At 33.4% G+C, this 243,793-nt stretch overlaps 18 protein-coding genes across 34 annotated transcripts; 13 read left to right on the top strand and 5 right to left on the bottom strand.

The window, feature by feature from the left end:
- Positions 1–508: 508 nt before the first annotated feature.
- Positions 509–46,955, top strand: LOC110999052 (lethal(2) giant larvae protein). Of its 5 annotated transcripts, none has more exons than XM_045632010.1 (26): positions 509–655; positions 1,093–1,185; positions 28,080–28,257; positions 28,689–28,935; positions 29,430–29,617; positions 30,026–30,205; positions 30,409–30,497; positions 30,850–30,969; positions 31,599–31,761; positions 32,328–32,517; positions 33,984–34,101; positions 35,118–35,219; positions 35,532–35,636; positions 36,004–36,163; positions 37,099–37,238; positions 37,752–37,896; positions 38,718–38,818; positions 38,990–39,094; positions 39,228–39,368; positions 39,948–40,108; positions 42,009–42,102; positions 42,741–42,836; positions 43,290–43,412; positions 44,053–44,164; positions 45,285–45,328; positions 46,722–46,955. In XM_045632010.1, the coding sequence occupies exons 2-26, from the start codon at positions 1,102–1,104 to the stop codon at positions 46,839–46,841; spliced, it is 3,306 nt and encodes a 1,101-aa protein (XP_045487966.1). In that variant the 5' UTR covers positions 509–655; positions 1,093–1,101; the 3' UTR covers positions 46,842–46,955. The 5 variants fall into 5 exon arrangements, with proteins under 5 accessions (XP_045487966.1, XP_045487965.1, XP_045487967.1 ...); XM_045632009.1 differs by lacking the exon at positions 509–655 and adding an exon at positions 865–1,023; XM_045632011.1 differs by lacking the exon at positions 509–655 and adding an exon at positions 865–1,023 and having other exon boundaries at positions 46,646–46,955.
- Positions 46,956–49,231: 2,276 nt separating this feature from the next.
- Positions 49,232–60,481, top strand: LOC110999054 (WD repeat-containing protein 3). The gene is made up of 16 exons (XM_045631926.1): positions 49,232–49,482; positions 49,962–50,171; positions 50,618–50,815; positions 51,196–51,366; positions 51,677–51,873; positions 52,370–52,590; positions 52,950–53,070; positions 53,824–54,025; positions 54,328–54,417; positions 55,737–55,874; positions 56,319–56,588; positions 57,182–57,346; positions 57,625–57,690; positions 57,926–58,086; positions 59,236–59,458; positions 60,283–60,481. Exons 1-16 carry the CDS (start codon positions 49,312–49,314, stop codon positions 60,445–60,447), a joined length of 2,769 nt encoding a protein of 922 aa, XP_045487882.1. The 5' UTR covers positions 49,232–49,311; the 3' UTR covers positions 60,448–60,481.
- Positions 60,482–61,636: 1,155 nt separating this feature from the next.
- On the bottom strand, positions 61,637–84,151 carry LOC110999059 (GATA-type transcription factor sreA). 2 transcript variants are annotated; one of them, XM_022267946.2, is made up of 9 exons: positions 83,800–84,151; positions 83,053–83,205; positions 73,200–73,925; positions 71,607–71,715; positions 70,391–70,518; positions 66,179–66,310; positions 65,412–65,652; positions 64,890–65,065; positions 61,637–64,588 (listed from the first exon to the last, which is right to left on the bottom strand). In XM_022267946.2, exons 1-9 carry the CDS (start codon positions 83,950–83,952, stop codon positions 64,511–64,513), a joined length of 1,896 nt encoding a protein of 631 aa, XP_022123638.2. In that variant the 5' UTR covers positions 83,953–84,151; the 3' UTR covers positions 61,637–64,510. The 2 variants fall into 2 exon arrangements, with proteins under 2 accessions (XP_022123638.2, XP_045487918.1); XM_045631962.1 differs by lacking the exon at positions 83,800–84,151 and adding an exon at positions 83,295–83,783.
- LOC110999060 (carboxypeptidase N subunit 2-like) lies at positions 69,187–82,927 on the top strand. 2 transcript variants are annotated; one of them, XM_022267949.2, is made up of 8 exons: positions 69,187–69,259; positions 74,194–74,374; positions 75,714–75,896; positions 76,553–76,776; positions 77,993–78,191; positions 79,884–80,062; positions 81,570–81,739; positions 82,556–82,927. In XM_022267949.2, the coding sequence occupies exons 1-8, from the start codon at positions 69,248–69,250 to the stop codon at positions 82,833–82,835; spliced, it is 1,428 nt and encodes a 475-aa protein (XP_022123641.2). In that variant the 5' UTR covers positions 69,187–69,247; the 3' UTR covers positions 82,836–82,927. The 2 variants fall into 2 exon arrangements, with proteins under 2 accessions (XP_022123641.2, XP_022123640.2); XM_022267948.2 differs by lacking the exon at positions 69,187–69,259 and adding an exon at positions 73,985–74,126.
- Positions 84,152–84,980: 829 nt separating the features above from the next.
- LOC110999053 (H(+)/Cl(-) exchange transporter 7) lies at positions 84,981–95,260 on the top strand. Its single transcript, XM_022267941.2, has 15 exons — positions 84,981–85,199; positions 85,297–85,401; positions 85,541–85,739; positions 86,012–86,121; positions 86,370–86,513; positions 87,057–87,234; positions 88,244–88,393; positions 88,724–88,865; positions 90,210–90,348; positions 90,428–90,691; positions 90,973–91,149; positions 92,662–92,871; positions 93,238–93,408; positions 93,638–93,799; positions 94,313–95,260. The coding sequence occupies exons 1-15, from the start codon at positions 85,080–85,082 to the stop codon at positions 94,412–94,414; spliced, it is 2,373 nt and encodes a 790-aa protein (XP_022123633.2). The 5' UTR covers positions 84,981–85,079; the 3' UTR covers positions 94,415–95,260.
- A 5,494-nt stretch (positions 95,261–100,754) lies between these two features.
- Positions 100,755–111,019, bottom strand: LOC110999055 (abnormal spindle-like microcephaly-associated protein homolog). Its single transcript, XM_022267943.2, has 8 exons — positions 110,853–111,019; positions 110,558–110,755; positions 110,047–110,241; positions 104,342–109,792; positions 103,669–103,858; positions 103,146–103,327; positions 102,531–102,650; positions 100,755–102,065 (listed from the first exon to the last, which is right to left on the bottom strand). The coding sequence occupies exons 1-8, from the start codon at positions 110,862–110,864 to the stop codon at positions 101,733–101,735; spliced, it is 6,681 nt and encodes a 2,226-aa protein (XP_022123635.2). The 5' UTR covers positions 110,865–111,019; the 3' UTR covers positions 100,755–101,732.
- Positions 111,020–111,520: 501 nt separating this feature from the next.
- On the top strand, positions 111,521–122,798 carry LOC110999058 (E3 ubiquitin-protein ligase ZNF598). The gene is made up of 11 exons (XM_022267945.2): positions 111,521–111,672; positions 111,749–111,936; positions 112,169–112,420; positions 112,491–112,576; positions 112,901–113,139; positions 114,060–114,180; positions 114,811–114,959; positions 115,720–115,836; positions 116,884–117,074; positions 117,355–118,125; positions 121,934–122,798. Exons 2-11 carry the CDS (start codon positions 111,766–111,768, stop codon positions 122,192–122,194), a joined length of 2,358 nt encoding a protein of 785 aa, XP_022123637.2. The 5' UTR covers positions 111,521–111,672; positions 111,749–111,765; the 3' UTR covers positions 122,195–122,798.
- A 1,711-nt stretch (positions 122,799–124,509) lies between these two features.
- LOC110999057 (signal recognition particle subunit SRP68) lies at positions 124,510–127,753 on the bottom strand. Its single transcript, XM_045631932.1, has 6 exons — positions 127,515–127,753; positions 127,083–127,204; positions 126,564–126,791; positions 125,989–126,177; positions 125,771–125,901; positions 124,510–125,555 (listed from the first exon to the last, which is right to left on the bottom strand). Exons 1-6 carry the CDS (start codon positions 127,609–127,611, stop codon positions 124,541–124,543), a joined length of 1,782 nt encoding a protein of 593 aa, XP_045487888.1. The 5' UTR covers positions 127,612–127,753; the 3' UTR covers positions 124,510–124,540.
- A 451-nt stretch (positions 127,754–128,204) lies between these two features.
- On the top strand, positions 128,205–130,857 carry LOC123689912 (putative nuclease HARBI1). Of its 2 annotated transcripts, XM_045631934.1 has the most exons (3): positions 128,205–128,826; positions 129,817–130,016; positions 130,217–130,357. In XM_045631934.1, exons 1-3 carry the CDS (start codon positions 128,419–128,421, stop codon positions 130,227–130,229), a joined length of 621 nt encoding a protein of 206 aa, XP_045487890.1. In that variant the 5' UTR covers positions 128,205–128,418; the 3' UTR covers positions 130,230–130,357. The 2 variants fall into 2 exon arrangements, with proteins under 2 accessions (XP_045487890.1, XP_045487889.1); XM_045631933.1 differs by having other exon boundaries at positions 129,817–130,857.
- Positions 128,932–131,084, bottom strand: LOC123689913. The gene is made up of 2 exons (XM_045631935.1): positions 130,649–131,084; positions 128,932–129,568 (listed from the first exon to the last, which is right to left on the bottom strand). Exons 1-2 carry the CDS (start codon positions 130,973–130,975, stop codon positions 128,960–128,962), a joined length of 936 nt encoding a protein of 311 aa, XP_045487891.1. The 5' UTR covers positions 130,976–131,084; the 3' UTR covers positions 128,932–128,959.
- A 6,338-nt stretch (positions 131,085–137,422) lies between these two features.
- LOC110999537 (60S ribosomal protein L29) lies at positions 137,423–138,491 on the top strand. The gene is made up of 4 exons (XM_022268633.2): positions 137,423–137,548; positions 137,673–137,727; positions 137,806–137,870; positions 138,339–138,491. The coding sequence occupies exons 2-4, from the start codon at positions 137,691–137,693 to the stop codon at positions 138,456–138,458; spliced, it is 222 nt and encodes a 73-aa protein (XP_022124325.1). The 5' UTR covers positions 137,423–137,548; positions 137,673–137,690; the 3' UTR covers positions 138,459–138,491.
- Positions 138,492–139,852: 1,361 nt separating this feature from the next.
- LOC110999529 (E3 ubiquitin-protein ligase SIAH1) lies at positions 139,853–142,303 on the top strand. Its single transcript, XM_022268624.2, has 5 exons — positions 139,853–139,992; positions 140,173–140,243; positions 140,526–140,712; positions 140,996–141,137; positions 141,440–142,303. Exons 3-5 carry the CDS (start codon positions 140,533–140,535, stop codon positions 142,072–142,074), a joined length of 957 nt encoding a protein of 318 aa, XP_022124316.2. The 5' UTR covers positions 139,853–139,992; positions 140,173–140,243; positions 140,526–140,532; the 3' UTR covers positions 142,075–142,303.
- Positions 142,304–144,361: 2,058 nt separating this feature from the next.
- Positions 144,362–145,577, top strand: LOC110999530 (gem-associated protein 6-like). Its single transcript, XM_022268625.2, has 2 exons — positions 144,362–144,739; positions 145,222–145,577. The coding sequence occupies exons 1-2, from the start codon at positions 144,585–144,587 to the stop codon at positions 145,544–145,546; spliced, it is 480 nt and encodes a 159-aa protein (XP_022124317.1). The 5' UTR covers positions 144,362–144,584; the 3' UTR covers positions 145,547–145,577.
- Positions 145,578–145,675: 98 nt separating this feature from the next.
- Positions 145,676–156,527, top strand: LOC110999528 (facilitated trehalose transporter Tret1). Of its 5 annotated transcripts, XM_022268620.2 has the most exons (8): positions 145,676–146,151; positions 146,218–146,315; positions 146,594–146,728; positions 147,000–147,083; positions 147,931–148,209; positions 148,883–149,003; positions 150,022–150,153; positions 155,988–156,527. In XM_022268620.2, exons 1-8 carry the CDS (start codon positions 146,094–146,096, stop codon positions 156,503–156,505), a joined length of 1,425 nt encoding a protein of 474 aa, XP_022124312.2. In that variant the 5' UTR covers positions 145,676–146,093; the 3' UTR covers positions 156,506–156,527. The 5 variants fall into 5 exon arrangements, with proteins under 5 accessions (XP_022124312.2, XP_045487776.1, XP_045487774.1 ...); XM_045631820.1 differs by lacking the exon at positions 146,218–146,315 and having other exon boundaries at positions 146,594–146,723; XM_045631818.1 differs by lacking the exon at positions 146,218–146,315.
- Positions 156,528–157,600: 1,073 nt separating this feature from the next.
- Positions 157,601–162,206, bottom strand: LOC110999526 (eukaryotic translation initiation factor 3 subunit D). The gene is made up of 10 exons (XM_022268615.2): positions 161,901–162,206; positions 161,593–161,783; positions 161,086–161,242; positions 160,642–160,751; positions 160,280–160,418; positions 159,439–159,599; positions 158,978–159,109; positions 158,635–158,841; positions 158,157–158,352; positions 157,601–157,885 (listed from the first exon to the last, which is right to left on the bottom strand). Exons 1-10 carry the CDS (start codon positions 162,091–162,093, stop codon positions 157,725–157,727), a joined length of 1,647 nt encoding a protein of 548 aa, XP_022124307.1. The 5' UTR covers positions 162,094–162,206; the 3' UTR covers positions 157,601–157,724.
- Positions 162,207–162,625: 419 nt separating this feature from the next.
- LOC110999527 (facilitated trehalose transporter Tret1) lies at positions 162,626–174,364 on the top strand. 3 transcript variants are annotated; one of them, XM_022268618.2, is made up of 9 exons: positions 162,626–163,041; positions 163,224–163,269; positions 163,679–163,776; positions 167,153–167,287; positions 169,091–169,174; positions 170,370–170,642; positions 171,233–171,353; positions 172,219–172,353; positions 172,426–174,364. In XM_022268618.2, the coding sequence occupies exons 2-9, from the start codon at positions 163,227–163,229 to the stop codon at positions 172,992–172,994; spliced, it is 1,458 nt and encodes a 485-aa protein (XP_022124310.2). In that variant the 5' UTR covers positions 162,626–163,041; positions 163,224–163,226; the 3' UTR covers positions 172,995–174,364. The 3 variants fall into 3 exon arrangements, with proteins under 3 accessions (XP_022124310.2, XP_022124309.2, XP_022124308.2); XM_022268617.2 differs by lacking the exon at positions 162,626–163,041 and adding an exon at positions 163,046–163,126; XM_022268616.2 differs by lacking the exon at positions 162,626–163,041 and adding an exon at positions 163,053–163,149.
- A 792-nt stretch (positions 174,365–175,156) lies between these two features.
- LOC110999533 (facilitated trehalose transporter Tret1-like) lies at positions 175,157–190,740 on the top strand. 4 transcript variants are annotated; one of them, XM_045631922.1, is made up of 8 exons: positions 175,157–175,477; positions 176,267–176,364; positions 177,520–177,654; positions 178,151–178,234; positions 178,615–178,893; positions 179,429–179,549; positions 180,033–180,167; positions 190,027–190,740. In XM_045631922.1, the coding sequence occupies exons 1-8, from the start codon at positions 175,435–175,437 to the stop codon at positions 190,557–190,559; spliced, it is 1,428 nt and encodes a 475-aa protein (XP_045487878.1). In that variant the 5' UTR covers positions 175,157–175,434; the 3' UTR covers positions 190,560–190,740. The 4 variants fall into 4 exon arrangements, with proteins under 4 accessions (XP_045487878.1, XP_022124320.2, XP_045487879.1 ...); XM_022268628.2 differs by lacking the exon at positions 190,027–190,740 and adding an exon at positions 180,830–181,489; XM_045631923.1 differs by lacking the exons at positions 175,157–175,477; positions 176,267–176,364; positions 177,520–177,654; ... (2 more) ...; positions 179,429–179,549; positions 180,033–180,167 and adding exons at positions 182,351–182,710; positions 184,283–184,380; positions 185,320–185,454; ... (2 more) ...; positions 188,252–188,343; positions 189,276–189,410 and having other exon boundaries at positions 190,027–190,161.
- Positions 190,741–202,898: 12,158 nt separating this feature from the next.
- Positions 202,899–207,784, top strand: LOC110999535 (C-type lectin domain family 4 member E). Its single transcript, XM_022268631.2, has 6 exons — positions 202,899–202,976; positions 203,739–203,852; positions 204,579–204,719; positions 205,826–206,020; positions 206,867–207,109; positions 207,360–207,784. The coding sequence occupies exons 1-6, from the start codon at positions 202,928–202,930 to the stop codon at positions 207,545–207,547; spliced, it is 930 nt and encodes a 309-aa protein (XP_022124323.2). The 5' UTR covers positions 202,899–202,927; the 3' UTR covers positions 207,548–207,784.
- Positions 207,785–243,793: the final 36,009 nt, after the last annotated feature.

Raw genomic sequence — 243,793 nt, 5'->3', positions numbered from 1 at the left:
AGACAAACCTAGTGAAAAGGGGATTTCTATAGAACTTTTAATATCCGGTCCATGAGATTAATATATTCGACATAACTGATTATGACATTTTTTAATAATCTAATTGATACCTCTATCAAACATTGTCGCATCCGATCTAAATTACAATGATTTATCATAAGCAAAATCGGGGCGACGCGAATTTTTGTTCATTAAACAATATAAATTATGTATACATAGATATGGCTATGCAAATGCGATAAAATCGGTACCAAAATGTACATGTTCGCCTAAACTTTTTAATTCTTCAATAAATTTTATTACTGTTATCTTTAACAGAGTTGAGTTTGTTGTAAAATATTGCCTGTCTTCCCTGTTTGTCAAGTATCATAATTTAATTTGATAATGACAGAGATGACGGCTGTCACTGACAAAATGGCAACTGAAGGGTATTCATTTTACGTTTCAACTTCAAATGTCAAATGAGCGTGCTTTTGTAAATTGTAACGCTTCGCGTCAGTCTCGGTGTTTGACGCGTATAGGTATTGTACCGAAACTTTGACTTTTGTGTTTTCAGCTTTGTGTTTGTAAATGTACTTATTTGTAACGTTGTAAGTTGTCTAAAGTTTTAAAAAATTGATTTTATCAATAAAAATCTTCAAGCTGTCCTAATTAGGTACGTGCAGTGCATTACTTACGTGTTTGTAAATATGATTCAGCTTTCAATAAGGTAGTCATCCCGGCAAACATGTAACCTGTTTGACAGGCGTTGGCTAGAATTTAATTCAGATACAAAGTTATTTTTACAAAAAAAATGTCTTTTTCATAATTATCAAATAATATGTATTCATAAATGTTATCTTACTGTAATCGTATGATTCAGCCCAAATGTATTATCTGGGTGCGGGCTAGGCGGTGCTCGGCGTGAGCACGGTTATGACAGGCTGATTGTCGAGACTAGCGTACCAATCTAAATCTAAACTCAGTCGGCTTTTCGCTGCCGGTTGGTTTGCTTGTGTCGCGGTTAACCTAGCATGAAAAATGGTAGGGTTGTGATTGTATGTTTGTTTTGGTAGTGTTTGTGCATAGTGCTAAGTGATTATCTTGTTACAGGCGGGCAGGATGTTAAAATTCATACGAGGCAAGGGGCAACAACCCTCTGCTGAACGGCAGAAGCTTCAGAATGAGTTGTTCGCTTTCCGTAAGGTGAGTACCGAGTAACTAATGTTGCTGCATTATTCAAGTGTTCTATTCATGTGTCATTTGCTTGGCCTGTATAACTTATTACTTCTGAAATTTGATTGTTACAATATCAAAGTCTTGAATAAAATACTAATCTTATTCAAGACTTCAAAGTGGTGTTCTCCTTGCGTTCTCTAAGTAAGTAATATTAAATGTTTATAATATTAACAATCCTGTTTTCATATATTTGACAATGTAGACAGGAGAAGTATTTAATAGTTTATGATTTTTAATCCTTATTTTTACAAAAACTTTTTCCTGCACTCCTTTATAGGGGACATAAGCTTTTCCAGTTTCTACCAAGAGATGCATTATTTTATTTTATATTAATAATTAAGGCTTTACTTTAGCCGCATTACTTAAAAATTGGTTAAATATAATATTTTTTTTAATACCAGGCCATAGTTTCTGTCATTAACTTCAGAACAAATATATTATAATTGCTATTTAACTTTAATCACCAAGCAATCATTATAGTTATCACCCATGGTGTTTGCACAGAGATAAGATGTTTTTATGCTGCTAATAAAATAGGCCAGGGCCATATTTAGGACTTGTGAAATATTTTACTATCTTGTTTAAAATTTGATAGTTTTTATGGCTGATAATATAGTTTACCAAAGAATAACAAATGTAATTATTTTTGCATTCTAATATATAGCTGCAGCGTCTTATCCTATTTTAAGTTAGATTGTGGATTAAACATATATATGGATAAGAAGTCATTATCACATAATACTACCATAACAGTTATATCTAAAGTGATATGCCTTATATTTTAAGTCCCATTAGTGTCTTTAAAATAGCATACTTTTGCCTTATCTTCATTGACTTTAGTTTTTAATAAAAGTCAAAGTATTTGTTACTATTAATGTTATTGATTTTTAAATACATAGTAATAATGATATGAAAAGGTTACTAAATTATTCAGGATCATTTAGGTTTTGGTGTTTTAAATTATAAAAACAAATTTATTACCATTCACTATTTCATGTTATGAAATCTAAACTCAGGCCAAAATTAAATACAAAAAGGCAAAAAACTGGCAGAATCTCTGCTTCACTATATTTAAGCAAGTCAAACACAATATGCTTTGATAGGATGCTAGAATACCTTGCTTCTAATACTACAATTAAAAGTCATGGCCATCTACTGAAACCCATTGATTCATATAAGTAGAATTCATTAAATTAGATTCAAGGTTGTAATTGAATCTTGACAATACAGTTCAGTATAACGGGAATTAATTATTGAGTCATTCTTTAAATATAACACACTTATTCTTGGCATTTTATGTTTAATATTAAATCAAAGTATTGCAGCTTAATAGTTAGTTAAGCAACTATGATTATTTATTTTCCACTACCCATGATAAGCAATCTACTAGCAAGTAACCAATATATACACATAAACCTGTAGGTTCTAGGTTCATACCCTGTACAATAACAAATTCTCATGCATATACACTTGCCAACAGGAAAATACAAATATTATTCATAATGTCCCACATGAATAATTGACTGGCATAAAAAAAATCAAGAACACTTAAGTAGTTCCAAAATTTACTGAAATGGAACTAATAAATTGGAATTATGAATATTATTAGTATTCTACATATTCTTTTTAAGTAAAATAAAAATTAAAGCCTTTCAAATGGGCCAATTTCGTTTTTGCATTTATATGAGTTCAGTTCTCAAATATCACCCCAGAAATATAAATGTCACAGTTTTTAATTACTTTGAATTGAATTGATGTCACTATTGCTTAATTAAGGCATATTTTGAAATTTACTAAAATAATGCTTTTTAATTACATATTAATTGATTGTCATGCCAATGTATTCATTATTTAAAAAACGAATTTTAAAAGTTAGGTGTATATGTTTACTTAAATAAAAACATTGTTATTGAATCAAATTATATTTACTGGTGTTAAAAAGTGCAAATATTTAGTAGAGCCGAGTGCAAACATTGAGGACGGGCCTTATCGTTCGTAACCGATAAACCGAGATAACGATACATAATCGATACCTTTTTGTACTATCAGTGAACTCTACATCTTCTATGAATGCCTGGTACAACAAAGAATATATATATTTGTTCTGGTTGATAATATATATTATTAAAGATATAAGATTGTTTTGCTCCAGTTCAAACAATTTGTATTAAAAACTTGGCGATTGAAAAGAGTGGCGAAAAGTTTCTTGCCAGTTCTTCTTACCCGCTCTACGCCCTTGACTTGCGAACTGGTTGTAAATGTAAATTTACAATTAATTTAATTTGTTTTCTTTGACGTTCATAAGTGTACATGTTTACCTATACGAATAAACTTATTTTTGAGTTTGAGTTTGAAAGTATATACATATATACAATATGTTAATACTGTATAACGTCTAATAATTAACATCTATTATTATTATTAGATTTTTAATAAAGTATGATATAAACTCTGCAACCCTATCTGAAATTTAACTACTGACGACTCAAGCGTGCATAGACTACATTTTTCTGTTTTCAATGAAATCTAAGATAAACATATTTTAATCTTTGTTTTCTCTTAATGAAGTACTTTAAAATTCCTACGTCTTCTTAGAGCAGAAGAAGTCTTCATATGTCACATCGGTATTGGTGCATCCGTGTTTGTTAAGATATAAAAAAGGCTTTTTGAACACATACTCATATCATATTTCTTTTCCCTCTTTAAGAAACACAAATCATTGTACTAAATAGCTCGCGGCAATAAAATTTCAACACCGAGCCGTATCAATGCAAAATTTCATCAACATCACCTTGATAACTGGAACTCTTCCACATTCCGTTTCACAAACACGTTCTTTGGCGAACTAGCTAACTGGAATCGACCCCTAGGTCTTCCCGAGACATTCGACCTCAAAGTGTATTCCTCCCTCAAAGGCCGGCAACGCACGCTCTAAAAATGGGTGTCCATGGGCTGCGATGCCTGGGTGTCCCAGAGGCTCCATGGCCCCGTTGGCGCGTCAAATTGTCCTGTATTTAATTTTCAAATACTACCAGATTATTAATCACACTTCCAGGCAATCTCTAGTCTTATCGTTTATCTATATAACTTGTAGAGCAATAAACCGCACCTAACCTCGCCCATCCGTAATTAATATCGATAAACTGATACTATAATATATCAAAATGTACTTGGCGGCATTAGATATCCGTGTTACAGTACCGGTACCGTGGAGTAGCTTTGTATTAATTCTTAAAACCGACAACGCACTCGCGAGCCTTCTGGCATTGAGAATGTCCATGGGCGGCGGTATCGCTTAACATCAGGTGAACCTCCTGCCCGTATTTACCCTGTTCTTTGAAAAAAATACAGTTTTGAATGCATAGAAAATTTTCTAAATTAATAATAATAAAAATTAGACATCTGTAATATTAATTACACAGCCACTCTCGATTTCGCAAGCCGCAATACTTTTGTTTCTAGATCGCGTTTACATATGTTATCACAGTGTATCACCGATCACGTGTGTGTAACAAATTATTTTTAATGCAGTTAGTGTTTACAATATACTCCTACAGATTTTTCCAAAGCTCTATGATTACCTTTTTTTATTCTGCTTCTATATCCAACTTTTTCTAGGGCACCCCCTCCTCTTTCTTCCCCTTGATCCTTATGTTAACTTAACATTAACAAACCTCATTTTCTTAGACAGCAGTGTTGATTACCTATTTCCTATTAATATAAAGAAGGAGGATTTAGAATGAGACAGAAACCGCTTAAAAATCTTTTTTATATTTTAATTCCATTTAGAAGTATCGTCCTATATTTTATAATAATACAAAACAATAAACACGTGTGTATATTGTTTTAATTATGTAGAACCTTTCTTATGCAAGTACATATTTACGTAGTATGTAGTTGCATACGAAAGGTTCTACTGCAAATTACAATTTTATAATACAGAGTGGGGCAAATCTGACAACTTTCTCTTGTCTCTTTGACAAGTAGGTTTATATTATTATTCAAGCTTAAATGACTGATAACACTAGGTTCTCCTGGTACTGAAATAGAACCTGTAAGCGATAAGTTTTATGAACAAAAAGAAAGTCTGTTAAAATTTATTTTACTACTAGCAGACTCGGCCAAGCGTAGCTGTGGCTAAGGTTTTTGTTATATTACATAGTAGTAAACTATTCAAGGGAATCGGTAGGAGAACTTATGTGAAAGGTTGGTTTTAACACAGCGTCATCTGTAAGGATTGTATTAAATAATAAACAAATATTTGCATTAAAAAAATATAATATTGCGGGCATAAATTGAGATGTAAGCTATCCTATATTTTAAGTTAGATCAAACTGCACACGGTGCGCAAATTTGATTGATATCGGTTTTTGACAATGTAATTTATATATATTAATTTAATATATTATAGCCTAGGGAATGTCACCAATAAAGCCAATCGGTTTTCATATTTTTATCTCGTATGTAATGATTAAATATATCTAAATCATGAAATCAATTAGTCGCTTGGTCATGTACTGGTTTATGTACCTATGGAAATTCACACGCCTAGAAAAGCACTGAACTCTCTCCAATAGCTTAATCTTTATTGGAATGTCTCTAGGTTGGTATTTGCCCTTATGGATTATCTGTATAGAATATAGCCTATTACGTAAAATTACTAAGAAACAAATAAGAAATTCTTCTAATCCGGCTTCGTTTGAAAGGTTTCTCGGAAAGAGTATCTTATCATTGTCAATACAATAATGTTTACGTGGAATAAGGTGTGAATCATCATTTGAACTATTTAGGATATCCGACTTATTTTATAATATATTAAATCTAATATAATATATTAAATATTATTAATATAATATATTAAAAATATTTAACGAACGATTTAATATATTTAACGAACCGTAATTAAGACTGATAGTACAATAATGTTAATCGTGAACATGAACTTATCATTGATTATAAACCAGTTTTAATAATACTTGTCACTTGATTGAATATGTATATCGATCTCCTAGGACGAGGTTCTATTAAAATTATTGTATGTCAGTACTATCGATCATTATACATTATTTATATGTTCGCAGAGTGAATTCACAGTAGCGATATTGTGTGTAATATTTTTATGCCTGGAAGAGATCGCTCGAAATCGATAAGGCCGCCAGTTGCCCTCCTTTTCATTTATGTTCAATTTTTATATTGTAATGTAACGAAGTGTTAGTAAATAAATAAGTTAAATCTAACCTAATTAAACCTAAATATGATTTCAATCTAAATCTATTACTGAATGCAAAGCCTTTAAAAATTGGTTTAGATCTAGAATAACACTACGTTTCCACAGCTTTCACTGTATAATTTGTAATGTATATTTATAATATTCAGAAGTAGACGGCCTATATAAAAATACACAAAACAAAATTAATTCCAAACGCTTTAGAGATATTATTTGGTGACGTCACCAGTTACCTCAATCTGATGACGAATTTTCCTTTGATAATTATTGTTGTAATTATAAATTTCAAGCTAATATAATAATAATTGGGTCCTCGTAAGTAAATATTTATGATCTTGTAAGACTTTCTACTTTCCCTTTGTGGTTTATTTGTGGCGTAGGTATCTTAGTTATACGATAGTGGAGTATAAGCCTGTGGTTTCAAATACCATTATGTTAGTTCTAAATATCTGGAAGAAAAACTGTTTAAATCTCCACCGTTGCTCACATATAGTGGAAAATAACATTGTTTCTTTCATAACTAAAAACTTTACTTATAATATTTAGAATAATTTGCCCCTCAATATGATATTTCTACTTATCTTACGTAGTAGTTATATACTAAGATATGAACGCTTTGCCAGGCTACCTAATAGAGATATTTACAATTTCCGAATAAAAAACTAAGTAGGTACTAAATTTTTCCAAAATTTTCTCTCCATAAAAACTTCTCAGAGTCTGTCCTCAGTTTTGAGCTTAGTAACATATTTGCAAATCATTTTTATTTATATTAATATCTAATGTTAAGATCGCTAAATATATTATGATGAATATAGAAGTGACTAGGATTTAGCATATAAGAAAAAGTCCCTAAAAAGGGACTTATTCTGTCTTGTCTTTTGTAGTATACCCTTTTAATATGGATGCAGTGTTTTACTGTGGGGATGACGTAATTTAGTACATTTCTGGCCTGTTACTATGTGTAACAGGTAAACTTTGTATTACTGCTTTGCTTCCGCACCCAAATATTAATGATTTTAAACAGAAATGTAATTCCGTGGTTACGTCAAATTAATATTAAAAAATCATAACCAGCCATTTGAGCAATTTCAGATCGCCTTGATTTTGTTTAAATTGAGTAAGTAAAAGTATTTTCTCGAAATTGTTAAGTAATAATAAAGGCCGGCAACGCACTCGCGAGTCTCTCATGGGCGGCGGTATCACTTAACATCAGGTGAGCCTCCCGCCCGTTTGCCTCCTGTTCTATAAAAAAAAAGACTTAAGCCACATTTGTTGGGTTTCTTTAAATGCATAAGTCGTTTTAGGTTTTTGCTTAAAAAAATACAAGCGCGTAATTTAATACCACATGGGCTAAATTCCGGGCCAGAGTTTCTGTCACTTAAACCTAAAGTAAAAAGAAAGAAAGAAATTATTTAAAAGTAGTTATTTTATTAAGTGATAATTTACGCCGCCAGAGAGCATAATTAAAATGCTGTGATAACTGATTTAGTTTCATAAGAAAGAGAAATCAGATACGCCAACGAAATAATTTAAATCTAACCTATTGTGAGCGCCTATTACTGCCGCAACCACATTCCTCAATACAACACAGGTTTTTACTCTTTTTATGTCTGACCAATCTATTAAGCCCTTATTACACAGTCATCCATCTTGTTAAGCTGTATTAGTCTGAATATAACAAGATGATTGTGTATTAGTATAATTTTCAGTTCTTAGTAAGACTTTCGAGAATTTGAAAAACACAAAAATATAGGACTTAAAAATCAATACTTATCATATGCATATAAAGATTATAACGATATACTTTAAATGACATATAATCAATAAGGGCCAAGTTACCCGAGGCTAGTTTTTCAAGCTAGGATAGCAAGCTTGTACTGTCCTGGCTTGGAACATGCTAGTTTTCTTTACAGGAGGCTAGGATAGGATTATTTTAAATCAGTACTAATGCAGTGACTGAGGTGACTTACACGTCCAAAATGAGCAGCATGCGAAAAAACACTTTTCGACTGAATGAAAAATATCTCGAAAACTGTGCCAATTCGCACTAGATCAACTAGAAAAGGAGTTACAAGAAATCAGTGGTGGGGGCGCTATTATCCTAAAAAATAAAACTCCATCCTATTAAAAACTATCATGGCTTGTAAAATAGCATACTAGCTCAGAAATGAAGCTAGTTTTGTCTACACGAATCCATAAGTACTAGCTTGCTAGCTTACTGACGCTAGCTTGCTATCCTAGCTTGAAAGACTAGCCTCGTTTAACTCGGGCATACAGTATATCTTGACACGTAATTGTGTGGAAATCACCACGTGAAATTCAAATATCAGTTGTTACCCCGTGTTCTCGACAATTTATATATCCGCGATGCTCTAAGTAGGCTAAAATGAAGACAACAACGCGTGGGCGAGCTTTTAGGCGACAAATGGGACAGGAAATGATCTTCCAGTAGAAATGTACATAATAAATTGTGCGAATTAGGAAACCGTGGGAGATGGCCGAGGCAATAGTGTCTAATGGAGGTTAAGATTTTTGCCCTCTAGTAATGTGCGCGCTATGTTTGACGCAACTCAAACAGATTGAATGAGTTGTAATATTTGTGTTGATCGAGATATTGCCTCGTGATTGGTCACGCTTACATAATGATGCCCAAATTGCTTCGTGATTAGGTGCTAACGGTATCGAATGCGTACAATTCACTACGATTAAATGCGTTTTGTATTACTTTCTCGTAAGTTAATGGGATGATTTGTTAAAACTGTTCTGGTATAGTAAGTTTAAGGCAAAGATTTCTTTAGTTGAATTTTCGCAGAAAGAATCTATATTTCGAATAGAGATGGTCAAGAGGCATCTTTATGGGATTTGCCGTAAAGTAATACAAATAGTAGTTAAATGAAATAGGTAGTAGTGTTTTATCATCCGAGTTACCAATATCATTTACGTAAGCTATTTATTACCTCCGACGACTACATAGTCGTGGAATTATCTAGAAAACATTAAAAAAAATTGAGATGGCCATACCTTGATGTGTACATGGTTAGAAAACAGACGATAAAAAAACATTGAATATTCATTTTTTAATTATCTATCCTGGTGTTTTATTTGCGCCAATCCGTATTTCCCCTTCTTGCGCTACTTCCTGCTGCTGATACTGGCCTTCGTTATTTGCAGCAGTTCCTCCATCACTCTATTATTTAAGAAAAATCTTTTTAATATTTAATGTATTGCGTGATCGCAATAGTGTAGTTCTATTAAAAGCTCGTTAATCGAGTTGAGGCCGGCTTACCACGTGTTCAAATTTTATTGCCACCAATTCGGATGCCTCTGTAATCAAACACGCCTGGCCAGTAGGTATCAGCGTCTGCTTGAGCTATTGCGTGGTTTTGTTTCATCATTTAAGCGCCCACGTTGAATACGAAAAGCTTATCAGAGTGGTTCAACTATATTTAATTTTAGTGACGTAGGTTTTATTTTAAGTGACCGGTTATATAACTAGGATGAGGTATGAATTTCCGTAGGTTTTTTATTCCACCTACAATGTATTTGTTGCTGTTAATTACGTATATAACATAAAGTTAACTTATATGTTCTCTATATATTTATATTCCTCTAGCAGCCGTCAATTTTAACCTATCACTAATGGCTACAGCTCGTAGGCAGACATCGCTGCTGCGACAATCTAATATATAAAATTTCCCTATCACGGTGTTTGTAAACTCCTCTGGAATGGCTTGACTGTTTTCGTGGAATTTTGTGTGCGTATCTGTTAGGTCTGCGAATCGGACATCTATTTTTCATCCCCCTAAATGTTACAGGCGGGTCCGGTCCACACATAAATTTTATTTTTTTACAAAATATTTATTTTTGTGTCAAAACATTATGGAACACTAAGACTGTTAATGAACATTAGTTTAAGCTATTCAGTAGGAGTTTAAAAATAAGTCAAAGTATAAGCCATAATTATTTTATAGGTAGGTCGTGTAAAGTCGCACTCTCTTTTGTAGGAAAGTAATTTTATTGTATGAAAAAAAAATAAGTTTGAAGATAGGTAAAATATCTATTTATTTATACACACTATATCTATCTATTTGTTGTTGTTTGAACCCCTTGTTCACACAACTATATAACTGGCGCTGTTTGGTTTTTGCTTTTCAGTAAGATGTTGCAAAAGTTTCACTTTAATCTGTATTTATATAATTTCCGCGATGTTCTAGACAGAGCGATAAGCACCGGTTTAAGGTTCATTCACTCGGTCTGAACTGCCAGGCAGCGTACCTTGCGCTATCTTAGCTAATATTTGCTTAGGGCACGATGTGTAGTCGTCAATTTTAACGGTCATCATTCGAATCGAAAACGGGCATTCGTAGAAATGTCCTGTGGTATAGCCATAGGACATTTCAAACACCATAAATATTTTATTATCATAGTTTTATCAATTAAAAGTTAACAATAGAAATTATAAACACGAATTAAAGTTTAAGAATAATTTAAATCGAATATCTCTACTAGTTACTCTACGACCAGACACAATGTCGGGAGGTGACAGATGGAAAATCGACTATGATTGATTATTAATCGATTATTTTTAATATTAAAATCGCGTACAAAAATCGTTTTTCACTATTTTTAAAATCGATTTTAATCAATTTTTTTTTCACATCCCTAATATTACCTATGGCGTTGCTTCGTGAAAACGAAATACCGTATTATTAGCATGAAAAATGCTTTGGTATTATCATGTTTAAAATACAGTTTACCTGCATGTTAAGGTACATTTATCACCTAAATGCGTACGATGAATGCATTGGCACGTATTTATTGTTTGGATCAGTCGTCGGACGTATTTTATTCAAATGAAAGCCTCCCCAGTTAATAATGCCTGATTAATGATTTGGATTTGTTGAATACCATTTTACTGATTACAGTAGTTAGGATATTAAGGTTTTATTCAATTAGTACTGATATATCAAGTATTTTATGACAAAATTTATAATCACTTTTTTGTTTGATGATATTATATTTTTTGTCGTTACCAATTTATTAGTAATTGCCTTTTTTTATTGCCTAGTGTGATTAATAGTATGTTATCAATAGATTGCTGGTCCTTTGTGCCCGGGCGCTAACCTCTGAAGGTCGCCAGACTAGATCTTTTGTACGTTCAAAAATTGTGAAAGAAGTGTTATGATTCAAAAGGCCACTTTACATAAGGCTTTATAAAATCATGCAATTTATGAGTAACTAAGAAATCAAAATGTCTATTAAACACTCATAATTTTTATTCATAAAATCATTCTTAATTTATTCTTAATTTTGTCTCTGACATAGCGTTTAAAAAACTAAACTACGTTTTGACTAATCTCTCATTTACTTGGCTCTATGCTTATAGTCTTCAGCACTTTTTAATACTTTAATGACTCAAATATTGATTAAAATTATATATTTCAAATACAGTATTAAATATAGCAAAATATGTATCTATAACAATGTCTTAAATAAGAAATCATCAAATTACATACAGATCATACATTGTAGAGTTCTTAACTAATCATAAAGAATTGTTTCCTTAGTTTTTCGTAATTAAATATTTATATCGCTACACAATGTTACTTGGAATTCAGACGCTCCTAACAAATAGAAACTGTACTTAACAATAACTTAGTGCGCACCATTCCCTGTAAGGTCGGCAACATACCCGCATGCACTGGCAGTTGTCCATAGGGGCGAATATTATTTGCCTCCTGCCCTATTAAAAAAATCTTATTATTTTTTAAAGTCCTTACTACTACCGTCTCCTTCATAATGGAATGTTGGAACATAGATTTCTATTAAATCTTGACACGTCCAATACCCAAGGGTATATCAATCACTGGGTCAATATTGATTTACACTACGCCAGTAGAATTAATGTGGATGGCATGGTCCCACGAGGTCGCTCGTTTACGCTTCCATAAATCTGATAAATTGCACGCTACGAATTTTTATTCTTGATAGCTGACTAGTCAGAGCGTAAACCGGGGATTTGATATCAGTTAATAAATATTACAACACATATGTTTCTATTTCATCTCATATCTCAGTGTAATACCTGGATGACCGAGCTTTGCTCGGAATTTTTTTTTATTTTTATAAATTGTGTTTTTTGGAGATTATATTTAAGTGCGAATTACATACTAATAAAATGATGAATTATATCGAATAAAGATAATTATATTCATATTTAAGTTTTTATTTGATTTAATTCTATGTTTAAGTTGATAAAAAAATTATTAAAAAAATGCTAGAAACGATTCCTAGCTAGATCGATTTATCGCCCCCGAAACCCCCCGTATACTAAATTTCAAAAATCGATCGAGCCGATTCCGAGATTCCAATTATATATATACATATACAAGAATGTTAGAATAGTTTTTTTTTCTTTCGTAAGTATCTTTTTTGCCATATTCAAACGTGTATAACGATTGTCTGTAAGTGTATGTTGCGTAAGTGTTGCTTGTGCAGCAAACGTATATACTTTATAATTATGGAGTTACCTGTCTCTGGTATATAAAAAATACGGGCAATGATGGGTCGTAAGCTTAACGGTGTTTTAACTAAAACTAGTCAAAGTCAATATTATTACTCATATTCTGTTATAGTATAATAATTATGTTGAGTTTGTAATGTACCTGTTGATAACAAGCTTTGATAATGTTATCGTTATCTCTTATCAGCCCTCTGTTGCCCTTGGGAAGTCACATTAATTTTGACACACTATCGATCATAAGGGCATGGTGTTTAAAATGGAACAGCCATCAACCATCATGGCCAGATGATACATAGCATTATTAGGCTTAGTAAAATCCTGTTTTGTAAAAAAATCATGATAAAAGATAAAGTTATATTTAAATTACATATGTGATATTATCTATATATTATGTTCTTTATTAAATATCAAATTTCCTCTGTAACAAAGTACTACCTAGTTTGGAATCCAGTCTCCCAATTCCTTCTCAACTATATATTTATTGTTGCAAATGTTGTATGGGAGAAAAAATAAATTATTATTATTATTACTTATTAATAGAGCCTCTAATAATAATATAATTCCTTAGCACCTACTGTAACGGTTTATTTAATAATCGGATTTCACTTATAAACCATTGGAAAGAAGCGTTTTTGGCGTCGTCTCGTTAGTCCTAATTCCTAAGGTAGCGGTCATAACGGACACGCAGGTATCCCGATCCTTCGAGCCTAAAGCTGTTACTAAGTGCCCAATGGAAATGGAATGTATTTGACCTTTTATATAAAGAGACGTCGAAAGCTATCTTGGATTAATAATGGAAGTATAAAACTCTCCAAAAACAAATTCTACGCCGGGCCAACAATGTTAATGTACTACAAAAGAGTAGTATAACTAAATAAGGGAATACAATGTTCTGCTTAAGTTCCAAATATAATATTTTTTAAATGTTACGCTTGTTTTTCCGAAACGGACCACGCATCTCTACCATCGGTCCTCACACCTATCACGCTTCATCCACTTCAATGCATGCGCGCCGTTTAAGGTTAACTTGTCAATTCTCTGTGGCATAAAGGCATGCCCAACCTGATCTCCATCCATATACCTTGTATATACTACTTGTTAACCGCTTCTCATTCATACGTTCTACACAGCCAAACCACTCTTTTATTACGCAATCTTACACACCTGTCTTAACGCTCTCATTTCCTCGGCATTTTTGCTACTATCTTTTTCATTTTCAGATGTTATATTTAGAGTCCAAAAATCCTTGCCACTACTACAACTTTGGTCTCAGGTTTCTTTATCTGAATGCTGTCTTCTTTCAACAAGTCGAAATAGAAATATTGTATCTAAAGATGTGCGCAGATACGGAGTATTTGTTTTGCACATAGTAAAATTCATGGCCCGGGTATCCGAACCACGGCCTTTATATCGCTCAACGCCTTTTTGGCCTATAGGCTTAATTTTGGAGCATATATGTATTGAAATACGTTCATATCAGGCATCGTTATTAAATTGTAGTAACCGAAGCTTTTGACTAGAGATTCTCAATGACGCGTTCCGCTTGATATTATCTAGAACGCCATGCTCTATTTCCTTCTTATGTAATGCGATTGCATATTTTTACAGATTGGATAGTATCATTCTAAATTTAATTTTTTAATAAAAGAAGACCAATTGAATGTGTTCTTTTTTCAAATTAATATTGCATTATCATAGGTTCCATGTCCTGGTGGACGAAAATCTGTGTGTGTTATAAATTAATTAATAAGACAGTGATGTCTCGACTGGGTCCATTTCTCTCTTGCTTCCCCCACAATATCCAAGCATACACGCTTGTCAGTAACGCTTTTGATCGGCCCTTTAATTTAATATTTATTTAGTTTTAGTTAGTAATTTTATATTTTTTAGTAAAGCAGATTGGATATATATTAGGATTAGAAGATCATTAGATTTTAGACTAATTTTTATTCAGACTACCACTGAGTAAACTTTACGAATATCTTCTCGTGCAAAATTTGTATGTAAGCAGTTTGTTGTGGTATTTTTGCGTTGAACGTGATTCGAAATGCGGTTAGTGCAAAGGTTGAGGGATATGAGGTTGCAACGGTACCTTATATCAGCATTCTTGAACGTCTAATCAACTTCTGACCTTAAAATTAAAACATTTTACTCTCGTCATTCGTTAAAATTCTATAATCACTGATCTCTTATATATACTGTGCCACAAAGATATAAAGGAATATAAGGAGGTGCTCAACCTTCTCTCCAGACCCATGAGACAGCCATTATTTTGCCGTGAAACATAGCTAAACCTCTAATAATAATAGTTTATTGACTCTTCATAATATTGCATTTGATAGATTTACATGCTGCAGATATTGACCATTTTTGTGAGCGTATAATAGGAGTTTAGAAGCCCTGTGGTCACCTTTACATCGCGGATAGATAATATACAAAGAGATAAACAAGCAAAATTAAACTTAATCATGAGTGGTATGGGTGTGAAATAATTTAAGAGTCTACATCAAATGGCTATGTATTAAACAATTTCTGTTGAATGGAATTCACGGATTTTTTTATATTTAGAACAGCTATTCTACATTTTGTTTAAACACATGAGTGATAAGTATTTGGAGATGGTTTGCGAGTTATTTCTTAGTTTAAACATAACGCCGTTTCTGCCAATTCAATGTCATGTTTACTACATAAATTATAGAATGGGTATTTAGCAAGCGATGTGACTCATGCGGCATGCCTTCACAGAGCCTGGTTCATGTCAGATACGTGTATCTATACGAAATGTGAATACCGACAATTCTTATTTTAAAATTTAAGTACAAATAAGTTGGAAGCTTGAAGATTTTTAAATATTTATTATTTTATATTCATGCTATTTTCCCCGAAGCGATAGGTAAACCACGTATCTCCATTTGTTACAGTCCTGATGTACCCAGTTTTATGACTATTGACCATGCATGCATGCTCGTCGGATATAGGAATATAGGAACTCTTAAATATCTTTAATATATCGAAACTAAAGTTATAAACATTAAACAATTTTTGTAATATATAATTACGTATTTTAAGAGTCATAATGCATATTATAAGCAGGAATAAACTTGTTTTTATGTCTGTATTTGAAAATAATTCAACGAGGAAAAGGATTCAAGGATTTGCAAAACGTCATCCATAGTTTTTACTGGTCGGTGATTCATGCTTTCATTTGCTCATAATATACTGTACTAGAACTAATTTGTACACAATTATTTAGTATTATAGCTAGTATTTCTCTCCTATATTATCTATTCAAACTATTTTTTTATATTAGGCCAAGTCATATTAATTTATTTATTTCAATAAGACCTAATTATAGTTATAGGTAAATAATATAGAAAATAAATAAAAATAAGATGGTATTAATTTTAATTAGATAAGTAAGCGCTTGGAGATGGGCCAATGTAAAAAGTTATATTTGTAGGAAATAAAAAGGCTTTTTTATTTATTTTATTTTATTTATTGAAAGTAAAAATTTAAAGGTTAAAAATAATACGCTAGGTGTCTCTTCCATAAGTTTCATGTGGAGAAGAATGGGCATTGAACACAAATTTCTGAAAGCTATTTTTGTTTACTTCTTATTTTTGTTTCTCATCGTTTAAACTTTACTGAACTTCCACGAATATTTACAGACCATAGTTACCCAAATCGGTTCAGAGAGACAAACGAACCGGTCCTTTTTTATTATTATCCTATTTTAATATTTGTAAAATATTTTACAGACTATATATTCCATGTGTAGTTTATAGTCTGTGGACTATGTTTACTATGAAGTAATACTTTTCCCACGGAGATGGTACCGGTTTGTGGGGTGTTGTAAAAAGAACATTAAGTCACTTTACTTAAATGGAGCTGGTTACCTAACATGACTAACAACACCACTCGCGGTATGAAGATGTTTTGTTATCATTAGTTCGTATGAGTTTTTGGTGTTCTCTCTTAAATCGGCTTGTTGTACTTGTTCTGTGACCAAATTTATGGGTCCTATAAGTTTGACAAATGATTTTATCTCTTTTTTTAAATGATTTGTTGTATATTTATTTGCGTTCATCTGTGGTGCTTGGAAGGGCGTTGATTAGAACACCAAACTATAATAACAATACTCTTGCTAAGCTAACTCGTGATAGCTAAAATTTGTCATACATAATGTTAACAAACTACGTATAGCGCATACTAATAAAATTTTATGCCTTTAAAATTTTACTCTAATATGTATAACTGTATCCACATCGGGCTGTGGTCGGACTGCTGAAACTTTATTAAAAAAAAAACATGTGTACGGGAAGGAATTATAAAAGTGACTGACAATATGAAGTTATCAATACACATTCTAATCACGGAATATTGCAAATATATTCTGTGTTTTCTGAAGTTTGTTGCAGTTTTTATACAATATGTGTCCATAATATAGTAATTAATTTAATGGCCGTCAAGTGGAACGTTTACTGAGCAGAGGAAATAAGTTAGGTTTCCTTATACAGTCTTAGGATTACGCAACTGGTTATGTTGACATATGCAGATGGCGCCTGTTTCATGTATTGTTTTAATCACGCTTTTGTTGTTTTTTTAGACTTCCTATTAGTACGCAATGAGTACGCAAATCTTGAAGGCTTTAAATATTTGTTTTGATTATTTATTTAGACGTATTGGTACCTAAAATAATGTACGTTGTTAATGAAAGACTACACTTTTACGGACACAACAGTGTTATACATAACATATAAAAAAATCTTAAATCATATTTATTACAATAAAGCAAAAAAGGCCATACTACTTGTCTAATAAGAATGCTTAAAAATACTTTATTTCCTCAAAGAAAATTAAGGGAATGTTAGCAGTGTACATCTTTTTATTAAATTGTTAGTGGCTCTGCATATTAAAATATAAACTATGTAAAATTGATTCGCTTAAGTAAAGAAGCAAAAATACACAAACAAGCGTTTGTGTATTTTTACCCATTCAACTCATTCTTAAAAGACCGGCAGCGCACTCGCGAGCCCTCTGGCATTGAGAGTGTCCCTGGGCGGCGGTATCACTTAACATCAGATGATACATATTTTATGTTTTCTATAAAAAAAAACAATATTTTACAATAGTGCAGATAGATGGCATCAATGTTTCAGCAGGTATTGTGTGACTAATGAATAGTAATAATTTCATAGACGCTACCAAAGTGTCCCTTATATGAGTTACTTTAATTTTAATCACCGGACAGCCTCATATATATCGCTAATCTCGCAATCTTCATTGAAATTACCATTGAAGGCTTATCACGTCCGAAGCTTTGGTCAGTGCTCACATCACAATGGCATAGTACCGGATGTTGCGCAGGAAACCACTGTTCTGTGACACCTCGCGCGTGCGTTATTGCCAGTAGTGGTCGATGACACATGCTCTTATACAATAGTAAAAATATTTACCAATAGTGCAAAGTTCCAAAATTAAAACTGTGACTATATTGTGAAAGCCACAATTTTGGATGATACAACAAACTATTTTAATATCGCGGTTTGAATTTAGAATACAAATAAATTCATGGAATTACAAAACTTATATGAACGAACTATTGGTACGAATAATAATTGCAATAACTAGTTTGGCAGCCATACTAACCGTTTTTCTGTCCCCTGGATGCGGCAGCGTCTTCAATAAGCCTCCAACGCGTTAGGTATTTAGCTTATCATTTTAAATACTTAATCGCGAAATTCGAAACGGAATTGCACGAACATATTCAGATTTGAATCTACATAACATATCAAAAATCTTCAAAATATCTACTAATGTTTTATAACATTTTATAATTTATAAATCATAAAATGTTATAAAAATCTTTTTGCCAATTTACTTTAGAGGAAGTATAAAAGTTGAGGGGAGTTTATGTGGCTTCGAAGACTTTGTTTTTCCTTATTTTGACGTCGAGAGCACTAAAATTTCTCTGAATATACATAAACAAACCAATTTATAATGGGTCAATGCTGTATGTAAAGAGTCCCAAACAGTATCTTTTGCGACAGATAGCAAACGGGAATATAAATTCCCTTAGAGAAACTACAAATGACGTGTATGAAAGTTTATCAATGTGTTTAAAGTCCTTACTACACCTGAATGTATAATAGGAAAATACCTTAAGCAAAATCGGTTTCACAAAGTAATAGTGCGCTATAAAGTTCCTTATAACCGCTAGTAGCAATTTAAAAATAAAAAATCAGTGGCGCCACTTTTTTAAATTTGTGCAGATTTCTGTATCTGTATTTATTGTTGTATTCTAATTAATAGGCCTGATACAGGCTATCGACTTTTTAGATCTAAGGCAAGACGGTTTCCTCACGTTGCTTTCCTTCACCTTTCGAGCGAATGTTAAATGCGCAGATGGAAAGAAAGTCCGGGAGTCGAACTTCAGGGATGAGAGACGCTAACACTAAGCAGGCAGGATAATGATAGTCGCAATTTATGAAAATAAAAATGATTACTGTTCAAGGATGTGCGCAGTCGAAATCTAGACTCGTTGGCGACTGTTAAAATAATTGAAATTAACACAGTGATGTCATTTGCCAAGGAAAGTCTAGTTGCCGTTAGTGTGGTGTAGTGACATCATATCATACGCTGTGGGCGAATGCAGTTTACAAGAATTTTATAGTGGCTTGTTGGTGACATAAGATGGATCTATAGGTGAACCGGTTTTTACTCGGTTATATTTGGGTCTTGAATTCGCTTTGCTTGTTCAAGTCACGAACTCAATTTTGCTTGGTGGAAAAGTTGATATAACCAAAGTGACCATTTATTCTTTGAGATATGGGACATTTCTATAATTGTACCGATTCTTAAAAGGCCGGCAAAAACGGGACAATTTTGTCCCACAGTTCATTTGTACAAAAGATACATACACTAATCATTTTATCCAGACATAATTATCCCACTATCTATAATTCTATATATTTTTTATAACGTCAAAGGGAGTTTAAATCTAAACTTACATTAAACCCCTCATGACAATAAAATTAAATGATTACCTAATTGACATGACGTGTCATAATTAACTGTAGGCAATTGATTAAATTCCGCGTGAGCTCATGAATATGAATGGACGTGATCATTTGCTGGTTGCGTTTATCTAATTATAACTTTAACACGTGTTATCGTTTCGGTATTAATAAATGTAACTCTATATTTTACGTTGTCTGGAGAAAATTGCTCTCAACCATTAGCTTTTTGATATTTTTTTAAAATGATAATACACAAAGAGCCGTGTTGGCCTAGTGGCTTTGGCGTGCGACTCTCATACCAGAGGTCGTAGGTTCGATCCCCGGCTGTGCACCAATGGACTTTCTTTCTATGTGCACATTTAACATTGCTCGAACGCTGAAGGAAAACATCGTGAGGAAACCGACATGTCTTAGAAAAAAAAGTTGACGACGTGTGTCAGGCACTGGAGGTTGATCACCTGCTTGCCTATTAGATTTTAAAATGATCATGAAACAGATTCAGAAATCTGAGGCCAAGACCTAAAGAGCGTGTAGCGCCTCTGATTTATTATTTTATACGCAAAGTCAGGAATGTTTTATAAGTTCTTAATTATATATAATATGATGCTGCATATATATTATATATCCTATGCTATGTAAAGTATTATCGGGTTTAATAAAATCCGTAACTTTCTATAATTACATAATCCATTGATGAGTTGATCTAAATTAAAATGTTACTCGGCCAGTTTCTAGATAGTCTCATTCAAAACAAGTAGATTCCACTCGGTTTCTAGTTCGGCCCGTCAATGGTAAGAAATTTGATTATATTTTTGGAGTTTGATTTATATCCTGTTATTTCGTGTGACATATAATATGGAGTAGTGTTTGTTGGTTGTGGCAATTTGATTGTTATGGGCTAATATTTCAAAGTTTATTTGAAATTTGTTTTTGAAAATTTTCGTTGAACGTTTCGTTAGCAATTTCCTAGTAATTTCTTGCTAAAACCTTAAGTGAACAATTGTTTTAACATTAAATTTAATTTAATTAAGTACATAAAAAAATGTAGGTGGCACATGATATATTGGGAATCAGTGATGTAGAGGAACAAAGATAGGTTGTATAAGGCTTATTAAAAAGCAAATTTTAGCAGGCTCAGCAAAAATGAATCTTGGAACTTTCGTTTCATCTTTTTTATGAATTTCGTAGATTGAACGCATTATTGAACACAAGAAAACAAAACATGGTGTTAAATCTTAATGCCGAGTGCAAATTCTTATCGATTATAAGCCTCTTTTATGCTTAAAAGTACATTTAATTTAATTAATTTACTCAGTCATAATTGCATAATATACAAACGATTTATAAAATACAAAATAATTATTAAAACATTAATTGCATTGAAATTAAGCGATCTCTTCCATTTAACCCTAATAATAAACATTAAAAGAAATTAATTTACTACGTAATTATGTTGTATTAATATTTCATATTTTCAGTGTACAATTACTACTGCTATGATTTTGTAACGGATCAAAAATATTTATTTTTAAATGCAAGAGTAGGGAAAACAAGATTACATTGTACCTCGTATATCGAATCTAAGCCCAAAGTTACCGAAACTTTCATTCAGCAACAAGGAATGTTGGGGAATGAAGGTTTGGTTGTTCTTTGTAATCCTAGAGTTACTCGAACTAAAAGTCTACTATACGTACCTACCTCTACCTCTCTTATCTGCTAGTTTTAATGGTCCAGTGAATAGGCTATCTCGCTCTTACAACTTTATTACAAACATTGATGAAAATATTGATGTGTTTTACAACAGACTACCAATTTACCGTAACTTTGTTTTGAAGGCTCTTAAATCTTAATGTGGTTTAAGTTTTCATTTTGTTTGTTTATTACTGTTATGTTTATCTTTTAGTTTTTTTCTTTGATATATTGCTTAAGTTCTAATATAATTAATGTGTATGTGTAAGTGTTTTATATTTGTGATGTGATATTTTCTTGTATTTTTTAGGGATACACATTGTTTTAGAATGTATATATAAATAAATAAAATGCTTAATCTAACGGTAAACAACTGTTTTAAAAGCGGATTTTTTAATTGTCGGTTCAAACCAAGATTTTCGTAATACCTTTCAAAGTACAAAAGTAGCTTTTAATGGCATTGTCCTCTTTATACGTTTAAATTCACGCGAATATGACTCTTACTTCGATCATATTAACGGTTAAATTCGAAATAGTTTTTGTCAAAATAATAGCTGATCTAACGGTTTGGACCGGTCCATTAGCTCAATCGATCTGCGCGTACTCAGTTTTGAATTTTGAACCATTGTATCAAATATTGTATGGAATAAAAAAGCTGTCAGTTATCAAGCCCGATATTGTATATCACAAATTACCTTTTTAAAGGAGTTTAAATGGCGTACAAATAATTAAAAATCTAACATGTTTGATAGTATCAGAGGATGAATTATGTTTACACTAAATCCGTTTAAATAAAAATGCATCATAATGTTACTAAGCTCAAAACTTGAACGGTTCAGCTAAGTCCAGTTATTTTTTTTTCAGAACGCTGAAGAAGTTTTTTTAAGAGAATTGAAAAATCTTAAAACGAATCATTTTATTTAATTTTTAGCTTTTATTTTTTTTAGAACAGGGGTCAAACGGGCAGGAGACTTTATAATAAAAATATTTTATTATAAAGCCTCCTGCCATTGACGCGCCGAACTAGAAACCGAGTGGAATCTACTTGTATAGAATGAGACTATCTAGAAACTGGCCGAGTAACATTTTAATTTAGATTAACTCATCAATGGATTATATAAATATAGAAAGTTAGGTATTTAATTCCATAAAAGCGATCTTTAGATCTTTAGCATAGTTTAATTGTTTGATGATTTGCTTTTTTTTAAAAAGAGTACCGAGAGTTTTTTTACGCCGGCTTTTTCTCTCGGCCAACACCTGTCTCCTTTGCCAATGAGTAGGGATGCCAACAGGTTCGAATTTAATGACGTGGAATAAGTGATACTATGATGATCTTATGTTCCAAAATAAACGTATGTTTTTTGAAAAAAACAAAATGTTCCATATGTTGGTATGTATATGCTATCGCAGCTAACTAGCTTAATTTGCCGTTCAATCAGCAGCCTAGACGATAACTAAACTAAAGATATTCAGCCGTAACGTTTAATAATGCTTAGGTCATTCGTACGACAGTGAAACTATAAGGAAGAAATAAGAGATGAAACATCGAACAAAAAATTTTTCTTTAAAAAATAAATGGTCACTACACTCTTCCATTGTACTTCTTGCTTTTCATTAAACTTTGGAGAACACCATGAATATTGTAGTTTGCCGACGCCATATTTATAGTATGAAGATGTTTGGCTTTGAAAGTGGCAGAATGTGGATTTGAATTTAAAAGTAAATTTAAATTAACAGTCAACAGGCTAGGCAAGTAATGAAACGTCATCCCTGCAAGTCATCCTAGCATGCCTAGCTGTTTGATCAACTGGCTGAATATCATTCAGGCCGCTAGTTGAACGCCGCGGTTTTGTTTGAGGCTGTTGTTTGAACGACTCATTAAGCGACATAGCTACTAAACAAATACTTTTAACAAAGCAATGTATTAAAAGAAAGTTTGTGGCCATTTCTCTATACTTGATAATCTCTTGAATAGTTCAGCGTTTAAAATCTAGCTCTGCCATGGCAATACCAACGGCATGACTAGTGGCAGTACGACCGACATTTACCTATCCACTTCCCTGCTTATTTCCCTGTCCAACAGGGCTGATCATGTATATATTACATGCATTAAACTGGTCACGTACGGAGCTGTGTTCCGTTATTAGGTAAATTATTCTTTTGTAATCCATTCAACGAATACCAGACCGGCTTTCACGATAGAACAAGTACTACACGTGTTTAGCTGCATTGTAATCGAAATTTATTCAAAGTAGTCTATATGTTTAGAAAAGCGCTGGGCGTGGCAATTAAAATATAAATAATATAAATTCTCAACCCTAACGTGCGTTCGAAGCTCGGCTGATCAAATTCTGTGTACTCGTGTATTTGTATTACTGATACTCTTGCTTTCTACTCAGACCTGATAATATGACTGATTAATTGATAGATATTATGGTTGAGCTTTATGTTATGATAAATTAGGACGTTTGCCCCATTCCCAATTGGGGCAAGACAACATAAATATATATATAATGTACTCAGATATTGTAATAGCTTCTCATTTTTCTTTTAAATTTGATCATACATACAAACAAATACTAGAATTTTATTTTATCTAGCGGTAATAAAAATTGTCAAATACTTACTTTAATGATAGTACCTGAAGTAATTGGTCACCGCATTAAATGTGGTCACACGATAAGGCGATAGTTATAATAGATAACCAAAACTCATTAACATTCATTTACGCTTACACACTTTATTGTTTGACAACGAAATTTCTACCTTTACCTAAATACATTTCTCCAGAAAATATGACAGCCACTTTCATTAAGTACTTAATTAAATGTTTGTTTAAAAAGAAAATTAATAATAAAAACGAAGTCACAACAATAAATAAATATTAATATTTTAATATGTTTTAAAATTATGGTTCGATTCCTCATAAATGAGAAATGCTTTGACCAAACCAAAGCGGCGAATTCTCATTGGGTTTTTATGTTTAAATAAGCCTTCGTGATTAATTAGTTATGTGTTTGACGACTGAAACCCTATCAAACTAGTGCGTGTTTTATATGAAAACAAATATGAGAGTTCTGATACAGCTAAAGAATAAATAAAAAGGCAAAAGGAAAATATTTAAATATATGCACATAAAACTATTATACTTTGTATATTTTTCATAACTATTTTTAATTACTCTGAGCGCAAAATTAATAACAATATTAACTTAATAACAATGTCGGAATTTTTTAACAGACACTGTAAAATTTAGCGTAGTTTTGTCAATACTGTTTCGTAAAATAATTACTTTATTTATTGTTGTAGGTAACTTATTTGATATGTTATTATTAATTCTACTATTTGAAGAATCCACCAAACAAGAGATAACTAACATCGGTCTAGCCGATATTGTGTTATAAGTGGTGTAACTAACACGACTTTGTTTTATATACTTAGATAGATAAAAAAACTAACTGCGCTAAATTAAGCTAATTACTTATCGTTCGTTACATCGCCTTTGAAGCCATCACAAGCCGCTCATTCCCGGAATACTCCATTCTGCGTCACGTAACATACAAAAGAGTGCAAAAGTACAATTCCCACGGTGTTATGTTTGTTCTACTTATAACTATACAATGACATAACACTTTCATTGTTATATTCAATGTTTTTTGCGAAGGACGGCTTAAATACCTTCAATTGCATATAGTAATTCATCTGAGGACTATAACAGTCTACCTGGTTTAGTAATAGCTTATAGCTTGGAAGTCATGGGTTCAATACCCAATATTAGTCATGGGTTCAATAATAACCAGGTCTAGGTGAAGTCTGTGTTGCAGATAGGGACTTAAATATTACAGTCAGATTCAAGAGTTATTACTGTCTGTAAGAGATGGTGCAACTCCGCCAATAAATTTTCCGATTTCATGATACGTGAAAGGAATTTGTAACTGATGAAATGAGCTTGGATTTTTCCTTAATTAATTAATTAAACAAATCCTCATAAACAACACTTCGTACGGTTGTTACGGTAAGATTTAAAAAAGGGGACATAGGGCGAAATCTTGTCTCCCGTCATATTGCATTTTGACAAGTCTCGTTTTTGTATTTCAGCTTCAGTTTAGAGGTTTAAGTGACCTTTCTATTTTATATATACATATATACGGTTTATGACATTTTCCTTTGAATTATTGTTTGTAGAGGGAGGCTAAAACTTGCTGAGTTTCTTGCCCGTTCTTCTCAGTACAAGGCCTCCTGTTAGTTTTGCGAACGGATGGCGTAGTTTTGCTCTTTCGCGAATTTTGTAAACGTTTTTAACATTCATGAGCATGCTCTAAGACGCATCTAAATTGAATAAATTAATTTTGATTTGATTTGATACTACTTCTTGAATTCACTAAACCTAAGCTTTAGTGAATTCAAGAAGTAGATGTAGAAGTACTCTGAATGCCCTCTAGTCGAAAACGTTTTTAAACAAAATACTCTGGCGACAATCCAATCTATAAATGTGCTTTTTCGTATAATAAATCGTTCGCACTTGAAAGCAGTTTAAAGTAATTTATTAACTTATTATTCTGCAATTTGTATGCACGTTTCTGTGATCACATTTTTAGCTTTGTACGGCCCCTGGATTAGTGAGTGAGAGGGTATGTCGAGTAGCCTAGTTCCGTATTATTAATAATAGCTTTATTTTATTCTAAACGTCAGAAGTAATAAAAATTAAAATGTTGTACTAATATATATATGTAATAGCCTGCTCCAAGGCATTCCACAATTCTCTATTGTTTGCTACCTCCACAATTAAATATCTTTTACTATGGCAGAAGCCACTCGATGTTTTGCTTCTGCTACCAGGTTTTGTGTCTAGCCCATTAAAATTTTCTTTGTCCTTTTGCTTGATGCCAGGGTAACTTCTCTCCATTTTTCTTTGTGTTTGGATTTTATGTTTTGTTTTTTTTAATTAAACCTCCAAGGTAACATTGCAAGTGTTCTGGATCCATAACAACTTTTCTTGAGACTCCAGAATCGTCTACGCATTCTGCTAAAGCCAGTTACGAGAATTCTGATTAAGTAAGGAATGAAACCGAACTACTTTATCAGTTTGCGTACCTTCGTACAGATGTCAAATCCCAATTCATTTTGACATGTACGAAAGTCATAGTTCGCTTTCAATATACACTTTACGACAACAGTGACTATACGAAGGAATAAGACGACATATAAAAATCATTATCGAGGACTTACAAAGTTGTAGCCAATAAAAATACCAGTACATTATAGAATAAATATTTACACAGAGGCTTCCGTCTTGCATTAATGAAATAATTTGATAACGATAACATTTAACTATACAAAGTAGTCTATTACAACTCAGGCTCACAAGTATAATTGTTTATTTCAATGAAATTAACTGAATAATATGAAGCAATATCGACCAGTTTTACAGGTGTATAGTAGATATAAAGATTAATATTCTCATCGGATTGCATAGCACTATGACTCATACGAAACCACGCTCCGCGAGTCAAATTAACATGTAGGCTTTATTTGTCATTCAATTATACTTATATTAGCGGCTAATTTTGCTAACAATAAGTTTTTGTTATCAAGATTTATATGCCATTGACTTTAGGTAATTCTTGAAGGGAAACTTATTTAGGCGTTTTTTTTACGGAAAAAACTTCATGAAGATGTGCAGCGTTTTTGTCGAAGAAAAGGGAGAGAGCGTTTGAGTCCGATTGAGAGAGAGTGAGAAATGGAGATACAGAAAAAATACACGCTATCGCTTGATGTACATTAGTTTCGGTTTTTTATTCGTTTAGTAGTTACATATTAAAACTTTAGATGGCGATTTTGTCGCATAGCACGTATACAGTGTGTAAACAGTGTGAATATAGATACACAAATACATGGAGTGTATTTAGTAGAGAGTACCATGCATATGATATGCATGGTACATGATCCTCTATTGGGGCTTTTACCTTAGTAATATTTAATTTACAAAGAAGTTTCACTTCTGACATGTGTACTTTGTTCTGTAAATTTAATTATTAACATATGTTAATTTTATTTAAATTTAATTATTTATTTTAATCCTGAATTTAAATCTCTATCTTCTACTATCATTTAATAACAAAACGTTTAATCTTTATTAAAGATTGTGTGTGAGTGTTTAAAATATAAAATGAAAAACTCTAAACTAAATTTGACATATATGTTATCCTAATTTAATTAAATAAGTGTTGGTATCGGTATCGGTGATATTTCTATATGATTATCCGCATCGGTATCGTATCGGCAAAATGGCGTATCGATGCTTCTAATATTGTTGACAATACATTTGTGATAGTAAAAAGCTTAGTACATACATAACATAATTAGGATTCTAATATCAAAAATTCTCATTTGTATTTTTCAGACAGTGCAACACGGCTTTCCACATAGGGCGTCAGCACTAGCATGGGACCCGCTACTCAGGCTGTCAGCTATCGGCACAGCCACCGGCGCCCTAAAGGTCTATGGCCGACCTGGGGTCGAGCTGTATGGACAACACACAAACCCAGACGCGGCGGTCACGCAAATACATTTTATACCCGGTAAGACAAATTCATTCAGATGAAAGATTTGTAGTGTTTGAATGAGTATATATAACTTGCGAATTAGACGAGAAATAACTATTGTTATTTGACAACTGTCATCAAATGTAAAAAAAGAATAGTTTTGGCTTAGTGGCTTCTACGTCCGACTCTCATCTCTGAGGTCATAGGTTCGATTCCGGCTGTGCACGAATGGCACATTTTTTTTATTTTTTAGACGTACATTTAACATTCCGTCGAATAGTGAAGGAAAACATCGTGGAAATCCAGCCTTTAGATCCACTTGTCAATTATATCGACAAATGAGTATGAATCAGATACAGAAATCTGAGTGCTAGACCTAATACAGTTTAGCGCCACTGATTTATTTTATTTATATTTAAAAATTATTTATACAGTTTGGCTTTACACATAACAATTCATAATTCCAGGCACCGGCCGTTTAATATCACTGTGCGACGACAACAGTCTACACCTATGGGAAATAAATGAGAAGTCACTAGTGGAATTAAAGAGTCATGCCTTCGAAGGCAAGAATAAGAAAATATCAGCGATGTGTATGGAGTCGTCGGGCAAGAATTTGTTACTTGGTACTGAGGGTGGAAACATTTACACTCTTGATGCAAGCAGTTTTAATATGAGCGAAGACGTCATTTATCAAGATGTTGTTATGCAGAAGTGAGTATATATTTTGCAATTTCAATCAAGTATGAAATGATATTTTGTACCGATGTGTTTGCACCCGATTAAAGCTACACAACCTACCACTCCAATTAAATACTACAACTTCAAATTTTGGTTTTTATTTACTTATTTTTTTAAACTAACCTAAACCTCAACTACTTAAACTAACCAAACGAATAGATCTCTTACATACTTTATCTTTAAATCACGATTTATAAACAGCCATACCGCTACTGAATTAAACGAGGTTAAAAAAACGAAAGTGTGTATATTATACACATACACACAATATATATACACACTTTCGTAATACATCTTGAATTAGATGCAAGAAATATTTTACTTCTAATGCATTATTTCCACGAGAAACGAAATCAGATTCTGTAGAACTATTTACGGTTCGTGATTATTGCAATTGGAACGTTAGATATTGATCTCAGACATTGAAATAATTTGGCCTAATCTTATTGTAATTTTTTATCTTCCAGCTGTCCAGAAGACTTCAAAGTAAATCCTGGTGCAGTGGAATCAGTTTGTGAACACCCAAAAATTCCTACCAAAATCTTGATTGGATACAACAGAGGCTTAGTCGTTCTATGGGACAGACAGACATCCACACCAACACACACCTTTGTATCCAATCAGCAGTTGGAGAGCTTGTGTTGGAATGACGAAGGTATATAATATATAATATTTTTCCGAATGTCATATATTAGGGCTTCAAAACACGTGTGTCTAAATTTATATGTCTGTTTTTCCAAAAGAAAAATGAAAACTTAATGGTAAAGTGCAAGGAAAGCACAACCAATTCAATTACTTTTCTTTAATAAAATCCTAGAGGCTCTTTTATCTCTGCCTTTTAATATATTTAAGAAATGTATTAAAGAAAAGTTGAGTAAAAAGGCTTACTATAAAGTTAGCGATTATCTAGTTGATAAAAGTGCCTGGCGACAGGCTACTTCTAATAAATTTGCGATATTTCTTTTAAAATAAGTGTTTTTTGATGCTATTAACCAATGTATATAAAATTGTTAATTATAAGGCATATTTTAAATTTATTGTTATTTTTTTTTCTAAATTTCAGGCGAACACTTCACATCGTCCCATAACGATGGCTCGTACGTTACGTGGGAGGTTGCGGGCGCGTCCAGCGATCGACCTCTCAAAGAGCCCGTGACTCCGTACGGGCCTTACCCTTGCAAGGCCATTACGAAGATTCTTAATAGGAATAGTGTTCATGGGGACGAGATCATTATATATGCAGGTAAAATTTATATATATATCTATTTAATGATAGTGGAAGGAATGGCAATCTTTGTCATTCTTAATTGTTTTTAGACTACAATCTAAACTAAAGTAAACACGAACAGATTTATTTAATTATAATTTATATTAGAAATCAGATTTTATTACATTTATACCTTATAATGTGGGATTTGTATTTCAATTAAATATTTATATTTTCAGGTGGTATGCCCCGAGCATCTTATTCAGATAAGTACACGGTGACAGTACAACAAGGCGAGAAACATGTCGCATTTGACTTTACAAGTCGGGTAAGTTATTATTATTCTCAAAAATAACTAATATATTTATACATGTTCATGCTTATGAATAACTAAAAGTTAGCGTTGCATATTAATCTCTCTTGATATATATAAAGGCAGGCAACGCACTCGCGAGCTGTTTGGCATTGACAGTGCCCATGGGCGGTGCGGTATCACTTAACATCAGGAGAGCCTCCTGGCAATATGCCCCTATATTCTATAATACATTTTTGCTAAAATGCATAGTTTTAATACACGATTTCGAGTTCTTCGGTAAAGACTGCACGCAGAGATAATGCCACCTGCCTTTTCATAAAAATATTTTTGAGGCGAATAGTAACTAGTCAAAAAATACTTGCAGGTCATTGACTTCTTCACAACTACATCGGTACCACCAGATGGAACGCCCTTGCAGGAAGATCGCCCACAGACTCCCACGCAGATTCAAGTGCAATCTGTGAATCAAGTTGCCGCTGCCTTGGTGAGTTTCAAGAAACAGAAAAGATTATTAAAATACTTAAATGCATCCTTCCCCTATATTCACTTGTTTCACAACACTCTTTGGCCCATCCACGATAATTTTTTTCACCGTTACTACTGTTTTTTATTAAATAAATTATGTTTATTATGGAATTTAGGATATAGGTATCATTTTTTCCACATCATTAAATTTGAATCGGTTGACATCCCTACTCATCGGCAAATAAGGCAGAGGAGGCCGAGAGAAAAAGCCAGCGTAAATAACTCTCGGTACTCTTTTAAAAAAGCAAATCATCAAACAAAAGTTATTTTAAAACAAATATTGCAAATTAAGTAGAAATAGTTAACATTATAGTAAGTCTTTTTATACAGCTTTTCTTTAATACATTTCTTAGATTTATTAAAAGGCAGAGATAAAAGAGCCTTTGGGATTTAATTAAAGAAAAGTAATTGAATTGGTTGTGCTTTCGTGTTAATTTTTCGTTTTTTTCTTACTAGGTTTTCCTGGGAGAGACCGCTTGTTTGCGATAAGGCCCTCGGTTGCATCCCTAATAATTAATGTTTTCATTTTAATGTAACGTCAATAAAATAGACAAATAAAATATTCAAAATATAATGTTTTATCGACAGGTGGTCCTAGTGGAAGAAGAATTAGTGGTAATAGATCTTTGTGATGCAAAATGGCGGCCATTACGTCTGCCCTACCTCGTGTCGATACACGCCAGTGCCATCACTACCGCGTACCTTGTGGACAATGTGGCTGATACAGTTTACGATAATATTGTGGCTGCGGGTGAGTTTGACGTCACAAATAGCTTTGTCCTTTCACTCGCACGTAATTTTGCTCGTAAATAAACTGGACAAAAAAACTATTTTTTCTGTATTGTTCATTTATAATTCTACTTTACAATAACTTGAACGAAATTAATTTACTTGTAATATTATTTTATGTCCAGATTCATAGCATTATTTGAAATGTCAATTAGTTCAAATTACTTAAAAAAAATCTAAATATAAATAACAAGAGTATCATAGAATAAAAAAACGTTTACTACTACTTATATGTTTAATAATTATTATATACAAATATATATTTGTAATAAATAATTTGTGTATACATTTATATATATCCTGGTATTTAAAAGTTTTATTTACAATGAAATAATTAATTAAAGAAATATAAATTGAGCATAACTGCCTATAATTAATAATTAATAATGTGTTCTACTACAAAAAATAAATATTAACTATTTTAAATAATATTTTTTTTTATAATGACATAACCGATTACTTATAACAGTGACTTAGTTATTGAGCCTTTGTTAACGTTAAATTTAAGATCTTATTTCAATGTACCAGGTGAGAAGCAAATCGAGGATGTATATTCGGACAGTGCTTGGCCCATATCCGGTGGTGATGTGGAGCCAAGCGAATCGGCCGATCGACAGATCCTCCTAACTGGCCACGAGGATGGCTCCATTCGCTTCTGGGATGTCAGCGGCGTGGTTATGACGCCCTTGTACAAATATACCACTGCGCATCTCTTTAGGTTAGTTCGAGTTCATATTTCAAGGGGTTTGGGACTATTCAAAGTAGATTTCGCGTTTTCGATAGTTATTTGTAATTATAATTGTTTTAATATAACATTAACAAAATTAATTAAATAAAAAGGGCATGTAATATCACACACTCACAGTATTAAATTAATATATGTTTTAAAGTATTATTAATATCTTTGAGGCCGTTCAGGTATTACGTAAGCACTATAGGGGTGAGGGGGGGGGTCATTGATTTTCTTATTAGGTGTTTGTTAACTGTACTTATTTAAATTTTTAGAAATATTATACACACATTGTCTATGCTTCGAAAGATGATGCATTTTCGAGGGTTCCTACAAAACATTAATAGGTTTATGTACTTATATTTGAGAGCTTAGCTGACAAGATGGGGTGGAGGGGATAAATTGCAGTAAATCTGCTTACGTATACTACGTATACATGAACGGCCCCTTTTGACTAATCTATGGTAATAAATTGTAGTTAATATAACAAAATTTAAATATATTTACGTATTTGATTGCTAGATATGATTATTTGCATTCATATCCATGAATTTGCTTAAAATGTAGCTATAATTACTATGCTTTTTGATGCTTGCTTCAAGTGGACTGAAAAGATCGAGCGCAAGGTAACTTAGCTTAATATATCAGGCTAAAGTAGATTTCACTTCGCTTTTTCCCTGTTTACATGCGTTTTTTGCATCTAAAATCATACATTTTGACTACTAAAGTGCTAAATCGTTTTTCTGTAAAATCTCTTTAGTAGTTATTTTTTAGGTATTTATGTTATTGTTTAGGTATTTTATGAACTGACCCGGCGAAATTCATACCGCCTTATATTTACAGAATATCGTATTATTATAATTCCTAACATTCATTTAAATATGTTTTTTAATTTGATGGGAGAGTTTACCATAAAACATTTGACAGTTACGAAACCCGTGAATATTTTGTATTGAATTTTTTTCTTCTGCAATTCGGGACGGAGACGAATACTTCAAAAAACCATCAATTTTGGTACAGCCGTGCTTAAGTTATAAGTGTTCTTGAAAACCCAATTAATATTCTGCTTTCTCATAATTTAGTAATTAACTTAAATTAGACAGTCCGATGACAAATATAATAGTTTAAAACCATTTTGATGGCATAATATGACTTCTTAGTTGACAATTGACATCAAAGGCGGAACGGGGATGGATATATGCGAACTTTATTAAGAGTTTACAGACTCTTAATAAAAATGATTCAGGTTATTTTCGAGAACAACAATATGATAGATGGTCTCACATACCTGTGTGACTATATTAATCAAATTTTAATAATGATATTATAACAATTGAATTGAAGATTTCATTTCACTCCTTTGTATCCATACAAAATAGTGATAATTTAATAAAATTACGACTTAACAGGCATCCATTTTGTAAGAGGTTATAATGAATATATAAATATTACAGTGGTGAAGAAATCGGCGAGAATAATGACAGTCAAAATGAAGAAGAAGAATGGCCTCCATTCAGACGCGTCGGCACTTTCGACCCATACAGTGATGACCCGCGACTCGCAGTCAAACGGGTGAGTTCTACGTCGAATTAACATGACGTAAACTGTGTATAGAATTTATATTCTTTTGAATTGGCGAAGGATTCTTCGATTTTTTTTTAAATGATTTTAAAGACTTAGCGGCCTGTACTTTCGCATCAACTATAAGGGATAAGTATAAGTTATAATTTGTATAGTATATAAATAAATATGAGTGGATAGTTAATCATATTATAAATTACTATAGTACGGACGCGGAGCACGAAGAATTTCGTAGAATGACCCCTCATCTTATGTCTTTGTCGCTCGCGCATAAACATATTGCCGTTGCGCTCACACAGATGCAGTGACCGCCGCATTCAGAGATTGTAAACCTTTTAGTCATAACCATAAAGACATGTGGTGGTGCACATGTACTTTGGTTTGTTTTGTTATAAGTAGTATATATGTTATAGTATAGTATATAAGTAGTAACGTATCTGGCGTAACATCTGATAGTTCATCAGAAATAGATGCCTCTGACTAAATTAAATGTTTTTTTTAAGAGTATTTCTGTTTTTTTTACCAAATCTTAGTCGCAATCATAACTGTTCCTTTTTATAAATCCATCAAACCGTTTAGTCTAAATAAAAATCAAAGCTACCGTTTTTAATATTCGTACTTATAAAAAAATGTTTTTAACCACTGGCAGTAGGCCCAAAGGTCATTGTACGAAATTCTTCGTGCTCCGCGTCCGTACTATAGCAAAGCTACCAGTGAATATATGTCGGTGTCGAATATTCGGCATGTCAGTGCATCGAACTGATCAGCTTGATACGAGTGCCGAGCGCCCGAGCGTGCTCAACTCGGGTGTCGGTTTGTTGGCGAATCCCTGTGAATGTTACATTACAAGTCAGTTTTCACTTCCTCTACGTCCGCCATTTTGACTGCTACGGGATGGAGCACAGAGGAATCGCGAATATTCACATCGAGCGAAAATTCGTTGTTAGTCGCCACCTTATGATATATAAGAATAATTTTTATTAACGAATTGTCTTAACAAATTACAGGTAATACTTTGTCCATTATCCGGTATGCTGACAATCGGTGGTGCAGCGGGACATATAGTTATGGCTAGTTTGAAAAATAGTCCTTCCACCGCTGAAGTTAAGGTATGAGAGTATATTTTAAATGTTTTTGAATTTATCTTTTGAACAGAGAGACGTATTCAAAGAGAATGTCGACGATTTAACGTGTCAAAATTCTACTAATCCTTCTCGATTCCTACTTTTTACGATTCTATTGGAATTATCTGATGATTCCATATCCATACTTGCCTATTAGAAAAAAATGATCACGAAACTGATGCAGATATTTTAAGGCCATACCTTAATTTTTCTAGAGCCAATGGTTTATTAAAAAGATTAATAATTTTATTACATACTTTGCATTTATAGACAATTTTAGTATTTTTCTATTTTCAGTCATTATCTGTGAACATAGTGTCAGATCGCGATGGCTTTGTATGGAAGGGACACGATCAACTCACATTACGTTCGGGTGCGCTTACTTTCCCTCAAGGATATCAGGTAAAAATCACCATATCGCCCAAAAACAATTTAATTAAATCAACTTTTATTTTTTTCTGTATTTGGTAACGTTTTCAGCTTTGAGTTTTAAATACTTGGGGTTTTTTTTATATAAGTTTGATTTTCAAAAAAGTATTTGATTTTATCTCATTTATTTATGATGATGTTGTGCGTGATGAATAATAACTGGAATATTTGAATTGGCTCTACGGTGTAACGATTATTACTTCAACTTTTAATTATTTTCGCACAAATTTTACTTATTTACGATTTACTTTTTGAGTACTTTTAATTCTAAAAACCCAAAAAAAAATATTCTGAAACTTGACTATTACTTGATTTACTGATGTTATTTAATATGTTTAAGGCAAGTGCTGTGGCCCAAATATCTCCCCCAGCGGCTATAACATCGTTGGCTGCGCATTGGGAGTGGGGCGTGGTTTGTGCGGGCACCGCCCACGGTCTCGCCCTTATCGATGCGTTTACGTCTACGCCTCTAATACACAAGTGCACGCTTAATCCACATGGTAAGATTTTCTTTTCTTTTTTTTATTTATTTATTTATATTGTACTCCTACAGCTAACACAAAATATATATTATAGCAAACAAATACACCGAGAACAAAGCCACAGATGGAATACATGATACATTATAATAAAAAGATTTACAAAAGGGAACAAACAAACAAAGTATTTAATACAATTAACTGATTAAATTTAATTAATTAAGCCTAAATACGACGCCTTTTCAAATACGACTATTACTTTGCCTGTAATTTTTTATTTGTTTAATTGTTATCACTTTCTCGTATGCTCATGCTCTTTATAAATAAACAAAAAAAACTTGGCGATTACCATGGGTTGCGAGAATTTCTTGCCAATGCTTCTCTATGCCTTTCATTTGACAATTTTAATTGAGAACAGAAAAAAAGTCCATTGGTGCACAGCCGGGGATCGAACCTACGACCTCAGGTATGAGAGTCGCACGCTGAAGCCACAGGCCAACACTGCTCTAACTATTTTGTTCACTAATATAAATGCAGCTGTCTTGCAGTCAAGTTCACTAATTAAGTTTTTATGAATGGTGGTAATATTTTTATAATAAACTAGCAGACTCGGCCAAGCGTTTGTGTGGCTGTGGCTAAGGTTTTTGTTATATTACATAGAAGTAAATTAATCAAGGGAAACCGTAGGAGAACTTATGTGAAACGTTGGTACCACGACACGGACCTAAACTAAACTACCTTTAATTCATTTCCATCTGTTGGAATTGTATTAAATAATTTGCAATAAAATAAAATTGCGACTATAATTAAAGATCTTACCTATCGCATCTCTCAAGTTGGATCGAACTGCACATGGTGTGCGAATTTTATTATAATCGGTTAAGTGGTTTAGGAATTCATTGAGGACAAACATTGTGACACGAGATTTATATATATTAAGATGTAATTATCTTCAGACCACTCTGGAGCGGGTGATACGCCTATATCAAGAAGAAAATCCTTCAAGAAATCGTTGAGGGAATCGTTTAGAAGACTTCGGAAAGGACGTTCACAAAGACGGCAGACGACTGCAGCCAGTCCCACATCACCAGCACAGGTACATGTATTATTATTTTCCCAGTAGAAACGCTTATGTTTAAATATGTTTGCATAATAGGTCGGCAACGCACTCGCCAGCCCTTTGGCATTGAGAGTAACGGGCGGCGGTATCACTTAACATCAGGTGAGCCTCCTGCCCGTTTGCCCCGGTTCTATAAAAAAAATTGTACATTTTAAATTAAAATAAATCGTGTGTTTCTATTGGGGTTTAAACTTTTTTTAGGTCTGGGCCTCAGGTTTCTGTATCTGTTTCATGATCATTTGTGGATCGAATAGGTTCAGTCTTTTGTGCCTGACACACGCCATTATAAGGCAAGCCCGTTTTCTCACGAAGTTTTCTTTCAAGCGAAGTAAATGCACACATTTAAAGATAGTCCATTGGTGCACAGCCGACGAACCTACGGCCTCAGAAAGAACCGACTAAGCCAACACTGGTCGACAGTACATTTAAACAATGAATAATATGAATTATGGTTAATTTAAATGGTTGAATAATTATAAATATTTATAGCCCGCCAAGAAGGTTGTTGAGAAAATAGCAGAGAACGACGAGGCGGTGAAGCCCGTTGAACGTGCTGTTGAAGCTAGGTCCAATGATGACGCTTTTGGGTCGATGGTCCGATGTCTCTACTTCGCACGCACTTTCCTTATTAACAGTGAGTTATACAAATTAAATGTTCGCTTTTACGTGAATAATAGGGTTATTAATTATTAATACTTAGGGTCTGTTTTACAATACGGTTAGAATAACTTTATTTCTCATAATTATGAATTAAAAAATTCGCTTACTGAGAAAAACATTACAAGACTAAATAATTATTAATAGAACGCACAGAAGGTACCTATACAAAAATTCACAAAACAAATACAGTAACAAAAATGCAGGTAGACACAACAAACTCGAAACGGTCAACCAAGCAAAAACATAGGTTTAGTTTTAAATATGTATGGATAAAGTACCAAATATCTATACAACACATACATACATACATACCTCTGATGTATTTCCGAAGATAAAGGCGTCATCGGGGTGGGACCACAGCATACTGCGAAAACAGATACGAGATAGCTTTAAGGGTTAATCACATTATTCTTTAGATACAAAACAGAGAAGGAAAAGTTCCGAATAAGAAACTTCGCGTCTCATGACGGTATTTGACTGTGTTGAAACGCAACAATAGTGTTTATCCTACCAAGTATTAGATTCCTGCTAGGTCACTATTGGGCATTACAAGATGATAATTGAAAATAGCATATCAATTCTTAAAATGCAATATGATTGCCTATATGTGACGGTATCTCTTAACATCAGATCTCTGCCATACCCCTGATCTATAAAAAAAAGTATTTCATTGTGTTTTCGCTCAGACCGTAAAAAAATATTTTTCTTACACTTACTACTTATTTTTTTACGCTTTTTTACGACTGATTTACAGCTACGACAATGCTCACCAAAAAAACCTTTACTTAATTCCAGCACAACATTCAGTACCAACACTTTGGGCGGGCACGAACAACGGAACCGTATACGCGTTCACTATTAACGTACCCGGAGCGAATAAACGGAAAGAAGATCCTGTAAGTCCTACATGATCCTTAAAACTGCAAAGTTTTTCTTAAAATAAGTTTAAATTATGGTTATTTAATAAAAAAATAAGATTGTTTTTTGTTAATTAACGTTCCAAATACTATCGTATTATTGTAATCAGGAAATTTACCTTTTTTCAATTTTACGTGTTATTTTTTCAGGTTACATGTCAATTAGCGAAAGAAATACAATTGAAACACAGAGCGCCCGTGATAAGTATCACAGTACTTGATGGTGCGAGTGTACCTTTACCTGACCCGTTAGAAGTGAGTATATTTTAAAAAGCAGAAATGGTGTCAAATTTAAATTTTCAGACAAAACAGGTCCAAAAAAATATCTAATAAAATTTTAGCAGCTAAGTTGATTTGTTCGTGTAGTACAAGTATATTTATAATGCAGGTCGAAAGAGGTGTGGCCCCACTGCCCGAGAGCGGAACCCACCGAGTGCTGATCGTCTCCGAAGAGCAGTTCAAAGTATTCACGTTGCCCTCACTGAAGCCACACAACAAATACAAGCTCACAGCGCATGAAGGGGCACGGGTGAGTTTAATTTTCAAACAACATATAACTTATATACTTTATACTTTACAATATACCTTTATATTTAATTTAATTATAACATGGATGGAACCGTGTCTGTTAAGTAACGATGCTTTTTTTTCATAAAAAAGTATGGTTTCCATGGTAACGAATACTTATCTTACTTTAGTCGAGATTTAATGATAAAACATCGTGGGGTAATGTTTTTGTGAATAAAATTCTTACGGGTAGATTATTAAATTATAAAAATGAAATAACTCCAATTAACCTCTTGCTTAAAGTGATCTTATTTCTCTTTCTGTCAACTTGTATTTTTTTAATGATGAAAAGAGACAAGTGATAAAATGCTGCCAAATTTGACTGATTTATAAGGGAGATGAGTTTGCATCACCTTGATGAAGTCTTCTTTTGCGAACTGTGAAATGACTGGACTAGGGGGGAGAAACGACCTTCAGTTGTTTAAAAAAAAGCATACTCATCCTCAAAGCCCAGCATACACACGGTGCTCATGGGCGACTTTGGTCGTCCCGTGCTCTAAATTACTTTTCTCCGTTAAAAGTTTCTACTCTACTTCACTAGGTCCGACGTACATCATTCGCTTGGTTTGAATGCGCAAGCGGTTCCGAAAGACATCGCGAGTGGTGCCTGATGTGCCTCACCAATTTGGGAGACTGTCTTCTCCTCGCCACCGATCTGAGGAGACAGGTTAACGCTGCCGCCGTCAGGAAGGAGGATATCAAGTGAGTTTATAAGAAATATATTTACATCGTCTTAAGCGTGTGCGCGCACAAATAATTGTCGTATAGCTTTTATGTGTACGCCTAAAAATACGAGAAAATATGGCATCACAAATTAAACACACACATACACATCAATTTCATTAGACATAAGCAATATATCAAAGAAAAAACTAAACAAACGATGAATGATTAATAACTAAAAATAACAGTAATAACAAACAAAATAAAAAATTAAACCACATTAAGAGTCTGCAAAACAGAGTTACGGTAACTTGGTCAATGTTTGTAATTTGTAAGAGCGAGCCTATTCACTGGATCATTAAAACTAGCAGATAACCGAGCCGTAGGTACGTATATAAATATATATAGACTTTTAGTTCGTACTAACGTTCGTCGTTACTAGTGGTTATTTTGATTCCTTTTAACAATACAAATAACACTAGCTTAAATTACAACGAGCAGCGGGTATCTGTCCCCGATCTCACTTTTAATCACAATCTCACCACTGCAAAACTCCATTGAATACTAAATCAGTACTTTCCTGCGTTCAGTACTATACTCCGGACGCGGAGCACGAAGAATTTCGTATGTACGTTTCGTAATGACCCGTCATCTTATGTCTTTGTCGCTCGCGCATAAACATATTGCCGTTGCGCTCACACAGATGCGGTGACCGCCGTATTCAGAGATTGTAAACCTTTTAGTCATAACCATTTGTTTGTCTTGTTATAAGTAGTAATTCCTTTTTTAACGCTGAAATAAAAGATCATTCCGTGCTCGGATTCGCTTGTGAGTAGTTTCGTTTTTGAGGTTAAGTTTGTTGTGCGTGGTGTTTGTGTGTTTGGTCGTTGAATTTATTTGCTGTTATTATTAATTATAACGGTAAGAACTTTAAATGGAACCAACCCCGTCTACGTCCCTTACTTTCAAGGAGTTTGTGTCACCGCGTAAGAAACGCAAAATGTCTCATTTTAGGGTCGGGCTATCGGGTAAAAAGCTATCCTTGGGTACTTACCTATATTAAGTCGATGATCTTATTTACAAAGCTAACTCAAATTCTAAACTACCGTTTTTAATATTCGTACTTTTAAAAAAAATGTTTTTAACCACTGGCAGTAGGCCCAAAGGTCATTGTACGAAATTCTTCGTGCTCCGCGTCCGTGCTATATCCAAAGTCAAGATGGCGTCTCGACCCCACTCGAGGCTCCGCTCTGATTGGTCGTAACTATATTCATACGTTAATGTTTCCAAACTATGAAGCAATTAAATTATAACAAGACAAATCAAACTAAATTATGATAACTAAAAGTATAAATAGGAATCTGAATTATTAACCAACGCAATAAAAATTTACGGTACATGAATCCGATCATAACATTTCATCACCATCCGAGAATCCATAAATTAAAAAAAAGAGCAACACGCCAGTGCGTCGTACATGAGTTTATTAATAATCTGTTTTAATTTATATTTTGTTATGTTAACTTGATTTGGGCTGAATTCATCTTTTTTTTCAGATACTTTAACATTTATCTATCTATCATCTCATATACACTAGATATCTGAGTGCCCTTGGCAAATGCCTCCTTAAATCCAATTTATTATTTTACTATAAAATAAAAACTTTAAAGGATATAAATTTCTTATATTATTTACATAAGTGTTTTTCTACAGTGTGAGCTGTTACAAGAGATTGACAGTTCTTTAATTTGTGTTCTCATATGTATGAGTGATTTCTTCCTAAAACCTATTAAGTTTTTTAAGTAAACAAATGTTTTTTTTTTTAAATTAAAAATTGTGTTACATAAGAAATTTAGAAAGAATAAGGAGGCACAAAAATATTGGGAAACTGAACTAGTGTCTATTTTTTTATTAATGCGTTATATATTAATTGTTTCAGTGGTATTTCAACCTTATGTTTCTCGAAACGTGGCGAAGCTCTCTACTTGCATTCATCGTCTGAACTTCAGAGGATAACGTTGTCAGCTACTAAGGTAATATTTATACTTTTTTACTGCTATACGTGTACCCTCTATTTCATACATCCGAATTAGTTATTGTTACTGTTAAATACATTTTTTTTTTATAAATGTTCTCACTTTATATATGTAAAGATATATATATATCTTTAGTATAATGCTTTTTATTTATATATTTAAATTAGCTGTAGAATTACGAAATAAATATAGCCTTAGAGAAATGTAGAATTTTATTTTAAAACAAGTGCGTGCCTACAAAATACGCATGTCAGAAGTGAAACTTATTTGTGAATTAAATATTACTAAGGTAAAAGCCCCAATAGATGATCATGCACCAGTCTATGATCACTCCGTACTGTATTTGAAAAACTATATTCACACTATGTGTGCGAATGATAATATAAATAAATATGCGTTTTCTGCACGACTGACGTTATGACAGAATTTCCATCTAAAGTTGTAATATGTAAACTAAACATCATCAACCAATAGCGTGTATTTATTCTCGATCTCCCTTTCTCAATCTATCTCTCTCTTTTCTTCGACTAAAACGTTGCACAGTTTCGTGACGTTCCGTTAAAATTTTACCCTGATGTGCCTAGAGAAGATTCACTTCAAAAAGTTTTATGAATTAGACATTTGTATTATTTTAGGTGACGATAGCACAATGCCACGTGGCCCTTTCACCTTGGGCTTTAGCGTTAAAAAGTGCAGTCGAAGAAACCCCACTCACTAATGGAGAACATAAGGTATGGTTTAAAATTCATTAATATCCTAAAAAAAGTAATTATTTGCTAGTTTAAAAGTGTACCGAGACTTTTTAAGCGTGCTTTTTCTCTCGACCTACACCCTCTGTCTTCTTTATCCATGAGTAGGGATGCCAACAGGTTCAAATTTAATGACGTGGAATAAGTGATACCTTGATGATCTTATGTTCCCAATTAAACGTATTTTATTTTTCCTCTTGGAAAAAACCAGAGCTGACTTCATCACGAATATTGATAACTTTTCAGATCGTCTCCAGTGTTTCAATGTATATGTAGGTATATACCTAGGTGTGTATGTATTTAAGAGAATTATATATTTAGTTCAAATTTTGCTTAAGCTACAAAGAAATATATTTTTTCTGAAGTATTGTAACCTGACTTAGGTAATTAGTGCATTTAAGTATAAACCTGTAGTTAACTAATGTATGTATGCAGGAAGAAACAACAGAAACGGCTCACGACGTGACGGCAGCGTCAGCCGACATCACTGTTGACTCAGTGAGGGACCACACCCAACCCACCTCCGACGTACCACCGGAATTGAATATTAATTTGCAGGTATTTCAAATTCAAAACCCGTTAAGATTATATGTATAACCAGAAATGCTTGGATATGGCTAATTTTGATGAAACTTATACTGTTCTCTTGGAAAAAATTTTTTATCCATACTTAAATGTTAGCTAAATACAACAATATATTATATGTATAGGTGAAGTTAGTAAGCTTATTTTTTTAATAGTGTATTTAAATCTGTAATTTTAGAAATCTAAAATTAAAATTAATTTTACTACCCAGATATTTTGCATCCATGTTTTAATAATAATCATAAATTATATGTATATTATTTTTATGGAGATTTTATGAGTAAGTTCGTGCTCCTATTTCACGATGCCTCCTTGATGATAGAGGACAAATCTATTTTTTATTTATTTTATTATTATTTATTACTTAAGATGTTATGTGGAACATGTAATGGTTGCAGCTCCTTATAATATAAAAGTTGTGTAAAATAAAAAACTTGGCGATTAAAAAGAGTGGCGGAGAGTTAATTGCCAGTTCTTCTCTTCCGTTCTACGCCCTTGATTTTGGGAACTGGCAAATGTAATATGTATTTATTTATAAGTGCACATTGTTTTACCTAAATGAATAAATGATTTTGATTGATCCATATGTTTGACGTTCAAATTACATTTGTAGAATTCGCAAGTGAACACAAGTTCCATGGTGGTGAAGACGACGACTCGGACGACAGTCAACGAAAACAATGTTGATGGCGCAACCACAACCACTAACACCACTTCAGAAAACAGTGAGTATACAAACAATTGCCTTAATAATATTCCAGTGTGTTAAATCTTTTTAGTTCCAAATATTCCCATGGAGCGCTGCTCAATTTTACCATAGTAATTTATTGTTAATTTAAATGTATTGTCGAGTAACTTTCACTTCTAATAAAAGTATTTTAAATAATTACAATAAAATAATAAAATATTTATTTATTTATACTTCGTTACCATATATATAATTATACATATAAAAAGCAAAATGTAAGTAGATTATATAAGTTATTAGGCAACGGGTCTAATATGAAACAATAAAATATGGCGTATTTCAGAAATTTCTTTTATAGTAACTTACCTAAGTAAGAGATTCGAGACAGCGACTAAGTATGACTTCCGAAGTTCACAAATGTATTAAATTTGACAAGTGATACTTAGCGCTGAGTTTTGATTGAATGAGACATTTTAGTATTAGACGTCATAAATATCCGAGCTATAGAGATATTTAAAATCAAAATGTATATATATTTTGATTTTAATATTTTATAGTATTTTCAATTATTAGCGATACTTAATATAATAATTCTGATTCTTGTGTTTTCCCCGATTTTGCTTGCTAGCCATAAATATATTAGAAATATATAAAGCCTCGAGGGATAATTATTTTTAGTTATTTAATAAAAATTGGTGCAGTAGTTTCTAACAGTATTCGTTGCAAACATCAATCCTCCCGCGTGTTAAATATACTCCTATTCAACTAGTATTAGACTAAACATTCAATATAAAAAAGAAACCTAATCAAGAACTCTGCATGATAGCTATGCTGCGTTTTTTGCTATATTGGAGGAAAAAAATGGATTATATATATTTCTTACTGTAGATTTTTAATTTTAGTATCATAGTATCGCTTAAACCCGTTTACGATTCCAGATCAAATAGAATTTGCTCACTTGAATGATTATAATTTACAAAATATACATGTCTCTTTTATTACACGGCCTACAAATAGAGAGGGCAATATTTACTTCACTGAGTGAAGAATATATTAATGATATTTTGTATTTTATAATTAGTTCAGATTAATTTATCGCTTCATATACCATTATACGTTTGTTTGTTGTTGACTGGCGCTTTATGTTTTGTTTGTAGTCCTAGAGCACAGTCGCGAGGAAGGAGTCATCACGCGCATTGAGGTATCCCACACTTTGCTTTAATATTCCCTTTGTTTGACAAAACCACTTTTAAACTACGTTTAAGCCACACCCTTTTCTGAGATTTAGGTTTAGAATACCATTTAAACTGGGTCCTTAAAAAGTTTAAATATATATTTTAAAATCTTTGTGTTTTTAGATGCACTTTAAATCGCCGATTGCTAAAGGTGGCTTTGACAAACAAATTTTTAACTAACCTGTACCATCTGACTAATTTCATTTAATTATTAATAGTTAATTATAAATAATTTAATGAATTATTTCAAAAATATAGTCTTTATGTTTCATGGATAATTTATGAGTCAATATTGTCTGTGACACATTTGTGTAAATTGTAATTTCTCACGAAGATTTTCATTCAAAATGCAAAAAGTTATGATATGATAAAATCCCTACGTAATTTAGTTGATAATTACGCTTAATCTTTATTTTTCGTATAAATGTTGTGATCTTAGTTTGATGTGTATAGGCCTTTATCAAATCCAAAGCTTATATTAAAACCCTTTAAAATATTGCAATTGGTGACATTTTCTTTTTATTTCTAACATACTATATTATTGCACGTTAAATTTCTTTTAACTACGTTAATATACTAGCTCTTGTACTGTCACATGTACTCCATAACAATAGAATTTAAATATAAATAAAAGCATTATTTTTTTACTTTATATATCTTTACACAAAACATATAAGTATAGTTGAGAGATCGGCTATAAACGAGTTTGACACAAAAATTACTGAACCGAAAACAAATCAATTCGTTATTCTTTGGACTATTAAGTATATTAGACGTACGTCAATAAATGATTTACATACTCAAATAGTTGTGTAAAATTAAATCTATTCTTAATATTTAAAAAAATGAACATAATTGTGACACACACACAAAAATTCTATTGGAATGAAGTATGTCTAGACTTCCACGACGTTATAATTAACAAATACTAACCATTTCTTAAACATCAACTAACCTTCATGTGGCGTCCGCTAGTGTCCAATGTCGAATCATTTTCATTTAGTTCATACATAGAGGATAAAAATCCGACAGTTCTTAATATATGGAATATGCGTGTGTTAATTTTAGATTGTTTATGATTAATGAATAAATGCAGTGTTGTTATTACAAATATTTTACGAAATATATAAAGCGTGTATATTATTTACGATTGTAGAGCTATTCTATTATTTTAAATTATGTATTGGTTGTTTAGTATATAGATATTAAGTAATAATACAATAAAATTGTAACGATGTGATAGAAACATGCATATTCCCTATAAAGATTCGAAATTTGTTCAGAGCTCAGACACTTGCGAGCGCCACGCGTTGTCGAGAAGAGCGTGACGTGGTATTCTGAATGATGGTTGTCTGACAGACGGGAACCGTGACGGTCCCAGCCGGAACAGACCCGAAGCTGATCCTCGAAATGTTTGACCGGCAAAGGTCCCCACTCGCCGTGCCTGTTCCGCCCGCCGCTACGCCCACCGAATCCTAAAACTAAACATTTACGAACCACCTTTCAATATAATATTGGATATTCACGCAAGAACAGATGTTCAAATCGAATTATATTTTGGTCTACCGATTAATACACACCTTAACGATTGGATCAATTGTTTTTTACTTATATCCGATATGTTTTGGGGCATGCGACTTTGAATGTCCAATGTCAGCTGTCAAGAACATTTGACCAATGTCAACTGTCAAGGGCATTCGATCATTTAATGCGCTGTCATTGTACAATTGTGTTGTATGTGACATTTTTTTTAAATTACTAGCCCCGATTTCAATTTGTACTAATATATCGTTTAGGAATAATTTATTATATTTTGTAAATTTTATTCTTTCTTGTAAGCGTATTTTATAAGTAATTATTGCATTTTATATTTACGTAAGATTTATATTTTGCCTTTACAATTTTAATACGAATGTTTGGCGATTATATTAAGTTTGACAATGTTGTAATTGCGGTACTTAAATTGTACGACTTTTTGTATTATTTATATTTTACCATAATGTTAGTACAAAAGTTTAATGGCCATAGCACTTGTACCGTTCAAGTGGAAATTTTTCATACAATTAGTTTAGTTGCAATATTTTTATAATGTACCAGCTTGTTTGAGTATTAAAGTTATTTTTTAAGTGACAAGTAAGTTCTATTTTCAAAATAGACATTAATTTAAGATCGCATTTTAATGATAATCAATTTATTTTTACCAATTTTTAATACATAATTTTAGTTAATCAATTTAAATTGGCAGCTTTATTAATAAAGTTTTGAATTTGATGTAAATAATTACATGATTATTGCAGTATTTAATTATGGCAACACTTGATTTTGCATTTTACATCACAATGTTTTAAGGGAATGATTATTGTTTTTAGTTTTATATTTTATTTTAATTATAAGTTGTATGTGCCTAAATGCCTCTTAAATTGGCATTGTTCGTCCAGAATGCTTCAGTTTTATTACTGTACAATTATCCTTGTGCTATTGTAGTATTTTTAAATTTGATACGAAACATGCTCTTTGTATCCAATTCTTACACGAAAATAAAACATAAGAAATAAAGACGTTTTTTTTTATTTTCCCCTGTGTAATGAAGGATAAACAATTCCACTAAAGTTTTGGAACCAATTCGACTTTGGGTCCTTCAATAAAAGAGCTTACCAATTCTTAAAAGGTTCGCAACCCACTCACGAGCCCTGAGGCATTGAGAGTGTCCATGGGCGGCGGTATCAATTAACATCTGGTGAGCCTTCTGCCCGTTTGCCCCGTGTTCTATAATTTATAGAACTAAATTATGGCTGTATAACATACGTAGTTGGGTCCAAAGTTTTGTCACCGGCACGTTATTTTCAAATTTCGACCATTAGTTTAAAAAAAAATTGCATTCTATTTTTGAATGGTTGACGATTGTTTTAAAACAAAAAACAATCACTTTCCGTAATTTGTAACTTAGTGTACATTGAAAGAAAACCGAATAGCTGTTATTCCGTTGTACCCAGAGACTGGTCAAGAGTTCTGACCGCTCTAGACTATTAACACTATTTGTCAAGATGAGCCCCAACAGGTGACAACTGTGTTACAGTCTGGTTTAAAAAGTAATTTATAAGAGTTAACTTTGTTTATTAATGTAAAAATTTTAACATGGTTCATACTATCTATAAAAGCTTTCAAATCAATCTGCAAGCGAAACTAACGCTTTAATGGACTCCATATAAGGTTTATTTTAATACATAAAAAAGGACCACAGAGTAAACACCCCGAAAACAACTGACTTGCAATATCTATTTTGATTTTGAGAAGCGCATTAACAAAGCCTGTTAGGATACAATTATTTCTAATATTTAAAGAAACTACATTATTTTAGTGGCTTAATTTGAGATAAAAATATGTCACTGTTCATGTTTAAATCTCGCGTAATCTGTCGAAAACGTCGCAAAAATTGGCTTCACCGGACAAGTGTTGTCTGCCATTATTTACAAATTCAAACTAAATAAAAACTAAAAAAAAACCAAAATAGATTTTGTTATATTCCGTAGATATACATAAACATTAATGTGTACCTTCCAATCCTGAAAATGTTATATAAACTAGTTTAATCATGGATGTTGTATTGGCGAAGTAGTTTAATTACGAGTAATATCAATGTAGTGAACTTTGTATTATGAATTATAACTGTTTCCTGAGTTGGACTTAGGTAAGTTCAATGATCCATATATAGATTTCTTTTTAAACATGATATCTCGCTGTCTATCTAGAGTCTAAGTATATTTCCACTTCTATAGATCATAGATGTAACACAATGAATTTAATGACAATTTACATGGAAATTGGAACATGCAATTGTCATTTGATATAGTGTGCTGAGTGCGGACTGCTGTGGTTTAATGTTTAAAAGTCATAACAAAACAATGTGGATTTTGTTTGAAATTTGGTTATAAAATAATAATTATTAGTTATGGGTCTAACTAAGCAATATCTTCGGTATGCACCAAGTGGAATTTTTAACGTCGTTGCTAGCTCAGATTGTAACATCAGCCATGTAACACTTAATGGAATATCTGGAAGATACATAGCAGTAGGAGCATGTGAGCATGTTATTATTTGGGACATGCGATTGGGAGAAAAGGTAACGATTTAATATTAATAATATTGCGCTACACATATATTCAATTTTACATAATATAACAAAATGTGTTAAATACGACATTTATACGATGTTTATACCTCAACGAAATTTTATTGTGTTTTTGTACTTGCAAAAGATATTAGTCAAGTTTAGTAGATTTATATACAAGTTCCTCCTTTGCTGTTTAAATGTTCTTTTTCTAGGATACAACAATTTTCTAGACTTCAATAAAGCAATTCCCAGCATCAAATTGATCTACTATGATAACATAATAACTTAAATTCTATATGTTCAAGAGTACCACTGAAACATAAAAATTTATATGAGTTGGATATTTAAAAATAATGTTTGCCATTTGCTTTGTCTCCATTTTGATCTTAAGATAGAAGGGGCAAAAGTTGAGGTGGACAAATACAAATTTAAGGAATTTGTTTCATATACTAGTCCAAATAAACAATACTATTATTTTTATTTTTAAGGCACAAGTCATTACTGGAGAGAAAGTTGCTGTCTCCCAAATAGCATGTAGCCCCACAGGGAATCATATGGCTGTAGGCTATGTTGATGGTAATATCAATGTATATGACCTAAATAGTAATGAAGTTATATGTGTTTTTGCGGGGCACAAGTCAGCTATTACCTGCTTACAGTATGATGAACAGGGGCACAGAATTGTATCAGGATCAAAGGTATGCTGTTTCTGGATATGCTGGCCATATTGTTTTGTTTGTAAAGCTTTGACAACTAATTAGGCCCATACACATTAGGTGCTATGTCTATTGGATCAATTGTTTACAAGATTGTAATTGTTTGTATAGCACCTAAAACATTAGACAAATTCATCCACTATTTAACTCCCTAGCTCTTCTTCATTCCTTTATGCTTAACTTAAGATGAGCTAGTTATCTTTAACTTGAGATAGTAGGAATCTACAAAAATCAAGTTGATTAATAAAGAAATGAATAAATTAATTATAAATATAAGCATTAAAAATATTGCTCATGTTTTATAAATAACATAATTTGTGATTTAAGATCATTTTTCTGGATGGTTTAGTGCCATACATTATAACCAATATTGTATATATATATATGAGAGAAATAACAACTTCATAATATTTTAAAACTACTTTCAGGACACCGAGGTAATATTATGGGATGTTGTCTCAGAAACTGGTATAGCCAGGTTTAGTGGACATAAAGGAATAATCACCAGTGTACTTTTCATAAATGGCAAAAATTGTGTGGTTAGCTCTTCTAAAGACACATTTGTGAAGTTTTGGGACATTGAAACTAAACACTGTTTTAAAACACTGGGTGGACATCAAACAGAGGTATAATATATCAGAGTAAATGAACAATGTTGTATCTTTTAGAACATTGGTTTTCAATGGTAGGAAAATAATTGAAAAAAAAACAGGCTGAGGCTGGTAAATGTTGAAAAATACTGTTCTAGAGTTACTAATATATATATTATTTTGTATATTTATTTCATGTAACACCCAAGCTTTATTTAACTCTATGATCTTTGAACTTATAATACTTGTAAGGTTTTTTAAATTACACAAAAAAAATTCAAAAAAAATGTTTACCAAAGTAGCTAAAATAGGTAAATTATATTGCTCTATTTTGTCGGAATCAACTTTGCATGAAATTGCTAGATTGAAATAAAATTCGAAATTGATATTTATTTACAACAATTATTTCTTATCAGGTGTGGTCAACCATTTTATTAAAAGAGGAAAGATATTTAGTAACTGGTAGTACGGATCAAGAACTAAGAGTATGGAAGTTGGTATGGACTGATAAGATAAAAGATGAAGACAAAATTACACAACAACTAGAAATTGTTAAACTAGAAGATGGAGATTCTGAAGAAAGTTCTGTAAGTTTTATTCAGATTATAATTTAAACACAAGTAATAAAAATATCCATTTTTTAATAAATTAAATAGAAATTTGTTATTATATTAATTCAAATTACTTTGAAGCTTGCTAAGAGCTCTAATGCGCATTAACCTATATTATGTCATCTTGTGTTGGGTTATTTTCGTTACGGAATTTTTTGATTCAGTGGTCGCCCTGAAAGCCCGCGATGAAAGCTATGCAATAACTTTAATAAAAATCTCGAAAAAGAGAAACTTTACCTTGAAACTTCGTCTTGTTATATAACTTAGATATTCATAAATTTTTCAGGTATTACAGTGTCACCAAGTTGGTACACTCGTTAGAGGTGGCAAAGGCCGTGTAGTGGGAATGGCCACCGACCCAGGGCAAAAAGTATTGGCTTGTTATGGCACCGACTCACTATTGGAACTATTCGCATTCTGTTCCGATGAAGATGCAAAACTTAGGATGAACAAAAGAATTAAGAAGCAAAGAAAGAGGCTTGCGTAAGTAAACTGTTTAAAATGAAATTAAATAATATTCTACAGATAAAAAATTATCACAATGGATATAACTTAACGAAAGCTCAGTTTAAAAAACTATTTCTTGAGTATTTATTGTGAGAGACTGAAAGTGATTCAAATTATATAACGATTTTTTTTTTATTCCTATTAATGTACTATATTTTTTCTTGCATAAAATGGGACTATATATGTATATGTATATGAATCACTAACAAACAACGCAACCTTTACTAGAATTAAATAGAGCTGCCCTATTTATTTATTAATTATATTACTAGCTTCGCAATTTTATCTACAAAGTATATTGTATACAGTTTAAAAAAGCTTGCCTTGGCACAAGAGAAGTAAAATACAATATTTAATGTCACTAAAAACTAAAGGAAAATCGGTATTCAATACAGAACGAATAATTGATTACATATATATATTGGCAAACCAAATAAACTATATATAAACATACAAGTATATATGTTTACAGGAAACAAGCAGAAGAGTCCGATAATGCAAATGAAATTCTGGATGTATCGGAAATTCTAACGCTATCCGACGAAGTGCGAAGATTGACGTCAATGAAACTAACCGGGAAAATTAAATCTACGTCACTCCTATTGGGAATGTCTGGAGAGTTGAGAGTCGGTGTGTCCCTGGCTAGTAATACAGTGGAGATGCATAGTTTGAATATTTCCGAGTCGAGTGAAGGTAAATATAAAATTATTAATTTAAAATTGACACTAATTAATGATGGCGTGACAATTAGAGCTTGTTTCCACTATCTCGTCTGTCGGGACGATTTTTTACCGTGTGTCATAGTAAAAACATTTTATATGAAGCTATTCACGTCTGACAACGATTTTGTGTCCGATACGACATAAATCGTATCGGACACAAAATCGTTGCAATTGGCGGTGTTCATATTTGTCGTACATCGGGCTGACCCCGCCCTTGCCGCACCCCTATGCCGCCTTAACAATTTTAAGTACTCGTCGTGTATTCAGTATTTAATTTAACATCATGAAATTTATAAAAATTTATTCTAATTTGTTTTCTATCTCTTGCAGTGAAATGTCTGAAGCAGATAACTATACCAGGGCATCAGAAAGAGCCAAGATGTGTTGCATTCAGTTCTGACAATCTCGCCATACTATCGGCGTCTGTCGATTCAATCAAGATATGGAACAGGTATTATAAGTATTTTTAATTGGAATATTTTTTTTATGTTAACGAGCCTTGAATATGTCTATAAAATTTCGATGTGAATATAAATCATCCATATAATTTACAATTAAACGCATCTACATATTTGTTTCTTTAGTCAGGTAGAAATGCGAGTGTGAATATCTTTTCGGGGGAGGAATTCTTAAAGAAATTAACGACTACAAATTGCAACTATTTTTTTTATAGAACAGGGGGCAGGGCAGGAGGCTCACAAATTAAATAAATTATTTAATTTATTTATTTATTTACACTTCGTTGCAAAGAAACACAAATAAAACAATAGATAAACATTAGGGGCCGTTCATAAACTACGTTCGCATACAAGGGGGGGGGGGGGGAGGTTTCTGGCCGAGTGTGACAAGATGTGACAAGGGGGGAGGGGGGGTATAGGGCAGCGTGACGTTCGCCGTTTATTACATGACATGAGCGCTCACAACGGGTTTCTTTGTTTTCCAATACTTGAGAGAGTAACGTTTCCACGTACCCTGCGCTCTCGATTCAGTAACAAATGAAAATACTATTTCTCTAGAATTTATCATACTCAATAGGGGGGGGGGGTTCGTAGTTTTTGTGACGAAATATTTCTAGGGGGGGTCACAAAAAGTGTGACACAGCGTGACAATGGGGGGGGAGGGGGTCAAAAAAAGCTGATTTCAGTGTGACGCATTTTATGAACGGCCCCTTACAAGGGATGCAACTTTATTTACTAATTTACAGAAATAGCCAATCATGCCTCCGTACGATTCCGGTTCCCTGCGGTAGACCTGTCAGTGCGTGCTTTGCCCCAGGGGACAGACACGCACTGGTGGGATGTGTGGACGGACAGTTGCTGCTAGTTGACGTAGCCGCTGGTACCATTTTGGAATCCGTACCAGCTCATACCACTAATTGTGCTGTCGTCGGACTAACACCAGATTTGGTAAGTCATGAGAGTTGGTTTTGACATAGCTATTAAAAGAAAGAGAAGAGAAGGTTTCAAAAACCTCACCGCGATGTCCGTCGTTCCACATCTGAGCGTTTTTCAAGACAATTTTTGCCGAGCACCACCACTTTGTGGAACCAGCTGCCCACTGAAATAGCGTTCAAGAAAAGAGTGTACCAATTCTTAAAAGGCCGGCTACGCACTTGCGAGCCCTCTGGTATTGAGTGTCAGGTGAGCCTCCTGCCATTTGCCCCCTGTTCTATATAAAATAAAATATATTCTGAGTATTTCTTTTTCAGCGGGGATGTTATTCAGGTGGAGGCGATAAAACTGTGAAGCTGTGGCAATTCGAACTCATAGACGACCCCACCGGCGAATCTAAGGCAAAGGTAATTTTGGATTATACTTGTCTTTATACAATAAAAAAAACCATAAAAATGTGTGCGGGTACTAGTGTTAATGTAAGTAGTAAAACTTTTTTATGACCTTATTTTTCGAAAAATGATCTTCGAAATAATTTATATATTTTTTGTAAATTAATTGATTAATTTTTACAGATTTAGAATTTCATTAATCGTATTAGAATTATTACAATCATTGTTATCATTATTACATATATATTTTGTTATTAATGGCATCGAATCTCCTCAAAGAAAATGATGGCGCGTAACATTTTTTACCAACGCCGTTAAAGAAGTTTTACTTTGTTTATTTAGGAGGGTACTTCAAGAAAATAGCGTAGCGAATTTTTAAAAGGCAAGCATCATGAATCCTACTGTCCATGGTAATCACCATGTCACTTACGGTGAAGCCTTCTGTCCCAGGTTATGATTATGTTTCTGGTATATTATCCTGGTCTGGTATATTATGGTTATATCCCTAGATAAATAAAAATTGTGTGTGTCAGCTCCGACGACAAGTTTACTTCTTAAGTACGATTGTCTAAACATACGCAAAAAGAGTTTATCCAACTGAAAATAAGATTAATACCATATGAAAGGGTAAATTAACAAAATAATGAAAATATTATACATATATAAAATAACATATAGGTATGGTCGCCTTGCACTATGTACGTCTTAATACACTGACAACCAAATTAGAGCGCACCAAAAAAGTAACGAGGTCATTCATCAGTAGATTTTACCTGTCATATTTTTCTCATACGCCCGGTATATTATGAAAATCGATTCTTAAGGAGTAAACTCCAAAAAGAGACTAAACAAACTTCAGTTTTTTTTTTCAACTTTCAATTTCATAGAATCTATTTTAATGGTGCGTTGTTTGTGTTGTATCGACTGGGTGTTCTGATGGGTGTTGCCACGACACAGTAGAGAGCTATGATAGGCCCGTAGCAAGCGTAAATATAAAAATAAATTGCAAGATATGTTATAATAACGAGATATTTAGGGCCTGTTTCACAATGTATGGATAAAGTGCCAAATAGCTATGCAACACATAAATTATTCGAAAGATAAAAGTTCCAAATAAGATACTTCGAATTTCATGACGTATAGCGCTATCTGACAGTCGTGAAACGCAAAAATACTATTTATCATACCAATAAGTAACAAATAGCTTATTTGGAACTTATACGGACATTGTGAAACAGGCCCTTATTATGTTAAACTTGTAATTTCGGAAATAAAAGGCATATTTGTTTATTAATAATGATTACGTCTGTATTTTTGTGTTTTCTTTTATTCAGGTGCTATCCCTCCTGCACACTAGAACATTGGAGCTAGAGGAGACGGTGACAGCTGTCAAAATCAGTCCGAACAGTAAATTCATTGCAGTCGCATTATTGGATTCAACTGTTAAGATATTCTTTTTGGATACCTTTAAAGTAAGTTACAATAAAACATATAATCACTTTATTTATTTAGCAAATCATATATTTCAAATTAATATATTTTTAGAATTCCCACATTAATTACAATATATTTTGTATAAACATTACTTCCAACAGATAGATACCTACGCCTAAAGAGGTCCTATGCCGAGTGTTAAAGTATTTGACTTTATTTCAAAACATGAAAATTATTGATATGCGGCACTTTTAATACTTACGGCACACGCTTGATTCTCGTATGTTATAGTCTAAAAGTAGAAATAATTATTTCATGAAATGACCATATTGCTATTTTGTCAGAATTACCAAAAGTTGGCCAAGCCCGCCCCGGCTTATAAAAATACAAATACAAATCACATTTCCAAAATCGTTAAGTTTGTTCTATCATTACTCATGCTGAAATTTTTATTTTAAACAAAAACACGTATTATTTTACAGTTCTACCTCTCTCTTTACGGTCACAAGCTGCCCGTTTTATCCTTGGACATAAGCTACGACTCAAACCTCATAGCGACCGGTTCAGCAGACCGAAACGTCAAAATATGGGGCATGGACTTTGGTGATTGTCACAAGTCAATTTTCGCTCATAACGACTCGGTGACCGCCCTCCAATTCGTTCCCAGTACGCATTATTTCTTCACGGGCTCTAAAGATGGGAAAGTGAAGCAATGGGATGGAGATACATATGATAATATTATCATCCTTAATGTAAGTTATTTGTTTAATTTTGTTTCTACTGATATTCATTACTGAGGTTAATAATAATAAAATGACATTGACATACAACTTTTGCATTGACACCGCTTGATGATTTAAGATCATTTTTCCACCGTAAAAAGAAACACGTCTAAACCAATGTTGAAGTATGATTTTTTACTGTTTATGTTTTTCATACAAAAAAGCGTCCATCAACAAATAACATCCAGGAATAAACTAGTATAAGTCTGCCCCATATATACATTTTCTACCTATTATTAGCATTATTTTATATGTTCATCTAATATCATTAATTGATGTCCTATTTTGGCCTTTCCATTTACTGCCAGTTCAAATCCAACGAAGAACGGACGAAGAGAAATAACAATAAACTTTCCGGCACTTTTAAATCGCCAGTTTATTTTTAATATTTTTTTTAACAACTATTATATCAGAGAGACAATTCACATTTACAAAGTTTTAAAGTAACTTCTATTTATTGCAGTTTGTTTCAAAATATAAAATGGTCCTTCGGTTCGGAATTTATCAATGAAAATTATTTACCAAAGATATGGCTACTTCAATAATGAATAAAATGTTCGTAGGGTCACGCAGGGGAGTGTTATGGGTTGTCAGTAGGCGCAGGAGGTTTACATGTAGCTTCATGTGGTTCTGATCGAGCATTAAGACTATATTCTCGCACTGATGAGCCCCTGGTACTTGGAGACCAGGACGAGGAAGAAGAAGGACTGGCAACGGGAGATCAACATGTATGCATTTATTAAGATATTTTAATATGTAAAATAGACTGTGTCATGTGAATCAAATATAATATTTTGTAGGAATTAATAACGGATTTTCTTAATCTGTGAAACTGTTTTATAATTTAATCTTTTTTTATTATTCTACTGTAGTGATTTTTTTACTAAATAAGTAGTTTTAATATTGTTTCTGACTAAGACTATTATAATTTAGTCATACATACTTCAGTTTTTTTTTAATCTCTTAGAGAATGCAATTAATTTCTAAAAATTCAATTATTTTACAGGCTCCTGTACCTGGGTTACCAGGTTTAACAATGCCCACAAAGAAAACAATTGGTGCTGAGAAAGCTGTAAGTATTAATCAAATTTTTTTTACTTGTCCTAAATTATTAAACTCTTTTTTGCTTTTTTTTTACCTTAATAATTCGAGGTTTTCTCCGTCAACCAACCATGCTTGACAGATGTCAATGTTGAACCGAAACTTCATTAGAATCATTGTTATTTAAAACCGTATGCTGATGATGATTATTATAGATAATTAAACTTGACCGAAGACCTTAAAAAGTCCATGTTAATAATTTTTAGGCGGACTCAATACTCGAATGTCTGTCTGTGGGAGCGGAGTACGCATCTCAAGTGGCAGAGGCGAAGGGCGTGCCCGTACAGCCTCCCGTATTGATGGCTGCTTACAATTGCTCAACTGCCGAGGACTTCTTACTTGCAACTGTTCGGAAGATACGCTCCAGGTGAGTCATTTATGTATGAAAAATTTACACTTAAAGTCGGTTAAACTACTTTTTCTAGATATAATTAGAAGTAGGAAGAACATACTAATCTAAATCTTTTTGTAGTAAAATGTTTGATGTCATCTATCGTTGGATATTTTTTCAGTGTATTTGTTTGTAATTATGTATAATTTATGTTAGCTGTAGGATTACGAAATGAAAAATAAAGAACAAATTTATCGCATTTTTTAGTTTTCCCAATCCGCTCAAATATTTTTAATACAAATAGTTCAATAATTGTCTAATTTGCCCAAGTTCTGAAGTGAAGTGAACTAATTTAAAAAAATAAGTACATATCTACATTATAGTGCTTATTTATCTCTTGTTTTTTCAGGGCGTGTACGTAGATATTTGTACGTTCTTATTAAAGTACTGAATTGAATTTGCTGTTAAATGTTTTGTAACTTGCACTCAGTTGTTTCTTACTTTAAGTTTTTCTCTTATGAACGGAGATAGAATAGCTTTATTAAATTAGCAAACAATTAACGTTCAAAAAGTTTTAAAAAAACACTCATGAAAATGCATTGAAATATGTACCAAAGAAACTTCATACATTTATAATTGTCCGTTGAGTGTTTTAATAAATAAGTACATCAGTACAATCGTCTGGCTTTGTGCGAAATACGGATTGACCCAAATCTGCGTGAAATATTAAAAAAAAGAGTTTGTGTACTTTATGTACATGCGTTAGAAGTTATACTTCTTTGGCGTATAGAAAAAAAATAACTAAAATGCAGTAGTGATTAACGATAAATATTAAAATTAATCAAAAAGATTTTATTTAAATAAATAAATTATTAGTAAATACTATCACTGTCGTATATGAAATTGATTTAAAAACACCAAAATAATATTTATTTATTCACACTGTTTAATTGTACTGTTACGAAACACGTGTTCTAAATATAAAAATACTACAATATACAACTTATCGATTTCCATGTCACCTAGACCTAACTTTACGATGTCGAAATTAGGTGTTAGTGTGCGCGCGCATCGTAAAAATTTACTCATCATTTTTCTCCATCGCGCCAAAAGATAACTTCAAAATATTCTAATTTAATTGTCTTTAGAGTAAATTAATGTGGGGAAAATAATGTTTCCTTCCAGTGACCTTGAAGAATCGCTCCTCCTTCTCCCGTTTAATTCTGCGTGTGAGATTGTGAAGCTCCTTCCAACTCTGTTAGAACGCGGAGACAATACGGAACTGTTATGTCGCTTAGCGTTCTTCCTCGTTCGAGTGCATCACGCTCCGCTCGTAGCCAACCGGCATTTGCTGAAGTACCTCATACAGATCCAGGCGAAGGCTAATATGAGGCTCACAGAGCTTAGGGTATGTATTACGTTAGAAAGTACTTGTGAACCTTAAAAAGTTTTGTTGTTTTGAAAATAAATAAAACTTTTTTATTTATGTATTAATTTTGTGAAATAATTTACAGTTGAGCGTTCTCGTACGAAAGTGTTATTTTGTTCTTTTTTATTTGAGATTAATATGAATAGCTAATTGCCCTCATTTTCATATATACCATAAAGATGAATTTGAGGATAGGGAATAAAAGTTCTCGATTATAAATTGTATTCTTGTGAATTTTTATCCAATTTTCGTTTTAATTGGATTTCGTTAATCTAACTATTTAACTCACTAAAATCACAAAAAATTGAAACAATGAAAAACGGTGAGTCCGTATTCGAATTGCCAATTGCAATTTTCTCACGTTGGGAAATACTGATCTATATTGATTCAAAGATACTTTATTCCTTGAATTCCACTCAGTTGAGAAAGTTAAGAGTAGGTTAGTAATACATACATCGTGTTATGAAATAATTAAAAAGTATACTATGTATATACATTGTATACTTAATACTATAATACCAATATGTATTACCACATTAATCCAAAAATCTCTTAACATTAACTTATTCATTAAAACTAATGTTAAGATCTAGTTTAGTTTTATTTTAGATTAGAATTGTTATTCTTTATATACTTAAATATCCTTCAATTCTTTTATTTTACATTATTAACTCATAATAACGTCGTCATAAGGGTTTAAATTATTTGTATATGTATTCTACATCTGAAGTTGTCCGTGTCTTTATCTACTATGATAATATATTATTATTACTATTACAATTTAAACAATTTTATTTTTTCAGGACATGGTTGGTTACAATCTGCATGCTTTGCAATGGTTACAACGTGACGTCGAAGCCAACGAGAGCGAACAACTGTTCCGCGAAGCAACGAACGAACGACGAGCCAATGAGAAACGAACGCGCAGGAAACGAGCGCTAAAACGGCCTATTGTTACTGTCACATGATTTACTAGAAAATGAATTAAAAATATAAAAACTTCATGTGGTTTTTTATTTGTAGTAGACATTGTTTTAACCAATCCGGGAAATTATTATATTTAATTATTTCCCAGTGTAAGAATATCGTTTTCTTAATCTTGATATACACTGTGTGTTTAGTCGTCTAGAAATGAATTTTGCCCTAGTCGTGTAGAAATGAATTTCGTTCCCACTTCTTTATATAATACTTGATTAAATTGTTGCCAAAAATCGCCGACGAGAGTCGGACACAATTATCGTATAATTGAATTTTCCGATAATGAATAATGAAATAAATAAATAACTTTGCTATAATTGTGTTCTAATAATTCATTATTAATTTAATAATGAATTATTGAAGCTTTTTTATCAATCATTAAATAATTTAAAGCCGAGAAAGGAGAACGCATGTAAAAGAGAATATTCAAAAACTATTATACTACTTTCATTCGTGCTATGAATGTATCAAACTCAGTAAACAATATTCTAATAGTCCATGAGCGCTCTTACCATAAGTATCGACCAGTTATTCAAAACATTTTTTTTGTAATTACCATTCTTAGTATGGCGAGTGATACAAAGCATTATACATTAATTTCATCGCAATAAAGTAGAAATTTCCATGATATATGATCGTAGTAACGAATATATCGCTTCGGTAAGCTTGAGACTACTGTATCGGCAGCTTTGTGGCTGCTTCGTGATCCTTCGGTCCGCCGTCGCCCGCCACGCCGAGGCAACACTCGGGGATACCTAGGACGGTGCGACATGCTCAGAACACTCGTCATCCCTAAGAACGTTGCAGCATGACACGACATTGTTTCCGACAGTGTGCGCCAGGCCTTATTTTACATTCACTGCCAGTCCTCAAATGAAGGGCGTAGAACGGTAGAGAAGAACTATTAATAAACTCCACCACTCATTTTCATCGCAAAGTTATTTGATTTACACAATATTGATAAGGAGCTGCAACCATGTACAACAATAAGGTATTTTTGCATACCTTTCAAAAGCAGAAATTAGTACGTTAGTGACAGCCATTATTAATAAAAATGCTAGCATATCCACATCCACGCTGTCACAAAAACAAAGCGTAGACAAAGTATATCTTTTAGACACTGATAGTTGTTTTTACTTGTAAGGATTCAAGGTTTTGAGAAATAAAAAACACTAGACATAGCTGCTATAATTTATTTGTAAAAAAATATTCTACTCACTACATAGCCAATATATCAGTTTTAATAATTTAAGTATCCATCCCTGCGTAAGTCACATTATTTATCATCTATACAACAATAATAATGTCTCATGAGTATTCCGACGAAAATGTTTCTGGTATAATATTATACCGATAATTTATGCTGAAACTTTAAATTCAAACAACAAATGGTCCATAAGCTTAATTAAAGAGTATTTATACAATAATAATACCTCTTAATACATAATTTGAGACGTTAATGTTAGTAACAGTAAAGGTGAGAAATCTACAACGAAAATTCTTATAATTTAAATTGACTTGGAATTGATTCTTACTGCGCACAACTGAGCTCTTGTATACTTTAAATGACCAATATTATAGAAATCTTAATAGTACTTTATGACATAAAAATTCATTAAAAACAATAAATTTTGTTGGGTTGTAATTAATATTGACTTAGGGTCGACTTAACAAGTTTTTATATACCTCAGTTGTAACCGACCGCGCAGTAAAAGATTAATTGACATCTAATATTATGCAGTGTACTCTCAAAGGAGGCGTACAAAAATGCCCATCTCTACATATTATCACAAATTTATTGCTTTTCGGGAAATACATTCTACAACACATATCACATTTCGGTTACAATACTTTTACGATTCACATTGAATGGAAAAAAATCAGAGACTTTTGCTTTCAGTCTTAATTGCTGCGAACGTTAAATGGAATTTAACATCAAGAATATATACAGTGACGCAACATTGACAAAACAGAAAAGGGTTACCATACAACCAAAAAAATAACTCCTCAACAAAATTCAATCTTCTTTTGAATTTTTGTACAGGGCAAGAATCATCCTTCAACACCCAAATTCATAGACAAACCAATTATATAGAAGAAATGGGTCCAGTATACGATTGCCACGGCACTGCATCACAATATTTCAGCATAAATTATAAGACGAAGCTCCATTCTCTCAAACACACTTTTGTTAGTTCGAAAGCGCACACTACACAACCGGTACGTTAGTAACTTAACACGTTATACCAATAAACCGTAATAAATTAACCTAAACAATAATAAATAACCAATTGGAAGATCGAAAATAGCTGCACGAACGGAATTTGATCTAGTGAGGTCTAGACAGGACTTATAATAACAATGTACAGAATAATGATATAAAATAATACTGTATCACTACTGCGAACAGCAATGTTAGTGAAAAATGTTGCTTGCGTTACCTAAACACTACTTAAAATAATTTTCAATATAACTCGGAATCAAGAGAGCTTCAAAGAGAGCATATTTATTGTCAAAAGTATAAAACAATTCTAAGTACTAGGAATATCCCAATCCGAGGGTAGATAATCTCAAAAATTTTAAAGCTTTTAAAAATACGATAGACGATCCTGCAAAGAAATTACGTATAGAGAAGCACAAAGCGATATCACAATGTCTCAGAGACTGTTCTACTGGCCCGTGGGGTGATCGTAAAATAAATTATAACTAAATTAAGTAGAGGCGTTAAGTAGGACGGTAAATACGAAAAACAGCCCACAACGGAAATCTCTTTAAATGCTCAAAACTGACCATGAGGTTATAATGCCACGATTTGGTTTTAACCAGATTATTTCTAACTTCGATTTTAACACGGAATATAAACCCTATTCTAGAGAAATTATGGTAATATTGCTCCAAAGAGATTCTATATCTAATTATTTATATTCGAAAAGTTTATTGCTTTAAAAACCACATTCTCAATTGAGATTCGAATACTGACCGAAATCGGGGCAAAAATAAATTATATATAAAAAAAACACTACTCTAGGTAAGAAACAATATACAATACAACTTAAATCTATATGAATACTTGCTTCCTGCAATAGGTAACCGTAATAATTTCAAAGGAAAGAGAGCAAAGGCAAGGCAGACTTCGGCCCTAACCGATTTCACCAAATAATCTCAAAATTCATTCGTCACTCATCACATGAGGAATTCGGAAAAATAATTTTCATTTGCAAATGCAATAAATTCTCAATATGCAAAAGGTCAACGACCTTTTGACGAATCCAACCTGAACAAGCGAGTACAATCAAGCCTTTTATTTGTCTTTATAGATAACTCCGAGCATGTATTTGTAAGGATCTTGACAATGTACCCCTCAGCCAGGTTCGAATAGTGTCGTATTTTCAAAATACTTTTACTGCCCATATAAAAGACAATTTAATTTGCCTTTAATAATGCCCTGTTTAATTAATACTTCATTGTCATAATTTTCAGATAATCATCATCAATTAGTACTTAAATTTGAATTTTGGTAAAAAATAACTATTGATAATACTCCTTATGTACAAAAATATTTAGTATATATTTAACCAGAATACTATTACTTTGATGTAGGAATAATTTCAAATTTAAGTACTTTTAGATCTTCATAGTCTTACACTGGCCTTAACTCACTACTGGTATAAAACGAATGGGAACATTCATAAAAATATATACCTCATTAAAAAGGTTATTAAACAAAAAAGATTTTATATCAGATCTACTAAAATAATCATGTTTATACTTGGACTATTTTTAAAGGGCGTTCGAATTTTGAATGTTCTCGACCACAGATTATCATTCCGATTGTATATATTCTATGCTTAAATATAATAACACTATTGGCTATTAAAAGGCGGGATGGACCACAGATAACAGCTTTAAAAAACGAAATATCATATAGATTTTTTTTTATCCCTGGCCGTAAAGAAAAAATGTACGGCCCTTTAAAAAGGTTCCAAATATAAACAGTCTATGGTATGAGTAACTGGCCGTTTGTACACGGGTGCGGAAAGATTACGTGAGCGGTCAATGCGTTTCTTCAGCCACGTGATTTGCCACTAGGTTCAGTGGCGCTTCGTCATACTCTGGCATACTGCGGCCCATCTGAAAAAAAAATATAAGGATTTAGTTTCGGTATGTTATCAAAAAATAGTTAAATTTTATAATATTATATTATAATAGATGAATGAATGTTTGAAATTTTTCATATGCCTAATCATTTTAATCATATAATATTTATTTAAACGTTATACTTTGTTAAAAACTTTTCTCTCTCTTTCATCTCTTTCAGTCAAATAATGTTTAAGCTGTAATAAAAAAGACTCATGTGTACTTTAGTAAATATGGTGCAACTGGAATTTGTTGTTAAAATTAAGACAATATTTATTTATAAAATAACAAAAACCTGTGCTGGTCGAGTGCGCGCATGTAAGGCGGCTAAGAGGTGCGGCTGCAATTGCCTACGAAGCGCTGCCAATACTGCCTCTTCTGCCCCTTCTGATGGTGGAGCCCCTGGTGCCCCACCAGCTGGTTCACTACTCTCAGGGACCTCGGTACTGGCGCCGGTCACTCCTCGTCGCCCTGAAATTAGTAATTTAAATTTTACTTTACTTCTCAAACTTAACTAGATAATATGATGATGATTGATGTCTATGATGCTTCGTGTGAATAAGTCGAAAGGAAATAAAATTATCCATATCGATGTAATATTTTCCGTTCCAGTTTTGTATTCTAAAATCTAAATATCTCTACCGCATTCTAATTTTAAAACAAAAAATCACTCAAAGTAGACTTACGATGAGTACTTCCTATTTAAACTAAACAATAATTGCTGCCGGACTAACATTCTATTTTTAAAAATTTAACAATTACCTGCAGTAAATTAGCGTTCTATTTTTAAATATTTTTTTGTAAACAATATACTCACTAGATCGAGAAGACTTTGCTTCATGTCTGGGACGACGGCGTCTAGTGTGTATGGTGTCCCGTCGCATTGCGGTAGGTCGTGGAACTCCATGGAGTTTGTAATACAATCCGCACGCGTTACACACCATTTCGCCTCTGGCATCGCGACGCCAAATGGTGGTCGTGTGTGTACCACAATTGGTGCAGGAGAGCTCAAAGCGCTGTGATGGATTACGATGTGAGTTTGACGTGTCTGTTGCTTCCTGTAGATAGATAAAATGTTTTTTCCAGTATTAGGTATCATATTCAATAGTTTTGTGTGCGGTTTCTGAAGGTTAATTTAGACTAGGTTCAAAACCACACAAAACGGAAAGAATTATATAAAAAAACTAACTTACTGTTTCGTTGACAGTTTCTTATTGATCTCTTCCTAAAACTGATTATTAAAGCGATTTTTAATTCAATTCAATTTTTAATTTTAAAAATAAGTGTTATGTATATAATTATCATAAGAATTTTAGAAAGGGACCAAAAAACGTTTAGACGCACTAGTTTATATATTAGTTCCAATAGCACTGAAACTTTGTAACTCCCAATGGAAAATGAGAACCTCGTATTAAATGAATGAGTGGCCTTTTTAGGCCTGGGCCCCAGTCACTTTTTGTGTCTAAGGCAAGCCGGTTGTACGATGTTTATCTTCACCATTCGAGCCATTGGTGCACAGCCATGGCTCGATCGTACAACCGAATGAGAGTCGCAGGCTAATTTAAAAGAATTCATAGTTCATACATTATCAGTGTTAGTTGGCCAAGTGGGATGTTGATCCTGCAAGGGCTGTGCTCGTGCTGGACAACTCTGTTTCCTTCTCGCTGTTCCACCTGCGCCCATGTTACCACGACCAGGACTCGGCCATTCACCGTTCTGAATTATTTACAAAAATATATTATTTTATATATATATTATTTAGCTGGACATGGATAGGTCATACACTCAGAAAAAAATACTAGCATAACCCCAACCGGGCGCGTGATATCCGCTGGCGTCGGTAAGTATAATTTTATGCCTACACTTTTTAGAACTTATATAAATAAATGAATGTAAGAACAGTTAAGTTATTTATAATTGTTGCCAAAACATATGGTCAAATACTCTCTTGTAATAAAAAATTGTAGTAAATCTAAAAGAAGTTTAGTTTAAGTTTAAGTCTAGTTTTTTCATCAAAACAAGATACAATACAATCATATTTACTATCTTGTTTCTTGAATAATCATACATTAATTCTATTTATTTTATCTTAGGCAAAACACACCACACCTACAGATTATTTTATTTTAACGTATTTATTTTTCGTATAAATAAAAATAATAATCATAAATTATTTTTTACATTAGTCATTTTGTATTGCTTTGTTTTGTATGCTCCTCGTATATATCCACCATGGTTAGATTGTTTTGTTATTTTTAAATAGATAAGAAATAAAAATATTTGTGTCGCAACATACTATCTTTATCGTTACTACATATTGTGTGTGCATTATGTTGTAACATGATATAATCTAGAGTTGTCCATAAAAATATTGTTTAACATGAAAACTAAGAAAACTTTATATAGGAGAAGAATACATATGAAAATACATTTTCTTAATGCTTCTAACCTTTGACTAGTAGGCGACTGCGCCCCTTTAATTGATCGAGTAACTCCAATTGACACCCAATCGAATAGTCAGGAATAATTCATTTATCTTTAAATAATGATTTTCAAATCGAATATAAGCTGCCCTGAACACTTCGTTTCGCTAATAATTATTTTACTTAACCTACCTTTATAGATCATTACAACATATGGAATAAAAAGCTAAGTACTAAATGAAACCAATATGTATTGTTTTATATACAAAAAAAAATACTCTAGCTACGTAATCTACGTAAATCGTCAACGCGCTACGAGTATGTAACGTAATCATAGGATAAGACTATACACATGATAGATAGATAGATTAGACACATGTTTGTTTATATACGAAAGTCGCACAAAGCCTACGAAAAATTTTGTAAATAGGCTTAACTTACACGTGAGCGCGAGTAGATTGTCGGTTTTTTAAAACAATATATTGCATTCGTTGTTTTAGGAAATATAACGGAAATTGTTTTCAAGTTAATTTTTAAGTTAAAATATATACAAAAATCCTTAACCCTGTCTGCCTGTAAAAGATTATAAGTGAAAGGTTTGACTAAGCCTTTAGTTTTATTACCAAAGAATATATTCAAACTGACTTGATAAAGCGATTTCCTTATCTTTTGCAATCTTAAGATTACTCGGAAGTTGACACTGCGTCCTGAATTTCAAGTGAATATAACATTTATTACACATGATTTATTAATACAAGTGCGATAGCATATTCAAGTATAGGCAACATTTTAAGTTACATAATTTAATCAACTATTTAATCATAATTGATACCACCATAGTTTCTTCCAAGGCTTATCGAAAAATCAATACAAAATGCAAAAACACCTATCAAATATCGACTCCTTACCTTTCAGAACACATAAGAATATTGATTCTCAATGTTACAATAAGGATAATACATAGATATAAAAAAGTTACCGCCATAACCTTTCAAGGTTAGAACAAATCTTATGATCTCAAATTTCTGTATCTGTTGCGTAATCATTTGTTTTTCTAATAGGCAAATAGGTTTAGTCTTCTGTGCCCGACATACGCAGTCGACTCTTTAGATATAAGTAGGGTGACCATCAATAGTCAATGAAAAAAAATACTTTTGGAAGATATTTGTTTAGATAAAGTTTGCTAAATAGTTACGAATCACAAAATATAGGTTATTATACCCAAAATGTTTAAGATATTATCAAAATAACAAATTTCCTTCACAATGTCCGGATAAGTTCCAAATAAGCTTTTTATTAGTTATTGGTAGGATAAACACTATTGTTGCGTTTCACGACTGTCAGATATTCGTCATAAAACGCGAAGTTTCTTATTCGGAACTTTTATCCTATTAATGTGTGTTGTATAGCTATTTGGAAGTTTATCCATACATTCTGAATTCATTTCCTTATGACGTCATTCCCTTATGACTATTGACGGTGCTGGTGGAGCTGGTGACGATTTCAAATGAGAATGAAACTGTTGACACGTTCTTTTTATACACTAAAGCTCAAGTTTTCGCGTGGTTTCTAAAAACGGGACAATTTTGCGTCCCACGGGACGGGAAAACGGGACGTCTGGTCACGTTAGGTATAAGGCCTGTTTTCTCAATGTTTCACCACGAGAGAGTATTAAATGCGCACATACAGGAAATACAATGGTGCACAGTCGGAAAACGAAATGACCTCAGGGCTGAGAGTCGCACGCGGACGCCTCTAGGCCAACACAACACTTTTATGATTAGTTAACTCACACAAAAACAAAGAAAATAGTTTGAAACATTTGCTACAACGACTACATACACAGCTAACCGCGTCTTTAGAATAAACAAAACTTAAACTTACTAAATAACGAATTTTTATTTCTTTTCTGGACTGTAGACTATAATTTATGCTCATCTTACTATTGTTAATGATTTATTTAATTACAGTTACATTAAACATATTATTAAATTTATTCAAAATGGAAAAATCAACGCAAATATAGTGAAACATGCAAGCGGCCTTGTCTAAACAATCAATGCTTGAACAATAAACCTTTAAACAAATAAGATATTTCATCTCAAGGAAAATCTGTTTTCCAACGATACGTTGTATGCATCCTTACTATGTCTCGAGATTTTGTTTATAACGGTTGTGTGAAAAGGCAATTTGTGATAATCTGCGTGTTATTTTAGTTTTGTAACCGAACATGAATTATAACGTAAGTTTTTCAAACATTATAAAACGAATTCTGTCTCAGTTCAGCAAAGTATAAGAGCAAAAGAACAGAAAGAGACGAAAGATATTTTATCAACACTGATTTAGTTTTTATGAACAATAATAATCCATAACTACATGGATCTAGGCCTCAGATCTTTATTTTGTAGTCATGTAGATTAGCCTTCCATCAGGCAGATCGATTTTAAGTTTTGAGAAATGCCGGTTTTTTCACGATCTTTGCCTCGCCGTAGGAGCAAAAAGACACATAACTAAATACAGTAGTAGTAGTATAGTCTAGTAGGTAGCTTAGTAATCCTACAGCCAACATTAATTATATATAACATAAAAGATAGCCAAAGATGGAATACATAAAACTTAAATAAAGGTTCAAACATTTACGAAAGGAACAAATCTATGAAAATTATTAAATACATTTAAAAGTAATTCCTAATTCGTCTCTGTTTTGTGGTGTGAAAGTGATGGTATGAAATTAACTTACCAGATTGAAATACATTAGACTAATAAGTATTTTATTATTTTAATATAATATATATTCGTTTCTATGAGGAAGATATTTTTTTAATATATAAGTGCTTGACAGTTAGTGCATCAGAGTTCTGTTCAATTAACAGGAAAACAAATAAAAATTTATTTTCATTTATAAATAATATATAAAATAATATATATATAATTTATTTCGGTTAGGTTAGGTTAGGTTAGGTTAGTCAATATATTTTTTCGATATTGTTTTAGTCGAAATCTAAAAACCAAGAAAACATAATATACCTAATACACTGAAGAGGGACCTCAGACATTGGATATTTTTTTTTGATGGCAAAGTAAACTGTTTCTACTATATTCGTTATTTTAGGACCCAATTCTAATGCCTGAAGTCGAGACTATGACTTCTGTTAATCAAAAACACATTGAATTCTGACATATGTCAGTACGCGTGAAATTTACTCTAAAAGAATTGTACTAGCTCGTTTTAAATGCGCACATAAAAGGAAAAATTGTACGTATGTCCTCCAGAGTTGAGGACCGCTTGGGAAGCTGTCTGCTATCAAAAGAAAGTTCTAGTATATTTCAAGTAAATCCAATAGTACTGTTTAATATAAAATTAAATACTCACCGGTGAAACGGTACCGTTGGGTGTTTGGGTTAGTGGTACAGCGAGTCCCCTCAAAGGTGACACCGTCATGCCAGTATGCTTACTGTTAATCAGTCGCCTTAGAAGCTGTGTTGTTTCACCACCACGACCTAAAGTAATATTTCCCCATGATAAAACAAAAATGCCATGATAACAAAGATCCACTGTTGTAAGGCCGATACGCTAATTGTTAGTAATGAACAGCTGATTGAGTTCGTGACCTTTGTAAGGTCAATGACCTCAACTCAGAGATTTACGAGAATAAATGGAATCTAGTCATCCACGGGGGCTTCCCTAGTGTGGACACGTAGTTATAGAGTTTTATGACAACCATATTTCTGTCATCAATAGAGTTTTTATTATTAAATATGTTTTATATTGAGTGTACTACCAGTAAGCTGATCAGAACACGCCATTTTATTTATTATTTTTAAGGTTGGTTTTACATGCAAGCATCCATTTATCGTATCGTACAGATGAACAAAAAAACTATAGGAAGAACCATAATAATTAAAACATATATATATTTACGTCATAACTAAAGCAATTTTTATGAAACAGTCCAAAAAGATCGGACCTCTAAGGTTATGAATCACACATTTCTGAAGCAATCAAAAATATAAACAATCAAAGGTCATTTTTTTATTTCTAAAAATATATTATAGGAACAGTTCAGTATTTTTATTTACTTATTTCCAGTTTAAACTTTCCCCGAACTGCCAAAAATATTTCAAGATCATAATTAGCCAAATGGATCCAGGCATTCTCGAGTTTTAACGAGACATACGAAGAGCAATTCATTAACATATGACATTTTCCTTTGAATTATTGTTATGAAGAGGGAGGGTAAAACTTGCTGAGTTTCTTGTCCGTTCTTCTCAGAACAAGGCCTCCTGGTAGTTTTGCGAACGGATGTCGTAGTTTTGCTATTTCGCGAATTTTGTAAACGTTTTTGACATTCATAAGCATGCCCTAAAACGCATCTAGACGAATAAATGAATTTTGATTGATTGATTGATATAGATATATCCAGTAATCGGGTTGGGAATGTAAAACGAACGCGTTTTGATTCGTTTGATTGTGATTGGTCAACAGCGAATGGCTCTAGTCTTACGTATTTGACCATCAAACGCTCGTTTTCGATTTAACATTCTCACTATTCTTATTCTATTATTATTTTATTCTATGATTTTGTTACCGTTTTGTTTATGTAGAGCATGCCATAATGACTCCTTTTCTTCCGTTTCGTGTGGTGGTTTTGGCGATGACTGCGCAGACGGCACAGATTGTGTTTCTTCTGGATCGTCCTGGGAAAAAAAAACAAGTCTTTGGTCCTTGCAAGTAAAAAAATAAATAAAACGGATACATAAAAGAATAAAAAAGTCGAACTCTTGGAAACACAAATAAAAATAGGGAACTTAACTAATCTTCATTATCTAGTTTACGGAATCTATACTAACAATTCATATTCAGCAATCTCAATGATTCATGGCTAACTAAAAAATTTAAGCACAGACATTCGTAATCCGACTGGAATGGTGACATGATTTTATATTCAAAACGCTTTATACAATATTATATAAAATGTTTTAGTAAGCACAATTGATTGAATTAAGATAATGAGTATCATTAGTAGTCAATTTCGTGACTAGTTTTTTGGACTATTACCATCAATTACACAAATCACGTCACAAAATGTACATACTTTTAGCCTTAAAAAGTTGGATAGAAGATATTCAAGTATTAGCAAGATACGGAAGGAGAAAGAATGAGAGAGATATTTGGAAAAGCTAGTGTAGTGTTTATCGGTGAACGGGTTCCCATCAATTATATTGAAGAATGTTAGGATAAGATAAAAAGTATATCACAAATCTAAACTATATTCAACATTTGAAATTGAAAACGGGCTTTATAATAGCTAGACGTTTAATTACATGATCATTCATGATCATTTGCATTGAAATAGGCAAGTTGGTGATCCACTTGTACCTGACACACTCACAATCATTTTTTAAGCCAGTTACCGCCCGATGTTTCTCACTTTAAGACAAACTAATAAAAGCACACATTCTTTTCTCGGCATCAAATAAACCATAATGGACCAGCTCCATTCTTCATGTATAATTGATTTAGGTTAGAAGAGAAGGCAAACTCGACTTTAAATATAATCCACACATACGTAAATAACTCAAAGCAAATAATAAAACAGTTACCTAACATATAACAAAAACAGATTACTTAAATAGGTATCACGTGGTAATTATTTACTAAGGTCATTACCATATACTTACAAAATGTTAAAAATTATTTCCTCGAGTATCCAGTTAACCGACTACAAATAGTAAATACGTGTATCTTTGTCTCCATATAAATGTGAAATCTTTAATTTTAATTTAATTGTTTATTTCGGAAAACAAGGTTCCATAGCAATGTTAGTAAATACAACTTAATAACTTAAATCTAAGTGTTAGTAGGTTTACATTATATTCATACATTCACATAATGACAAGTGCAGGTTATAAGTGAGCCTCAGGCTTCGACTTATATACATAGTGTATGTGTGTGTGTGTTATAAATACAAATGACAATTTTTTATCAGGTACGCATTTACTTGTTAGTCCAAATAGTTTAATTATTTTTATAATTAGTTTTTTTGCACTTGTGTCGTATGTTGTAGAGACGGCACGGTTTTGATATTTTTGTATTTGCTACAATTTGTTTATCCTAAACAAATATGAACAACATGAATTTTTCAAATTCAAGTTATATTATAAGTATTAAAATAACATACCTGCGACACTTCCGATATGTCCATCTGAAGTCTGTCCGGATCTGAGCCGCTACTGCTTTGACTACAATCCTCATACACCGAACTCTCCTTCGCCGGCTTTGTCCTCACGCACGCTCTGGCATAGAAATGTTGCATTTTGTCCTTATGCGAAATATCACTGGTTCTATGTGTGTAGGCATTGGGCTCCCTGCCCTGTTCACCATCGTACTCTGTCTTACAGGAGTACAGTGAGAGGTCCATCTCTCTGTGCTCCTCGTTATTGGGTAGATTCGTGACACTCTGGGGCGTATTCTGGGCATACTGTTCGTCAACATAGTCTTGAGTATATTCGGACGCCGCGTGCGTTTTGTCAGTAACGCCCGCATAATTTGTCGGATACTGTGATTCCTCGTTTTCCCGCTGTGCTACCGCGACAGCCTTGCTAATTATATCTATCACTGTTGTACAATGCATTACCTCACTCGCTCTATCGGAGGGCGGTAGACTCACTGTTTTGAACATTATATTCGAGTTCTCTTCCGTCTCGGGTTTGACAACATATTTCGTTGGATCGTAGTTTTTTATTTGCAGCAGTGTTACCGCCGCCTGTCGGCTCTCTAAGTTTTTCATCTCTTCGGTTGAATCAGGCGAGCCGATTTCTGCATATTTACTCTTTAGATCATACTCATTATCGTTCAACGGCTTAATTATCTCTTCCAGTTTGTCGGCCGTTATACTGAGGACCTCCTAAAAATAAAGAGCAATGTTTGTTTAATGCTTAATGTAAACACGATAACACAAATAAACGTTTCACCAATGGGGTGGCGGCTTTTTGATATCTCATGATATCAGTCGGCTCTAGGTGATAAGATAAAATCTTTGTATGGGGCGCGAACAGTGTCATTCCTAAATTCAATGAAAATGTACTTTCTACGTAATACATTTAGAGTGAGTAAATATCGTTTCCTTCCTAAGGATATAATTGTTCATGATTTTACGTGTTAATTTGTTGTAGGTGTCAGTGATATTAAGTGTTCTAGTTTACGCAGCTCACGCCCAGAGTGACTCTAATGACCGAAAGAGTCCTTGTGATGTTTCTCTTCAAGATGGCAACAATCTAACGTTAAACTGTTCAAGGAGGGATATCGACAGTGTACCCAAATGGCCTCAGAACCTAGAGAGCCTTGGTGACAAAGGTACTGTACTATATTTGTCTTTAAACCCCTAACAAACTTGTTCTTCGCAAATATTAGTTGAATACAAGGGCGTATTAAATTCTGTTCTAAACCTGATACAAATAATTAGAAATAACTCCACAATTCCTCTGTATATCTCTTGTTTGTTGTTAATCGTAAACATAGACGCAAAAACTAATAAGCGCACATACAATCTTCACATTTATACATACATTTGAAGTGAAATATTTATATTAAAGTATTCCTTTGTTCATTTTATAATATGAGGCACAATATTAAAGAATAACCCGCATTTACCTTTAACGACATAGTACTGACGCATTTCTATTGAAAATTGGGTTTGATTATACAAAACAAAAAAATAATCTATGCATTAATTGATAAAGAACAAAATACTTGGATTGTAATTGTCTAATTAGGGTGATTACTCATTTCTAACATTAGGTATTGATTATATAAATGCACGAGTAATTGCTAAACCAACTGTAATATATTTATTTGTCAAATAGAAGTTATCTGATCTTCTTTTTCTACGTGTGTTTCATGCGATAGAACTATCATAAATTATGTCTACTAAAACATTTCGGGCTTCCTTATAAACAGTGTAAGCTGTTAAATATTAGGAAAAATTGTACAAAATACTAAGACAAAACTAATTACGAAACTCTCTCCGAGCGGCTTGATCCTTTGGCGTTGCGTATGTGGGGTCACTCTGCATCTTTTACCGCATTTACTATGGAGAGTGTTCAGAGGAGTTGTTCGTCGGACATCGAGGCAGAATACGAAATTCCACGCGTATCACCTCGACGTCCGCCGTTCCACAACTTTATTAAGGCATTTTTCGCCTCGCACAACAAATATGTGGAACCAGCTGCCCACTGAAAAATTTCCAAACCAAATCGACTTAGAGACCTTCAAGAAAAGGCCGGCAAAGCACACTCGAGCCCTTTGGAATTGAGTGGGCGGCGGTATCACTGTTTGTTTTTATATCTGTTCTATAAAAAAACTTTAAATATGAATTTTAAGTTAACATCGTAAACAGACGTGCATTAAATTCTATATAGTAGATTTTTTAATTAATCAATGGCTTGCAATTTGGATGATTGTGCAACTAACGATGTTATCATTCACCGAGCGAATGTTTAATATGCGCACAGAAAGAAAGTCAATTGGTGCACAGCCTGGGATCGAACCTACAACCTCAGAGATGGGACTCGCACGCTGAACCAACTAGACCAACATTGCTCATGTTACTCACTGGGGCTTATATACAGCTCGTACCTACTCTGCGTTATCTATTACTATGTAACCAAAAATAACTAATACCTATCTATTTCAGAAAGCCATGTATTAATCACGTTCTTCAACAATAGTATAACAAACGTGACCCACCTCGCCCCGGTGCCGGGTAATAGAATAGCAATCAGCTTCAAGGGAAACAAAATTGTTGAAATAGAGGACGACGCATTCAGAAATATCGACCGTATGGTCTACTTAGATCTTAGCAACAATTACATTTCAGGTAAAGTATATTGATATCTTTATTTATTAATAAAAATATATACCAAAGTTACAGCGAAAGATAGAATGTATAGTCAGTTTTGTATCGCGGAGCCAACAATTATCAATATTTAAGCCTTGACTAGTTTAAGCGTAGCGAAAATCATCTGCATCATGATCATACCCCACATACACAACTCCACGTCCATACCCTCACTTACACCACCACACAACACAACCAAATTAGGCATTACTTAATTTAATATATTGAATAGTTTTTATAGACATTTGAACAAAAAAAATATGTATTTCATCTGTGGCTATATTTTAGTAGTAAATATTTACAAAGGGAAAAATTCAATAAAAATGATTCAATACATTTAATTAATAATTTTAGTAAATTAAAAAAGCTGTCCGCTCCGGTATTCTATCACTCTCTTTTATTTTTTCTGTACGATCGATAACATAGCGCTGATGAGATACTCTCCGAGGATAGATATGGGATAACTATATCGAAATTGCAAAAATGTGGGTTGCTATTTGAAGTTACAATGTACCGCCGTTGGACGTTCTTTAAATTAAACGATCTTCATAAATTACATTGATGCGCAAATACATTTCAATATCAGTTAGTTTTCGCTATACGTAACACAATTTCATACTCAAAAATAATTCCAGGCGAGGTGTTAAGAAGCGAGATCTTCCAGGGCCCTTATAATAACGGAATCTACAGCGACATAGCCCTCGAGACTCTAAACCTGGGCTTCAATGAGATCCACTCATTGGACAAATACCTGTTCCAGCACACGCCGAATTTAACACGACTTTATCTTAACAACAATCCAATTGAGATTCTCGATCATGTGACTGTGTCAGCGTTGTCAAGCGCCAATAAACTGGAGGTAAATTAATTAATTAAAATGAAATTCTAAAACAAAACAAAAATATCTTTATTCATACAGGTAAACAAGTATACCTACTTATGAACGTCAAAAATTAATCAATTGTGAATTTACATTTACTGCCAGGGGCAAACCAGGGGCGTAGAACGGAAGAGAAGAACTGGCAGTAAACTCAAAAACTCTGTAAATAATCTAAAAATATATATATAATGCGCACGCGAAGATGGACCTTGATGAATGATGAACTTTTCCATACTAAAACTAAATACGCAAAAGCTTGCAAAATTCACCCTTACGTTTATATCCGTTAAGCAGTTCGAGCCTTTCGTATGATGTTATCTGTAAGACCTGTTTGACGAAATGTTTTGTAACGACTGATTAGTATACCACTCTTTATTTGGAAATTGTATTCGTTTTTACAACAAACTCCGAAGCCAAATTAGAGAATTATCACTGAACAAATTCAAAACTCTCCTTAAAAGTGAATTAACTCTCCTTAATTAAAGTGGCAGTTCTTCTTACCCGCTCTACGCCTTTGACTCGCGAACTGGTACAAGTTAATTTAGAATCAATTTCACATATTTTCTGTTGAAGTTCATAAGTGTACCTCTATGTGTCTACCTATATGAATAAAGTTATTTTGAGTTTGATATAATAATGTATCTTTACAATTAAATCCTTTGAAATATCACATCGCAGGCGTTACAAAATTTTATCACAAAACTCGGCCACTATTTTATAAACATTGGCAATAAGCCAGTGCTTCTTTATCAGTGCATTTTATTTTGATTGAGTTAAAAGCCGCGCATTCTCCGACGATTACTTATCACATGCACCGCACCTTGATGTTTTGATTCTAAAAACATTTTCGACGTCATCATTTTCATCACTTTTATATAGCTATTTATGATTTATTAAAACTTCCATACATTTCAATTACACGTTGGGACATGTGCACCGAATGGCAAACGATAGAACCCGGAGGGCCTTACTGAACTCACAGCCAATAAAAAACATAGTCAACCGAGGCTGTAATGGTGGAAGTTGTCTGGGACATCAAAACAATAGGTGTTAGAAGTCGGACGCACGAAGCACGAGATACATTGTGAGGCCAACAAGGGGCTTAATAGCGATTGATTTTGATGATGACCAAGCTGTCAAGCATGTCATAAAAATATATAATTGTAATAAAAATAATTCCTATATCGCCTTCCAGGTCCTAGACTTATCAAAGACGGACATTGACAGTATACCATTGGACGCCTTTAAAGGTCTGGTGAGCCTTAGACAAATCGACCTGTCTGGAAACCTTTTCCTAAACGTTCCAGAGAGTCTAAGTCTACTTGGCAACACATTGCAATATCTCACATTCAACAACAACCCACTTGTCGAGTTGAACGACGACAGTTTTATTGGTAGGTACTCATATATTTTGTGTTGTTTGTTTTGTTGTGAAAGGAAATAGTGAAAAGCCACCGGAATTATAGTTCTAAAAAATTCGACAAAAGGATGTTTTGGTATCTATAAAACTGGATTTGTTATTCATAAGAATACGCCAATATAAAAATACATATTTTTTTTAATGCATTTGATTTACAAATGTTTGCTTATAACACCCACTTTTTATTATGCTTTTAGATAATTTATAGCCCGATTTTCTCCACCTTTTAAGATATATATATATAAAGGAACTTGCATTTAATAAGATACCAAAACTTTAATGAATCTATAATATGATGGAAACATCCAAATTTATGATAGGTATATTTGACGTAAATTCTTCATCAATAACTTTCGCTCCAAAACCCAGAAATAAGTTATATATTGATTTTGCATAATCTGTAATCGAATCATCTTTTACGTAAGCAGTCTAATTGAATGAAGATCGCCAAACTTTCTATTAGTTATCTACAAGTCAGCACTTACGAAACGAAAGTAAAATATCAGACATTAACACAGTAAGATTCCATAGTAATCTTAAAGCATTTAAAACATAAACACATGTATGAATGTCTATGTTAGAGGACCTTAGTTTGATTCTCATCAAAAAAATCCTATTTTATATATATATATTTATATATATAAAATAGGAATGAAGTGTGCTTTCATTTATCAATCGATAACGAATTGAGCATAAATTTATAGAAAATAGCTATTGAATAGTTTCCACTAATACCAATTCTCTTAAATAATAATCGAGAAACGATTCTACAACTATTTGGGAGTACAATTGTCACTACATATACCAAAAGAACTATTAATTTATAATAATTAGATACAAACACTTTTCTGATAGTCTTTTTGGCAATCAAAATAATCTTATTTTTATATTGCTACTAACACGAGGACCTTGCAAACAAACGTCCTCTTGAATCCGAACACCGGCTTATACGAACATAATACTTTATGATATAACTATTATTATCAATATATATACGTGAGTAACGATAGAATCACCAAGATTTCGTTAAGTTTACTATATATCCGGATTGCTTCTCCGACTAGTCATCGTTTGTCGGTTCGATAGATTAAATCTATGAACATCACTTTAAGTATTCATTTCTCGTTGTTAATAAATAATTTATTTACCTTTTGCTATGGAAATCGACCGGCTATTGTTTTTTTTTTTCATATAATACATTAAAACCCCGTTCATAAGCCACATTTGGTTTTTTCCAATTGATTTTTCTTTTATGACCAGCTATTTAAAGCCACATTTGTTGCTGTTAGCTACTGTAGCAAATGATAACGAGACTTGAATATGCGTTTTAGTGAGCTTAGCTCCAGACTTTGTAGTAGCAATCTAAAGTAGATCAAGTAGTGCGGGCCAGAGGGCAGAATAGTACTACTCCGACGTATAAATAATCTTATTTGAACAAAAATAAGTCTATAATATATCATACGATTGCGTAAACGTAGCCGACATGGAAACTTGTTAACACATCTTAATTTTACACGCTAGCGAGACATCACGATTTCTGGAGCCTCCGTCATCAATATACTTAACTCGAGATCCGTTCAAACATGTTTTTTTTTTAATGCCACGTGACCAAAGCCTAGCCTAGCCACTTTATTTAACAATAAACATTTGTGAATGCATATTTCAGGATTGACAAGTTTGCTAGAACTGGAAGTAAGCGAAAACCGATACTTGGAGGAAGTCAAACGCAGTACATTCTCGCCGTTAAAAAATCTAAGAGTTCTGCATCTTTGTCACAACAAGAATTTACGGTACATTAGTCACAATGCTTTCAGGGGACTTAAAGATAGATGGGCCTTGAAAGAGGTAAGCTATAGACAATAAACATTTTGATACTAAGGATATAGACTAAAGTGATTAAGCGTGCTCTTGAATTTCCTTTATAAAGAAACTCATGTCAATAATGAATATAGAGTTAAGAACACAATTACAAATTATTTTAGTCTATTGTAAATTTTGAAAAAAGAAACCGCTTTCTGTGTTAAGCCAGAAGCTGACGAACGGAATAATATGAGAATATTTACGGATTTTTTTACAATAATTTAAATTATTTCTTTTTCGTAGAAACATACAATATTGAATACTAAGAGTTACCTTAGATTTTATCATATTCGACCAAGCTTCGGTAAATCCCAAACACTTTCATCTCTTAGCGCCGGTGTAGCGTAATCAAGCTATCTAATCTATCTAACAAGACGGATGTATTATAATATCCAATCATGTTGTTCCGACCTTATACTTTCTAGATTATTCACACGAATACACGCTTATTTTAACATTTTAAATTCGATTAGTCACTATTTTTATATATACTTTTCACTTGTAAATACTCCTACATAAATAAAATTGAGCAAGGAATCTAGAATTACGGAAGTGAATTTTTTTTACCGGAATAAAGACATGTTCCGTGTGACATTTGTCTTTTATTTTGTGTCCATAGAAAGTCTTAATAAATAGCTAATCTACACAATATTTATACGACTATAGTTGTGAAACGTAATTAAGATAATGCAATTCCAAATTTCAACATTCGTGTCGCTTTTATAAACATAATCCTTATCTGTATTTTCAAATACCAGTTTTGTTTAAAAATATTTTTAGATAAAATATTTCGCGTATGCAATGCAATAACGCGGTTTGGCCCAGTTCGTGAATCTTTAACATCAAATAAACTAGGTTAGCTTATTAATCATTTATATTTGTTTTGATAACAGTTGATTGCTAAGTTTCAGAATTAGAATATTGCTAAAATATATTTCATAACGTCTAGTACATTGACAACATTGTCAACAATGAAACAATTGGTTAGAACTAATTTATTAAAAAAATGTATAAAATATGTATGATAAACTTTTTTTATGAAGGAACGATATAAGTATGGCACGGACAGAATCGGTTTTATTGATGTTTTAATTATAGACAGGGCCCGATAAATATCGCCGGTTCATGGTTTACACAATTGTTGGTAATTTACGATATTTTTCTTCACAGTTCGAACGCACAACCCAGAGTTAGAACCGCAAATGTAACCACTAAGCCAACAACTTCTAGAAAATCTATCAAAACTAAATTTCACTTTAGCATACATACGTAACTTATAATAATGACACATCGTAATCAAAATGATAACCAAGTGAAAAATCATTTTAAACATCTTTAAAAATACCTGCATATAACTTAACATTGCCTACATATAACTTCATAATACACATCTACCTGTATTGTATTATCTACATCTCCTTTGTTACAAACACAAATATGTAAGTCTTATCAGTCACAAACTGTCCATAGATAAACTTAAAAAAAATTCCAGGTATACCTCGATGACAACAACTTGAGTGAACTATCAACTGATCTTATGCCATGGAACAGGTTGGCGGTGTTAGGTATGACTGGTAATAACTGGCTTTGCAACTGTGACTTGGCCAATATTGTGACTAAACAGGAGGCAAGTACTAAGTTCAAGCCGGGAAAAGTACCATTGTAAGTACAACTCAATGATCACTATAAGAATAAACAGATGATAAATATAGTATAAGACATTATGGATAGAAAAACATGATTTAAAAAAAATTTAGTTTAATTACATGTCTTTGTCCTCTTTACTATTTTTTAATTATAATTAAAAACCAGACTGAGTTATATGCATTGAATTCACAGAATTCATTTAAATGTGATATGAACAGTTTAATTGAAGTTGGCTGTTGGAATATAACTTTTGTGTGAATTTATTGGCACTTTATGTGTTAAATCATAATTAAATAAATTATAATCTAAGAAGGCTCATAATAAATTTGTATTTTATAAATTACCTCATGGCATAAAAGACCATGTAAGAACTAAGTACTAACTGACGATTCAAGGTGTGATTTATAATGTATAATCCTATACTAGAATATATGTATACAGCCATTTACATAGTAACTTGTTATGATCTAGAATATGAACAAAAATGTCTTAAAGAATTTTTGCAAAGCACTTCATATTTTAAAAAATGCTCATCAGTAAACAGTTAAATTAAAAGCAAAGCAATTATGTTTCTCCCTATTTATAAAAGCAGTACCAAATTAAATAATAATTTGTAGTGACTAAAAATTTATTAAAAAACAATGTTTTATTAAAAAACCTAGCCACTGATTTTTTATTCTTTACTAAAATAATTTATTTTCTGTATGCTCTGTGTTAATGTTAAGTTAAGTTTTTTTATAATTTTAAGAGCACTACTAGTAATAGGATACACATAAGAAAGTTCTTTTATGTACTTCAGCACTTTTTACATATTTTTTTCACTTTTTGCAGTTGTGCAGCACCTATGAGACTGAATGGAGCCTATATAACAAACATCACTATATCATTTTGCCCTACATTTGACACAACCTTTGCACCAAAGAAACAATTCTCCATTACTGATTTAAGGCCAAAACATGTACTGTGGAGTATTTTAGGAGTGGCAGCAGTAGTTGGTATAGGAATGATTTGTGGGATCATTGTAAATGCTGCTAAAGCATTCTACAAGAAGAAGTTAAGTCAGCCAATACGCTATGTAAACATCAATAATTCTGAATCAAGCTTTGCTTGATTTTTAAGGCTGATGTTTGCTAGTATATTAACAACCATTTTAACTTTAATTACTATTTAATATACAAAGAAATAAAAAGCTAAAGATTTAGAGTGTGAAATTTAATTTAAAAATATTAGTTGTAAATTAAAAAATGTATAGACTACGTGCAATATTATACTAGTATTAAAATTATTTTAGAATTAAATTTTTTTTTATCAATATTGCGTTTACATACCTCTATAGGACCTGATAGTGAGTTAGCATAGTGTAGAAATTGTTCCAATAATCTTTCAGATTTATGTGATAGTTCCCTGAATGTATGAAACTCATCAAGTTTGTTTGCACAACTTCCACATACAACCTGCGGCAACATGTCTTCTGGAGAAACCTAAAATTGCAATATTGTTATTATTTCCCTCTTAAAGAATCCAAATAATCTGTTATGAGTTGAATTAAGCAATGAATTTAATATATTACATAATAGAAAACCTGATAATCTTGCTAAAATTGTGAAATAACTGAAAATGTCAATATATAAATAACAGTCCCCCATAGGACTTAACTTCTATATTTAGTAAATATAAGCTCTGAAAATAGAAGGCAGTTAGTGAGAGGGAAGGAATGAGAGTGTGCATCCTTGTAGCTGTGATTAGAAACGTAGGTGTGAAGGGTGCGAGGGGGAGCGCTCTAGCTATCTCATACAATGATCTCCGTGCGCTCCTTTGTTATCACCGCGCGGTCACTGATATAGCGAACAGCCACACGCCTTGCCTATCACTTCCAAGAACGACATTAGTCATACATCCGAGCACTCGACGCGTGGGCCGTAACATGATATCACAATGCGAAAATACCCAACACCCGCGAGAAAGTTAATGGCGCTTATCAGTATCCACAATCTTGTACGCTAATGCTAAACTTTCACATGAGAAAAACTTGGCTTTTCGCATTCCAAACACCTTATTAAGGTATAAATATTTACCATTATCGATAGATAAGCCATTATCATCTCGGAAAGTCGTGATTTATCCTTATCACGGTCGAATATTGGAAGTTTAACATCACTGCAATTATCGCCACAGAATGATAAACAAAGGCGACACACTGAATGGAACTTCGGCGGCAAGTTACACATATTTAGAAATCAAAACAGAGAAAAGTTTTCACAACATAAGAAAACATTTAGAAAGAAATCGCCTAATAAATTTATAAATTAAAAATACTTCTTGAAAATATATCTCAGCGTGCGATGATGTAGGATATACATCACATCGCGATTGTCAACCAAACGAGCAAGCTACACACATATACACACACACATGCTCAGTAATACACCATTGTTTACGGTACGCTGACTATTGCGCTGCGCGCCGTCGTGTCGCTAGTATCGTAGAATTGACATTTCTATGTTTTAATAAAGCACACTTTCCTAATGTTTAAAATATTATTAAAATCTGATAATTTATATTACTCGACAATTTTAATGCATTTCCTATTCTTATAATGAAGTCGAATGAAATCTTATAATGAAGATTAAGACAACGTTTTTAATCTGCGCCTCCGTATTAGGCGCTTTTCTCCAGCTCCTTCTTCTGTATACAAGATAACAATCTGTAAAGATTATTTTTGGAAATGTATGCCATAAATTTATTTGGGTGAGTAATTATTTGTTAATTAACGAGTATCGATTGTCATTCAGCAACAATAATTAATCAAGTTGAGGTGTACAAAAATTGACAATGGCTTCTATTTTAATTTATAACAGTCTTGAGTTTGGGATCTGTTAACGATCTTACTCTACAGTTATCCGTCAATCGTCATCACAGAATGGAATCATCAAGTGACAATCTAAGTAAATGTCCGCTGTCAAGTTTGGAGTCGAAATCAAAATTTCTGTTCTATTGGTTTGATAATTGATTCATAATTCATTGTTTATAAGATTTGCGAATAACTAATCTAAATACATAATACAATAAATTGTGTTTTATAATGGGTAGAATACATTTTTAAATGTTAATAAATATTTTAACTGTGGTGTGTTAATTAAATCAGTGCGTATACCACATATCTACTTTAAAGTTTAATCAGAAAATAATAATTGTTTTATTTAGGTCGTTTTCATATTTTTTTATTCCATATCTTTTACATAATGTTTTATAAGTAACTAGTGTATATTTTATTTTAAACACGTGTATTCATATGTTGAAAAATGTAATTTATTATTTATAAAAGGCATAATTGCATAAATTTATTGATACTATAATGGATAATTCGAGTACGGAGATTACGAGTGAGTGTACATCTGATACTGTCCAATTAATCAGTAATGATGAGGCTAGTACTTCAAATTATGCACAGTTGAACCAGACAACAGATATCCAGGCAAGTAATAATGAATGTTTTAATGATTTAAATACTTCTGGTTCTATGACCTTATATTAAACATATATATTATTATATTATTCCTGTTATGCAACAGGATACTGAGGAAGATGACTTACAAGGCAGTCATGGAGTTAGACGCAGACAGCCTATACAAAAAATTGAACCTGGGTCAATGAATATTTTATCAGCAAAATATGAGGTTTGTGCCTAGCTTTGTATTGTAACTTTAATACTAACAACACTATAACATATACAGTATACAGGATTAATTAAAAAATAAAATGTTACTAATTAATAATTTTTAAATATTTAAGAAAATTACTAACCTATTGTTTCAGAGTTTAGATTATGATACCTGTGAAAATCATTTACTTCTTGATGAAGAGAGAAAACGAGGATATCCATTTGTTGTATGGAAGGATATAGCAAGATGGTTTATAGTGTTACAAATAGGAGTAATAACAGCCCTTATTGCATTCATAATTGACATATGCATTGAAGAATTCTCAAATATTAAATATGAACAACTTAAGAAGTGTATCCTTTTGAATCTGAAATATTTTTTATATATAAAATAGTACTTATATGTATGAAGTTTCGTGTGTATTATGTTAATTCTGTATTTTTCTGTTTTAATTTTACTTAGACATTTTATAGATAAAAAGATTTTAAAGTTCTAATATGTATAATCATACATTATGAATCCTTAATTCATAAAATTAATTAATAATCATTACTGACTTATTGTATCTTACATTATCATTTTTTAAATGATAAATAACTATATAATTTTCCTTAGTAGCACACAGCTGTAGATAAATATGTACTCCTAGATGAACTATATATTCCATATTTGCTGTGGGTTTTGTCCAATATCTCTATTGTATTCTTTGGATCTATGCTTGTTGCTTATATTGAGGTAAGTACTTTTATTTAGTTCTTTTATAAATATGATCCCTTTTGATACAAATATAGCCAAGATAGGTGGTCTACAAAAAACTTAGTTTGTATAAGTAAGAAGCTCTTTGAATTACAAGATACCGTTTCAGACATCCTGGGTTTTCCTATGTCAGTGATAACTTTGCCACTATATCTGATTACTGTAAAAGTCTCCAGCTCACAAGCAATCCCTTGCATTTTTAGAATCTAAATCATTTCATATTTCAGCCTGTGGCAGGAGGCAGTGGTATACCTCAAGTGAAGTGTTATCTCAATGGAGTTAAAATACCAAGGGTTGTTAGAATCAAAACCCTATTTGTTAAAGCTGTTGGGGTTATATGTGCTGTTGTGGGCGGACTAGCTGGAGGGAAGGTGAACTTAATTGTATTACAATTTTAGAATTAAGTGAAAGTAAAAGTGAAATCCTGATGAATGCCTAGTCTTAATCCTCGCCACCTAAAAAGTGCCGAAATGGGGAAGCAGGAGTCCATGCGTTCAAAAGAAGGGATGGTAACCCATCCCTGCAAGTACTGGACCCGATCTTCCCTAGCTATTCATTATTTATTCATATTTAGGCCAATCTGTGAAAGATACTTGCTGTATCAAGTATGCAAGTATGTAAGCAATACACTTCACCAAGTAAAATAAAAAATTTAAGCTGAATTATTCAATAAAGATAGTACCAACATTTATCCTTTTCAATTAGATATCTTACTCACAAATTTTTGAATTTCCTAAAGTTTTATTGATATTCCAATCTACGTTTAGCGAGTTCATGTCAACCACATCGACACAACGAACGACTTACATAATAATGTATACACGTATGACATACTACGACAAACTGCTAGTTATAGCTACTGACTTAAAGATATGAGGGTAAGTATAATTGTTTTTTTTTTTTTAAAAAAACAGGAAGGTCCAATGATACACTGTGGTGCAGTCGTGGCAGCAGGTATCTCCCAAGGCAAGAGTACAACATTCAATAAGGACTTCAAGATATTTCAGTATTTTCGTGAAGATCACGAGAAACGAGATTTTGTGTCCGGAGGTGCTGCGGCTGGAGTCTCCGCTGCATTTGGTGCACCTATTGGTAATATATACCTGACCCGGCAAACTTTGTTCTGTCATACTATATATATGTCACCGTAAGATTGTAAACATCGTTATATTACAATCTATCCAGTAAGATTGTAAACTATCGATAGATTGTGAACCGTATCATTATGATTGCAATTTAACGCATCATTTTTCGCTATATTGTAATCTACCGAAGTAAAACCGTTAAATTACAATCTGTCCCGCGTCAAATTATCAACTGTCTGCAAGTTCTTCCTGATTGGTCGGTCTCATTTCATTTAGAAATGAAATAGACGTGTCACTTAAATAAAATAAATTTATTATTTAATAGGAAATTAGAAATCCTGACATATGTTAGAAACAAATTGTAACGAAATATTTATTCTACATACACAAATTCTGATTAATAATTTCAAAAAAATCAACAATTATTATGTCTTTAAGCACAAATTATAAAAATAGAAATAACAAACAAATATGACGTGTGGCCGGGGGTGACGGGGGCACATACCGTTCAACCAATCAGAGCGCGAGTTGCATTCCGTCCTACGCCGGTTCACAATTTGACCGCTTCCCATCGATAGATTACAATCAAGCGAAAAATAATACGTTAAATTGCAATCATAATGATACGGTTCACAATCTATCGATAGTTTACAATCTTACTGGATAGATTGTAATATAACGATGTTTACAATCTTACGGTGACATGAGATTTTATATATGTTTTATAAAATTTGTCGTATAATGGTAAAAATTAATTCTTTTAATATTATTATTAGCCAATAATTCTATATTTACAAAGGTAAAATGTCAAAGTGTCACCGACAGCTTACTAAAACATTTTTTTTTGGTTTTTTTTAGTTAGCCAATCTGAAGCCGTCCCTAGTTCTCAAAATGTGTTGAATAGACTAAAGAATCACAAGTATAATTTTTTTTAATGGGATATAATTTAGAAACAACATTTTTTTGTATACACAAATACAAAAAAAAATATGATTCGCTTATCAATGTTTTCGCAGGTGGCGTACTATTTTCTCTCGAAGAAGGCACCAGTTTTTGGAACCAGGCCTTGACATGGCGGACATTTTTTGGCACAGTAGTGTCTACATTTACTCTCAATTTTGCGCTATCTGCCTATCATGGTCATCCAGGAGACTTGAGTTATCCAGGTATTTATTTTTTTTATAAATTCAGTTCATATTAATTATTAATTATATACAGACCGTATAGGATGTATACAAGCATGTGTTTATTTTTCAAGGCGCTGAAGTTGTAACAGTAGTTTTTGCAGTGCATGCGATAAAATATATTTTTATTCATACATTTATTAATATGGTCATTTTTTTCACCTTAGGTAACATTATTGTCGTTTTAATTAGGTACCTTATTTTTTTCTTTCAATTATAGCTCTGTCATAATGTGTAATTAAAGTATTCAAATTGTGAATACTTTAATTACACAATTAATATAACATTAATTACGTAATAATATTTTTTTAGGTCTCCTGAATCTCGGCAAAATGGAGCCATTTCCATTTCAAATCTATGAATTGCCAGTTTTTATAATATTTGGTGTTATCGGAGGTTTGTTGGGTGCCCTCTGGAATTATATTAACTATAAATTGGCTGTTTTTAGAATGAGGTAATTATATTTCTTTCCCGTTTCCTTGGCAATAATTTTCCCGTTATAGTTGTGCAAATTTATGTGGTAGAGGACAAATTTATTTATATCTTTATATAATATAATTAGGTCCGCTGGTAGTATATTTTTTAGAATCTATTGTTACGAGCTAGGGGATCGGATAGAAACTGCCGTCGATTTATTCAAGGGTTTATTTTAATAAAATCTACGAGGAATTCGTTTACACTAATATCTGGAAGTTACGCACAGAAAAGCACTAATAACACTCACAATGAAACACTGTCACTAATCACTTAAATCACTCAGTACTTTATCACTGGTATCACTTAATCGCACTTTTTCTTTTCGCTGTTTATCGCTTGGAATCGCATTCAAAACTGAACTGAGTGGTCGCGTTTTGGCTCGCTTATATATCCCTGGGAAGAATCTCGAACGATGTTTCCGATGTTTACGAGAACTTTCTAGGCGGGAGCGCTACTGAGTAGCGATCGCCTAATTCTAGAACGCGCGTACTTGCTATCTCTTTCGCACACTGCTACGTGCTTGTCGTACGACGTTCTAGAGTTCTCGGTCTAGCTTCGAGAAGGTTCTTGTCTTTTCTCTCTTTCGCGTATCAAACAGTGCTTGTCACACCTAGAAAATTCGTTCTAGAATATTCCTTCATCGAAGGGCTATAACCAGGCCTGAAAACGCCTGAAAACGGGTCTACTGAAAAGTGTACCATTCGTCTATGCGTGCTCTGAAACCGACTGAAAAAATGTTTCAGCCTCCTGAAAACCAAGGCAACATTATGTAAATTTCGATTTTCTAATATGTGATTGACCCTCTCCTGAAACGGTCATAAATCATATTTCAGCCTGCTGAAAAGTTCTCTAAGTAGTGGAAAAATCTAAAAACATTGCAGTTGACCCGTCTTCGTAACACTATTTTTTTTTAGAACAGAACACACACGAATTCATAGATCCAGAGATAACTCGTCTAACACAAACTTTACCTGTAGTATAGAATTTGTATTTAGTTAATTTACTAACGTACGAACAAGCTAAGAAATTCTAAGTTGTTTTAAAAAATCTACTTAATCATTACTTAAAATACACGGCAGATTGTTCTAGAATAATTGTCGAAATTACTTTTTAAACGATAACCCAGTTTGAGTTTCTTGTTTCAATATAATCCCTGTAATCAAAGTCTAATTAAATATTCACAAAAAATCTAAAGACCTTAATGGTGGCCCAGATTCTTCAGACAAATGTCGGGCCGAATTTAAAGGTCTAGGCGGGGAAACAAAGGAGTAGAAGAACCCAAATTATTTTCTATATGTGGTAATAAGAAATAACTTTGAAGGTATGTAGGTGAGCCATGGTTACGCGTCGTCGAAGCTTGTCTGGTGGCAGCTGTCAGTGCCACCTGCGGCTTCCTCATGATGTTCCTCCTAAACGACTGTCGGCCTTTGGGAGAGGATCCCACTAAGGTGCCTCTGCAGGTCAGGAATTGTTGGAACTGTAGGTAATCCGACACAAAATCGGGACTTTGTGATTATTATGTATGTTTGTTTGTTTCAGCTATTCTGCGCAGACGGCGAATACAATGCAATGGCTGCGATATGGTTCCAAACCCCGGAGGCATCCGTTCGGTCGTTCCTTCACGATCCTATGGGTTCCTACAAACCAGGATCCCTAGCGATATTCGTGGTCTCGTACTTTCTACTTTCCACCTGGACCTTTGGATTAGCAGTTCCCAGTGGTCTTTTCATACCGAATTTACTGACTGGTGCCGCTTGGGGCAGGTTGATGGCTATTTGGATTCAATATGCGATACCGTCTATGGTGGGTATTTTTTAAACACAGACACGCAAATACACTTACATGATCACCATCTTGGACAATGTAATTATAACATTAGGTGTGTGAGTTTTTATGTGATCTTAAAAAACTCAATTAACTTTAGATTACCCCTTACTTTTATAAGCAGATTTAAACTTATCAAGGTCACGTCTCCACAACCATTTAAATAGTTTACATTTGCAAAATTAACTTCTATATTATATACTTTTTTTTCACTTGTCACAAAAACGTATATTGTTTTTCCTTTTTTATTCTATTATTAGAGTATAAACCCAGCAAAATACGCTTTAATCGGTGCAGCCGCTCAACTAGGCGGTGTTGTACGAATGACAATTTCTCTGACAGTCATTATTATTGAGACAACGGGACAGATATCGAACGCTCTGCCTATCATCGTCACCCTGGTGGTCGCCAAGTGGATCGGAGACTTCTTTAATGAGGTAATATAAGAGTTTTTTATATAACTTCTGGTTATGCACTTCTAGCACTCATCATTTTTTATTTATTGTTTTCTTTTCTTACTAGGGTTGCCTGGAAGAGATCGCTTGTTAGCGATAAGACCGCCCGTTGCATCCCTTGTAATTTATATGTATTGTGTTATTTGTGTTTCTTTCTAGCAACGAAGTGTGAATAAATAAATAAATAAAATAAATAAATAATAATAATTACTTACATCCGTCTATAGTACGGACGCGGAGCACGAAGAATTTCGTACAATGACCTTTGGGCCTACTGCCAGTGGTTAAAAACATTTTTTTTATAAGTACGAATATTAAAAACGGTAGGTTTGATTTTTATTTAGACTAAACGGCTTGATGGATTTTTAAAAAGGAAAAGTTATGATTGCGACTAAGATTTGGTAAAAAAAACAGAAATACTCTTAAAAAAAACATTTAATGTTAGTCAGAGGCATCTATTTCTGATGAACTATCAGATGTTTCGCCAAATACGTTACTACTTATATACTAGTAGTATATATTATAGTATATATACTACTTATAACAAAACAAACCAAAGTACATGTGCACCACCGCATGTCTTTATGGTTATGACTAAAAGGTTTACAATCTCTGAATACGGCGGTCACTGCATCTGTGTGAGCGCAACGGCAATATGTTTATGCGCGAGCGACAAAGACATAAGATGAGGGGTCATTCTACGAAATTCTTCGTGCTCCGCGTCCGTACTATAATAAATCGATGCACGTAAAAGCATGACTCATTGGCCCGTTACGCTCATTGTACGCTTACGCCGCATCTATCTCTTTCACTCGAAGTCAAGTGTGCAATCATTTCATCGTGATTACGTTTTGTTATAACGTTATCTTGTTAAACTATCGTCCGTAAACCGACTTTACAGGCAAGACATTATTCTTTTTTGTCCTATCAATATTATAGAATGAAATTTGCATACCTAGTTTTAATAAGAACTTAAGAACTATAATATTTATATTATAAATGGAGCATCTTCATATCATTTAGTTTCTGGGAAATTTGTGAACAAACATAAATACTCAATAATATAAGGTAGAACTATACTATAGGTACAAATAATATATAAGGTAGGAAATTAATCACTGCATTAATTTGTTTCACTATAATTGACATGTTACAATTGACTGATTTTACATAAACTATCACTTCAAAGTTAGACAGTATGCTGATGTTCAGATCTTTAGAATATGTTTCATTAAAATAATAATAAAAATATAGAATTTAAATTATATTTATAAACCTATCGCTTATTATATGTCATAAAAATATCTCTTCAACCTACGAATTCAATTTATCTGCCATGTAACCAACGTTATTTGTACACAATTTACTATTCTATAGCGCTTGTCACAATAGATTTCGCCCTTATTAAACGTCATCGAGTGCATGTTAATAAAGTGGTAAACATGGCAACTAACGCTATTTTATTATTAACTAATTTATTTATAATTTTTTTAGGGTATCTACGACATCTTGATTCAGTTAGCAGGTGTCCCACTTCTCCCCTGGGAACCCCCTCCACTAGCGCACAACATTTATGCGTCCGAAGTAATGTCACATCCGGTTTTCACCCTTCGGACGGTGGAGAATGTCGGACATATTGTGGAAATGCTTAAAGTTGTTACGTACAGTGGCTTTCCGGTTGTCGATCCGCCGTTGGCTGATGAGGTTTGTAAAGAATGCTTTAAGTTTGCTTTATTTCAATACATACACGAAAATAAAAAATAATCATTATTTATTGTTGCTTAAAATGTATTTAATATCTCAAATCCAAATGAGATTAGGGTATGTAAGTTTAAGTAAGAAAGTTGAAAAAAAATAATAACCAGGAATCGGGCTCAGACCCTCTGAAGAAAAGGTATTGCGGTTTATTTCGTAGAATTTGAAGTTATTTTTCTTTCTAATAGTAAGGAGCTATTCTGTTCTAAATCGTTATTTTTTTATCTATATTAAAGAATGATATCGTTCCATATCGAATTTTTGTCATAAATTCAAGTCACCTAAGATTTGTCTTAATAAATATTATATTTTTAGAATGAAGTGACAACATACAAGCGATTGCGTGGTATGATTCTTCGTTCTCAGTTAATAGTTATTATACAGAACAAAATATATAATGAAAATGCGAACACTACGTGGTCGAACCTCGAAGTCGACATGAATATGTTCAGGAAAGAGTATCCAAGATTTGCATCTATAGAAGAGGTAAATATATACTTCCAACTTAAATAACAATATTTTGACATAAAAACACAGATCTTTATATCTTAAAATTTTTCTATAAGTTCATAGCCTTATCTGTCACTTTGACGTACTCCAATTTCTCAACTGTATTATTCAAATATCAAACGGAACTAAAAGTTTCCAATCAAATCAATAGTGGTTTTCGAATAAATTGATTATTAATAATCCCTAATATAGATTTTTCTTGCAGCTAGATATATCTGATTGGGAATTGGCATGTACAATAGATCTTCGTCCGTTCATGAATCCGTCTCCATACACTTTACCGCATCGCGCCTCCTTGCCTCGCCTGTTTAGACTTTTTAGGGCGTTAGGCCTTAGACATTTGCCAATTGTCAACGACGTCAACGAGGTATGTTAATGAAGTACGATTTTTTAGGCAGTACTGACTACTGTCATGACTGAAATATACACAAAGGGTAAGATTCAGAGCGCATGGACTCTCGTATGTCCAATATCTCTTTGTTATGTAAGTATTTCCGAACCATTTCGACTTAGGATCCTTCAAGAAAAGAGTGTACCGATTCTTAAAAGGCCGGCAGCGCGCTTGCGAGCCTTCCGGCAGTGCGAGTGTCCATAGGCGGCGGTGTCACTTATTAAGCCTCGTGCCTCCTGTAACATTTAAAAAAATCGCCAGATAAAAAAATCAAAGACCGTCCCCTTTTAATAAACAATTCCCCTAATTTTGTTCATATATCAGTCTATTTCACCTGCTAATGAAGTACCATTTAATTAAAAGTATTTATGTTCCTGGTTATTTAACTTTTGTTCTAATTCTGGGACAGAACTAAACTTAAAAGTTTATGTAATAACTACATAGGTCAAGCAAGTACAGATAAATATAAAACTAACTCATTTATAACAGGTAGTAGGAATGGTCACCCGTAAAGATATAGCAAGGTACAGAGTGTGGAGACATAGAGGGCACATGGGAATGGAGGAATTATTATTGTCAAGTGAAATATAACATTCATGCTCCAACATATTTTAAAACAGACAATAATATATCTAATATTATATTTAGGATTAAAATTTAACTCATCAAAATATTTTCCAATTTAGTTTTAATTGTTATTGATTCTGATATTACTAAAGACATAGTTACTTCATATTACCTAAGCATTAATTGTAATTTAAACTTGTATTTTTATTTATTTGAATTGCTCAAGATTGAAATTCTCAAAGCAAAATAGTTTAATGTCTTTATGTTAAAGTTTAACAAGAGTTATATATATTTCTGTAATAAGTAACTTGCAAAATGAAATTGTTTTGTTTAAAGTGTTTGCTTAACACCGCAAGAAGTAAATTTCAAGATAAGTCAAATTATGTTTATTTTGAGTATTATTTTACATATAAAATATCACTTGCACTTTTCATTATTAATTACAAATCATATTCACTAGATGCCTCATCCAACTGTGATACAAAATGTATTTATGTATGAATGGCTCAGATATAACAATAGAAGTAAATTATTTTTTTACTAATTAAAAATGACTTAGAAACCAAAGACACTAATTATTCTAACATGTCATGTAAGCAGTAGAAATGCTACAACTTTTGTGATAGAATCATTTATTATATAATTTTTTATTTTATCTTTATTAATATTAAGCAAAATATAGCAATATTGCTTAAATCAGACATTGTAAATAAATAAATAATCATATTAGTATAAAATAAATGTATTTAAAAATCGAATTATTAAAAGGGATATTATAATGTATTGACTACTTATTCACTCTAGACAGTCTATCCTGGCCAACATCCTTAGTTGTTCACAAAGAGCTCCCAACCAATACCAGCCCATAAATTTATGAACAGTATAACAGGAAGTATTACTAATATAAGAAGAATATAATTTACGAATTCATCCATGGCGTTAATTTACTTAGAAAATCAATGCTGCAATCTGTATCTTAGTCCATAATGGGTTTCTCTTGCTTCCAAATTTCTACTTAATTTTATAGAAATTTTGAGAGTTAAGAAAGGAATGGATAATTATTACAAAATGGCAAAAAATATAGTTGTATTTTTGTTTATAATTAACACTGCAGAAGCGTTTTATTATTAATATTGTTTTCAATAGCCATTACACGTTTTGTCAATGTCATTTATTAATTGACATTACAGTCATGACTGTCAAAATTATAGGCCTCTACAAAGTCTACTCGGTCCTAAGTATACTACAGAGCTATAAACATATAGTACGAGATCCGGTTGCAGGATTTTTTCGCTCATCGGTTATTAGAAGTACGGCCCTTGGATCAACGGCACCCGTGATTTTTTAAAATCTATGTAAATTGCCGTCATATAGACAATATTTTATTTAAATAACAAGTGAACGAAATGCTTTACCAGAAATCAATTCAAAATAATTTCATTAAAAATACTGGCGGCCAAATTTTATAGGCATCTTGGTAGATATACATTTTCTAATTATAAATGTACATAAAAAAATAGTTTTAGCAAATAACTGATGAGCGAAGTAATCCTGCAGTCGGACCATCCGGACCATCAGAATCCTGTCTGACTTTAGTAATGCACACCTTTTTTTTCGAAGATTTGAAGTTTTAGTTCAAAGTTTTGAGTATAACAAACTCACTTTAACTTAATTAATTTAGGTAAACAAGTACAAATATGAAAGTCGCTTTTTAATTGCCAAGTTTTGACTGATACAAATTGTTTGTAACAAGAGCAGCCATAAATATTTGCACTCAAGCAAATCAATCCCAAGGATTAGCATCATTTAAATAATGGACAAATTTATGAAAAACATTATTGAATAATTAAGGTTTAACGAGAGTGAGAGAGAACTATAAGGAGTGGTTTTTCTTTTGGAACTTGGTTGGTCGTACGTTTAGATTAGTTCTCTTTCGGGTATAAAGCCGGGTTTCCACCGCAAAAGGGTAATGAGTGGGAAATGGTTAGACGGGACGGACGCCTTTTAAATGAAATAGGTTTACATTTCCACCAACAAAGAGATTTGTCTGTTGATTTCCACTGCAAAAGGAAAATGAGAGAGAGGAATCAGCGGAGCGAGCTGAACGAAAAATGAGAAATGGAAAATGAACAATCAGTTTACACAGAGAGCGAGTTCAGTTGGAGTTTTGAACGTGCCTTGTGTTTTGTTGCGAATTTGCGATGTTGTGAAGTGAAGACAGTGATTATGTATACAGAAAGAAAAAGTACATATGTATTAATTTAAGCATAGAAAAAAACGTGCAAGACGGAGATTTTGGTTATGCCAGCACATTCGAGAAAGAACATTGAAAGGGGAATATAGGCTATTCTACGATTTGGACTTTGAAATATTAATAACTATTACAGGGTTAGTACTTAGTAGAGAACAATTTCGGGTGATGGAAACCGCGAGCGAGTCCGTTTCAAACTAGTCGGCGAGACCTTGACACAGCGGACTCGTTTCCATCACTTTTTACTCGTTCGATCCGCCCCGCTCAGCACTTTCTGTGTGGAAACGCTACTATGTAATTTGTCACTGCGAGTTGAACGGACTCCGTAATTACTCCGCTCCGCTCCCTAGAACTGAGCGAGTTCCTTTCAACTCTTTCTGCTCGCTCAGTCCTTTCCGCCCGACTATTTGTTGGTGGGAATACAAGTATGCAGTTTACGCTTGCGAGTTAGACCGAGTCCTTAATGGGTCCGTTCCGCTCGCGGTGGAAACCCGGCTTTCCGCCTGACACCCGGCTTTCCGCCTGACACCCGGCTTAAAGCCGGGTTTCCACCGCGAAAGGGTAATGAGTGGGAAATGGTTAGGCGGGACGGACGCCTTTTATATGAAATAGGTTTACATTTCCACCAACAAAGAGATTTGTCTGTTGATTTCCACTGCAAAAGGAAAATGAGAGAGAGGAATCAGCGGAGCGAGCTGAACGAAAAATGAGAAATGGAAAATGAACAATCAGTTTACACAGAGAGCGAGTTCAGTTGGAGTTTTGAACGTGCGGTAGTGTTTTGTTGCGAATTTGCGATGTTGTCGAGTGACACGGGATCAAGTGAAGACAGTGATTATGTATACAGAAAGAAAAAGTACATATTATCTTAAGCATAGAAAAAAACGTGCAAGACGCGAGATTTTGGTTATGCCAGCACATTCGAGAAAGAACATTGAAAGGGGAATATAGGCTATTCTACGATTTGGACTTTGAAATATTAATAACTATTACAGGGTTAGTACTTAGTAGAGAACAATTTCGGGTGATGGAAACCGCGAGCGAGTCCGTTTCAAACTAGTCGGCGAGACCTTGCCACAGCGGACTCGTGTCGGTCTGCTCGCTCAGTCCTTTCCGCCCGACTATTTGTTGGTGGGAATACAAGTATGCAGTTTACGCTTGCGAGTTAGACCGAGTCCTTAATGGGTCCGTTCCGCTCGCGGTGGAAACCCGGCTTAAAGCCGGGTTTCCACCGCGAGCGGAAGCGGAAGCGTAAACTGCATACTTGTATTCCCACCAACAAATAGTCGGGCGGAAAGGACTGAGCGAGCAGAAAGAGTTGAAAGGAACTCGCTCAGTTCTAGGGAGCGGAGCGGAGTAATTACGGAGTCCGTTCAACTCGCAGTGACAAATTACATAGTAGCGTTTCCACACAGAAAGTGCTGAGCGGGGCGGATCGAACGAGTAAAAAGTGATTGAAACGAGTCCGCTGTGTCAAGGTCTCGCCGACTAGTTTGAAACGGACTCGCTCGCGGTTTCCATCACCCGAAATTGTTCTCTACTAAGTACTAACCCTGTAATAGTTATTAAAATTTTCATCGTCTAAATCGTAGAATAGCCTATATATTCCCCTTTCAATGTTCTTTCTCGAATGTGCTGGCATAACCAAAATCTCCGTCTTGCACGTTTTTTTCTATGCTTAAGATAATACATATGTACTTTTTCTTTCTGTATACATAATCACTGTCTTCACTTGATACCGTGTCACTCGACAACATCGCAAATTCGCAACAAAACACAAGGCACGTTCAAAACTCCAACTGAACTCGCTCTCTGTGTAAACTGATTGTTCATTTTCCATTTCTCATTTTTCGTTCAGCTCGCTCCGCTGATTCCTCTCTCTCATTTTCCTTTTGCAGTGGAAATCAACAGACAAATCTCTTTGTTGGTGGAAATGTAAACCTATTTCATTTAAAAGGCGTCCGTCCCGCCTAACCATTTCCCACTCATTACCCTTTCGCGGTGGAAACCCGGCTTAAAGCCGGGTTTCCACCGCGAGCGGAACGGACCCATTAAGGACTCGATCTAACTCGCAAGCGTAAACTGCATACTTGTATTCCCACCAACAAATAGTCGGGCGGAAAGGACTGAGCGAGCAGAAAGAGTTGAAAGGAACTCGCTCAGTTCTAGGGAGCGGAGCGGAGTAATTACGGAGTCCGTTCAACTCGCAGTGACAAATTACATAGTAGCGTTTCCACACAGAAAGTGCTGAGCGGGGCGGATCGAACGAGTAAAAAGTGATTGAAACGAATCCGCTGTGGCAAGGTCTCGCCGACTAGTTTGAAACGGACTCGCTCGCGGTTTCCTTCCATCACCCGAAATTGTTCTCTACTAAGTACTAACCCTGTAATAGTTATTAAATTTTTCATCGTCTAAATCGTAGAATAGCCTATATTCCCCTTTCAATGTTCTTTCTCGAATGTGCTGGCATAACCGAAATCTCCGTCTTGCACGTTTTTTTCTATGCTTAAGATAATATGTACTTTTTCTTTCTGTATACAAAATAATCACTGTCTTCACTTGATCCCGTCTCACTCGACAACATCGCAAATTCGCAACAAAACACTACCGCACGTTCAAAACTCAAACTGAACTCGCCCTCTGTGTAAACTGATTGTTCATTTTCCATTTCTCATTTTTCGTTCAGCTCGCTCCGCTGATTCCTCTCTCTCATTTTCCTTTTGCAGTGGAAATCAACAGACAAATCTCTTTGTTGGTGGAAATGTAAACCTATTTCATTTAAAAGGCGTCCGTCCCGCCTAACCATTTCCCACTCATTACCCTTTCGCGGTGGAAACCTGGCTTAAAGCCGGGTTTCCACCGCGAGCGGAACGGACCCATTAAGGACTCGGTCTAACTCGCAAGCGTAAACTGCATACTTGTATTCCCACCAACAAATAGTCGGGCGGAAAGGACTGAGCGAGCAGAAAGAGTTGAAAGGAACTCGCTCAGTTCTAGGGAGCGGAGCGGAGTAATTACGGAGTCCGTTCAACTCGCAGTGACAAATTACATAGTAGCGTTTCCACACAGAAAGTGCTGAGCGGGGCGGATCGAACGAGTAAAAAGTGATTGAAACGAGTCCGCTGTGTCAAGGTCTCGCCGACTAGTTTGAAACGGACTCGCTCGCGGTTTCCATCACCCGAAATTGTTCTCTACTAAGTACTAACCCTGTAATAGTTATTAAAATTTTCATCGTCTAAATCGTAGAATAGCCTATATATTCCCCTTTCAATGTTCTTTCTCGAATGTGCTGGCATAACCAAAATCTCCGTCTTGCACGTTTTTTTCTATGCTTAAGATAATACATATGTACTTTTTCTTTCTGTATACATAATCACTGTCTTCACTTGATACCGTGTCACTCGACAACATCGCAAATTCGCAACAAAACACAAGGCACGTTCAAAACTCCAACTGAACTCGCTCTCTGTGTAAACTGATTGTTCATTTTCCATTTCTCATTTTTCGTTCAGCTCGCTCCGCTGATTCCTCTCTCTCATTTTCCTTTTGCAGTGGAAATCAACAGACAAATCTCTTTGTTGGTGGAAATGTAAACCTATTTCATTTAAAAGGCGTCCGTCCCGCCTAACCATTTCCCACTCATTACCCTTTCGCGGTGGAAACCCGGCTTAATACTGATGAAAGTCACCATTTGTTTGTTGTCAAAATCATGTATTTATTTTTTGTGCATACAACTAGGCTTCAAGAATATATTGACAAGAGTGTCATAATTTTTAATTCCTTAAACTTAGTCCGTACCGCCTCCTTTGTGGAAACACACCAATTCCTCCGAAAAGCCCGCTTCAGCAGCTCAAATATGGATTAAACACTTTTCAGCAGCACCCTACGACAGAATATCGTAGGACCACGCTGTGAAAATAGCTAAGACAGTGCATGTACAGATAGACAAAATCAAGAAAAGCAAAAAAATTTTTTTCTCTATTTATACAATACAACAGATAAAAAAGCTATAGGTATAGTAAAACTCCGTTTTTATTTGGAAGATATATAACTATCATTCGTTAATTTTGTATCGTACCTATAAAATAAAGTAAGTTAAATAAAACTATTGTATTTTTCAATAATATAATATTTAACATTGTACTACAAAATTAATAATATTTCGCTACAAATACTTATATCCCATGACCAAATTGTGTAACAATTTAAATAAGACAGATTTTTTCACATATGTCATTATTTGACTTATATTTACTATTAAAAAAATCAATAGCACTGAATGTAGATTTTAGTCTATAGCAAATAGTCGAAACCAATGATAAAGTCAAGTGAACAATTCTATTAAAAACGTCTTACTAAAAATAATAATGTAAATGCAACACTCCACGTTAAAGCCATCTTCAAATTATTAATGACTCGATTCTTGTACAAATAAAACACCCTACCTTTTTCAGCTTTGCCTTATCCTTCCAAATTGTGTGATCTAATGTCAAAAACTACTGAACGTGACTCCAATTTTGACGTGATTTAAATAAAAAAAGCATCATAATATCTTACTTATAGAAACGTATTAAATTTAGCATACATCCTAGGAAGACTAAGGGCCTGTTTCACAATGTATGGATAAAGTGCCAAATAGCTATGCAACACATAAATTATTCGAAAGATAAAAGTTCCAAATAAGATACTTCGAATTTCATGACGTATAGCGCTATCTGACAGTCGTGAAACGCAAAAATACTGTTTATCCTACAAATAAGTAACAAATAGCTTATTTGGAACTTATCCGGACATTGTGAAACAGGCCCTAAATCATACACATATATCTAATACCAATGACAAAGATAAAACTGTTACTTCCTATTTATCAGCAACGTGACACAAAATAAATTCTAAGTTTTTGCAAGATTAGAAGTTTGGTTCCTTTTAAATATTTAAGACAAATTTGAACGCTATTATTGGCAGAATTTGCGGTTACCACCATAATATTTTATTTCAGATTAATTATTATTATTGCTAAAACTACAAGAATCAAACCATTAACATATCAGTCCTTTATTAAATAATTAATTAAATTAAAACACAAATATATTATAAGTTATATGTCATAAATATGCATTCAATTGCCTGTTCCGGGTCCAAGAAAAATCTTGGTTTGTCATTCCTTTCGATTCCATAGTCAGGGTTAAGATTTGGCAAAAGTGTTGCTTGTGTCTGTTGTTTTTTACGAGAAACATTTTTTAGGCTCATATTAAAGTTCGGTTTTTCGTTTGAACAAAAAGATCTGTTTGGCGTTTGTGTCACCGGTTTTGGTTTTGTTGATTTTGTTGAATTTGCCGCCATTTTCTTCATTCGGCTCGTGCTGTTTTTGATTGCGATGAGTGTTTTATGATTTTCTGGCATTTGAAGGAACTTTGTCAAATCCTGTGAAATATATATAATTAATGAGATATAACTTTATAAATAAGCTAGCTTATCTTGCATACCTAAATAAACCTGAATAACTAAGTTTTTACAGCTCATACGAATCTATTGTAACAGACTTTCTCAGATCAATGAAATTAGCTATAGACATGAAGATATCTAATTATTTAAGAAAATATTATATGTTATTCGCGAATACCAAAGACGGTGTTTCCCATTACCTTAGCCTTTCAAAAATTGTTATGAAATGTAACATACATAATTTTTAATACAAATTATTTTATAAATAAATTCACTTAAGAAACTTAATGCTAGGTTTCAAGAAGAAATCACTAAGAAATAGTTACGTACACAGTAAGTAAATTTTCAAATCAATGAATAACTGAAATTCAAATTAGCAATGACATTGCACTTCTGTGGGGCGTGGGAAACACTGCCATAGACAATTTTTAATAATTAACTTACCTTCTTTGTATACTCGTATTTCGAATAGAGCCAAATGTAAGTTGCAAAACGGCAAATCAAATTAGGCTCGATATTGCTGAACCGCAGCATATACTTCATCACCGCTGAAATTCTATCTCGCTATAACAGAAATTAATACGTATTTAACTAATAAATAAATACAGTCTTAAATACGATACTGGAAGAGACAAAAGTGCGGATAAGAAGCGATTTATTACTGTGAGTAGTTTTGGGACGAAGGAGATTGGTGCTTCTATCGGCGTTAGAAGGCATCAAGCAGGATTGACGAAAGTTTGAAATTGTGTACTGTATTTGATTTGTAATCAGAGTTCAACGAAATACCTCTAAGATTCCCTACTTTTTATTAGTTTCAAATGTAAAGTAATATTGTTTCTTGGATCACAGTTCTTATTAAAAAAGAACAGAAAAATGTTTGGTGCTGTATTTTTTTATTCCTTATACCATTTGTATATTTCCACGAAAAATCTCAAAAGACAGGGGGGAGTTACGTTACTTACTTACGTGTTACTTAAACGGCCCCAATACATATTAATTACTATTTCACCCAGTGTAAAGTACGACAATGATTTCTTAAATTTCTTGAAAATAAGTTACCTGATAGGACTTCGGTCCTGTGACGTGGTACCTCGCCAGGTTGACAAGAAAGGTAGCTCCTGACATCAGTATTTCGACGCTGGAAATGGATCGGTTGGTACCAGCCATGAAGTAAAACACACTTTGTATGAGCAAGGTGGCTTTCATGGCGAACGATTCGGGCCATAACACTATGGTAAGTTCTGAAAAAAAAAAGATGTCTTTGGTTTTATCAGAGTTGGTTTGGTTGGAAAAGTTTGTCTCTTACTGAAAAGAACTCGACGATTAAGAAATCACATCTCTAAGCATCTAACTTATCTAATAAGAATACAATTCTCGTTAAATGTATTTTACATATCATAAAATCATAAAAACAATAAAAAATCTATAAAATAAAAAAAATTAGGGGTTTTGTCCGATTCACAAACCTAACCTAAAATTTCACGGGAATTGGTCGAGCCATTTCGGATAAGTATAATAACAAACACCGTAACACGAGAATTTTATATAATACAGGCAGACGATATATTTAAGAAGAAATTACCTAAAGTCCTAAATGCTTCTAACACAGCTGTAATGTTGAGAAGGTCTGTCCTGAAAATATCAAAGGCCTCTTCGATTCTCTCAGCGAGGGACCTTTGCGTAGAATGCAGTTTTCCTTCGCCCAACCTTTGGCGAATATCCGCCAAACATTTATCGCTGGTACAGCGAACTTTGTGCCCTTTGTATAAAGCCTATAACAGTGTTTGATTAATTAAAACACATTTTTCAATGATTTATGCATAACCTCATCAGGAAAGGTAAAATAATTAAACAGGTAACTTTTATTTAACTTTTCGTTTTAAATGTTATAGAGGCGGATCTTTTTTATTTATAGTTTTTTAACTACGCGTATTTTTAACAGTCGCGTTACAATGGGGAGGGGAAAAATGGCGTACGTTATACCTGAAAGCTTCCAAACGAAGGCAACTTAAATTTTCCTAAATAGGTATTATTCCTAATTTGTCGAAGATAGATAACTTTAACAAATATTTCATATATCACACAAAGAAAAATACTTAGGGACTGTTTCACAATGTCCGGATAAGTTCCCAATAATTACGTTAAATTGTCACGATTTCAAAATATATATTTTATGCTTTCAACTAACATCCCATTTTGGTCTAAAAAATATTGTAAAACTGTGATAAGCATTATAATATAGTTAATTATCTTACTTGGATTTTAGATGCGGCCCAATGCTGTCTCTGTTCTTCCCTTTCTTTCTTCAAACACTCCTTCTTGTTCTCGTAGTGTTTTCTCACCAAGTACCCTCTTATTTGTGCCTGTATTTTAGTTATCAACTCTCGCTTGAATAAAAAGTCCCTACGAATCGGCCTCATTATAATCATTCCTCTCCATAATCTTTGAATCAAAACTACCCTTTGTAAATTTCTTTGATATTTTTTTATAGCAAGATATCTTCGCCAATTTTTCTGTATACAAATCGCCGCTTTTTCTTGTTTATTTTGTTGAATTAATTTCCTAGTACTTCTTAGACGATATATACATTGTATTGTAATGACGGCAGCTTTGAATTTTTGATACTTTCTTCTCTCAATAAACCCACGTACGCACGCTTGTAATATGATAGCTTTTGTTTTGAGCTCCAGGAATCGTTCCCTTTGCTTTCGCATAGCAAGAATACTTCTGAATCTTTCCTGTATTATGATGGCAGATTTCTTTTGTATTAGATATTGACTTCTTGCTTTTCTCATAGCCAATAAGCTTCTATACATTCTCTGAACACATCCAACCGATGATTTTAATCTCAGATAGTACTGCCTGGTTGATTTGGTTTCTTTATAAGAGCGATAGAACCTTTGAATGTAAATTGTTGCATCACGGATTTGAATATATTGCTCCCTTTGCTTCTTTGTAATAATATATCTTCGATATGTCGTTTGAATGGTTACGCAGGCCTTTTTCATTTCTTGATACTCCACTTTTACTCTATTACAAGTTATGCAGTTCCTGTACCAATTTTGAATTATTTTAGCGGCATTTTTCTTTTCCAAATACGCTGTTTGTGCTTGTTTACCTAATCTGTAGGCTTGGTAATGTCTCTGAAGGGTAACAGCTGCATTTTTTAATCTGTGGTAGTTTAATCTTTCAATGTGCATTTTCTTCTTAGCTCTGTACTGTCTCTGTAAGGTTATGGACGCTTGAATGAGACTTATGTACTCGTTTCTTATTTGCTGAGTTTTTCTACAACTTCTGTACCACTTTTGAATGTTCAATGCAGCATTTCGATGTGTTAAATACGTCTTACGGGTTTCTTTACCTAACCGATAGGCTCGGAAGTATCTTTGTATCACTAAAGCGGAGCGTTTCATGTAATCGAATTTAGATTTCTCAATACACATCGCTTTGTGAGCCTTATAACGCCGTTGCATTGTAATTACAGCTTGTTTTATGACTAAGTATTCCTCTCTAGATTTTTTACTCAACTTGCAACTTCTATACCAGTCTTGGATTCTTAGAGCTGCAATTCGTTGTTTAAGGTATGTGGCGCGCGTTTGTTTGCCCAGTTTATATGATCTATAGAAGTTTTGAATTAAAATACAAGCTTTCCTTTGAGAAATATATTGCGTTCTCTGCACTTGCATTTTCCTTTGAGCCCTGAAACGGCTTTGTATGTTCATAACAGCTTGTTTCATTCTCATATAACGCTGTCTAGCTTTCCAAGCCTTATAAGTGGCCTGGATTTTTATAGCTGCTTCCTTGTATTTTAAAAATACACATCGCACCTCTTCTCCTAACTTATACGCCCTGTAAAATCTTTGTATAGGAATACAGGCGTTTCGTTGTAAAACATATTTAGATCGTTCTTTGCGCATATCTTTTTGGGCTTTATAACGGCGTTGGAAAATTATAGCCGCTTGCTTCAGACGCGTATATTTTTGTCTTGCCTTCCAAGCTCTGTAACATGTTTGAATTTTTATAATAGAAACTCTCTGTTGAAGATATTTCGTTCGCGCTTCTCTTCCTAATTTACGTGCTAAATACAATCTTTGAATGGTAATGCAGGCATTTCTAAGGGTCACATATTGGCATCTTTCCGATATCATTTTCTTTTGCGCCCTAAAACGCCTTTGTACTGTAATAACAGATTTTTTCATCGAAATGTACTCTTGCATGGCGAATTGTCTTTTTCTGCAGCTTCTGTACCAATCTTGTATTTTGAGTGACGCGTTCCTTTCCTTCAAATACTTGGACCGCGTTGCATTGCCTAATCTGTATGCCCTATAGAACCGTTGAATGGTAATGCAAGCATTTCTCTGTAAAACATAATTAGATCTTTCTAGATGCATTTTCTTTTGAGCTCTGTATCTGCACTGAACAGTATGAACGGCTTGCTTCAAACGTATAAATTCTCGCCTAGTCCTCCAGGCCTTGTACTTTGCTTGGATTTTTATTGCAGCATCGCGCTGTTTTATATATGCTTTCCGTGCTTCTTTGCCTAAGCGATTCGCTCGGAACTGTCTTTGAATGATAAGACAGGAACGTTTTAAAATATCAAATCGAGATTTTTCAGCTTGCATGTGTTTTTTAGCTTTATAACGCTGTTGAATTATAATAACTGCATTCCTCAAATTATTATATTCCGTTCTATATTTTCTCATTAAGAGTTGAGCGCGGTACCGCCTTTGCAATGTTAGCGTTGCCTTTTTAAGTGTTGTGTATTCGCGATGTAATTTTCGGGTTAGTAAGATGTTTCTATACCGTTTTTGTATAAAAACTGTTTGAGCTCTCAGCTCCAGATATTGTTTTCTTGCTAAATATCTTCGTAGCAATGTCTGTATTTTGACCGTACAATTAATTAAATTTTGATATTTCTTCATGCAAATCCAACGTCTGATTTGCGACTGGATAAGAATCGCCGATTTCTGTCTACGCTCCTCTCTTCTCTGACACAATAACGCTTTTGCTTCTCGAATAAGTTTCATGCTTTGATACCAGGTCTCGATTTTTAACACGCTGCGTTTTATTTGCACCAAATATGTTCGACAAAGCCACATTCGACAGTATTTCTGTAAAATTATCGTGGCGCGAGTGACTTCGTACAGTCTTTGTTCATATCTACGCTTATTCTGTATTTGGCGCCACCAAGACTGAATAATACTTGCTGCATTGTAGTTCTTCTTCATCTCTTCTTCCTCGATTCTTCTTTTTTCCTTAATAACTTCGTATTTCTTCCGCCACCATATCTGTATAACATTGGCAGCTCTTTCAAACAATGGAGCGCGGAACACGTGAATCAATTGCCACAGAAGTGACAGGGTCTTCTCTCGGTGACCATCAGCAACATCGGTAGCTGTTATTTCACCTTCAATGCTGAAGTTCTCCGCTCTCAGAGCTTTCAAAGCCACTTCAACGTTATGTATTTTCTGGAAGCGAGATATAGCTGGGGTCCGTAATTGTTTAATTAAATTCTCTTTTAATAAAATAATTTCCGAGACTTTAGTTAGCCTTACGCCATCTCTCAGATCTACGGCAATATTATTGACGCCATATTTGTATTCATCTAGGTAAGTCTGTTTATGAGATACAACGTAACCCGTAGGGCGTAAGTGTTTATTTATATCGCCGATTGCAGCTATCAATTCCCTTGTGAAGCTAATCAATACCTCTCTACTTTCTTTGCACAGTGCATTACGTCGGAATAAGCAAGGATCGTGCGATATCAACTTCTTTTCCTTGGCCTTATCCAAGAAGTACACGAGGAGGAAAAACTTCTTCAACAGGGACTTTTTAACAGCGTCCACATATGCAGGATGTTGCTTGTTTGGTGCTGATTTTGATTTTTTATTTTTAAGGAGTGGATTCCTAAACATCCTATGAACGACGAATGTCGTTAATCCTACAATATCACTGTTGGATTTCAATGGCAATATGCAGTTATATATAACTTCTAAGCCTATACGCAACCAGAGTGGGTTATATGACAAGATGATTTCCATAATGGTCTTCTGCAGGCCAACGTTAAGGTGTATGTTTCTATCTTCCCTTATTGTAATCAGTTCACGATCGATTTGAAGATTCAACTTTTTTATAACTGCCATTATCTCTGGCGAATTAAGTAATGTTCTCGCAGACTTTCTAAGACCGTCTAAGCGGTATGTGTTGTGATAGGAATTGCACACTTTTTCTTTAGTAGGAGCTGTCGGAACATCATTTTTGTTTTCAACCCACACCTTGGCAATATCAATTTTCTGTTCGATGTTAGTTTCTAAATCTGGTGGTGTTAGAATATAGTTAAGCCAATCTTTAAAGTCTTTCTCGAACTTCCTAATCAAAGCTTCATCACAGAAGGCTGTTAATGAAGAAAAGGGATTTGTTACAAGGGATTGTGAGTAAGCATTTGGGACATAGCTAAGTGATAAATTCTGCACAGTGCTCTTATTTGAATTAAAAGTGTGATTTATTTTAGAAATCGATTCCCTGATGTGGAGACTTGGTTTTGACTTAACTATAGCTTTCTTTGACCATACTGATGACTTATTCATCGACTTTTCAGGCTTGTTATAGGTTCGATTGATGGCAAATGTTTCCAAATGAGAATTGTTTCTTTCAAATGTTTCAGAGAACTGTATACTTTCCTCGGGAATAGACTGTAAAGGTGGTGAAATAGATCTGGGAGGAGACCTCATCTCCGACCTGAAATCACTCTGCCATATGTTTCTTTCATTGAACAATCTGTTCTCCTGATCTCGAAACAAGGCCTGTCTACACATCCGTGGTTCCATGGCTGTCAAAAAGCGTGTGTCAATTTGATTAATGTTTTGCTCAAGCGGCGATTCCTTTGTAAATGTGTCTGTATTAAATTTATTGTCATCCAAATCATGAGCTTCGCTATGAAATTTTAAGCAAGATTTCCTTTCAGTTGAAAATCGTTGAGGAAAGAATGATGTGTCACTGATGCGCGAGTAGTCAGTAGTTATAGAGAAATTTGGACTGTTCACATCTTGAGGTGATGAAGTTTTAGGAACTTTTTTTTCAATAAAATTAGGTGTTGCAAATTCTGGATTAAACTTAGGTTGGGTATACAACCATCTGTTTTCGCCTGCGTTTGATGTTGCTATACATACAATGGAGTGCGCTTCATTCTCTTTATTGGATTCCGTAGGATCCAAGCTGTCGTCATAGTCACTGACAGAATTGATACTACACACTATTTTTGGACCTTTGTTCAACTTCTCTACTTTGGATGGAAGACTCTTTAATGGTGTAAATGTTATATTATCAAACAAATCAGAGATGGAATTGTCAATGTTCTGTTTATTAGAAGCTTTCAAAATATTGCCTCCTTGGTTGGTTGGTTTATCATATGTAGTATACAACTCTGCTGCTTGTTTATATTTGTTTGGAAAAATTTCTGAAGTATTAAAAGACTCTGTATAGTCATTTTCAAATGGATTTTGAATAGGAGGCGACTCTCTGAACTCTGCATCATTTTTTGTGACCAGCACTTTATATTTAGTTTGAGTAATGTTGACAGTTTTAATATATTCAGTAGTTTCTTTTTTAATAAGTTGCACTTTTTTCTTGTTAATGTTACCTGGAGACCTCTTTAAAATTTTCTTTTTTATCTTGCCAGGTGATGGTTTAGATTTAGTTTTGGTAGGCTGCAATTAAATTAATAAGCTTATTGATACATATTTATATATATTTCCCATTTCAAAATTATATGTTACAAAAAAAAGTCCAGTCTAGTATTTTACAAATAACATAAATTATCTATTAAACTGATAAGATAGACCAGTAAAAGTAAAAAGTTAAAAAAATACCATAATTTGAAGACATTACAATGTATAAATAAACTTATAATTATGGATAATAAATAAATTTCATATTTACAGTTTTGTTTTAAAGAACTTACCAATATAGATTTAAGGACTACAACAATATCAAATCGTCCCCTCTTTTCATTAGTAAACCTTAAGGTTTCTCTACACGAAATTACTTCTAATGGTGTCCAGACAAGAGTAAGACAGTAGCATGATTCTGAGTCTAATAATACACGACCCTCTGGCATATCAACATGTAAACCAGGCACAGATTTATTTAATGTTATCTGTAAACAATATATATGTTTCAAAGTAATAAGAATAATTTTTTTCTAAATAATGAAATTGGACATTTCTCATGGGATTCAGTCAACTGAAGAACAACTCCTTGAGACCATGCCAACAAGATAATTATTGACAAATACATAAGAATTATTAACAAATTGTCATGAAAAGTGAATAAGGAACATTAATAATTCTCTGGGGCTGAAGACTTATTACTTAATATTCGAAATGTTCGCTAATCTTTTAAAGAATCTTGTTTTCATTGTTCCATTAAAGTTCAAACACATCACAAACTTGATATTATTTATAAGTACATACCACTTGATGTTCTTTTAAAGGATTAAACAATTCTAAATGTCGTTCGCATGACGTCCCGACCACCACATTCTCGAAAATAAGTTTTGGTGGTCTGGTAAACGGAGCCAAAGTGAGTCGCGGGCATTCTTCCTTAGGCGATGCTTGAGGTTCAACTACAGGGTTTCGCGATTTTCTTATACGTTCGGGAGTATTTTCAATCTACAATCAACAAATGGTAGAAATAAAACTTACTACCTGTATCCAAAAATAACAACAATTTACAGTTCAATTAAGTATTATCACTAGGTTTACACACCTGAAAAAACATTTTATATTAAGGAATTCAACATTTATAAACACTCCCATTCACTAAATACTACTATGTAATAAGATTATATCTAATTTAAAACAGTCTGACCAAGTTAAAATTTTAAAATTGAGTGTCCAGTACTCTTAACCAGTTACTAATAACGAAATTCGTAATTTCAAATTGTAACCGAAATACAAATTAGAAACTATAGAACGACGACTGTCTAGGCGAACACAGAATAAAATTAAGTAAAGATAAAAAAGCGCCAGATGGCAGCGAACATATTTTGACAGATAAGAAATAAAATATTTATATAAATGTTGTCCGACTTAACCGTAATTTTTTTTTACCTTTTAATTTTTTTTATTCTTTTAAGTTTTATGTGACTAAATATAAACTAATTTAATAATAGGTATAAATTAGACAACATTTGTGGAGTTTTTAAATATTCAATATAGAAGGAAAAGAATGAACCTATTATACTAACAATAATTATTTGTGTGAATATGTGTGTTTGGTGATTTCACATTTTAAAACGTGGAACTTTGTAGAATTTTTGATTAATATTATTAATTTTTTGTACGAAAAATACAACTACGATATCACTGACATATGATCGAAACGTAGTCACTATTTTTTCTGTAACTTGACAAATGTTACTTTAGTCTTGACTCACTCTTGACTCTTGATTATTCGTCAATCGTCAATCCAACCGAGGTCCGAATTCTGAAATTTTCGTCGAAAAAATTATTTTCATTAACATTTGCAGAATTTCAGGGCTCTTATTGCCGAGTAAATTTCACTTTGAAATTTATCTTCTTCTGTTGTACGTAAACTTTAACCTAATCGTAATCAACCTTTAAACTATTTTACATGAAAATCATACATATTTTCAATTTTAGATATTTTCGTGAGTACCATGGCCGATTCACATGCGAATGATAATACTACTTGTGTAGTATGTTTTAAAACTGTCGTATATTTCTCTATTGGGGAGTGTGATCACCCCGTATGCTTCGAATGTTCAACCCGAATGAGAGTGCTGTGTTTGCAAAATGAATGCCCAATCTGTCGTCAAGATCTTGCGAAGGTTAGTCCAATTTGTTAAATCTGTTACAAAATAAAGCGTAAGTTTAAGCTTGTTTTCTTATTATTCCTATAAAAGAATATCTCAATATCATAAGAAAGAAATTAGACTGCTATACTTTTCCATTGTCTTATTTCAATCTATACCAAACCTAGATCCTTCTTCCCTGAATTAAAACATTATTTTCTATGCTTTTATTGAAATATCTATCCTATTTTTGGCTTTATTTTTTCAGGTCATTTTTACTGACACCATCAAGCTCTATAAAGAAGTCCGCAACAAGGTGTTTATTGATAAACTGTTTGAAAGACAGTTTAAAATAGGCTTTTGTAGCGAAGAGATAAAGAAAGCTTATGAAGAATTACTGGAGAATAATTGTAAGCTCTGTGACACGGTAACACCCTTCCGCACCTTCAATATGCTGAGTGATCACATGCGAAAGGTGCATGAAAGATATTTCTGTGACCTCTGTGTAAAACATTTAAGGGTAAGTTGGATTATTCTAATTTGGGTAATTTAACATGTGTGTCACTATTATTATTAGTAATATTTTACAGATTTTCACTAGTGAAAGAAAGTGCTACACTCGTCAGGAGTTAGCCCACCACAGACGGAAAGGAGATGTTGATGACACCTCTCATAGGTATTAAATATTCTAGCATAGTTGACATGTTAATGTATATATTAAACCATGAGCAAGGTGTAGTAATATTGAAATAAAAATTAAATTTATTGTACTAAAATTTTATCATATGTCTTATTTTGACTGTTATCAAAAGTTAAAAGTACTTGCAAATTTGAATTAAAGTTCAAAATCTGCTATTAAGTAATAGAGTAATAGATTTCGAACTATATATAAAAATAGTTTCTCTCTGCTAACCAGCAAGTGATTTTACCAAGAACTGAATCTATAGTGGCATGAAGGCTATCAATGTTCTAATATTAATGTTGTTAAATTATATTATAGAGGCCACCCGCTCTGTGAATTCTGTGAGGAGCGGTTTATGGATGCAGATGAATTGTATCGCCATTTGCGTAAAGAGCATCTCTATTGTCATCTCTGTGATGTTGATGGGCGAAATCTATACTATGCATCACACGCAGCGCTGGCACATCACTTTAGAACTGAACATTTTCTATGTGAGGAGGGTGATTGTGCTGGACAACATCTTACCGCTGTGTTTAGGAGTGAAATTGATCTCAAGGGTGAGTGAAGGTCATAGAAAATATCTACATGTTTCACAAGTCACGATTTTTAATTGTTACTTGATAGCAGATCGGATAGGCCATTAAAAAAAACAATTATTTTGTGTTTTACTCTGAGATCAACTAAAAGGGGTAAATAGTATTAGATTGCAAATGCATGAGTCTTTGTAATTGTTTACTTAGTAATGCCGCATTAACTTCTCATGCCACTGCCATTGCCACTCGCGTTCTTTAAAATGGTGGTTTTTTGTGCGGAAGTCAAAGGACCGGCACTCGGCAGTGCGTGTTTACATTCTGCTCCGAAGCTCAGTACCCGCCGAGCGCCTGGAGGAGAAAGACGTTCCTTTAGATCATCGAAAATGCCGTCCGAATGGAGCAATGAGATTAGGAAACGGAAAAAGTAATTTGGAATGTTAAGGATAAATTTTTGTATTCCATGTCTTTTTAAATATCGAACATAATTATTTATCACAAAAAGAAACAGCGCGGCCGCTGTAATTATTTCGGCGTTTGCCATTGCCGAAACTTGAAAGCGAAGTGAGTGGTAGGGCAGTATGTAAACAAAGATAGCGAAACTAAAGTATAGATAGAATTAAATTTATTTCTCTTTTTCCTTAGTCAAACACTTATGCAAATTTTAAACTGGTGTTGACTAAATGTGCTGTGTTTATAATGGTGTATTATTAGCCTGTGTCAGATATATAATTCTTGCAATGCTATATATTCCATTGCCATGCCATTGTGTTATCAAATATAATATACATTTTTTTTAAATGTTATAGTACGCAATCGGACAGTATGCTGACCTGATGGAAAGTTATACCACCGTCCATGGACACTCACATTGACAGAGGTTGAGGAGGCCTCGTCTTGCCCCCCTATTATATAAAAAAAAATATGAATAAAGAGTTCTTTTGTAGCACACAAGGCAACAGTTCATGGACGCGGAATGAATCGTGGTGCGGCTCGACAGGCTCGTACTCTCGAACTGCAATTCAATATCACGCCCCACCCTACTGCAGTAGTACAACGAGTTACTAGGTAATACTATTTATCACGTTTATTGGACCAAATATAATTTATTCATATAGGTAACATAATGTACATTTATGAACGTCAAAGAAATATACATTAAATGCTTCTAATTTTTACATTTACTGCCACTTCTCACATCAAGGGCGTAAAACGGAAGAGAAGAACTGGCAACAAACTCTTCACCACTCTTTTTAATTGCCAAGTTTTTTTCTTTTACACAAGGTTTGTAAGGAGCTGCAACCATTACACCATGTTCCATGTGACATTTTGAGTAATAAAGAAAAATAAAATAAATTAAAAACAAAGATTTGTCCTCTATCATAATTAATAGATCTCTGTGAATAAGTGAGAAATATGCCTCACATCAAATCCTTGCTAGATTCTCCATATAAATTCAAGTTATTTTTGTATTTCTTTGTGTTATCCTGGTACCTTTTATATTGTGGTTACCTGTGTCAGTTCAGTTCTTATCGGTTACAAAATAAAAAGATATGCACAGTTAACTACATCCTGGATTAGATTTTTAATGAAGTCATTCAGGTTTATGATTAAAATGTTTTAATTAAAGATCTTAAAGTGACACACTGTGGTCAAATATTTGTGTGTCTTTACAAAATATGATAATGAATATACCAGAGAGAGAGAGAGAGAACGTTCACCGTCTCCGCCTCCAGCGGCTCCAGCACCTCGAATTGACCCAGCCAGTGATGAACAGTTTCCACGATTGTCTGCTGCTGCGCCAGCCCCGCCCAACCTCCTAGGTGCTCCTTCGAGGCTCTATAAAGGTCATATATAATCTATGAATAGAATAAGTGTGTTTTATTCTGTTGTCTATAAAGCTTGGGTTTAAAAATTATTTAAATTTGGAATGCGGATTTTATTATTAAATATTTCAATCACCAAAGAGTTTGTTAACGAAGATTGTATGATAATGTTACTGGCTGTCAAGAAAAAGGATAATAATTTAAAAAAAAAATTTTGCGCCACTTTCATTGCTGTATACACTCTTAAATGATGTCTGACTCAAGTTGTGATAGTGAAATTATTAAAAAAAGTATGACTCAAAAAGGCAATTAAAGAGACTGAGGGATAGGAAATGATGGTTTTGTATTTACAATGCTTGCAATGATTTTAATTACAAAACAATTTTACATGCATACACATGGACAGATGGTAAATAATAGATACTATTTTTCAAACTAAATATAAACTGCTTATATATATAGTTATTATCAAAAATATATAATTATTATAATGGAAGAAGGCACTTAAGGTAGCCTGGTAAAGCGTAAATGATGTTACATCAAAAACGCTTTTTAGCATTGGTTTTGAATTGGAATCCTTTGAATTTTTTTACAAAGTTAGTGAAAAACCGGTAAACGTTTTAAGCATATACGATTCACAAGGGACATTAGTAAGGCAATTTTTCGCAACAAACTCACTAGCATGGCTGCAACCATAACTTCTTTGACATGTTCTATGAAAATATTGAAGTAAATAAAATATACATAGTCATACGTAGCACTGAGAGTAAATTTTTACCAGGTGCGGATGGGCTGGCTCGTACGGAGCGAAATTTCCCAGCATTGGACGGATCGGGAACATCACGTCCACCCGTATCTAAAAGTAACGGGCCGGCAGCGTCTGATGTACTCAGAAATTGTAAGTTTTTTTTTTAAATTAAAATGGCTAGGTTTGGTTGCTCAGTGTTAAAATATTTATTTATTTATTTATTTATTAACACTTTGTTGCATTACATAAAAGGAAAATATTAAACATAATTTAATGACAAGCAACTGGCGGCCTTATCGCTTTAGAGCGATTTCTTCCAGACAACCACTGTTAGTAAAGGAAAAACCACTATGAGTATATTAGATAAGGTAGGCAAGAAGTGCAAAAATAAGAAAGGGGAAAAAAAACATACTTAACAGAAACAAAAAGAAATAAAAATAAACTAAACTGATACAAGTTACATAAAACAAAACAAAAAGTAAACAGTGCACATGAATCATGACAATCTAATTCAAGACATATGTATATAGGACAATACAAACATATTATCAATATTATAGGTTTTTGACAGCAATACGATATTTTGATGTGAAACATCTATAGCCGCACGTAAAACCGATTTCTGGCGTGGCGACGCATGCCGTGGCGACGCGTCGCCATGCTATATGATATACAGTCTAAATGCAGTAGTTAATTTCACATTAAAAATATTTAATGAAAATAATGTTTATTCAACAAATAGTCATCGTTATCTGGAAAAAAATCGTAATATTTGATTTTATCATTATGACATATTTAGTTCCTATCACAATCTGTTTCTTTTCTGCATATTACTTTTACAAAATAATGTCGATGTTTCACATCTGCCAGGCGTCCCGTGACAGCTCACATTTTTTTAATACATATATGTATTAGTAGTATATAATATATATATAGTATAGTAGTATATATTAAAAACCAAAATTTTCTTATCCTTTTTATAGCTAAGGGCTCTAGCCCTTGAATTCCTAATAACTTAATTATATATCCTATTACAAATACTAATTGTAATAGGATAATTAAAATGTACCTCTAAAACTACTCAACCGATTCTTATACTAGCAGCACATGTTTGCTGAGTGTATTATATATGTCCCCTTTCCATGCAGTCGCAGTCCACACCTAGTATACATTTTCATATCGAAGAACTTTATACAGCAAAGCAACCGTCTGTGTCTATACAAGTGCACAGCAAACCAGCAAGCGCCAGCAACTTCAGGTTGACTCAGACTTCAGGGAATCGTATTACGATACCAAAGAAGCCGCTGTCTGATGAAGACTTTCCTTCACTCTCAGTTCCTAGAGATGATCATCCAAGTATTGGTGCTGGAACGGTCCAACCTGCTAAGGTATATGTAATACATATAGTATAGTTAAATTAAAGATATTTATATTTTCTGTAAACAAACTTTACTATGGAAATTTCATAAACGTCGATACGATAATTTTAGTTTTATACAAGTTCTTTACAAATAAGATATTATTGTCACTATTCTATTACGTAAACTATTCCGGTCTACGTATTATTCAATTTATCGATATCTTAATAACGCGATATATATAATAATTTCTTGTCCATACATACGGTGGTGTTTTCTGTGTGTTCTTATTACCATTCTTAATTTTTAGGTTACCCTTATAAATAGTGAAGAAATGCAGTCCATGAAGGCCACAAAACCAAGTAGGCAACAGAAGAAACAGTCTTTAAATACCGAGGCGTTTCCAGCTCTACCATCTTCTTCGGCACCCACTTCTCCACCACAATGGATTACCGTATCCAAATCGAAAGAAAAACCTAAACGTGTCCCAGAACCAGTGAAAACTTTCAATCCTGTAGCTGATTTCCCTACCCTCAACGCGAAGTCCAAAAAGAAAACTCCCACCCAACCCGTACCGACACAAAATGACAAGAAGAAGAAGAAAAAGAAAGAAATAGACCCAGTCAACGGTGTACCAGACGAATTTATAATTGCCAGTGTTAATAATAATAACAATAGCGGTGAAGGTGATAAAAAAATTAAGACAACACTCGAACCGGACAGAAAAGTAATAGTTGATAGAAAAGAAAAAGCGACGGATTCGCGAAGCGGCGACTTCGCACTAAAGGCGCAAGAGTTTCCCTCGCTAAATCCAAAAGAACCAAGTGTAAATAAAAGTGTTAAAGTGAATGTGCCGATCAGTAAAGTGGTTAGTAAAGTGGTTAGCAAAGTGAATGGTGTGCCTCCGGGATTCAAGAAGCGTCAAGCGTGTGATATGACGTTTACGAATTCGTCTGGGCAAACGTTTTCGGCGCCGGTCCACAAGTACATACCGCCTTTGGATTTTGAGGAACGAAACAGGGCATTGGTTAAAAATTTCGCCGCTGCACTGGGTACAACTGCGGCGGTGGAGGATTTTAAGGTAATTGAAATATTCATTATTAATTGCAAACTGTATATGATTTGGTTTATTTGTGTATTGGGTTTTTAGTATTTTTTACATAATATGGAGTTTGATATATTTATTTATTTTATAAGTAATCTTACCAATAATCATATTATAAAATAAAACACTTGGAGAAAATATAAATCTAAAGCAGATTACATTGTTAAACAAAATATATGACTTAAGTACATTAATATATAAAGAAAACAGAAATTAAACATATACTAAACAACAACTTAATATTATATACACATGTCAGAAGTGAAACTTCTTTGTCAATTAATTATTACTAAGGTATATAGTATATGATCACTCCATGTATTTGTATATATACTGCACAAGACGATACGCGACAGAATTGCCATCTAAAGTTCTAATATGTAACTACTAAATGAATACGGGCCTTTCTCTGCTAACTGGAAAATTATGGTCCAAGCATTTTTTTTTTACTTTGGCTATATTAATGCATAGCTATATTTATTAAAACACATAATATAAAACCTGTTACTTAAGGAGTCAAGCTTAATCAATATTTAGAATCATAATCATTTCATAAATTCGGTCTAAAGGCCACTAAAAACAGTCCTCTGTTATGTCCTAATTCCGGATCGAGTATGAGTCGGTTCGGTTTTTCTAAGTTCTATTTAAAAAAGTAAATCTTTGAACACTATAAAAACATAAAGAATATTTGATGGATGTGAACAAAAAACAATTATTATTTTAGATAATTTTTTAGTACTAAAAACTAGTGTTCGAATTTTGTCCAGACATTTTTTGAACAGTCCTGTGTCATAATTTGAATGTCGCGCCACAAAAATATTAAAGACAATTCTGGTTACATTGCCCTTGAAACCGAACGTTAACAGTGTGAAGTTTGCTCGGTCGCCATGCTAAACAAATCGCCGCCATTTTGCGCAGTGACAACTCCGCGTCAGTATGGTAGCCGTGTCTCTGTAGTGTTGAGTGAACATTCCTCTGGTAAGTCTATTTAACGGTGTTTTATGTGTTATAATTATATTTATTTAACAAAAAATTGCTAAGTGTGATAATTTAAAGCTGTCTCAGTTTTATGAAGTTATATATTTAAACTCATACGTGGTATGACATTTTTACGTAAAAATAACAGTCCTCTGTGCAACAGTCCTCTGGAAATTTATAACACAGAGAACTGTTCAATGTAACAGAGAACTGTTTTATTTGACGTCCGTGTATTTTATTAATATTCCTTATAGTATGCACTAACCTACTGTTTGTCGATAGCTTCTTTCTTTCTTAAAAAGGCATGCCACGCTCATTCAGGTGCTTCATTCATTATTATGGATTTTGAAATATACAATAATATGTACCTAATAACTACCTGTTTTTAAACCCTACCGTTTTAAATTCAATTTTGAAAGTTTATTTTATTGTTTTAGTATTGACGCAATGCCACCAAAGAAGAAACCTAAAACCAAAGAAGAAATAAAAGAGCAGAAAAGAATTGCTGGGGGTTAGAAGGCAGAAGGTTAGGGGGCAGAAAAGGTTAAGATATCAACGGCTAAAAAATGAACCTGTAAAAAGAGAGCAATTGAAGGAAAAAGAACGACGAAACTACCAAAGGAAGAAGGAAAAAGGCACAAGAAAGCTAGTTAAAGATATGAGTCGACGTGAACACAAAGCTGTGACTAAAGAGTGGAGAGAGCACTGTGCTACCTATCGCGCAAAAAAAAGCTTTGAAAGAAATTACAAACAATTTTGTACGACAAAATACGCCCGAAACCGAGGGTTCTCCTACTACTCAATGTTCTGTCTCTCCATCAATACTACCTATGAGTCCTATGACCACTCCACGAAGTGATGCAAGTAATGCGAGAAAGCGTAATGCGAGAAAGAAACGTGACAAATTTATAAAGTATAAAGACAAAAAGATCGAGTATTACAAAACAAATCCGAGAAGTATAGGAAGAGATTAGAACGTTTGGAAAAAGCTAAGACAAAGGAAAATGTAGACACACCTAACACTAAACTTATCAAAATGTGTGATTCGCCAGTAACTCGCAGAGAAGTAGTCAAAAAGGCGCTATTCGGTGAAGTGTTGAATGCACAGCTGAAAGAAAAATTCTCTAATTTAAAAACCTGCCAAGAAAAATAAATTTTCGGAAAAGTCTTGTCCGGTAAACTAATTCACAAGTACAAGTTATGGCGAAGCAAAGATAGTGCTATATCTTATAAAACAATTCAGAAGGCAGCACGTCAATCAGTTTTAGTACCTAAGCTTCGGACTCGCAAAGACAAAATTTCATCTGATTGCATAAAAACTGTACGAATCTTTTATGAAAATGATGACAACAGCAGACTTAGACAGACTTTAATGGCACTCTAAAAATACATCAAATAAAGGCTGAAATATTAAGAAGTCCTCTGGAATCAGCTCCAAGATGCGCTAAACTCATAATGAAAAGTTTAAGTTGCCATTGTGAAGACGAGTGCCAGCATTTTAATTTAGGAGCGTTACAGTACAAAAACAAGACAAAACTTAACGTAGATGATATTTACACAGACTCTGAAAATGAAAACATGGACAACTCACAGGATCCAACCAACAGAATTACACCTTCGGTGATTACGTCTTGGTTAAATTTCTAGTAAGAAACACTGAATATTGTTATGCTGCAGTAATTAATAAGATAGATATGGAAGAAGGCGAACTAACAGTAACCTTCTTAAAAATTTGTGATGACAAAGGACACACGTTCAGAGTCGATGAAAATGATGTTTCTGATGTGTCCTTTGACCAAGTATTAAAGAAGTTGCCAAACCCAGATATTGCCCTAAAAGGGAAACGAATATTTTATTATTTTAATATACCTGTACCTGTTTTTGAGAAATAAGTCTGCATTGATAAGTAAACAAGGCTGATTCTTAGTACCTAAGCTTAATTTTGATTATAATTATTTTAATTTGTTACTCAGAGAGCGGAACTCGCAATTTCTTCCTAATAAATATAAATATTTCTGTATGTGATACAGTATTTAATAAAGAAGATAATTTATTTGATTACATTTAATAACTAATATTGTGTTTTTATTCATATAAACATTGACTTAAACTGGTATCTGGGTAGATAAAACAGTCATCTGGGTGGCAAAACAGTCCTCTGTCGCGTTTTTTCACAAAATTGCTTATAATTCGACAAATAAGGGAAAATTACGATGGTTTCTTGTTTAAATATTTATATATTATAACTATCTATCGACATAACATATTATATTTTTATTTTTTAGAAAAAAAAGGTTAGGACACCTGTCAATAGACAAGTTTCCAGTTAGTAGAGAATGGCCCATACATCAACCAATAGCGTGTATTTTTTGTCGATCTCCCTTTCTCACTCTCTCTCAATCGCTCTCACCCTTTTCTTCGACAAAAACGCTGCATCTTCGTGACGATCCGTAAAAATTTAACCTTCGTGCGCTTTAAGAAGTTTCACTTCAAAAAAGTAAATTATTACCCTAAATAAAGTCAGTGTTCAGGCTTTTTCAAATATTTCCATACACTCTTTGGTAAGGTGGGAAACGTCTTCATCTTCATAATTTGTATTGTAGTTAGATAAATCGCGAATCATTGGCAAATTACGCAGATAATTCAAATATGGAACAATTGTAAATATCTTGTCGCATACGGGGAAGGATTCAGATATCCCTTGGGATATCATATTTCTTAGAGAACTTGCTGACTCCGCCGTTCTCTCTACAGTGTTATAATTATAAATCGTATGTAAAATTACTACTAATGTTTCCTTTTTTAGGTTGCATCAAGAGCGTTCCGCGATAGCATTACAAGTGCCGAAGAGTTCTATGAGCATTGTAAAATAGCTTTGGGCAACAAATTGGAGGATCTGCTACCAGAATTAGTTGCCCTGTTGCCAGATATTGGTAAGCAGCAAGAGTTAATCGTGGGAAAAAGTATTCCGTCGCTTGACGTTTGCTCGACCTGTGGTCAAGTTATCGCACGGGCTGATTCTATTGCTCACGATACAGCGCATTGGCCGCCATTGGCCCCTCGTTAAATTGTTTATAGTCACTGACCCAATTGCTAATGTTTGAAATTTTTGACAGTTTTAGTAAAAAAAAACTCGATTGCTTGATGCGGTGAATTGTAGTGAAATTTTTTTCACAGATAACATAATCTATAGATCACAAAAGCACTGACAATTGACTACGGTCTTTTGAATATTTTTCACATAGCAAACACGAATTTTTTTTTACAATAGGGAATACGAACAAAACAGATATTGCGTATAATGAATACTATACAACGAAGCGAAGAATTTTAAAATTTAGCAAACTTTTCTTTTCAATATTATTAAATTAGTATATTAATAGCTATATTTTTTTTATTTCTTTAATCGTCTTTCGTAACTCGGAGAAGTGGTTAATAGGAAGAGAGTGGTGCATCTTCGCCTCCCTTCGACTCTTTTCTGAATCAATATGACTACAGCTCTCGCCTCCTGAATGAAAATGATTTGAGAGCTTGCTAATACTTTGAGATCTACTTGTCTATCAAATTAACTATGGTAGAAAAAATTTAATTGATTAATTAGGGATAAAACTAATACATTTTTTGCGAGATTAGTAATATGAATTATTAAAAATGTAGAGTTTGAACAGGTGATTTTTTATTTATTTCAAAGGTAGAAGAAATATTAAAAAAAATAAGTATATTTTATATAATTTTATATGATTTAAAATTAGTATTATAGACCGGACGCGTCGATAGCAGTGTTGGCTTAGTGGCTTCATAGTGCGACTTATCCCCGAGGTCCTAGCTTCGATACTTAGATGCACGGCTGTCCATTAATGAACGTTCATTCTATGTGTGCATTTAATATTCATTCAAACGGTGAAGGAACCGATAGGAAGCTACTTGCTTATAAGATTGACAAATGATTTTCAAATACGAAACAGAAACTGAGGTCCAGATCTAAAAAGATTGAAGCGCCACTGATTCATTATATTTTTATTAAAACACATTTCCAAAATAAACACTATCTTATGGAAAATAATTATTTCATTAGTTTGAATTAGCAACGGATCCACTTTTATATCAAATCTACATTTCAGCTATTACGAATAATTCAACAGGCCATTAAAGAAGACACACATAAAAGAAGAGACACTATTATTTTCCTTTTGTCAGTAATTATAATTATCTTCGGACAAATTTCTGTTAAAAAACAACATTTATTCGGGCTTTGGGCGATTTCTTTTTGTCTTTGTACATTTCCACCGATCGAAAATGATCTTTCTGAGGCGGCAGTAGATAGCTTTTGGATATTTTTTTTAATCTTCGGGAAATTTGAATCTATAAGCTAGAAAACCAATGTACCAGCAGAAATTTTAGATGCGTGGCTATTGAAATTTTCTGAATTTACTGTGACAAAAATCTTGGTCTTAGAACAGTGAAATGAAATAAAATAAAAACGAACCGGAAAATACTGAAATTGGTTCTTACAATTCCGCCTCTTTAATCTTGCCAAATTCCTCTATGTCGATGGTCCAGGCCCTTTTACCTGTCTTATGGGTCTGGCAATAACTTCTTCAAATAACACCTACAGAGCATAACCTAACCGTAATTTGGGATGCGTTCAGTTATTAATTGAAATTCGTTCGAGATGAACACGTATATTCGTTTCATCACTATTCCGTATTTTATTCAATTAAATGTATATTTCTTTGAAGTGTAAAATCTATTTTCGCGTTGATTCAATATAAAAAGCACACTATACCTGCCATAGCAAGACTGATACATTACTTGATTCCTATATTTTAAAATACATTTAAATATTCAACAGACTTTAATACATCCAAATTGTGTAATAGTGGTCGGAGGCTTTGAAAAATTTTGAAATTTTCAATTAAAAATTTGTAATAAATAGTAAAATGTTATTTGTAAGGCCGGCAACGCACTCGCGAGCCCTCTGGCATCGAGTGTCCATGGGCGGCAGTATCACTTAACAACAGATGAGCCTCCTGCCGCTTACCCCCTGTTCTAAAAAAAAAAAGAAACATGTGCTTGTAGGGTCAGTGACTTGTGTTCAAACTCAGATATTTATTGAAAGATTTAGGTGCTTATGCTTAAAATCTTTCCATTTCTAACATTAAGATAGTTTTGAATTTTTTTATTTTTGTTATTGTACCATATTTGTCGCATATAACTCTATAAGTAGAAATGTATATAAAGATTGCAGTTATAAGATGAATGTGATCGCTACAAATGTAGTATATTGTTTAAATTAACTATTTTTATAACTTTGGAACCTAATTTCGTGTTAGTCGTATTGGTATTATGAAAATGATTGACAGGTTTAATAAAACAAGCAAGCATATGTATTTGTTTTAATATATTGTGACACTCACTGACCGCCCTTACCCCATCCCAAAAAACCTTTGACCAAGCCAGTGATACCAGCCCCTTGTTTTTTATTAGCGACTCCGGTTTTATCGTCCAAATTGGGGAACTCTATGAAATTACAGGCGAGGTCAAAGAAGAGCGGTTTACATGGAACAGCTTCCATCGGAGGAGGCAGTTTGTATATGTTTGGATTTTTTGTTAGAACTTGCGTGTCCTCACGATAATCATCCAAACGATCGACCAACGGCTTCTTATCCTTGTATGCCTTTCCTACGTATTTGTCTTCATCTTCCTCGTCTTCTAGAACGGAATCTGCATGGACTTCGAACTTGCAGCTCTCAATATCCTTCTCCAGAACGCGTAGCTTTTCCATTATTTTCTTCTCTTGATGCTTGTTCTTGATCGAGTCTGCGGTGTAGCTGCTGCATCTCTCCAACATAGCGAGAGCTTCCCTGAAACGCCTGAGTCCTGTCAAAACTTGAGCTATGTAATAACAGCGGAAGGCCTTATAGGCTTTGACTTGCGTCTCGATCTCTTGTTGATACGCGGTATCGTTTTCGAAGCCCGGTAGTTGCTGGAGCTCAGTAAAGTTCTGGAGGATGATTTCGTAGAGTCTTGTCAAATCCTGAGGACGGACCTTCTTTCCATCAATTGGAGTGTTATTCTTTCTGGCTTCTTCAGCTTGTTGGATCATGAGGTTGTTCCTTTCGATAGTGCGAGCGAGACGGAGGTACATCAAGTAGGAGAGAAGATAGTTGATGCTTGACATTTGGGTTTCGGAAGCGGTTTTCAGTTTTGGGTCGTTCTTGATTTCGTCTTTGATGGCCGAAATGGCGTCCTTGCAATCCATTAGGATGTTCTCAAGGATGTCGATCTTGGCCTGAGCCGTGGTGGCGTTGGCGATGGATTTGTCCATGTCTTGAAGAGCTATCAAAAAGAGACGCACTTTCTCGGGACGAACGGTGACACGTCGTCCGCGCCATTCTACTTCATGCATTACGCCAGAGCGTGACTCTCTGGAATGAAGACAGTGAGAAAAAATTGAATGATGATTTATCTATGAATAGGCTTGGTCAAGCCATTTTAGGAGAGCCGAGATTAGTTCAAATTACCATTATTTCTATTACTGAAAAATCTTTTAACAACCAATATTAGTGAGTAACTAAAGAACTGTAGGAGTTCTTTAAAAATTTTAAAAAATGAACTCCGTACAAGATGGTAATATACATACTTGGCTTGAGCCATGAGCGAGTCCAGATTCTCAATAAGTCCTTGTCCACGCATCGCTAGCAAATCCCCGGCTGCCGATTCGTCTCCAATGTTATATGCGCAATAACGAAGACTTGGGTTTAATTCTTCGGCCTACAATTTTCAATCAGTTATATTATTTTAGATTAAATACTATTTTTATGACTTGGGTTGTTTGTTCCTCATATTTAAAAAATATACCTTTTGCTTGTAAACAATTCTTTCATCCTCTGGTAGAGCAGCACAAAGATTCTCAAGAACTATCTGAGCTCGTTTCAGGCTCTCAGCAGCTGGTCTCCACTGTTGCAGCTCTACAAGCAATGCTCCACTTAACCACGCTGAGTAGGCGCCGGCCTCCAATTGCGTACGAGCATCACATACACCACTTTCCTATAACAGACAAGTAGAAGTTCATACTTGCATGGTATGTGTAACGGTTTTTCTGACCATGCATCAATAACATTAAGAGTAATGCGTGGCCACACGAAGCAGTAACGGTGCGGTGCGGCGCCGCATCGCAATTATTTCAAACTATAGGGTGCTACACGCGCCTTGCGGTGTGGCAATATATTTTGGCGCTTGTGGTGTGCCGCCAATGTGTCGTCTCAGCGCGTCGTGAGATACGCTATAGTAATTGGTATACTATCAATCAATTCTGTTTATTACAAATTAACTGACATAGTAAATATGTGATATGATCAGAATCCTTCCTAAGGAACTGAGTTATAATGGTTACCCTTTAAATGTCTTATTAATTCCAATAAATAAGGACTAACCTCACAGAGCTGCAAAAGCAGCTGACCATGTGAGCATGCCTTCTTCAAGCGAGATATAAGATGAAATTTCTTCCTTGGTTCTGTATTGGCTTCCTGTCTGAGTTGCATAGCATGAGCCCATGCCCTTTCAGCTTGTAATAACGGCACACATAAGAGGCGATTTTCAGAATTTGATGATGTTAAATGACTGGATGTGACATCACGTCTACGGTAATGACGTCTATCTCCCTGTAATGGTAAATAAGAAAGTAATTATAAAATTGTTTCACAATACTTGATTAATATAATATGAAGAGACTAGTGTTAGAGTTGTAAGGGCTGATTTATAGAATAATTTAAATACATGAACATGAAAAACTTCAAAATAAAGATTTATGAAATTGCCCTTGATGATGATTGATGATATAACCAGATGTTAAATAGATTAAAGCCATCTTCTATCAAACATCAAAATTTCAGAATGGTTCTTAATATTAGCTCTAACATATTAAAGTTTATGTATGTAGGAGTAACAATTACCTGGGGTATTTTGAGAACTTTCCTTAAACGTCTTATTCTTCTAGAACAAAATCCTCTGTATCTCTGAAAATCTCCATGACGGAGACCATGCTGCTGTTGGGCATCTTTTATGATGCGGAATACTGTAAATTACCTTTAAGGATTTTGTTTAACTAATATAAAATAATTGTATAAATTACTGAATTTATATTAAACTCATTTCTAATTTAATGTGTAAATTAACAAGTGTTACCTGTTACCCTAAATTCATATAATTAATACAATAACAAATATTTTTAACCAAATAAAATTATACAGCTGTTTCAGAATGAAATGGATAAAGGGTATATATGAACCACTTAAAATTTTAGATATAGAATGTCAAGAAATGCCTAATCATACGTTGTATCTTTTTTAGAATTAGTGGTTTAATTGTGTATAATAAAAGGATACTTTCCAAAGAAAGTGAATTGGTTATCTTCGGTTCTGGCTTTTCAACATCTTCGGGTGGCATAGTTGCTGCATCTCCATCACCTTCCAAAACTACCATCTTTGAAATTGTATATACCCAACACTTCGTAATAAAAAAGAGTTACACAAACGGTATTTAAACGCTTTCCATCTTTTTAGAAACTTGAAAAATTTAAATTATCATGGAAGCGAATCGTATATACCTACAAAAAGTCTACACGTCGATATCAAAATCAATCATGACATTGAAGTTGACATTTTAGCTTTATACCACAGAAAACATAAAATTCTTGTGGATCACCTAATTCATATACATATTTATAATTCTACTAGCTGACCCGGCAAACGTTGTTTTGCCATGTTTTTGTGCCAAAAAATTAAAGTTTATAATTAACAAAAAAAACATAAGGGATGATTGTAGAGGGGTGAAAATTTAGGGTTGCATGTATTTTTGTATGGTGTATCGTAAAAAAATAAAAACGAAAAATTTTATCTAAAAAATAAATAAAAAAATTTAGGGGTGGACCACCCTTAACATTTAGGGGGATGAAAATAGATGTTGTTTGATTCTCAGACCTACCCAATACGCACACAAAATTTCATGAGAATCGGTCGAGCCGTTTCGGAGGAGTTCGGTTACTAACCCCGTGACACAAGAATTTTATATATAATGGTGCTCCCACATTGCCGTTATAAAATGTTTGTAAACATTTTATAACACCAAAACATTTACTAACAAATGTTAACAATTGTTGCACTTTGTTAGAAACTGTTACATGTTATAAGTGCTCCTACATTGATGGAAAATGTTTAAACATTTTATAACATCTAGTATTGGCTCGCAGTTTGGTTTCGCCTTCTGAGGGCTGAGGACGTCTACACGAAAATGGAAGAAGATTTGCTCATTGGAATAGCTTTTATTTTTTGTTTAAAAAAGAAGAAAAAGCGCTCTTATTGGATGCGCCAAACGCTAAAAGCTAGAGGAAAATATAGTGCCACAGACTATCTCAAGGATTTAGGTATTGATGGTTGCTTAAAAGATTTTATAAGAATGAACAGTTCCGAATTTGAATATCTACAAAATTTAATTGGGGCAAAAATAGGCAAACGAGACACTACATTTAGAAAATCTGTAAGTGTGACGGAAAGACTTGCGGTAACGTTAAGATTTTTGGCAACTGGTAGCAGTTATAAAAGTCTTGGAAATGTGTTCAAGTTGTCAGACCAAGTGATATCTATTATCGTACCAGAAGTGTGCGAGGCTCTCAATGAGGTTTTAAAGGAATACATACAGGTAAGTCAAACAACATTTTTAATTATTTTTTTATTTACTTTTAATATGATCTAATCTAATCATACTTTAGGTAGGTACCTATCTTACCTTACTAATAATTTTTTTAATACTTAACAAACCAAACATGTATTTTTTAATTTTTGATTGATTCCAACAAATCGTTTAATGATTGGGTCGAATCTTGGCTTGATTCCGATAAATTAGACGGACTCTGTGTTCTTGCGCTGGTACGAGTATGTGTCCTGGAGTTATCCGAAGAACTGGTTTCAAATGAAGCCGAGGGACTCGGTGCGGTGTAGTATCCTCTCGAGCTACAGTCAGCATTATTTTCCGAAAAAGTGGATAGATTTGGTTCAGAGTTGTATCCCCAGGAACTACTAGCGGTTGGGTCTGTAAAGGTTTTTGGAAAATCATATTGTCCCATTGTCGCATTGTACAAAATATTGTTAATGTGATGTTGAGCAGTATTCTTAGCATGACTGTTTTTTATTTGTTTCAGTTTCATCGAGACATACTCTCCAAATGCGTCATTTTCATCCCTGCTTTTTCTAGATTCGTACATTCTTTGTAAAATATTTACAGCTTCTTGTTGTGTTGGATCTTGTTCTACTTCAGGCCGTCTTCTTTTCCGAAATGGTTTTGGGGTGGCGAAAGGCGTGCCCGTAGTTTCATCAGTGACAGTATTTCCTGTTTCGTTCAAACTGAGAGTGTTTTCTGAAGCAATTCTGTTTTCTTCGTTACCCTGAAAGAATAGAACTAAACGATAATTTCAAGTTATAGGCGCGTCAAATTAGCTAAAATTGTAAAAAAATCTATAACCGCGATTTTCTTTTTCTATTACTTAACAACCCTTAACTGAAATCATATTTTTTTATAGTGTATTCTATTAATATTTCATACTTAATAAAAATATCCAATAAAATTTGTTAGAATAACGAGTTATAAATTTATTTTTCGCGCCTATTTCTTAATCTTCTATTTTTGTTCCAGATACCAACAACACCTCAAGAGTGGCTACACGTGGCAAATTCATTTGAAGAAAAATGGAATTTCCCAAATTGCTTAGGAAGTATCGATGGAAAGCACGTAGCCATACAAAAGCCAATTGATAGCGGCAGTGAATATTACAACTATAAAGGATTTTACAGCGTTGTACTTTTAGCGATAGTGGACGCAGAATACAACTTTCTGTACGTGAATATTGGCTGCCAAGGACGCATAAGTGATGGCGGAGTTTTCGCAAACACAAAATTTCGAAATAAAATTAACGACAATAGTTTAAAAATACCCAGTGACAGCTCACTACCAGGCAGAAACAAACCTCTTCCTTATGTGTTCGTAACAGATGATGCGTTCCCTTTACAAAAACACTTATTAAAACCTTTTCCAGGACCACAGGATAGCAATTCTAAGGAAAGAATCTTCAGTTATAGACTGAGTCGTGCGAGGAGAACAGTAGAGAACGCATTTGGGATTTTGTCAGCCAGATTTAGAGTTTTACGAACTACAATATTATTAGATCCAGAAAAAACTACTACTTTAATTATGACATGCGTGCTACTGCATAATTTTATAAGAAAAACTGAATCGAGCATGATTTACGCTCCATCTCAATACTATGATGGAGATGACATAGTAACTGGTACACGTATCGATGGACAATGGAGATTAGAACAGCAGCAATTAACACCACTTGAAGCATGTGAATCCCTGACAGATGATGGGAAAGAAATAAGAAAAGAATTCGCAGAATATTTTTCAAATGAAGGGTTTTTGGACTGGGCATCTAAATATTATTAAAAGACGTTAAAATAAAACTCACCTGCAACCCTCCATCGACAGTTAAACTTGGAATATTTTTGCCTTTAAGGAACATGAGTTTTTTAAATGCAAACCATTTACTTGACTCATTAGCTCCTGCACCAGATTTATTAGATTTACATTCTCGGTTAAATTGACCTACGAGTGATCGAATCTTTTTTTCAATTACTTTTTTATCCATATTAAATTCACTGGCAATTTCCATCCAAGCATCGTGTTTTTTATTTCGGTCTTTGTAGCTCTCTGACATCGTGTTCCATAGTACTTCTCTTGCTTGAAACATTTCAATCAGTTTGTAAACATCATCGTTATTCCAATTACCGGACATATTTTATTGCTTGGCGCACGCGCAACCACTAATACACACGCACAGCGATGCACGCTGACACAAAGGAACTGACAAGCGAGACACCACGCGCAGCGACCTGCGTACTCTAACCCCCACCGCACCGCACCGCACCGCCTATCCCGCCATCACCCTTATAAAATGTTTACAAACAAAAGATAACACATGTTTTATTTTGTTATAATTTGTTTTGTTATAAAATGTTTACTAACATTACTAAACATTTTCTAACATGAAAATTTATTTGTGATTAAATGTTTGCTAACAAATGTTTACTAACGTTATTAAACATTTTCTAACGGCAATGTGGGAGCACCATAACAAGTACACAAAAGTAGAAGTCAACTGAATTTGTCTTCTCTCTCTCTTTAGTCGGCAGCTCATTTCTGAGCGTCGTGGTCAGCAACGAAACATTTAGCGCGGACTATCTGCTTCCACCGGTTTCTGTCCAGCGCTTCTCTTATAACATTGTATAGCTTTGAAGACGATGAGTCTTTCACTTGATCGGTCCATCTGGTTGGTGAACGGCCACGTGATCTTTTGCCTTCTGTGTTACCAACCACGATCAGCTTCTCCAAGTTCTCATCGCCTTTGCGCATTGTGTGGCCGAAATACGATACGATTCGCTGTAGGCATACGGTAGACAAGCGAGTTCGTATGCGAAGTTGGGTCAGGATTGATGTGTTGGTGCGCTTTGCAGTCCACGGTATTCTGAGCATTCGCCGCCAGCACCACATCTCAAAGGCATCGATTCTTTGTCGTTCTCGAGCCAGGATGGTCCACGTTTCTACTCCATACAGGAAGATAGGGAAAACCAGAGCCCGTATCAGTCTTATTTTAGTTTTGATGCCAATTCCTCTTTTCTTCCAGATGTTGCCTAAACGTGTCATGGCATCCTTAGCCATGCCGATTCGCCTTTTTATTTCGGGGACAGAGCTACCGTCGTTGGAGATCTGGGATCCAAGATATATAAAGCGGTCTACGATATTAATTCCAGGAATGTTACAAGTGACACGTGGAAGCTTACTGGCTCGATCCACTAACATCAGTTTAGTTTTTGTTCTGTTCACTGCGAGGCCTATGTTTGTGCTTTCTAACTCGAGTCTTTGGAACAGTTCTTCCATATCTTCCATGGATGTTGCCAGAAGAACCGTGTCATCAGCATATCGTAGGTTTGCTATTCTCTTTCCGCCTACTGCAAAACCCTTCTCCCAATTTTCCATTGTCTTCCGAATAATGTACTCTCCATATATGTTAAATAGTGCGGGTGACAGAATGCAGCCCTGTCTCACACCTTTTTTTGTTTGGAACATATTGGAGTATTCAGTGCCCATCCTGATGAAGGAACGGTTTTCTATGTACAAATTCTGTATTAAAGCTACGAGGTGTTCAGGAACTCCCATCTCAAGTAGAACCCTCCATAGTTTATCCCATTGCACATAGTCAAAGGCTTTTGTATAGTCAACAAAGCATAAGATCACGGGAGTGTTGAATTCCCTACTCTTTTCTCTTTTTTTTGGCGAATGTTAAGGATTTGTTCCCGCGTTCCTTTGCCTCTAACGAAGCCTGCCTGCTCCTCAGGTATTTCTCGGCTAAGGTAGTAATTAAGACGTCGGTTAATTACATGGAGAAGGATCTTACTCGCATTAGATATCAATGCTATAGTTCTGTAATTCCCACAGACTTTAGAAGAGCCTTTCTTGTGCAGAGGTATAAACACCGATTCTGTCCAGTCATTTGGCCACCTTCCAGACCGCCATATGGTGTTGCAGATCTCGATTATAGCCTTTGTACCTCGGTGACGTAGGTTTTTTAATATTTCGGCTGTCACACCATCTTTACCTGGCGATTTGTTGCACTTGAGAGCTTTCATGGCATGCTCAATTTCAGATGGTAGAATATCAGGCTCTTCTGTTGCCCATGAGCTGCTCTTGCTAATCCCTTCAGCGTCATATAGTTCCGCGCAGTAGTTCTTCCAGCGGTCCAACACTTGAGCCACATCTGTAATTAGACGCCCATCTGTACCTTCGATAGCACACGTTCTTGGCTTACGAGTACCAGTCAGTTCTTTTACTTTTTGATAAAGATATCTGGATTCGTTTTTCAAAGAGTGCTGTTCGATTTCGAGACAGATTTCGTTGATGTGATGTTCATAGTCTTTCCGACAGTAAAGTTGAACCAGACGGCTTAAATCTGCATACCGTTGCTGATCTTCTAGCGAGCGAATACCATTTTCCTTTAGTTCCCGTCTCTCTAGGATGACTTTGGCCGTCTTTGGTGTTATGAAATCTTTCATTACGGGTTTCACTAGCATGTTTTCTCTAACTGTTTCTTCGATCACCCTTTTGAGACTCTCCCATTTGCTGTTACTATCTCTCTCTTCATTATGAAACACAATCATTTTCTGAGCAATACCTTGTCTGAATCCATCGGCATTTAGACGTTGCATATTTGGACCCTGCTTAGGTTTATATATTCTCTTAAAACGCACTTGCACAGTTGCCACAAGGAGCTGATGATCGGATCCACAGTCAGCACCCGGGTAAGTAGTAGCGTTCGTCACTGAGCTTCTCCATCGGGCCCCTATTAATATATAGTCTATTTGATTTCGACATCTGTCGCCAGGGGATACCCAGGTGTACAGTCTTCGGATGTGTTTCTTGAAGCATGTATTGGTGATGGTGAAGTTTTCTTCACAGCAAAACTGTAGCAAACGCTCGCCTCGATCATTACGTTCTCCGATCCCAAATCTGCCCGCAATACGACGAAGATGGTCATCGTCTGTTGTTATCCCAACTTTGGCATTGAAGTCCCCCAAGATGATGGTAACTTCTCTTTTTGGAAGTTCTTTCAGTGTCTTACTCAGCGTTTCGTAAAAGTTCTCCATTTCTTCTACAGTAGATTGCGATGTGGGCGCGTATACCTGTACGATATTTAGCTTACAACAACACGTGTTGATTTTAACTGTAATTATACGATCACAAACTGGTCTATATCCTATAACACACCTGTTCAGCGATCGCGGCACAACAAAGGCCACTCCTCTGCTATGTTCGAGTTCCGGGCCCGAGAAATATACTGTACTTCCTAGGTCTGTTGTAAAATGACCCTGTCCTTTACAGTGTGTTTCGCTTAGCCCTAGCAGGTGAATATTCTTTCTGTGCATTTCGTTTTCCACAATTCTCAGTTTACCTGATTGATTAAGACCGCGCACATTCCACGTTCCGATGAGATGGGGATGACGAATCGATTTGTAGATGTTAGTTTCATCAGTAGCTGAATTTCCATGCGGTGCCTGACGATCCACTGCCGCATGGCCGGTAGCATATTTCACACCACCTCTCCCGGGAAGATGGCGCCGGGCGTCATCCGGATTGCCAGACATACCACTTTCTGTTCTTAGACCTTTCATGCTGACTCTCTTGGGAAATTAGGAGTGGTGGTTTCCCGTTGCCTTCCACTCCCAGACATTTTTGAAGTTATTTATACTTCAAGGCCGCTGTTGCCTCTTCGGTTGGTTGCCCAGCCGGTTGTATGGATATACCGCCATTGCTCGGTCGCCAGAGCCTCGTCCGTTATCTAGCAGGGAGTACCGCGGCCGGTGCCGCCGTCGGCTATTCATAACGAACCACCAACGCGTGCAGGTGAGGTTGACTGTAGGGCCGGTAAAGATGTTATTTCCGTTCTCCCCTTACTCCCCAATTTGTCTTAAAGAGAAGCAATTACAATTTTTAAGTTATTAGAGGCTCGTTTTCTAGAACATTAATCAAACTTAAATCTTATTAGTTTCAAGAGTTATCAAACCATTGTCGCTCAAGATGAGATACGAATTAGAGATGTATATAGAACTGTTATATTAGCCATGTATGGTACATAGCAAAAAAGCAACTTTGTGTCTTTATGTCTTCAGTACGATTGTAAGTTGGCGAAAGGGACAAATATACCATAATATTGTATGTGAATTAATTGGTTATTTAACTTATATGTGACTCGTGGTTGTGTTCTAAAATGGTTTACCAGATGATTCCGTGGTGAAACTAAATAGTATCAAAAGACCTAAATGTATACAACATTGAGACGTGTGTAAGTAAAAGAAAAACAAAAATCAGCGTCAAAATATCCCGTTCTCAGAAATAAAAGCTATTAAATCTATTTATAAGTATAACAATCTAATACAATGTTTAATGTTTAATTAAAATGTTGAATGGCCTTATTTTTATACAAAGGAAATGTTTATATATTTTTTCGTCCAATTATGTTTACATTATCCATAGAGTTGTCTTCTATAAAAATAAAGAAAATAATGTAATATCTATTTTATTTGATTTCCGAAAAAAGATGTTTTCATTGTAAAATGGTTAGCGGACATCGGCGACAAAAATATAACCTCTCCAAGGTAATTGTTCCTGTTTTCACTGCATTAAAAAAAAACACTTGATGTTGTAACACTTCATGAAAATTAAGTAAGTAACCACTAAAGCATAGGAGATACCAGTAAATCAAGGAAAACAAGACTATTGCCGATACGCATCTATAATTCTTAGAACTACGTTCTGTAAAAGCTTCGCCCAGTGGAATAATTAATAAAACCAATAATCTATATCTAATCCTATCCATTTTCGACCATCTGAGATTGATACCATAATCCAAATATCGGTAATAGTGTGCCAATAAGCAATCGACAGATTATAATAGCCATCTGTCGATCACAAGACAAGCTATCCATGGTAGGTCGGATCGGTGTATGTGGATAGACCTTAGTAAGACATTTCACTTGCCTGAGTTCAATAATGTGTATGTTCAAAGAACATGGATGTACTACTTGCCTAGCGTTTTCAATAAAATGCCACTGGAGATGCAGAACATATTTGTGAGTAAACATATTTATAAGTTTAGCAGTAAGATAAAAAAAAACACTTCATAGATAGTTACAAATATACTTCCTAACTTTATTCACTTTTTTCTGTTAAGTGTATGGTATCTGGTTAATAGTTTTTGAATAACAAGTGAGCACTGACAGCGACGGATAAACCATATTGTCAGGTTTTCGTTCGCTGTAAAATAGTTTATTAATTAAATAAAAATCGTAGACAGACTACTACTTAAAAAAATGACAGTTCAACTGTGAACAAATCCTATCTTAAGATTTTAGTTTACCTACACCACTTTGTACACTTTGACACGCGTATATTTTTAAGTAATATTTTAAGATAACAATTTTAGTTAAATAAGTTCATTACAGTCTTGACTTGAGCATTTCGCATTTTTTCTCATCGAGAACTTTCTGCAATAAACAATATCTTTATCATTATCATCATTATCTGTTCAATGTATCTCTCTTTCTCTTATAGTTAGTAAATTAAATATATATAAATATATATTTCAGTCAGTAGTTCGTATGCGAGTTTACTAGCGTTACGCGAACGGTGAATCTTTGATATTCGTAATTCTATTTCGTTTTGCACAATTTTATGAATTGAAATTTTATTCAATATATACAATATTCTACGTTTAAAATGAAAAAAACTGTCAATTCATTTTAGAGTTCATGTTTTGTGAATTTTTTTGTAAATAATAACAAATTTAATAATAAAAAAAACATGAAATCAATTTAAATATTTGTAGAAAATTAATATATGTACAAGCCGTCGGAAATATCTGCGAACCTCGCTGGAATGCGCTTCCCCGCACCCCGCCCCGTTTTCGCCTATCCAGTACCGTTGCCAACGCAATCGCCGACGCATGTGTATTATTCTTGCTTTCGTAATCGCATTTTAGTGTTTATTGTTTCTCTGTTTGGTGAAATATTACATAAACTACCTATTTAGTGCTGTATGTAAGATGGGTAGGACTACATAAAACTCAATAAAAATAAGTACACAAATAAAATATTTTTTATTTTTACATCTTCAATTTTTTTGCTATCTCTCCAGTTTGTATGACGTCATTAAGCCAGGTTCGCAGATATTTCCGACGACTTGTATACATGTATACATACATTAATGTTCATGAAATTACATATATTAAATTTAATGAAATCAATTTAAATATTTGTATAAAAATTAATATATGTATACATGTATGTACATACATGTATATATATTAATTTTCTATTTAATTAATACAGATAGAGCGAAAGAAATTTCACTTCAGTCGTGTGGTCATATTAAGCACACTCGTTTTTTTAACAACTGTAAAATAAATTATAAACTATATATACCTACATAACTGTACAAAAAATACTAATATAACTATACTACTGATTATATTGATTAAATGTTATGGAACCGACAACCCTAGAAAATGGTATGGTATAATACCTAATTGTATATATAATATAATGACCATTTTATGTCGCGGATCCAAGGTTTGTCTGAAATGTTTTTTTTAGGTATTTTAATATTATATATATGTATATACATTCTTATTTCTTAGGTACAATGTTCAAGGGTATGTAGACAATTGACATACAAGTTAAGACAGATGACTCCCATTTTTTGTGAATACTCTGAGATGTCAATGTCACCACTCTTTTGAAATATTTACGTGAAATAGGTTGGTTGAATTTACTTGGTTTATCATAAAATATCTATGAAATCAAGTGTTATTTTCATTTAATTTATAAGATAGTGTTGTGCAAAGTTGTGAATTAACAATTTATATAAATATTTTCTTTCAGTGTTGATATTTCATCGAAATGGCAAAGTCTAAGAACCACACAAACCATAACCAAAGTATGTAAACATTCAACGTGATGCTAAAATAAAAAAATAATTACCACGATATCTCATTTTTCAATTGCTTATTTTCAGACCGCAAGGCCCACAGAAATGGTATAACGAAACCTACTAAGTTCAGGCACGAATCTACTCTCGGTGTAAGTTGTTTACATCATTTTTATATATCTTATATATATTCTCTGAATGGATTGTGTTTGTATTATTGCAGTAAAGTCACCCTCACTTTGTAAATCGTCAGGTAGGGTTGTTAAAAGTTTAATATCTTCTCATAATACATGGCATAGACTTTAAACACCTTGATATTTTCCCTGAAAATGGTATATTATTATATGGTATAATATTGCAGTAAAAATATAAACCAAAATATATTTTATTGTAAATTAAAAAGTTCATTTCAAGGCTAAATGCTTGATTTGAATGTTACAATATCGTAATATACTATAGAAGAATCAATAAACAGCTAATTACATATTTTTCTCAGTTGGCCAGTTTTAAAAGGAGAGGTACTTCATATCTCACTGCAATAATCATGTAAAATTTATTGTTATTACTTTGTTTATTTGAAAAGTAAATTACTAAATTATTTTATTTTGATCCTTTTTTAGATGGATCCTAAATTCTTAAGAAATCAAAGGTTCTGCAAAAAGGGAAACTTGAAGCCTGCCAAACAAGTAGCACGTGCTGCTGAAAGGAAAGCTAAAAGAGAAGCCAAGTCAAAAAAATGAATTAGTTTTTAAGAAAATAAAATATAAAAATTGCTTTGATTTTTTTTTAATAATGAATTACAAACACCTAGCTAGCCATTTAGTCTGCTGGCAGAACAACCCAAGCTGTAGTTATAATTTATCATATAACATAAAACATTCTTTAACTAGTACCAATATAGTATAGGTTAGCACTTTATTTTTATAAAAGAATAGAATTCAATCATATATGTAAAAGTTTTTACATATTTCTGACATGAACTTGATAAAACAAATCTTAGTATGTTACCCCAGAACTGGTGCTTTCCTCTAAACTTATAAGTATTGCAATACAGTGAGGAAATGTTATAGACTAGATAATATCTCAAAAGTTGAAACTACATAGTATGATTATTCATCTAGTTACTACATTCTAGTATATTATTACAGTTATTTGTACTTTATGATTGTCTTTATCAATATTGGTGCATGAAATTTATATAATAAATATTTAAAGGGCTCATATCGTATTCATTTCTCTATTATATATATATGATGTATATGGAAGATATTTTGTAAAACATAGCAGTATGCTCTATAGGAGGAGAAACTGCTTTTAGCGTAAGAGCTCGTCCCCATTGTGTGGGCGCCTCTGTTGACTGTTCACACTTCACACTAGTCTGCTACGAGTGATACAACCGCAGCTGTTTGTTGCCTTTATAATCATATTTTATTTTGTGGTGAATTTATATTTAGTACAGCCATTATTACGAAAAATCCTTTAGTTTTCATTTGACCTATTTTGCTTTTTCCCAGAATGGTTAACGTTGTAGGAGTATTCTCGCATACCGCGCTTGTATGACTACATATAACGCGTTACCAATATAATATATATATATAATATAAAGGGGATTTCGAGTTTTTTTATCAAATACTAAATAGAATTATGTTATATACGAAATATGTGGGGGCAAAACATTATAAATGTTACAGTACAGAAATATATTATGTAGGTATATAACGTGTGCAATCCTTGTGTTATATGCGTAACATAAAAATTCTTTATTAGAGTGAGTACAGTGTTATAAAGGGGTTTTCAGTATTTACCTTGAACAGCGACCCGAATTACCTATTAATTAATACCTACGAAAATCTATAGTAGGTATAATTATTCTAAGCAAGTAAGCATACACTATAGATTACAGAGGCAATTAAAATGTCATAGTCGAAAATAGCATCTAGAATTAGATGCTCTATAGAAACGGGGAAGTACCGACGATAATGAAATATTGCGTTACGCTCGCCGGTCACTACAGAGAACTTGAGGATTTTCCCCTCAAATTTAGGGAGAATCAATGTGTCCAGGGGCTTTGTTTAATCAAAAAGATCGAAATAACAACTACATAATTATTTTGAATTACCTCTGAAACCGAGAGTAGGGACAACAAAAACTTAAGAGCTTGTTAATCGATATTTATTAGGGATACATAAAGTTGATCCTCGGGGAAACATTGGGTAGGAGTTGGCATTAAATGGCATCACAATTCACATCATTTTGTTAAGTGTTAGATTTCAGGTAAGAACAGTTCGATTTTGTACAATATATTATGACTTAGCAAGTTATCAGTGTTTTGTACTTGATAAGAGTTTCGAGAGATTAGACCTGTTTTTAATCAAAAAATCTTTGTGGAGACTTCCCAGTACAATTTGAATTACGTATTTCCGTATTTTTATAAATTATTATTATACATTGAAGGGTGACGTGGAGACTGAAGATACCTAGCAAGTAGCAGCTAGCCATAGTACATACCTACTTATCTCGATTTGGTAAGTACTAATTAAGGTAATTGTCTGCAGCTGTAATACAACTAAACTACACACTAATGACTACTTTATATAAATTACTAGAATCGTACGATAAGTAAATACTATATAATTACTTAATCTATTTAAATAATCGGTTTACCGATGTATCATTACTATTATTTAAATAGTCTGCTTGTTATTTTCAGTTTATTTCTATTTAGTTTCTGCCTTGTGATGCACTTGCTTTACGAGAATATTTTTTAGTGTCTATTATTTGATAGCAATTACTTGGTTATTTTGTAGACTTAATATGGAGGCACCAGAATGTCCAGTTTGCATTCAACCCATGACTGTACCAATATTTCAGTGCCAATCAGGGCACAGTTTATGCAATTCTTGCACTGTTAAATTGAGTCCACCCATTTGTCCCATATGTCGGCAAACAATGACTCAAATGAGGAACTGGCAGCTTGAAGATTTGGTGGGCAAGGTAAGTAAACTGATCAATTCATATAAGTAAAGTTGAATACATTAAGCATAACCAAGTAGCTGATGAAAGATGTCTTAAGTTATTATTAATTTAGATTTTTACTATAGAACTTTTTTTGTTGATGATAGTAAATATTTTTTTATGGTTTATAAAAAAATACTTTAATTGAACTCATATTACTGTTTATATATGTATGTATGGGTTTATGTTAATTAAGTATAATACAAAAAATTATTTTAATTAAAATAAAATATGTTATAATGGTATTTATGTTATATTCCAGGCTATTGCTGCATGTCCTAATAAAAATAAGGGATGTGTTTATAAATATGTGTCTAAAGAAATGGAAGATCATGTTAAGGAATGCATATTTAGGGAAATGGATTGTCCCATGGGCAAAGTATTTGGAACATGTTCTTGGTCAGGTAAGTTTTTAAATTGCTAATTAGAGTCATGATTTTTTAATAAAGCATATTTTATTGGCCAACAATTTCGATTTGATTGAACTAATTACATCTTAATATGTAGTATATTTTACTTACATAAGTTCTGTACTTGTAGTTCTTTGAATGAGTTTCTTTATCTATTTAAAGGTGAAATTGTTCTATGATATAAAAGAATTTGTTTACACATTAATATATATTTTACATTTCTTTAATCATATAAAATGTAACCCTTACTTTGAGAGGGATGTGAATTTTATAAATTTAAATTGTGTTATTTTCAGGAAAGCTTAAGGAATTGCTAAATCATTTTAAGGATCGCCACCCTGGTAATTGCGCCAATATCACCTCCAATATCACCTCCAATTTCACTATTGATAATATCTCTGTGACCAATGATTGTCGTCACTTTTATATCCTGCAGTTTAACAAGCAAATCTTCTTTCTATCTTTCAAGATAGATACTGTTCAAAAGCTTGGATATTGGTTAGTCCAATATGTGGGTACTAAGAAGGCTGCTCGACAAAATGTTTATGAGATCCAAATTAACAGTAAACAACACCAAAAGCGCACTGTCACATATATAGATTACTGTTTCAGTGATTCTATGGACGCCAATGAAGTGTTTCGTCAAGCACAGTGTGCTGTAATGCCTTTAATCATGATGGGTCACTTTATAGATAACTCAAAGATCACTTTTCGTTGTTTAATTAAGTTGTTTAATAAACCTGCCATCAATAATAATGATCAATCTAAACACGCAACAACTGGCCAGAAAAATGGACCACCCTTTCCCAATAGACATAAGAGTCCTGGGCCTCATGTTTCAAGGGCAAAAGGTTCTGGTGTTAACAACACTCAATCTGTGGGACCAAAACATGGGCCTAAAAAACAGCAAGCAAACTTCAATAAGAAATAATTATGATATAATATATACCTATACCTATTTTATGTAAACATTTAATGTGCATAATATGTTAAAGTTTAACAGGTTAAATAATTTCACTCTTCACAATTAAGGGAATAACAATAATTCAATGTGAAAGTAAATTGGCAATTGACATTTAATTTTTCATGCATTATCTATGGTAACTTTGTATTCTTTCTTCTTTTAATTAATAAAAGATGATTGACGTCCTTTAGACTTGTATGTTCTTTGAATTAAAAATGATTAGTTGTAATCTATTATCCTAATGGGATTAATACACGACTCGCTATTTTAATGCTAAAATTCTAATATACCATAATACAGATAATAGTTTTTTAATGATAAAGGTGAAGATGCCCAAAGAATGTATTAGTATAAAAAATATTACTGGATCAACTATACTATACATATAAGAAAAAAGTGCACATTGAGTCGGTTACAAATTCAGAGAAGATACGTATTTATAAGGTCTAATCACGCACTATTATCGTACAACGACACGATAAGATATATTCGAAAACGGGCCGCGATAGGTGATACCGCTGTCCTGTCAGATTACAAATTTTCAAGGTATGGGCTGTAAAGTTAGCACTTGCCTCTAGAATCCAAATTTCGTTGAAATAAGAAATTGTACGTATCTTAATTTTGTGCACAAAATTATACACAAACCATCCAGTTCCCAGCCTCAAACCTGTAGTAGTACTTACACGTATATTGTATGGGTCGGTACAGGGAAGACAGAAGAGGTAAATAATTTTTCTGCATATTCGCTGTTTTTTACCCATACAAAGTGTGAGCTGAGGGAGCACACATCGATTACTATCTGTTTTAACGCAAAACGGACCAAATTTGAGTCTAGTTGTGGAAAATGAGTCCACCTACATACTACCTGTTTTACTCTAGGATAAATTAATAAATATAGCCTTTAATTATTGACAATCTTGTAAGTTACATTTTAGCTTATTTCTACTTTATATATAACGAAATTTAGTAAATGTAAATATTTCATATTATTATTTCCTATTTGACACCGGTTTGCTTTCCTCATCCATGTGGCTCCTGCCACCGTTTTACTCTAAAATATGGAAGTTTTAATCTGAATATTCTGAATCTGATGACAAGTAAGAGGGGAAAGTCAACGGATTTTTTTTGCAGACAACAGTCTATCTAACATCAAAAAAGTCATGCAGAAATATGTTTGATTTTTATAAATTAGTAAAAAATCGGTTCTCAAATGCCGTCCCAAAAATCTGCTGCCCTAGGCTCCAGCTCAATAATTCATAGAAGATGCAGAGACCCCGCCACGTAACGATAAGGGATCAAGCCGCTCGGTATTTACGTAATACTATCAATGAAGAAGACATTTATTTCTAGATTAAGCAACATTGGCAAATAATTATATTATATTAGTACCGTAGATGAAGTATAGAACCTACCTACCTACCTCCCATAGTCCTAACGGGCATCTTGACTAAACCTAAGGGATTGAATTAAGTTGACTTCAATGTTAATAAATTATAATGACAATGGCCGATGAATTTAATACCAAAATATTGCTATGCTAACCAATACTATCCTGTTTTATGCTCGGGACAATGCCGAGCGGGTACAGGCTGCTAAAAAGGGCGTGTTGAGTCGGAACTAACTCAGGAGTATAACTCAGGAGTATAACTCAGGAGCATTGAACGTCTTTGGCAAAAGACCAGAAGGCTTGTGTCCCCTAATGGAGGTCTATTTCTTGCCAACACTGGTTTTGGGTTATGACTGCTTTAGCGATTTTCCGTTTGAATGACTTGGAGGTCGAGGTATATACTTTTTTTAAGATTTCTGCATCTGCCCTGGTCTTAAAACATTCTCTTCTCATTCTAATTCGACGCAAGGCCGCCTTACTAAAGCGTTTAAACCAAGGTTAGGACTTGTCACCGATTAAGGCACCACAGAGAATGAAATAAAAAGTTCCATACCCAGCAAGACCACCTCGGCTACTAAATCAGAAATAACTAACGAAAAGTGAATGGGCGTTCAATTTGCATTTGCAAGGGTAGAATATAAAAAAAATAGCGTATTTCATCCCAATCCTCTGACTTGTAGCCCGCAAAGCGAGGACGATGTAGGAGTGTAAAAAATTAAATTAACCGCCGCGAAATATAGGTCCATTTTCGAGTCTATTGTTTTCTATGATAAAAGTAAAAAGCTGAATGTCCTTTTCATAGATGTTGCAAAGTCTATCTGTTTACTTCCAGGTTTACTTATCTGTGTTCTCTAATAATGCTATTCCATAGACTTAGTATATACTGGCGTATATACTAAGTCTATGTGCTATTCTATTGAAAATTGAAATCTGTGAATGTGATAGTAAATAGTAAAATGTAAATAAAAAGACGTTTGTGCCTTGTGGTGGTCATAAAAGTAAATAAATATCTTATAACAGTAAATTTAATTTGGTTCGGTTAATATTATCAGAAATAAATACATTTTTAAAAAACTTGAACTACCGCAATATGGATGATATTTCTGTTCAAACATATGAATTTAATGCTTCTAAGGAGGACCCGTTATTTCTTAACTCTTTAATCTTTAAATACGTTAAAATCCATGTCCTAAGAGATATTGTGTACCATGGGTATTTAGAATCTATTGATCCACTTCAATACAGGTTGGAAAAATATTTATTTATTTATTTACTTATCAGTCAAACAAAAATCAGGAATATATTAACTTATTACTACAATAAGAAAATCCTCGACTTGTTGAAATGTAATTTTAAGTTTTTTATTTATTCCGTTTTGCTAATTGGCCAGGGTATTAAAATTTTAAAAGTAGTAGCACAAGCCATATCATGAAAATATCACAATAAATATTTTTCATAAATTAGATTTACATTTATGAAATAATTTAATTTTAAGTTGACAGTCCATATTTCTTTCTTCGCAATATTTTGACTGGTTTCTGTTGCTGCTTAGCTGATTTTCTTATATTTTTTAATAATATGTATATAATTGAAATGTAGTTTTCTATAATTTTTTTATAATTATTATTACTATGTAGCTTAAGATTATTATAAATACTCTATATTTGTGTGTTATTAAATATTATAAAGATTTCTATTATCTGTATTAATTGAAATTTTGTTTTTAGTGTTATATTGAGTATGACAAAAGGAAATGAATGTAAAAAAATATTCATACCTGGACATGCTGTATTAAACATAACTGTTTTAGATAATTTTGATTCTTTGAAACCAAAAAATAATGAAGTCATATTTACTGCGGAGGATGTCTTAGAAAAGAAACAGAAAATGGTATCATGGTTTAAGAAGAATTTATTGCCAGTAATAGAAGAAGGAGAGAATATTGTTGTTGGTAACATTTCAATTCTACCACCATACAGTGAAAATGATATCTGCGCTTTAAATCCGATTGTTGCTACAGAAGTTAGAAAAATGATTTTAAACATGCCATAATAATATGATCTACAAGTATTTATTAATTTAATGTGTTTTTTATTTCTATTATTATTGCAAACGTATAGCAACCTGATGACCTTGACCCATGCATATTCTGTACATATAACACTGTTGTTTTTTTTCGGAAAATTTAATAGTAAACCAGTTACAAAAAATATGCATAACTCTTTATAAACAAAAATAATTGGGACAATTGCTAAATGTAATATTGGAATATGTGAACATTATTCAATTTTATTTGTTAATTCTTTGGAGATTATTCCGAATAACATAGTAGCTTCCAAAAATACCTAATACAAATTACGGAAGTTATAAATTAAAATGGCTCGCAACGTAAATGCGACGTTATGAGTCTACTTCGACACAAAGTTTGAATTGATAATGCGTGTGACGTGTGAGCAAACTAAGCCATTTATTGCCACTGAATATCGCAAACAGCTATTAATATTGTAACCATTGAAGATGTAGCGTCGTTTTAGTATAAAAGATATACTGCCAAACATTACGTTTTAATTGGAAACTTGTACTATAGATAAATCTCAAAATGTGTTCAGTATCCGAGTCATCGAGTAGAAGAATACAATATTTGGCGGGACTCAGCGGTTAGTAAAAAATAATTTAATTATGTTTCTAATGAATATTTTGTGATGCGATTTTCCCCATTACAGTTTCCTTTGCGTTTACATTCACTGGTGCTGTATTATCATGGCCTTCGCCAGCGATTCCAAAGTTCAAAAACGGTGAAGCAAATGTACAAATAACTGACGTGAGTGTTAATGACAATTTATTTTTAAAAACACTTTCTTCGTTTTATTTATAATTAACAAATTTAATCTATGCCGATTACAAATTATTCGAATATTAAAATGACTCATAATTAACTCAACAAATTATAACGAATTATAAATATCTCTTTCTTTTTTTATTAGAACAAATAACTCTCTAATATTTAGAATTGATAAGGATATATTTGAAATGTTTTTTCGTGAGTCTTCGAAAATTCTTTTTTTTAAATTTAAAACATGTTTTGTTTATATTTAATAGGAACAAAGCTCTTGGGTCGTTGCTCTATGCCCTCTTGGTGCGTTACTCGGCTGCTATTTTGGGCAAGTTTTAAATGAGAAACTTGGTCGCCGCCGTACAATTCTCGCTTCAGTACTGCCGGGATTAATAGGTGCGGTATGTCATTCCTTATCTTACGTGTCTGGCAAAGATATTATCAGCGGTTATATTGTGAAGTAATATTGTTGTCAAAAATGATGTTTTAAGTTTTTCATATAAGGTGTCAAAATATACTGTCGAATTGTAATGACCTGTAGGGGAACTATGTATGTGTGAAAGTTACCAATTCAAAAGCGATACGAGATCTACGGATTATCGACGAAGTTACAGATCTACCGTTACCAGCGCTGTGAACTTTAAGACCCTAAGCTGTTTATAATTTTTCTAGCTCTTAATCTTGTTTACAAAGACACCATGGCTTATGTGCGTCGCGAGAAGTATCATTGGTGTGGGAAATGGGATTACAGCTGTGGTAAGTAGGTACATTAACAGATTATTATCATTCTCATTCATTATCATTCATTCATTATTATCATTCATTCTCTGCTGGCTTAAAATAAATAGATCGGTGGCGAAACTTTTTTGGTCTGGGCCTCAGATTTCTGTATCTGTTTCACGATTATTTATCATAATAATAGACACACCCCGTCGACTTTAGGATCTATGGCAAGCCCGTTTCCTGACACTGCTTCCTTCGCCGTTTGATCGAATGTTACATGCGTATGTAGAAAGGACATTGGTTTCTAGCTAGAGATCGAACTTACAACCTCAGGGATGAGTTGTTGATGAGTCGCACGCTGAAGCCACTACGCTAATACTGGTCTACATAACATCGCCTGGGTTACCGCGTAAAATAGCGATTCCGTTTTTGAAATTGTGTGTACCACGTAATTACAAGCTTGGGATGTGTCTGAAAAAACTACATACAAACTGAATTTGGTCGATCATGTCTTTTCAATCTTTGAAATCGTCTTTTAAACCCATGTCGGAAACATTTAAAACTAGTGACTTATCTGAATCAAGCTCATATATATAATAGAACAATATAAAAACCATAGTCATTTCATTCTTTTTTTACATAAGACATACAATTGAGAACATACTGAGTGTCTGGCCCTGGGGCTTGAGAAAACTCACTACGACAATCATGACCCACGAATTAGTGGGAAAGACAATTGTTAACGCTTTGTCACGTGACCATTTTTATTCAAACAATGTGTTTGGCGTAAATAAAAATATTTTTTTAATTGTTTTTTTATAAAAACATATGTTTTTGTTTAGCCATTTACAGTTTTGTCAAAAGTATTATATGGTTTTAGGTAACAATGGTATATATAACGGAAATAGCTGACAAAGAAATTCGCGGAGCTCTGGGAATGTTGGTTCAAGTAATGATGAACATAGGCAGCTTATTAGTCTATAGTATTGGACCTTTTGTGTCCTATACGGTACTTAACTCTATAGTATTATCTTTTGTTATCCTCTATGGAATTGCGTGTTTATGGGTTCCCGAATCTCCGTACTATCATTTGAAAGACGGAAGGCTGGCGCTTGCAAAAAAGGAGTTTATGTTCATTAAAGGCACAAAGGATGATAAGGTATTTTTTAGTTTTTATTAAAATAATTATTCGCGAGAGCTGCTTAGACAACGGGGAAAACGGGCGCATCTAATATTAATTGATACCGCCGCCCATAGACACTCAGATTGTCAGTCTCGCAAGTGCGTTGCCTTTTAAGAATTGAACTTTTCTCGAAGAGCCCTAAGTCAAATTAGTTCGGGAAGACTTCAGTTGGCAGCTGGTTCCACATAGTGGTGCGGTGCAAAAACTTCTTTAAGAAACGCTCAGTTGTGGTACAACGACCGTCTAGAAGGGCTTTCTATCACTCGCGTATGTTAAAACGTATTCAATGTTGACACACGACAATTGACAAGTCGCGGCGAATCTACGAGACTACGTCGTTATTTATATTTTTTTTAATAATAAATGCATAGTTTTTCTAAATCCTCTTTTGTCTCTTTATGTCAAATTGTGTAAACGATTTGATGAAAAGAGACAGCTTTAGTTACAACGTTATACAGAGTTAATACTACCAATAGAGTTAGTACTACCAATTAATTCTGAAGATGCAATAGTTGTAGTGGGCGATCTACGGCGTGCCTTGAGATTCGTTTTAAACAAACCTATATATTGTATATAATAAGAATATTTGTTACTCGATATAAAGTAATATAAGTTTAATGTGTAGGTAATTTTTTATATATATTTTTAGTGGGCAAGCGAGGAGCTAGCGATAATGAGAAGTCATGTAGTAGAGAGTATGGCTAATAAAACTACAACTAAAGAGCTCTTTACCAACATGAGATATCGGAAAGCACTCTATGTTGTGGCAGGTATTTATTGGTTTCAGTAGCATATATGTACACATACATATTTTCTTATTCGCCCTATCGACATCTTTTCGTGGGGCATTTTTCACTTCCTGTTGGTGCTGTTTTTTTTAATAATAATAGCCTTTTAATTCATATATGTACTTTTATATCTAAACACATTTCCATCTCTTCTTCTTTTCCGTGTGGCTTTTTTTTGTGGCTCCAAACGAGCAGAAGGCTCACCTTAAAGTGATATCTCCGTTGCTGGCCTTTTAGGAATTGGTACGTTCTTTTCTTGAAAGAAGTTTGTCTATCCCTTTTCTAGATCTTTTTTTTCTTTTTCTTCTTGGGCTTGGGCACTTATTAAGTACTTAATGATTCCCTTTTCTGTTCCTCTTGCCATATGTGCGTTTTTTCTTACTTTATTCCTCGTGGTCAAAGTGTCGCCTCCATCTTTTTTCCTGGTGCCCGATACCTAGCCTGTATTGTGAAGTGAATTAGGCGAATGAGTATTTTAAATTACCAGATCTATTTATATAACACACTTTATTTGAGGCTAAGTGTCAACTGTCAACTGTCTAATTGTTTAGCAAGAGCTTATAACTAACATAAAAGTGAAGTGCGACGCTGGAATAACAAAAGTTATACCTTTATTTATGGGTTCTTAAAACTATGTGACAAATCTTATAACTATAAAAAAATAAAAATAAATGATGTCCATTAGGATATCCTCGGAAACGAGAATGTTATACCCATTATAATTAATGAGTGTATGAAATACATATTTTATGAAAAATTCATATTCACCGTAATTTTCATGTGTTTTAGAATAGTAAACTTATACAGTAGTAAATTAATTATGATGTTAATCATATGAAATTAATAATTTGCAACCAACATTTTAAATACCATGCTTCTCGATTTTTAATTATTGTCTAAAACGAAAAATCTAAATGACACGAAATAATCATTTCTATATAAAAAAATATTGTTTTATTTTTTTTTGAAAGTGTTTATAGTGTTTCTTAATTTTGCACAGGTTTAAAGGTTCTTCAATATATGACGGGTACATGTGCCATACAGGCATATTTAGAGCCAATTTTTCGCCAGAGTAGTTCCGTTTCCGGTCCCTACGTAAGCATTGTCCATGGATTCGTTCAACTTGCTGCTGGTAAGTTACAAAACCTTTCAGAAGCTCCACCTACTCCTTAATACTCCTTATATTAAGCATATTCTATTTCATCATATTATGTTATATTTATATTTTTGTATTTATTTATTCGGAAACCAAACAGAAACATCCTTATAATAAAAACAAAGTCAAAAATAAAACACAAAACAAACACACTAGATGCATCCACAATAGGTTACACTTATACAATATATTAATATATAATTTATGTAACAATAGCAGTCTTGATAGGCGACAAATAGTTTTTTCAACTTGTTTCAACTAATTTTTTTATGTTGCTTAACGTGTTAAACTATCCAATAACCGATCGGATCGTGTATTTATCAGATGCGGTACCTACACATTTATTTCAATTATAATTTAACAAAATTTGTAAACTACTTAAATTAATTAATTGAATGTTTTATTAATTTATTAAAAATTTCGTAATTACTAAAAAAATTCAAACAAGCATGATAATTGGTTTATAATCTTTAAGGGTTAGGTACAAATTACAATGTGCTACAAGAATCTATTATTGACGCCTGCGCCGAGATACGGGGACTTTGATAGCAGATAGTCGATAAAACGATATTTTTTATTTTACCAAAATAAGCTACTATTACAGACTCTCCAACGCGACAACACAACATCAAAAAGTAATAGATTAAAATATTAATAAATATACTATTTCCTACGGTACAGGAACTGCCATGAAGCAAACATTGTATTTATATAACACATAAAAGTGTGTTATATAAATACAAACAAAAGGTAGTTATATTTCACTCAACGGACAATTTAAAATGACAGTTTATCGGGGAATTTGATGAGTTATTTTCATAGATTGTGCAATTTTGGAGAATTTAGTTGCACCCTGAAGGTGCGATTAATATCTGAATAGTGTTTATTTAGCTTATGGTTTCAGAGTAGGTACTTATTATTTTTGATTGCCATATTTAGGCTTAGGTACTAATAAAACATGTATATATATATTTTTAAAGGTCGACATTTATTTATTACCTCACAATACAATTTTTAATATCTCGTCGTAAGCGTCTATTCGTCGTAAACTTAGAGTTTTGTAAATATACATATATAAATTAAGACATTGTCTTTTAAAACATTAGTTTTTATTCAGATATTCCGGCGAAAGGAATTCAAACTAACGTATACGGCAGATAAGTTAATCGTAAAAATTTAAATTGATTGTTTGGCTTAGAAGTATCGAGAAAAATATAAACTAATAAATAACTAGTCATGTTTCTCGCATAATCTAAAGCATTAAAATTCTTATCTTACATTACAATTTGATCTTACTATCACACTAGAGTGGACTTTCGATAGTCAAATTATCGAAAATCCACTTGTTTAATTGATTTGTTTTCGGTCCTTTGAAAAATACTGGCTGAATAAAATCAATGTTAATTGGTTCTCTTGGTAATTTGAAGGAATACTATCTTGCTCGCATGTCATTAATAAGTCTGTTCGTCTGTTTAGTTGTAAATTTCAAGTCTGGCCTTTGATTTGAGTCCACCCAGGACTAGTGGCTATAACAATTAAATAAAACATTAGTAATACTTGTAACATTGTGTTTACTTGTATAAGAGAAAATATATAATGCTCCTATAAATGACAACGCACATTTATAGTAAAGAAAACATTCTGAGGTCTGTTTCACAAGAGGTCTGTTTCACAATGTCCGGATAAGTTCCAAATAAGTTATTTAATATTGTTAGGATAAAAACTATTGTTGCATTTCATGACTGTCAGATAGCGCTATCCGTCATGAAACGCGAAGTGTCTTATTGGAAACTTTTATCTTCCGAATAATTTGTGTTGCATAGCTATTTGGTACTTTATCCATACATTTTGAAACAGACCCTAATTGTATTAATTTAATAAGAATACATAGTAAGAATATATAATAAACCACGAATTTTGATCAAACTCTTTTTTTTTTTTTTTTTTTTTTTTTTATAGAACAGGGGGCAAACGGGCAGGAGGCTCACCTGATGTTAAGTGATACCGCCGCCCATGGACACCCTCAATGCCAGAGGGCTCGCGAGTGCGTTGCCGGCCTTTTAAGAATTGGTACGCTCTTTTCTTGAAGGACCCTAAGTCGAATTGGTTCGGAAATACTTCAGTTGGCAGCTGGTTCCACAGAGTGGTGGTGCGCGGCAAAAACTGCCTGGAAAAACGCGCAGTTGTGGAACGGCGGACGTCGAGGTGATACGGGTGGAATTTCGTATTCTGCCTCGACGTCCGATGATGAAACTCAGCTGCAGGTATTAATCCGAACAACTCCTCTGAACACTCTCCATGGTAAATGCGGTAGAAGATGCAGAGAGACCCCACATCTCTACGCAACGCCAAAGGATCAAGCCGCTTGGAGAGATTTTGGTCGTCAACGATTCGAACCGCTCTTCGTTGAATACGGTCAAGTGGAAGAAGCTGGTACTGGGGAGCACCCGCCCAAAGGTGGGAACAGTACTCCATGTGGGGCCGAATTTGAGCTTTATATAGTTGCAAGCGGTGGCCCGGAGTGAAGTACCGTCTCGCCCTGCTGAGCACACCAAGCTTTTTGGAGGCTAATTTTGCCTTTCCCTCCAAGTGACCGCGAAACTGAACGTCGTTCGATATGTCAACGCCAAGTATTCCAATGCTGGCTGTGGCTTTAAGGAGAGTGTTTTCGAAAAGAGGAGTAGCGACAAAGGGTGTTTTTTTAGCGGAAAACGCGCAAACTTGTGTCTTTTTGGGGTTAAATTGGACTAGGTTTAGTCTGCCCCAGTCAGAGACTCCACATAGTAGGGTTTCTACTTCAGACACAAGTTTGTTCCGGTACTCATCGACATCTGCCCGAGAAATACTTGCCCGGCCAGTGTAAAGAGTGTCCCCAGTGCTGTCATCCGCATAGCAGTGAATGTTGCTAAGTTGCAACATATCATTGATATGCAGAAGAAACAGGGTCGGGGATAAAACACAGCCTTGTGGGACCCCAGCGTTCACGGGTTTAAGGTCGGAACATGCTCCGTCGATGACGACCTTGATGCTCCGATCGGCCAGAAAGCTGGAGATCCAATCGCATAATTTCTCGGGAAGCCCGTAGGCTGGAAGCTTCGAGAGCAGTGCTCTGTGCCACACCCGATCGAAGGCTTTCGCTATGTCCAAACTAACCGCTAGAGCCTCCCCCTTGGACTCAATTGCCTCCGCCCATCTATGCGTAAGGTATACAAGAAGGTCACCAGCCGAACGACCACGACGAAAGCCGTACTGAGAGTCACTTATCAGCTGGTGGCCCTCCAGATACTCCAGGAGCTGGCAATTAATAATGGATTCCATTATTTTGGAGAACAAGGAGGTTATCGCTATTGGGCGATAGTTGGACGGATCGGAGCGATCGCCTTTTTTAGGGATCGGATGTATCGATGCGATCTTCCAGCACTCCGGGACAGTGCCAAGCGAGTACAGGTACCGGAAAAGGCGCGTTAAGACCGGAGCCAACTCAGGAGCACAAGTACGCAGCACAATTGGAGGAATACCATCCGGCCCGCTCGACTTATGTATGTCCAAGGAAGATAATGCTTTACGGACAGCACGTTGCCGGAATGTAACTTCCGGCATCGAAGAATCACACCGTGAAATGCTCGGTGGTGATCTCCCTTGGTCATCCAAAGTCGAGTTGGACGCGAAGAGACAGCCTAAAAGGTCGGCCTTCTCCTTCGCAGTGTGGGCCAGCGAGTCATCCTCCCTGTGCAATGGTGGAATGGAAGGCTGACAAAAATTCCCTTGGACAGCTTTGGCTAGAGACCAGAAGGCTCGAGTCCCCGAAGGGAGTTGGGCCAATCTCTCGCCAAATCTGGCAATGTGCTCTGACTTTGCTTTAGTGATTTCCCGTTTGAAGGACCTGGAGGCTGAGTTATATGCTTTTTTGAGTTCGCTGGTATTAGCATCACGAGATTTCGCCGCTTCTGCCCATGCCTTAAAGCATTCTCGCTTTCGACGCGAGGCTGTCTTGCAAGAACGCTTAAACCATGGCTGAGACTTGCCACCGATCGGCACCGCAGAAAAAGGAATAAAGAGTTCCATTCCCTGCAGAACCACTTCGGCGACAGAGGCAGCGACGGAATCTGGAGCTTCAGACGAAAAGCAAATAGGCCCCCAAGGGTAGGACGCAAAGAAAGACCGCATCCCGTCCCAATCTGCTGACTTGTAGTGCCAAATACGGCGAAAACCCAAAAAGCGCGACCGCGAAGGGCGCGTAGATGGCACAGTACTCCGGACCACACAATGATCCGATGAACCCAATGGCGGGTCAACGGAGACTTGATAGTTCTCCGGATGCGAAGTCAGCAGAAGGTCCAACAAAGAGGGTTTATGACCGTCCACATCTGGTATTCGCGTAATCGCAGGGACCATTTGTGTCAGGTCGTAGGCTAAAGCAAAGTCGTGAAAGGATCTTCCCGCGTGATCGGTGGTTTCAGAGCCGAGCCAATCGGCATGGTGGGCGTTAAAATCGCCAAGTATCACGATTTCGGCGGTAGGAACCCTTTCAAGCAGGGAATCTGTAGCCATTTGGATGTGCTCGATGAGTCGGTCAGTTTCGTCATTTCCGCTATGGGACCTATACAGGCACGCATAGAATCGCGGATGGTCATCGCAGTCTATGCGGAGCCAGAGGTTAGATAGGTCCCTTCCTTCAAGCGTCCCAAGGCGACGAGAACAGATATCCTCTCTGACGTACACGCAAACTCCCGCCCGCGGCACAAATGAATGTTCCAATTTGTACCCCGGGTAGGAGAGGTAAGAAGTATCAGCCGGGGAGGATATCTGAGTCTCAGTGAGGAAGAATAAGGCCGGCTTCGCAGATTCAAGGTGAAAGTGAACCGCGTTTAGGTTTGAGTTGAGCCCCCTAACATTGGTGAAGTCCACTGTGAGCGTGGAAGGGGTTGCCTTCGGCGAATTCTTCCGTTTGCCCCGAGATCGAAACCTAAAACTAGAACTGGATGTTTTGTTTAGAGCGCAGTTTTTGCCCACCCCAGAATACGAAGGGCAGCCTGTGCATCCACCACCGGATACTGATTGTTCCGATGATGGACGCCCAGAGGGGGATTCTCCACGTGTGGTACCCCCCTGGGGTAATCTTTCTTTAAACTGCACCGTCATACTCTGGGGAAGGGGGGGGGGGATGGGCTCCGGGAGTCTCACTCACCGAACGAAACGCGAGTACAATAAGATAAACCTATTGCATCACTTCACGCCGGTTTTCTGTGAGACAGTGGTACTGCCCCGGTCGTGCCTGCCCATTTGGCTGAAGCCCGAAAGCAACAGCATGGCACTCCCACTAGGAAGGACTATAATTTTAATTAGAAGATCAAACTCTTCTAATTACTGGTTTATTTGAGTACCCAATTTAATGTTAAAAAAATAATTGAAATATGTTAGTCATATTAATAATTCAATTTCAAACAAAACATATTTCCTCTTAATATCACAAACAATAAAGTTTATTGTTTCCTAGTTCTCTTATCTAAATAATACTTCGGTAAATGTTGATTCAGTAGACTTCCATAGCTGTAGTTACAATTTAAGACAATGATTCTTAGAGCTAATTTATTTATTTAGAATAACAGTCGTTTTGCTCTCTGTGCACGTAACTTCAGTTACGTGCACAGAGAGCAAAACGACTATTTCTTTATTTTTTATCATTACCTTCAGGTAATGATAAAAAATAAAGAAATAGACGTTATTGATGTGTAGCCACAGCATTCTTATTATTACGACTGATCTGATATAGTGAAGGTGTGAAAAAAAACTATTTATTTTTATTACAGGTATCACCGCTACATTCCTCACTGGCTGTGTAGGACGACGTGTGCTAATGTTGACATCTTCGATCGGTGTTGCCATATCACTAACAGCGGTTGGCATATATTTTTTCCTTCAAGATTACTATCAGTTAAGCGCTCAAACGCTTTCATCAATATCTGCAATCCCTCTCGTAGGCGTTTTGGGATTTAATATTCTATATAGTATTGGTTTAGGAAATCTACCTTATATAATGCAAGCAGAGTTATTTCCCATTAATGTTAAAACTATAGCGTCCAGTTTGGCGACCATGATGGCCGCAATATTAAATTTCTTCGTGACGAAATCATACCAGGGCATAAAAGACTTTTTTGGACATTATACAGTGTTCTGGTCGTTTGCGAGTATCGCGTATTTTGGTATATTTTTTATATATTTCTTTGTACCGGAGACTAAGGGAAAGACTTTGGAAGAGGTTCAAGATAATTTGAATGTGGAGGCTGTGGAATTGGAGCAGTTGAATAAAGAGAAACAGAAAGAATAATGTTCTGTATGTGTTTACAATGTTCAATGTATTTCCTTTACACACGCGTTGTGAGCGTCTTCAATCAAATGCATTGGGGTTTTCTAGTAGGTAATTTCTAAACAATTATTGTTTAAAGTTTATTTAATAATATTAATCGGTAATTGTTGAGAGAGAATTATGTGTGTGAGCGAGAGAAAACACTGGCGGATATTGATACTCTTTGCGTAACAAAAGGCACAAACCTAGGGTGGCTATTTCAACACATATTACGTATATGTATATTTTTGTACATATTCTTTTGTATGAAATTATTGTTTCATTAAAAATATATTAAAAAATGTGTTTATTTTTTATCTCCTTATCATTTAAGTTAAGCATTCTAATTCAGTATAAAGTTCGTCAATGCCGTAGATGTATTGTAACCTAACAATATCTAATTTTGGTAAGGCCTTGTCTTAAATGCCGATTATAATGAATTCGGCTTTTCAAGGTCAAAATTGAAGTAAAAATGATATTTATATAATATACAAAAAATTTAGCCAGTGGTTTTCGGACCAGATTTTTTTTGTGGATTAATAGAAAAAAAATATTGTTCAGTCCTGCTCTTTCTGTCTGAAAGGCCTCCGGGCCTGGGTAATGGTAAGACCTCTATGGAAATATGCTTGATCGGTCACGTGATATGGTATTCTCCACTCTGCCAGTCACAAAATGCTTTCCTAAAGTTTCTGGACCTCGCATGTTACATGTCAAAAGAAACTCAGGCTCAGTGAGTTTTTATGTGTAATGGTCAGTACAGAAATTTCTTTAATATGTGCATATAAAAAATTAAATAAATCAGTGGGGCTACAACCTCTTTAGGTCTTGGCCTCAGATTTTTGAATCTGTTTCATGATCATTTTTAAATCTAATAGGTAAGTAGGTGATCAGCCTCCACTGCCTGACACACGTCGTCGACTTTTTGGGTCTAAGACATGTCGGTTTTCTCACGATGTTTTCCTTCACCGTTTGAGCAAATGTTAAATGAGCACATAGAAAGAACGTCCATTGGTGCACAGCCGGGGATCGAACCTACGACCTCGGGTATGTGAGTATATAAAATCAACTAAAAAAACATTTGTGACGAAATTATTTATTGGCCAATACAAATCTGTAATACAGAACTATTTAATAATATAACAGCAGGACTAACAAAATTCCCGTGTATTTTACACAAAAATTAATTATTCCCACAATTGTATTAAATCCTCTTGGAGTTTCCATACGAGTACAAAGGAGCGAAGGGTGTGTCTGCCGGTTCGTCCCCACTTTCCTCTGAGGCGTCAGACTCAAAGGTATTGTCCGGAATGTCATATAAACGAATGAGTGGCTTGTTAGGATCCTTCATAATAAGGTATTTACCTGAAAAAAAAAAGACTATTTGAAAAGCTCTTGACATAAAAGAAAATTTTAAGCTCTTTTAAATACAAAGAGAAAGTTTTTTAGCACTTAAAAATATATCCAATGTAACATTTTTGAAGTGAAACTTCATTAGGCGCATGAGGGTAAATTGTTTTACCGGGTGAAACGTCACGAAGATGTGCAGCGTTTTTGTCGAAGAAAAAGGAGAGAGCGATTGAGACCGACTGAGAGTGTGAAAGGGAGAATCATACAAAAAATGTCAAAGACTCACCATCCTTTTGCTTCATACAAATATCGATGATGCATCGAAGTATACCCCACGCATTGTCCATAGACAAGTTGATTTGCGCGGCAAACTCGTGCGGCTTGAATTGCTGCGTGCCGAGTATGACGTGACGCGAGTTGTCACGCACTTGCACACGCGACACATATCCGAATTTAATCTGGTCCGAACCAGCTAACAGGGCCTGTAATTTTTAATACGTTTTTATATCTCGGTTTTTACCTACAAAATATATTTGTAACAAAATTGAAATGAATCAAATCAAATAATTTATTCCAATTAGACCACCTAAAATAGCACTATTGAACATTAAAATATATATGTATTATTATTATATATAGCTATGAAACACAAATTTCTTCTTATCTATAAATATAAGACAACCAAATGACATTGTTTTATGTCTAAAAAGACAAAAGACATCACATATTTCTGAGGTAAGAATGGTTTTTATTGGAAATTTTACCTGAACAGTCCACTTAGCAAGCTTGCATGAGTTATTCCTCAACTCGTTGGCCAGTACAGCACCCCGCTGTGTGTCCAATTTCTGCCTCCATTCCACACCATTGGCCAACTTAGAGTCCCATTCGTTCAATGCCTTGATGGTCAAAAATTGGGTTTCGCCTTGAGGACCTTGAAGTACTGCATCGTGTTCACAACGAGCTACTAATACCTGAAAAATTCAATTCAAATTATGTAGTGCTACTACTAAAAATACTGCCATGTATTTGTATGTGATATGACACTTATTAACTTTGAAACTGTTCTAGGATATTTCACATAACTATTTCATATCAAATAATACTTACAACACCATTGTTCAAGTTCCACTTCCGGTAGCGGTAGCCCACAGATGCCACTTCACCTTCCTCCTCTTCAGACACAAATGGATTAGGTTCAGGGAATTTGTATTTCGGCTCAGCAGGACCAGATTTCAGCACCTGTAATTATTTAATTTCTTATTTTAAATAAATATCATTATTATAGATTTAACTGTGGTGCACATGATATATGTGCGTTTTATCAAGAAAAAAAGGTTTGAAATGTATTATAATTTTAATATTGTCAGATATGGCTTTGTGGTGTATGGATATTTAACGACAAAGTTAACCGAAACTGATTGTTAAAGTTAAATAAAATCGGTTGAGTAATTTTTGAAACATCCAAGAATTATCACAGAGGACAAGTACAAATTATATTATCATTTGTTTATCTTTTTGATGTCTTGACAACTTTGCCAACTGTATATATTTAAAAGTCCAATTCTTACCTGCTGGCTGAAATTATGGTTGATGAAGGTAGCCTCCAAGGCCAAGTTACGGGGTGAATTAATGGAAGTACCATCATCTGCTGGAGGTTCCACAGATGTCTCGTTGACAGTTAGCAAATCAAACTCAGTGTTGTCACGCTTGTCCAAGAACAACTTATCACCTGTAAAATGCATATTTTTATCACAAATTACTAGTCATACAACTTTATAAGTAAGGTTAGGTCAGTTTTTTGCTTTGCTCCAAAGCATAATAAAGCATTAAATCTACTTTAATTGAACGTAATACCTAGATAACGGTGAAAAGGTGATTAGAAAATGAAAAACATCTCAGTGTAGAAAGTTGCCAATGCTTTGATTGTTTTTCAAAGTAATCTCTGTTCCTCTCTACACATTGTCGCATTTGATGGAATCACTGATAAAAGCAGTGGGCCCATTCTTTTTAGAATTTTCCCACAATAGGTTCATTTTTACATATTTTAGATTTGCCGCCAATTTACAAAAAATAATGAATACTACATTAGGTTACCAGAGTTCTAAAATTGAAATTCAAAAAATTTTCAATAGCACTGTTTCTAACTGGCCAGTTCTAAACATTTTCAATGTTACCCTTTATAAATAAGTAGATTTTTTCTTGCAATAGTGCATGATTGTGTTTGCTATGTATATCACAAGAGCAGAGATAGAATGTGTCTTGTTTATGACCATTTTATGCGTCAACTGCCGCTTTTTCAACTTGGTGGTTAAAATGTGGTATTTATATACCTTGGTACAGTTCTTTCCAAAAAAAGATTATCATTCTTGTCTCAAAAACTTTTTTTGATGTTTTGTTATAGTTATTTACCAATCTTTTCCATAACTATGTCCCATGAGTAGTTGGAGCGAGTGCAGCACATGATAGTTGCAAGGATAGTGTCTGTGGCATACACAGTACCAACAGTCTTACTGAGACGACGGATCACTGGGTCATCAGTTGTAGTAACCTAGATGTAAATGAATTGTGTATTATATTTTATTACTTAGTGGTTAATTTAGTGGTGATTTAGATAATATTATGTCTATTATAAGGGAGCAAGTAGACAACACATTTGCTTTAAAAAAATCACTAATGTATAAAACTAATGGATCTACTTTAAATTCAATTATTGTCAAATTATACAGCTAAAATAAAATTTTATGGCAAGAAAACCAAGATTTAAATCTTACGGTATGGAAGATTCTGTCAATGCGTTGTAATGACTTCTCATGTTTCACATTGACACGATCATAAGACTTTTCATAGTATTCCAAAGTACCACAGCAGGCAATATCCTCTCCTAGAAATATAATTATTTCAATAATTTTACAGAACTTTTGTATAATGTAAACTGAAATGGCACTAGTATTACAAAATTTTGATTTAGACTTAAAATCTCAAAATTAACTTTCAACTCCCAATGTTTTAATTATTTGCCCTAAAAATATTAAATTAAAAGGCATTTTGCATATTATTCAGAGTTATTAAAAAGCCGATTGACCTACAATCACATTTCCCATAAGGAGACTTTAAAAATTTGTATAAATATTAAATTTAATAAATCCTTGTGAACACTTTCTCAAATGAGAATGAGTAGGAATAATTTTACTATAAAAATGATGTTATATTTTCACCTTCTTTTATTCCTGGTAGAGACAATTTAGCCAGACGGGGAAAGTCCATATCTTCAATAGTTACCCAAGTAGGCCTTACAGTAACTGAGGCATCACGAATCTTCATTGGAGCACCCCTTTGGCCCCACCTCTTACCAAGTTTGCGATCCCTTTGTTGCTGCAAATTCAAGTTTAGGGAATGCATATCATAGTAATAAATTTATAGATAATAAATCTTATAAATACTATGTTAATGTGATAGAACCAATTCAGTGGATGAAATATTACAAAATTTAAATAAAAAAAAGGTTTTAAATTTTACTTATTTGTACCACCCACCTTCTCGCTAGTGTTAATAATAATTTAAACTTTAACTGTACATTGGACGAAATGTATGTTTTACGTAATTTGAGTTAAACAATCACTTGTTTATTCACAAATTAAATGCTTAGTGTAGGTTGAGGTAATGCTAGCTGCGTTTATTAAGAAACAATTAATGGTCAATTCACTAATTGACGTGATTCTTACTTTATTCAAAGTTGTCATGCCACCAGGAGTTCGAGCACCTCTGGCACCGCGGCCTCTCTGTCCCCGAGCACGGCCACGTTGGTAAGGAGGTTTCTGAACCCGAGTAGTATCCACCAGATGGAAACTACTTTCATCTTGATCGTGGAAGTAGGCATACGATGAACCAGCACCAAACTGAGATGCAAACTTATCTAAAACAACACGTCGGATAAATTAAAGACTCTACCATAAATTAGGATGTACATAATAAACCAGAACAGTGGTCATTGTATAACCTACAAATATTATTTGGGACTTATAAAACTTACTCTGGTATTTCTTGTCCTGTACTACTGTCCAGTCACTTATGGTTCCTAGCCTGTCTCCTTTGCTAAAGGGCTGATAAGGCATATCCCGAAATTGATCCGGCATTTCGCAAGGACCCCATCCTGTAGGGTTATCTTGAATAATCGGCGCGATGAATCTTATCGGCTCTTCAGCCGGCAGCACATGTTCAGACATCGCGAATTAATGTAAGAGAATGTATTTATGTCTCAAAATTTAATACACATTCGACAAAAATAAAATTGATGCCACACGACACCCTATGACTTTAAGCAGTCACAGATTACTATAGAGTATTTAGTATAGTACATACTCTAAAGTACAGACTATAGAATAACTAATAAACATTAGGCGCACCGCGCCATTGGGAGCCTATTTAATTTTTTTAACATCGGCTTCAAAATTATATTCGGCCAAAATCAAATGTTTAAAATAGCATATTCCTAAAATATAGTAATAATTAATAATGCTTCTTATTATTTTCGTTATTTTCAGATTAATAGCGATCGAAATAGGATACACATGATGTTTCTTGTGAATGGCCTAAATAACATCGCGAAGTGAGTTACAACATTTCGCTCATTTCATTTTATTTGTCCCGAATATCAGAGGTGGTTTTGTTATTACCTAAAGAATCTCATATCGTCTCGTCAGGGCATTGAATATTGATGGTAGCCAACTACACTCTCGCTTTATTTAGTTGTTCCGCGCTACATTTATGCCAGATGGACGTGTTTGGGGTAACCGAGTTATCTACTTAATGTGCCTTCCAATATTAATATGCCTTGGGTTCATACCACAAATAAAAATAAGAAAAAATGTATCGTGCTGCTTGAATAAAATAAAATTAAAGTTTTTTCTTTCTTTGTCCTATGTCCGGTGTCCTCTAAAAGTTGACATTAATAATCTGGCAAGGCATGGATACGAAGTGGCACAAGTAAACCGTCCTTATTCTCGCGATCGAGTCGCCTTGTGTGATGGGCAATAAGACTTCCGTTTCAGTTGGTTTCAGTGCACAGATTACATTTTATTGTACATTGCTGCTAGCTGCCGGCTGGGAGCTACATCACTTATCCAACAGTCAATAGCATCCGAGTTCTGACGACTGACACATAATCATATTAGGTACCTAGTTATTTAGTATTTACTTACAGTGCTTGTTGCAGACCTCAAAGGTTGTGCATGTCAATTTCTAGTAATAGTGGAACTGGTGCGTTTGTAACTTTTTATACAGTACATTATTAATAACATTGTTTATAATATTACTTTATCAATAATTTTTTATTGATAAATTCATTTTATTTCAGAAAATGGAAAAGAACCGACATCTTCAGTATTTGGTGGTCAGCGCGGGTTTGTTGAACTTTTTAATTATAATAGCATAAATGAGCGCGAAATTTAAAAATAGTGTTAGGTTACCAATAAATTTAAAAAATAAAATTTACCGTAATAAGTCGTGTTGATTTTATAATGTATGAAATATTTACTAGTCATTGACCATGCTTAGATGAGTTGAATGGACATGGACAAATTTTTAAATATATTTTTCTGAAGTGTTTTTAAGATGTAATCGGTTATCAAGTGTATTTGCAAAACTATATCCAAGTCAAAATGGCTTATGTAAAAAAAAAACAAAAATTTTTATATTTTTATAAACCTAATTTATATAAATATTATTTTTGTTTGATTTCGGACCTAGATTGCCGCCCAAAATCATTGCTGATTGATTGTGTAAAATTATGAATATATTGATTTGTTGCAGTGTCTTTGGCCACCACTACGCTAGGTATGTGCTCCTTATGGACAACACCAGCGATGCCTAAACTGCTAAACAATGAAACCAGTATTGTAATAACTAATGTAAGTATAATTATTATTCATGACATAAAGTATTATAAAAAAAAAATGTCTATTGTGGTAATGTGACGAAGGTGTTAAATATTGGATATTGGATACACTTATCGATTACGTGTTTGTTTTATAAAACATGTATTTTTTAAAGCGTTCGATATTTAAACACTCTGTCTTATTGCAATCTTAGCGAAAGTACTTTGGTCTCTTTCTGTCCAATTGTGTTCAACTTGTGATGAAAGGAGATTACTTTATTTTCTATAAGGGGCTGTAAGATGTAAGGCTCGATAAATGTTTTATTATTAGACCATTTTTAGTTATAGCGAAAGGGTTTTATTGCTTTAAAGTTTATCGGAATGCGCGGAATCTCTCGTGTTCTACACACGATAAAAGAGACAAAGGGTAATGTTTGTTATTTTACTTCTATTACTTACTGAAATTAATGTAAGAGTGAAACAATTAGTTAACTGTATTAGTTTGTTTACAAGTTCAACCTCTCAACCAATGTTTTGTTTTATTTTTAGTGCTATTGAATGTAATTACTAATCGGTAATAACAAGCGTCATAATTCACACTGGGCATTTATTTTGTAAACATTTTCAATATATGTATAGTCAAGTAATATTGTGAGCGCGCGCATCGTAAAAATTGACTTTCATTTTTCTCCATCGCGCCAAAAGAAATATAACATCAAAAACTTTTTACGCAACTATTTAAAATCTTAATAAACATGAATACAGTACGAAAAAATATTTTCAAAATTAATATCCACATTGGTTAGTACGAGATCAGGCTGCAGGATTACTTCGCTCATCGGTTTTTTACTAAAAAACTAATATTTATGTGTATAATTAGGACAATGTAAATCTACCAAGTTGCCTATCAAAAAAAAAAAAAGTTGCCGCTACTATTTTTAATGAAATTATTTTTGGGAAAACATTTCGTTCCATTATTTAAATTAGATATCGTCTACGTGACGGCAATTTGTATAAAGATTTAAAAAAATCATTTATGCCGTTAATCGCGTGGCCGCACTTCTTCGAAAATTGAAGCATTTTTTTCTATATATAGGTGCCTAGTTAAATCTGGCCGCAAATAGGGGTTACCTGCTATTAAAGATGATAAATATTTAAGATAGACAGACGAGGATATCAGTCAACTGTTATCAGCCAACTGATAGTATTTTTATCTAAAATTATCCAAAACTAAGAGACCTACATCTGTATAAAATATGGGTATTATTGTAATTTTCTTTCGTTGAGTCTCGTTAAGTATGTATTTGATTAATTTATTTTTAATTAAATGTTAACTTAGAGTAGATAATTTTTTTCGCGATTTCATTTCTTTAACTTAGCTTGGCTTATCTAAGGGTTAACAAATCTAAATTACACTTATGTATGACATTAACGGAACGGTGAATGTTAAAGTACCATTTATGAGTGGTGTAAAAACTAAAGGGCGCAATATTGGCTTCAAGTATGCGATGATTGTTTTCATTTTGTTTACGCTTATTAACGAAAATATTTATATTTAACTTAGCTATAGTTAAGTTACATAACCAGCAATAGAACTTTTTCGTGTTACCTTTGAATGTCGTAAAATTTAAAATGAATATAGACAAGGGAAGGGTGATTAATCTTCGTCAATAAATAATTTAATACAGCTACATATTGGTACCTTAATAACAAATTTATTATTTATTTATAATTTAGTAAATACTATCACTGTCGTATATGAAATTGATTTATAAACACCAAAATAATAAAATTAAATGTACTGTTACGAAACACGTGTTCTAAATATAAAAATACTAGAATATACAACTTGAACATAGTTATCGATTTCCATGCCACCTAGACCTAACTTTACGATGTCGAATTTAGGTGTTGGTGTGCACGCGCCATTCACTCATCATTTTTCTCCATCGCGCCGAAAGAAGTATAACTTCAAAAATATTAATTCACATAGAAACGCCTAAAATCTTGCTTCACTTCCACTTAAAAAACTAAAATCTGAAGAAACTAATTCGTCACGGTAAATCGTAAAAATAAGTTTAAAATTTTTCTACCATAATGTTCTAAAGTTTAATTATAATCTATATATATTTTAGACTAGCATCTATACTACATCTACCTTTCTAGCGGCCAGATTTTTATTTTTTTATAAGAATGTCTTAATCATCTCACTTTGTGGACTATAGATGATGATTTGCTTAAATCTAATTGAAAGAGTTACTATTTCTATATTTGCCGATATTAAATCCAAAAATATTTATTTGTTTTATTTAATAAAACTTGAGTAGAGCCTCTCGATAGAATTTGGTCCAGACCCCGGGCTGGCATCCGGCACAGTTTAGTGAGCCGATGGCTTTGAGTGAACCCAGCCCCAGAACCCGCGTCTTAAACTTAAACATCATGCGTCATAAAAGAATTAAGATAAATCACGAATACACAGCAGTGTTAACTTAGTAGGACTCAATTAATCAATCAATCAATCAATCAAAATTTATTTATTCAGTTTAGATGCGACTTAAGGCATGCTTATGAATGTCAAAAACGTTTACAAAATTCGCGATAGAGCAAAACTACGCCATCCGTTCGAAGACTACCAGGAGGTCTTGTTCTGAGAAGAACGGGCAAGAAACTCAGCAAGTTTTATCCTCCCTTTACATACAATAATTCAAAAGAAAATGTCATAAACCACAACGTCATTTAAACGTCATTTACTCAGAATCGAGACTTAGCGCCATGACAGTGTATATACCCTAAGGTCAATCTTTCGCAAATAATTGGCATCGGAGAAGGTAGACATTGTCAGGGTACCGGCGTATTTTATAGATAACAAATGAGGCCACGTACAGGGAGCTGATACGGAATGAAACATATACAGATATGACTGCCCCTTTTTGTAGTTGCGGGACTTACAATGTACGCACCATACATTGTAAGTAACGCAATGATCCAACGGTCTCGTAGTCAATGCTTCAGTTATTTTCTGAAAAAGATTTTATGAAATATAACGTGCGTGTGTTTGTTTAGTAAAGTGGCCTAAATAAATAAAACAACAATAAATGTTATATTATGGCCATGACACCCTAGATATGCCCTTGCTACGGCCAGTGTATATTTTGTTTTGACTATAATCTTCTAATGACACCAGATTAAAGAGCGTCTATACTCCATGTTATGAGTTTACAAGTGTTGTTTATGTTACATTGTTGGTGTTTACGACATGATTATAAAAAAAACTTTTGACCTAAATATGTATGCCTTCAATTTTTCTATGAGATGTATTATATATTATATGATATGAAGAAGACGATTCTTTGTCTTTGGTACTACAGGTTGAATATTACATTTCTCATATATTTAAAATTATTTTACAGAAACAAATATCATGGATGCTCAGTCTTTCGCCAGTAGGGTTAATGATTGGCAGCCTGGTGACAAGGTTTATTTGTGATCAATTTGGTAGAAGAACAACTTTACTGCTGAGCGCAGTGCCTATCGCTACCGGAACGGTAAGTTTTATTTATTTTTATACAAACGAGAATGAGGCTCACTTGATGTTAAGTGATACATGCCCATGCCCATGGACACACGCCAGAGAACTCGCGAGTGCGTTGCCGGCCTTTTAAGAACTGGTACGCTCTCATTTTGGAGGATCCTAATGGCAGCAACTTTTTTATTCATCAACTTATTTCTAACCGTTTGAGTTCGAAAGTAATTTTTTTTCCGACACCTTTAGCATTCGTCATAGTTGAATATCTTGAAATTTTATTTCAAGGCTTACACATAGTCATATAGTCTTTTTTCTTTTGTTATTTTGGACCACAAAATTAGGACAAACATATTTCAAAATTAACATACATACAAATATATAAAAAGCGGTGTCGTTCCTAAAACATGTGGACATGACCACCAAAGTCTTTTAATGATAGTACGATTATTAAATAAATAAATCAATTATGAACTAGATGCAATATTACTCACAAAAAGTGATGGATACTAATACAATAATTATGCAGGTATGCATATTATCGAAATGACATAAAAACGAGTACAGACCCTAGGTGTTACGCATGTTTGGTTCTGTACGTTCACAAACAATGTCTATGGCTAGAGAACGTTGAGGTATTTGCTGCCGCGCCTGGTAATTTGATCAGATAGTTAAAAACGTTAAGCAACACAGACACAAACATTTCATAAACAGAACTGTTTATGAAATGTTCTTTAGTTTAACTGCAGAGAAAATTACGTACAGCTATTCGTAATAAAGATAAGTAATAAGTACCACGAAACTACACATTCTTATCAGGAAAACTATCATGAGAATATAGAAATATGATGTTCCTAGTGAACTATATTGTAGTATTACTTCACTGTTAATGAAGCTTCTAGAAATAAAGAGCAAATGACCAACAAAAGATATGGATCGTCCATCTTAAATATGGCGCTTGTAGTCACGAATGATAAATTATTTAGTCTATAACCTAACATTAAAGTTACATAAATATTTTAGTCAGTAATTAAATGCGCAAACCAATTCCTGAATCACCATACAATTGTAGCCATTAAATTGTACAATGTCAGTTTTTGTTTGATATTATGCCTAGAATTTTTTATACATTCATAAATTATTGTAGATAACATTGTCGTCGGGATTGAACAATAGTTCGACATCACTTATATTCTTTATAGGTAACAGATGTGTCATTTCGTTTTTAGAACCAATAAATAAGTTAAGTTACACATTTTGTTAGTCCAGCTTCTTATATTATGTCGTCGTATTTATGTTATAAGCCCTTGTTTGAAATTATTAAAGACGCTCCTGCAAGTGAAGCCCTACATCTCCTAGCATGCTGCAGCCCTCATCAAAGGCTACAGGCCCGCAGAGAGTAGTTTAATCGAGATACCAACTTAATAAAAATCTACAAAAGGCAATAAATATTTTTAAACATAGTAAATTTACTTCGATACTATGTACTTATTTTTCTAGTGTACATACTTTAATTGTAATCTAATGGTGGTAACCCTAGTCTTTACTTTTAACTGAAATGACGTGGAGGACACTTTTTGGTTACATTAGCTCACGAACCGAAACCAATTATAAGTAGCCCATTATACACATGTTTTGGCACGCATACCCAAAAACCTTGAATAAAAAAAAATTCCATACACGGGAATGATGAGGAACTTTTAAATATTATTTATAATTATGTTTTGAACAATTTTACTGATTTTCAGTTTGTTGGGATTTTATGCAACTCGAATGTTTAAATTGACCGCACTATCACGAAGAAATATTTTTTGTATAATTCCAGATAATTGCAGCATCGGCAAGTAAAGCATGGTGGTTGTTCATAATGAAGATTCTATGGGGCTTCGGGACCGGTATGATATCATCTGTATGTATAGACAATTTCATGTAATATTTGAGAAATGATAACAATCACTGTAATGATAATGATAACTAACAGACTGTTATATTGGATAGTGGTCAGCCTCTATTCCCCGAAATAATTGTTTTACAGGGAAACGAAACAGGTACCTCTAGATTATAACTATAATTTCTAAATTAATTAATCAGCAGGTTTACCCTGTCACTTGAATTGCGACCACGTAATTCTATGCAATATCAATAAAACAATGACATCGAGATGGTTTGTTATTAGATTATATACCTAATCTTTATAAAAACAACTCGGATACAATCATTAAAAACTAATAAAAATATAATATTACTATTAAATAAAATAATACACAATAACACAAACATAAGACAAAATAAAAGTAATGAAGAATTCAATTGTCTTACTGCAAAAAGCAGTTTCTTCCAGATATACTTAAGTAACAACAGTCTTGACCAACAATCTTTTAGTCATCAATCATAAGTCATAATTACTATCTGCACTCTATATCAAACCTACACTTTTGATACCTTTTTTTGTGGGTTATGCGTACATTCCTGAGGTACGCCAATCTTGTGGTGAAGAGATATGTGGGACTCTCTGCATACCCACTAGCGAGCAAGTACATACCTACACTTAAATTTCTGCGAATAGGCAAAGAATCTTCGACGCCTTGAATTTGAATATTAATATTTGATTCAGGTTTTCTGTTATATGATAGGTGCAATTGCTAAGTTATTCCTTCCAAATGTTGTTTCGGCCTTTTCGATATTGAAGCAAATGAAACCAATGGTATTGATTACCCAGATGTTTACAGGTCATGGTGGATTCTTGTCGTATCTTTGGATTAGACAAAGTGCTGCCTGTCCTTGTAGCTGTTACATGTTCTGACCGACTGTCCAATGCGTGGATACGATAGGTATAACACTGAGCATGTATAAAAGTATCAGAGACGAATTTAAAGGCAATAATGTTCAACATTAGGTAAAGAGGCACCTTTTTGAGATTTACTGTAAAGGTCATCCAAACAGTTAAAAGAAATAGGTAGAAGTGTTAAATCATCCGGGTTACCAGTACCATTACGTACACTAATAAATACCTCAACGACTAGTCGGCGAATTATCTAGATAACATTAATAAAACACTAAGGATTACACATTAAATTAGTTATAAATAACACCATTATTTCTAGATAGTAATAATATATATAGCGGAAATAGCGGATAAGGATATCCGGGGACGGTTATCTGTTGGTACGCGCATCGCGTTCCACTTCGGGGGATTACTTATGATGTGCATCGGGGCTGTGGCGACGTATGACGTCACAAACTACTTACTCCTAGCCATGCCGGTGCTGTTCTTTTGCGCTTGCTTGTGGATTCCGGAGTCTCCGTACTATTATTTGATGAAGGGAAGACAAGAAGACGCGAAGACAGCGTTCGTGAGATTGCGGGGTACGAGTGAGGTGGGTTTTTAATTTTCAGTTTCTTACCAGATAGAGAGCTGTGTGCTCGTATAAAGCCCAGGATTTGATAGACTTTAATAGGGTAAATATTGAATGGCCGGCAACGCACTTGCGAGCTCACTGCAATGTGTGTTCATGCGGCTGTGTCACTTAACATCAGTTGAGTCTCCTGCCTGTTTGCCTTGTAAAAAACCTCTATATTACTGAAGCAAATTTGATGAAACATGTATTATTCTTTAAGTTGGATATATTTATATTTATAGGTTTAGATTTGTGGACAAATATATATACTTCCAAAATTTAGCACAGCCTTAAGATCTCTAATCTATCTCTTTGTTGAAGTCTTTTAAGAATATGCATATTCCCTTCATAATTTACCATAAACCAATAATTTATATGTTAGCTTGAAGGCTTTCAAATCAATCAAAACTTATCATTTAAAAAGTGTGGCGCACTGTTTCTTTCCAGCCTTACGCCCTTGACTTACGAACTGGTAATAAACGTAAATTTAGAATTAATTAACTTCTCTGACATTCACAAGTGCAAGTGCTTTGAATCATAATTTTTAATTGGTACCAATAAATCTTCAGGATCTTGACCTAGAGTTGGAACGAATTAAGTCTCACGTGAAGATGGACATGCGTAATCCCACCACAACTCTGGAACTTCTAAGAGGGAAACAGTATCGGAGAGCGGTTATTATTGTGGTTGGTAAGTTTGTTGCTACACAGTAATATACCTTATTTATAAGAAAATGTACACGGGTTTTTTTTAAATATAATAGGGAGGCAAACGAGTTGAGGGACGCCCAAAAAGGCAGTCGTCACAGCCCATAGACACCCATTTTTAGTGGGTACGGTGCTGGCCTTTAATGGAGGAGAACGCTATTTTGGATTGTTGGATTCAAAGAATCGAGGCTCGAAGATTGATTGTTGTTGTCGTATCTCTCAGGGAAGACCCCCGTCGGTAGTCAGTAAAAGTTATACTTCTCTTGCGCAAGAAGTATCGTATCTTTGGCCTTATTCTACGATTTTAGAAAAAAACGACACTAACCATATCCAAAATATCCTTTCACCATGTTTCCCTTACGCGCCAAAAGAATAACTATAAGTTATACTTATTGTTGTTCATAAAACTTTTCGGGTGTCGGTATTTTGTGACGGTGTGCGGGCGCATCATAAAAATTTACTCTTCTTATTTTTCCCTAACGAGTCAAAAGAATTATAACATCAAAAATTAATCAGTCTACGCCATCTTAGAATTTTTTATGGAAAAAAAGAAACGAAATACTATAAAAAGAAATTGATTTTACTTAAGAGAGTTAAAAAGTTTCGCAGGTTCGTCATAGTCATATGTCATTTTAGACAGTATGTAGGTGGAACCAGGATTGGCTGGAAATCAAAATCTACGCAGGTAAATTCGTGCTTAGATAGGGCCTTAAATAAGGTCAAGGGCTTCTTGGCACCTTTTCTACCCTACTTGTGTGTGTGTGTGGGTTTTACTCAAAAATCGACGTTTTTAAAACGTTTGTAATACGTCCCGTTACTTAGGAAATTAACCAATATCTTATTTCCAGGGCTAAAACTGGTTCAGATAATGTCAGGTACTCAGGCAGTGCAACAATACTTAGCTGTTATCATGAAGGAGAGCGGAGCTGAACTCCCCTTCTCCATAATGCTGATCATATTTGGAGCTATCAAATTTGTTGTTGGTAAGTTTTTCATAAAATCTTTTTTTTTCATAGAGATTTTCTTTCGTGCATAAACTAAGTTATCTTTTACAGGTCTCATGTCCTCATTCCTTGCGGACAGAGTCGGTCGTCGTCCCCTCTTTATCTTCTCCTTCCTTGGCTGCAGCATTGCCTTAGCTACCGTCGGCACCTACTTCTTCCTTCTAGAAGTTATTAAAGTTGACCATGATTCTATCAAGCCTTTTGCCTTGTTGGCATTTATCGGAATCGTTTCTTCAAATGTCCTTTCCACGCTCGGCTTTAATTCTATCGCTGGCGTCGTTCAAGGGGAAGTTTTTCCTTTAAATGTAAAAGCTGTGGCTATCACATCCTTAAATATATATGGAGGTATTTTGGGCTTCTTAACATTGAAGCTTTTCCAGGAAGTAAAGGACGCAGGTGGATTGTGTGGGGTGTTTTGGATGTACGCGTCGATTACATTTATAGGTTCGGTATTTTCATACTTCTGTATACCTGAGACTAAGGGTAAGAGTTTGAGAGAAATTCAGGTTATGCTACAGGGTGAGGAGTATGACGAGCAAGAGATGAAGAGTATGAATGAGAAGGAGGCATGTGTGGATGAGACACAAGAACTAAAAGAAATTAAGGGAACAAAGAGTTGACCAATTTGGAAGATGCTTTTAATAATAAATCGTTTATTTGCAAACAAAGTGGTACATTCAATACATTGTTTAATTATAAAAAAGAAACAACCGCACGCCATATAAAGACAGATGCAAATGTCATTAATTATCATGTCATAAAATTAAGAACACATAATTAAAACTGTTGTCAAAACTCATTGAGTAGTTTTAACCAATTTAATATTTGATTAAGTACAAGGGTTGTCCAATAAAATGTGATAATGAGTATGACGCGGTTATCTTTTATTGAAGGTAATTTTATTTTTAACGTAGTCATTCATTAACACATTTCGCATAGATGCAAAACAGTACTTATATTTTTAAAAGCAAAAAATAATCTTTTTCATCATTATATCAAATGTCTGCAACGCCTGCCAGTCTTTTTTTCTTTCCAAGGAGAATGTATTATCACTTTTTATTGAACATCCCTCGTGTGTGAGGAAATCTTAAACCTATTTCATGTATACTAAGATTTTTTAAAACGTTCCTATAATGTATCTATGCATTAATGTGACATGTTTGTTAAGAAAAATACTAAAAACAAATTTCAAAGAGTCAAGCTTAAAGGCGGAACAGACAGCATTATTTTTTTTATAACAATCATGAATTATACTCTATATATATTATTAGCCAATACATCTGTTTTGCATTTTTTTAATAAGTCAAATTATAATATGACAACCGGTAAGACTGATATTTTACACTTTATTTAATAAACAATTCAAAATAAATACAGCCACATCAATTTGACAGATTACTATTGTATTCAGTGACTATTGAAATGTTGCCATTTTCCGCTGGATTTATACATGACATTATATATTATTGTATATTTTTATGTATATTGTCTTGGTGCTTTTATTAATTATTAGGAAACAGTAATATATAATATAATAAGTTTGTAGTTAAACTATATTAATGAATTAAAAAAAATGAACTGAAAAAAATACTATGTTTATTGAGATACAGTTTCTAATTTTAGAATAAGTATATTATCGAGAAAGTACTAGAGAGATCCCCTCTCTAGTACTTTATATACTCAATTACTGATATACTAATTCATAACTTAACTTAGAGTAAAGACAAAAATGACAGATGTTTCTATTTAATTAAAAATTACCTATTATTAGTCTGCATTGGAAAAATATATAGGTCTAGGTAGGTAGGTAGGTTTAAACTATGGAGGTGAACATTTGAAATCACAGCTAGCTAAAATATGTTTGCCCAAAAAACTTAATTAGATTAAGACAAAGATTGTATTTGCCAAATAATTTTTTTAAAATAAATAGTCGTTATACGCGACAATATCGTAATGTTGTATTATTGAAATAAACTCTGTAGCAATAAAACTTGTTTAATTTACAATTCAATTTTCTTACAAGACAACGTTTGAAGTTCCGTCATGGAGCATTTCTTCTAAGGAATCTCGCTGATGGCCTTAAGGGCCTTTACAGATCAGCTCGGGCTGTTTTGGCGAGCTTAGATCGGCCTGAATCATGGAGCAAGACAACATGTGTGTGTTTATACAGTCAGGCCCTAGTAGGTATTATGTGTATGTCGTTAATAAATTAAAAAAAAAAAACCTTTATGCGAGTACAACATTAGATTAAATTTAGTCCATGCCATGTATGTTATACTCTAGTACTCGACCACCGACGGAGTGAAGAAAATATTATTTTTGTACAAAAATCATATTTTACTCTCTATTGATGATTTATTTCCGAACCAATTCGACTTAGGGTCCTTCAAGAAAAGACCGTACCAATTCTTAAAAGGCCAGCAGAGCATTCGCGAGCCCTCTGGCATTGAGAGTGTCCATGGGCGACGGTATCACTTAACATCAGGTGAGCCTCCTGCCCGTTTGCCCCCTGTTCTATAAAAAATGTGTTATAAATAATATTCACAATAATAATATGTGAAAATTTAATATTATATCATAATATCAATCATAAACAAACAATGCGCTGAGTTGACAGTTCAGAGACAGTGAAAGAACTAAGCACGACATTAAGTTTTTACCGTAATTGGCAACATTAGTAAACAGGTATTAAACGGATTTTTTTGTATTGCCGAAATATCAGGACATGTTTAAAACGGGTTTAGCTACTCATAACTACGTTGATGTCAGATCTCAGAAGGCTTTGAGGAAAACAGTACGTGTGTGCGTGAACAATATATTGAGAATCTTTATATAAAAAATATATTTTTTTTAATTTGTTCATATTTGTTCTGTGTACCGTATTGCTATAAACTATAGGTCATTCGATACTGGAGATTTCCTTACGATTTTTCCCGATAATCTTAACATTAAGTACTAAACAAATGAATGTGAAATGAGTCAGAAGAGAAAAGTTAAGAAAAATGATATATTTAATCGGTGATACTGTTATAATTTGAAGTATTATTTATTTCCCTAATAATGGAGGATGGGAGAAAGTTGCAGTATGTGGTCACATGTGCCGGTAAGTTTGTTGCAAATAAAGTATACAATATTTTATATTTTGTAGAAAATATAGTAACGCAATCTTGATACAAATGTGGTCTGTGTTAGGTTTTGTTCTATTTGGAGTTCTAATGTGAAACGATTTTAACACGAAGCTTATCCGCAATAGTCAATTGTTTACTAACCAATACTCGCATAGTCGTAATTGTTACGAACGAACCTAACAAATTGGATCAATAGACTGCAAAAATAATATTATCGTAGTCAGTTGATCAGTGTTATGTTGTTTTCGTATGAGTAGCCTAATTATAACAGTTATAACGTAATTGAAATATAAAAATACATTACGTGCCTAAATAAATGCTAACAATGCATCATCAAAACAATATTATTGTACATGTATTGGGCGGACATGTATTTCATAAACATTTTGGCATAAACGTACAGTTAATGCGAACATAACTAAATAATATATATATGTCGCAGCCAACTAGCTTAATTTAGCCATTCAATTAACAACCTAACCATTTAACTAAACGGCGCCGTTTAACTAACGGCCTGAAGGATGTTTAGCCAGTTGATTAAGCATGATGATATAATATAATAGTCTATCGCTGGCTCCCTTTGTGTACGGGACATGATGAAAACCAAATGATAACAGGGTAAATGACATCAACGGGTTTAAAAAAACATTTCACTGAGGTTAAGAATATATACCTATCCTTAATTTTTTATTCAAATGTTTATAGAATTTAAAAAATCGGTTCAGTACTTTTTAGGCAGTCCGTTACAAACATTTTGATTACAGTATCGATACTAACGTCGACTATGGGTTTCATTAATACATGGGCAACACCAATGTTAAGGAAGTTTTGGCTGGATGAAACCGGTTTTCAATTTAATGATGTGAGTATTTTTTAAGAAAACTGACGGATTACATTCTAATTTTTTTAATTAAAAATATTCTAATTGTAAAATTGCTAACATAAACTGATTTTTTGAGAGAAAATAAATGTTGGATAGCCGTGGTATTTATTGTGGTGAAATACTGTTTGAGGAAAATGATACATTGAATTTGAAACTTTTTGCATCTTTGGTTGTAAAACACGTTTACTGACTTGCTCACAGGCAAACTTTCAAGGAAGTGTATAAAATACTGGCCTTTCATTTCTAATATGCATTATCTCAGAGAGACTCAGAACTAAAAGTTATACTGTTAATTACTAATTTAAAAATCAGTTGCGTTTTCCTTAACCATACGAGTGGGTGTTAAATTCTTGGCAGAATAATAAATTGTAATTTAGTTAAACATAACATCTCAAATATTACTAAATTGATATTCTTTTCGGAGTCATTTCCTTCCACTTTTGTAATCTCTATGATCTGTCATTTCATATTCGTGTACATAAAAAGGATAAGCAAATAGTTGATTGTATTACCATTGATACCCAATCGGGGATCGAACTCGTTGTGAGTTCAAGACTGCTCACTGCTCTAGAATATTATAAGTGCCGAAATAAAGGATTCGCGAAACTGCAGTACAAAGAAACTTCGTCCATTATCATTTAGAGACCTGGACGTTCCAGTAGAAATCAAATCGAAACCAACAAAAAGAGATGTTATATTAAACCGACTACTAATAAATCTTTAACAATGCTTCATACAGTCTTCAATGAACTTAAACTTGAAATAAACTATTTAATACTTACTATTTTTATTGTCTATTTGTTGTAGTCCCATTACTTTTTACGATATAATGCAATTTTAAGTTAAATTGTTTAGCTTAAGGTATTCATCGGGCCTTTATCGGTTTTTTATGAAATCTTTTATGTTCGTATTACGTAATCCAATAAATATGTTTTCTATTTTAAATTAGTACCGCTTAACGGTTTTTAGGTTGGCCTAACATACAACCCATATATCTAATCAAATCTTTTTTTCTTGCCAAGCCTTCTGCTCCTAGGAAAAAATCGGAACCTGCAATGTTTTCCTCAACACTGTTCTTGTATATTTTTTAATCCCTTTTATAGTACATTAAACACTTATTACTTATGTTTCTAGGGGGAAACAAAATGGTTTTTAAAGATAACACCAATAGGATTGTTGGTTGGAACTGTATTTGCAGGATACATTTGCGACAAATTTGGCCGACGAACTTCATTATTAACTGCTACAGTGGTCGCTGCTTTTGGATCGGTAATTAATATAATTTAATATAGTTTGGTGTCTACGTGGGTAACACTGAAAATGTTTGGAAAATGAAAATCGGGTTTCTGTAGAAAGGTGCCAATACTTTTATTGTTTTCTGCTCCTCTCTACACGTCATTCATATGTTATTCCATTTGATAGAACCACTGAGAAAAGCAGTGGGCCCATTCTTCCACGCAATGTATTAATATATTTACGTTACTGTTTCTTCCCGAAAATATTAACGACAACTAGGATTACATTAAATTTGAGTTATTATATTTAATATTAGTACATGGCCACCGACAGTGTGAAAGCCTCATCCAAATTTTTCCATTTCTCATCTTCGCTACTATTTTCCAATCAACTTCCCAGGTTTCTGGTGGGCATTCTCTTTTTTTCTTCCTACTGGACTTAGTTACTGGTAAGGGTACTTTTCACTCATCTGTCATCACAAACGCACTAAATAAGGAATAGTATTGAACAAAATTTTCTACTTTTTCAGATTTTTGCTGCGTTATCATCAGCAGCATGGATGCTGTATGTAATGCAGGGTTTTTGGACATTCGCTTTGGGTATAGTATGGACCGTATGTATCTATGTATATTATGTTCAATAACTTTCTCGTACGTTTTGGGGCGAATAAAAACATCACTTGTAAAGTTACAGTTTCAATCCATTTCTTTGCGATTAGAACATTTGATTGATAACTTTATTTACTTTATTATATCATCTCTCTTGCATCTATTTCATGCATTAAATTAGTACTGTAGTACAGAAATACTGTTTGAATAAATTTTTGTCTTTCCGTTTATTTCTACCCTGACCTTTTTGCCTGAGATTTTTTTACATTGTTTTCTTACGAATTTAATATACAGTACAGAAAATAAATGACAGAAATGTATGTATGTATATACATAGCACCGACCTAGCTAGTAGTTTTTGTATAGTAATTCTTCACTTTCCCAGGTTGGAAATATCTATATGGCAGAAATTGTTGACCCCGATATTCGTGGAGGTCTAACTTTGGCGACAAGATTTATGTTCCATTTCGGATGTATTTTAATGGTATGGATAGGAGAAGCGGTTTCTTATAGAGCTATGAACAATTGGATTATAATTGCACCTTTGCTGTCCTTCGCAGCGATTTACCCAATACCAGAGACGCCTTATTATCTATTGAAAGTAGGAAAGGAAGAACAGGCTAGAAAGGAATTGTGTAGGTTACAGGAAAACGTGGGGACTGAGGTATGTGAATGCATGTTGTTGAATATAGTTTCATCAAACGTACCGGAGTATCTATTAATATGACATCTAAGTCTAAAATAAATAATTAAGTATTCAAGTTGTTTATATTCTTATCACTCTCCAGAAATGTGCTGAATTTCATAATAATGATGTTCTAGCGACACAATCATCAATGGCTACAATCTACATTTATTGATACCATACCTGGATCCCGCTAACAAACTTATTCCGACCGTTAAGAATACATACAACTTTTCGACTTTAGCCATTGTAGCCTCTAGGCTGAGCAGGCCATTTGGGGATCCTCTCTCTTTTCTCCTCAGTTCTAAGTAGACTACATCCTACTTCCACAATATCATATCATAAGAAACCCAATTTTTATGTGTCAATAAATAACAACGTGTTTCGAAAATTTGGAATCGGTTTCTAAGTTAAATAAATATTTCACTTAGAAATAATAAATGTTAATAAATAAATTTTGCATACGAACCTATTTTATATGATAGATTTAGTTGATGATAAAAATTTATTGCAGGACATTGATACTCAATTTGAAAAAATGAAGATGCATGTCACAATGGAGATGCAAAATCCAAGTTCGTTCTTCAAATTCTTTAGCAATAAAAGGTATCGAAAAGCTCTAATTATAACATTCGGTGAGTACAGTATTACAATGAGTTTGACACAGTGCTAAATGCGGACAATTTCTCACAAATATTTTACACGGATTTTGCGTTAGTACTTGGTCAATCTCTAGTTTTTAATAGTCTTATCGATTATGGTCGACTTCAAATAAAATTTACTGAACCTTTTCATAAACCTTTTAGAATTGAATGTATGCTAATTATTAAAAATTTTGATGTTTGTTTTATTAACTTAAGATTTTTGATCTTTGAAAGTATAATAAAAATGATATGTGAAGTGCAAGAGTGCGAAATTGAACGAAATAATAGCCATCATTTAAAAATACATAGATGACAAACAAACATTTATGGTACATTTTGCTTTGCACCGTAGTAACTCTTCACTTTTCCAGAATAAAAACCTGATTATATAAAACTATTTTTTTGTATATTCTTGAGTTTCCGTTTAGCAACACATTTTGTGATTATAATCTATTAATATAGATATCGTTACAGGTTTAAAGTTGTTCTACATTTTGTCGGGAACAGCAGTGATGCAAGGATTATACATTACAATACTTATAGAAGGCGACATTAAATTGAATCCCAGAAAAATGGTTGATTTAGATGTTGGGATAAAAGTTGGTATTGGTGAGAAGTATTTTCGTCTTCTATGTTCTTTTTACTATTCATTGCTGTTTTCTCTAGTATTACCTCGATTATCTGGTTTTGAGAGCCGACACGGGGTAATTATTTAGCTCGTATAGAAAATCATCAAAATATTCAACCAGCAAGGACCTTTCGCTAAAGATGGTGTTCTTTTTCTTTTATTAGGCAAATCGAAACCTGGACTATCGGTACCGCTACTGGAATTGATAAACTTTATATAAAGCCTGTAGAAGAATTAAGGATAATAGCTTTCATTGAAATCTATATTTTGTAATCATTTCATGCTATGTAATGGTTAATTGAAGCACAATTAAAAATATATGGTACTTTGCTTATAAATGAATTATACATAATTTAGTTAGTTTACCAATGTAAAAGAGATTTTTTTGTGAAAGCCTAGCCTATAGAGACTTGGTCTGTTCCATAATGTATGGATAAAGTACCAATACCTACGCAACACATAAATTATTCGGAAGATAAAAGTTCCAATTAAGACACTTCGTTTCATCACGAATAGCGCTATCTGACAGTCGTGAAACGCAACAGTAGTGTTTATCCTACCAATAAGTAATAAATAGCTTATTTGGAACTATCCGGACATTGTGAAACCTTTACTGTATTAAATGAATTATAAATTTCAACAGGTATACTCTCTGCCCTACTAGTGGACCGAGTGGGTCGTCGCATTCTTCTCTTGTGGTCCTTCATCGGATGTAGCCTGTCATTTGCCGTTCTTGCACTATACTTTGGAGTCCGAGATTATTATACTCAGGCGATCCAATCCATTGGTTATATAATATTTTCTGCTTTTATTATATTTGTCATATCAAATTCACTTGGTTTAGCCTCTGTTAAAGAAGTCATAGAAGTAGAGTTTTTCCCTCTTAATGTAAGAGTAATGGCTGTTGTGTCTCTTCATGTTTTCGGAGGACTTGGTTATCCATTAAACATAGGAGTTAGAGAATTTGAGAAGTCAGCTGGGCGCGTGAGTGTGTTTTGGACACTTGCTGGAATTGCAATCCTTGGATTTATTTTTACATACTTCGTCCTACCTGAAACGAAACGTAAGAGTTTGAAAGAAATTCAAGAGATGCTTCGAGGTGATGATAATGTCAGCGAACAAGAAATGACAACAATACAAGAAAGAACAGAGAGGTTTAGAGAAAGAGCTGCTTAGAGTAATATATTGTAAAATAATTGTTGAATTAAATAAATTTGTTAAAAAGTCTTTATCTTGAACTTTGATAACCAATATTCGCAGCTAACTTCCATAGTCTTAGAGATCGTCATTTCACTAACAGGTTCCTAATATGGCCGCAAGCAATTAACTTCCAGTTCGCTGTGCCTCATGTTTTAACTATGGTTTTATTTAGTGGAATATAGCCTATAACAACCTTTTTAAGATAGGTTTTATCATCTATGACAATGATTAATTTATAGTTGTATCTATGCGACGAGTACATTTAGAACAAAGTGTTAACCGCCGCCCATGGACTTACATACTTAAACGAACCAATGCATTGCTTAGGGTATACGTGCCTTTCTTTAAGGCTTCCAAATAATATATATATATATATATATATATATATATATGGCCTGTAAGTACATAGTATAAAGTCACCTGGTTCCACAGATGTATATTATTGTTAATCGCTAAACTAAATAATGATTATTACAACTTATCAATTAGGAACTGTTTAATTTATTTCTCTACAATTCTATCGTTAGTAAAATGGGTTGGATAAAGCGATCGAAAAATAAGTTAATTATACATATAAAAAATATTTGTTATTTAATATTCTAAGGACTTTCTAAAATTCAAAACCAGCTGTAATTGGATTGCCCATAAAACTTAATTAGTTTTTCCATATTCAATCATTCAATCATTTCTATATAAATAGTCGTTCTATACCCGATAATCTCATTAAATGTATAATTGAAATACACTTTGTTGCAAAAAAACTTGTTTAACAAATTTTTTTTTTACGAGTCCATTTTGAAATAGTTTTATGGAGCAAGACAACATCGGTGTATTTTAAAGAGTTAGATCCTACAGGTAAATCAGGCATTAGGTATTGTGTGTGTTGTCGAAAAAATTTGTTTGGTTTTCCCAAGATGGCTCAATACAAGGTCGTGTATTAAACTGGTTTAGGTATTTATACCTAAGTTGATGTCAGATCTCAAAAGGCTTTGAGGAAAACAGTACGTGCGTGCGCGAACAATTTATTGAGAACCTGTATAATACAATTTAAAATCGTTTAGTATTTAAAAAGAATATTCATATTTGTTCTGTGTAACTGTCTTTATTGCATACTAAAATACGATACAGAGATTTGTTTACATCTAAACATAAAAATCGTTTAAATTCATGAAGTAGTAAACACCTGAACATAAAATTGAGGAAGATGTTAAGAAAAATGAAGGAAGATACATTTAATCGGTGATATCGTTGCAATTTGATGTATTATTGATTACCCTCATAATGGAGGATGGAAGAAAGTTGCAGTATGTGGTCACATGTGCTGGTAAGTTTGTTGCAAATAAAGTATACAATGTTTAATTCTTGGTAGTAAATGTAATAGGACGATCTTGATACAACAAGCCTAGTAGTTTGGCGCAAAGATTTTGCGTTTGAAATATATGGTCTATGCTAACAGTAGTTAAAAAAATCGAGTGTGTGTATGTACACGCGTTAGAAGTTATACTTCTTTGGCGTATGGAAAACAACTAAAATGCAGTAGTGATCAAGGATAAATATTAAAATTAATCAAACAGATTTTATTTAAATAAATAAATTTTTAGTAAATACTATCACTATCGTATATGAAATTGTTTTAAAAACACCAAAATAATATTTATTTATTCACACTGTTTAATTGTACTGTTACGAAACACGTGTACTTAATATAAAAATACTAGATTATACTAGAATATAACTTGAACATATTTATCGATTTCCATGCCACCTAGACCTAACTTTACGATGTCGAATTCAGGTGTTGGTTTGCGCGCGCATCGTAAAAATTCACTCTCATCATTTTTCTCCATCGCGCCAAAAGTAACTTCAAAAACTTTATATAGTTATTGTTAAATTTTCTAATGTAAAATGATCTTAGCACGAAGCTTTTAAGCCACATATTTCAACCTCCACCATAGTTACTTGTTTACTACTTCTTGCATAATACTGGCATTGTTTGTACCTATTTTTTTTTCCTGGATACAAAAATATTCAACATATTAACAATTCACATATTAATTATAACAATTATTGTAAGATTTGAGTACTAATGATTGGCCAAAGTGGCGGTTTGTTTTATTAAGCTGATCTGGCAATCTGGTAAGAGAGATATATAATAGGTATGATATGATTTATCATGATGTTTATAGCGTAAGAGTTCAATCCTACGATTCAAGCACGAAATATAGAATACGCAACAGTTAGATACCATGAAGGTCATTAGAAAATGACATTGCAATGTATTTATTTGGGTTTTATAAAAATCTAACAACGCTTATTTAGTGTTCTTTAAAAAATAATTTAAGATATTAGAACACTTGATTACATTTTATAAAGTACCTAGCAGACTCGCCCAAGCGTTGCTGTGGATAAGGTTTTTGTTATATTACTTGAAAGGTAGATAGCTTATATGACACGTTGGTACCTTTAACACAGCGCCATCCGTTAGAATTGTATCAAATAATAAACAAGTAATTTGCAATAAAATAAAATTGCTATTATTATTAAAGATCTAAGCTATCCAATCTCTTAAGTTGGACCAGATTGCTCACGATGTGCCAATTTAATTTAAAATCGGTTAAGCAGTTTAGGAGTCCATCGCGGACAAACATCGTGACAGATTTATTTATATTAAGATTAACAGACAGACATACCAAACTAGTGGTAATACATCCATATATCCTATTTTATTAAATCTTACCCATATACATATTTGGATATTCTGTAAAATTCTTATTTCCTATGACCGGCTTGGCTGACAGAAAGCCAAGAATCAAACCATTCAAAACAGAACTGATATTGAACTTGCAAGACCGCTGATCTGTGTTTCGACTTGTACAAGTAATCAATTTGGTTACAGTATCTATACTAACCTCCACTGTGGGTTTTATTAATACATGGACAACACCAATGATAAAGAAAATTTTGCTGAAAGAAACCGATTTTCAATTTAATGATGTGAGTATTTTAGTTAAAGAGATATAAAGGAAAAGTGGTTGGAGAAACAATAGATTACTACGTCATTTGAAATTTTGTTTGTTTTTTATATTAAAGTTATATTAGTTTTAAAGTATAAAGTGATGAAAATGAAATTGTGGTTAAATACTGTTTCAGGAAAATGATAACATGAAAATTGAATTTTTAGCATATTTACTTTACCTAAATATCCTGTATATTGTGTATAATAAAGTTTTTCTTTCTTTATTTGATAAACATGTTATTAGACCACCGACAAACTTTGAAGCTTAGTTCTTAGTTCTTATCTTTCATTCTTGATATAAATTGAGATTCAGAACTAAAATTATTGGAATATTAAAAAAAAATACCAATAGCGCTGAGAAAACTTGGTTAATCTCAGATTTGATTTTTCTAATAGACAAGTAGGTGATTAAACTACTGTGCCACGTGCTCCCGTTAAAAAACAGCGGAAAAAATGTACCAATACATGTTGAAAACTATAATACAAACATCGTGAAGCACTATTATTGTTATTGTTTCTACATTCAAGTTTAATTTATATCATTGTTACCTTTTGAAAGTAATTTGTTTAACTTTTTTTTTGTTTTTTATATATTTTTTTATACCTTCGCCAGTGTCGTGTAGACGGAGAAGGCACGAAGGAGATTCATCGGTTAAAATAATAATTATGCACCTAAAAAAATAATTGAACTTTCATTGTTTTGTTATTTTTTTTATTAGCATTTTCCTTTTTTGTTTAATTCAATAATGTTTCCTATTTTAAATTTATTGATAATTTTCTTTTTTTTAATTAAGGCAAGTAAATAGCCTCCTGAACATAGGAAAAATGAAAATCAGAACCCTAAATACTGCTCTTGTCTATATTTTAATGCCTTTTATATAAAAAAACGTTACTATTATCACTTATAACGTTTCTAGGAGGAAATTGAATGGTTCTACTGGATAACACCAATAGTATTGTTGGTTGGAACTGTATTTGCAGGATACATTTGCGACAAATTTGGCCGACGAACTTCATTATTAACTGCTACAGTGGTCGCTGCTTTTGGATCGGTAAGACAATTTGCTGTTGCTTTTGTTTTATTAATTTATATAAGGCATATTAAACGAAAACGGGCCGTCCGCAACGGCGCGTGGATTGCCACACGGATTTTGAGACTATTTACATCAAATCATTAATCTTTTAATTTTTTTTAATAGAACAGGGGGCAAACGGGCAGGAGGCTCACCTGATGTTAAGTGATACCGCCGCCCATGGACACTCTCAATGTCAGAGGACTCGCGAGTGCGTTGCCGGCCTTTTAAGAATTGGTACGCTCTTTTCTTGAAGGACCCTAAGTCGAATTGGTTCGGAAATACTTCAGTGGGCAGCTGGTTCCACAAACGTACTACAAAGTATTGGTCAAAACTTCGCAAGAATGAATTCGAGTTTATGATTGCTGTGCTACCGTCTATCGCGGGAAAAAATAGATAGGGCTTTCTTTAATCAACTAAGCAGCGAGATAATTTGTTTGTAGTAATTAATAAATAATAACAATATTTATCGATAAAATCTTGATTCACTTGAAGAACTTTTAAACCTTTTACAGAAGTTATGTACATGCCACAGCTAGCTAGCTTAATAAGCCGTTTAATTAACAATCCAGCCGTTTAACTAGGGGCCTGAAATATGTTGAGCCACTTGATCATACAGCTGGACAAATTACTTAGATCGATGACGTTTCATTACTTGCCTAGCCTGTTGGCTGTTAATTTAAATTTAATTCACCTTTCTGCCACTCCCAACTGGAAACGAAACTCTTCAAACTGTTAATATGCCATCGGCAAACCACAAATTTGATGGTGTTTTCCAGAGTTCCATGAACAACAAGTACAATGGCTTTTATATTGTATTTTTATTATAGTGACAATAATAATGAGAATTTGATTCAAGCACTATCATTTTAAAAGTAATATTTTTTATGTCATATGTTTCATCCTTATTATTTCCAAATAAAGACTCTATCGTACGAATGGCTTACGCATTAGCCAGCCGGTTTATTGAATGTTGTAACCAATGCTACGGCCGAACACCTGTCACGCCGCTAGTTAAACGCCGTTTAGTTAAAAGGCTAGGCTGTTGAACGCGTATTTAAGCTAATTGGCTGCCACATCCATATTATTAATAGTTACAATTACTTAATCATAGGGTTTAAACAACATTTTTATTTAATGTTAATATTTTATTAATCAGGCGTTAAGTAATCGCACAGGATCAGCTGTGTTCTTCTGTTCGTTATAAATATGTTTATATTTTTATTCACGTTAAATTTTTTAATTTCTTAGAGACAATATATGTAGTACAAAAAAAATAGATTAAAACGCGGACGGAGAGCGGGTTCTCAAATTATGCGTTACTCTTTGAAAAGAATTGTACAAAAATGGCGATACAAATTGTTGGCAGGCGCAATAGACGGGGAAAGATCAAAAGGATTTTTGCTTCGGATTCTAACACAACGGGAGAGATAGTGGGTCGGTTTTGAATTGACGAACTTCCAGTTTCAGACATAGATCACTTGTTTAAGCGAGCGTTACAATATATAAATTATTTTACCGTTACTGATTCAGTCGTAAAATTTGTAAATCATAATATAAGTATAGATCTGCAAATAAAGGTAGAATATTATTAATGTCTTTAAAACTTTTCAGATCTTTGCTGCATTTTCTTCAGCAATATGGATGCTGTATATAATGGAGATATTTTGGACATTCTCAGTAGCTACAGTATGGAGTGTATGTATCTGTGTGCACGTTCAATAACTTAGTCAGCTTGTGACGAGAACATCACCTGCCCTTAAATTTTGCTTTTCTATCTTGTGAATCTGATTTGTGATGTGTTTTTGTGGGAATGAAGTTTGAATGACTTTTTGTCTTTCTGTTTACTTCCCAATACACTCATCGGGGGAAAATTATCTTTACATCAATTTTGATACACAGTACTGAAAAGAGTGACAGAAATGTTACTCCATCGATTCATAGCACAGAACTTGGTAGTAGTTTCTGCATAGTAATTTTTCATTTTCCCAGGTTGGAAATATATATATGGCAGAAATAGTTGACCCCGATATTCGTGGAGGTCTGACTTTGACGACAACATTTATGTACCATTTTGGAAGTCTTTTAATGGTATTGATAGGAAAAGCGGTATCTTATAGAGCTTTGAATAATTGGATTATAATTCCACCATTGCTGTCTCTCGCGGCGATTTACCCAATACCAGAGTCCCCTTATTATCTGTTGAAAGTGGGGAAGGAAGAACAGGCTAGAAAGGAATGGTCTAGGTTGCAGCAAAACTCGGGTACTGAGGTATGTGAGAACGTTAACACTTATGTAGTTAAGTCAAGTAGACTTTGTTCATATAAGTTCTGGAGTTACATAGGGATTTGTATTATGACCCCTGTTATACAAACATATCTGTATGACATAAATACAAAATAATAAAAAAAACATATGTAAAAATAAACAGAAAAGGAGACTCAAAATCTGAATTTTAATTATTATAGAAAAATATACTATCGGTCTAGTAGGTACAGAGTCAATACTTCAAAATGTGAAAAAAATAATAATAAGCAATTATGCCAATAATAGCGCTCAATCCTCTGCATCATGAGCACACCCCACATACACATCCTCTCGTACATACTGAAGGTTTTACACCATCACACTACACAGCCGAATTAGGTATTACTTAGTTTAATGTATTGAATGTAATTTTCCTTTTGTAAATGTTTTAACATTTATGTAGATATTATGCATTCTATACATTTTTAGATGATATGAGTCGTATGCTGTTAATATAAATTTATTGCAGGACATTGATACTCAATTTGAAAAAATGAAGATGCATGTCACAATGGAGATGCAAAATCCAAGTTCGTTCTTCAAATTCATTAGCAATAAAAGGTATCGAAAAGCTCTCATTATTACATTCGGTGAGTACAGTAGTACAATGAGTTCGACACAGTGCTAAATGCGGACAATTTCTCACAAATGTTTTACGCGGAGTTTGCGTTTAGTACCTTGTCAAACTCGTGTTTTTGGTTGTCGCTTATCATCTTTAATCCTCGAAAATTTACTGACCTTTTTCGTAATTTTAAAATTAAAGAAATTATTATTTAAAAAATTGAAGACTTACGCCCTAACCCAATAACCTATCTCAATCCACTTTTAGATAGAAATCTTAATCCACATGATAAACGTGTGCCAATAACAAATCGACGGATTGTAATTGCCATCTGCCGATACAAGCTATCCCTGGTAGGTCTGATCGGTGTAGTACCTTTGTATGAAAATGACAGTTCAACTGTGCCAATATCCTATCTTAAGATTTTAACTTACTCCAGTTTTTTAAATAATTAAAAAGCTATTTTTAATTATTTTTAAAACTGTATTTGACTTGTTTTAAACACAAACATGTATATTTTAATATTATTTGTACGGTTTTATTTACTTTATTTGGTTTATATTGGAGATTGATCGACTGTCACGGTCTGACAATCCACAATCTCAGATTGTTCTCAAATTCGAAATGGTGGATTAGTTATTGGGTTCGGGCGACTAAAGCAAGTATAATAAAAATGACATTCTCAGTTAACTATCACCATAAAATAAATAAGTAAATATTTGTAAACATGAGTAGTACTTAACTTTTTTCTTGTCTTTTTTTTGTTGTTTTTTTTGAATTTTTCTATCAAAAAAATACCTCCCCAGAGTGCAAGGAATAAATATAAAACACTAAAATTGGAAAACGCAAAACTCCAAGACTTGATGGGTCTTTGATACTTGCGTTTAGCATTTGCGATTATAATCTATTTATACAGATTATATTGTTTCAGGTTTAAAGTTGTTCTATATTTTGTCGGGAATAGCAGTGATGCAAGAATTATGCACCACAATACTTAGAGAAGGGGACATCGATTTGACCGTCACAAAAATGATTGATATAGATGTGGGGATAAAATTTGGCATTGGTGAGAAGTATTTTCTTCTTTAATCTTCTTTTTACTATTCTTTGTTGTTTCTACTATGTTTATAAGTCACAGTGTACGGTTACAGTTTAATTATTTAGTTTGTAAAGAAAAATATCAAATGTCTAATCAAACTAGGAACTTTAGTTTTAGTATTTTTCTGCGAATCTAATCATGGTCTCTCAGTAGGTACAGTACTGGAATTGGATAAAATATAAGACCCATATCAATTTTTTTCTATATAACGATTTATTATAGACAGATTAATTTGGTTATGTATTATTTCATAATCTGGTTTTTGTAATAACTTTTATTCCTGATATTTTCACTATTCTGTGTATTGGTCAATTGAAGTACAATTCAAAATACGAGAAATCAAAGAGTGTCGCTACAACCCATATTTATTTCGGGTGTTAGATTTCTGTATATGTTATAAAAAGACTAATTTTTATGTGTCTGGATTCTGCCGCATTGTTTCTTCAGGATTTTTTCCATCACCGTAGGAACAAGTGTATAATGTTCCAAAGATAAACAGTATTTTGCTTATAAATTTATTTAGTGAAAGCCTAGCCTATAGATTACATATTTACTGTATTAAATGAATTATAAATGTCAACAGGTATACTCTCTGCCCTCCTAGTGGACCGAGTGGGTCGTCGCATTCTTCTCTTGTGGTCCTTCATCGGATGTAGCCTGTCATTTGCCGTTCTTGCACTATACTTTGGAGTCCGAGATTATTATACTCAGGCGATCCAATCCATTGGTTATATAACTTTTGCTGCTCTTATTATATTTACCATATCAAATTCATTTGGTATAGCCTGTATTAAAGACGTCATAGAAGTAGAGTTATTCCCTCTTAATGTAAGAGTAATGGCCGTTGTGACTCTTTATGTATTCGGTGGAATTTACTATGCATTACAGATAGGTTTTACAAAATTAGAGAAGTCAGCTGGGCGCGTGAGTGTGTTTTGGACACTTGCTGGAATTGCAATCCTTGGATTTATTTTTACATACTTCGTCCTACCTGAAACGAAACGTAAGAGTTTGAAAGAAATTCAGGAGATGCTTCGAGGTGATGATAATGTCAGCGAACAAGAAATGACAACAGTACAAGAAAGAACAGAGAGCTTTAGAGAAAGAGTTGCTTAGAGTAATATCTTGTAAAATAATTGTTGAATTAAATAAATTTGTTATAAAGTCTTTATCTTGAACTTTGACAACCAATATTCCCAGCTAACTTCCAAAGTCTCAGAGATTCACTAACACGTTCCAAATATCGCCGCAAGCTCTATTAATTTCCCGTTCATTGTCCCTCATGTTTGAACTACGGGTTTAGTTATTGGGGCTGTATATCCTATAAAGAGGGTATCTCTTTAGAAAAGCATATATTTTTTTAAATTGATACACAATTTATAGAAGTTTCGATGTGATATAATGAACGTTAATTAGAATTGATGCAGTTACGAGTGCGTGGCGACCCTGAGGATATGTAAGTCAACATCCACAGATATCTATTACTGAATTTTAATGGAACGAACGACGTAATAAATCTGGGCATTACGAATGTTAATTCAAATTAAACATAGAAGATTACAGTGTTTTAGTTTTAAATTATAAATGAAAAACGAACAAAACATAAGTGCAACAGCTGTTTAAATGTTTTTTATACAATTGTCTGATTTGAATAAATTGCAATCTTATCTCTGCATTCTTGCAGACGAGATAAGATTACCATAGACTGTACGAAGAATGCGGTTTTCATTAACTAGGAAAGTCTAAAAAACCTTTCCCCGGGCTAATGTTGCTAGCAGCCGGTCCTTTAATCCGGGATCTTGCGGCGGCTTGGTAAACACTAATCTTCGCCAACGTTGCTTTATCACAGATTAATCGACAGATATTTTGGTTAGTACTAAAAGTATGATGGGAAATTGTTCTTATTTTAAAAAATAATATCCAGCTATATAAAATAATATGGAGGATGAAACTCACAAAGACAATGCTAATGACCAACAGTATAGAAAAGCAGAACAGTATCGGTCGATTGAGAACTTCTGAAATAAACAAACAATTATGTTTAATGATTAACTGGGAAAACAAATCAGCTTTGAAAAGAACAATAACTATTTACAAACTGAAAGGTGAATTCAACATACTTGGAACAAATTCTAAAGTCTAAAGGAAATTACTATAAGCAAAATGCTCGTAACACTTTAACCAAAGCCATGTCAAGCTGTCTAAAACTGAGGAAGGAATTTTGTAAATTAAAAAAAATATATAAGTATTTTAAATTGGAAAAAATAGTGTAAATTATTAAAAAAAATAGATTTATATATACAATAAGCTTAAGTTTAATTTGTTCTTTACCAAGGAATAAAAAGGCTTTATATTATAAAAAGTAAATACAAAAGAAAGAAGATTATGGGACTATAAATTAGTTTATTAGAAATAATAATCGGTCACAAAGCTATTAAGAATGAAATCACAAAAAGCTATGGAAAAGTGCCAAGCTAGAAAAACACTTTTGGTGATTTTAAAGAAGACTTATTATCTTCCTTTACATTCATTATGTTCATTTTCTAATAATATAGAGAAAAGATATTTACAAATAAATAAATACATACCAATTCACACAATAAATGTAAAGAAATAATTAATCATCTTTTATTTAGGCTATTACTTAAGATGTCATATTGAACATGGTGTAATGGTTGCAGCTCCTTATAAACGTTGTGTAAAAGAAAAACACCTTGGTGATTTAAAAGAGTGGCGGAGAGTTTAGTCTTCCGTTCTACGCCCTTGATTTGAGAACTGGCAGTAAATGTAAAATTAGAAGCATTCAATGTATATTTCTTTTTTGACGTTCATAAGTGTACATTATGTTACCTACATGAATAAATTATTTTTGATTTTGTTTTTTATTTACGCTACCATTGTAAATATTGCTATTTGTAAAAGCGAGAAAATGCCGCCAGCGTTAAAGGTACACTTAAAATGTGTTTTAATTCTCCTTTAATTTTTAATTATTTTTATTATTTCTACCTACAAATCGAAGAAAATACCGTATATTTGATATCATTACTAATAAAACAGTGAGTAAAATTCGCAAGATTTTAATTTCCAAAAAAAGTTTAAGGAAAGGCCCTGCTCCGAATTAACGTCTCTGCGAAATAATCTTTGACCAAAAAGAAATGGGACTCTCTTCTGAGTTATTTCCCGAAGCACTCGTTTGGAATAAATAAATATAGCTCTGATACAGACGAGACGTAATTCCCTTATCGAGGCCACCGCTAATCGATATCTTGATTAAATGCTACTATTTGCACAGCAATATCTACTTAATATGTATTCCTCGTTCGTGGGCTTGACTACGTAAACATATAATTATGACGCCCTAAAAGAATTGATTTGTTGTAGGCGTTTCAGTTGGACTTACTGATCCGATTTGCAACTAAGACCTTTCACAAGACAGGTCTTAGTTGTAGTTATAAATATTATGATGAGATGTATTTAACGATAAAAGGTATAACATCTATTTTAAATTATTAGTTTACATATGATTTTAGTTTTTTTTGCTTATTTCTTAACAAACTCTTAGTTATTAATAATCAAACTATTTCATATGAAAACCACATTCATAGGGCTTGGTGTATTGGTTGCAGTTCCTTACAAACATAAAATAATTTGACACTAAATATTTCTATGTATTCCCAATAGATGGCGTTATACTATACTAATATTTCTTCTGATTATTTGATTATTAACTACCTTATTTATAGAATGAGGATGTGGACACTAGTTTCATAGCATTTTTTTTTCATTCTTGGTGAAAATGATGTCCATTTTCACCAAGAAACAAAAAGTTAACAAAAAGTTAGTCCACATTTATTGGATCTGTTGGATTTTAATAGATCTGTTGGATCTACTGATATTTCATACGAGCTTCGCATATTTCTCGGTGTCAGATTTGTATTATACAAGCAAATACTAATTAGCTAGTTATACATATTAATTATGACTCAGCTCTAAGATAGGTTTTACTTTTTTATAATAATATTTTTTTTAGATTTTATTATTGTATAATTCTAGTGTTACGTAATTCTTCTTATGTAATTTTATGGTTTTGTTAATTATTTACGTGTTTCCCCGGGTGTACCCGTAGTTGGTGCCTGAAAGCAATCGTTAGCAATTAACCGCCCGTTGCATATACTGTAACCTGTTTTTTTATATGTAACACTTTTTACGATGCGGCAAGATAGTTGTCCAAACAGTGTCAACTTCCAACTAACATAGGGATCTAATGATGTGTTTTTCTTAGAGTTCCGATGCTTAAATAATGAAAGCTATAAATTATACTATCTACTTTTTTACGGTCGGGGGATTATATAATTTCAAAAATGTCAGATATTGATAGCATCCCTATACTAAGAATTTTAATAATGTATGATGATAATCAGATTGTTTGCATGATGAGGGTGGTCGTACTTAAGGGTTGAAAATAATAATAACCATACTAATAATAAAGCCCGTTTAGTTTCCAATCATGACAAAAATAATATACAGCTTATATTGTTTACATTGTATAAATTATTTCATGAATTTTGTTATTTATCATAAACCCTAGCTAAATTTAGTACCGTCGATCGGAACCCCTTCGCGGGTATAGGCCTCCTTCAGCTCCAGCCCCAACTGACTCTGTCCATGGTTTTCTTTCTCCATTCGCTTCCTGCGACCGCTTCTATTTCTTCTATCAACCTATTCTTGTTGCGCCCTCTTCTTCCTTTCCTTACAGTTGAAAATGAGAAATACAAATTTCTTCACATTTTGTAAGAGGATTTTAAGTGAACCGCAAAAAAATCTCTTCTACCTACAATAGTAAGCGATCAAAAACGTAATGCTTACGCAAATGTATTTTAAACTGTGCCGTTTGGTTCCTTAAGTTAAAGCATTTGGCGGTTTGTCGAATTCACCGGAGAAAATGATAGCCATTTAAAGTCGCTCCGAAAATTGCCATTCAAGATAACCGTAGTAATTGCTGACGATTATTGGGTTGAGAGAGATTCAAGCAATTCAGGAATCGTATATATTTCTCCTCAAGGATTTTTGTTCTCTCTTCTGTATATTCAAATATTCGGATCCAACGTCAAATCTGTGCTCTATTTGAAAAGTGGTCACTAAAGACATCTCGCACCGACTCCAAGTCCTCGTCAATAGCTTTCTCGCCGTATTCTGGGTATCTACTGGCCCGACAAGGTCTTTAATGGATAGGCCATGCACTCCCAAGCGAATCCATTATATCGACAAACAGGCAGTATTGGAACATGAAAGGAAAGCGGGAGCGTGGCCATCCCAAGCAAACCTGGAGTCGTAAAGATGCAGTTGAGGCAAAGAGAGGATAAGAACGCGATGAAGTTGATTGGTTGACTGATGGAGCGAGACTCGCTCATCCTCAACCTGAGGTCATCCTCTGCCATCTATGGGTTAAGACACCAAAAGTCGAGTCTTTATATAACACTTTTACACTTTAGTTTCCTGTAACAAAAAAACACAATCACATTTCCATATTTTTAATTTATAGTCAAACACTCTATGAGCTATATTAGGGTTTTATATAATATAGAGTAAACCCTTCATAACAAAATATATTATCTGATTTTACGCAAACATTATACCTTCTTTTATATTTCGTAGATAATAAAGCAATATCTTACAAAAAATAAACTAAAAATACAAAAAAAACTCAAACAAAATTATTATTTTATAGTAGTACATAGTAGTAGTGGTTATTATGTTACTATGTAAGGGTAAGGCTATCTCGTCGGACGGACAATGGACTAATTTGTAACCTTCCTTTATTTGTCAACTTTTGACATCCAATTAAGGAAATGTCACAGTCACACCATTACGCTAAATATTAATTGTAGACAACGCTTCGAGCGATGTTTCTCCGCTCCGGGGACAGCTACGTTCTAAATAGTTCTTATTGTGAACTTTTTGTACATCGCTTTCAATTTAAATAGTATCGAACCCAGATACGATAAGGTTAACAAACACTTTGTGTTAGCCTGTTTATAAGTCATATAAGTAATAAATAATCAATATTTACTTGTATGTGATTTGTATTAACGTGGTCGAAAAATAATATGTTTTTCTCTCGTTCCAGCTCACATAATTTTTTTTTAAATAAAAGATTAATAAAGATTCAGATAAAGATGTCATATGTCTCTTATCAACACAGCCTAAACTTAGCACGCAGAGATGAAATTTTACTTTATTGAAAGCGTGCTGCAAGTTTCAGTGCGGTGCAAGTTATGTAGTTTCTATGAGGGGATAACATTGTAAGTGATATATAAATATGTCTGACATATACCCCCGTGTGGGTTAAAATAAAATAGAAATCAAACCAGTAATATGCTAGTACGATACGAGGTGCAAATCACATCCACATTCGTCGCCATATTGACAAATGTCGGTTGCTAGAAAGAAACACAAATAACACAATATATATAAATTACAAGGGATGCAACGGGCGGCCTTATCGCTAACAAGCGATCTCTTCCAAACCTGATCTCTTCCTGTAACCCTAGTAAGAAAAGAAAACAATAAATAAAAAAATGATGAGTACAAGAAGTGCATAACCAGAAGTTATATAAAACTTACTGTGTAATTCTTGTATCTCCTGTTCTTTTTGTAAATGTAATTCACTATTTTCTTGAATCTGTAAGATTAGCTTTTTAGTTTTAGTTAGTTATTAATATTGTTTTTTTTTATTTTCTCTAGATTAAGGTTCTATAGATTAATATAAATATATTTTGTTTTTTATATAACTTCTGGTTATGCACTTCTTGTACTCATCATTTTTTTATTGATCAGGATATGATAAGGTTAGGAAATATTTATATAGAAGAGTTTTAAAAGACGATAGGGAGGAAGCCAATCGTATAGACTCAGGCAGCTTATTCCACAGCCTATAGCCTTATATACATGTATATATATATATATATATATATATATATATATAACCAAAACCAAACCAAATAATTTCTGTAATTTGGTTTTTAAATACAAATAGTGGGTGACATTAAAAAAAGAATTGTTATCAAATTATATGAGGAATTGTACAGCGCCTCTTAGTTTCTTTGGATTTAAACAATGAAAACAGTGAATTATTTCATTCAATTTTTTAGTTAGGATTGGGGAATATATTGTAAAAACATAATAAATATGAACACTGCCACAGACACACTTTGATGTGTTGAATATAAATATTTGAATAAACGATCTATCGATGTTAAAAAAGTGTAACGGAGAGTTAATTGCCAGTACTTCTCTTCGGTTCTACGCTCTTGATTTGAGAACTGGCAGTAAATGTAAAAATAGAAGCATTTGATGTATATCTCTTTTTTTGACGCTCATAAGTGTACAATGTTTCCTATATGAACAAATTATTTTTGACTTTGACTACCCTACCTCCAAGTAATTAAATAATTGTGCTTATTTCGTAAATATCTTAAACTTCTACAGACTAAAGGCTAAACAGGCAGGCTGTTATATTTCGATTCATGGAACAGTCTAAGTTTTGACGATATTCCACGAATTTATAAAGGGGATAATAATTTCTGTATTGATATTTAGGTAATATCCAATATTGTAAACTGGTTTGAATAATATTGGCAAGTATTTAAAGGTAATTTAATCATCAAACTTCTGAACAAGAGCGAATAAGTTTAATTTCTATGATAAATTATTCATTTAACTTATAATTAACTCGACACCGACGTCTCCAAGAGAGTCTTTGTTACAAAATTGATTTCCAATTACGAACGATCTAAGCGAACCTAGCTCGGGTCTAGACTGAAATTAATTGAAGGTTTTATCTAGGTTTCAATGCAATTGTACATTCTGTATACTCAGCTTAGCTTCAATGTTGGCCATCATTGGTCACTGTTCGCAAACTGGTTTGAATTGGATTCAAATTCAGCTCGATTTAATTTAATAGTTACTGTCAGGAAGTGACTTTCAGTTACATTTTGGAATATAATAATATATCTGTGGGTTAAGGAACCTATATAAACTGGTAAATTGGAAATTAATTTTCAATAAAAGATGAGAGGGACATTTATTTAATACTAGCTTCCTTCGCTAACTACATTGTCTGCTTAGTCTAGATTTTAAGAGCCTACCTACACTAACCTAGAGACATTCGACTCTCATCCCTGAGGTCGTGGGTTCAAGCCCCGGCTGTGCACCAATGGATTTTTTCTCTCTGCGCATTTAAAATTCGCTCGAGCGATGAAGCCTATCTCAATCCATATTTGACGATCTGAGATAGATATCTTAATCCAAATATTGAAAAAAGTGTGCCAATAAGCAATCGACGGATTGTAATAGCCATCTGTCGATACAAGCAATGGTAGGTCGAATCGGCGTATATGGATAGACCTTTGTATTATAATGACAGTTCAACTGTGCCAATATCCTATCTTAAGATTTTAACTTACCCCAGTTTTTAATTTAGTAATTAAAAAACTATTTGATATGTTTTAAACGTAGACATGTATATTTTATTATTATTTGTACGGTTTTATATACTTTTTTTGGTTTATATTGATTATCAAATACATATTTGTGTAAAGAGCGAAGAGATTGCATTGTGCGTGTCAGACACAGAAGCCTACTAGTATATTAGATTTACAAATGATAATAATCATTTGTAAATTTTTTTTTAGCAGCTACTAATAAGCTTAATAAAAGTATCTTGCAACATTTTGCAATGCCTGTTCTGTCTGTTCACTTTTCCTGAATAAAAACCTAAGTATATAGAGTTACCTCAGGAGTAAAAAAAAATATATATTTGACTAATTTTTCTCTCCATAAAACCTTTCTCAGAGTTTAAATATGTAAAAAATACACATATTGGTCCTGTCTTAGAGTTTTGCGCTTGGCAAAATTCCAATTTTAATGTATATAGATAAGTTTGCGAGTCGAATTTCTTTAATTGGTGCTTGATTGATGGTGAATTTATCTCTCAGAGATTCCCACATTGTAAATTATAGATTGTACGAACAGCCCTCTTCTGCAGGATGAAGATCGATATCAGCAGCATGGCCCCATAATAATAAGCCATGAAGCTGTGTTAGTAATTAAAATAAACAAGTCTAGCTGTATCGACATCAGTCAGTGAGCGAACTTATTCAAGCAGTTTTAATTAAATATTAAATACATTTTTACATATTTAAAGTGAAGAGTTAAATTTTCTGTAAATATTTACATTAATATTATCGTAAATTTAATTAATCAAGTGATAGAAAACATAGTATAACGACAAAAAAATGAGATTTCCTAAATATACTATAAATTGGACATAATTAATAAATACATAGATATTCCAAATATTTTCTAAATAATTTGTTGTTGTAGTTATGAGATAGAAATAGTAATATGTTTTTTAATATTGCACTATCTTGTGTACCATTTTACGATGAAGAAAGCTGCATTGTTTCAAAGAAAGAATGGTTTGTCATTAGGAAAAAATAATTAGATGCAAAGTATTCTTTAACATGACACAACTAGCCTTTTATCCGTAACAATGGAGGCCACGAGATAATTTTATAATTATATGAAAATCTTAACCCACTTTTTCATGTGCTGAAATTTTTTTGACAATATTAATGTGGTTTGCTCCTATACTATCTTCTGAAAATTTTCACTTTTGAATTTCGAATATTTTGAATGAAAAATCTCTCAAATGAACATTTTTATTCGGACACCATAAATAGATTAGGAAAATGAAGCTTGTGGAGGACACAATACATTATCACGACTGAGAGCTAAAATGTACGAGTATGTTCAGATGTAGGTATTTTAAAAGGGACTTTTAGGTAACGTAATTTTTATTGTTATAGAACAGTAGCAAACGGGTACGGTACGGTGTCCATGGGCGGCGGTATTACTTGCTCCTCTGGTAAGTGATACCACCGCCCATGGACACTATCAACGAGAGATGACTCGGGAGTCTGTTGCCTTATAAGGATTTTAACGTTTTCCGATAACTCATCTTAAGTTTAATGAAAGATGTCGCTACTGGCATGTATTCCGCTGGACCAATCTTCTTACATGTCTTACCATCACCACAGAGGCTTGCGAAGACAGGGGAGAGTGGTGGAAGTTGTACCACTAACGCGACCTTCAGAAACGAAGAGTGCGACTGAAGAAGAACGGTGTCTTATCGTTGTGGGTTAAACATGTCGTCGTCCAAAGGGAATCGCATAATCGTCTTTTGTTTTACATGGATAAACTATTTAATACAATCAATCGTTTACCAGGTAAATCCATGAAGCGAGTATAACACTTCAAAACTTTTCACTAGTGAAACGTAGAAAGTATAAAAAGCCAACATACGCCACATTCCTTTGGCTACGTGCCTCGAGCGCTGGTTTTTTGCCAGAATTCGCAATGAAACTGCAAAGCCTCCGCGAAAATGTGGTTTGTACTTAACTTCTAAGTCCTTTTGAATCGTTTTACACTCTTATCTTTAGATTGAAATAGGTGTGAGTTTATATTAAGTTATATTTATATTAGTATAAAATTCGATGTTACGTTGGAGTCATGGCCGATAACAAAATAAGTTATTGTCAAGTAAAATTGTTATGAGCAGAGTTGCCTAGTGGCTTCAGATTTGGACTCTCATCTCTAAGGTCGTAGGTTCGATTCCAGGCTGTGCACTAATGTACTTTCATTCGTCGTGAGAAAACTTGCTTGCCTAAGACTCAAAAAAGTCGAAGAAGTGACTAAGAAGTTCCCTATTAGATTGACATATGATCACTAAACCGATTCAGATATCGTTTTAGGGACAATGATTTATTTTTATTTAAAGTAATATTGTTACTGTACATTGATATTAATATATTGGTAATGTTTGTAACTCACATTTTACAAACGTCGTGTGTTCAAACTCCGACTCAAAGAGTTTATGTGCGTAAATAATACGTGTTCGCATGACAATGTGATGTGAACGTGTGATGGATAAAAATTCCTAACAACAAAGAAATAGATTTGCAAATCCGATTCCAGGAACCCTTTTATTATTTTTTATATGATAATAGGACAGCAAACGAGCTCACGGGACGCCAAAAAACGGCAGTCATCGCAGCCCATGGACAACCATTTTAGCGGGTGTGTTGCCGGCGTTTGAGGAAGGTGTGCACTCTAACTTTAAACATCGGTCGTATCTCTCAGAGAAGAGCCAACCTCTGTAGCGATGTACATATATTTTGTGAACGTGTATTTTAAGAATTCGAGGTTCATATATTTTGTACATTAGTTTACATAGAAAACCCATTTTTTAAATACAACATGATTTTGATAAACCAATGCGAATAATCGCAATCACAACGCCACTCATGGCACTTCATAACGCGGCCAATACTACAATTAGCTCTGTGATGTCCAAACTAGAGACATAAAGGGAGTCCGGGGGTGATGGGCTTGTTAAGTGGTTGATATGACAGATGACTCTTTTAGCCCTACTTCATAATAGGTTGTTGGTTGTTGGTTCGAAGTGAATTAACGATCTTTAATAATATTGTAATATACTTTATTTATAAATACGTAATTTTAAGATAAATTCGTTTAAATTGTAATCGGAATTGGTGGAACTGAAAAACTATCCGCGGTGAAAGGTTGTTGACCGCATGACTTCTAAAATGTTATAGAATAAGAAATATAGGTAATCTTTCATATATTTTATAGAAACTGGATTTAAAAAAAAGGAAGTTCTATTAGAGAAAATGTTTCACTTCTTAAAATGTTTGTAAATAAAATAATTTAAGATTTTTTTTTATTTTTAATTAAAGATATAATTAAGCGTTGTTATTAGAAGCTTAGCTCAGTTGAATGCCTGTTTTATGTGATGATGTGTAAACATTACAATATGAATATCGTAAATTCAAAATAAAACGTCATTCTATTTTAATTAGACTTAGGGCCTGTTTCACAATGTATGGATATCCAAATAGCTATGCAACACATAAAAGTTCCTAATAAGATACTTCGCGTTTCATGACGTATAGTGCTATCTGACAGTCGTGAAACAATAGCGTTTATCCTACCAATAAGTAATAAATAGCTTATTTGGAACTTATCCGGACATTGTGAAACAGACCCTTAGGGTCCTTCAAGAAAAAAGCATACCAATTCTTAAAAGGCCGGCAACGCACTCGCGAGCCCTCTGGCATTGAGAGTGTCCATGGGCGGCGGTATCACTTAACATCAGGTGAGCCTCTTGCCCGTTTGCCCCCTATTCTATAAAAAAAAAATATTACCATCGCGTTTTAGTAAACCGAATTTCCAGTAAATTTACGAAGCTTCAGAATTAAGACGCAAAAGTCACCTGATTAATTTAGATGCGCGTTCCGTGCCTCGCGATTCAAAATCTTCGAAATAATCTCTAATTTCGAGTCAGGCTCATTGGATTAACGATAATTCTACTTTCCGTCATAATTAGCTTTTATATTAATTAAGCGTATTCATTCAAGGATTTAATGATTTTGTTTTATTCATTACCTTATGAGAAGGCCAATGTAAAATTGAAATGTCTTTTGTTTTTTTAGTGGAGCTTGGGATTTTTATAAACTACATATTTGAATTTTTGTTATCCAAATCCGACAGATATTGATATGCATAGGATTTTCTGACAAAAAAATTTGGTTGTCTGTGTGGTGTTACATTACACATAAAGTGGAATTTTATGTGTACACAGTAAACAACACAGATAATTTAAATCTTCTGACTTAAAAATCTCAGCGACGAAAAATCTATAGTAAATTATAAGAATTATTTATTCATTAAATTAGCCCAATAGAGCCATACAACTGTTTCATTCAGTTGTTTTTGCCAAAACTTCGAAAAAAGTGGAAAAAATAAACGAACTCGTCCTTAGATGTTTCTCTGAGTGGGAAATATATCAAGACATACATTATTTCCATGAAATTATGTTTAATTAATTTAATATTTTACAATAAGTGTGTCATAATGAATAAAACCAATAAATAAACAAAGGTAGAAAATAAGAACATGAACAGAAGTACATACATGTCTGAAAGGATAATAAATGTATTTATGTAAATAAAATAAAAAATTACAAGCCCTGTCTCGGCACCCAACCATCCAATTATGTGTGTGTTTGTCTGAATTTCGTGCGTTTATCTACTACGAAACAGTAGTTATCCATCCTACTTTAATGAGGTATACTCCAATAAGTTGTTTTTGAAATATCAATTTTTCCCATTTGACAATAGCTGATTAGTTTATTAAAAAAAATGACTTTCCATGTTAGATGTTATTGTTAGTTTACAATTCAGTTGAATTTGATAAAAAAAAGTTAGGAAGCAAATTTGGTTGATAATACTCGCGTCACCTTACCGCATCCGACTTTAACCACAATTATTATTAAATAAAGGACTTTATTATTGTTTTAGTTGTCATTCATTATCTGTAGTTCGTGGGTGGTGATCATTGAAATGGGAACAAAATTATGTGTTGCCTTTTTCCTAGTTTTTAATATTTGTGGTAAGATTTTTATTTGTATTGAATGTCCTCAATATAAGGGACAAATCGACAGTTTTATCAAAAATTTTCGATTCGCGAGTTATGTAACCTAACAGTAGATAAGTTACGTAGTCAATATATTTATTGTAGTTAATAATTATTAAAAGCGTAAACAAAATGTTAAAAATGTCAAAAAATGTTAAAAAATTTTTCTCACAGATTCTCTACATTTTAAATTAAAGATTCCAATAATAAGTGTTACTTAGATTTATGAACCCTTAGTTAAGCCAAGTTTGCTTTTTCGTTACTCCAGCATCCCTTCACCGCACTCTAGTCCCACTACTCCTAATGTAATCTTAGCAATAAGCTCATGTTTTAAGCAATGAAAGCTAGTTTTTACCCAACTTCAAACAAAGTGTTTCATTTAATATAAATCTGAAGATATCCATACACCAACAACCACTAAAATTAATTCGCGTTATGATTTATACTTTACTCACTCAATTCGTTATAAGTATTTTGTTAGTACAAAACTTGCTGTGTTAGAATCTTAACTGGTAACGCCCAAAAAATCTTTTTTTATAAAATAAATACATGCGACTACATGTTCATTATTTACGATAAAGTACTTCAAGAAAAGAGTGCAATTACTTATTATAAGTGTTTTATGAATAAGAGGAGAGTGGATAAGATTATAAAGATCGTTTTGAATATTCTACCTACGTATTCTAAACGATAATTTCCGGCAGGTTGTTGATATAAAATGTTTCTATTTATTTTCAGAATGTCGTCAATACCGCTATGATTATAAATTCGTGACGGAAGTTGACGGTTGGATAAAATTACACCAAGTTCCTGCTACCTGGGATGAAGCCAGGTTAAGATGCCAACTAGAAGGTACACACGTGTCAATTTCAATATAATTTATATTCAGATATAAACTTAAAGAATACTAAAGTTCGGGTGTTTAAATCATTAAAGTAAACATTCATTAAGATATATTATTTGCCTCAGCGTGCGACTCCCATCCCTGAGATTGAAAGTTCGAACCCCGGCTGTGCTATAACTATTGTCTATATATGACGTTTAACACTTGCTTGCGATGAATAAAAAAATTGTCAAAACCCAGTATGTCTTAGGCACAGAAAAATTGACAAAAAAAGAAACGTGATCAACTACTAGTCTGTTAAAAGATTAAATGATCTCGAATCGGATACACAAATATGAGGCCTAGTTCTTCAAAGTTTTGGCTAGTATTATTTTGTTTTAAATGTAATAAAGGATAAGGATATAATAACTGGAACAATTTAATTTTTAAATTGATGGCCTTTAAGACTTTGTCCATATTAAAAAATAATTATTGAGAATTGAGAATAAAGGTGATAAAAATTCAACAATTATTTTTTAATTGTTAAGTTACTTTAAAAAAAATACTTAAAAATTGAATTTAATCGAGATGTATGTTTTACTACACAACTAAGTTTTGACTCTAGAATTAGCACAAAATCAATATTGAATTAACTTAGGTGTTGTTCCTATCTTCTTTTTCTAGAACGAGTGATTTTGTAGATGCCTATGTGTGAATATCAGGAAAATAATAAAATGCTATCTTTTTTATTTTAGGAGCAATACTGTGTTCACCAAATACAATTAACCTAGTGGAGGTAATGAAATTGACCATGAAAAATACTAGGGCTGAGATATCCGGTGTGTTTACAGGCACACACGCAAAATTCTCCAAAGGAGACTTTCATTCAGTTGATGGTAAATAAGTGTTATACAAAAATTGTAATTAACGTTAATACGCATAGATGACCAATTCTGTGAATTTGCAGCCAAGAAGTTTTTTGAACCAATAGACTTTTTTCCACGTGCCAATACTTAAGGGCTAGTTCATATATAACTGAAAATGCGTCGAGTGTACAATCCGTCGCGTCTATTCGGTCAAAATAGACCTGACAGATTACGCGTCTAGTCAGTTTCTGCGATTGGCATTTACAGAGTTTTTTATAGAATAGGGGGCAAACGGACAGGAGGCTTAGCTGATAAGTGATACCGCCCATGGACACTCTCGATGCTAGAGGGCTCGCGAGTACATTGCCGGCCTTTTAAGAATTTGTACGCTCTTTTCTTGAAGGACCCTAAGTCGAATTGGTTGTGTTGTTTGATATTTATGTTTTTAATGAAACCAATTGCAGTAGTTACGTGCCGTAAGGTAACGTAACGCTGTGTTACCTTTAAAGAGGCTTTTGAGCAAGAACGAAAAAGGAAACGTCGATAAGGGGTCCTTTAAATACTAAAAGAATATCAATCAAAATACATGTGGGATACAACGTTGCAGCTTTTACGTCTACCGACAGTGCTTTGATGGAAACGGAATAGACTCTACGCACTAAAGTACTATCGGTTGATTAGGAACGGTGGAGGGTTTGTCCGTCAATTGGACTGGTTGTACGACGGCCCTAACGCTGGCAACAGACGGACGTCATGTTGCAGCCGAGACCGTCTGCACGGCGATCTGCTATTTCCATACTAAATTCATATCCGCTATACACGGAACGCTCGTGCAGTTCCAAAGCGGTCGGAGCAGTCGTTCTGCGGTCGTGTTGAAGTCGTGTGCGACTTCAATGCGATCGATCTACAGCAACAGTCGGTCTCGACTGCAACATGCGGTCTGTCTATGGCCAGCGTAAGTTTAATACTTTAAAAATAATTTTATACTTTTTAACAATCTGTCCCCTAGTCTAAACATTGTACTATAATATATAGCATCATTCTTTTTCACAAGAATTCCTAATTTACACAGCATGTAAATATGAAATTATTTTACAGAATAATTTTAAAGAAAAAAGATATTTTTTCTATTGCAGGTGTTCCCCTAGACAAGATGCCGGTTCAGTGGATGCCAATGGAGCCAGACAATGAGAAAAATAATGAGAGCTGTATCGTGATGGTTAGAAATGGTACCATAGCTGATATCAACTGTGACGAGGTGTTTCCATATATTTGCTACAGAAAACGTTCAGAAAAAGTTATTTTAACTGAATGTGGGACTGTTGATACAGGTGCATATTATCTTTCTGGTTTATTATCTTCTACATACTTTGTTTTTTGCAGCTTGTTGAAATCATTTATAAAAAATAAATGACTATATTATTTTATTTTAATCAATAACATATCAAGCACCATCGCAATTAACGTTCTGTATAAGAACGGCTCAATTAATATTCTTTAGTCTAGACATAGAAAAAATAAAAACAAACTTGTTAGGTTTGGGTCTTAGATTTTTGTATCTGTTTCATTCGAATATTTGAACGAACAACAACACGGATCCCTTAGGATGTTTTCCTCTGCATCTATCGAATTTTAAACGCGCACACTATAATAAATTAAATAGGCTGCTTAACATCTATCCTCTCACCGCCTACAATCTAAAAACCCTAATAAAAGACTGGCTTATGAACACGCCTTATGCAGTGTTAGAGCTGCTGAGACTGGCGATGTAAATACACTTTACTCATTCACTCACTCACTCACTCACTCATTCACTCTCTCACACATTTACACCACACACTTACTCAAACACTCAGGTGTGATGATAACGGTTCAAAAAAGAAAAATAATGAGGAAACAGTTAAAAAAATAGGTTTAATAATGTCATTATTTTAAGTAATTAAGTTTGTTATGGAAGAGCTGGGAACCCTAACACAGATATTTTTTTACTTAAAAGGGTTTCCAAATCTTACACTTTGAAAAGAAAATATACTTAAAATGAATAAAGACTTTATATTTTTATATTTTCATTATTATTATTATACACTGACAGAAAGTCCATTAGTGCAGAGCCGGGGATAGAAAATCGTCGATAAGACCAACATTGCTCAAGACATATACCAGCAACTTAATTTCAGGATACCTACTGAATTCAAAAACTGGAAGTTGTTACAAGTTTCACTTAGATAAACGAAATTGGACGCGTGCATTCATGACGTGTGCAGCTGAGGGTGGACATCTAGCTATCATCAACAGTAAAAAAGAAGCCGATCTATTAAAGAACCTCTGCGAGATGCAGGCACCTGGCAGTATTCAATTTAACACTATCTTCATGGGGTTCCACGATTGGGGAGAACGCGGTGTTTGGACAACCATACATGGTAGGTTTTGTTGACCAGTATTAACACTTTCCAAAGACAACATACTCAATAAAAAAAACTAGAATTTGGTAGTGGTTAAACACAGAACACACATAAATACTTGTAGCCATAAATTACTTTGGTTGAAAAAAACATTATTGATATAGTGTTATTAAAAGCAGTAAATATTTTCACTTGAAAGGCTACTTACGAGATCTCCATATTTCCAGTTGGTATTGAAATTCGTTTGGTTTATATTTTTGATTTACAGGTCAAACGTTACAAGAGGCTGGGTATGATGTGTTTGAAACAGGTCAACCAGATTCAGCGTTTCCAGGCGAGTACTGTGGATCAATGTTCACGTCTTCGACATTGAATGACGTGTGGTGTGATAAAAGTTTTTCTTTCATCTGTGAAAAGACTGTTGAGAGTTTACTGGATTTCAATGATTATGATTAGTTTAATTTGTGTCTCTTTTATTTGTATTACATAATAATAATGTTTTTTTCTATGAAGTTTCACATATTATAAAAAAACAAATTTAATAACTCAACGGTGGACATTGATATGTTCGCTTGGAGTGTGGAGGCAGCAAGGAGAGCTCTGGTACAAAATTATTTTAACTAGGATGAATGAAATGTATTGACTTCATTTTCATTTTCATTGTCAATAAATTGAATTCTGTTTTTCTGTTTATTGTTATTGTTTTGTTAAACACTAAATTTTTTTTTGATATGTTTAGGTACCTTCTTGTTATATATATTTATATAAAATGAACTATTTGTGAAGATTTTTAATTGGCCCATGTTGTTATGTATATATTCATTTATTTTTGTATTGTGCTGTAAATCTTCTTATAAATAAATAAATAAATAAATATTTGATTGCGATTGTAACATTTTTTTTAATATTTGACATTAGACTTTTATATAACTTGTGTTAGTACGTTAAGTGTGGATACGTTGGCTGTATTCAGTCTTATATTGTTTGAAGTTTATAAAATTGCTAGTGGTCTTAGTCATAATAAACAAAATCGCACATAGTCTCCTAACAATATAAAAATAAATGAATTTCCAATTGATATTCTTTGTTTTTAGTTTCATTTCTCTTAAGAAAGCTTAGGAATGTTATCTGCCCAATCGTTAATATATAACTATAATAACTTACTTTCTTTGAGTAGGTACTAGGCATAATTTGATAGATTGTCTCACTATAAGAAAAATATGCGTTCAAGAACTAACTTATTCAGATCTTCCTAAACTCATAACAATGTTCCTGCGACATCTCTGCACCGACATTGGGTTCTGCAAGCCTCTTTACAGTAATCTTACAAGTAATCTTGTATCTTATTTGGTTTGCTTTGTATTTTATTTTTTATCAGTAAAACTTTTTATGGTAATGTCCTATGTATTTGTTTTTATATTTTAACTGTATAGAGATGTATCTTATCTTAAGAAACAAATAAGGCATCAGATATAATAGCGTAGTGATGTCGAAGTGTTGCGAAATGACAAAACTAAATATATTGATTTCACTGTTATCTTCGTCAACAAATTCAAAATGAATTAATTAATTTTGTCTGCAATTCAAATTTTCTTTGAGAAGTTGGTTGAAGTCGTTTGTTAATTTAATTAGACTGGAGTTTGTTGGCCTTGTTCTATTTGTGAGGGCCATCATATTTCGCCATTTAAGTGCCTTTTAACCTTAGGGTTTAGTTCCGATACAAAAGCCTTAAATTAAGTACTTGGTTTTATTATTACGGATATTTTACATCGACAATTCGAGTATGTTTATGTACCTTGTTTAATTACTGCTTCTTAACTAGTGGTTACAGTTAACATTTAATCGAACGGTGAAGGAAAACATCGTGAGGAAACCGACATGTCTTAGACCCTAAAAGTCGACGGCGTGTGTCAGGCACTGGAGGCCGATCGCCTATTAGATTTAAAAAAATGATCATGAAATATATTCAAAAATCTGAGGCCAAGTACTAAAGAGGTTGTAGCGCCACTGATTTTTTAAATAAAATAGTTATAAAGTTAATACACGACGTAATAGCTATTTATTGTAAAATTCTAATTCTATTATGTATGTAACAGTAAATTGTTTAATTTCTTATCTTACCAATGCTGCAGTGATACAATTTACATGGAATCACTAGAAACGCTCTCATGAAATACCTTTTGAGCTCGAATAAAATTTGATTCGCAATTTGTCGAATGCTTTCGGCGTATTCCACAGTGACCTAACTTTACAGAAGCTCACGGTGAAATGAGAATACATTCTACTCAAATGTACAAGAGTTTCTAAACGGAAAATATTTTGTTTATAAATATTATTTTCCAACGAATCCGACAATGCCTAATTTAAAAAAAATGTGGCGCGTAAACCTTTTAGATCTGGACCTCATTTCTGCTTCGTGATTTATTTTTCCTTCAATGTGTGAGTGTTAAATTATATGTGAAATATAATGGAATGCAGAAATGTTAAAGAAATATAAGTTACCTGAAATCATAAGACGTTAGACAAAACCCAATGAGATGCAAAATATGCATCAAAACATAATTTGTAAAAAACCTAGTATCGTTCTTCTACCGTACAAAGTAGGTCACAACAACCTACAGTGACCTAATATATATTAAAAATCTTTAATATTTTTAATAAAAAAATGTAAGCCGTAACGGGACGCCTGGCATATGTGAAACATCGACATTATTTTGTAAAAGTAATATGCAGAAAAGAACAGACTGTGATAGGAACCAGGTGAAAGAAAGAAAGAAGAAAGAAAGAAAGAACTATTATTAGACACAAAAACATTAATGTTTCTATAAAGTAGAGTGCACTGCCCCCCACACTAGGATTCCCTGTGTTGTGGGCAGCCAGTCTCTTCCTTTTACATCTAAACGTTATTTAAATAATTAATTTTACTTAACAAATTTATATCTATACTATTTTTGTACAATAAGAATGTTTTCTGTATCAGTATAGGACAGCTTAACAAGATATTGTTTGAGTTTTTTTAATAAAAGTAAAGGTAAATATCTCATAATGATAAAATAAAATATTACGATTTTTTTTCCAGATAAAAATGACTATTTGTTGAATAAACATTATTTTCATTAAATATTTTTAATGTGAAATTTACTACTGCATTTAGACTGTATATCATATAGCGTTTGATTGTTTTGATTATTATGGAACTAAGACCACTAGCATATTATAAACTTCAAACATTATAAGACTGCATACAGCCAACGTAACCAACCGTAGAGCGCGTCTACACGAATATGAACACGTTTTATTAGGTATAAAGTGGCAATTAATGTTTGCCACTTTATACCTAATAAAACTGTTACTTCTTGAATCTTTTGAAAATAAATTCTGTATCGTAATGTTAATTAACGATTTTAGGTGCAAGAACACATCCCCGTTCTGAAAACACAACCATTTTTTGAGGTCAGATTAATTAAGTATTCAAAATCTATGAAGTTAGTGCGTATTTTAGGTAGTGCAATTAGGTAATCCTCGTTCTTTTTGTAAGCTCCATAAGGCGCATGCCACAAAAAACACTGTACTCGATCGAAAGAAATCGGAATCGAAATTGTAGCCGTGCAAAACAATTCCTAGAAAGAACGCTATAAGTTGTGTTCGTTCTCTATACATTATGTATGATCTAAAAGCTCTATTGTAATGGTATTCCACTGTCTTGAACTTAAGCTGACTGCTTCTTAACTAATTCAGAGGACGTCTGCGTCATTCCTAATGTAGTCAAATTAAATAGAAGTCAGTGTTGAATTGCAATTCCGATGCGATTTTCTCACTTCGGCTTCGAAGCTTCCTATTTTCATTTGAATATGGAAAATTAAGCAAAGTATTTTAGATATACTTATTTTTGAAATCTTTTCTCAATTGTTAAAAATATAAGTTTTATGAGGACTTTGTCATGACTGTATATTTAACTAATAAAATATTTTATAAAAAAATAGCTTGTTAAATGTTAATAGTAAAATAGTTTTAAAATGGTTTCAATTGTCAAAAGTAAAATTGTATAATTAAACAGTGTAATTAATATCAAACGACCCCAGTCAAGGTGTTTGTAAATTTGGATAAGTTCAGTAAAATAAAGGTCGCATTGTGGCGTAATTATATTAAAACACCAATGTTCAGTGTCCAATTGCGAAATTACGAAGGTACAAACAAAGCTTTGCGCTTTTAAATGTGGACCAAGTTAGAGCAAAGTACGTATTTAAGAGTTCCTAAATAATATTTATTTTATTGGATCTCCTATTACTATATATTATACTAGTAAACAACGAGGGCGAACAGAGTGTAAGAGAGGGGCTTCCGAGAGTGAGTGAGCCATGTAAAGTTAACAATGTTTTTCTAATATTCTATATAGAAATCTATTGTCAATGGTGACTAATGACTTATCTTAAATCTTAAATTGGATTGTCATGATTCATGTGCACTGTTTACCTTTTGTTTTGTTTTATGTAACTTGTATCAGTTTAGTTTATTTTTATTTCTTTCTGTTTCTGTTAAGTATGTTTTTTTTTGTTTTCCCTTTACTATTTTTGCACTTCTTGCCTACCTTATCTAATATACTCATAGTGGTTTTTTCCTTTACTCACAGTGGTTGTCTGGAAGAAATCGCTCTAAAGCGATAAGGCCGCCAGTTGCTTGTCATTAAATTATGTTTAATATTTTCCTTTTATGTAATGCAACGAAGTGTTAATAAATAAATAAATAATATTTAATATTACAATTATATTTTATTAATTTTAACAGGGCATCGTGGATATTTTGAATTAAAAACATCGTGAATATTGTTAGTTTTATAGCATATTTAACTGTGTGTATATTACTAGTACTAATTCGTATGTATTGACAATGCTATATATATTAGTATAAATTAAAACTTCACAGTTAATTACTAAAAATAATTATTCCACTCTTTCTCTTTCTTTCAGTCTCTTATGTGTGCATTTGTTTGTATCGCTTTATTTATAGCATTTATCTTTATTTATTCCCTCTTTGGGGTCTAAGACGGTCGGTTTTTAGTAAAAGCTACGGGTTCTAAGAGTGCACATAGATAATTCCATTGAAGAGTCAAAGCTCGAACCCATGACATCGACACCCATGATTCGGGCGCTTGGCAAAGCAGTATAAAACAGTTTTTTATACGGATGGAAAAAAAGTTAAAACTCGGAAAGTTCATGTCATAAAACTCACCCTTCCGGCTTTCGCCACGAAATACATTTTAATTGTTTTATAAAAGAGCCAAGGCGCGGCTCAATAAAAGCTTATTACAAGTTACAGGGAACGCCTGTGGCGTGAAAACTTTGCACGAATAGACATAACCACTGAGAAATATCTTGAAACTTTAAGTATTTAATACTTGACGGAAGCTTGCACTTTTCATGTTTAGACTTTTAAACAAGGTTTTGTATCCACTGGTTATAAGCTATATATGTACTAGTTGACCCGGCTAACTTCGTTCCGCCTAACAATCTAATAATACCGTGTTAAGTTTAACTTATATTAGGATTTCATTAAGGTGATAACATTAGTACAACTTTTTTTTTGCAAATACAGAAATGTTTTATTGCTTGCCATTGGGATAGAAGAATGGCAATTTTACACATTAGGTCTCTTCTCTCTAGCGCCAATATTGCTATGTAAAAGCACTTTTGATGAGGAAACACGTGCCTTCGATCAAGATCAAAACCTGGTTATGCATCTCCTCATACACCTCAAGGTCGCAATTCTTTCAACTGACACAAATTCGATGTAAAATGGTACGTAGTTTTGTCAACAGATGGCACCACATGCTGTTTGCATTCGTAAAATTAATTATTTATTTACTGTTATTGGATAACTTATCCGATATTTTATTACTTACTCTGCTATTCGGAGCGGAGGAGAATCCACCAAAAAAGAGATCACTGACATCGGTCCAGCCGTACTTAAGTGTGAGCTAACACGACTTTGTTTTATATGTACCATGTATGATATTCCACTGTTTGTTTGAGCAACGTCTAAACACTAAAAATTTAATATGGGCACTTTCTTGAAGCAAATTTTGTGACCTAAAGCCGTTATACAACTCCTTGAAATGAATAATTATTAAATTTACTTAATTAAAAAAAATAAAACTCCTACAGAAATGGGTCTTACACGTGTTCGCCCACGAAATCCTCCCGTCGAATAATTAATAATAATAAGTGTTTTGTTTACTCTAAAGTTTACAATGGATTAATTGTTTCACTATTTATGAGTTGTGGAAACTGACTTAAATTAAGTAGAGTTTATTATTAGTATAAATCCAATATTGAGTAAGTCTCTTGCATTTACGTCTAACGTTCTCCTGACCGTCTTTGGGTCTAAGGCAAGCCGGTTTCCTCACAATGTTTTCCTTCACCGTGCAAGTGTTAAATGCGCACATAGAAATAAAGTCTATTGGTGCACACACGACAGGGTCGCGCGTAGAAATCACTGTCCTTACAAACAAAATTTAAAATATATTGTTTGCCCCCCGTTCTATAAAAAAAAATCGCCCAATAGCGAAGGCTTATCCACTTGATAAACGTACATGGCATATAATTCGTGAAATATACTACTTCAAGGCGTTGATAATCTTGTCTATATATTTTCAATCCTTTCGACTTAATAAATTATAACAGGAATGCGGAAGCTAACAATAAAATCGACATTGCCCTGTAGACGTTGAATAGCGGAATCCGAATAACGATCAAAATACATCACTTTTACGACTATTTTTACTCCCAGTCTCGGAATATTTACGACAAACAAAGTTACGATCTACTAGTGATGCTATTTGGGTTATTTAGTTTCATAAAAATGTTACATACAGTGTAACTTGGTCGCGTTCAAGTCGTTGGTATTTATTGTATAGATTTAGTTGTAGGATTTGTTATCATGCGATCTTCTCCCCGAAAACCTCAATTTTTTTGTGTGTAAGGATTGGAACTTGTCCGAAATAATCCTGTTTCAATTGTTTATTATCTTCTGCGAAATCATGTAGTACTATAAAGTTGATAAAATAAGTACTAACGTACTAACACTGTACTAACGGCAAAAAAATGAGTTATCTTTAAGGCCCCTCGACACTCGCTATATTAGGCATCTATTGCTTATTTATAACATCAACGTTTATCAATAAGGGGATAAAATGTAGGTATATTTTTTGGTAACAGTTCTGTATCTATAAATTTACTGATCCTACTATCACGTCAAGTACGAGACCAGTAGGCAGTGGGGTGTGGTCAAAGGAAAAACACATCCCACGCAGGTGCAAGTGGATTTGTGAGTGTAGTAGGTTAATAAGTACTATTTATGAGATTAACAACACCTTTCTTTAAAATAACAACAATTGTGTACCTTAACGCAATACTGTCTGCAAAAAAGTATTAAAATTTGTTTTAAGTAGTGTCTGTTACAAGTTTTTACTACAAAAACTTACACTATACGTTTATTTATTTTATTTATTTATTCACACTTCGTTAAAATTACAAGGGATGAAACGGGCGGCCTTATCGCTAACAAGCGATCTCTTCCAGGCAACCCTAGTAAGAAAAGAAAACAAGAAATAAATAAAAAAAATTATTGTTTACATTTGGAATTCAATGATTTGCGAAATAAAATTTGATGAGGTCACAAATTAATTTTTACAAATATTTCAAGATCGAAGTTAGCCAAATCTGTCGAGCCATTCTTAAGTTTTAGCGTGACAAACGAACTGCAATTAATTTATATATACAGATTTACGGTAATATCCAAGTTACACCCATCCCCTTATATTACAGAAAACAACCCACGTTTGTTCTATACGATATAACTTTGCTTACAATCGGTCTTCTCAAACACATCTAATCAAATAAATCGTATTGCTTGCCCCGTAACATTCTACGAATTAAGATATTTCTGGGAATAAGTGTTAAATAAAATCGCGAACCCTTTGTATGAGTGGGGCCTGAAGGACCCTTCAAGCACACAATATAACTAATAAACCTTACCGTATTATTATTGGGCTGTGGTAATAGAGTTTCATACTCATTGTGTCATAAATTATATTGGCTAAGGGAAATCTTTTTGATATTTTATAACATTTTTGCAGGTTTACGATCGAAATAATGTTATTATTATATGTTAGAAGCAAATTAAAAGCAAACAACATTTAGTCATTTATTCAATTATTAATTTATGTAACTTATTGTACACTTATATTATACTCTGGACAAAATCTCACTTTAGAGAATGTAAGTGTTAGAAGCAATGTCATGACTACCTAATGCAGTCTTTCCCAACGTGGGGGTGAAATTTGATTGTTAAGGGGGGTTATCCGAAAATATATTAAAGTTATTTGGAATTTGAATTTCAGTTTTCATTGTGTTTGAAAATATACTTACTGTGTTTCGTTATCAATTTCTTTGTAATTTCTTCCTCATAGTTATTATTTAAGTTACTTAAGTGAACAATTTTTTTTTAATATTAACAATTATATATGTTACGTAAGAAATTTACAAAGGCTAGGTAGTCCTTCATGAAAAGAGCGTACCAATTCTTAAAAGGCCGGCATCGCAAGCCCTCTGGCATTGTGAGTGTCCATGGGCGGCGGTGTCACTTAGCATCAGATGATATTTATTATTGAATTTATTTGGGATTAAATGAGTAATAAAACATAAATACAGATAACACAAAATTTACATTTTTGAAAATACTGTTTGACAGATCATCAACAGTGTCCTAACCATAAAGGTTAATAAAATTATATATTTAACAATAACTAAACAGTCGATCCATAACATAGCCACAAGATATACAGAACTTTATAAGCGATGACGTTCTTAGGGATTTAGGTGTAAGAAACGCAACATGCATTTAGCCTGGGAGCAAATCGTTAACCGGGCTTGTTCGCTGAACGTGTGAACTACAATTGGTGTTCTCTCGATATGCAGATGTTCCCTCTACTCGTTAGCTCGTGTAAGCTTGTAACCAAGTCCCACAGGGTTGCCTTGTAAAAACTCCTTTGTAAAATTATCCCTGTTCATTGCATAAGTGTTCTGAATTAAGCTCTGAATACTACAAATTGTAGTCTACAATTTCACGTCGTAACGTAATTGGTAATTTCAATAATGAAGTGTATAAGCTTCATATAATTAGAATGTTGTTTGCGCCTATAATTGAGGTAGCACTTGGATTGTTTGTGTTTGTGTATGGTATGTAACCAGTGAAAACTTTGTTGGTGCAATAAATAAATAATATGTGTGTGTAAGATATTTTCAAATGTGCCCGCGGTTTATGAAAATACATATACATGTACCTATATATGTTGCACAATACTTAATCAACTTCAAAAGCTATACATCTATATATGCCGCAGTCAACTAGCTTAATTTGCCATTTAATTAACAGCCTAGACAGAGCCTTGAACTAGGAGCCTGATATTCAGTCGTTTATATCACATTTAATAAACTGGGTGGCTAATACTTAGGCCATTCATACATGCCTTTTTTATAATTATGTGACATAAATATATCTTTAATACTTAAATTACTCGAGTCAGACAAGGCTAAATTCACATTATTTCTGTCACTACACTATTCCATTGTACTTGATGTTTTTTATTTAAATTTGGAAAACACCATAAAAGTACTACTGGCAAACTGTTTAAAGAGTTTCGACGCTAGCCTAGTTTTGGTGGCAGAAAGTGGAAATAAATTAACAGTCAACAGGCTAGGCAAGATAAGTCATCGATCCAAGTAATTTTCCTAGCAGATTGATAAACTAGATAAATATCTTTCAGGCCGCTAGTTAAGATACCGGTTATATTAATAAAATATAAGGTCCCGTCTAAATTCTATTGTATTAGTTTCTTAATAACAATGACATCGGCTGTTACGACTATCGGTTTTTTACTACCAAATATGTAGTCACTTTGATGTTATTAAAACAGATTTTTACTGTATATACAATATATATTATTTCGTTTTAAGAAACAGTTTTGTAAAAATTGCCAACCCTAAAGAAGATGAAGTTTTTTGCATTACAGCTATCCTTGCTTGTTCAAAATTAGATTGTCTAGGATACAGATTTATCTATACATATTTATTACAATGGCATTATTTAAGTCGTAGCAGCCTGTCCTTAACGAGATTCTCTAGGAATGTATTTCTAGTAATCTAAAATCCAAATACTATATGTATCCTTAAACAAAAAAAGTACACTTTTAAGTCCCACTAAATTAATATGGAATGTTTTGCTACTAACATAAGTGCAATATAGTTTAATTGCTTTATTCGCCCAATCCTATTATTGAACAAAGAATCTATTTAGTTTTAATAAAAAAATATAGTTTACAATAAAAACAAAAGCTAGTTAGTCATAGTCTAGAAATAGAATCTCCCATACGACATTACATTATATTATATCGGCCGTACAATACGAAGAGACGGTGGGGCAAAAGTGTTTGTGTTTGGTAGCACAGAAGCCGATCAAGTGGCCATGATGGACCCACTGTTTGGTGAACCCAAGTGAAAAGCTCATCGTCGTCAAAACTATACACTGTTATAGGAGCGTACTGAAACCAGTGGAAAAATTGTCCGCTCCAGATGTTTCATTGTCCGCTCCACTACGCTCAGATTTGACCGACTTAAGAGAGAGATAGTCTAGATATGTTTTTCTTTAATCTCATATTAGACGCTAGCTTTAAGTTTTTAAAAGTGAACTAATTTGTGGAAGTAGTTAAAAATGTGATGATATTGTTATGTTACCTCATAAAAATAAAATGTGTGCGTATACTAGTGTACACACGTAAGAAGGAAACTTCTTTATTACCTTATATTTAAAAAAATTATCTACCATATGCAACTTTACAGAAATTGGATTAAATAAAGTTAAATTAGATAAAGTTTAACAAAAGGCTTTAATTATCATAGTACAGAATTTCATTATTTGTAATATAATTTTTTCTATCATTGTTATTTTTATTGTATTTTTTCGTTATTAATGGCTTCGAATCAACCGTGGTGGGAAAAGAAAAAAGATGGCGCGTAATGGAAAAATGTGACGGTAATTTTTTTCCAACGCCCATAAAGGAGTTTAACTTCAAAATCCAGTGTTTTAACCCCCTCAACGGTAGCATACTACTTTACGAACAAGGTTAGTTAAACGTATTGATAAAGTGCATTAACTTTAAATTAAATATTTTAACAAAACCATTCATGCACAATGAATAGCGACAAATGCATTTAACAAGTCGTTGTCAGTCCAAAGTCGCCGCTTTTAGTTCAACAGTTACTCTTGGGACAAGAATGCTATCTGCATTTTGTATTTGTTTGTTTAACGGTTTTGGTGATGGAATATTTTGTTTCCATTGCTCTAAAGTTACGCATATATTAAAGATTTAATAAAATAGGCTCGCTTCAAAATATTTATTATGCTTCCGATTTCTGTTGATTTTAAAGTGAAAACTTCTTTAGCGGCGTTGTACACTTTTGTTTTGTTAAACTCGCGTCAGGAAACATGACCTGATTGAAAATTCGTAAGACGGACGGAGAGTAGACAGCTGGCGCGGCGTATTTAATGTATTATAAATTGTTATGTTTTTGTACGATAGCGCAATAAATAAACATTGTATTCTACCACATAAATTATAGTACTTTTATACTAATTATTATAAAAATTGTGTTTGGGTAAAAAATTGCATTGCAAAATTATTCCCTAACTATTCCAAAATATCAAAAATGTACCACATTATTATTCAAGTTTTCATTTCTGCCGACATTCCCGGAGTGCAACCCGTCATTTTTTTCAGCCTTTTGTTTATGGGTCATACGCTTGTCCAGTATCCTTTACCGTACGGATAGTGTTGATTGTATAGAATTTGGATTGTGCAAGCCTTAGATTCATTAATGATTATTATTAGTTGGATTGCTTCAAATCTTGTTCAAAGATTCGAAATGTTTGATGTGAACAACCGTGGGAACAATTCACTTGATGATATTATACGTTAGCTATTTTTTTCGCAACAGTTTTAAACTTTAGTTAAATATAAATGTCAATTTAAATTTGGTTATTAAGTAAAAAAATATAAACTCAAAATAGCTTTATTGATATTGAGAACCAAATACACTAATGAACTTCAGCAGAAAAGATGTTAAATTGTATTCTAAATTTATATTTACAATATAAATATATATACTATATATTTTGTGTTAAAATATGACTTTTAAGTCAGTTAAGAAGACAGTTGGTAGAGAATATCGGTACAACAAAACTCAAAAGTGATGATGAGCCAGTTGGAGGATGCCTTTACTTAAGAGAACCGGTAAAAAACCTAGTTTTGTATAAGGTAAACTAAATTGTATTATTTCAAGGCATGAATGAGGCTTAATCATTACAGTTTTTAATAGCAAAAATACTGGGATTTTGTTGTGTTTACTGAATTCTGCTTGTCTTGTTTAATTTAGAGGTCACGCGCTAGTAATATTAAACAAATAATAGCTTCCATTGTAAGCATTGAAAGCAGATATTAAAAAAGCAATCGCAGCAGGTGGTGAAATTAATTTCGCACAAATCACCGATCTTTTTCATTATAACCTTTTTTCAACAACCTTTTTCGATTAGGACGTCCGCATTGTGTCTGAGTAATTGCAGAGCTATTGTGATTTCAAACCAGGATCCAGGAAACACTCCTGCTTCCTGGTAACTGTTTAGATTTTCCAAGACGTCCGAGGCAATTAATAAGGCTTCATTGCGAGAATTGCGGTTCCGAAATAATTAGAAGGTAAAATTGGGGCAATTGTAAGAATTAGTTCATTTATTACACGCTTTTCGGAATAATATTTTGTTGTTTTCTACTAATGCCAAGTAACTGTTACTTAAATTGGGTCTAGTAAACGATTACATATAATATAATAAAGTTTGTGTTATATATATATATATAAAATATATGTGTTATTACACAAACTTTATTTACGACAAAATTCATATTTACTCCCCCTTGGAGTCCCTTTGTTGTGCGTAACTGGGAAAAGATAATGCCGTGGAACATGGTTCATGTTTAAATTACATTATTTTATTATATATACATTTTTACATACATTAGCATTTTTATCAACTTATGCAAATATAATTACTTATTTATTTCCTATTATTGCAGTATTTCGAAATCCAATTTGGCTAGCGAAATTTTTATGTGATTTGCAAGTTTATATTCGCATAGTTTGACTATCTCAGAATCCATAGATTGGGAAATTTTATTATTAACAAATGCAAAGAAGTCTTGACCATGTAACTCAATAATGTATAAATAATCTTGGATATAGACATAAATGTTTTGTATTAACATTATGATACTAGCTCGTCACCGTTGTTATGACACAATAACAAGTGAGGTATATTGTATAATTAATTAATCAAATGTTTACATGTAAATTTCAAACAACAAAAAAATGAAACCATGTTTTAGGATTCGACATTAAATTTTAATTGAAAATAGTCAAGTAAAACTAGTTTCTAATCTTGCTTAGCAATTACAACATAATGCTAATAGTTATAGGATTTCGAATTGTGCAGATAGTACCTACCAATTATTACATTGTGATCAATAATTAATTATTATTGCGGCGAATGTCAGCGGCGTGTTAAGTGATTGATGGTCAGTTAGGTTATGCTGAGTGTTCAATAATTAATTAATTAATTACTCAAGGAAAAAGCTGGCCTGGTATGTCGTATACGTAATGGACTACGACAATGCGTCCTCTAATCTAAATTGGTATGTTGTAAGTAGCGTTCCATGCACGCTTTTTTACAATTCAAAGGAGAAGTTCCTACCATTTCAACTAAACAAGCTCGGCTTTATTATAGTGTAATCAATTTTAAATGACTAGTAAAATGAGCAAATACACAGATAATAGAACTGGTTAAAAAGTATCTATAGGCTTATAGCATTAACATAGGATGACCTCCAACAGGCAACGATGGCGGAACGTCGTGAAGCGCATCACATCTGCCCCTTCTATTACCACAACTACATAGCGATCACGACCACTCTGGCTAGAGTGTGCTGGATAAGAAGAAGAAGCATTAATATTAGCTTTAAAAATCCATCTCTCATCAGAGTTGTCATAATGCTAATAATTTAAACTTGTCATATTGCCGTCGAAATTTTGAATTAATATATCCTTACATAATATGAAATTGGCGTTTAGTATGGGAGGAACAAAAAGTAGAGAAAAAAACAAATAAAATATTTAATTAATCAGAGTAGTAGTAGTAGTAGGTTAAAGGTAGTTCATTGATACCTTTACGCATTCAAAAAACGCATTCGGACGGGAGTTATAAAAATCTTTGGATGCGATTTCGACTGCCCTATCAGAAGCTTGCCAGAAGTTAGCCAAATTTCGAAAAAATGCTAATGTGTTACAGCAAGGTCCGCAGAGTAGATGTAGACATTCCTATTGAAGCTTCTCCAAATTCGTAACAGTCTGTTGTGCAGTGAGTCTAGTCTAGCGTTGTAGTGAAACAGCAGTAGCCTAGAGCGATAGGTCCAGTCTTGGTGGTTTAGCAGCTAGCTTTTCCATCATGGTTTGTAGTTGCTGAAAAAAGACATGCCGTAATGGTCTGGCCAACTTTAAGAAAGATATGAATGACCGGGCACGAGTCCACCAAACACTTTCAAGTAATTTTTTCGGAGACTATTTTCACTTGGGGCATGATTTCAGTCCAGCTGGGTTTAACCATTTAAATTATTGCACAGTATTCACTTTTCATCATAGGTAATGATTCAATTTAAAATTACTTCGGTGACTGAGTAAATGAAGCAGTCGACGCGCGTTTGTTAATTTGCTACACTCAATTCGTGAGGTTTCAAGTTTTCTCACCTTCCATTTACCATGTTCCACAAAACTTCTCAAATAATTAATAATAATAAATAAATTAAAAACAAATATTTGGCATGGCGAAATAGGAGCACGCACTTACATTCTCGTGGGAACAACACGCAAAAATAAAGTAATTTATTGGCTAGTATTCCATATCCTTACTATAATTTATTAAGTAATTAATTATTGTGTGCTGATCCTCAACAGACATGGGACGATCGGGGCGCCATAAACTGTACAAAGTTTAATTGTTTATGGTTTAAATTTCAAAGTTCACTTGTTTGTGATCAATCTACAATGCCAACAGCGAGGCGTCGGTTGAACTTGAGAGAATTTATGTTTACAATGAAGGGTTAGAACTTTTAATTGTATGGACCATTGTGTGTTTATAATTGGTTGTTATGGCTACTTTGGAATCATAGTTATATTATTACTTGTGTTTAAATCAGAATCAAATCAAATAAATACTTTTTCATATAGGTTACACAAGGTACACTTAGAAACGTCAATGTGGAATATATATTGAATGTTTACAATTTTACATTTACTGCCAGTTCTCAAATCAAAGGCGTAGAACGGCAGAGAAGAACTGGCAATAAACCCTACGTCACTCTTTATAATTTTTTCAAATAAATAAATAAATTAAAAGTTGTTTCTTTTACACAAATGTGTAAGGAGCTGCAACCATTAGGTACACCATGTTTCATATGACATCTTATGTAGTAAAGAATAATTAATTAAATTAAAAACAAAGATTTGTCCTCTATCAGCAGGAGGCATGGTGAAATAGGAGCACGCACTTACATTCTCATGGGAAGAACATGCAAAAACAATAACATAAACTATACATTTAATTATTATAATTTTAATTAAAAAAACTGTGAAAAGTTGACGTTTAAGGCTTGTATGTAAAAATTGGTAGTATTTTTTATAATTTAATTATTATTGAGTTTAAACATAATCTTACTTTAAATATGATATTTAAATGAGCGTTCTAGTTTTGCGGTTGATACGTAAACGCTATTTATAATCTTTGCAGATTCCCGCGCGAATAATTCTGCTGGAATATCCGCCTGTGGGCTTGCTGCATGTTGTTTTATAATATCCCTGCTGTTGAAACAGTTTATTATGTTTTTCTATCTTTGTAATATCAGAAGAACCATAAGATTATATGATTTATTCATGGCACAACATACAGATGATGGCTAACAACAAACTAAGATGGCAACATACTAAGATTTCTTTGAAAAGGAAAAATTGTTTGACAGCTCTTGAAACTTAATTTAAGTTTGATTGACATTTTGGAATAGGCCTGACATATATAATTGTGTAATTGTTCGAATATAAATATTTTTATATTTTTATCAATAAAATAAAAATATTGTAATTGGTACGGAGACAACCAAGATGGTGAGTTGGTGATGCTTGATGATGACGTTTGATACCCAGGAGTACAAGACCATTAGGTACTGCTGATTTAATTACCTCTCGTATTATGTAATGAAAATTTATGTTAATTCAAAAACAAATTAATTTTCACCAAAACAGTGCACTTTATCTAAAACGGTAACATTATTCGTTACACAAGTGCTTGAAACGTAGCTGGATATAATTTTAATCTCCCAAAACTGTTTCCGGATTTACAGATATTCATAGCTTTTCGTTTTACGGATTACATTGAGTTAGTTTACGTTATCCATACAAAGAGATACAAAGCTGGCTTTTAATTTGACATTAACAATTGACATATTTATTCGAATGTATTTTATTGGCCTCGAACTACATGATAAATACTGGTAATTAATCATGTAGTATAAGATTAGATTTTAGTTTTTAGTCTACTTTTTAAGATTAAGATTGGAAATTGTATAATTTTCGTTCCAAATTTTAAATACAAGATTTACGATTCTACATGAATAGTTGTCAAATGCGCCCTTATCATTTACGAAAACTAGGATATAAGAGTCAGGTGATTTACATTCAGATTGTTTTGTTTAAATCTTGGTTTGAATTAAAGTTTTATCTACTCAAGTTTTCTAGTGAATCCTTAATTAGAAGGTTCTGAAATTGTTAACAGCAAGCCAGGTTTCAGCTTAAAGTAAGATAGCTTAAGGGTATGACTAGATTAAACTGTAATTAAAAGTAGCTGCTTATATTTGAGTTACATAAACTACATTTTGGATTTTATGGTTTACCAAATCCAAGTAAGAAAAGTATAAATTTGGTGTCAAACACAAAATATAAATGGTAGTTTATGTGAGACGAGCCGATTTAAAATCATAAATTACTTGATTAAATTATATTTAAAAACATTTTACATACATTCACTACCAGTTCTCAGTTAAGGGCGTAGAACGGACGAGAACTGGCAGGCGCATGATATTTTCTTAAAAATGTCATTTTTGTTTTCACCCGAGAATTGAAAATGTTACCACTGAGTAGGGGCAGTTTAAAGAATGGGATAACAGTAAGAAAACAAGGTACTGCATAAAATGTACATTAAAAAGCTTTGACGTAATGTGCGGGTACCTTTTTCCAGTCTGCATAATGTAAGAAGCAAGTTTAAACATAATTTCTCAAAGTTTCGATTTATTATTAGCGCTGCAAGGTCGGTAGGCTATCGTCTTTTAGCTCCAACTTAAGATGCGGTTTGAATAAGACATAAAATGCGGTAAACTGTACTCAATTTTCACTAAAATGTAACTTTAGTTTGTTTATTGAGTGTAATTTAGTGTGTATATTTATATTAATAGTCAAAACCGCCGTATAAAAAGAAAATTACGTTACTTATGCACGACTACCAGTTTTTACGACCAAATATGAGTAGTCCCTGCGATGTTCTAATGTTTTTGACTGTATTTTATTTGCGAATTCTGTTTTATGTCTTCACAAAAATACATACACTATCTGTATAGTACTAAGCATTGGCTTATTGTGTATCCTATGTCGTATTCACGAGACAATATCAATACTGTAAAATCACTCGGATAGCATTTGCTAACGGGATCTGTGTGTAGACTGGTTCGAGCCCTTGGTATCTCAAACAACCTTCGCTTCTCGAGAGATACATAGACACCGAGTTCTTAAACAATACTGCTCATCACAAGCATTAAATAGATAGCCCCTTATTGCTTCAATTTTATTGTACCACACACACACATCATATCACATATGTATCTCTAACCAATGGGTTGTACGATCTTGAGATGTCCTTAAAATTAATAAATGTTGCTCTTCAAAGTACAAATCTTGTTTATTTCTATCCTTCATCGATTTCCACTTTGTGATCCCGAAAATTTGATTAAGCAGTGTGTCAAGTGGCTTTAGCGTGCGGCTGTCATCCCTGCAGTCGTAAGTTTGAGCCCCGGCTGTGAAATAATGGCCTTTCAAATTGCGTTTTTAATAATCGCGCGAACGGTGTAGGTTCATATCCTTAGGAAATCGGCTTGCATCAGACCCAAAAATTTTATGGCGTGTGTCAGGCACACGAGGCTACCTACTACTACTAACCTATTTGCCTTGTTCTCGTTGGTGAAACAGATACAGAAATCTAACCTAAAAAGGTTGGAGCGCAACTGATTTATTTTATTTTATCCCAAAAATACAGTTGGGAGTTCTACTTGTACTCCCAGGACGTATTGGCATTTCTTCTTTCAGTTTCACCCCTGATACGTTGTAGTTATACTGACGGCGTAATTTAGCCCGATTAAATTTCGACACATTTGTCAATATTATTGGAACTAATTTTTTGGTTCCAAATAATTTTATTAGTTGGTTAATTTAATTTTTATTAGTTTATATATTTTTATTTTTGTTTGTTTGTTTATTTATATTTTAATTTAAATTAGTTGTTGATGTTAAATTATAATAAAAGTTCTTTCTTCAATATTAAAATTATATATCCAAAAGTACTTGCGTTACAATTTAATGTTAGCCATTGTCTCCATAAACTAGGTTTCATAGGATTTCTGGGCTATACTTCATGAACAGTTTTTTTACAAATAAAATTTCTGTTGGAAAAAATTAATTGTGATTACGACAATAATTTCAATTCGTCCATAATTCTATTATATATTTCCGCAAAATAACTTCAAATCTCAGCCAATGACATTAAAACTCTAGCCAAGAAAAGATTGAACCATCGACAAATCCGCTAAGCCATAGAGAAACTAGGAGCAATGCGAACGTGTACAAAATATAGAAAACGATTTGTCTATGTCGTCTGTCGGAACTTTTTGCGCGATTTCGTGAAGCGGGCTTTGCCGGATTATGAATAAGCTAAAGTAATGTTTATTCAATGGTATAATACATTGAATTATGACTGTTCCTAAATTTTGTGAATGTGTTTATTGAATACGTTGCAAATGGTTTGATATGATACCGCAAATGGACATTAATAATAAATATCGGATTGTACTAAACCCTTTAATCGAATTCCACCCAAATTACGTATTTTTTTTTAAAGAACAGGGGGCAAAACGGGCAGAAGGCTCCCCTGATGTTAAGTGATACCGCCGCCCATGGACACTCTCTTTTAACATATATAGGAGGCTGCTAATAATTAATAAGTGGTTGCCTGGAAGAGATCGCTCGAAAGCGATCAGGCCGCCAGTTGCTCTCTTTTTCATTAAAATATATTCAATTTTTATATTGTAATGTTACGAAGTGTTAATAAATAAACAATAAATAAATCTACGTAAAATCGTGTCTCTTTAAGAAATATCTTACAAGGTATATTTCTGTGTATATTTTATTTTATCATATTTAATATGTATATAAGTGTACTTCAAACATTATTTACTGACAATAAGAATAGCAAAATAAATTGCTGAACATGAATTTTAAACCCAGGATTTTTAATCGTGTTGTAGAAAACGTATTTCTTAGTATAGCTTAGTTAGGATTAACTTTTAGAAAAGAATGCAAAACCGCCCACAGGCATCAGTAACACTGTGGCTTGCGTTGCCCACTTTTAAGAATACGTTCCTTCAAAAATCCTTATTAGTTTTCAATCTAAAACCAGCCTCATGATAAAAGGATACAGGAGACATTCCATGTTGTTAGCATTGAAATGCATGCAATGCTAGCAACATGGAATTTCAAGCAATTTGCACTTCAATTCAACTTATTTCATTTCAGTAGTGGGTTTTGAGTTATAGACATGGTCTTTTAATCTTGATTTAAATAATGCCATTTAATTCGATTTAAAACCAGCTGATAAAATTACTGTTAAGCAGATGTTTAATTTATTTAATTATCTATGATTCAGAGAGAAATAGAATGTATTAAGCAACTCAACACGTCCTCTTAATTATATCGGTAACATTGCCCTTACATAATTAATTTTCATTCACGGCTGGAGAAATACAATCACATTTGATTAGATAATTTAACCTCATAAGGTATTGAACACAAATGTAATTATGAGTGAATTATACCATCTGTTTCAAGTACCTATGATATACCGCCTTAGTGGTTAAGTGATGTACCTACAAGATCTGAGTTTGATTCCCAGCAAAATAGATTTCAATTGATATCTTTGCCTATAAAATGTGACAACGCCAAAATGAGTATTGCGTGATTTGAAGCATAATTTGGGTAAGCTAGAAATCCAGTTGCATAATTTCTCGGCTCACATAGCCCATCAGTTGGTGGCCCTCTAGATTTAAGAGCTGGCTGTTAATAATGGTTTATTTATTTATTTATTTATTCGGAAACCAAACAGAAACATCCTTACAATAAAAACAAAGTCAAAAATATAACACAAAACAAACACACTAGATGCATCCAAAATACACTTATACAACCATATGATACAGACAAAACAAAACATGACAGCAGCACATATACATGGCAGTTTTACATTATATTGGAGAACAAGGAGGTTATAGCTATTGGGTGTTAGTTAAATCAGGGCGATAGTCTTTTAATGGATCGGATATATTGAAGCGGTCTTACAGCATTTAGGGATAATGCCGAGCGAGTGATTGGTGTCAGGAGGACAATTACATAGCACAATTGTGGGGATGACATCAGGCCTGATCGATTTGTGGATGTCCAAAGAAAGATAAAGCCCTGCGGAACTTTTGATATCTTAAGAGAAACTAATAATAACTTTGCCTAAAACTGAAGAGTGGAATATAATTTTGAAAAATGTTTTTATTTTACAGTAGCGAAATGTAGAACAGAAGTAATATATTATATTAATGTAATTTATTAGTGATATTTTAATTTAACATATTCGACCTACTTTTCATTTGGGGAGGGCTAGGCGTCGAGGGAGCGCCTTGTGATTAATTAAAATTGTGTTTTCTAGCGGGTTTATATTTAATATTTTATGGATAATGTGTAATACCTAATTATACACATTAAGATATTGGCACTTGATTCGTCTAAGAATTATTGCATTTAGGACATTACTTATAACTTTGTAAGTAAAATCTTAATATATAGAAATCTCCTGTCACGATGTTTGTCCGCGATGGACTCCTATACTACTTAACCGATTTTAAATTAAATAGGCACACCGTGAGCAGTCTGGTCCAACTTAAGAGATAGGATAGCTTAGATCTTTAATTATAGTCGCTTATTATTATATTTGTTTATTATTTGATACAATTCTAACAGATGGCGTTGGCTGGGTTAAAAGTACCAACGTTTCACATAATCTACCTTTCATATAAGTTCTCCTATAGTTTCCCTTAAATAGTTTATTAATATGTAATATAACAAAAACCTTAGCCACATCACCGCTTGGCCGAGTCTGCTAGTACACTATAAAACAAAACACGGAAGCCGTCAATTGCGAATAAAGCGAATCTCGTGTGAGTTATGGCAACGAAATAATGTTTTCCTGTTAAATCAGCTTAAGTGTAATCGGGAAAAAATACAAGAGTCTTCCCTCTTACTTCAATTTTATTCCTTAGGTACATGCCCTAGATAGTACCTTTGACACCGAGATGCTTTTCTTGTTCAGGGAAGTCTGGAAAATTTTGCGTCACATTTGTCATTGATTTTTAATACGATTTAATTTTTTTTCATTTTCGGATAAGCGCCTTCACATCATAGTGCTCACACATAACCGGTGTGATCGGAAGGTTCTTTTTTTAGTCCAAATTTCCCTTTGATATGATAAATTTGACAATAAGTTGTTTAATATCGATTTATGATCACTAAAATAGTCATCTTAGTAATTACTTAAAAAAATAATATAATTAAACTCTGTAATTCATTAAATTGAATTACAGAGTTTTTAAGGCAGTTTTTGCCGAACCAGCTGCCCACTGAAGTATTTCCAAACCAATTCAACTTAGAGTCCTTCAAGAAAAGGAGTAGCAATTCTTAAAATGCCAACAACTCACATGCGAGCTGTCTGTCACTAAGGGGTCCATGGGCGGAGGTATAACACCAGATGCGCCTCCTGCTCGTGTGCCTCCTGTTCAATAAAAAAAGTGCGTGCGTACAAAGTACACATGTCAGAAGTGAAACTTCTTTGTAAATTAAATATTACTAAGGTAAAAGCCCCAATAGATGATCATGTACCAGTATATGATCACTCCATGTATTTGTATATATATTTTATCATAATCTATCAACCAATAGCGTGTATTAATTTGTTTTTCTCGATTTCCCTTAAACTCTCTCAATTTTTCTCACTATAGCTCTCTCCCACTTCTTACTCCATGGCACTGCGTGATGCAACATTCGCTCTATGTCACTCTCTCTCTCTCGATCTTCCTCACTTGCTTGCTCTCTCGCTCCATGGCTATTTGCTACATGCCACGTTCGCCCTTTCTCACTCTCTCTCAATCGGTCTCAATCACTTTTCTTCGACCAAAAACGCTGCACATCTTCGTGACGCTTATATAATTATTATTGTGTTACATCCGTAAAAAAATTGCCTTAATGCGCCTAAAGAAGTTTCACTTCAATAAGTAAAATCATTTTTCTTTCTACAAATATGTATACTTTTTATAGACAGGAAATGTCTAAAACAAATACAGCAATTATTCAGTCGATTTGTGGGCAAATATAGAGAAAGAAATTAGAAGCGAGTTCGTGGCTGGCGCGGTTCAATTACCTAATGGGTTCGCAAAAATGAACACACCTTTTCCTTTTTATACTCGATCGTTGAGAGATGATGACTTGTAAATTACTTTAAAATAAAGGATAAAAGGGAGGGTTGTCATTGTGAATGTGTTATCCGAGCTTAAGAGGTTTAATGTTTTTTTTTATTTTTTTGTTATTGTTCTTGTTTCATTGTTTACATATGTTGTAATTGCTTTGTTATTTTCATTGATTTTGTATGAATAACTGTCTTATGTAGTTATGTGCTTCTTCCGCTCACTTTACCATTTTTTTTTTTACTGAAAGAGGCAGCTCAAAAACGGTGTGACAACCAACTCGTTATGTTTAATATATGTGCTAAAATAAGTAGTACTCTCTTACACTTACGTTTTCCCTATACACATTCCAGTTATTGAACCGAAGCTTACAGCTAATGTGTGGTTATCAAACAAAACTTTACAGTTCGATATTCCTTGCTGTTTTTATTACTTCTGGCTTCACACGGCTGGATATATTTTATTATATTTTCGTAATAAATATAGCCTATATGTTTATTGTTTATATAAGAATATAATTTTTTAGTTTATTTATTAAAATCTAAAACCTATTTTTCCTTTTCATGTTTTTAATCACCATTAGTACAGGTCTCTACCTATATTTAAGTAATCATGTCTGTAGTCTTTTTATGATATTGAAAAAAAATAACCTAAAATTTCGTAATAATATATTTAAATTCCGATATGGTGTTATATTTAAATAATTCGTTAATAGTATGAAATTGTTGCCTGATAGGATTATTTGAATAAGAATTTTTTTTTCACATGAACAAAACCTAGGCATCTTTCTAGATGAAAAAAGGCGCATAACATATTATGAAGACGCGCAAAGCGAGCGATACAGATAACTACTCATATAATTAATGTAATTAGAAATTTTGCAGCGTAATAATCTTCTTGGCGATACAAATTTCGTGGAATTGACTTAAACTGTATCATAATATCACAAAGACATTTACTTTGAGTGCTTATATCTTATTAATTTCCATATCATATTTAAAAATGAGATATAAGAATTTATTGGTTAATCATGTAAAATGGCTTGATAAATGATACAATATGTACATTGGGTCGTTTTTATTATTTTTAACAAATATTTTTAAAATATTGAAATTGTTCATTTTAGTTCAAATCTTAACACAAGGCTATAAATTATATTTCAATTAGTACCCTTTACTTTATATAAAATTAAGATTAGTTTGCGTCCAAATTAGGATCCTTTTATAATTTACGAAGCGGGTCGTCGCTTACAGTTTGTTGACGTTGATGAAACAAAACCATCATAAGGGTTCTACAAGACGTTTTATTAACGATTTTCATTTTATAATCTTATATTAGAAAATTATGTTAGATTATTTGTAATTTGATTGAACACATTAAGTAGTATTTATATTACTGCCGACTGAAGTATTTCCGAACCAATTCGACTTAGGGTCCTTCAAGAACGTACCAATTCTTAAAAGGCTGGCAACGCACTCGCGAGCCCTCTGGCATTGAGAGTGTCCATGGGCGGCGGTATCACTACACATCAGGTGAGCCTCCTGCCCGTTTGCCCCCTGTTCTATAAAAAAAAAGTGACTGACATTGTGTGATCCAGAATTAAAACTAACGGTAAGCGGACAGGCCGAGTGGCCACTAGATCGATCCTTTAATCAATTGGTAAAGCGGGAACGATCAATTAATGGCCCGCACAAGTTTTGTCATCACCCTGGGGCAGAGGCATGACTCCTGCTGATAGAGGACAAATCTTTGTTTTTAATTTATTAGATGTCATATGGAACATGGTGTAAATGGTTGCAGGTCCTTACAAACATTGTGTAAAAAAAACTTGGCGATTAAAAAGAGTGGCGGAGAGTTTATTGCCAGTTCTTCTCTTCCATTCGTTCGCCCTTGATTTGAGAACTGGCAGTAAATGTAAAATTAGAATCATTTAATGTATATTTTTTTTGACGTTCATAAGTGTACATTATGTTACCTATATGAATAAATGATTTTTGTTTGTTTGTTTGTGATAATAAGTGATATATCGAATAAACTAACTTTCGATGTTGGGTAAATTAATCTCGTGTGAAGTGTTTCGGGCTCCGTTGATGAAAATGAGCTAAAGTAATAGTATTTCCTGTACGACCCTATTAAGGACGCACAAATGGCTAATAATTAAAAGCATTATTATGTGCTCGGTGTTTATGAAGAAGAGAAACGTCTAGAACCAAAATAATATAATACATTTTTTATAGAACAGGAGGTTCATCTAATGTTCAGTTGTAACACCGACTATAGACACTCTCAATGCCAGAGGGCTCGCGAGTGCGTTGGCGGCCTTTTAAGAATTAGTACGTTCTTTCGTAAAGGATGTTGGATTGGTGCCGCATAAACATGTGTAATTCAAGGGCCAAGGTCATTTTTATAGACGAGTCAAGCAGGATCAGCTTTGCCTGTCGAAGTCGTGATTTTTACTATCACCGTTGGAGGAGATTAATTTCGCAAGAATTATTCTCGACATCTAGGATGACAGTCGCGTATACTAACGTACTAAATACTAAGGGCCTGTTTCACAATGTATGGATTAAGTGCCAAATAGCTATGCAACACATAAATTATTCGAAAGATAAAAGTTCCAAATAAGATACTTCGAATTTCATGACGTATAGCGCTATCTGACAGTCGTGAAACGCAAAAATACTATTTATCCTACCAATAAGTAATTAATAGCTTATTTGGAACTTAACCGGACATTGTGAAACAGGCCCTAAGTCTCACACTTCTCGTTACTTCACGATTTTACGGCCGCACGAAACCATCTCCAAAAGAGACAGAGAATCACTTCCTAGAGGCGTGTGAAATTTGGGCAGCTTCGTTACGCTTTTTTGTAATGTGAGTCATAGAGAATCATAATTGCGGGATTACTGAATGTTTTGTCTTAGTGTCGGAGCAGACCATCCTAATAATTTAAATAATTGTATATTTACTATGTTCTTCGCCTACATAGTAATCATACAAATATGGTCCCTATTTCAAAAAAAATACTAAAATATATTGTTTAAATATGTGTAACAATTTTTTTATTAGAAATCACTTTAATATGTATTATTTTTAGTCGTTAAAGGAATAAGAATATATATTGAGAATTACATATCATTTTTGATTAACGCGAGCGCTACCTACCAATCACTTTTATATGAGTAAAAATCCAATACAACACAGTTTTACAGGTTCCTAAGAAATATCATAAAAAGTATACCTAATAAAGTTGTTATTGCGAAGATTCAATGAAGTTCCGAAGCAACTGACAAAGATTAATACCGATCACTCAACTTGGAAACGAGTATGATTTATTAGCTGTAATATTTCCTTCATTATTATCCTTATTTTTTATGAAAAATATTCTATTATTTATAACCGAGGTCGGCCCATGCGATTTCATATCCCAGATACATAGAAACGATCACGAACTGGTATTTCAGAACCGGACTTATTTCGAAGTAGAATTTAATATTATTTGTCATTATATCATAGTTACTTCCAAAGTCGATACATGGAATATTTGTTTTCTCTTCTATTGCAGAGCTGGCTTTAGAGTTGGTCCTTCACTGGCATGGCATCAAACCTGGCAAAAAATGCGTGGTGGCATATGGTAGAAAAATGAACTAATTTTAAGAAATGTTAATTCAAGTATGCAGTATTGGAAGAGATTCATTGTTTGTAGTTAAACAAAAACCCTTTAAAAGCCTTTACATGAAAACTCTTGTCATAAGGAAGCTTAGGAGGATGCAAAAATATCCACGCTACTAGAATACCTAGATCATAAGTTTGAAATTAACGCGGGGAACATCACTTCAGATGTTATTAAATACAAGAAAAAGAACCCGAACGTTTAAATCGTTGTATTTTTTAGATAAGAATTTAATATCACTAGATAGCGTACGTTCTCTCATATTGTGTTATATATTAATTAAAATAAAGTTTTTATCCCAATGTATGGGATTAGAGATATAATTGTAAAGCGTAAAGCAAACTTTTTGCTTAAACAGTTATAAAAATAAAATATATTTATTATGGAACATAAGATTGGTATCACTTATTCCACGTCATTAAATTTGAACCTGTAGAAATCTCTACTCATCGGCAAAGAAGACGGAAGGCCGACAGTAAGATCCCGCTTAAAAAAACTCGAAAAACGGTTTTCTTTTAAAATGGAAATCCTCAAACAACACTACGAAAAATGTCGCAAATTAATTAGAAGCAGCCTGTCTAGCACTTGTCCCAGGCCCTTTTATCAACTAGATAATCGTTAATTTTATAGTAAACCTTTTAACACAGTTTTTGTTTGATGCATTTCTTAAAATAATTAAAAGGCAGACATAAAAGAGCCTCTGGGATTTTACTAAATAAGAGTATCCCTTTTCTCAAAAATGAATTACTAACTTTAGATAGTCTAGTACGGGGAAATTGCAGCCTGCGTTTATTCCGAGTGAAGCCTATGTTCTATTCTAGTAAACTTATCACTATTTTTGTATACATACATAATGTTTTCATAAATATATTGCGACGTAAAGTCAAGTATATTAATTTCCTTGAATTTATCTCTCCGAGATTTATATAGATTGGTATTCACATCATAGAATTCCAAATTCGAGAATATCCACCCATAGACCATCTTCCCGAACAATGTTTGTTAATGCTATGTCGTATGTCAATTTCATCGGTTGGATATTAATCGAGCGATTTCGTAATTTAATGGTTGTTAACTGTCCGGATTTGTATGTTTGGGACCCTTGTGCTGGCATTCAAAATATGTATGTAAATTTGATTCAATGAATATTCAGTGCTCTGTTTATATGTAAGTACTAAGCCTGAATTAGTGATTAATGTTTTATCGTGTTTATTTTTACCGGATTAATAAATTAAATGTATCCAAATCGTATTTTATTAATTAATCTTTCTACGTCAAAAACACATCGCTTTTTCATGAAGATGAAGATTGTCATTAATGAACGAAGGAGTATTGAACCTAGTATCTAGTGAGAGTAATACGTTTGCAACACCGTCGTTTTAACTTCTTTTTCTACTTCAGGTATCACTACTATTAGTAATAACTAAAAGTTGGTTGTTAACAACTTGAATTGCCTTGCTCTTGGTGGATGTACTGCCGGTCCATTCCTGTTTCATGACTTTCCGTCCACGAGCTCGTCTCTTGTCTGAATTTTTATTTATTTATTAAGTCTACAACATCATACATATTACTAAATCTACTGATTATTTTATAAAATCTTATATCTAATATGTATGACCATACATGTAAACATAAGTAATGCTAAAAAAAATACAATTAAAAACATAAACAAGATAATTACACAATAATAATAATTTTGACCATCATTATAAGTAAACTAGTATCAGCAATGAAACAAAACTTTTCTCGTACTACTAGAGTTGTTAAAAATCGATAATATGCAACTTTTGGCAAAATAAATATTATGTTAGTAATAAATTATAATATTAATTTGATAATGTAATAATATTTAAAAAAAAATTGATGATGTAGTAAAATAATATAAAACTTGACTATATTTGATGACTATGATTGATGTAATGTAAAAATGTATGTAACTACTATGTAACCTTTTGAATATGTAAGACAAATTTACACGTGATGTGTGGCAGAATATGATATAATATAATAGTTTAGATTGGTACAATACCATACCATATTATTTTTTACCATATTCTAGCTCATACATTATTATCATAATTTAAATATAATTCTAATTTCGAGGGATGAAACATCATCATCAAATTAAATGATATTCATATTTATGGTTTGCTATTTACTGAGAAGGGCGAGGAAGCCATTTCTTAATCAAATATAGAATTCAGCCTATCGTTTATTAAATTGGGCGTAATGTTTTGGAGATGTTTCATTACACGCAAATTAAATAAAAATTCAATAAGACCGTTAAGAAGAATGAATTGGATCTTACTGGAACAAAATATATGAAATTTTTTTCTTTATAGAAATTATAGATATTTAAAGAGAAGTTAATAGAACAGTCATTTTGAGCAGCAGGTGTTTTGCTATAATTTTAAAATTTTTAAGTTCGATTTGTTTTTCTTTCTTTTAAGTGGTCAAGTTTTTGTATGGCATGTTGTAGGGTAGAACGCTAGTTCTATAACGCCATCTGCCCACCTTTTCTCTTGCCTATACATCTCGTTCTAGTTGGTCTAGTCGATTTTGTTATACCAAGTGTCCATCTATCTATCCCGCTCTCTAGATATATGACCTGCCCAAATCTATTTAAGCCTTAGACCCCCATAAGAAAAATTAAGAAGAGGACAATTATAAAAGGAAGAGGCGCTTCACATCACAATAACTAATATTATACACTTTCAACGTTAGACCTATATCTTCCAAATCTATGCAAATTCTTTGACAAATCAGAAAGTCAAAATAATAATGTTCTCTCTTAATAAAAAAACTAAATAAATCAGTGGCGCTACGACCTTTTTAAGTTTGAGCCTCAGATTTCTGTATCTGTTTCATGATCTTAAGTCAATTCAATAGGCAATAGGTGATTAGCCTTCTGTGCCTGATACACGCCGTCGAGTTTTTGGGCCTAAGTCATTTACACAGTTGCTTACCATCATCTATACTTTAATATTATAAAAAGAAAACATTTGTATGTAACTATGTTTGTAACCAATTGGCTCAAAAAGTACAGGACAGATTTTAACAAATCTTTCACCATTTGAATGCTACATTAATATAGGCTATTTTAATAAAACCCATGTAAAACATCTTTCTACGCATGCGCTGCAAAAACTATTGATGATAGAACAAAAAATGTTCCACAATATAAAAGAACAATACAAAGAATGACTGAATTTTTATTATTATTATTATTATATAAAAAACGACAAACGAGAAAACGCGGAGCATATTACTAGTAAATGTATCAATTTAAACAGAATGCTCCTAATATCACTTTATTTTACGGGTGCGATAAAAAATTTCACGAGTTCATGCCTCTTGGGCGGAAAACATTATGTTTATTAGGACCCATTTTACAGCGGGGTTTAAATCTGAACGACAGTGTAATCGGGCCATTACTATGATTTTGTTTATATTAACACGTTATATACGTTATGTTTCTAAAAATTAAACATTTCAATGAAAACGAAATACCGACGAAGTGTTTTATGTTTATAAAAGCTTAGCTATAATGACAAACTGGGGAATAAAATATGGTTACCATGGTAACGAACACGTTAATATTTCTTTATAATTTATTTATTACAGAAATACATACATTACCTTTACAGAGTGAGCCAATACCATAATAATTAAATAATAAAGTACTTGTATAATATTTAACATATAATAGACACAGTATCTCTACCGTGAATTCACTCTGCGAACATATAAATATGTGATAGTGTCGGAGACAGCATTTAGTAGGCGCAAAGCCCTGGATAACGGGGATCTGAGCTAACCTAGGCCTTCGCTGTCGCACATGTCCCATAGGTACTAAGGATCTGTTTAGCAAAACAGCTCCGCTTTATCGTTAACTAAATCGAGGATAGTACACCGTCCCAAGTAAATATTGATATCAGAAACAGATATGCATGTCGTGATATCAACGTATTTGATATGAAAGAACTGTTTCACAAAAAGCGTTTTGTTGACATGTTATGTGCGCAGTGAAATACTTCTAAAAACGAATAAAAATGTCTGTGATTTCCTGGTAAAGTATTAAATTACACATAAAGTACTATTATTTCTAAATTAATCGTTACCCCGAACCCCCTTATTAATACTTGATTGAGTTGAATATTTAAGACCAATTGTTTTTTTTATGTTACATGAGGCAGACGGGAGGACAGAATATATGTCTTACATAATATGAATATACTCTTGAAGGTATTATGACTATTTACATTTTAAGGCAGATTTTTATATTGTGTGTAAATAAATGTGAGCACGGGATATTGATTGAAAAGTCGACAACAAATTGAGGATTTTTTTAAATGTTTTATTCTCTGTATATTATCTAAGTTTTATGATTTCGTATAAGATGAACAACGGTATCAAACAGCTGCATGATAAAATACCTTATGTGTAAACATAATAAATAAAAAATGAGCAAATAAAAACGAATAATAGCATTAGAAGGGAGTTTTGGACAATTTACACTCGGCTTCTTTCAGGAGTTTATTTGATCGATGGATGCGGAAAAATACACCAGCCTTTGTCCGTACCGAAATTGGAGTGAGGTCAAACTGAGATGTGTTTATCGTCAACGGTGGCCGTCAGTGTCAAAAATAGAAGAGAGTCAATGGACAGATCTCATTTCAAACCAGTTTTTATCGGTACAATGTTTTATCTATTACTAGCGGACCCGGAAGAAAGAAAAAGTATAACAGTTCTCATATCGTTTTTTTAATATGTTAGCAGGTGGTAGACGGAAAACTTAAAAAGAATTGACCTCAACTACCAAATATACACAACAAAAGTCATAAAATCAGTCAAGTTTTGGACAGGTTTGGCAATATGACTTTTATATATTTGTGAGATAAAAAGGTATATGTAGGTATATAATAGGATGTTTTTGTCAATTAATTAAAAGTAAGTATGTGTCTAGTCACTAGTTTTGTGTCAGTTGTTGTAGATATGTTCAGATATATCTTAAATGAAACACTTTGTTAAAAGCTTCGCAAAATCTGACTTTATTCGTTTAAAATATGAGCTTATAACTAACATTAAATTAGGGAAGTCGGGTTTCGACGCTAACAAAAACTTTGCTTATCTAAATGTACCTCAATACATACTTGTATTGAAGTACATTTAGATAAGCACAGCATAGTATATATATAGTCTTTATATCTTTGCATATTATTGAAACCTAGAATGTTGTATTACTTACTACTATATACTTAATACTATATACTATTTATGAGTGTGGAAAAAGATAAAGGGTTTTATTTGGCTTCAAGTATTCGACGATTGCTTACATTTGGTTTACGTTTTTAATTATTAAACTAAAGTTAAATTTAAATCAAGTTATTTATAACTAATACAAACTCTTTCTGTGTGGTTTGTATGTGTAATGATAGTACGCGGTTAAGATATCATCACTCAGATTGCCAGAGGGCTATCAAGTAAGTTGCCTTTTAAGAAATGGTATAAAAAATAATTTGATTTATTTTGTAATCGACTTTCAGTTTAATTGTAATTAATATATTAATTTAGAAATTTGTCCTATTCAAAGAATTAACACCTGCTCATCCGAATCGACACGTCAATGTAATTAAAACCCTGGAAATCCTTATTGGACACGTAGAGTATCGCTTGTTTAGGATCTACTTAACCGACTTTGTCCCATACCCCTCTTATTAAATTCACCCTTTGTATAAATGAGTTTAGCAATTTTCATTACATGCAGGGAATTTGTACGATGTGGATAAAGTTCTATGGATGCATAATATAACAAAATGACAAGACTTCTAGAGTCTATGTAATTACGGAAAGATATTTGCAACTCTTACGGGCGTAAGAGCCTAATTCAATAATGATTCCACAATCTCAGATTGTGGATTCACAGTTCACACACAGATCACAGTTTTCATACAATTGATTACAATTCGCATTTACACTTATTTGGGCTACATTTAGTTATTTAGGGTATATGGGTTAAATTACTATTATATAATCTTGTGATAAGGAATGATAAATGATATTGAGTTTAAAATTCCATTTGGGACAATTGCGTGAAACGAAACGCTTTTTTGAAGTCTTATAAAAAGTAAACTGTCAAAAAGATTTTAGAAACTTCAAAGAAAGGAGAGTCAAATAAATCAGTGAAATCCTTTGAAAGGGAATTTCTGAGGGTTTCTACGACAAATTGAGCGACATTGATAAGAATATTTTTACTAGAAGGGTTCGTGTTTTCATTGTATTTTGACATCATTAAGTCGTTGAATTTAGCTTATTGTCATACAGTTTTTATAGCTTCGTTTAATATTTGAAATAATCATACACATGATAAGATCAAAATTATTGCTAATGACATATATATATATATACATATGAGGGATTGAATTTTACCGACTCCAAAAAATGTGTACAAAGCCGCTAAAGAAGTTTTCACCTCAAAAAAAAATCTACAGTGGACTTATCGACCGCCTAGAATTAGTATTCATATTAAAACTATAGCGTGTTATCACTTAATTATTATTTAAATGGCGAGTTACTTAATACAGCCCCTCCCTAAAAGTAGCGCGGATCTGACGTCACGGAAGCGGATAGTAATTAAAAGTTATAGTCTTTTGTTTTAATGTCTTAGTATTTTGTATCTTCATTGTTCTATAATTTATGTATTTACCAACAAAGCGTAGAGCAATGGGTATCTAATGTAAGCGAATGTGATTCGGCGACGAGATGCGAATATTAATAATTGTTTCGTCTTTATAAGAACAGGAGGCTTTTTATATTAAGATAATTTGTACTTTTTCCTTTACTCACAGTGGTTGTCTGGAAGAAAACGCTCGAAAGCGATAAGGCCGCCAGTTGATTTTCATTAAATTATGTTTATTTTTTTTCCTTTTATGTAATGCAACGAATTGTTAATAAATAAATAAAATAAAAGGTAGGAGCAGTGATAGCCTTAGTGGCCTCGCGAATCTCATTCCTGATGTTGAGCGCGAAGGAATTTCTGTTTTGTTTATTTTAATTTAACACTCGCTCATGAAGGAAAACATCGTGAGGAAACCGCGATCTCATAAAATCGGTAAGTAAATGCCAGATACAGAAGGCTGATCACTTACTTGTATGTTATAATCACAAAGCAGATACAGTAATCTCAAGAGACCACATCTAAATGGATTTTGATCTTTTTTGGATTTCGTATTAAATGACAACACTATCACAATAGTAACTACGTGATAACAATTTTTACAACATCGAAATAATATAAATATAGTTTTTGTTCAAATAATCGTTAACAGTATGTTTTGTCCAAAGCGATAGATTTCTAAAGGCGATGGAGATCTTTAAGTGTATTATTTATAATTATATGTCATTATTGCCAAACAGTGTTATTTCTCAATAAATCAAGATATTTTTGACGTGACATCAGCTTATAATTCGATGGAGCCGGCTCAACGCATGAAAAAACATCACAAATGCGGTGTTATGTCGCTCTGAGGCGTTCCATTTAAGGTTTGATGTGCAAGCGAGAGCGCGGAACGAGCGACAAAGAGGCACAATCGGCACTCGGCAGCGGTCGTTCGTTAAAAAATTGACATAATTAATGCGTACAAATAAATGTGACTTGATCAATTCAATTGTGATTTCCATGTAATGCAAATGACGTTGTCACGTTCTTATATCATCAGTAAACCGACTTTACAAACAACCGATTTTTTTTGGTATAAGTAATTCCTCCCCGTGTTAAGTTAAAATAGCAATTAATATAGTAGAGAGTCTGTATTCACAGCACAAAGTGCACCAATCTAATACATATATTTTAAGAGATTTAATACATGTTTTACATTTATACATAGAAGAAACTCCACCGTCGTTTTATATCTGCAATCAGCTCGGATTCCTTTGAAGCTCTGGCTTGTACTAAATCAGCTCACTCATGCGTGTAAGCAGCACTGCACTAATATCATGGAATTCTATTAAATACGATGTATTCTTGTATGGAAAGTTTTTTTTAATAGAACTGAGAGCAAACGGGCACTAGGCCTTGTGTGTTTTAACCTTGTGTTAAAAGGATGTGTTAAATGGACATACCAGTGCGTTGCTGGCCTTTTAAGTAAGTAATTTAACCAGACTACACCAATGTTTCAATTTTAAAATATTCTGACTGATTAGATTTATCTAATCAGTTAAAATATTTATTTTTTTATTATTAATATTATTATTATTATTAATTTTGGTTTACCAAGATTCGCAATTTGATTCTTTGTTGTAATATTACTCCTACGCGTGTGATTCATAATGTAGAAATTTAGGGGTGGATAGTCTTTGACGTCCATCGGTCTCCAACTAAGTGTTCATAGGAGTTGTTTTTTTTATATATATAGTACAGGGGGCAAACGGGCAGGAGGCTCACCTGATGTTAAGTGATACCGCCGCCCATGGACACTCTTAATGCCGGAGGACTCGCCAGTGCGTTGCCGGCCTTTTAAGAATTGGCTCTTACGCTCTACGCTCTTTTCTTGAAGGACTCTAAGTCGTATTGGTTCGGAAATACTTCAGTGGGCAGCTGGTTTCACAATGTGGTATTGCGCGGCAAAAACTGCCTAGAGAAACGCGCAGTTGTGGAACGGTGGACGTCGTGGTGATACGGGTGGAATTTCGTATTCTGCCTCGACGTCCGATGATGAAACTCAGCTGCAGGTATTAATCCGAACAACTCCTCTGAACACTCTCCATGGTAAATGCGGTAGAAGATGCAGAGTGAACTCATATAATATATAATAAATAATGGAATTCTATCGCATTAGTTGTAACTGTTAAGATAGGAAAATTTACTGGAAATAAATAAATAAATATCTCTACCCTCAAGCCGCTCAAACGTTTGGACCTGCAGCTAAGTTTCATCAGCCAACGTCGAGGCAGAATACGGAATTCCAAACGTATCACCTCGGCGTTCGTCGCTCCGAGCGTTAAAAGGCACTTTATGCGCGCACCACCATTCCTACTGGTTTTCGAACCAATTTAACTTTGGGTTCTAGAAAAGTGTTCTAGAAAACAAATATATATCTATAGTCAGACTTAGTAGACTACCACGAGATCGGTCTTCTCGAGTGAAACCGCGGGGCATTGATAGTTCGCTTATAAATTCACATAGTATATCAATAAATAATACTTTAAACGTAAAATATTAAATATTATTAAAATAGTCGAACCTTCAATTTAAAGGCGAGCTAGTTGTCGAAATAGTACAAATGTTTATCAATCATAGCCTTATTGTCTCCAAACCTCTCATTTATTTGAGGAAGCCGTCGAAATTGTCAAAAGAATATTGAATAAATGTCTCGTATAAAATTCGTAATACCTCTCAAGCGGAAGGAGTGTTGTGAAATATAAAAATATTTGTGAGAGAATAAATTTATTTCATTGTATTTGAGATTCTGCATTTTGTCTACAACCAAAGAAAATAAAACTAAATATTACCGTAACGATATTTAAACAATGTTGTCTCTGCATCACAGTGTTAACAAAATTTGAAAGACCAGAAGAAGAATGAAATCCAGATTATCATAGCATACTTTGGCATCTCGGTTGATCGCATTTATACTCATATAAATCCAATTATAAAAGAAATCCATAGACACCGGTAGGCTAAAGTTATTAACTTTTTGATAACTTCGTGGAACTTAATAAAATATATATTTCTACGAACTGAAAATAACTGATTATCGCTAGTTTTGATTTTTTGATTACCTGTCTGTTACAAGTAAAAAGTAAAAAAGTTGGTAATTCAACATTTGGTGTTACCTAGGTAATCGTCACAAATGAAACGTAAAGTAGATTCTGTTATAACAAATGGTTGATGTACTCGAAACAATACACAAAATTCTTTAATGTCGCCGACAACTTTAGTTCAAAGCAAGTAGCGCGCCTCGTACCGTTTTGCACTTTGCATTTTGTGCTTTTAAATTTTAAT

The sequence above is a fragment of the Pieris rapae genome, chromosome 17 (assembly GCF_905147795.1).
Source record: "Pieris rapae chromosome 17, ilPieRapa1.1, whole genome shotgun sequence".
NCBI classification, from domain to species: Eukaryota; Metazoa; Arthropoda; class Insecta; order Lepidoptera; family Pieridae; genus Pieris; species Pieris rapae.
Note: the sequence above shows the minus strand (reverse complement) of the source record. Positions and strands in the feature narration are given on the sequence as shown.

Bases quoted from the DNA above. Each gene is read 5' to 3' on its own strand.
- LOC110999052 (XM_045632009.1), top strand. The intron at 28,258-28,688 runs GTAAGACAAATT...TCATAATTCCAG, and splicing joins GCAAATACATTTTATACCCG to GCACCGGCCGTTTAATATCA. The intron at 43,413-44,052 runs GTATTTCAAATT...TTACATTTGTAG, and splicing joins AATTGAATATTAATTTGCAG to AATTCGCAAGTGAACACAAG.
- LOC110999054 (XM_045631926.1), top strand. From the start codon at position 49,312: ATGGGTCTAACTAAGCAATATCTTCGGTATGCACCAAGTGGAATTTTT. The intron at 53,071-53,823 runs GTATTATAAGTA...ACTAATTTACAG, and splicing joins TCAATCAAGATATGGAACAG to AAATAGCCAATCATGCCTCC. The intron at 56,589-57,181 runs GTAAGTTATTTG...AAATGTTCGTAG, and splicing joins ATAATATTATCATCCTTAAT to GGTCACGCAGGGGAGTGTTA.
- LOC110999060 (XM_022267948.2), top strand. From the start codon at position 74,094: ATGAAAATGTACTTTCTACGTAATACATTTAGA. The intron at 74,127-74,193 runs GTGAGTAAATAT...AATTTGTTGTAG, and splicing joins TTCTACGTAATACATTTAGA to GTGTCAGTGATATTAAGTGT. The intron at 80,063-81,569 runs GTAAGCTATAGA...AAAAAATTCCAG, and splicing joins ATAGATGGGCCTTGAAAGAG to GTATACCTCGATGACAACAA.
- LOC110999059 (XM_022267946.2), bottom strand. From the start codon at position 83,952: ATGTGTAACTTGCCGCCGAAGTTCCATTCAGTGTGTCGCCTTTGTTTA. The intron at 70,519-71,606 runs GTAACAAAATCA...ATATTACTTTAG, and splicing joins TGCTCTACATAAACAAAACG to GTCGTGGTGGTGAAACAACA. The intron at 65,066-65,411 runs GTGAGTATATTG...TACTAATTTCAG, and splicing joins AGCAAAGTCTTCTCGATCTA to GGCGACGAGGAGTGACCGGC.
- LOC110999053 (XM_022267941.2), top strand. From the start codon at position 85,080: ATGGATAATTCGAGTACGGAGATTACGAGTGAGTGTACATCTGATACT. The intron at 86,514-87,056 runs GTGAACTTAATT...TTAAAAAAACAG, and splicing joins GCGGACTAGCTGGAGGGAAG to GAAGGTCCAATGATACACTG. The intron at 93,800-94,312 runs GTATGTTAATGA...CATTTATAACAG, and splicing joins TTGTCAACGACGTCAACGAG to GTAGTAGGAATGGTCACCCG.
- LOC110999055 (XM_022267943.2), bottom strand. The intron at 110,242-110,557 runs GTATGTACTTAT...TATTGTTTACAG, and splicing joins CTTTAAAAGAACATCAAGTG to ATAACATTAAATAAATCTGT. The intron at 103,859-104,341 runs GTAAGATAATTA...ACACTGTTATAG, and splicing joins GGGCCGCATCTAAAATCCAA to GCTTTATACAAAGGGCACAA.
- LOC110999058 (XM_022267945.2), top strand. From the start codon at position 111,766: ATGGCCGATTCACATGCGAATGATAATACTACTTGTGTAGTATGTTTT. The intron at 113,140-114,059 runs GTGAGTGAAGGT...GTTCTTTTGTAG, and splicing joins GAGTGAAATTGATCTCAAGG to CACACAAGGCAACAGTTCAT. The intron at 118,126-121,933 runs GTAATTGAAATA...TTCCTTTTTTAG, and splicing joins CGGCGGTGGAGGATTTTAAG to GTTGCATCAAGAGCGTTCCG.
- LOC110999057 (XM_045631932.1), bottom strand. From the start codon at position 127,611: ATGGTAGTTTTGGAAGGTGATGGAGATGCAGCAACTATGCCACCCGAA. The intron at 126,792-127,082 runs GTAATTGTTACT...TTACCATTACAG, and splicing joins AAGTTCTCAAAATACCCCAG to GGAGATAGACGTCATTACCG. The intron at 125,902-125,988 runs GTATATTTTTTA...TGAAAATTGTAG, and splicing joins GAATTGTTTACAAGCAAAAG to GCCGAAGAATTAAACCCAAG.
- LOC123689912 (XM_045631933.1), top strand. From the start codon at position 128,419: ATGGAAGAAGATTTGCTCATTGGAATAGCTTTTATTTTTTGTTTAAAA. The intron at 128,827-129,816 runs GTAAGTCAAACA...TTTTTGTTCCAG, and splicing joins TTTTAAAGGAATACATACAG to ATACCAACAACACCTCAAGA.
- LOC123689913 (XM_045631935.1), bottom strand. From the start codon at position 130,975: ATGTCCGGTAATTGGAATAACGATGATGTTTACAAACTGATTGAAATG. The intron at 129,569-130,648 runs GTGAGTTTTATT...CTATTCTTTCAG, and splicing joins CTGTCGATGGAGGGTTGCAG to GGTAACGAAGAAAACAGAAT.
- LOC110999537 (XM_022268633.2), top strand. From the start codon at position 137,691: ATGGCAAAGTCTAAGAACCACACAAACCATAACCAAA. The intron at 137,728-137,805 runs GTATGTAAACAT...GCTTATTTTCAG, and splicing joins CCACACAAACCATAACCAAA to ACCGCAAGGCCCACAGAAAT. The intron at 137,871-138,338 runs GTAAGTTGTTTA...ATCCTTTTTTAG, and splicing joins GGCACGAATCTACTCTCGGT to ATGGATCCTAAATTCTTAAG.
- LOC110999529 (XM_022268624.2), top strand. From the start codon at position 140,533: ATGGAGGCACCAGAATGTCCAGTTTGCATTCAACCCATGACTGTACCA. The intron at 140,713-140,995 runs GTAAGTAAACTG...GTTATATTCCAG, and splicing joins TTGAAGATTTGGTGGGCAAG to GCTATTGCTGCATGTCCTAA. The intron at 141,138-141,439 runs GTAAGTTTTTAA...TGTTATTTTCAG, and splicing joins TGGAACATGTTCTTGGTCAG to GAAAGCTTAAGGAATTGCTA.
- LOC110999530 (XM_022268625.2), top strand. From the start codon at position 144,585: ATGGATGATATTTCTGTTCAAACATATGAATTTAATGCTTCTAAGGAG. The intron at 144,740-145,221 runs GTTGGAAAAATA...TTTTGTTTTTAG, and splicing joins ATTGATCCACTTCAATACAG to TGTTATATTGAGTATGACAA.
- LOC110999528 (XM_022268620.2), top strand. From the start codon at position 146,094: ATGTGTTCAGTATCCGAGTCATCGAGTAGAAGAATACAATATTTGGCG. The intron at 146,316-146,593 runs GTGAGTGTTAAT...TATATTTAATAG, and splicing joins CAAATGTACAAATAACTGAC to GAACAAAGCTCTTGGGTCGT. The intron at 146,729-146,999 runs GTATGTCATTCC...TAATTTTTCTAG, and splicing joins TGCCGGGATTAATAGGTGCG to CTCTTAATCTTGTTTACAAA.
- LOC110999526 (XM_022268615.2), bottom strand. From the start codon at position 162,093: ATGTCTGAACATGTGCTGCCGGCTGAAGAGCCGATAAGATTCATCGCG. The intron at 161,243-161,592 runs GTAAGAATCACG...TTGAATTTGCAG, and splicing joins GCATGACAACTTTGAATAAA to CAACAAAGGGATCGCAAACT. The intron at 160,752-161,085 runs GTGAAAATATAA...TTATATTTCTAG, and splicing joins TCTACCAGGAATAAAAGAAG to GAGAGGATATTGCCTGCTGT.
- LOC110999527 (XM_022268616.2), top strand. From the start codon at position 163,099: ATGTCAATTTCTAGTAATAGTGGAACTGGTGCGTTTGTAACTTTTTAT. The intron at 169,175-170,369 runs GTATGTATAGAC...CATTATTTCTAG, and splicing joins GGACCGGTATGATATCATCT to ATAGTAATAATATATATAGC. The intron at 170,643-171,232 runs GTGGGTTTTTAA...ATAAATCTTCAG, and splicing joins GATTGCGGGGTACGAGTGAG to GATCTTGACCTAGAGTTGGA.
- LOC110999533 (XM_045631922.1), top strand. From the start codon at position 175,435: ATGGAGGATGGGAGAAAGTTGCAGTATGTGGTCACATGTGCCG. The intron at 178,235-178,614 runs GTATGTATCTAT...TCACTTTCCCAG, and splicing joins CTTTGGGTATAGTATGGACC to GTTGGAAATATCTATATGGC. The intron at 178,894-179,428 runs GTATGTGAATGC...AATTTATTGCAG, and splicing joins AGGAAAACGTGGGGACTGAG to GACATTGATACTCAATTTGA.
- LOC110999535 (XM_022268631.2), top strand. From the start codon at position 202,928: ATGGGAACAAAATTATGTGTTGCCTTTTTCCTAGTTTTTAATATTTGT. The intron at 204,720-205,825 runs GTAAATAAGTGT...TTTCTATTGCAG, and splicing joins AGACTTTCATTCAGTTGATG to GTGTTCCCCTAGACAAGATG. The intron at 206,021-206,866 runs GTGCATATTATC...ACTTAATTTCAG, and splicing joins ATGTGGGACTGTTGATACAG to GATACCTACTGAATTCAAAA.